The 288358-nt window shown below is 46.4% G+C and overlaps 4 protein-coding genes across 5 annotated transcripts in view; 3 read left to right on the top strand and 1 right to left on the bottom strand.

Annotated features, from left to right (window-relative positions):
• Positions 1-99908, top strand: part of BMP1 (bone morphogenetic protein 1) — a 115988-nt gene extending 16080 nt beyond the window's left edge. Inside the window, exons 2-20 of the mRNA XM_066593465.1 lie at positions 18498-18596; positions 45836-45991; positions 50823-50940; positions 51036-51214; positions 51461-51566; positions 52967-53091; positions 63400-63515; positions 65101-65203; positions 65293-65409; positions 67748-67893; positions 70225-70420; positions 77206-77331; positions 77459-77619; positions 81512-81692; positions 87923-88048; positions 88215-88342; positions 91016-91229; positions 92295-92545; positions 99088-99908. Of these exons, the coding sequence (XP_066449562.1) occupies positions 18498-18596; positions 45836-45991; positions 50823-50940; positions 51036-51214; positions 51461-51566; positions 52967-53091; positions 63400-63515; positions 65101-65203; positions 65293-65409; positions 67748-67893; positions 70225-70420; positions 77206-77331; positions 77459-77619; positions 81512-81692; positions 87923-88048; positions 88215-88342; positions 91016-91229; positions 92295-92545; positions 99088-99222 (2783 nt within the window). The 3' untranslated portion in view covers positions 99223-99908. The remainder of the gene's footprint in view (positions 1-18497; positions 18597-45835; positions 45992-50822; positions 50941-51035; positions 51215-51460; positions 51567-52966; positions 53092-63399; positions 63516-65100; positions 65204-65292; positions 65410-67747; positions 67894-70224; positions 70421-77205; positions 77332-77458; positions 77620-81511; positions 81693-87922; positions 88049-88214; positions 88343-91015; positions 91230-92294; positions 92546-99087) is intronic.
• Positions 99909-113132: 13224 nt separating this feature from the next.
• Positions 113133-127870, bottom strand: PHYHIP (phytanoyl-CoA 2-hydroxylase interacting protein). Its single transcript, XM_066593464.1, has 5 exons — positions 127767-127870; positions 119795-119969; positions 119534-119708; positions 116709-116826; positions 113133-116350 (listed from the first exon to the last, which is right to left on the bottom strand). The coding sequence occupies exons 2-5, from the start codon at positions 119960-119962 to the stop codon at positions 115825-115827; spliced, it is 987 nt and encodes a 328-aa protein (XP_066449561.1). The 5' UTR covers positions 119963-119969; positions 127767-127870; the 3' UTR covers positions 113133-115824.
• Positions 127871-138315: 10445 nt separating this feature from the next.
• POLR3D (RNA polymerase III subunit D) lies at positions 138316-153401 on the top strand. 2 transcript variants are annotated; one of them, XM_066593463.1, is made up of 9 exons: positions 138316-138435; positions 141514-141670; positions 143904-143947; positions 145898-146046; positions 146154-146278; positions 146350-146518; positions 146697-146968; positions 149056-149208; positions 152964-153401. In XM_066593463.1, exons 2-9 carry the CDS (start codon positions 141515-141517, stop codon positions 153084-153086), a joined length of 1191 nt encoding a protein of 396 aa, XP_066449560.1. In that variant the 5' UTR covers positions 138316-138435; position 141514; the 3' UTR covers positions 153087-153401. The 2 variants fall into 2 exon arrangements, with proteins under 2 accessions (XP_066449560.1, XP_066449559.1); XM_066593462.1 differs by having other exon boundaries at positions 138341-138403.
• A 7562-nt stretch (positions 153402-160963) lies between these two features.
• Positions 160964-278606, top strand: PIWIL2 (piwi like RNA-mediated gene silencing 2). The gene is made up of 24 exons (XM_066593461.1): positions 160964-160981; positions 175556-175715; positions 178968-179067; positions 179452-179590; positions 180853-181005; positions 184054-184191; positions 204049-204159; positions 207856-207973; positions 209137-209261; positions 210644-210724; positions 211253-211366; positions 215186-215374; positions 226270-226354; positions 226439-226525; positions 236217-236357; positions 236862-236975; positions 241764-241952; positions 260541-260642; positions 261242-261358; positions 273444-273532; positions 275820-275925; positions 276126-276379; positions 276463-276570; positions 278173-278606. The coding sequence occupies exons 2-24, from the start codon at positions 175557-175559 to the stop codon at positions 278327-278329; spliced, it is 2976 nt and encodes a 991-aa protein (XP_066449558.1). The 5' UTR covers positions 160964-160981; position 175556; the 3' UTR covers positions 278330-278606.
• Positions 278607-288358: the final 9752 nt, after the last annotated feature.

The raw sequence follows: 288358 nt of genomic DNA, 5'->3' as shown, positions 1-288358 counted from the left end.
GCTGGGGCCGCCGTGGGACGGGTCACTGTTGCCGCTGGGGCCGCCGTGGTGGGGGGTCACTGTTGCCGCTGGGGCCACCATGGGGGGGGTCACTGTTGCCGCTGGGGCCGCCGTGGGGGGGGGGGTAGTCACTGTTGCCAACGGGGCTGCCCTGGGGGGGGGGGGGGTCGTCACTGTTGCCGCCGGGGCCGCCGTGGGGGGGGGGGGTCGTCACTGTTGCTGCCAGGGCCGCCGTTGGGGTGGGGGGTCGTCAGTGTTGCCGCCGTGGGGGGGGGGTCACTGTTGCCGCCGTGGGGGGGGGGGCACTGTTGCCGCCGTGGAACGAGTCACTGTTGCCGCCGTGGGATGAGTCACTGTTGCCGCTGCGGCCGCCGTGGGGGGGGGGCCGCCGTGGTGCTGGGGGGTCACTGTTGCCACTGGGGCCGCCGTGGTGGGGGGGGGTCACTGTTGCCGCTGGGGCCGCCGTGGTGGGGGGGGTCACTGCTGCCGCTGGGGCCGCCGTGGTGGGGGGGTCACTGCTGCCGCTGGGGCCGCCGTGGTGGGGGGTCACTGTTGCCGCTGGGGCCGCCGTGGTGGGGGGGAGTCACTGTTGCCGCTGGGGCCGCCATGGTGGGGGGGGTCACTGTTGCCGCCGGGGCCGCCATGGTGGGGGGGGTCACTGTTGCCGCCGGGGCCACCATGGTGGGGGGGGGTCACTGTTGCCGCCGGGGCCGCCGTGGGGGGTGGTGTCACTGTTGCCGCCGGGGCCGCCGTGGGGGGTGGTGTCACTGTTGCCGCCGGGGCCGCCGTGGGGGGGGGGGGGTCGTCGCTGTTGCCGCCGGGGCCGCCGTGGGGGGGGGTCGTCACTGTTGCCGCCGGGGCCGCCGTGGGGGGGGGTCGTCACTGTTGCCGCCGGGGCCGCCGTGGGGGGGTCGTCACTGTTGCCGCCAGGGCCGCCGTGGGGGGGGGGGGTCGTCACTGTTGCCGCCGTGGGGGGGATCACTGTTGCCGCCGGGGCCGCCGTGGGGGTATGTTTACACGTGGCAGAAATGCGGCAGTATGTCCTTAGCGGAAATTTGCGTGGCAAATTGTGCAGCATTTCTGCATCCAAAAAGCAGCCAAAATCTGCACTGTGTCTATTTTGAAGTAGCCCTGTCGTTTTTAGAAAATCATACGGCATGATAAGCCCCACCCCCTGTCATGTTGGCATGTTGCGATAAATAAGTCGGTTTTGGGTTGCAGTTTGGGCGCTCGGTCTCTAAAAGGTTCGCCATTACTGACCTAGAAGTATGTTTAGATCATCGTCTTGCTGTCATATGGACCCCTAACCAACTAGGCGTACACCAGAGGGTATTGCATTGCTTATCAAAATGCTGTGGTAGCCCTTTTTGTCCAGTGTGTCAGTCATCCTGTGCAAGTTGCCAATGCTGGAATCGGCAAGACAGCCCCAGACCACCATGCTTCCTCCTCCATGTTTGATAGTTGCTGTCACACAATGAGCCATCTTTTCCCCCACTGATGTCAAATGTTGATTCATCAGTCAATAAGACCTTATTCCACTCTTCAGTAGTCCACTGGAGCTGCTGCTTGGCCCAGGCAAGTCTTCTGCAATCCTAGCAGTGGCTTTCTTACCCGTCAGACCTGCAGATAGAGGTCTTCTCTTCACAGTCAAATGGAAATGCCTCAATGTTTCCTGCATTAAGCTGAAGATTTTGTGCTGATTTTGGGCCGATCACGCAAACTCTCAGAATCTTGTCATCCGCTTCTGTAGTGGCCTTTGGTCTGCCAGATTCTTCCTGTCAGAGTTTCCTGTCCAGTTTCCAAGTTCCTTTTAATGGTCTAGGAAACCGTACTGCCTGCCACCTTGACTTTCTTGGCAGTTTCTCTGTAGGACGGACCTACACTTGGCCGTTGAGGCGCAGCTCACAAACTTTGAGAGAAGCGATTATCTGCTGCACAGGTCTCTATCTGGCTGCACCAATCTCTGGTTTCGTAACCTCATTTGCTCATTAGGGGGGGATTTATGAAACTGTCTAAAAGAAAAACTGTCTTTGTTGCCTGCAATAACCAATCACAGCACTGCTTTCATTCTTCATAGTGCTGGGGTAAAATAAAAGCTGCGCTGGGATTGGTTTCTATGGACCACAAAGACCGTTTTTCATAGACCATTTTCTTTGCCCTTATTTTAATGTTATACTTGGTTTAAGAGGCGACTGAAAGATAAATTAACCGCTTAGTGACAGCCAATTTAAAACTATAACTTGACACTCCCCACCCCCATTTCTGAACAAAAACCATAACTGTGTCAATGAGTTACGGCTCTTGCTGTGCTACTATGAAAATCACTTCTTCCTTAAGGCAAAAAATAGTCTTGTCACTCAAGATATGTTTTTAATGTGGGGGCAAAAAAAAGCAAAAACTAGGTGTTGAAATTGTTCCCATGTGAACAGGAAGCTTCTTGTAGTTCCCACAAGTAGATGGAGGTGCTGACATGTTCCGCAGAGCTGACAGGAAGGTTTCATTGACTCTCGCTACTTGCGCCAAATTCTGACTGCGATGTGATGTGTAATTATACGATTTAGGCTACTGTACCTTTTTAATTGTGCGGCCTTTTAATGTGTGAAAGACGACGTGGCGGGTGACGTAGTAGTTAAAAATATGCTAATGAGGGCTCTTGTCACTCAGTTCCTGCTGAGAGTGGGATTACGGCAGTGGTTGTGGAAGCTGAGACGGGCGACGAGGAGCTCTTGTGTGAAGTAGCGCCCTCCAGTTTCATATTTTGATTGAGCGAGAAAGAACAAGGACCAGGGGCCGATCTAACAGTCGTTGTCCCTACTGTTGTCGAGCTAAAAGATGCAAGAAGCCCCTTCCGGACATTATACTGGAGGAGCCAAAAGTTACTCATCACTGCCGTCTGAACCGCAGAGACTTCTAGTTATATTAGTTCCAGTCCTATTAACCGAAACCGATATTTATTTGCAAGCAACAAAATGTCGCGGAGTCCTGTTTGCCACCAAACCGTCTGTCTTGCGTACCGTGTAATAGATGCGTCTCTTCCAGGTGTAGTGTAGGCGCGCACAATGGAAAATCGGAGTCTATATGAAGTATCCCGAATGGTTTCTGCCACCCTGCCAGTACAGGCCCTTTTACATGGGCTGCTATATATATCGTTCAGTGTAAATGCGTTCGTTCGCCTATCGGTCATTGTTCATTTTATGCATGCCTTAAAAACTTAACGTGATTGTTCTCAGTAAGAGAAACCAAGTAATCTTGTAGATATGATACCTTTTAATGGCTAAGAAAAATACATGATGTTATAGCAAGCTTTGGAACCTCTTGGGGTCCTTCCTCAGGCATAATGGAACTAATCTAAAGACGTATTTATATTAAAACATATACACATGATCACATGGGAGGGTACAGACATGGTGAACTAGTGCAAATTACGTTCACCATGGCTGTACCCTCCCATGTGATCAAGTTGTATCTACAAGATTACTTGGTTTCTCTTACTGAGAACAATCACATTTTGCTCTACTGGCTAACACCGGACCAAACCTTCTTTTTTTTTTTTTTTGCTTTACCTAAAAACTAAACGACGATGGGCCCATGTAAACAAGCAGTCGTTGATCCATGAATGACTGGCTATTTATTATGAATGGAGGTGGGTGGGCTGAAACTATCTCCGGCCCACTCCACCTTCATTCACTGAGCGATGATCGTTTCTATGTAAAAGCACAGGAGTGATCATCGCTGGGATGACTGTGGGCGCTCTGCTGCATCGTATTTAGAGATGAGCGAGTATACTCGCTAAGGCACATTACTCGAGCGAGTAGTGCCTTAGCCGAGTATCTCCCCGCTCGTCTCTAAAGATTTGGGGACCGGCGCAGGTGACAGGTGAGTTTGGCGGGGAGCGGGGGGGGGGGGGGAGAGAGAGAGAGATCTCCCCGCTCTCCCCCGAATCTCTAGAGACGAGCGGGGAGATACTCGGCTAAGGCACTACTCGCTCGAGTAATGTGCCTTAGCGAGTATACTCGCTCATCTCTAGTCGTATTTTACAGAAAGGCCCTAAATGCACTGGAATAATCATCGCTGGGACAATTCTTGGGTGCTCTGCTCCCGACAGGTCGTTCCACGTAAATGGGCCCTATGACCTGATCGGTTATTACAGTGGTTCAACGGAAATCTGGATTTATCGGACCAAGTGATGTTTATCCACTGTTCGGTGATACACTTTTTGCATTTTTTTTGCCCACTGGAGTCTCACCTTTTCTGTTTCTCTTAGTAATGGTGCTGGAACTGGTCATCCGCTGTTATAGCCTATCCGTGCTAAGTAACGTTGAGTTGTACATTCGGATACCTTAGTTCAGTGTTCCCCCAACTCCCGTCCTCAGGACCCCCAACAGGTCATGTTTTCAGGATTTCCTCAGTATTGCACAGGTGATGTAATTATTGTTGGTGCCTCAGACATTGCCACAGGGGTTCTTACTATAGGATATCCTGAAAACATGACCTGTTGGGGTCCCTGAGGACTGGAGTTGGGGACCCCTGCCTTAGTTGGAGCACCAGCGTTGGATTCGGCTGCTTGACTGTTCAGTATCTGTTCATTAAAACAATTCTTGACCATCTCCGACTCCAAGTGGATGTTTGGACTCGGCCCGCTGATATCACCACACTAATGGACTACTTGCCCGCTGCACCGCCGCATTGAGCTGCTTAAATTGTGTGGATCACTGAAAAAAAACAAAAATTGGCCCGCATCTCATGAGCAAAATCTCTTTAGGGCTCCGGTTAGCAGAGGTGTTATGTATACATCCTTTATAGCTGCATGTGGTCCGGCAGCGGCTGATATTGTCTATATCTGTGCACACGCGGATACTGTCCAGACCTGTAAAGGGTTACACATTGGCGTTTGCACAGTGATTGTCAGTGTTCTGTCCATATGTTTGTCCGGTTACACAGCTCACTCTGTCTGCGCTCACATAGCCCGGTCTGTTCTGCTATAGAGAAGCACTGTAGTCGCAGCTAATGGCTTCTTCAGCCCGGATGCCACCATGGTAAAGTCGTTTGTACATTCGTTCACAACTTGGAAGGAACGAGGAAAATATGGGTCACTGACTGTAATAAGGACCTGAGATAAAGTCTGAACTTGCAGTGTGATCCTGATACTTCATGCTCTGCCTCCAGATTACATGGCTTATTATGGTTCAGAGAGGTTCAGCATCCAATCTTTCATTGCTTAATATAGGAGGCGTCAAGATTTGTCTGGATCCGTAAATGGTTTAAGTCACTTTGTAATATAGCTTAAACTTTATTTCAGTTGTGCACTATTTTCCAGCCGGCAATGTAGACAATGGTTGTTTTCTTTCTAGTTGCTATAGCTACGTCCAGGGTCATGTTTGTACAGTCCTCAACAGAGTTGAAGAGAAACTGATTTACAGCAGATCTGCTTTATGGCTTCTGTTTATAATGGAAGCCACAATGCAGTGCTGGATTCATCAAATAATAGCTCCCATGAGCCCTCACTTACTTACTGTTTACTAACTTTTCAGGCAAAATGGCGGACACCTTGGCACAACTCAATGGTTCCCGTTATAAGAAAGTTAGAACACTTTTATAAACTTAACTGGGGTTTTCAGGGTTTTAAAGGGGTAGTCCCATCTTGGTAAGTTTTTCCCTTGCCAGTTCATGGAGGTTTGACTGCTGGCACCCCCACCGATCCAGAGAAATCGCCCCCCAATTCCCCCCACCCCTGGCAGGTCCAAAAGTGTTGCATAGATGACCATGCATTCACGCTACCACGCCATTTACTTCAATGAGAACTGCCAGAGATAGCAGTAATAAGAACTTTGCCATCTCCAGTAGTTCCCATTGAAGTGAGCGGCATGCCTAGTCACCGCTGCCAAATTTTGGGACATGTCAGGGCCAATTTCTCTGAATCCGTCAGACCCCCATTAATCGGCAAGTTATTAATTTGCAGAGATGGGAATACCCCTTTAAACTTTTATGGCCTATTCTTAGGATAGGCCATCCATGTTTAATCAGTAGGGTTTTCCTGGGAGCCTAGTACATCAGCTCCTTGAAGGGACCATTGTAACATAGTATGTTAGGCAGAATGAAGACAATGTCCATCTACTTCAGCCTATTGTTGATCCAGAGGAAGGCAAAAGACCCCAAGAGGCAGGAGCCAATTAGCCCATTTGGGGGAAAATTCCTTCCCGACTCCCTAATGGCAATCAGAATAATCCCTAAATCAACCTCTGACAGTTACTACCTGTCTGTATGACCCGGATCAACAATCCGCTGGTCACCTAATGTTTATATCCTGTAATATCCTTCCGCTCTAGAAAGACATCTAGTCCCCTCTTAAACTCATTAATGGATTTTGCCAGAGAGTTCCACAGTCTCTCTTCATTTACAGTAAAGAACCCCCTTCTGTGTTGGTGATGAAACCTTCTTTCTTCTAGATGTAGAGGATGCCCTCTCGTTACCTTCGTAGTCCTGCGTATGAACAGATCATGAGAGAGATCCTTGTATTGTCCCCTAATGTATTTATACCATGGCGCTCCTTTCATTGCTTATAAATGCACAGCGCCGTACATAGAGGAGTGGCTGTGCCTGGTGATACAGCTCAGACCAATTCACTTGATTCACTTTTTAGTGCTTTATTCACACTATCGTCATGGCTCATGCTTATAATGGAAGCCACAAGGTTCTGATACATCCAGGCAGTTGCTGACCTATCTCATTGATCTTGGTTAGTCTGTTTAGGTTTTGCTCATCCTAAGTGATCTTTACTGTCAAAAATGACAAAAATGCCAAAGGAATCCCCGACATAGGCTCTGAACGCATATGTGGAACAGACTGCATTTAAGTCCAAGAAAACTTCTTTAAGCACTTCCAAAATAATCTTTAAACTGGCGATGGGCTTGAGATGTTGTTGGCTGACAGCTCTTCCTCCATCTCTATTAAAAACATGCACGATTGTCTTGGCCGAGTATGTATGAACCTCTGGCAAGAACTTGTATTCCATGCAAAAAAAGGTTTGAGCATGTTGAAATCCATGGAGGAGAGTTGGGAGAACCCTGTATATATTAGATCAGACATCCCCCAACCTTTCATATGTCCTAAGCCACTTACACTGACATGCCATAAGTCGTGGGACAGCAACTAATCTTGTGTAGGACCCCCTCTAGCCCAGCAAAGTACAGAAACTTGATGTAGCATCAATTTCACAATTGGATGGAAGACGTCTGGAGGGATGTTGAGCTGTGCTGTGTGGATTCGTAAGTGCAAGATCACTTGTGCGAATGGACCTTTCCTCCACATCCCATGAATGATTGGTTGGGCTCATTTTACGTGAATGTAGAGACCACACCATCGTAGGAATTCTCCAGAATGCTTTTTAAACCAATTCTGGATAACATGGACCCAATAGTACAGTGCATTATGCTGCTGGAATATCCCTTCATTGTGTGGGCATATGGAGTCCATGATGGGCTGCAAATGGTTACCAAGCAGTAAATGGTAGCAGGCAGTGGTCAATGAGGTGTTTAGGAGGACCTGTGGACCCAACCCATGCTATGAGAACATTCCCCACACCAGTATGGAACCACCACCAGCCTGCACAGTGCCTTGTACACAACTGGGGTCCATGGCTTCATCGGGTCTGTGAACTACACACACCTTACCATCAGCCCCAAACAATTCGTACCGTGACTCCTTGAACCATGCAATATGTTGCCAGTCCTTTAGGGTCTAGTTAGCAACCTCATGAACCCAGGTAACGTGTAAGCAGTGGTCTTTAGTGGTATATCTCTTATAAACTAGTGAAAAAATCTGTACTTTTATAGAAAAACGCCAATTTCGTGGGCATGGCAGCAGTTTGAAATGAAACGGAGGTATGCATGTTACACCCCTTCACTTTGGTAATAAACATCCTTTACATTTATTACATGTGTCCTGGATGAATTACAAAAATCAATCCATCCTCTAGACGTTGTTATTTTTTCTGCAGGTCTCGTCCTGAAGTTCCATATCAGGCAGATATACAAATGATGGGAGTTGTGGTGATTAGATGAACAGTCTTGTCACCTGAAGCCCCAAAAATGGTTCCCCCCCCCCCTCCCCCCTTGGCTTATAAAAGGCTCTCGGAGGCGCCTTGTGTGTAGTGACCTCTTCTTCCGCTTGTTGTAGAGCTTGTTGACCATTAGACTCCTCTACGACGCAGAGAAGAGATTTCACCCCATTACCAGAGTCTGAGAGGGGCGCATTATTGGGATGTGACAAGCTGGATGGTCGTATTGATGAATTGTCCCCCACCGGGCCGTTCTGACCAGACTGTTAGAAGGTCTTGGAACAAGTGGATGTGTGAGGGTACACAAGGTGAGCGGGCTCAGGACCCCCGACAGACCACCAGTAGAGAGGAGCGTCTGACCAGACTGCTAGGGGTTGTTGGGACCAGTGGATGTGTGAGGGCACACAAGGTGACCGGCCTCAGGACCCCCGACAGACCACAAGTAGGTAGAGAGGAGCGTCTGACCAGACTGTAGGAGGTGTTGGGACCAGTGGATGTGTGGGGGCACACAAGGTGACCAGGCTCAGGACGCCCCCTACAGACCACCAGTAGAGAGGAGTGTCTGACCAGACTGTTAGGAGGTGTTGGGACCAGTGGTGTGTGAGGGCACCCAAGGTGATCGGGCTCAGGACCCCCGACAGACCACCAGTAGGTAGAGAGGATTGTCTGATCATCTGACAAGCACCAGCAGCTCCATCTGTTTCATTGTCCTCCATCCAGAGACAGGTGGCACCATCATTACACCTCTGTGTCCACTGGGCGGTCCTATCAGTGACTGACAGCTATCTGTGTATGTACAGTCATACACAGCTGTCAATCACTGATAGTTTTAGTGATTGTTTTCCCAATAAACTATATATCAATCTGCTGAGCTCCTCCTGCTCTATACCATCATGTCTGCAGCTTGGACAGCAAGTTCAAGCTGACAGACTCCCTTTATTGGACCATTCAGGACCCTCCTCTACCAGCAAGAGTAGAAAGGCTACACTCTGGAGGACCCCGCGTGTCCGTGGATTACAAGGACTGTCCATTTAGTTCAATGAGCGCTATGTCTGGATGGGTACTGTGTCTCCTTGTAGACACTGCCTAGTAGACTTCAAAGCCCGTGAATGCTCCTCTGGGAAATTCTGTATGTAAATCGGAGATGTTCCATCCACCTATCAGAAAGTAGCCCTCCTACAAGTCAGTGTTTTGAGCTTTTAACATAACTAGAAATATAACCTAAATCCAGAGTCTTCTCCGGAAGAAGGTAGCTTTCCTAGTCACTGTCTGGCCTTTTCTGATCCACGTCCTAGACCTCTCGCGAAGCTGGCCAGAAACCTACTCTACACTGCTGAGGGGCAGAAACCCTGAAACTGCTGTTTGTAGAGGGGTATCCTTCTACTCTGGATTTAGCTTATATTTCCGGTCACGTCACAAGGGATGTTAAAGGGTCGGTCATTGACTTGTAGTAAAGCTACCTTTAATGGGTGGTATTTCCAAGGCAATGTAACATCGCTTGTTTGCAATGACAATTCTGTAATGCTTTAATTTTTTCCTGTGGTGGCGCTGCAGAGGAATCTGAACATTTGCTACCAGATTCACCCACAGATTACACCTGATCCTTCGGGGTGAAGAGGGGGTTACTGATCCTATGACCCATTTCTCAAGAGAAAGCCCTTCTAAAAAAAGAGTACCCCTTACTGTGGGTTAGCTCTGATTTTTGTATTCATAAAGGTGCCTGGCAAGTTGAGTTGGGTCGGGATGGGTATCCTGTAGGTTCACTACATCATGATGTAATTTGTGTAGATTGAACCTGTGGTCTATGGATCCTGTAGTTTAGGCATTTGGAGAAGTTTTGTAGAAGAGCTAGGCATGTGGATTTCATCAACCTGACTTCCACTGACAATACAACAACGTTGGAGGATAAGGAGTTCCATCACTGTTCAGCAAACAATGTATACACACAATCTGCCAACTACCATAATTTATAACCTCTATAAAAAAGGTTTTATATAAATAAAGCTTAATGACTGTAAATGGAAAGTTCTAGGACTTTTTAATATACCATCCACTGGGGCGCATTTACCAAAGCTTTTACTCCAATTTCTGGTGTTGAAAATTCTCACGTTTTTGTACAAGGTATGCTTGCACAAAAGTTTTGCGACTTTTCTTCCTACTGCCCAGCAACTTTTATGAAAAGTGGGTGGGGCTTGACAGAAGGGGTGTGCACCTCTCCATGTATTAAGTGAACCGCGCACCAGGGTACGAAGCCTCTAAACTTCTCATCACTTTAAATGTTTGCTGTCAGTAAATGAGAACACTCTTGCTTACATTCAAGGGGTTGGAGCGGTACCAGCGCAAGCCTCGGCGCTGACCTCTGTGTAGTGGCCGGCGCTTGTAACTACAGGCACGGCTCTCATTGAAATCAACACGAGCTGTGCCTGCAGTTACAAGCGCCGGCCACTACACATAGGTCTGCGCTGAGACTTCCGCTGCTTCCGATCCAACCTCTGTATTTACGGCGCTGACAGCATGTGCCCGCTCAGCTGATCCGTCAGAGGCCCCGGGTGACGAACCCCAGCCGATCAACTACTGATGACCTATCCTGAGGATAGGTCATCAGCAGTATTCTCCCTGGAAAAACCCTTTTAATTCAAAGGCTTAAAATCTGCACATATCTAGTCCTGCTCTGTGCAGAGAGGCGGATACAATTGTATCCAGTGTAGACAATGCTCTGTGAGCTGAACAGCCTGGACTTCAGACTGATACATTGTAGGAAGAAAAAACTGCTAGAGGTGAAAGGGCCATTACTTTCAACTGGGAAGTGGATACAATTGTATCCATCTAGACAATGCTCTGTTAGCTCATCATCCTGCACTGCAGACTTACAGATTGTAGTAAAGTACCAGAGAAACTTGTGCAGCTGCTGCTGATGTGTTGGACTCAAGAGTATTGTCCAGACCGGATATAATTGTATCCACTTGCCTTTTCTATGCAGGACTAGATACAGTTTGTAGATGAAACTCGTGTTAACACTGGTTACCTTTTTGATTTAAAAATAACATAGTATGTTACGCTGAAAAAAGACAAATGTCATCCAGTTCAGCCTGTTTCCACCTCCCCCCTTGTTGATCCAGAGGAAGGCAAAAAAGGCAATGAGGTAGAAGCCAATTTTTCCCTTATTTTTTAAGAGACAAAATTCCTTCCCAACTCCATAGTGGCCGTCAGAATAATCCCTGGATCAGCATTTGAAAAGGTCCTACCGGACTCCAAGACCGACAGTTGGAAGATACCCGGATCAAGAACCCGTCCGACTATTTAATGTCTATAACCTGTAATGTCATAGTGCTCTAAAACGACGTCTAGTCCCCTCTTCAACTCTACGGATTTTGCCATCACCACATCCTCAGGCAGAGAGTTCCACAGTCTCTTACAGTAAGGAACCCCCTTCTATGTTGGTGATGAAACCTGCTTTCTTCTAGACGTAGAGGATGCCCTCTCGTTACCGTCATGGTCCTGGGTATAAACAGATCATGGGAGAGATCCTTGTATTGTCCCCTCATGTCCTTATACATAGTTATTTGGTCGCCTCTTAACCTTCTTTTTTCCAGGGTGAATAATCCCAATTTTGATGCCTCTCTGGGTATTCCAGTCCCTTCACTCCATGTATTAGTTTAGTTGCCCTTCTTTGAACCCCCTCAAGCACTGTAACATCCCTCCTGAGCACCGGTGACCAGAACTGTACGCAGTATTCCATGTAAGGCCTGACAAGTGCCTTTTATAGTGGAAGGATAATGCTCTCGGCCCTCGCCCCTGTACAAAGGGTTATTCTTTGAGCTTAATTCAGAAGGTTCTGGACAACCGTTTCTAAAAGTGATTTTCGTTCAGTTAATTGTTGGATTGTGTAAAGATGATTTTAATCATTCAGTGTAAACTCTGCCAACGAATAAACGACGAATGATGGTTCATTTGCTTATTGTTTGTTTGGTTTTTATGAATGCATAAAAACTACAAGGCCGGCCTCACTGACGGGTTGGATTCTGCAACGGAATCCGATCCTGACTGCAGCCGGTGTCCGCGTGTAACTGCCTCTTGTCGTCTTTATCTGTGCTGCGCTGAGCTGCCGTCGGACATGCGTAGTACAGATTCTTTTTTCAAATGTTTATTTTTCACGTGCCGTTGCTAGGCGATGATGCTGGTAACACGGATGGGTCGCAGGTCGGACGGCTTCTATTGATTTCAATGAAAGCTATCCGTGCGGAATCCACAAAAACATAGAACATGCTGCGATTTAATTTCTGCAAACCGAAATCGCAATCGAGTGGACATAGCTAGAGATGAGCGAGCCTACTCGGGCACGCCCCTTTTTCGCCAGAGTACCGCGATTTTCGAGTACTTCCGTACTCGGGCGAAAAGATTCGGGGGGCGCCGTGGGTGAGTGGGGGGTTGCAGCGGGGAGTGGGGGGGGAGAGGGAGAGAGAGAGGGCTCCCCCCTGTTCCCCGCTGCTACCCCCCGCTCCGCCACGCCTCCCCCCAAATCTTTTCACCCGAGTACTGAAGTACTTGAAAATTGCGGCGCTCGATTGAGTAATTACTGGAAACGAGTAGGTTTGCTCATCTCTAGACATAGCGAATGTTCTATTTTTTTTAATGCATGTGGAATACCGCAGATCATCCGCACAAGTGACGGTCGTGCACCACCGGCCTAACAGTTGGACTGAACAGGCAGTCCTTCATCTACGAATAACTGCGTGTTTACTGTGAATAGAGGCGAGTGGCCGGAAGAGATCTCCAACGCGCTGCGCCTCCGTTCAGTGCGTGCTACTATAAAAGCACAGGAGCAATAATCTTTTCGAAGCATCTGACAGTCCCGTGTAAAAGGACCTTTAGATTAACCCATTCCAATCCACTGACGTCTAAAGACATTCTGATTGAAGGCTGTACAGCTCAGATGTCGGAAGATGTCCGGCAGGGTATTCTTACTGTATATTACTAGCCGCTTTGTTGTCGGGGGCCTCTCCAGCATATCCCATACCGCAGTACTGTCTCTAGCCAGCAGATGGTGCCATTGTATAATGGCAGAAAGAGAAAACCCCCTAGGAAACCCTGAATCCAAAATTGGATTGCAAAGGGTTAAAGGTTCTCTGGTGAACCATAGATGTGTGGTTTTAGGTCCATGGAACTAGAGATTAGTTATCACCAGGGAAAGCTTCCTGTGTCTGTTTGTCTTCCTTCCAATGGCCACTATGGTTTAAACATCTAGTATTACATGAGGTTCTTCTCAAATGATGAGGTGACCATATCTGTGTTGAAGGTTCCATTGGCACAGGTCCAGCAGAAGGTCCTGGATGAAGCAGTGTTTGGTCTGTTAAAATGCTGTTCAGAAGCTGGACTGAACCCCATCATAGTCAGCGGGGTCCATTCGGCTTCGGCATGTGCTGGATCCACTGGTTCTGATACTTTCGTTATTTAGTTTTGTGGACTGAGCCAAACAGATATCTCCAGGAGCGCTGGCGCAGGCGTGAAAGGGGCCTATAATACGTGGTTGCACTAAGTCCACCAAAAGTGGAGCTGAGCTTTGCATCAACTCTCACTTGGCTTGTAGTAAAAGCTCTTTAAGGTAATCTTTCAAGTTTACTGCAGAAATTGATCTCCTTAGGCCACGCTCACATACGGCGTTGGCAAAATGCCGCGATTTTTATATTAGCGCTTTTGAACACACTATACATGGCCTAACAGCGCTTCCTAATGCATCTCATCATTGTAATAGGTGGTGAGGTGCGTTAAAAAATGCAATACTTGCCAAAGTAGAGAAGACAGTGCTCGAAATCGCAGCGTTAGAGCGCAGGTCTGGGAGCGTTGTACCGCGATTACAGCGGCATTCAGAACACCCATTTTTTTGAATGGGTTCATACACATTAGTGATGTTTTCCTGCATGGCGATGTGATGCTATGCGGGAAACAAATCACGGCATGTCCTATCTTTCTGCGAGATCTCCCATTGAAAGCAATGGGAGAACTCCGCGATCCTCTGCCGCGGCTGTGACACCCGCAGCAGGGATTCCCTTCCTCCCCGCAGTGATGCAAGGCTGATTGCAGATGAAAAAGCCTCATATCCACAGGGCTTTTGTGGATGGCGAGGGCGATAGCGGGCCATAAATCACGGGCTGATATTGCCCATGCCAGTGTGAAGGAGCCCTAGGGCTGACTTCGCACGAGCGCTAAAATCGCATGAGATTTGTGGGTTTTGAGATTCAAAAATTTGAACCCTATTCTTTTGAATGAAGCTCTACACATGAGTGATGCTTTCCCACATGGTACCGCGATGCAGGAAACAAATCGCAGCATGATGTTTTCTGCAGCTTGATCTCTTCATCAGAGATCGCCCCAGTTGAAAGCAATGGGAGAAGCTCTACGATCCTCTGCTGCAGCTGTGACAGCTGCGCCGGGGGATCCCTGTATGTCTGAAGTGATGTGAGGCTGTTTTGCCTTGAAAACTCGTCTCATCCCTGGCGAATTCACATGGTGGGGATCGCGATATGGGGGCGGGATTCATGGCATTATATCACGCTCACCCATGTGAAGTTAGTCTGAAGGGGTTATCCTCTCATGGGCAAATTGAAAATCGGTCACAGAAAAATCCAGTTTAGATGAGAGGGAGAGGGTTTTTTGGAGAGGCACAGTACATTTTGGTCATCCATGGTTGCATCTGTGTTGCAGATGTATCAATGATTCTATATCAGCAATTCCTCAACTGTCCCACCCATCCTATACACAGAAGGGTATTATTACATGGTAGCCATTTATAGATCGCCATCCACTAGAGCGGCTCAGACTGTAGGTGGCTTTTGCTCTGCTGTTGATGGGGCATCCGGATTTCTGTCCTTCAGCACTTTGAGTTGTGTCAAGCTACCCTAATAGCCATGTACCTGTTTGCTTGTGTATATATTTTGGTGCCAGTCTTGCCTTAGTTTGCAGTACAGCTTTGCTTTTTTATAGATAACCTTATGAAATAAAAAATGTATCTGCAACAACTATGGTATGTAATAACATCCAGGTGATACAGCAGCTGTTACATTCTTCAATGTGTTACATGACAGCTTCCATACAAAACAGCAGAATTCCTGAAACTAGCAACACCTCGCTCGTAGCTCTAATGAAATTGCAAAGCAAACGGAGAATATTTATGAAATTCCTGTTCTATATAGTGGGGATAAGCTGCTGCCAGGCACCTGGTGACCGCTCATCTCCAGTGACAATTTAATATGCCTGATCCTTTCCCCCATTAATATCCACTGTTGGGGGAGAAACTAAAGGTTTCCATATGTGTTAGGTAGTCAGCGACTTTGGCCATCATTCAGCTAATGTATATGACCACTTTCTGCCTTTGCTTAAATCTGTGCTGTGGTTTACTTTAGCAGTCTAGGATCTAATAATAATAATCTTTATTTGTATAGCGCCAACATATTCTGCAGCGCTTACATAGACAGGGGGTATACAGAAAGACAAAAGTACAAACATTACAGAACCACGGTTACATAGTAATCAATTGATGGAAACAATAGGGGTGAGGGTCCTGCTCCAACGAGCTTACATACTACAAGTAATGGGGTCATACAGAAGGTAAAGGGGCTGGAGGTGTGCATGGTATGGGGAGGTGGAGAGTGAGGGATGTTATACACAGACAATGGTCAGACATTTAGCCATCTGACCGTAGAATGGTTTAAGACTGCTAGCAGGGATTGCAGTCAGTAGGTCATGGAGCATGTTATCAGGCGGAGTACAGAGGGGTTTGTTTAGGGAATGCAGTATGCCTCCCTGAAGAGGTGCGTTTTTAGAGCACGCCTGAAGTTTAGTGTGTTAGTGATTGCCCTGGTAGCCTTTGGTAGTGCGTTCCAGAGGATCGGTGCTGCCCTGGAGAAGTCTTGGAGGCGGGAGTGAGAAGTTCGAATTAGAGGGGTGCGCAGTCTAGTTTCGTTAGCAGAGCGGAGAGCCCGGGCTGAGTGATGGATTGAGATGAGGGAGGCGATGTAGGGGGGCGCTGCACTGTGGAGGGCTTTGTGGATGAAGGTAGCGAGTTTGAATTGAATTCTGTATTTAACGGGCAGCCAGTGCAATGGCCGGCACAGGGCAGAGGCATCCGAGTAGCGGCTGGACAGGAAGATGAGCCTGGCTGCTGCATTCAGGATGGATTGGAGAGGGTAGAGTCTGGTGCAGGGGAGGCCGATCAGCAACGAGTTGCAATAATCGAGCCGTGACAGGATGAGGGCAACAGTAAGCGTTTTTAGCGAGTCTACGGTGAGAAAAGGGCGGATTCTTGCGATGTTCTTGAGGTGCAGCTGACATGTTCGGGCAAGAGATTGGATGTAGGGGGTAAAGGAGAGATCAGAGTCGAATATGACCCCAAGGCAGCGGACATGTTGTCTGGGAGTTATGGTGGCGCCACACACTGAGATGGATATGTCAGGAGGAGGTCGGTTAGTGGAGGGTGGAAATACCAGCAGGTCAGTTTTAGAGAGGTTTAGTTTTAGGTAGAGAGAGGACATGGTGTTAGAGACAGCAAATGGACAGTCGGTGATGTTTTGGAGTAAAGGTGCAAAGATGTCACGGGAAGAGGTGTATAACTGGGTGTCGTCAGCATAGAGGTGGTATTGGGGGCCAAATCTCCTGATGGTTTGTCCAATAGGGGCTGTGTAGATAGAGAAAAGGAGGGGGCCGAGGACAGAGCCCTGGGGGACCCCAACAGCAAGGGGAAGAGGAGGAGAGGTAGAGCCAGCAAAGGTGACGCTGAAAGAGCGGTCAGATAGGTAGGAGGAGAACCAGGAGAGAGCAGTGTCCTTCAGGCCGATGGAGCGAATCATACTGAGGAGGAGTTTGTGGTCGACAGTGTCAAATGCTGCGGAGAGATCAAGGCGGATCAGTAGGGAGTAATCGCCCCTCGATTTGGCTGTCAGTAGGTCGTTTGATACCCTTGTAAGGGCAGTTTCTGTCGAGTGTTTGGGGTCGGAAGCCAGACTGTAGGGGGTCGAGGAGAGAGTGCTCTGATAGATAGCTTACAAGGCGGGAGTGAACCAGCCGTTCTAGTAGTTTGGAGATGAAGGGGAGGCTTGAGATGGGTCGGTAGTTGGCAGCATCAGGATCTGCCATATGATGGATACCACCAGCGCCCAATAGGCCCCATTGACATAAAATTAGGTCTGTCATGTTTCATCAACGTGTCTGACAGAAATTGATCTTAATGTTCCCCAGAACCAAACTTGTGACATAAATGCTGCCCCAGGACCAAGCTCAGTACATAGATACAGAAGCAAAAAAAAAGTAAGTGTATTGTATTGGGATCTTACAGGAGAAGAGCCAGGAGGAGGATGATTCATGTAGCTCCGCAAGATGATCATCTGTCTGGGAGGACCTAAGTGGAGCAATTGCCCCAAGGCTCCTGGTGCCTCTCCTACAGGTTGGTCGAAGCACCCGGTGTGACCACACGAGTTGCATATCGCTAAGACTGTAGCGCTACTAATTTCTTTCAAGCTCAAAGTCTCCATGTAGCTCCAGCCTTAAAGGAGATGTCCCGCGCCGAAACGGGTTTTTTTTTTTTTAAACCCCCCCCCCCCCCCCCGTTCGGCGCGAGACAACCCCGATGCAGGGGTTAAAAAAACCACCCGCACAGCGCTTACCTGAATCCCGGCGGTCCGGCGTCTTCATACTTACCTGCTGAAGATGGCCGCCGGGATCCTCTGTCTTCGTGGACCGCAGCTCTTCTGTGCGGTCCACTGCCGATTCCAGCCTCCTGATTGGCTGGAATCGGCACGTGACGGGGTGGAGCTACACGGAGCCGCTCTCTGGCACGAGCGGCTCCATAGAAGACTGCTGAAGACCCGGACTGCGCAAGCGCGGCTAATTTGGCCATCGGAGGCCAAAAATTAGTCGGCACCATGGAGACGAGGACGCCAGCAACGGAGCAGGTAAGTAAAAAACTTTTTATAACTTCTGTATGGCTCATAATTAATGCACAATGTATATTACAAAGTGCATTATTATGGCCATACAGAAGTGTATAGACCCACTTGCTGCCTCGGGACAACCCCTTTAAACAATGCTTTTTTTTTTCTTACTGCCTTATTACCTATATGTTTGTGAATATTAATTCAGGCAGAATGTTTAGTCCTAATCTAATCTACGATATTCACCACTCATTGCTGTAAAGCTCGGAGATGAGATGTAAGAACACGGATACTCGTATTCTTTAGTTGTGCAGCTACATTCTGTGACCTTTCAAACCCCATGATGTGCCTTTTTCCTCCTTGAGACACACACATAGGTCAAGATTTCCATTCACTTGCAGTTTGGCTGTGGGGAGTCACATCAAAGTTTCAGTCAATTGTAACAAACCAGTGAGAACATTTTCAGAGCGCACAGCCAAGCCTGCCTTCTAATTTGTGGTTTTTCTTACTTCTTCCAGTTGCTTTCTGGGGGGATATTGCTTTGGATGAAGAGGATTTGGCGAACCTGAAGGTAGATCTCCTCCGTGTGAGCTCAAGAAACAGAACGCGATCTTCAGGTCAGTTTTAATGAAGGGTTCTTGTGCGGTATTTTCCAATGCCACCTCCAGTATTCTCTCTATACCTATTTGGAGTGTTGCAGTAGAGTACTGACTATATACTAATTGTGCAGCCCTCCATGTTGATTGGCTGTGGCTACATTCATGTTGAGAAAGGAGTGAAAAATGTGTTGTCTTCCTTGGATAATGAGCCAAAGGGCCAAATCGTTAGCATATGCCCTGTCCTTTTTTTCACCAGTGCACCATGACTCTTCTTTATATCAATTCTGGCATCTTAGATTTCCCTCTACCACAACCTCCCACCAACCATACGGAAACACCCCTCAAGCCCAACCGTTAGCCCATGTGCACCCTTCCCCGTCTCCTTCCAATGCGCCCTCTGGAACTCCTAGTCTGCATGCAACAAACTCCCTCCACGACCTCTTCACCACCAAATGCCTCAACCTGCTTGCCCTCACTGAAACACGCATACAACAGTCTGACACTGCTTCTCCTGCCGCCTCGTCCTACAATGAATGGCCCGCAGTTCTTCCAAAATCGAATCACCGCACATTACACGGCTAACCCCGATCCTGGTCTCTTCAGCACTGCATCTAAAAAAAAAAAAAAAAAAAGAATTGACATGCTACGGCTGTCAATTCCGCACAGCAGCGCCGGTTCCACCCGTCAGCGCTGCGAGGGATTGGCCACCCTGTGTGAATCCCGGGATTGGGAGCCGTGGGCGGATTTGCCGCACAGAAATTCCGTCACATATAGCGGATTTTCTGTGTATTCTCTGCAGCTGAAATAATCTTCAGCAAATCTACACTGATTTCACTCCTTCAATTGAACTTAAAGGGGTTTTCCAAGGAGAATACCATTGATTATCTATTCTTAGAACAGGCCCTCAATGGTTGATCAGCTGGGGTCCGCCACCTGGGACCCCAATCGATCACCCGATTGGGCGCCCCTTGACAGCACCACAAATACACCGGGGTCAGAGCGTAAGCCGCTGTTCCGACCCCTGTGTAGTGGCCGGCGCTCGTAATTGCAAGTGCAGCTCTTATTTTTCTATTGCCTCCGCAATGGATGACTATGGTAGTAACTCTCTACTATAGCAGGAAGAGCAGCTCTGAAGTACAAAGTGCTGCTCTAATAAGTTAAAAACTTTGCAAACCTTTCTAGTATATTAAAGAGTTAAAAGTAAAACTGATTGCTGAGTCTTCCAGTCCGAAATTTACTGGATTTTGAGTTTTTGTTTTTGTGATTAACCTTTCTAGCCACATGGATAACCTTGCACAAGATCGTGCAACTGTTACATTTGTGACCGTTACTCCCTGACCATATCAACCCCCGTCCTGTTTCTCGATAGCATAATATCAATGTTCCTGTCCACAGTTTGCCGTCGCTCCCTTCCTGTGATCTCTACCCGCATATAACCCGACTTTACCTCCCTTTTATCTAACTCCTAGTATCCAGGCGCCCCCAAACGCTCATCCTGTTGTTGTCTTCAGCTTCCTGTTTTGCTGCACTACCATGGAGATGATTTTATACAGTCCGCAGATTAGTACACCTACACCCTGCAATAACCATCAGTGAAGTCACCGTGCCCCTCCTAAATAAGCATGGCGTGATATTTATGCTGGTGGTTAGCGGAGGATGGCATGAAACGCGTTTTCTTCCTGTACTGGGCTTATTCCAGAATGAAACGTGAACGCACCAATATTGTACATTAAAAAAAAACCTACATTTCAGTCCAACGTATAACGTATCATGTAATGCTCCACGTTATGTAAGAGCAGCGGCGATGCCCTCGGGGACCTATGAACATAACCTCCTGCAGCTGGCTTGTGTCAGCAGCTACATTACTTAGTATGAGTAATTATTATTACTGGCCTCAACTGGTTGCATTCAAGGGGTTTTCTCACTAGTGACACATGTATAGAGCCAGGGCCAGCCTTCGTTTAGATGGCACACTGTGCGGTATTTATTTGGCGCTCCCTTCTATAAGAAAAAACAATATATATTGCACTGATAGGCAGTCAACCTGTATTTTTGTTGTGCAGAAAGCAGCAAAATAGCAGCATACCCGTAGCATAGCAGCTCAGGGAATAAATAGTTTAACAAAGCCAAACTCAGTACATAAATACAACACAGAACCAAACTCAGTACATAGATTCAATACCAGCTCAGTACATAGATACAAGCTTGTAACATAAATACAATACCAGAATCAAGCTTGTTTCAAAAGGACCGCTCCAGAATCGAGCTTGCTTCGGAAAGGCCGCTCCGGAATCGAGCTTGTTTCGGAAAGGCCGCTCCGGAATCGAGCTTGTTTCGGAAAGGCCGCTCCGGAATCGAGCTTGTTTCGGAAAGACCGCTCCGGAATCGAGCTTGTTTCGGAAAGACCGCTCCGGAATCGAGCTTGTTTCGGAAAGACCGCTCCGGAATCGAGCTTGTTTCGGAAAGACCGCTCCGGAATCGAGCTTGTTTCGGAAAGACCGCTCCGGAATCGAGCTTGTTTCGGAAAGACCGCTCCGGAATCGAGCTTGTTTCGGAAAGACCGCTCCGGAATCGAGCTTGTTTCGGAAAGACCGCTCCGGAATCGAGCTTGTTTCGGAAAGACCGCTCCGGAATCGAGCTTGTTTCGGAGAGACCGCTCCGGAATCGAGCTTGTTTCGGAAAGGCCGCTCCGGAATCGAGCTTGTTTCGGAAAGGCCGCTCCGGAATCGAGCTTGTTTCGGAAAGGCCGCTCCGGAATCGAGCTTGTTTCGGAAAGGCCGCTCCGGAATCGAGCTTGTTTCGGAAAGGCCGCTCCGGAATCGAGCTTGTTTCGGAAAGGCCGCTCCGGAATCGAGCTTGTTTCGGAAAGGCCGCTCCGGAATCGAGCTTGTTTTGGAAAGGCCGCTCCGGAATCGAGCTTGTTTTGGAAAGGCCGCTCCGGAATCGAGCTTGTTTCGGAAAGACCGCTCCGGAATCGAGCTTGTTTCGGAAAGACCGCTCCGGAATCGAGCTTGTTTCGGAAAGACCGCTCCGGAATCGAGCTTGTTTCGGAAAGACCGCTCCGGAATCGAGCTTGTTTCGGAAAGACCGCTCCGGAATCGAGCTTGTTTCAGGAAAGACCGCTCCGGAATCGAACTTGTTTCAGGAAAGGCCGCTCCGGAATCGAGCTTGTTTCAGAAAAGACCGCTCCGGAATCGAACTTGTTTCAGGAAAGGCCGCTCCGGAATCGAGCTTGTTTCAGGAAAGGCCGCTCCGGAATCGAGCTTGTTTCGGAAAGACCGCTCCGGAATCGAGCTTGTTTCGGTAAGGCCGCTCCGGAATCGAGCTTGTTTCGGAAAGGCCGCTCCGGAATCGAGCTTGTTTCGGAAAGGCCGCTCCGGAATCGAGCTTGTTTCGGAAAGGCCGCTCCGGAATCGAGCTTGTTTCGGAAGGGCCGCTCCGGAATCGAGCTTGTTTCGGAAGGGCCGCTCCGGAATCGAGCTTGTTTCGGAAGGGCCGCTCCGGAATCGAGCTTGTTTCGGAAGGGCCGCTCCGGAATCGAGCTTGCTTCGGAAGGGCCGCTCCGGAATCGAGCTTGCTTCGGAAGGGCCGCTCCGGAATCGAGCTTGCTTCGGAAGGGCCGCTCCGGAATCGAGCTTGCTTCGGAAGGGCCGCTCCGGAATCGAGCTTGCTTCGGAAGGGCCGCTCCGGAATCGAGCTTGCTTCGGAAGGGCCGCTCCGGAATCGAGCTTGCTTCGGAAGGGCCGCTCCGGAACAAAGCGATTGTATTGTGGGGACGCTGATGGGCTGACAATGGCACCTTTAAAATATCAGAGAGTTGGAGCCCAGAGCCAAGAGGAGGATGATTCATGTAGCTCTACCATGCATTGCCAAGTGGCCAAGAAGACCTAAGGGGGGAGATCGTCCCCAGTCTGCATCCGCCTGGTGCCATCACCCTCCACCCCCACAAGCTGGTGTCTGGCACACTTTAAATGAGTTGGCTACACGCAAAACCAGCTTGCTTTGGGATATAGAATATGAGATAATTGTCTGATGAAACCCCCACCGATCCTGAGATCGCATTATTTGCTTTCTTGGCTTTCTATATCTTCCATTGAGAGTGACCATATTTACTTGGCCATCAGAATGGCAGAACGGGCAAACCTGGCATGCTAGGCTATACCTCTCTATAAATGCGGAGAAAAGCCTTTTAAATGCAAATGCACAAATGTTTCCATTTCTGCTGTATATGTAAAAGAAGAGGCCCCACAGCAAAGGATCGAAATTATCCCCGTTATGATGCTGGGGCTTGCCAACCAGAACAGAGAGGCCTGATGTTTGGGCTACCTTTATGGTACGCATACGGATATAAGGTGGCAGTGGACAGAGGGAGGTTATACAAATTTTGCAGTATGAAGACTTATTGCTGTGCACCCTTTTTCTCAGGGACCCCTTGGTTCTGACTCCAATGGCCCTCTTTACCGGGATCATCTGGCCTAGCTTGTGTCTAGGGGCTGCCCCTATATCCCCAAGAGGGGAATGTGGCTGCTCAAGCCGTATTGACTCCATGAAATGGCATCCACTGTAACCTCCTTTAATCCCCATCACTGGTGACATACTGGTTGCATCAAGATGGAGCGACATCATTCCCTTAATGCTGCCAGATCTTCAGGGCTTACGACACACTATTGTCCTTCAGGGGGCTTATTTTCTGGCATTAGACATGCCTGTCGGAGCAACTGGAGACTCTTTCTTCAGGTGGAGGGAACGAGTGGGCTGCTCCACCAGCTTTCACTTACGCTCTTGTTTTTCATACTGATTGCCCTGTTGGATGGAACTGTAGCTACCCCCCAGACCTGGACAAACAAAGATGGCCGCACTTCTCTATCTTTTCTCCATCGGGAGAGCACCCGACTCAAAAGGCCATTCATGCTCCTTTGGGTAATATGCAAATAAGAGAGATGGAATAATACCTCCACAGTGCCACTCATTGGAAGGCAGCATTCCTTCAAGCCAAAGTTAAACTCTTTATACAAGCCTTGTAACAATGACTGGGAATTAAAAGCAAAGCCAGACTCCATGCACAGACAGCTGTTTCAGGGTATTTGCCTGTGGCACTGTGGAGGCATTATTCCATCTCCCTTATTTGATAGTTTAAGACGCTGCATGCTGCTCTTACTAGTCAGCACTGGTCAATCAAAGCAGTTGTAGTGTCTTATACGAATGAAACATATATACACAGTGTGTGCATCAGGTAGTCAGAGGTTGGTGTAGCCACCTTTGCTTCTCCAGGCCCGGAGGGTTGCTTTAACTTGCCAGTGTGGATCTCTTAGGGACTATATGGGTGTTATCACACAACAATTTGTGTCAATGTATTTTTATGAAGAAGATTTAATGCACACTTATAATAATTGCACTATTTTGCAGCAGCCAGGTTCATTGTTCTAGCCAACCGCTACACCGATACCTCCACCCTATGCCAGTTACTGCACTAGTTGCCCGTCCACAATTTAGATATATCCATTACGTTGTATGGATGGATAAGTGTCTCTTTTTATTCTACCCGCAAAGTGGATTTGAAAACCACAGTGGCCAAAATTCACCCCAAAGTCTATTGTGTGAAGATACCCTTAAACTCCTGTCTGGACTATCTGTGCCGGTTGTTGAGCCTTTCTACCTGGTGCATTGTCTTTGTGACATTTGTCTCCTGTGTTTTTGACCTGGCCTGTTAAAGCTTATTTACACGCAAAGACAATCTTTCAAACGATTGTAAGATTGATCATTTTTGGGATCATTTTGCATAAAGTACTAATGGGCACTAATGCCCATTAATACTTTATCAGCTTCATTTGCGTGCAAATGAGCTTCTGGGAGCTGCTTGCAGAACTCAGCAGGTGGTCTGAGCTCTGCAATTCGGTCCTTTGTTCTCGCATGGGCTGATGGCATGAATATGTTATCTCCTGATCCTGTGGAGAACATAGTGTGCGGTCTGAACGATGGTTTTTGAACACACCTAAAAATCATTGTTCAGACGAAAAGTGCGCGATGGTAGCATTTACGCACAACGATTATCGCTCATATGCCATAGTTTTAAGACATTTTGAGCGATAATTATTGCGTGTAAATACCCCTTTAGATTGCTGGATGACCTTGTCTTGTTGATTCCTGATGATGAGCTTAGCTCGCCTGACAACTAATTTATTTGTCACCCTGGTTTCTGTGGTCTTCCTGTTAGTTGACATATTCTGACTTTCCAGTACCTTAGCTTGTTTTGACTTTGTGCCCTGTGCCCATTTGCTCCACCAGTTGGCAGCGGCTCTAGTGAGCAGGGCTTGTAGCAGCGAAGCTCATATCCCAATTAGAAGTGTTAAGAGTCCCTACAGTCCCTAGGTGTTGCTGGCCAGAGTAGCTTGGGCCGAGTCTTTTTGTGGATGTGTGTTTCCTAGACAGGCATGTTTTTGACAATAACCTGACGGACATTTTACAAAACAATTGCCGGACCATTGTACAGAAGAAGCAGTGCTGCCTCTTGGGTCACCCCCATTTTCTCATTGTTTGTAAGCTTTTGTGAGCAGGATGTCACCCCTATTGTTAGTTTAAAGGGGTTTTCCAGGACTAAACTGTTGGTGATCTATCCTCAGGATAAGTTATCAATAGTTGATTAGTGGAGGTCAACCACTTGGGACCGCTCCCCATCAACTGATTTGCAGAGGCCCTGGTGCTTGGGTAAGTGCCACGGCCTCTTCTCAGGCATGTGATGTCACGTTTATTGGTCACATGGCCTGAGAGCAGCAGGACTGAGCTGCTAAACCAGGTACAGCCTCTATACAATGTACGGTGCTGTACCCAATATGGACTGAAGTGGCCCAGCTGATAAGGGTTTCTGCAAGGGTCCCAAGCAACAAATCCCCACCAATCAACTATTGCTCACCTATCATGAAGATAGTTAAGTTCAGGAAAATGCCTTTAGTATGGTATTTAATGATTTGATTGATTTTTGGTTGCTCATATTCCATCTAATTTTATATTTTATGGGTAGAGATTATCTGTTGAATCAATTCTTCGATATCTATGGTGTTTCTTAAATTGGATATAAATGATCTAGAATATAAGTTTTTGGATTAAATATTTAAAAAGTAATTGTCCAAGGTGATGGGGGGCCTCGGCCTCCCGGACTTTGTGGCTTACCATCAGGCCTCCCAACTAGTGAGAGTGGTTAATTGGCTTAGACATGCAGATAGTAAGCAATGGATCTCAATGGAATAGACGTTTTCCTCAATACCGTTGTCTGTCCTCCCTTAGATACAGGGAGACATCCCATCAGAGATTAGGCTGTATCCCACAATAGGGCCCACCCTTAGAGTAATCCCCCGAGCTCTTCACAAATCAGGAGTCTCACCTGGGCCCTCTCCCTTATTTCCCATTTTGGGTAACCCGGCCTTCCCTCCGAGTGTAGAGGGGGGTGGGTTTCAATGTTGGTTTCCGAAATGGTAGGTTTAGAGCATTCCACTTCATCTTGGAAGGGCAATGGCTGTCTGTAGATGAGCTGGCCAATGTCACAGAACCCGTACCACTGAACTTCTGGCAGATCCATCAATTTAGGCATTTCCCACTTTCTCGACCCTCGGCACAGGGAGTCTCACGAGCAAAGACCACATTTGAGCAATTATGTAGTTGGACGGGCCCCTCTCGTCATACCCTGTCACACATGTATAATCTAATGTTTGACATGAAGAACACTACACCATCTTATGTCCTGGCCTGGGAGAAGGAGTTGGGGATATCGTTTACACCTGAACAGCTAACAAAAATGTCCACCTACACGCATAAGTCCTCCATATCAAGTAAGCGCGAGGAAGCGGGATCCAAGGTCCTCTCTCGGTGGTAAACGGTGTCCTCCCGGTTACATAAAATGTATCCCGTGGTCTCCCCACTTTGCTGGAGATGCGGTGCAGGACAGGGGACCCTTCTGCACATTTTCTGGGATTGCCCAGTGTTGACAGGTTTCTGGTCAGAGGTGTGGCTTATTACCTCCAAATTCAAGGATTTTACCTTGCCAAAATCTCCCGCATTCTTCCTCCTGCATCTCAGTGACATCCCAGAATATACCTACAGGCGCTCTATGGTGTGACATCTGGTGAACGCAGCAAGGGCCTGTATCCCCAAACTCTGGAGACAAACACTACCGCCCTCCATTGTTTTGTGGTTCCATCTTATTCGCGAAATCAAAGAAATAGAGGACCTAACGGCATCTCTCAAAGACACTCGGGAAAAGTTTACCAAAAGGTGGCCTCATTGGGTGGAGTTCCAAGGTTCAGATGAATATAAGAATCTTGCTGGGTAGAGCGCTAAGTAGGTTCCCCAACAGTGGTTACCGCTTCAATGGTATGTAGGCACAGGCACCTGCCCCGCCCCATTCCTTATATATTAATTGTTTTGGGGTTTTTTTCTCTCTTTTTATCTCTTTGCCCTCCTCCTCATCAGCCTGGGGTCTCGTCTGTTTGGTTTCTCCGCCACCGCAAACCTTTCCCGTCCCCTTCTTTCCCCCCCGCAGCGTGGAACCCCTCTTTTCTCCTTTACTCTCTATAGATGGGGGTTAACCACTGTTCTATATTTCAAAGGGAGCATTGGTTTTCAGCAAATTAGATTATTAGTTTATTGTTTATTTGTTTACCACCAAATAGAAACATTTTCCTCTTTTCAACAATATATTATGCCCTGATCTCTGCTTTATATTTTGTCGGATGCTCTGGTACATTATGCTATTTGTGTATCACCTTTGCATTGTCCTTGTTGAACCACAGTTTTATATGGAAAATGACTAAATAAAGAATTTTTTTTTAAAATGAAGAAAGTATCTAACCCGGGTACAGAGGACCTATTACACAATGACTTATTGTGATGACGTACATTAGATATTACAATGTTAGCCCGGAATCCCCCTTTAATGATGATTAGCCATGTGGCCAACACTTTGTGATGAACCAAACTTTTCTCTATCCTGCTCTGTGTATGCGGCGTGTGACCCTATTGTGGGTTAATTTTGCATGCTCCTCTGCAGACAAGGACGTCCAGCTTTGCCTTCGGAGCCCGTCCCCGTAGTGCTGAGCATATACGTGTATATTTGCAATCTAGATGAGTATAAATGTGCCGTCTTGGAGATGTTAATCCCACTCTCTATCAGCATTTCACCCCACTCGTTCTCTGCTTCAACCGCATTCCTTTTTGTAGGGCTGGCTGGTCTCCATTTCTACATTTCTGGTGCCCCCACCCTTCCAATCATGTACATTCTTTCCTCTCTTCGTGTATATTCAGATTCACTTAATACTTTGGCTACATATTCCTCTCCGACAAGTACTTGCTATGTGGTTCCTTTTTCCCTGCATATTTCTTTCAACAGAGTTTAGCAGACGTTAATAATGCTGGTGTGAATTACGAGCCTACCTCATTTGGCCTTGGTCTCATATCCCGCACACCTTTTTACAGCACTCAGGCTCTTTGTGTGGATCTCTAGGATTTATGGTAGCTATTAAGGACTACTCGGAACTGGGAAAAAATGGTGCTTAAAGGGGGTGTTGCATGAAGACAAGAACTTCTAAATGGAGTTTGGCATGGCAATCGGATCATCACCACAGGTTTGGCTTCTGAAATCCCCCCTCTTCCCCCAGTGACTAGAGATGAGTGGGCATACTCGCTAAGGGCAATTGCTCGAGTGAGCATTGCCCTTAGCGAGTACCTGCCCGCTCGAGAGAAAAGGTTCGGGAGCCGGCGTGGGGGAGCGGTGAGTTGCGGCAGTCAGCAGGGGGGAGCGGGGGGGGGGGGGGGGAGAAAGGGAGAGAGAGAGATCTCCCTTCCGTTCCGTCCCGCTCTCCCCCGCAGCTCCCTGCCTGCTGCCGGCAGCCAAACCTTTTCTCTCGAGCGGGCAGGTACTCGCTAAGGGCAATGCTCGCTCGGGCAATTGCCCTTAGTGAGTATGCTCGCTCATCACTACCAGTGACGTAGATAGAAGGGATGGAGCCCCATAATAAAATCTTAAATGTGCCCAGTATTGCCACCTCACCCAGGACTGAAAGGCATGGTCTTTGTTTCCCATTTCATGCCCTTTAAAATTATTCTTGGGCCAATTTTTTACCTACTTGTTTGCTAACAATGACGATCCTCTCTGGAGGACGATCTTGGCCCTATATTTATTCTAACTACCCATTAGCAAAAGGGATGGTGCAATTAGAGATATCTCTATGTGCACCATATCAGTTGCGTGGTCTGCCTCCTACGATACATACACCCTTGGCCACACACCAGTGATCAATTATTATATAAATGGTTGTCCATGCAGAGGCTTAACTAGAAAACGGCTGGGCCCTGTAGCAAGATTTTAAGTGTGGTCCACTCCTCTAGCATGAGCATTGACCATGTAGTGGTAGATTTCAGCTCTGCACATGTGCTCTGCAGACCTCCCTTACTGAAGTCATTCACTTTTCCCGTCTTTTCCATCTGGCCCAGACCACCTTGATTACTTTGCTTGGCCAAAACTTGTCTCTGCAGAATTTCACATTCAGACATCTTTGGCTCCTTGCTTTTCCAGCACCTTCCCAGCTTTCCAGACCTCTACACAATCTCGTCATCCATAGGGCCCCAGATAGTAATGTCACCTATAGTGCCCCAAACAATAATATCACCATTTGTGCTTCCTATAGATTCTGCACAGTATGTACTGCTTTTAGTGCCCCTTACACAGTAAAAGTGCCTTTTAGCCCCTGCTCAGTACTGGTGCCCCCCTTTATGCCCCCGCTCACTATTTATATGTGGCTCCCTTTATGCCCCCACTCAGTATTTTTGGCATAATGCTGTAAAGTTAAACAAAGACTATCTACCCCGCAGCTCCGCTGCCCCTACCATTCTGTTTTTTCTTCACTTTCTAGCAGCTGGTCAGATTCACATGGCACCTGGCATGTTTCTGGTATGTTCATACAGCTGAGGCCAGGGATTGGGCACAGCAGTCATGTGACTGGCTGCCTAGAAGTGAGAAGAGAACAAAGTAGCAGGCACAGTGGAGCTGTGGGCAGTCCGAGGTGAGTATACTGTCCTTTTTTTAATTTACAGCATTATGCCAAAAATACTGAGCAGAGGGACCCTTGGCAGCCATAGTGTCGGTAGTGATGCCCCTGTGTCCATGTAATGCCTTGGTAGGTTGGGTTGAGCAGAACATGGGAGCCACGCTTTACAAAACAAGTCTCCATTCTGATGTCCATATAGGGCATAGGGACTGAGGATGTCTTCATGAGACTAGCCCTTTAAATAGTCTTCGTATGCTATCTCTAAGGCTACATTCATAGTGCATTCATGGCTCCATTCGGGGGTTCCAGGCGTGATATGCCAGAGGGATTCCCAGTGTTGACCATTACATTTTAGATGATGTAACCAAAGAAGTTGCCGGGGTCCTTACTTTTCCGATTAACGGACATTGCTGCCAGGAAATATCAGCTACAGGATTTCATTCGCACCTTTACGACTAATCATTGTTTCTGCCCTCTTTTCTTAGCGGTAAATAGTCCTCGCTCAGTTTTTCTCCACTTCAGCAGTAATGTAGCCATGTGATGTCGCACTGAGTGAGAAGGCATATATGGCTGCATAACTGGGCAGATTTACTATTAAAGGGAACCTATCGGGTCCCCTAAGCTGTGCAGACTGCGGTCAGCAGAATATAGTGTCGGACACACTAATTTGAACAGTCGGTCACTTACAGCGGCTATGCAGATCTTACGTTGCAGCATCTGACCGGAGATGAGTCCACTGAAGTTCTGTCCTATTCATATATGCAGAGTCCTCCCGCCCTCCTCCAGATGCTGATTAACGAGTCTCTCCATATATAGAGTAAGGGTGCATTCAGACGATCGTATATCTGCTGGGTTTTCACACCCAGCCGATATATGGTGTCCCTCTCTGCAGGGGGAGGAGGCTGGAAGAGCCGGGAGCAGTGCTCTGAGCTCCCGCCCCCTGTCTGCTTCCTCTCCACCCCCCTGCACTATTTTCAATGAGGAGAGGCAGAGCGGAGCTTATTGCCGAAACTTAGCCCCGCCCCTGTCCCGCCTCCTCTCATTGCAAACAGTGCAGAGGGGCGGAGAGGGGGTGGAGAGGAGGCGGGATCTCAGAGCACTGCTCCCAGCTCTTCCAGCCTCCTCCCCCTGCAGAGAGGGACGCCGTATATCGACTTGACGTGAAAACCCAGCCGATATACGGTCGTCTGAATGCACCCTTCGGGTGGCTTATTACGGGACAGCTATCGACTGAAAAAAATCGCCCATTTTTCAGCTATATTTTTGGGATCGCTCATCTTGACATTTCATTTGTTCATCTGACATTTATGGGTAGGTTTGATGTACTGCAATGCTGGGAGTATTGCAGTGTATTGAGTTTTATTTGCGCCTGTGGTTGTTTTATATTCATGATTTTGGATGTTTGGTACATTATGCAGTGCTGACTATACGTTTATCAGCGCTACATTGAATCACTCCGTGCTAGTTATTAATGTATCACAGAAAGGAAAAATGAAAAACAATCACTGAAAACGGCCAGATACTTACTGATACAAGGGGGCAGATAGCTGCATCCCTCAACATGCAGGCAGCCAAACTGCCAAATGAGGGAGCCGATTACACCTGTGCGGGACACCGATGAGACAGCCACTCACACAGCCTCTTAACCTTTTACAATCCATTGTCTGACGTCTTCCTACATTCTGATTGAATCTTGTACAACCCCAATGTCAGAAGACGTCCGACAGGGTATTCTTATTGTCTATTGCCAGCCACTCTGCTGTCGAAACCTCTCTGGCACACATACACTGGCTTTTTAGAAAGAAAGCCTTTTAGGAAACCCTAAATCCAAAATTGGATTGGAAAGGGTTACTATAGAGGAGGGTGGCTGCTTGGTGTATACTCCTGCACAGTGTAAATACAAAGTGTCAGACCATTCTAGTATATGTAGTGCACCATGCAGACTAGCAACCTATTAATGACGCCATGATAGTTCGGTGGGCTGCGCTGCACCATAAAGTGGACCACATTGATACTGTCACCCTGGGCTCCCCCGGCGTTTAAAAGCCGCACTGCATGTGAGTAATGTGAGGTATTAGTTGAATTTTGGCCAAAATACTTGAGCTCACAAGCCGATCGTCAAGGCTCCCTCATTTGGCTGCCTGCATGTTGAGGGGATGCAGCTATCTACCCCCTTGTATCAGTAAGTATCGAGCCGTTTTCAGTGATTGTTTGCTAGTAAATAATGTTTACCATTGTGCCTGATACTGGATATGTTTTTTGGAGTGTTGTGATCTGATGTGGATGCTTAATTAATTGGTATAATGTGTATACCCAGCAATGTATGTCTCTGCATATTTGGATACTACCTACTAATGACTATGTAAAGATATATCCGAGGACAATAGAGTGTGACTGTAACAAGGGGGCATCCGCTACATATAGGGAAAAGAAGATTTCTACACAACATAGAAGGGGTTCTTTACTGTAAGAGCAGTGAGACACTGAAGCTCTCTGTCTGAGGAAATAGTGATGGCGGATTTGATTTAAAAAAGGGCAAGAGGGCCTCGACGCCTTTCTAGAGTGATACAATATTACATGGTATAGTTAACCGAGTGGCCTCAAATCTGGGCAGCCTGTTTTATAAGATGCTGGTTAGCCTCCCAAAAGACTGGATCTTCTTAAAGAGGTTATCTGGTTACTGGACAACCCTGCTTTAATAGAGCCCCATCTTAAAATAGAGACTTCCAACTGACTATGATGATCCATTGGCAGCTAATAGTATATGTCCTGATACCTGATGAAGCTTTTTAGGTAAGCCCACTATGTCTGCATTTAGGAGCACGGACCAAGTGGAAAGTTGACTTCGGACTCCAAGATTGGAACTTAAGAGTCTCACAATTCTTTTCCAACACGCCTTGGCAACCAGACAGACCTACAGCATTTGTACTAAGGTCCCAATGTCCCTGCAGTTATGAAGGCAAGAGTTTGGGTGGGAAGGGGACATTTGATGAGCCCTACTGGGGTAAGACGCCAATAAATAAGCACTTTGTAGGGGGTCTCTTTAATATTATTGGACTACCAGATGGTACTGGCGTTTTCAGATATATGCTGCCAAGAGCCCTCCCCTGGGATACCACCTAGTTCTCTCTCCCATTCGAGCATGTATGAGTTAGGGTCTACATAAAGGGACGTTCTGAGTTGGCAGATCAGATGGTTGATCAGTAGTTTGCTGGGTAGATCAGTTGACAGTTGACTCCCTTACCTAGGTCAATTACAACAGAAGACTTTGAATCCCGTTATTCGCAAGTCCTTGGAAATGAATTGAGAGGCTGATAAAAAAATTTGTTTATCTGCGTGGATCTAAAATATTCTCTAAAGGGAATATTGCGCTCCTGGTTCATGGTTTTGAAGGGGATGATCGTGTTTCCTCTGCAGAGCTTATTAATTGTAGTTAGTTTTGGCTGGGACCACCACAGAAAATAATACAGGGATTGTCCAAGGAGAAGTCTGGATTCAACAAGGTTATAGTGAGAACGAGAGTGAGATTAAATTACACTCACTGTCAAATAACAGGCAGGCATCGAGGCTCTAGTAGCCTGTTGTACCGCCTCTAGCTTCTATACAAGATGTGATATGGGTTGGCATGGAGGCTCTAGTACCCTGTTGTACCACCTCTAGCTTGGATACAAGATGTGATGCAGGAGAATGGAGGCTCTAGTACACTGTTGTACCGCCTTTAGCTTGGATACAAGATGTGATAGAGGCAGGCATGTAGGCTCTAGTAGCCTGTTGTACCGCCTGTAGCTTGTATACAAGATGTGATATGGGTTGGCATGGAGGCTCTAGTACCCTGTTGTATCACCTGTAGCTTGGATACAAGATGTGATACAGGAGAATGGAGGCTCTAGTACACTGTTGTACCGCCTTTAGCTTGGATACAAGATGTGATAGAGGCAGGCATGTAGGCTCTAGTACCCTGTTGTACCGCCTGTAGCTTGTATACAAGATGTGATATGGGTTGGCATGGAGGCATACAGATTTCGTATGGTATCCTGCAGTATATCAATCCACATTTGCTGTAACTGAGCCTCTAGATCGTGCAAAGTCATAGGCTTTCAAACTTGACGTTCCAGATGGTCCCATACATGTTCTATTGACGATAAATCTGGTGACCAGACGGCCACGGAAGTGTGACAATGTTGTGGGGACATTCCTGTGACCCCCTTGTGTGTGCAGCCGAGCATTATCCTGCTGGAAGCCACCATGAGAGGAACACATGTGGCTGCAGGATGTCCTGAACATATCGCTAAGCTGCCATTGTCCCTCGTACCACTACTAGGGGTGAGCGACTGTCATATGTCATAATCCCCCCACCCCCAGACCATCACAGCAAAGGCAGGATTGAGGCGCTCACCCCTAGGACCCCAGACACCAGGACGGCCGTCATTAGAGCCCCAAATAAACCTGGATTCGGCGATGAAGACACTCCGAAGCAGTCCAGTTTCGCCGTTCATCATCACTGTAAACGGAGGCGATGGTGGGTGTCAGAGTCTGTACATGTAATGAGCGTCATGAGACCAAATGTCCTTCAGCCAAGCGCCTGGAAATGGTTCAGACAGACACAGGGATGTAACGTTGGTGCCACCCGTCTCTGGATGGCGGACAATGAAACAGTTGGATCTACTCGTGCTTGTCGGACGATCAGACGCTCCTCTCTACTAGTGGCTTATTGGGGGCGCCCTGAGCCTGGTCATCTTCTGTGCCCTCACACATCCACTGGTCCCAACACCCCCTAACAGTCTGGTCAGACGCTCCTCTCTACTGGTGGTCTGTAGGGGCGTCCTGAGCCCGGTCACCTTGTGTGCCCTCACACATCCACCGATCCCAACATCTCCTAACAGTCTGGTCAGAACGGCCAGTGGGGACAATTCGTCGATACGACCATCCAGCTTCTCACATCCCAATAATGTGCCCCTCTCAGACTCTGGTAACGGGGTGAAATCTCTTCATTGCGTCGTAGAGGCGTCTAGTGGTCAACAAGCTCCACACAAGCGGAAGAAGAGGCCACTACACACAAGGAGCCTCGGAAAGCCTTTTATAGGCCAAGGGGGGGAACCAGTTTTAGGAACCCTTAGATGTAACTGCGTGCCGAGTTTTGCAATAAAATGAGGTGCTTGATTTTTTTCTTTTTTGTATATTTGTCTTGATACGACTACCGTAGAGAGGAAATGTTGAACTATTTTATTTGGCATAGTTCATATATGGTCACCTAATAATGTGGACTACATCAAGGCCTGTAAAGAGATAAGGGAGGTTGTGAGGGACTCGAATAAAGCCCATTTAATTGTTAGAGGATTGCTATTTCATGCTGCAAAGATATTTTAAAATTCTACTTAAATAAAATTTCTATACTGTTCTGATTTTTTTTTTCTCATTTGGTATTCTTAAAGGGAACCTGTCACCTCCCTACTGCACCATAAACTAAGTTAGTGAAGTCTGTGCACAGCATGAAAATCTGACTGTCCCATAGACTTATATGGGAAAGTGCACGCTTGTATGGGAAAGTGCAATCTGAAGAGTCAGCTTTCCATACGGAACGTGGACTTCAGTGGGAGACAGCAAGGGATCAGGAGATTGGGCAAGTATAAAAATGTATTACCCGACACCCCATCACCTCTCCTAATAGCAACATAACTTAGTTTATGTTGCTGTAGGGAGGTGACAGGTTCCCTTTAAAGCTGATGGAGCCATAGCGTAGTCAGGAACAAGGTCAAGGGTCGTCAGCAGGAGAAAGCAGTCAGGATGTGTTAAGCCAAAAGATAAGGCCGAGTGTTGTCAGGAGATGGGAGTAGAACTATGAACTATATCCAGGACGAAGGTCAGACTCAGAATTACAATCTGGAGTTAAAACCTAGTCAAAATACCCAGAAACAATAGTCATAGAAAGGATTGTAGCTAATGCTCTGTTTACACAGGCCGATATCTATCCCGGATATTTTTCAGGAACGCTATCTTTTCTCCTTAGGGAGAGCACCTAGAAGGTGAGTTAGGAGACTTATAAGGCCATTCACACTCCTCTGGGTAATATGCAAATAAGGGAAATAGAACCATATCTCCTGCAGCGCCACCTGTTGGAAGGCAGCATTCTGCAAGTCAATGGTAGACTCTTTATACAAGCCTTGTAACAATGACTGCGAATTGAAATGTTTGGATAATTGGATCTTTTTCCAAGCGCTTCTTCATCTGACAGTCAAGCCGTAGAATGAACGAATGGTTGTTGGCTGATAATTCGGCTTCAGCCAGCATAAAAAAGCATTCTGATCAGCCATACACCTTCACATGTGAACGGGGAGATGTACAACCAGCCTGTTGGGGCAAATGATCAGAATTACGATCATTCGCCTCCCCCTAAGCCGATTCTTGGTCTTTGTGAAGGGAACTTAAACTAGCGCTGATCGACGCGTTTTGATTGGACCAAGAACTCGGCCCGTCTAAAAGGACCTTTAATCGGCACACAATATAGTGCATGAAAGTATTGGGTCTCGTCTCTTTGAGTGCCGATAGGCACAACCATGCCAACAAAGAAGGAAAGCCAGGGACTGATCCAACAAAGCCGCGGCAGATGCCCGTCACGGCCGGAGCAGAGGTGGTGTCCGGTTGCAATACAATATGGTTGTCGGTAGGAAGCGGGCGAGGCGGGTAACACATCATTCACTGTTTTATTATGCGCTTTTTCATCTAAAGCTAAACGATCGCCCAGTTGTACTATACGCCCAGTTCCTTCTTGGGCTCCGTTTTCGGCTATGAAATCCCTGAATGCCCCGGAGGATGTCAGGCCGGTGGATATTTATGTTTCTTCGTCTACATATAAAAGAGAACGGGATTTTATTCTGTGTGAATACGAGGGAACAGAATGTAAACAAGACAGCGGCGGCCTGCCTGATGTATACCGACTGGTTGCTTAGCTGCGGCATTAGGGATGATGGCGTCTCGTCTGGACAGTAGAGATTTCTGTCTGGTCGTATTGAGTTTACTTCCCACGATCCTATAGAGTAGATGCTGCTGTTATTCAGGGGCGCTGAGGTTTATATTGTTGGTAAACTGAATGGAATCTCTTAAAGGGAAGTTGTCCCCAGGTTCATGTTATCCAACCGATGAGCGGTATGAACCTGGGACAGATCTGTACAGCGCCCCCATGTAGGTGGTGGTCTGAAACGCTGCGGTATTTCAGAATAAACACTTGTAGAAGTTTGACTCTGGAATAGAACTCTTGAGTCAGAGGTGGGCCGCCCTGGCTTCTCCCGGCCTGCATGTTGATTGACAGTTTTCTCTCCCTATACACAAGCATGGCGAGAAGCTGTCAGTCAACATGTGGGCGGGGAAAGGCCAGCGCGGCCCACCTCTGACTCGAGAGTTCTGTTCCCGAGTCAAACCGGCAAACTTCAAGGGTTCTGAAGCACCACAGCAATTCAGAATAATACTTCCATGGAGGCACTGCGTAGATCTAACAGTACTGGAGGCCTGAACCCGAGGACATGTTCTCTTTTAACCTTTACATTTACACCCTGCATGTGCAGGGTTAATATAGAGCGGGATCCACTCCAGATACAGATCATAACCTAATGAGAATAGATCTCATTAAGGGGTTATGTTAAGGAGCTGTCAGATCTACACACTTGTACTTCCACTAAGGAACCAATTAACTGTAAATTGATAATACAGACCACCATGAAGTCAGCACAGTCAAACCGCATGTAAACAATGCAAATTTAGGGAATTTAAACTGAATGGCCACTGTTTTTTACAGTTTTTTTATGATTAAAGTTTCCCTGTATGGATATTAGAGCTTTGCCCCCAGAGCGCAGAATAATATCACTAATTAACACCAAAATTGCCCAAAGGGCGAGAATCCCCATCCATACCCCTCGCCCACTTCCCCCTCACCCCTTTAACGCTGTTGGATTAAACTAAAATACTAAGAGGCGTAGGAATTTTAAAAGTACAAACAGCCTAGTAACCCCAGACCCCTGAGGACGCCACTGTGTTGGTGAAATATGTTGGGAGGGGTTTGCTAGGCAGGGGGTTGTAATCTTACATTCCTACGCCTCTTAAACCTTTCCAATCCAAAAGCCCTAGGGGGCTTACTCTTTTTCTGCCATTATACAACAGCGCTATCTGCTGGCTAAAGCCAGTACTGCATGAGGTGACACATTGGATAGGCTTCGATAGCAGAGAGGCTGTCAATATACAGTAAGAGAACCCCGATGGATGTCTTCCAACATCGGAGCTGTACAGCCTTAAATCATAATGTCTTTAGAGGTCAGACAGTGGATTGGCAAGGGTCAATATTTTAATTTAGTTCAATAAAAGTCAGATTTTAATTGGGGTCCTCAACCAGGGTGTTTCTTGCACACTGGGTAATTTTGGTGTTAATTATTGTTAATAAGACCAGTGTACACCCTGAGGCACTTTTTGTATACTCGACAGCATAAAATCACGTGACAGGCTTTCCATGGATGACCATCAGTGGGAAGAATCCACATTAGCTGGGAAAATCCAGCGATCTCAGCTACTTCCAACAATACTTTGTCATTGGTGCTAGACTAGACGGTGCCAGGATTTTACTGCCAACCACGTGGGGTTTCTCATACAGCTGGGTGGAGAGTATAAAGAGAATGGTGTAATGGAGGAAAAACCTCCAACGAAAGAGGATCTTGTGGACAGAAACCACTTCCCGTAAAAGGGGTCATAGGTGGATGTCAGGAATCATTCTGATGAACAGGCACTGCACAGTTATGCAAATTGCAGCCGAAAACAATGCTGGGGCTTCAGCTTACCTGTCTGCACACACAGCTCGTCATTTCTTAGCACAGATAGGTAGAACATCAGACAACTAGTTCCAGCGCCATTGCTGTCTAAGGGAAACAGAAAAGTGAGACTCCAGTAGGCAAAACTACTCAGAATGTGAGTGCTGACGCTAGGAGAATGAGCGATGACACTGCAGCAGTCAGGTGATTTCCAGTGACCTCATCTGTCACAACAATCATTGTGACCGCGGCGAGCTGCCGTGGCGGATCCCAGCGGCCGCGGGTGGGATAAGTATATGTTAGCTTGTTATTTTAATGCTGGCAGTGCTTTACAAAAGGAGTTGTCCGGTAATCAAACAACCCCTTTGGTGCCACGCACTGTAGCAGCCTCCTTCCTATTTAGGGTCTGTAGTATTCTTCATACTAAACTTAGTCTCTTAAAGGAATATCGAAGAGAACATTTAAAAAAATCCCAGCGCTTTCTTCTTACTCTCCTCACTTTCTTTGATCCTATTCTGTTTTGCATTACCATCAAAACTGAGAAGTAGATTAAAACATTTGTGTCTCAGGATATCGGCCATTTCCACTTCTCCTTCTTATAATCTTGTGTCTGGACTGCAATAGTTGACAAATAAGAAGCCCTGCCAGCTGAAATTGGGAAGCGATCAGGACAAGGTTAAGTCTTGAGTTCTCTGCAAGGCTCTTTGTTTTTAGGGGCATGCAGTAGGGCATTGGGGAGGTGGGGGGTATGGAGCTGCAGAACAATGCTAATTTATTGTTCCTTTTTGGTGTATGGATGAATCAGATGACATATTTGTTTCCAGGTCCGTTCTATATGGATATAGCCGTACATACTTGGGTTAGTTACTGTTATCACAAGTGATGTGTAAGTGATGGTTTTTATTGACGTTCTATGAAAATCTATTAAAGCAGCCATTCTGGCAGGGGAGTGTTGCTGATTGTGGACATGATGATGTTTTCAGTCTCAAAAAATATAAAAATCTTGTATTAATTTCTGCCGTCAAGCTGCGGGGTCAGCAGTTCTCATAATGGGAAGTCAACAGTTCTGCTAATTGACCTTCCACAGTAGGAGGCTCCCTCTTGGAAGGAGAAGAAACATTGCATGTTATGAAAGAATGAAGAGGAGTTTGTGATCCAGGGACTGGGAAGGCACGACGCGTTTCACGCCGCCCCACAGAACATGCTGGGATCTGTAGCTCCTCGGCACCTGGTGAGCTGTGGGCTGCGTAGTTTAAGGAGAAGGGAGAAGGCTCGCTTTAAAGTGGTCTGCGTAAGCCTATAAAGAGTACTTGGCGAGCCAAACTACACAGGGGATTATCACTGAAGTGTGGCTCTTCGGGATAGAATATAGCTGACAGGCAGCAATTTGTAGTTTGCAAAATCAGCACAAACGCGAGGTATCCTCAAGTGGCGCCGACAAGAGAGAAGACAAAAAATTACAATGTTTAAGGATTTTCCAAGAACTGTGAGCCAGAGAGATCTAGCAAGGGGCTGCTTTTCGTACATGGACTCAAGGGTCAGTATATAAATAAAAGGAAGAAGTTTGCTAAACTTTGGTCCAGTAAGATGATAAAAGCAAGAATTGGGTTATAGAACAGCACCGCGTAGGGAGTCAGACTCCTAGTAGTGCCTATAAGACTGCAAAACTTATAGCATTGAAAGCCTCATTGTAGTGCCTTTAAATGGGTTGTTCCACAGTTGTAAGTTATCCCTGATCTGTGGGGTGGCTTGATAGATTGCCTGACCGATAACAGTATGATGTAATGCTATATGTATGGCATATTACATCATACTGTAGGCGTGATCAAAGCATTGCAAGTTGTTGTCCCCTCTGGGGGCTAAAAAATAAAGTAAAGAAAGATCAATAAAGTTTACAAATTAAACAAAATAATAAAATAAATTATATATAATACAAAAATACATACAGGTGCTCCCCGACTTGCGAACAGGTTCCGTTCCAGGAGCCTGTTCGCAAGTCCGTTTTGTTCGCAAGTCGAACAAATGGTAGTATGGAGCTGGATCGTGGGTGGATCCCGCTCCATACAACGTCGGGTGCCGGCTGTTCTTACAGCGGGCACCCGGCGGCAGCAGTTCCGACGAGCCGCGCCGCTTGTCAGAACTGTTAACACTTTAAATACCGCTCTGACAGCGGTATTTAGAGTGTTAACAGTTCTGATGAGCGGCGCGGCTCGTCGGAACTGCTGCCGCCAGGTGCCCGCTGTAAGAAACAGCTGGCACCCGACGTTCAGGGGGCCCGTACCGCGTCCCATGATGAGATCGCGGGACGCTATGTGGTTGCTAGGCAGCCGGGGACCTCCTGAAAGGCCCCAGGGCTGCCTATGCAGAGTGCCCATCAAGCGCACGGCTTGATAGGCGCTCTGCATAGACAGCCCTAGGGCCTTTCAGAAGGCCCCCGGCTGCCTGGCAACCGCGATCTGACCGGACAGGCTTCTATCAGGCTTGATAGAAGCCTGACCGGTCCCTGCACAGTATGATGTAATGCCATAGCATTACATCATACTGTGCAGGACAGATTGTTCGTATCTTGCGAAATTCATAAGTCGAATGTTCGCAAGTAGGGGACTATCTGTATTTGGAATCGGTGTGTCCGTAAAAGTCCATCACAGAAGGGGAAATATAAAAAAATTAAAAACAATCACAGAAAACTGCCATTTCCCACTGAGTAAGGAGTGCATATAGATGCATCCTCCTCTCACCATGCAGGTAGCTGACTACCAAATGAGGGAGCGAATTACACCTGTGCAGGACACCGATAAGACAGCCACTCACACTGCCTCCTGATAATGAGGGGGGTGGATGCTTGGTGTATACTCCCACACATAGTGGATACAGGGTGCCAGACCATTCTGATATATGTAGTTCACCATGCAGAGCAGCAACCTATTAATGACGCCATGATAATTCGGCAGGTTGCCCTGCACTTCCATCAGTGAACCACATTGGTACTGCCACCCTGGGCTCCCCCTGGAGTCTTAATGCCACACTGCATGTGAATGATAGATAATAAATGCAAGGCATTGGTTGGATGTTGGCCAAGATACATGAGCCCACTAACCACTTCACGGTTCCCTGTGTTGTAGTGGGTCCCTACACTAATATAAATGCATCACAGAGGATGCATCTATATGCACTCCTTACTCAGTGGGTAATGGCTGTGATTGTCCGTAAAAGTCCGATCTGTCAAAGTAACGCATTATTTACCCCGCACGGTGAACGTCGTCATAAAAAAAAATAATGCCAGAAACACGGTCACCCTGTCTCCAAGAAAAAATGCAATAAAAAGCGATCAAAAAGTCATATGCATTCCAAAATGGTACCAACGCAAACTACAGGATGTGCAGCAAAAAATGAGCCTTCACACAACGGTTGCGCGCATAAGACGGCGGCAGAAAATGTTTTTAAAAACTAAGTATCTTTGAAAAAAATTAAAAGTAGTACAGCAAAAAAAACTAACAAAAAAAAAAAAGTATTGAAGTTTGGTATCGTAGCAATCATACTGACCCATAGAATAAAGTTATCAGGTCATTTTTGTTGCATTTTCTGCGCCGTAGAAACAAGACGCACCCAAAGATGGCGAATTTCCTTTCTTTTTCTTTTTTTCTATCCACTTAGAATTTTTTTGACTTTTTCAGAATATTATATGGTACATTAAATGGTACTATTTGAAAAAGACAACTCAACCCCCCCAAAAACAAGCCCTCAGACAGCGGCGTCGATGGATAAATAAAGGAGTTACGATTTTTTTAAAAGGGGGGGATGAAAGAACGAAAATGGAAAAACAAAAAAAACAGCTTGGTCAGTAAGGGGTTAAGACTTTTTTTTTTTTTTTTTGTATGTGGCCTTCAAGGATTGCTCCAGTACAGAATCAGCCGATCCTTATAACCTACTCGCATACATGAGCCAAAAGGTATACGGGGTAAGAAAGTCGTAGAGAATTGTCACTTTTTGTCCAGATGGTCATGTGATCACGCGAAGCTTATTATTATTCTCGTCGGTCCTCTTGTAACTGCGGAGTCATCTCGGACTTATATTATGACGTAGTTTGTGTTTTTTGCCGGGAGCGAAACAGATGGCAGGTTGTCTGCATTATACGCTTTAAGTCGCCCGCACGCCTGAGAAGCGCACAAGAATTTTCCTAAAGAATTCGCCCCATAAGTTCGTTAAATCCTAGTGAGGTAATGGCCCAAATTCTGGCCGCAGCTCACAAAGTGTGCTGCCTCTATGGAGGAGAGATAAAACCCCGTCAGCCCTTATCCGCTGTGTACAGAAGTGCCGCGAGGACCGTGTACCTCGGACAGGGTGTCCTGTCACCACAAATCCTGTCCTGATAAGCGAGGTCAAGGCAGGATGACGGGAGCGCACAAACATTGTCCGCCGTTTGCTTCATCAGCATAAACATGAGTGACGACGATTTCATATCCGTCCTGTCAGAGTTGTCCCAGGTGCTCGCCGGCGCCACCTTGGCTTGTGATGATTGGTATTTGCACCTTTTCGAAGGGACAAATATTCCTGTACGTTGGAACTGGGTCAGTAAGAAAGCTTTCAGAAATAGAAGGGTTAACAAACGAGAAATGTATATCGCATCAATTTTTGGTGTGATCGCCCTTTACCGTCAAAACGGCATCAGTTCTTCTAGGGACACTTGCACACAGTTTTTGAAGGTACTTTGTTGTTCCAGACATCTTGGAGAACTAAGCTCAGATCTGTGAATGTAGTCTTGCTCAAATCCTTCTATGTCTTCATGTAACCCTAGACAGATATTGAGATTAAGGCTTTGTGGGGCTATACCATCACCTCCATGTTCTTCTATACACTGAGGATAGATCATTGGCTGTACATTTGGGGTCCGTTGGTCCTGCTGCCAAATAAATTTGGAGCCAATCGCACGCCTCCCTGATGGTATTGCATGATGGATAGTTATCTGTCTATATTTCACAGCCTTGAGGACACCACTAATCCTGACCAAATCCCCAACTCAATTTGCAAAAACGATCCCGTTGGTTTCTTCTAAGTTTCCCTGGCCGACCGCTGCGTCTTCAGTCCTCAACTTTGCCAGTTTCTTTGTGCTTCTTAAGAAGAACCTGAACAGCAGATCTTGAAACCCCAGCCTGCTGTGAAATCTTAGCCTGGGAGAGACCTTGCTGATGCAGAATAACTACCCTGTTGCTGTGCTCAGTCTTGCCATGGTGTATGACCTGGGACATGAAACTGTCTTCCACAACCTCACCTTTTGTAGCAGAGTTTGGCTTTTCCTCACCCAGTTTTAAGCCTCCTACACAGCTGTTTCAGTTTCAGTTAATGACTGACTGTTTCAGCCTACATATGAAAATGATGATCAGTATCACCTGTTTGGGATAATTGGATAATTACACACCTGACTATAATTTTATTAACACATCATCTATTTTTGTAGATTTATTACTTTGCAGCATTTTTTCCACGCCTGCCTAAAACTTTTAGGCTGAGTGTCCACGGACAGGACGGAATATCAAGAGCGATATTCTGCCGCGGGGGAGCACTAATGTCACTGCGACTTTCTTGCGATGTACCTATCTTAATGATGGGTTCATCGCGGAGAATCGCGGCACGTCGCGATTTTTTACTCGCGCCTAGAAATCGCGGTGTTCCGCTCATGTACTTTGGGCTGTGCTTTCCATAGTTATCCTATAGAAAGCGTGTCATGCGTGCCGCGGATCACGCTAGGACAAATCGCCCATGGACACTCGGCCCTACACCGTACTGTATGTAATACGGTTTACATCTGAGTTGGAGGATTTGTATACACTCAGCACTTGGGGTGCCGCTGGGCTCAGTGTGACCCATCCGGCGCTGCACAGATATATATATATATAGAGTTATTAAGAGTAACTGCACGTTTTACAAACTTTTGACATGTCAGAATAAGATGTCAAGAAGTATTGATCAATGGGATCCCGCTGCTAATATCACCACTGATTGCTGAAACAAGCAGGTGGCAGTGCCCGCCGGAGTGTTGTGCCCCTTAGGCTATCTTTGATGCTTGCCGGTTCCTCTTGGCAGTTGAAAATTGACCTCTATGCATCCATTTTTAACTGCCCAGAGGAACCGAGGGGCAGCAAAGAAAGCCAAAGGGACACAGCGCTCAGGTTAGCAATGCAGCCTCCTTGGTCCAGCTATCAGCAGGGGTCTTGGCAGTGGGACCTCCACTGATCAAAACTGTTGGCATGTCAAAAGTATGTAAAATGTGCAGTTACTCTTTAAAGGAAATGCGTCATCAGAAAATGGCCTGTTTGTATTAATCAAGTTTTTATGTTATATATATGCTTTTTAAGAATTTTTTATTTTTACTTTTTTGTGCCAGTCACGATCTATATTTTTAAAAACTCCTAAAATCCTGCCGTTTTTCACACCGACCATTAAGTCTAATAATAGTCTGACACTTCCTGTTCTGAGAACCTTTCAGCAGTCATCTCATCATGCCAGACAGGATTACAATGAAATGTAAACACCTATATATAGGTCACACAGAATCCATCTATCACAATAGGTGATGAAACAGCTTACCTCTTCCCCTTTCCTGCATACTAACCTTTACACCACACTCTCCCATAGAAGTCAATAGGTCAGCTCCCATCCATTGTGTGAATGGCACATGAGGCTGCTGTAAAGCATATCCCTAAATGCAGTTAAATATAGCTTTGGCAAGATGGCCGCCCCCATAGTCATGTACAGACAATAGAATAAAAAAAACAAAAAGCTGCAATCGGAAAATAAAAACAGATTAGAAAACTTTTCACTATATAGATGATGCATTCCCTTTAAAGGGCTACTCCAGGAATGTGTAAATTTGGAAATAATGAGACTTCCTTCTTTTAAAGGGGAAGTTTGGTCCCAATAATCCTTTTGATATGTTATCGATGTCATTGGTGAAATATGAGTGGGGCCACCACTAAATGAGCTCCATATAACGAACATTAGCACTGCTCAGAGATTTGGGTTTCTGCAATGATATGAATGGACCTTTCTGTGTCACATGTCCAGGAACAGACATCTATGTGCGGTTTCAAAGGGCTATGAACTCTAAAGAGATCCTTCATTTTGGAAATCGGCGGTGGTCTGAAACTATAGACTCTTCTAAATACAATGCTGTTCCCTGGGACCGGGACTATTATGGCCTTACAGCATTGTTCTCAAACATGGGTCTCTCCAGTTGTTGCAAAACTACAACTCCCAGCAAGCCCTGACCGAATTTGGCTATCGGAGCATGCACACCATTTTAGTTTTACACTTGGAGAGCCAGAATTTGGAGTTCATTTCTCTATAGTGTATTGCCTTTTAACCTATGTACTTTTGTGTTGTTTTATAGCTGTCTTTACATGTCTAATATTTGGTGTCATCCTTCTTTCTCCAGTGTCTCCTCCTGCAAGGAATAGTTCATCGCCAAGGAAAGGCAGACGTGCACGGACAGACAGACGGGTGTCTCGTGGCAGGCGAGCTGCTACCTCTCGGCCGGAACGAGTATGGCCACATGGCATTATTCCCTTTGTCGTGAATGGGAACTTCACTGGTGAGTCTTCAAGTCATTTAGATGTATAAGAATAAAGTAATTAAACCAGCCATCAAGGGGTAAAAACACAACAGGAGTAGAAGTTGTACGGGAGATGGAGCCATATTTATACAAAGAAGAGCTTTTGCAGTTGTCGTCTAAGACTGGATGAAAGAATTCTGTTTGATGGCAACTTTTATATACTGTATGTTACAGGAGGGGAGAAGGGAGAGGGGGACATGATGGAAACCTTTATATATGTTACAGGAGGAGAAAAGAGAGAGGAGGACATGATGGAAACCTTTATATATGTTACAGGAAGAGAGAAGGAAGAGGGAGGACATGATGAAAACCTTTATATATGTTACAGGAGGAGAAAAGAGAGAGGAGGACATGATGGAAACCTTTATATATGTTACAGGAGGGGTGAAGGGAGAGGAGGGACATGATGGAAACCTTTATATATGTTACAGGAGGGGTGAAGGGAGAGGAGGGCATGATGGAAACCTTTATATATGTTACAGGAGGAGAAAAGAGCGAGAAGGACATGATGGAAACCTTTATATATGTTACAGGAGGGGTGAAGGGAGAGAAGGACATGATGGAAATCTTTATATATGTTAAAGGAGGAGAGAAGGGAGAGGAGGACATGATGGAAACCTTTATACATGTTACAGGAGGAGAGAAGGGAGAGGAGGGACATGATGGAAACCTTTATACATGTTACAGGAGGAGAGAAGGGAGAGCGGGACATGATGGAAACCTTTATATATGTTACAGGAGGAGAGAAGGGAGAGGGGCAACATGATGGAAACCTTTATACATGTTACAGGAGGAGAGAAGGGAGAGAAGGACATGATGGAAACCTTTATATATGTTACAGGAGGAGAGAAGGGAGAGTGGGACATGATGGAAACCTTTATATATGTTACAGGAGGAGAGAAGGGAGAGGAGGACATGATGGAAACCTTTATATATGTTACAGGAGGAGAGAAGGGAGAGGAGGACATGATGGAAACCTTTATACATGTTACAGGAGGAGAGAAGGGAAAGGGGCGAGATGATGGAAACCTTTTATACATGTTACAGGAGGAGAGAAGGGAGAGGGGCGACATGATGGAAACCTTTATACATGTTACAGGAGGAGAGAAGGGAGAGCGGAACATGATGGAAACCTTTATACATGTTACAGGAGGAGAGAATGGAAAGCAGGACATGATGGAAACCTTTATAAATGTTATAGAAGGAGAGAAGGGAGAGGAGGACATGATGGAAACCTTTATACATGTTACAGGAGGAGAGAAGGGAAAGGGGCGAGATGATGGAAACCTTTTATACATGTTACAGGAGGAGAGAAGGGAGAGGGGCGACATGATGGAAACCTTTATACATGTTACAGGAGGAGAGAAGGGAGAGCGGAACATGATGGAAACCTTTATACATGTTACAGGAGGAGAGAATGGAAAGCAGGACATGATGGAAACCTTTATAAATGGTATAGAAGGAGAGAAGGGAGGGGAGGTACAGGATGGAGACCTTTATATATGTTACAGGAGAAGAGGGGGGTAATGATGAAAACCTTTATATATGTTACAGGAGGAGAGGAGGGACACGATGGAAACCTTTATATATGTTACAGGAGGGGAGAAGGGAGAGGAGGACATGATGGAAACCTTTATATATGTTAAAGGAGGAGAGAAGGGAGAAGAGGACATGATGGATGCCTTTTATATATGTTACAGGAGGAGAGAAGGGAGAGGAGGGACATGGTGGAAACGTTTATATATGTTATAGGAGGAGAGAAGGGAGAGGGAGGACATGATGGAAACCTTTATATATGTTACAGGAGGAGAGAAGGTAGAGGGAGGACATGATGGAAACCTTTATATATGTTACAGGAGGAGAGAAGGGAGAGGGGAGACATGATGGAAACCTTTTATATAAGTTACAGGAGGAGAGAAGGGAGGGGAGGACATGGTGGAAACCTTTATATATGTTACAGGAGGAGAGAAGGGAGAGGGAGGACATGATGGAAACCTGTATATATGTTACAGGAGGAGAGAAGGGAGAGGAGGACATGATGGAAACCTTTATATATGTTACAGTTGGGAGAAGAGAGAGGGGGACATGATGGAAGCCGTTTATATATGTTACAGGAGGAGAGAAGGGAGAGGGAGGACATGATGGAAACCTATATATATGTTACAGGAGGAGAGGAGGACATGATGGAAACCTTAATATATGTTACAGTTGGGAGAAGGGAGAGGAGGGACATGATGGAAACCTTTTTATATAAGTTACAGGAGGAGAGAAGGGAGAGGGGGACATGATGGAAACCTTTATGTATGTTACAGTTGGGAGAAGGGAGAGGGGGACATGATCGAAACCTTTATACATTTTACAGGAGGAGAGAAGGGAGAGGGGGACATGATGGAAACCTTTTATATATGTTACAGGAGGAGAGAAGGGAGAGGGGGACATGATGGAAACCTTTATATATGTTACAGGAGGAGAGAAGGGAGAGGGAGGACATGATGGAAGCCTTTTATATATGTTACAGGAGGAGAGAAGGGAAAGGAGGGCATGAAGGAAACCTTAATATATGTTACAGTTGGGAGAAGGGAGAGGGGAGACATGATGGAAACCTTTTATATAAGTTACAGGAGGAGAGAAGGGAGAGGAGGACATGATGGAAACCTTTATGTATGTTACAGTTGAGAGAACGGAGAGGGGGACCTGATGGAAACCTTTATATATGTTACAGGAGGAAAGAAGGGAGAGGGAGGACATGTTGGAAACCTTTATATATGTTACAGGAGGAGAGAAGGGAGATGGAGGACATGATGGAAACCTATATATATATATATATATATATATATATATATATGTTACAGGAGGAGAGGAGGACATGGTGGAAACCTTAATATATGTTACAGTTGGGAGAAGGGAGAGGAGGGACATGATGGAAACCTTTTATATAAGTTACAGGAGGAGAGAAGGGAGACGGGGACATGATGGAAACCTTTATGTATGTTACAGGAGGAGAGAAGGGAGAGGGGGACTTGATGGAAACCTTTTATATATGTTACAGTTGGGAGAAGGGAGAGGGAGACATGATGGAAACCTTTATGTATGTTACAGTTGGGAGAAGGGAGAGGACGACATGATGGAAACCTTTATATATGTTACAGGAGGAGAGAAGGGAGAGGGGGACATGATGGAAACCTTTATATATGTTACAGTTGGGAGAAGGGAGAGGGAGGACATGATGGAAACCTTTATATATGTTACAGTTGGGAGAAGGGAGAGGGAGGACATGATGGAAACCTTTATATTTGTTACAGGAGAGAAGAGGGGAGAGGGGGACATGATGGAAACCTTAATATTTGTTACAGGAGGAGAGAAGGGAGGGGGGGACAAGGTGGAAACTTTTATATAGGTTAGAGGAGGAGAGAAGGGAGAGGGAGGACATGATGGAAACCTTTATATATGTTATAGGGGGAGAGAAGAGAGAGGGGGACATGATTGAGACCTTTATATATGTTACAGGAGGAGAGAAGGGAGAGGAGGACATGATGGAAACCTTTATATATGTTACAGGAGGAGCGAAGGGAGAGCAGGACATGATGGAAACCTTTTATATATGTTACAGGAGGAGATAAGGGAGAGGAGGACATGGTGGAAACCTTTATATATGTTACAGGAGGAGAGAAGGGAGTGGGGAGGGACATGATGGAAACCTTTATATATGTTACAGGAGGAGTGACGGGAGAGGGGGACATGATGGAAACCTTTTATATAAGTTACAAGAAGGGAGAGGGGAACATGATGGAGAGCTTTTTACATGTTACAGGAGAGGGGCATGATAGAGGCCCTCATAGAAATTGGTAACATATACCGCTATGAAGGAAAATTGCACAGTAATGCAGGCTTGAGCCAAGTCTAGGAGCCAGCAACAATATGCTGTATGGCCACGTCGTAGTTGAGGAGCATTCAAAAAAATACAACTAAGAATGTAAAAATGAGCGAGTCTGACCTTCCACATTACTTGAAGTTTTGTCTCACATTACAGGCATTAGAATGGAGATCCTCTTCATGGTTACTGCAATGCCCCATCTGCCTCTCTGGTGGTAAAAACTGATTTCCCCACCCACCTTCCACTTTCTGGTTGATTTAGTAGCCTCCTACTACCTCAATTACAGAACAGCCTCCACAGACGGTAGTCCTACCAGTTCCACAACCTCTTTCCCAGTAGTCCTAGTAGGACACCCTTCTTCTCATTAGTCAGCCAGAGGTAGGATTCCCATCCTCCGTGTACTACTGCAATGCCCCCATTGCTGGCAAGAAGCTACATTCAACCAACCTGTTGCTGGCTACTCTTTGTAGGTTCTTGCGTCTGCTTCTGTTGAAGGAGCACACAATGTTACCAGTATATGGCATGGTGCCCGTTCTCTGGCTGACAGGAGTGGTCTGTGACTACTTATGCAGGGAGATATGGTTCTTTACTATTATTAATTGAAGGGAGTAAACTCCCCGATCCTGGTTTTGCTTATCCCTGTTGCAATAAACAGTACCTGTGTCCAATTTATGTACATCTGCCTGCCATACAGATCGCGTCTCTGTTGGAAAAAGACTGATGGCCATTCAAAACAACACTGATTGAGAAAAAAAAAATGTGCACTAAAGAAATTTTCCTAGAAAAGGATAAATTTGCATTTTTTCCTATTAGTGTGCTTTAATCTCTTTTTTTTTTTTATATGTGCATGTGGTGTTTGGGGTTTTTTATATGCTAATTTTTATTTTGTGGGACAAGTTTTCTAACCTTTTTTGTTGTATTGTTGCCCATTTGAAGGATCTCAGAAGGCAATATTTAGACAAGCCATGCGACACTGGGAGAAGCATGTTTGTGTCACCTTTGTTGAGAGGACCGAAGAGGACAGTTACATCGTCTTCACGTACAGACCCTGCGGGTAATGTCCCACAAACCAAATCTACTGTTCCACTCTAAAAAAGTCTAATATGTTCTTCTGTAATTCTAGATACTATTTTTGATCTGCTTCTCTAGATGCTGCTCGTATGTGGGCCGACGTGGGGCAGGACCACAAGCCATATCCATTGGAAAGAACTGTGATAAATTTGGGATTGTTGTTCATGAGCTGGGTCATGTAATAGGATTCTGGCATGAACATACAAGACCGGACCGAGATGACCATGTTACCATCATACGTGATAACATTCAACCGGGTACTAGAGAAAATTATTCTGTCTGCTTATTAGGTTGCACTGTTAGGCAGTATCCAGTATTACATATGGAAATCACAAGTGTGGGGTAAAAAAAAAAAAAACAATAAACATATGTAATAAAGATATTTAGAGGCCAGGCTCCTCAAGGGTGGGGCCTATCATCTGCTAGTTTCCTATTGGTTGTTATCCTCCTCAGAGGAGCCACAGTCTTGTGTATCTTTCTAGCTGACTGTTTTGTTTCCTCAGGACAGGAGTATAACTTCCTGAAAATGGAGCCAGAAGAAGTAAACTATTTAGAAGAAACGTATGACTTTGATAGTATCATGCACTACGCTCGCAATACTTTCTCCAGGTGAGGAGTGTTTTTGGATTGTCTATAATAAATGATGTCATGGCGGGTAAATCTAATAATATTGTTCACTTATTAATTTAATCAAGCTATTGAAGGGTATTTACTTTTTTTTTTTTTGCTTTTTATTGCTTTGATGCATCAAATCTTTAAAAATCTCCTACCATTTTGTGTTTATAGGTTTTTTGCAGACTATCTACGGTATCCTCATAGGTATAGACCATAAATAAATCCCCGTAGTCCGCTACTGCTGTTGTTTTCCATCCTTTAAAAAGTAATTGCACTTTTTAAGAAACTTTTGACAGGTCCGAGTGACATGTCAAAAGTTTTGTTCGGTGCAGTTACTCTTTAATGACCTTTCTGGGGTAAAGGGGCGTGACTTCATGAAAAGAGGTGTGGCCTAAATGCATCATCATGCACCAAGAATTGCACCAAATTTAGTCTAAGCTATCTAGTCTGGCTTTATACCAACTATTAGCTAGTCTGAAGATTCAACAGTCTTAACGTTCACAGAGCCACTGTGATAAATCTACTGCATTTTAGGACTGTCTAGTCTTTGGGAACTTTTACACGGGTGAAGTCGTCCCGTGATTATAGCTCCTGTGCTGTCACACAATAGTCATAATCGCTTATTGAATGGGGGTGAGGTATTTTAGAGATCTCTTCCGGCCGCCTGTCTCCGATCTCAGTAAACAGGCAGTCGTTCCTAGATGAATTATTGCATGTTTACATGGGCCAACAGTTATTCAGTTTTTCGGTGAGCTGAAAACTGAGTGACTCCGACAAGTGAGCGATTCTTGCTCTGTCAGCCCGTGTAAAGGTCCCTGAAGTTTGCTTTGTCTAACTTTTGGACAGTATTAGTAAATCTGCCCCATTGTGGTTTAACAAGAACCAGGAGGCAGATGGAAGGAAGTGATGTGTGACTGCAGTATGGACTCTGCATCGGGATCGGACCCGTAATGTGGTAGGGTTGACCATCTGTGGTGTAGTCAAGGGTGGAATCATGTGGCCAAGGCAAGTCAACGAGTGACAGCCAATGACTGCTTGTATTTGCCGGTAATTAGTATGGCCATTGGCTGCCATGGGTGGGATTGGTTTGACCGCACCATGTGTTCCCACCCTAAACTTGAGGTTGAGGTCTCTTATCTAGACTGATTGTAACAAACTTCACCGGTGGCAAAGGCTTGGTCGATAGTTGTTTTTGTCATCCTGAATGTGAACGGTGAAAGTTTTTGTTTTTTATTCACTGACCGCAAGAAGATCTGCGACAAGGAAACATAAAAATATATTAGGAAGCGCCTGAGTTTTTCATTATACAAGCCCCAAAGTGAAGTAGAGGGCGCCTGCTGCTGATGGGAATAAATGCATCTGTTTTTAATCCTCATTTCTGGGTTTAATTACAGGGGAATTAACTTGGACACAATAGAACCAAGATATAAAGTGAATGGAGTAAAGCCGTCAATAGGACAAAGAACAAGACTCAGTGCTGGAGATATAGCGCAGGCCAGGAAGCTGTATCAGTGTCCAGGTAACGTGTGTGGCTTTGTTTTTTTTAAGGGGGAAGAAAGTTTTGTGTTTCCTTGTACATATGGTAAATATTACTGCCGGGAGACTTATCCCACTTTTCCCATTAAGGGTGCGCTCACACATTGCTGATTTGCTGTGGATTTTAGTGCAGATCTGCAGCAGATTTCAGCCTTTCAATTGAATTCAAACTGAATCTGTTGCAGATCTGAATCAAAATCCACAGCAAATTGCCAATGTGTGAGCGCACCCTAAAAAGGCTTTCTGGAACTTCGATATTGATGACCAATCCTCCGGATAGGCCATCAATGTCAGATCAGCTGTTTGAAGGAGCCACGTCGCTCATGTAAGCGCTGCGGCATCTTATCAAGCCATTGATGTCCAGTTTATTCATCACACGGCTATGTTCAAGTGAATGGTTTTGAGCTGTTCTACCATGCACACCGCTATGTACACTGTCCTTCCAAAAGTAATTGAACAACTGAGCAAGAATCAAAAAGTAGTATTTCTATTAATGTCTTATACACTTCAGCTGGTATTTCCCTCCAGTCATCCTGCAAATGTCTGGTGAATTATCTTAAAGGAAATGGGCACGGTTTGTATTTCCTGACTCGATGTTTCAGTTCGTCTCAGAGATGTTCAGTAGGTTCAGGTCGGGGCTCTGTGCAGCCAGTCCAATCATGGAACATCCATACCCTCAAACCAATGTGAAACAGAGCTGGATGTGTGACAAGGCGCGTTATCTTGTTGGAAGTATGGCCGACCATTCCCAGAGTATTACCACATTGTCAGCAGCACATTATTGTCTAGAATGTCAGGGTCACCTCCGTGTTCATAGTTATTGGCACTACAACCAACGGTCCGAGACCATGCTATGTAAACCATCCCTAGACCATAACGGAACCTCTGCCGTACTTGCCTGTTGGCACAACACAGTCAGGAAGATGGTGCTACGCAGGATCTTTCACATCCAGGTACTGGTGTGAAGATGGAGTAGTGTGATTAGTCACTCCATAAAACGTTCTTCCATTGCTCAACTGTCCAATGAAGACGCTCCTTGCTCCATTGTAGACAGGCTGATGCATTGTGTTTTGGGATAGTTGGCTTGTGTGCAGCAGCATAACTTGCATATCCATTAACATGCAGCTCCTGTCACAGACCATTGCTGTCACCTCTGAGGGTCTGCATCTTACGTAGCATGGTTTAGGACATGTGACCTGCTAATAAGTCACGATCCATTCTACTGATAGGGGGATCCACATACTTTTGCTCAAACAGTGTATGGCGCTGTTTTAGATATGTAGTGAAGAGGCCATGGCACCATGCCACCATGGCATCTTCAAACAAGTGATCGGTGGGAATTCCCGAGTGCCGGACCGTCACCAATTTGATACTGACGTCCTATCCTCAGGATAGATCATCAATACCCAAACCCTTTTTAATAATGAGGTATGCGCCATATTTCTGAAGGTGGTGCAGTACTTTTAGTCTAGGGTACCATGGCAGCTTTCAATCTCTGTGGTGCCATCACTGCTGCAGGACTCCAGGGTTTCTCTGCAGGAAGAAGCTTTTCAATAGACAGCTGATATCAGAAGTATTACGCTCTGGTAATCGTGGTGTCCTAGTTTAGGGCTTTATTCAGATGTTGCAGTGAAGTTGTGTGTTTTTTGCAAAACTGTTGCATTTTGACACAATCTTGCAGTAAAAGCTGCAACATCAGAATAAACCCCGAGGCCTTCTTCACATGGGCGACACGATATGGATGCGAGAAAATGGCAGCGATATCACATCAGTTGTCTGTGCAATATCACTGTGGTTTCTTGCGGCGATACCGTGATCTTGTGGCACTACAAAGTTGCAAGTAGTGCTATAAAGTTGCATGATTCTGTAGCACCACTTGCAAGAATTTTCGAGGGGGGGGGGTAGGGGTTGAAATATAAGCCCTACCCCAAAAATAAGCAGCGGCCCTCAGCCAATCAGAGGCAGCACTTCCTGGAGGCGGGGATTTTCTAATCCCAGGCCAGAAGAGATGCTGAAGACAACTGCCAGGAACCAGGGAGAAGACTGGACGGAGCCGGACAGCGCTTCTTAGGTGATGTATGTGTATTTTGTGTTTATGCAGCTAGAGCTTAGATTAGGGCCTTGACACTGTCAAAGTTGCATCGCACCGCATGAAAACCGCATTTTCATGCGATGCAACAGAGAGGAAGGCTGCATAGATTTTTGACTCGCAATGTCGCATGCTACAAATCATCACAAATGTGAAGGAACCCATAGGAAAGAATGGACTTCACATACATGCGATGTGTAGCATTGTCGCAACGCGAGGAAATCATGCGACTTTGTCGCCCGTGTGAAGGAGGCCCGATGCTCGTTCTGGGCTAGCACTATTTTTGACACCAAATACTGGCAGACGTGACAAGTCCTGCGCGGTGTAAGGAAATGGGCTGTGAAACGTTGCCCCAAGCTAATTATGTACCGCGCGCCACCTTGATTAAACCACTCATACTCTTTGTAAAGTCTTTTTGATGACATTGTTAATAAAAGTGCCCCACTGTGTTGATAGCTGGTAGCGCGGGTATTCTTTCTCACCCTTGTGTCTGTCCTTGGCATCTCCTCAGTCTTTCCCTGCAGTTTCTCGCTCCTAATAGCCATCAGTCATGCCCCGTACAAGATGCCTTTATGTCTCTCGGTGGAAGTTTCCCTGACAACTCCAAGAACTATGTGTCCGCAGCAGCCGGAGTGTACAAGTCCCAGTGCAGTGTTACTCTGTGTTCTATGGGAGGAATGGAAGATTACTATGTACCGCCAACCAGTGGATGCTGCTGAAGTCCTTGGAGCCTACCCTCAATGACTCCTTTATTAGACCCCGGCCCTTTCACCATTGGAGCTTCCCTGTATGAAAAATTCTCCCCGGAGTGCGGCATAAAATCACATTATACAGTTTCAGTGTGAATCCATATTAGATAGGAAGATCCAGCGATCGGAGCGACTTCCAACAAGGTTTTGTCATCTAGCCGGGGCCGGGATTTCACTGCCGGCCTTATAGGGTTTTTCTCGTGTAGCAGTGAGAGGAGTATACCGAGAATGGTGTGATCAAGAACAGACATTCAGTTAAAGGGGATCCAGTGGACGTACACATCTTAAAAAGGGGTCAGAGGAGGATGTCAAGAATCGTTCTGACGAACAGGCGCTGCACAATCAAGCAAACTGCGCCAAATACAACACTGGTGCTCCAACTAACAAGTTTGAACACAAAACTTGTCGTTCTGTAGCATGGATAGGCTGTTATAGCAGATGACCAGCGCCTTTGTGTCTAAGAAAAACGGAAGCCGCCAACGGGCAAAAGAATGCAAAGATTGTATCACCGAGCCATTAGAATACACCACCTGGTGAGACGAATCCAGATTTCTGTTGCACCATGCTAATGGGAGAATGGAATTTGGCGCAAGCCGTATGAATGAATGACTCCTTCCTGCCAGTCTTTTGGACTTGGAATAATGGTGCGGGAATGCTTTCTTGGCACACCCTCTGATACCTATGGGTGGTTGCCACAATGAAGTGTGGCGGTCGTGAAGGCCAAAAGTGGTCTAATACACTACGTAGTAGATGGGTGTCTCTAATAAAGCAGCCATACAATGTATACTTCTGATGTGTGGAAGTATCTTTGTAGGTACTTTTTATAACTTTTTTCATTCTGCAAATATGAGAGGTGCGTGGGAGTATATGAAAGCTTGATATATCATGTATACATATATATTGGCAGTCTATAGCTCTCCTTTCCCTGCTTTTTCTTAATATTTAGAAGGCATGTATACATAGGCGCTAGTGGAGGGGGATGCGGCTTGGAGATAGCATGGGTAGACAATGCATTGTAACATATCTATCACCTCCATATGACAGGTATCGGTCCAGGTTGCTACAAACCTATGAAATGTAACCCTTTAATCGTATGCAGCATTAAGTAACTGTAGAGCGCTGGCTGTCATGGTGTGACATCTGCCCCCATAAATGTGTGTGACATTGATCTGCTAATTGTGTTGGTACATGCAGCCAGCCGGTGACCACAAATGACCTATATTGGCACGGGTATACACAGCCATTTCTCACAGCCTCTAATGAAGCCAAAAGAAATCCTATGTTTGCTCTTCTTGGATTTGGAGTCTGCCGCTCGGTCTTTTGGCCAGTTGGCAGTATCGCACAACATGTGTTCATCATTTATTCTAAACTTCAAATTACCACATGTGCGCACTGTAAAAGAAATGTCTGAACTTCTGCAAAAAAAAACCTAACAGGTATACTTAAAGGGATGGATCATTACTGGGTTTCCTCCAGCGATCACCTGGCAGTATGTGTTCAATTTTCCTGCAGTGCCCCCGCTGGGAAAATGAAGCATTACAACAGAATTCTCTTTGAAATCAATGGTCTATCAATGTAATGCGGGACGCGAGAGGGTCTTTGTAGAGACCGCTGCTCTATCGATGGCAGTTCGCTATTCCAAATTCTCTAAAGCCCATGTACACATTGAAACTCCCATTTATTCTGTTCCAGTAAGCTTCATCCCCACCCCACCAGATCATCGGTTTGCAGCTCATCGCCCTCATGTTTTTATTTTTGCTTTCCCTGCTTAAACCTGGGCCGAATTTTTTTCTTTCTGTCGAGTTTTTGGCAGACTTGGTCTGCCAGCTTTTAGCCTTCAGATGTCAATGAAGGGTCCTGGCAAGTGGTTGTGTTTTCTCAAGCTGCATGTCATAGATTCTTCTCTCTAGGATATCGTGGTATTTCGTCTCTCTCTGTCACACAGATTGCTTTAATTGCGCTCGAGCTGTTTTTCAACTGTGAAGGAGAGAAAAAAAAACACGTCGGAGCGCTTTAAATCTTGCGTTTTATCAGCTAGCGTTCGAACTCTGCTGCAGACTTTGCAGAGCTGTCGCCAGCGCTCCCAGGGAGTCTGATGGATTGCTGCTGCATTATGTTCTCTGCAGCAGGAAGGTTGGGTTTATCTACCATTGTTGGACCCCTAGGCGCAAAATAAAAAAAATGTATGGGGGGTCGCATTCATGTATGGCAAAGAGGATAATAATCTAGTTGCATTCCCATAAAGCCACTCTCTCGCACATGCGTCCACAAAACGCAGTGTCCAAAACCTCTGTGTTTTATCGTGATTTCGCCCAGCATTTTAAAACGCATGTTACAGCATTTTTTAGCACACCCCATCATTGTGGTGGGCGATGAAGTGCATTTAAAAAGCACTAAAATGCGCAAAAGTAGAGCAGTCAGCACACTAGCGTTACTATAGGGGATGCGGTTGCACCTGGGCCCAGGAGCCTTAGGGGGCCCATAAGGCCTCTCTTTTCCATATAGGGAGCCCAGTACTATGAATAAAGCATTATAGTTGGAGGCCCTGTTACAGGTTTTGCATTCGGGCCCAGGAACTTCAAGTTACGCCTCTGTTAAGGAGTTAAGAGAAGTTGGGGGGCCCCAAAAATAACCTTTTGCACCTGGGCCCATGAGCCTTTAGCTATGCCCCTGCGTCAGAATTCAAAAATCGCGTAGTTAGAAATGCCGCATTCAAGCACTGCATGCAACGAAAGCTCTCTCAACCTGTATTTTAATGGAATTCAGCAACAGACGTTCCGAACGAGACCTCTGATGCTGATGGAGTAATCCCGAATACAACGACCTGCTTTTGGCCAGGTTTCCCTCATGTGGATGTGTATACGGAGTCTATTACATGGGATCTTTTAATGAAGACAACCTTGGTCCATTCGCTCTATACGGGCATATGGAATTATAGAGGGTAGTCCCCCCCCCCCCCCTTTATTCAGGATGCCATGCACTACCGCGACGATCATTCAGCTGAATGGCCACAATGTAATACAAGGTTCCGCTGCCGTGGAAATATCTGGGCAGATAAGAAGCCAGATCAGCAGCTGATCCTCATCATGCATTCATGGCTAGCCTTGGCTACATGCAACCCTTGGCGCTGACCACCAGCTTGCAGAAGAGGGCACTAGGTGGGTGTAGGCTATGGGTGTTTATTCCCTGAGGTCTACCCGGCATGGTGATTTTCTTGCTCTGCCCAGAAGCATCTTGTGGAGCTACATGAATCGTCCTCCTCGCGGCTCTGTCTCCTCTACTCGAATGATCCAAGGTGCGGCTATCAGCTCATCAGAATCGCCACAACTTGATCACTTATTTATGCTACTGTGTTTGTTATTAGCTTGGTTCTGGGATTATAGTTATGCTTGGTTTTGGTATTTAATATACTGAGGTTGCTTTGTGCTATATTCATGTGATGAGTTTGGTTCTGGTGCTGTATTTATGTATTGAGCTTGGTTCAGATATTGTATCTATGTACTGAGGTGGGCTTGTGCTGTATTTTTTTATGATCAGCTTGGATCTGATATTGTATCTATGAACTGTGGTTGGATTTTGTGCTGTATTTATGGTATGAAATTGGTTCTAGTACTAGATTTAGGTAATCAATTTGGTTCTGGTGCTGTATTTATGTTATGCGCTTGATTCTGGTACCATATTTATTCACTGAGTTGTTCTGGTGTGGGTATGCTGCTATCCTTCTGTATAAGCAAAATACAGGCAGTGTGCCTATCCGTGCAATATATATTGTTTTTTTGTCCTGCTGTGACATTGGGCGAGGGGGTCATCTAACCTAAGGCCCCACTATTGGGTACCCATATTCTGAAAAGTTTACTGCTCTGCATTGCTCAGCCTTACATTTAATGGGGCAAAACTTGCATATGATAGCATTGTTGTCCCATTCTACCATAGTGCCATTATATTTTTTTTTGGGGGGGGGGGGGGGGGGGCAGGTCACAAACTAATACCGTGGACAGCAAAAAGTACAAAATAATAAGTTAAAGGAAGTAAATTAAAAAAGTCAATCTCTATAGATTAGACATGCATCTAAAGGGCACGGGGATTATAATTTGTTGACACTTTGAAAGTGCAATAATCCTTTTAGATCCATGTTTGTCAGTCAGTCTTTCGGTTTTTCTTAATTCTTGGAACATCTGCGTGACATCTGGAAGTCCCATGACTGCGATGTCCTGAAGAGGGGAGACAGACCGCAGTAAGGTGGGGGATGAAAGCTAGAGAGAAGGCGAGGGTGGTAGAGCTGTACCACAGGGATATGTAATTAGACGGTCAGTGTAACCCTGACGTCGGCCTTGTTTGCCCTTTGTATGCACACGTAAATGACTGATCCAAACTTAACTTTGCTTTCATTCATCTGTTTGTCTCGACGAGCATTCCTCCAAAACTACTACATGCAATATCGGTCATGTTCAAACCATTCATTGCGACCAAAGTCTTTGTTCCAATCTATTTTTGCCCCTGCCCTCGGTTTGGTGACAATGAGTAATTTCAGAGACTGGTTGCTATGGATTCAATGCCTGACAACCAACCCCCATATAAAGAGATAAGCAGTAAATCCTTAGCAACCAGTCAAATGAGTCCCAGTCATCCCATTGAGGAGCACGCTACAGTCCTCGGAGTCCTTGGCCTAGAATGATTTACTGTCCCGTTGTCATATACCACAGAGGACAAGAATGGTACTCGCCGTTACCAGAACAGGGCTGGCATCGGTAACGGGTACAGGCCTGGTGGTCATGATCCCTGAGAACCTATGGGCAAAAGTGCGGTTACATGGCCGACCCCGTCCACTGCTGTCTTGTCTTAATGTAGGATTCCACTTCATAATGTTGGCGAATGCAACTTCAGTCAAAGCAGTGCTGGCAGCAACAACTTGTTTGCCCAGGAGCTGGAGAACTTCTTTCGAAGAGTCTGTTTCCTTGGACAGTTCAGGCTTCTTCTGGCTGTAGTAACCCAGAGTTTGGGTCCCACAGCACTATATTAGCTTGCTAAAGTGGAGTATATATGTTAGTCTATGTCTTAATGTATGTAAACTAACATCTGTCTTTCTTTGTAGATTGGCCTTGTTCAGTCACTTAACAGTTAACGTCTCTTGTTTTTCTGTCTATTCTGCATGACTTTGCAAATTTCACCCTAGCCCCCTATTTCATCTATCAATCACCCCTAGCTAGCACTGGGATTGGGTAGATAATTTCCCCTTAGCTCAGGATTGGTTAGTGGGGAAGGTATAAGAGACAGCGCGTGGGTGGGGTTAGTCAGTCTAAGTCTTAGGAAGTCTAAGCCAGTTGGAGAATGAGGAGTCTAGCCTAACTCAGGCCTGGATAGTGCTTGGCCTAGGTCTGGAGGCCAGCTATAGAGGAAGTCTAGCCATGAAGTCTAGCCTTCAGCAGGAGGGGAGAACCGCAGGACAGAGAGGAGTCTTCTTCTTAAATCATCTTTAACCTTGCCCTGAAGGAATATTGCCAGGGAAGGTCGTCTTGTCAGCAGGAAGGAAATCGGTCACCACAATCGTGAGTTTAACCTGTCCCCTTTCAGTCAGTAGTCAGTGTCTACAAAAGAGCCTGCACTGTTCCCTCCATTCCTCCACGAATAATCTCCTAGTTCAGCTACCACTTAATTCCGCCTGGCTACCTCATTTCTTTCTCCAAATAGAGAAAACAGGAGTGAATGTATATAGTTTTATGACCTGTTTTCCAAGCTACAAGTAAACTGTGTGCCTTCGGTTTCACTAAAGCGCTTGGGACTGGACTCTTTATTTCATTGTTGCATAGCACTAAAAGGCACTGGCGTCACATTGGACCTGCACTAACTACAGATTGCCCCAACAAGGGCCCTATTGCAATCCACCTGCAGCACGAGCCACCATTTCTAGGCAGAGTTGCCACCACCATGACAAAGTTGGAATGGGCGTATCCACTCCAGCTACCCTCCTGCCAACTTCTGCGTGCTTCATGGGTTATGCCGAAGGAGTTCCCAGATTAGAGGGCATAGCCTAAACTGAACGGGAGTATGACCCCCTCTTTTAACTCTAATCTAGTAACTTGCTCCACAAAGCATAAGTCCCAGTCCTTTTTATACAGAGGGGATTGTCCGTGGAATATTAGACCAATATCTTTGCTGCAGATCCTGGGGGAACTTATATATATATAATGCTAGAAACGATCTTAACTGTAAAACAAAATAACGCAAACAAAACCAGTCATCCTCTTACAGTTGAGCACAAGAGGATGTTGAAAGTGATTACAGCAGACCACCAAACACTTCTGAACCTAGCGCTCCATGTTGATGAAAGTGCGTTCGGGCAATTTCACGTCTAATGTTGTTTAGTGCGGCAACACTGAGGGGTTTATTGGGGAACAATTTACCCCTAAGTGGTCCCACAGGAAAAAGTCTGCCAATGTAAGAGCCAGTGATCTCGATTGGCACGAACCTGTCGCCCCAAAAAGAACAAACGTGCTATGAGCAATAAGGATAGTCTTACTGTTAGTTTTGATAAATGAGCCTGACCTTCTCCGGAAATGTGGACTACACTCCAGCAAGTGCTGTTCCTTGACAAACCATGCGCCCGCCATGGGAAACGGGACATAAGTGCTGAAAAGAGTGCAGTTCTACACTCCTTGCGAGTCGAAATAAGGGTTGTGCTTCAAGTGAAACGCGTTGTAGCTTTGTGCGTGTTATTATTTAGGCACCATAAATATGATTGGGTGTTCCCAAATAGACGTGGCCATGCACACCACTGAGCCTAAATCCAGTAAATTACCTTCTCAGGTCAACGTCTCTGCCCTCGGGCACCGCTGGTCCTGTGGGGGTCTGATCCTTCTTTGCTTTTTCTTAAGGAAAATAGAATTGCTTAATCACAATAGTGCCCAGTAGGTTCATAGATTTGTCTTCTCTCATACCCTACACCCACACTTGGTAGGAGGCTCTGCTACCACACTGCACCCTGGCAATACCAGCTTACAATAGATTTAGTTTTTTGTTTGTTTTTTTTGTCTCTGATCCGTCAAAATCCTTGCTGTCACCTTTATGACCTTCCCATTATTGCAAAGTCTCCAGATGCTTTTTTCTTTTTCCCCCCACCATTCCGCATCTTCTCCATCCCCCTACATTCTTAAAACATGAACCCTAACCCTTATTCATCTTGGTAAGCATTGCTGCTTTTGTAAAGCGTGTTGAATAGATGTCTTAGCAGAATTGCTGTGTCCTTACGTTATTAAGAAACTGCTCACTCGGTAAAAGAGCCATATAGTGAGGGACAACGCTCCAAAAACCTACATAGTCCTATGGACTTGGCCCTTTAGTGCACTTATATACAATGTGTCTCGGTATAGATTGTGACCTGATAGTAGAAGATAAGACATCTTATGTGGTGCTATGGAAATAATGACTGACTGACGTCTTTAATATGTCTTTACAGCCTGTTGGGAGACTCTGCAGGACAGCCAAGGGAACTTCTCATCTCCAGGGTATCCGAATGGCTACTCCGCATTTGAGCATTGTGTATGGAGATTGTCCGTCACCCCAGGAGAGAAGGTAGAGAGTATACAACCATTTAGCTATGCGTCTCCTATTGGTGTTTTTCTACTAATGTGTTTTCATTACTGGGACAATGATTATTTCATTAAATGGACTGAAGCTTCAGGGAGATATTCAATGTTTTCTTTAATCTTGTGTATGGATGAGCAGACTATGGATCACGTAAAAAATATTGGCAACCCCTTACTACATGTGCAGTATAACAAAGTCAGAGTAAATGTGTATATACCGTCTTTCCCTGAAAATAGGGTCCTGACATATTAATTTTTGACCCAAAAGAGGCCCTAAGTCTTATTTTCAGGGGATATCTTATAATACTTGCATATAAGGCTTGGTCCAAGCCCCTCCCGCTGCTCTCCGGAGCTCCATCGCACTTCTTGCAGTCCTCAACAGCCCACAGAAGATCACTTCCTGGTTAGGGGATTCATAAATCCCGCCTCCAGGAAGTGATGGCTATGATTGGTTCATCAAGTACTGCATTGATTGGCTGAGCAGCAGTCGGAAAACTAATCACAGCCATCGCGTTGTGGAAGCGGGATTTATGAATTGGCCAAGCCATGGCATTACTGAACTAGGTAATGTATTCCTTTTTTAAAGGTTATGCAGCAAGGGCTTATTTTCAGGGAAACGGGATAATATGAAAATAGAGCTCATGAGCTTTATCTATCCATACTTCTATCTTAGTATCATCCATACTTCTGCCAACCAGAAGAACCCACCAAATGACACCATCTCACCAAATACCGCCCAATAATATTCTTGACGTGAGCAGATTTCTTTCACAAAAATTCAGGTTGCTCATGCCGTTTCAACTCCTACTTAAACTGCAAATGTAGTTTGGTGTTATCAATAATTTTTACATGACCCTTGTATGTACAGATATTAGTACACCTTTAGAGGGGTTGTCCCACTTCTAGCTGAGCTGCTTCAGGAAGTAGACAGTTCCGTACAGTATGGAGTGGCCTGAGTTTGACCTGTTTAAGTGAATAGAACTCAACCTGCAGTACCAATCCAGGCCACCGCACAATGTACAGAGCTGTCTGCTTCCTGCAACAAAGCAAATAGAAATGGAACAATCCGTTTAACTTTGCTTGAATTGTGTTAAAGCAGTCCTAGGGATACAATTTTGTCCTGGAACCGGAGTATGGCAGTAATATTACCTTACTGCTTTTGGATTTTGTGGTCCTTCTCTGATCTCCTCTCATTACCCAGTGCACACTGCATTGGTAGTCTGGAGACCCTTCATGCTGTTTTTACATTGGACAGCACTGCTCACATGAGCAACGCTAGCCAATCAGAGTGGTTGTAGTGTGTCAGTAGTTTAGGACCCTATCAATGCACAGTGTACATCAGGTAGTCCAAAAAACACTGCAGCCAACTAGGAAGACTGAAGAGGGGCACACGAACCAGCAGATCCAGACTGAGTTTGTCTGGTAAGATTACCCTGTCCCCCACCCCGATACGAATTTTGTCTAAAGGGTTACTTTAAAGACTCCAGTATTAGCCTATGCACCCCCTTTCCGTTTCTAGTGCACATCTTTACATCTTCCATGTATTCTAACTTGCTCTTTTTTCCCCTAAGATCAGACTGAATTTTACCTCCCTGGATGTGTACCGGAGCCGATTATGTTGGTACGACTACATAGAAGTCCGAGATGGACACTGGAAGAAAGCTCCACTCATTGGTATTGCCCAATACTAGTCCTGATGTCTGACCAACCCAATACAATGTGCGGTCGCTAACCGTTCCCATTCTGCTCTGCTCTTTTCCCAGGCCGATACTGTGGCGACAAACTCCCGGAGTCCATATTATCTAGCGATAGTAGATTGTGGATAGAGTTTCGAAGCAGCAGCAACTATGTGGGGAAAGGATTTCATGCCGTCTACGAAGGTATAGGGGCCATAAGCTAATTTAGTCCTTGTAGTTCAAATTGTTTGTCCTGTTGACCTGTCTGGTCATGCATGCTTCATGTATGTGTGTGGGGATATCTGCTGTGATATGGGATACAAGTGTGTATTTAAAGGCTATGTACACCTTTTGGAGGGGGCACTTTTTGGCTTGGGAATGACATTCATTTCTGCAATAGGGTTTGATTAAAAATTCTGAATTGTCTTCTGCAGCTTCTACATACCATTGTATATAGAAACTGCAGGCTGAGTCTCAATAAGAGATCCGTAAGTGAGGCTGGACATAGTTTTTAGCTCTTAACTCTCTTCTCTCCTGCACCTTCTCATCAGCTACTTTAGCACCACAATAATAAACTATGTTAATAAACTATGTTAAATTGGTTGATGAGAAGGTGCAGTAGAGGAAAGCGAAGCAGTCGGTCTCCTACTCAGACTTGCGGTCCTTTTTACACAAGCTGAGTACACTGGACCCAATCTAATGAATCAGCTTATGGGGTTGAACAATTGCTAGTGCAGTCATTCGATCCCATGGGTGGTTCTAAATTTCCCTGTTCCCATGGGATGTATAGCCAATCATTTTTCTGCTTGATGAATATTTGCAGGCTGATCATTGGTCCCTTTACATGGCTCAATTGTCGGGCGAACAAGCATTTGGAGTAATTTACACACCTGATAATCGGTCCACGTAAAAGGACTGCAGTGTCTATATACAGGGATATGTAGAAGCTGCAGAAGGCAAACGCTGCAATGTTTTTAATTATCTTGTAGTGTATTAACAATTGTCAGCTCCAAATACGTTCATGTAAGTGAAAAAGACATTGCCTCGCAAAGGTCTACATGGCCATTAAAGGAGAATCACTCTAGTATTTTGTAACACATGAGAAAGGCAAAAACACTGCTGTTTTAGACCATGGCTAAGGGTGACTACCCACTAGAGGTTTTTTTTCCCGCTACGAATTTGCGGCGTTTTTTTTCCCAGATGCCTATGGGACTTCCTAATGTTAAAAAGGCAACGCAACTTTGCGTTTTTAACATTTTAAAGTCTCATTGACAATTGGGAAAAAAAATGCAGCGAATTCGCAGCGGAAAAAAAAAAAACCGCTAGTGGATAAGTACCCTAAGAGTAGACCTAAAATTCAGCCAGCCAAGAGGTGGTGTAAGGAAGAGACAGTGTCTAACATGATCAATATACTCCAAAGTTATCATACAAAGTTTCTGCGTGTTCTAGTTTTATTGTGTCTACCGGCCTCATGCCCACAGCGGAATCAGACGCAGCGCCCCCCAGAGACCCTATACTCGCCTGTCCGCATCCGCCGCGAGTGTCTCGGCTTGCGCGTATGGGCAGTGCAGCGCATGACGCATTGGCCATGGACTGTGACGCAGATTCCTGCGCTACTTCCACAGTGCTCGCTGCGGAAGTATCGCGGGACCGACTGCTTCCATTGACTACAATGGAAGCTGTCTGTGCGATTTTTTTTTTCCACACAAGATAGAACATGCTGCAGTTCTCCCCCGCGAGCGGAAAATCGCAGTTGATTTCCGCTTGTGGGCAGGGGAGAATTTTTTAACATAGCATGTCTATGGACAGACAATGCTGCGGCAGATGTGAATGCCCTATAATCTGTGCCATGGAATGACCTGCCGATTATTATTATTTTTTTTTTCTTGTGTTTCAAATTGAACTCCATGGAAGGCTGAAATGTTTTTTGCTGAAATGTTTTTTGCTAAAATGTTTATGGCGCCTTAAGAGTGCACATTCTCACAGCGCAGAATTAGCTGTGCGAATACGGCACTGTCCACGCGCCATATTTGTGCAAAGTGTTTTCTACAGTTGTGTCCAGTCTAGGCAATCCTTATATGAGACAGAGCCCAGACTCACCAGTCTTCATAATACGCCACCCAAAGCATTAGTTGTAGGGCAGACTGCTTGTCATGTGACACCTTACTTTGATACATTGTAGCAAACTCCGAACAGGAGAGATTTGTGCTGCTGATGACATTGGTTCACTTGATACAATGTTTCATGATGCATTTGCAGTGACCTATCAGCTCTGAGAAGTATTAGCTCTGTACTTCTGTACTTTTTGAGCCACTAGATGTAAAGCATTATGTTATCATTCTCTGACAGCAAGCAGAGGTCTTTAAAATGGTGAGAAACTGAAACAGAATCTAGATTAGGAAATTGTATAACCGGCCACGTGGCAAACAGTCTCCAGTGTTCAGAAGCTTGCAGCTTGTACTCACATAGACGTGTGCTCTGTATTACTACATACACTATTCTGCGTGATGTCTCCTAACTTTTTAACCCTTTGTACTTGCAGCCGAGTGCGGAGGAGAAGTAACTAAAGATGAAGGTCACATCCAGTCTCCAAACTATCCTGATGATTACAGACCCAACAAGGACTGTAAATGGAAGCTGCGGGTGGCTGAAGGCTACAACATAGGAATTGTATTTCAGTCCTTTGAGGTTAGAGGCCCGAGAGACGCATCACTGGGACGGGGACAGGAATCCTTTGAAACTGTGTAGTGGGGGAAGCTTTACTCATATAGCGCATATATATTCCACAGCGATATACACAGATTGTCACCACTTATGTTGGGTCTGGTCCCCATGGGGGCTCGCAATCTGAACACGCCTCTTTATAGGGTCTTGGGGTATGGAGGGAAGCCCTCGCAAACATGGTGAGAAGATATAGACTCCATGCTGATGCTGCCCTTGAACAGATTTGAACCCAGTACCCCAGCGCTGCAAGACAACAATGCTGACCATAGACCATTCCGATCAAAACGTTTGACATGCCCCTATGTTGTATTAAAACTTATAGAGGGTACAGTTACACTTTAACCCCTAAAGGACCAGACCATGGTTTTACTGCCCTATTTTTTTCTTTCAGCTATCAAAATTCTTTGTGCTGCTTATTTTGTTTTATTTTTTTTTTTGCCGTGACATACAGGGCTCTTTTTTTTTAGATATATTCTTTTCACTGACTTTTTTTTTTCTGCTTTTTTTTATTGGGATAAAAAGCTTTAAAATAACATTTTTAAAAAATTTATAGTTGTATTTTTTTAAATTAGTATATTTATGCTAAAATAAAGTGTGGGTAATGAGTTCCTCATATTGTTTTGGACTTTTTGATATGGAATTTGTATAGTCTCGGAATACAGGGTGCATATGGTGACTGTTTTGATTGATGGTGGCTCTTTCTCTTTTTATATATTTTTATTTTATTCTGTAATTTTTTTTACGGTACTTATTTTGGGGTTTTTGTTTTTTTTTTTTTATTAAACTACCCATACCCCCCATGACATCATAGGACTTCTGGGGGTCATTCGCATTGCCTATTTTTTTTTTTTTTTTCATTTGACACTTTTCCACTGTAGCTGCGGTATCCATAGGAGCCCCATTTACAGGGAAAACATTCCCCTGTAGTAATAATAGTCACTAACAGAGCTGTTCTGGGCTACCAGGACCCGGCAGCTCTGCTGTAACAGGGGGACCTGGCGGTCACATGAACCTCCGGGTCACATAGTGGAAGTAATACTTCCACGTTTTAGTACATAGAGCTCATTGAGTGCTATGTAGCCAGAAAAGGAGAAAGCAGAAGCGATTAAAAAAACACTTATCCCTTCTCCTCCAGGTCCTCAGCTGTGTCTGACAGCTGAAGACCCGACCTACTCTAGCTTAATAGCTTAATTGTACAAGCAGAGGCTTTAATCCTGCGTTGTATTTTTGCTATCGGCGGGGATTAAAGCCCATGATCAAGCGCCATATATTTACCAAGCTTGGTCCTTAACGGGTTAAGTGAGTGTCTGTCTATGTAGTGTATAGATCTGCCAGAGCAGGAACCTCTTTCATAGAGCCGCCATCATTGAGGGGGCCTGAGGGGCATTCTCTGTAGGGTTTGTGAGACATCTGAGGCAGGTGAACTATATTCATACAAGACCGTAAAGTATTATATATGGATCAACCCCTTCTATCTGCAGCTTTGCCACCCTGGTCAACTGCAAGACTAAGGGTCCTTTCAAATGGGATGATTGTTGGGCCCCCAGCAGTACTAGTGATTATCGCTCCTGCGCTTTCATGTTGAGATCACGTATGTACAAAAGCATAGTCCAGCTGTGTCTGACGCACAAGGCTTCACTGCTTGTTTCAGTGGGTTCTGCTAACAGTCTTCCATCTGTGGAGACGGCCGGATGTCAGTATTGGCTGAGCTGAACATGGGGGTAACTTAAGACCCAAAGTCCGTTCTAGTAAACAGTGGCGATTCATAGATGTCCATTGTCTAGTCACGATTGTGGGCGATTATAACAAGCCAATTGGTTTCGGCGGTCCTCCTGTTTGCAGGACCATATTCTGTCCCAGGGCTGAAGAGGGTTATATTACCTGCAGTTGTTCTTCTCTGCCTTCCCTCCGATCTGCGGGTTCCATGCCACGCTTTTGTGGTCCAAGAGGGCTGCAGCAATTGTCTACCGACCTAATGTGCACTACGCTGCTCTCTGATTTGCAACTGCTGATCATGTGATCAGTTCTGGCAAATCAGAGCAGTTATAGTGCATTGGTAGTCTAACACTGTCAATGCTCTGTGGGGATCAGGTAGTCTGAAGATTGCGTCACCCTTCTTGAATGGTCACAAATAGGACCCAGATCCGGCGGATCAAAGGGATGGTAGACCACTACCACCTTGAACATACCCCCTTCCGGTCCCAAAACTAGGGGGTAACTTTAAGTTGAAAAGCAGACCCTTTAAATGATATGTAAACGCTAGCCAAATAAATCTAACGCTGCTTCATTCCACAGATTGAGAGACACGATAGCTGCGCATACGACTTTCTGGAGATCCGCGATGGCGACTCGGATACCAGCCCTCTGATTGGCCGCTACTGTGGCTATGACAAGCCAGACGACTTCAAGAGCTCGGCCAATAAACTGTTCATTAGATTTGTATCTGACGGTTCCATTAATAAAGCTGGATTTTCTCTCCACTACTTCAAAGGTCAGTATTACCCGCTGCCCCCTGTTCACCGCTCCCTCGGAATATGTGATCGCCACGTCTGACAATTACATGGCTTTTCAATTGTAGTTGACTGTTAGTTTAGTTTTGGGGTATCACCCTGCAGGATATGAAATGGGGGCATTAGAACTATTGTGGTTGCGTACAGGTGGACACATCATGTATATTTTAGGAGCCTTTTTTTACAATTTTAGTGGCCAGGCAATAGAAAATGTCATCTACATCAGTTGTAAACCATCCAAAAAGTTGGAGGGGGTGTCTGGTAGTAGGAAAGGGATCATGTGTTTTTCCAAAAACTGCCACATCTGTCCATGTCAGTGTCTGGTATAGTGTTCACTTGGATAGGGTTGAGCTGCAGTACCAGACATGGCCCAAGAGTGGCGCTGTTTATGGAAAAAAAGATGTTTTTTTGTTTGTCTGAACAGAGCCTGAAGCAGAAGTCCTTACTGCAGCAGTCCTGTAATGGTAATGCAAGCACAACCTGCACTGAATTCAGTACCCGCATTACCAATCCTGACCACTGCAATGTGCACAGAGCTGTTTACTTCTGGCTCTGTCCACAGTGACCGCGGTCAAGCGAACAGCTGATCAGTGGGGATCCCGAGTGGCGGACCAACGCCAATCAACTATTGATGACCTAGGTCACAGAAAACCCCTTTTAGTTCCTGCAAAGTTCTGGGCTCATTGGCTTCCAGGCCCTCCTTGTTTTTGCCTTGTGCTGTACTTGTAGCTTCTACATTATATTCTTGCTGCTCTTTCTGTTCTCATTAGCATTTAATGAGTTTACAAGATAGAATGTGAAGATTCAGCACTGGCATGGCCTTAAAGCTTGCCACCGGCATGATAAAATTCATTAATGAGCCGCTTACAAAGAGTGTCTCTCGCTCCGGCGGGCCCAGCCTGTTCATTCGTTAAATGGATGACCATTCGTTTGAATGATGGGCATGTAATACTACATTTTGCTTGGCTTTACCTGTTAAATGGTGCAGTTGGTGCTGACTGAATCAGACTTTGTAAGATGCACCCTGTTGAAAAGGAAAAATTGGTAATCTTGTTGTCAATTTAATCATATTTCCAGGAGGAATAACAGAGGAACGACACAACACAAAGTTCTAAGTAGCTTAATTTTATGAGGAGAGTTCTCTATTTTGAACATTGGAAATGTTCGTTTTCCTAGGATCAGAATGATTTTCTGTTACCGTCAAGTAAAGAAAATGTGGGTTCAAAGGGGTTAACTTAAAGTGATCCTAGACTTCATTAATTTTAAATGGGTTTTCCAGGAAAATACTACTGATGATAGATTGTTAGTAGCAGATTGGTTGGGGTCCTCCGTGACAGACTCCAATCAGCTGATCAAGCACGGTCAGTACTACAACACACAGGGGTACGGAGCGGAAGCAAATTAGCTCCAATCCCTGTGTAGTGGCCGGCGCTGGTAATTGCAGGTACAGCTCTCGTTAAACTCAATGGGAACTGTGCCTGCAATTACTAGTGCCAGCCACTAGACTGGTCTGATCATCGGCTTCTGCTTCCTACCCCTCCGTGTTGTGCTCGCAGACAGCAAGCGGTGGACCCCAGCCGATCGGCTATTGATGTCCTGTTCTAAGGACATGTCATCAGTAGTATATGCCTGAAAAAAGCCCTTAAGAATCAAGGTACGTGTAAGGGCGCATTCACAGTATATGTCGGAGGTATGCTTCAGGAGGCTTTCCCAATAGAGGCCTCTGATGTATGCCACTGTATAGGCCTTGTGTGACGCAGAGTGCTAAAGCAGCAGTATGCAGTCCTAAGCTCTCACTCACGACCTGAAGGTTGCAAGTTCAATCCCCACATGGTTCAGGTAGCCAGCTCAAGGTTGACTCAGCCTTCCATCCTTCCGACGTCGGTAAAATGAGGACCCAGCTTGCTTGGAAGCACTGCGGAATAAGTTTGTGCTATACAAATAAGGATATTTAATTTATTTATTTATATGTTGCCAATAGGCACCTTACTGTATAAGTTGTTAACTCTTTCCAATCCACTGTCTGACCTCTAAAGACATTATGATTTAAAGTTGTACAGCTCCGATGTTGGAAGATATCCATCAGGGTTCTCTTACTGTGTATTGCCAGCCTCTCTGCTGTCGGAGCCTATCCATGCAGTACTGGCTTTAGCCAGCAGATAGCGCCGTTGTAGAACGGCAGAAAAAGACTAAGCCCCCTAGGAAAACCAGTATACAAATTGGATTGGAAAGGGTTAATGCTTTGGTATAGGATAGCCTAGTCGACTGTGCCATGATGTCCACAGTCTTCAGCTATTCAAAAGAAACCCCGGGGAGAATGACGCTCAGTGAGAATAGGCTGATTCTCAGCCTGATGTAACAAGTGCTGATTGGTATTCGTTTAATTTTCTTTTACCGGGCCGAGAATTTGCTTGTGGAGATGAGCGATCACTAATAGGATCGGTCGACCATAGATCCGCTGTACATCTATCTTTTCACATAGAGAGATGTACGGATGGTCAGCAAGCATTTTTCTGCTCGCATACACGAGCCGATCAGCTGATGAATGAGCGTTTGCTTGTTCATCCACTGATTGTTGGTCCCTTTACACAGCCCGAATGCCGGGTGAATCAAGCAATCCAAGGAACGCTTGGACCCGATGATCAGCCTGTGTAAAATGTACATAAGGGTATACACACAAACTAATTTTCTGTCTGTTTTTCAGAAATGAAATACCTACATCTCAATATGGATCGCTACGTATTTTTTTAATGTTTTTGTTTTTTTACGAATAGTCCAAGTAAAAAAAAAATGCAGCGCATTTTATTTTGGTACGATTTTTGTACGAAAATCACCTGTGCGACTCTATAGGCGCGTTTAAAAGAACGTATTACACTGGCACGATTCAAATGCGATCCGTTTTAAGTGCTTGTAATCATGGCAGTCATCATTTTTTATTTATTTTTTTTTTTAAAAAAGGTTTTTTTTATATGCATTTGAAAAACACAAGCGCCAAAGATAAAAATCATGCAGAGAAATCACAAAGTTGAACAAAAATCCGCCCAAAATTAGACTTATTTTTACGGACTGAACTAGCAGCTGCCCATGTGAGTGTACCCTAAGGCTGGATTCAGACGACCATATAACGGCTGGGTTTTCACGCCGGCCGATATACGTCGTCTCTCTCTCTGCAGGGGGGGAGCCTGGAAGAGCCAGGAGCAGGAACTGAGCTCCCGCCCCCTCTCTGCCTCCTCTCCGCACCTCTGCACTATTTGCAATGGGGAGAGGCGAGATGGGGGTGGCGCTAATTTGCTCCACTTAGCCCCGCCCCACCTCCTTTCATTGCAAATAGTGCGGAGGGGCGGAGAGGGGATGGAGAGGAGGCAGAGAGGGGCGGGAGCTCAGTTCCTGCTCCTGGCTCTTCCATCCTCCGCCCCCCCCCCCCCCTCCTACAGATGAGGACAACGTATATCAGCTCGGCGTGAAAACCGAGCCGATATACGGTCGTCTGAATCCACCCTTAGGCTGCGTTCTCGCTTAGCGGATTTGGTGCACATTTTCTGAAATCCTATTCAACTTTTGCATAGAAAAAAAGACCTCAATAACCTCGTCATCAATGATGTGGATTTTGACAGATCTGCAGCAGACGTCGCCCCTTCTATTGAAAGGATGAAATAAGTGCACCCTAAGACCCTCTTTATACACTTCACTGTTGTGTTCTGTGAGCTGGGACTTCCTTCAGCTCCTTTCCGGTTGGTTTGTCCTGGGATTATGAGAATGATCATGAGAGACTTGTAACTTTGGGAATTCTTGTGGTGATGTTTGCAGGAAGTTCATTGACCACTATGACTCTGGCCAGCAATGTCTCATGAGCATGGATGTTCAAGGTGATGTCATTATGGAAGAAAAGAAAATCTCACCAGTGGGTGTAGCCACAAAGCTGTAAAGTCTTCATGCTCATTTGAAGGGAAATTCCACCCTAAGCATTCCTTTGGCATGTTGGAGAAGGATCTATGTGGGGAGGGTGTAGTCTAGGACCATTCTGGTCCGTAGCATGCAGTAAAGCTCTGGAACTCCTTTTGGGTAACTATTCCTGACACAAGCATTATTGCGGTACTGTAATGATCAGGAGATTACAGGTTCCAGTAGTCACAATCCACTTACCAGTTCCCAAGACGTTCCTGTGACCCTTCATCTCTGAATAGGGACTCTATCTCATGGACAGGATAACTAGAGGCCCATTTACACGGATGTTGGAGTACTCCTTTAAATTTAGAATTGGCCATAAGGCTGCCAGAATCTGAGTTCTCTCATTTGTCCAAATTAATTAGCGATGATCATTGGGGAAAGAACGAGACGAGCGAAGTCACTGCTGTCCTCCTGCTGAGGTACAAGCTCAGCGTTCTCTTTATTAATAGTGCGAAGTAGAACAAAGACGTGTGTGGTGCTCCAATCACAGGGGACGACTCCCTACACAAACTATTACCACAGTTCAGTACTGATGAATGAATATATAATGTGACGAGTGCGTACATTAACTACATTGATGAGCATAAGGAATGTGGATACAATGACTAAATACGGTCTCCAGGAAACGCTCAGGCCCCCAAGGACGCGCCGCTTATACAAGCTTCGGACTAAACTAACAACCCCCGAATAACAAATGTAACATCGGTCACCTTAATACTTTAACACGGGCTGATTATCAGGGATCAACATTTATTTTCTTGATTGGCCCGTCTGAATGCACAAAATATCAGCAGGTGAGAGAGCAAACGCTCGTTTGTCAGCTGCGCCTGCTTGTTTAGACGCGCGTACAAATGCTCGCTGATCGGCTGTACATCTCCCTTGTGTGAATGGGAAGATGTACAGCCGACCAATGACCGCTTTGTAGGGATGAACAACCGTATTAGTTATCATTTGTCCCTATGAAGCCAAATACCCGTCGTATGTGAGCAAACGCCAATCGACATACTTTGTTGATCTGCGCTTATAACAGCAAGCCAATTTTCAGCCTGTGGAAGTAGACCGTTTAGAGTGCGTTCACATATCGCTGATTTGCTGCATATTTTTAAGCTTTCAATTATAATTAAAATAGAAGCTGCGAAATCTGCTGCAGATCTGCACCAAAATCCACAGCAAATCAGCGACGCACAGGTGACTTGTACATCCTCATTTTCTGGAAATCCTGACTTAATAGACCAATGTCTGTTCAGAAACCCTAAGAGCATCTTCAACTCATTGGGGTAGATTTATGAAACTGTCTAAACGAAAAACTGTCTTAGATTCCCCTAGCAGCCAATCAGAGGTCAGCGTTCATGTTACTGCAGCAGAATACAAAATGAAAGCTGTGCTGTGAATGGTTGTTATGGGCGATTAAGACCATTTTTCTTTTAGACTGTTTCATAAATGATTGAGTTCAGTGGGAACTGGTTGTATTATGTTTAATTTCTCCTGGGGTAATGTAACAAAGAGTTTAAACGCTTGCTCCCAGCTTCTCCGATCACGGGGGCTCCACTAGTACAACGTGCTGCAGTCTGCTTCCCATCGGAGCACCCAAAGTGACCAAGCCATTGACATCATGTGATAAAGAGGTGCTAGCTGTTTGGCTGGACTTGTCTTGTTTCCCATTTTGCCTTCATGTCCTAAGTATTTTTTGTAGGGTGTCCTCGTAAATACAATTGTCCATGTGATAGTAGACTTATTTTATAGGCTCTCAACTTGCTTTATTGTTTTATTCTTTATAATCTTTGATGAATTTCACCTAAAATGTTTATTCTATTGAAAAATGATAGTTTTGGGGAGAAGTGCTGTGAGTATAAAGGGAAACCTAATTCGTTTTGCTCTCCCATTAGGGTTACTAGAATTGAGCTAGAGAAAACATGGTAGAGTTAAAGGCTATGGAGACCTCTGGGGGACCCCCCCCCCCCCATCCCCTTAAATGCACGTATTTTCCACCGTTTGTCTTCTGCAGCTTCTGCATATCACTGTATATAGAAACTGCAGTTAAGAGATCCATCAGTGTGCTGGACTGATGGATAGGTTTCCTTCTGTTCTCTCCTTTCCTGCACCCATGTAGCCATGGGTTTTTCTAATCTCTCATACAATCTTTTAAAGGGGAATTATTAAAAGAGAGTCCTGAAGGACTGATATCCGGAATGACTTGTGTGCATCATTCTTTATTTACATATGTCTGTATATATCCCAAGGATGGGATAAATGTAAATGAGTGCCCCTTGTTATCTGGCGATGAGATTGAGTGCTCAGGGATTGGATGAGATTATATAGTAGGCCGTTCTCCTATTGTTTATTCCCATATAATAGAACCACTTTTTAATGGGGCTGTCCAGTTATAAACTACAGCTGTCCTATCTTCTAGGCAGGTCATGGATAGTAGTCCATCGCCCGGGACTCCTGCCAATCAGCTATTCTCTTGGCCAATGCCCTTGTACACTGAGGTGATTTCTGCAGGAAGCAGACAGCTCCACTGGCCACTGCAGTGGGAATGGAGCTCTTTGCTTTCTGCAAAATTTAGCTCAGTGCATTGGCCTGGTAAACAGCCAAATGGTGGGAGTCGTGGGCAGTGGACTCCTGACAATCTATTGATGACCTCTTTAACATTGGCTGGGCAGCGTCAACTTTCTGGATAGAAAGAGATTGGTTGTCGTTTATCTGAAGCCATATGCAAGTCACAATATAATGGCGGAATTCTGCATGATGTATGGCATTATCCTCTGTTTGTGCCCCCACTCATTACTAAATGTTGTGTTTTACCTTTTGCCCCCAGAGGTTGACGAATGTTCCCGACCTAATAAAGGTGGCTGCGCACAACGCTGTGTGAACACGCTCGGCAGCTATAAATGTGCCTGTGAGCCCGGCTATGAGCTCGCGCCAGACAAGAAATCCTGTGCAGGTAAAATGTGCTGAACTGTTATTTCCTTCTAACCCCCACGCTGTGCGCAGCGTTGTCATACAGTCCGTACCGTCGGCCACCTTGTCTTTCTGCCCGGCATCCTTCTGAATGTTCTTTTGTTCCGCAGCAACCTGTGGCGGCTTCTTGACTAAACTGAATGGCACCATCAGCAGCCCAGGGTTTCCTAAGGAGTACCCGCCCAACAAGAACTGCGTCTGGCAGCTGGTGGCCCCCACACAGTTTCGCATCACTCTTACCTTCCAACATTTTGAGACGGAAGGCAACGATGTAAGTGTGAAACCGCCGCAGATATGTTGTGTCCACGAAGTGTAAAATGTAACTTTTATGGGTCTGTGAAGTCCATTAGATACACATACAGCACACGGATGTGAATTACGCTCATGTACATAGGCTTTAGGGGTAGAGATGAGCGAATATACTCGTTTCGAGTAATTACTCGATCGAGCACCGCGATTTTCGAGTACTTCCGTACTCGGGTGAAAAGATTTGGGGGGCGCCGGGGGGCAGGGGGAGGCATGGCGGAGCGGGAGGTAGCAGCGGGGAACAGGGGGGAGCCCTCTCTCTCTCCCTCTCCCCCCCACTCCCTGCTGCAACCCCCCACTCACCCACGGCGCCCCCCGAATCTTTTCGCCCGAGTACGGAAGTACTCGAAAATCGCGGCGCTCGGGCGAAAAAGGGGCGTGGCCGAGTAGGTTCGCTCATCTCTATTTAGGGGTCTTCAAAAGCCTAAGAACTCAAACGAAACCTGACATGATTAGCCCTACAGTCTAAAGACCCCACCAAATGGCCCCCCATAGCTTACTGAACCGTACGAGTGTGAGATGGGAGAGAATATCAGGAGTTGCATCTGAAATGTCCGGTTTTGATGGAATAAGACAAAGGCTACACAACGACTTTGGCGGGTAATGGAGGTGAATGGAGGTGAATGCGTTTGTGTTGTAACTCTTACATTGCAACGACTCCACGATCGAAAAAAAAAAAAATTTAACAACTTTTAGATTTTTGTGACTGTTGGGTTGCGGCAGTTTGCAAGTCACAACACTGCTGTATTTACTTGCGTTGCCTTCCTCACAATTTGTGAATACGGTAGCGTTGTAACTTGCCAAATGGCCACAATCTAACAAGAGACATCCAAAGTTGGTGGATTTTTTTTACGATTGTTGTCGCTGCAACCTGCGAGTCAAAACGCAAAGACATTCACTTGCATTGATTGTGAAGAACGGTAACGTGACGTGTTCAATCTCTGGTAATCGGATCCATTAGACACTGTCCAGTTTTTGTTTTTTTCCACGGAAACAATAGTGCAAGTTAGTCCAGAGACCAGTCAGCGCTTGAGGGGGGAATGGATCCGTCCCGGTGCCCGGAAGTCGCGAGTTGGATCAAACATTTGTGTAATCTACTCCATTTTCACAGGATTGTACACAAGTGGTTTGACTTTGGCGGTTCAGTATGTTCTTGTATGCAGTATCTATGTACACACCGATGTTTTGCATATATTGATTTACTGTAAGATATATACTGTTATCTATCATTTTTTGCATACATCTCTACTTAACATGTCCCTAGATTAATTTATAGGATCGGCTATGTGTTTTGTAGATTGTGGATTGCCTTTAAATACTTAGGAGTTTCACTCCTGATCTGGTTTACTGACATCATTTTGACTACTAGAGCAGAATTCTGTATGGAATTCCCTGGCGAATTTTGTGGTATTTGGAGGGAAAACATGTCGAGTAGCTGCATTTTACAGTTATGATTTAGCAATAGGAATGTGGTTTGTCATAGAGGTATGAGATATTAGATGCATGATCTGTCAGCGATGATGTGGGCTGGCATGGCCTTTTTTAGGTAAAAAGAAAAAAAGTTTGGTACTGTGTTAGCCAGTAGAACTTGAAGTTCTTCCTCAGTCTTCATAGAATAGATCCAAAGAAGTGGATGGATGGATAGATGGGTAGATAGATACACACATAAAAGGGCACAGGCATGGTGTGTCCAGAACAGGATGAGCAGAGGAGTAAATACTTAATTAGTCCACTGATGAGGATGTGAAAGTTTTATAGTGTCTAAATTGGTGTTAGGGGGTCACCAGGCCAGCTTGTTACCTCTATTATAGATTTCCCATATTCTCCACTGTAGCATGACGCCACTTGAGAGGTTTAAAGATGGTCTTGAGTGTCAAAGATGGTTATAAACTTGTATTCCCAAATTAATCGAGTGGCGATGAGATCTCATCCGGGCTCTCAGTTTTTGTCCTGTTTCCCCAACATAAAGCCCCCCAACAAGATATTTACTGCACAGGATCAGGTACACAACATTGGACGTGGAACATGTGAATGTCCCAGGGATCTTATAGTCCTGCTGTGTGTTGGAGATTTGTATCCTGTCTGCGGTCAGTACATGTCAGCAGGTCTTACAGCTCCTTACATTACAGGGATAAGTTCCTTTTTGTGTGTCAGAGGGTAATGCACTCCTGATTATAAAGTTCCTCAAATTTGGAGGTTGCCTGTAACACAGAAGGGGAGGGTCTGGGAATACGGTTTTCAGACGGCCATCCTTGTGTAGGGTATGGTGGAGTTTTCTTGCGGTTTTCCTTAGTACCTCTAGTTGCGGATTGTAGGTCACTACTAGAGGCACACGATTGTTTCTTTCCTTCTCCTTGTATTGAAGTAGTTGATTTCTGGGTATCCTGGTGGCTCTGGTGATTTGGTCATCAATTGAGGTGGGATGGTAGCCCTGATTTATAAATGTCCTTTTAAGATGGTACAAATGTTCCTCTCTGTCTGTTGGGTTGGAGCAGATCCGGTTGTATCTGATGGCCTGGCTGTAGACAATGGCCTTTTTGATGTGTTTAGGATGGAAACTGTCCCATCTGAGGTATGTGGGACGATCAATTGGTTGTCGATACAGGGATGTCTGTTTGAGTTGTTTGAAATTTTTATGGTGATGTCCAAAAAGTTGATTTCTGTATACGAGTAGCTTAATGTCAGGTTTATGGTGGGGTGGAATGCATGGAATCTCTCATGGAATTTTATTAGTTCTTGTTCGATGTTGGTCCAAATGATCATGATGTCATCAATGTAGCGGAAGTAGGCCAATGGTTTGTTAGGGCAGGCGGCCAGGAAGTCACTCTCCAGTTTTGCCTTGAAAAGGTTGGCATATTGCGGTGCCATTTTACTGCCCATGGCGGTTCCGGTGAGTTGTAAGAATATCTCTTTGCCAAAGGAGAAATAATTGTGTGTGAGGATGAATCTAGTGAGTTGTAACACTGATTCAGAGGCAATCCTATGCTAGAATGGAGCATATGAGAAATCTATTGCAGCAATAACACGCTGGCTTGGTGACCCCTTAACCCCTTTAGAGACCATAAAACATTTGCATCCCTATCAGTGGAATTATTAAGTATTTACTCTTCTACTCATCCTATTGTGGTATCTTTTTAAGCCCAAATCACACCATTTCTGTGTCCCTTTTTATATTTATATATATGTGTGTGTGTGTGTGTTTTTGTTAGCCATTAAAATGTATCATATCTACACGATCACATTATGACCTTCTTTGTGATCACACAGCCTGAATATCATATAGTGAGTGCAATCCATCAGTAGTATTCTTTGAAGAGGAATCCTGGGTTCGATTATCTATAGAATTCTCATTTTGTTGGACTCCTTTGGAGATGATTAGAATAATTGTTCCCTTTCTTCCATAATATAGTCTAGGGGTTGATAGGGTTAAGCACAAGATCAGGGTTGTCCTTATCAGGGCGGCTGCTCCTAATAGGTATATTAGGGTTATAATAGGTAACTAGGTACGTTTTTTTACATTTATAATTAAAGGTTACGGTTTAATGTATCCTAAAACAAGTTTTTTTTGGCCTGTGGAAATGTTAAAAGTTGAGATACACTTAAAGTCCTTCAACATTCCTGCATCCAATGTTAACCAGTATTGGCAGATATCCATGTTGAACATTGCTGTCTTACCTCCTAGTTGGAAACCTCGCTGCATGAGAACTTTGTACTTTAATTACTTTTTTTTTTTCTTCTTTTGCCCACATTTTTTCATATACTGTATGCTTTATCTAAATATTCTGCAGACCTCTCTCCTCGTTACTGTGATATATTTTTGGCCTCTGCTTCTCATTATCTCTGTCTGTTCCCACCAGGTCTGCAAATATGATTACGTGGAAGTTCGTAGTGGTTTGACATCTGATTCAAAACTTCTCGGCAAGTTCTGTGGTCAAGAGCTCCCCCCAGTGATCAGCTCCCAGTACAACAACATGCGGATAGAGTTCAAGTCTGACAACACTGTATCAAAGAAAGGGTTCAAGGCTACTTACTACTCAGGTGAGCCTCCTCCTCCCTGCATGCTCTACTCCCCATCCTACCTGCCTGTTTACCACTGAGGGTGGCAATATTCTATAGGGTGCTCTCTATACGGGACAGTTTAATAACCTTTGCTTGGCTTGATGACTGCTCAGAATTCTGCATTGCTTGGGGAACATATCATCTCTCTCTGGATGCACAAGCTACAATGGTATAACTGGATTGGCATGACCGTATATAGTCCGTGTTCTGGTGAGAACCTTGCTTCAGCATTAACATTACTACAGCAAAAGCATCCAACTAGTACCGGAGAGACAGACACAAGTACAGGGCGATTCAAGAAGAATGCTGCAAAAGTAAAGTTGATTTCCTCATACATGAGTAACCTACGAAAGTTAGAAGAACTCTTCGCCTTTATAAAGCCCCTTACAGGTGTTGGATGGGGGTGCCATTGGTGAAGTGGCAGAAGTCAAGTTGGAAGTCTAGTTCTGCCCAGACGCACCCTCGCATAGCTTCGGTTATGAGTTCCACTGTAATGGAGATTTGGTGTGTTAGGCAAAACCGACATCTGTAAGGGGCATTAAAAACCTGAAGATGTCTTTTCGTTTACTCTTGCACCATTATTTTTGAACCACCCTGTATCTAGATTATTCTCTTATGTAAAGGGCAGGCCTCAGAGCTAGTGCGTGCAAAGCCAGATACACACACCTGTATATAGCATCTACTGTAGCGGTATGCATATGGCTGATTTAAAGGACCTAATACAATGACTGATAACATACAGCTGGAGGCCAGTAAATGATGAATATAACTCGCCTCTATACAGATATTATATCAGGTAGCCACATATGGATTCACTCCATTGAATGTAACTAGATCCGTGTGCAGACTGCAAATTTGTGCTAGAAGTCTGAGGTCCAGCTATGGTTTTCAGTTGTGGATTGCACTGGAAATAGACAGCAAATTCTTCTACATGAAGAATCCACTATATGAACGCACCCTTAAAGGGGTTGTCCAGTTGTAAATTGTTTATTGCCTATCCTCAGGACAGTTCATAAATAGTAGATTGCTGGCTGTTTGTTGCCCATAGCTGGTAAGGTGTTTGGTGGGCTGGTGCATTTATTCTCCATCTTACTGCAGTGGCCAGGCCTGATATTGCAGGCCAGATTCCCATTGAAATGAAAGGTAACTCAAGCCTGGCCTCTGCAGCAAAAACTGAGCTCATAGCATATCAGGAATACCCCCCCCCCCCCCCCCTTCACTCCCAAAGGCTAAAATTTTATAATCACAACCACAAAAAAAAAGTTTTTAGAGATTGACAGAAAAGTGTACTGTAATCTTCTAATTAAAATGTCAATTTTATTAGTAATCGAATTATATAAAAAAAAACTAACTGCACCCTGCAATGTTTCCAAACTATAATATCTAGATGAGCAAGTGGAGTAACTACCCCTGAAAAGGGCAACCCGACACTGCAACCTCACCTGCCTCTCCATATCTTTCCCTAATTAAATAATAAGGAGGGAATAAGAGAAGGGGGAGCTACTAGATACCCAGGTCAGAAAAAAAGAGAGACCTGGTCCAAAAAATGAAAAATAATTACAATAAATCCCAAAAATATTCATAGAAAATACCACCACCAAAATGAAAAAACACAAACAAGAAAATACAAAAAAGTATATTTTAATATCAAACCATCATGACCTCAAATGATACAGATTACTTTTTTTATTCCTTTTGCGTTTCACCCCTAAGTTCAAAAGGCTAATTTATAATATATAGCCAGATGTTATCAGTTGTCAAAAATTACCATGTTGTAATGGGAGCCTTCTCAATCTGAGATTTGATCCAACTACATATGGTTTCTACCTCCCTACTTCAGGTACCAATAGGCAGCGAGGAGCACCAAAATATATTCACATAATGTACTCATACGTAGTTAGTGCGCCGCACTGCTGATACTCCCATCATTTGAGCCATATACCAGCCGTGACTGAAGAAGATATGACATTTTCAGGAGATGCAATGCTTCATATGATGTTACAATGGAACCACATATATCAATATCGCAATATCATAACATATCCAAACTTCCGCATGTTCCATGTTATAATAGACAGACTATATTTGCATACATTGTTCCATACAATATTGCAATAATAAACCTGGGGCAAAGTTGAGAATCTCACATCAAGGTCCCTATATATTCCATATAGTAATGGTGGACAAAAATGAGAAAAGTATAGAAAAAATGATACTATTGAAACCTCATATGTCAGTATCCCTGCGCCAAATTAACGTCTGTTCCATAATATAATGAAAATAAGGAAGATGGAATAATACCGCCACAGTGCCACCTATTGGAAGGTAGCATTCCTTCAAGCCAAAGGTAGACTCTTTATACAAGCCTTGTAACAATGACTGAGAATTCAAAGCAAAGCCAGACTTCATGCACAGACAGCTGTTTCAGGGTATTTGCCCTTCATCAGTGTGCAGTAGGAGTCTGGCTTTGCTAGTGAGAGAGGCCTGGGATGGGGGTCAGAAACGCTATATTTCCTCCTTAGGGGAGCACCTAGAAGGTGAGTGAGGAGACTTATAAGGCCATTAATGCTCCTCTAGGTAATATGCAAATAGGGGAGATGGCACAATACCTCTACAGCGCCACCTATTGGAAGGCAGCATTCCTTCAAGCCAAAGTTAGACTCTTTATACAAGCCTTGTAACAATGACTGGGGGGGGGGTCTAGGTGCTCTCTCTAAGGAGAAAATATGTTCTAATGATAAGTGCAATGCAATATTGCAGCAGTTGATATGGCATTATAATGGAACTAGACATGTGAGTTTCCCAACGCTACATCTCACCAAGGATACCAGATCTTCTATATTTATAATGGTGAAACAAAGAACGGAGAAGACTAAATAGGACCCCAACTGTTAATTTCTCAATATCGGATGATGCCAACCATGTCATATATTCCATATTGTACTGGCAGAACAATTGTATAAATCATCCAGAAACACCATGAGGTTGTCCTAGAGTTCACGCACACCAGGCATGTTCTCACATCATTTCCAATCTGGGGTTGAAGAGTCCAACATTACATCATAAATCCCATGTGTGTCACATTACAATAACAGACGTGTCTCTAAATGACGACATATGGTGGTAAATCCAGATGTGATGTATATAGATAGTATTAATACTACACTGCAACCCACTCACATCCCTTCAGAGATCAGAGAACGCCTTCTCCTGATGAATGTATCCTGGAATGATTCTGCTTGTTGGATATCAGCCACCAGGAGTGACCAAACAGTCCTCCTTAAATCTCCCGCTCAAATTATGTCATCGCCGTGCTTCACAGTGACGGTAAAAAATGCGTGCAAAAAACATGCACATGCGCATGCAAGATCCTTAAAATGCATACAAATAGATGGAACAAAGCCCGCACATGCGCTCACATTAACGCCCATCAAAGCAGCGGGAAACCACTGTGCGCAGGGATGTTTAAAGCTGCCATTATAGGCACACATTTAAAGTTTATATCTATAAACGAGGAATGCATGCATCACTTCTGCCATCATCGGGATGCCCCTTCTCTTATCTCCTCCCTATTTTTTAATTAGGGAAAGATAGGGAGAGGCAGGTCCGGTTCCAGTGTGGGGTTGCCCTTTTCAGGGCGGTTACTCAGCTTGCTTATCTAGACATTATAGTTTGGGACATTGTAGGGTGCAGTTAGATAATTTGATTACTAATACAATTGAAGTTTTAATTAAAGGATACAGTACACTTCTCTGTGAATCGGTAAGAACTAAGCAGTCTGATTCTTGTAGAAATCAACTTGGTGTAAGCACACATTTGCCTCAGTGAACAGCTGATTGGCGGGGCTCCTAGGCAACAGACCCCATCAATCTACTATTGATGACTTGTTCAGAGGATAAGCCATAAATTAATTTACAACTGGACTACCACTTTAAAGCACGGATGTGAATGAGGCAGTTTACTTGGAGTTAGAGCATTTGAGTTGGCCATTTCTGGTGTTTTGAAGAACAGATAAGTTTCTATAGTTAGATACAGTCTTTTTCAATCGAAACAATTCAACATTGGTAAAAAAAAAACAAAAAAACAGGAGTTAGTTAAGTATTGTACTTGCTGATCCAGGGTTGGGATTCAGTTAGTTCAGCCTGGTTCTCCCAACCTGGTTGTTAAAATCACAACCAGTTTGACCAGCAAATCCCAATCCAGTTCCCTTACCAGCTATTGACCTTGTGTTACGCCTTTCACCAAGTATCTGAAGTAGAAGCCAGTAACAATGTCCTGCTCATGAGAAAAAGGCCATGAAAACAGTTGGCGCTTGTTCCTTAGAGTACAATTTTTGGGGGGCACCAATAGCGCTGCATGCAGTGACTAGACCCTCGGTGCTTTATGCTGGTTTTGTCCTGTGATTTTGCCCCTTGGCTACTTTTTATCTGAGCTCTATCCAGGACAAAGATGCGATCTGTGACTATAATTTAGCTCCTAGTCTGAAATAGTCTGGGACACACCCCCTGTCTCATCATTGGTCCAGGCTGCAGAGGAGGCAGGCAGGGGGGAGGAGTGTCCCTGCCTACTTCTGTGACTACTTAGTCAAAGATCACAACTTTTCCCTAATAGAGATGACAGAAAAAACAACCAAGGAGCAAAGTCTACCGAAAAATCAATATCAGGTATCATCCCCTGTAATTACTGATTTACGTCAACTTTTAGCTCCTGACTGGAGTTTGGCTTTAATGATATAACCACCCTGTATAAGCAAGGAATATACAGCGTTAACATAATATCATCCACTTCTATTTCACTAGAGATGAGAAAACCCATTTTGGTCATTTTCGAAGAAAGAACTTACCCGATTTGTAAGATGCTGCGGATTATGTTTACGATATATGTTATTATATCACTTTTTAGTGGAATCTGGCTGATTTGCTCATCTCTAGTTGTTGCCATCTTGGAGCTTGATAACCCGAATATACAATAGGTGTTCAATAATCTGCATTCTGATTAAGAGCTGGTCTGCAAGGGACAAGATTTAATATAGCCCAGACAATCTGATGATACTGTAGATGTTGGTGTGATGCAGGAAGGGTACTGAGATATCTTTTGGAGACGCTGTGCCCGCTGCCCGGCTGCATGCAGTGCTTGGCATCTAAGCTGCATGACCCCCTCGCCCTGCACGATGATAACTTCAGCTTCCAGCTCTGTATAGTGGGTCAGAACAAGGAAACGATTACCCCATCCCCTGACCCTTTCCCCTTGTTTTCTCTTCCCCTCTCTTCTTCTGCCCCCCCCCCCCCATATTGGCCTGTACACGTTCACCCCACTTTCCACATTTTGTCTCTTGCTTATTTTGCTTTGTCCCTGATGTTTGTACATTCACTCTCTCTTCTGTGTTCCTTTACTATGCTGCTATCCTCTACTACTTCTGCTTTTTCTTCTTCTTCTCCCCCTTTTTTTTCTTCCATTCTCCTTCTTCTCCCCTCCCTCTCTCATTACAGAGAAGAAGAACAAACAGAAGTTATTACAGCTCCAAAAAATGAAACAGCAGCCGCAGCAGGCTTTACCCCGGAAGCGTCCCCGAATGAAAACAAGGACGACGAAAAAGAATCGCACCCCTTAATGAGAACCCACAGTCCCCCTCCCCCTCAACTCTGTATATGTCATTCTCCCTTTCCCCTCTCCCAAAACTTTCCACCCTGTCTATCCCCTCACTGCCCACCACCCTAGTGTACATTGGTGCCAAAGGGATTTGAGAAGTCTGCCCCCCACCCCACCCCCTGCCACTCTTTGGAGACTTTTGGGATCGGTGGAAACTGTATCTCGCAAAATAACTGTTACATTGGATCATTTTTATTATTTTAGTAAATAAATATCTATTTTTATTGTTTTTTACAAGACGTATCAGTACATTATGGGGGGAGGAGGGGTTGGGGGGAAATCGGGGAAACCTCACTCCTCGGGGGTGACCTGTAAGGTAATTGGGAGTCGGAGTGATGGTGGGTGACAGATACCCGCTGAATGTTTTCCACCATTGACCCCCCCTCCCACTACATCAAGCTGCTTCTCTGGTCCTACTGGCGCTCCCCTCTGTGCTTCTCAGGTAATGCAGAGCTGTATCGGGGATGGGGGATGCGCTGAACTTTTCCTAATTCTCCCCCTCTTCTTCTCATCGATCGCTCGTTCGTTGCAGTGATCCATTTCTTGTCCTTGTGTTACAGATAAAGATGAATGTTCTCGGGATAACGGGGGCTGTCAGCACGAGTGCATCAATACGCAGGGCAGCTATATGTGCAGCTGTCGGAGCGGCTTCACCCTACACGAGAATAAGCATGACTGCAAAGAGGGTAATCTAACCACAAATGTGTGTGTCTCCTCCCTCGTCGGCCTGTCTGTGATATATACACCAAATATAACTTGGTCCTTTGTTTCGTACTGTTTGCTAGAAATTTTTATCCCCCCCCCCCCCCCCCTTATTCCTCACGGGCATTAATTCTGATTGGTTCCTTCCAGCGGGCTGTAACCACAATGTGTCTGCCAGTAACCAGAATATCACCAGCCCCAACTGGCCGGACAGCTACCCCAACAAGAAGGTCTGCACATGGCTTGTGTCCGCCACTGCAGGACATCGTGTGAAACTGGTAAGAAACTTCAGTCTCAGCCGTTCAGTTTTAGCTTCTTGACTTGTATTTGAAGTCAGTTCAAGATAATAGAAGTAAAGTACAAAAACTGATAAACTTCCGTGGTTGGATAAAAAAAAGTTTAACTTTTTTTAAGTTTAACGGCCCTTCAGGTCTGACATGTGCTGGTTCCAGTTTTTTGTTCTTTGTATGGTTTCATCCTCGGAGTCCATGTAAATAGGTCGAAGGCGTACGTATAAATGTGCCCTTAAAGGGGTTGTCCAGTTGTAAGCTTTTGATGGCCTGTCCTGAGCATTGGTCATCCTTAGTAGATTGTCAGTGGACCATCACCTGGGACCCACCCCATCAACTGTTTGCCTGGCTAATATGCTCGTGCACTAAGCTGATTTCTGTATGAAGCAGGTAGCTCCATTCCTACTTTAGTGGCCCGGCTTGGTATTACACCCATTCATTTCAATAAGAACTTGGTCTGAAACCCCAAGCCTGGCCACTAACGGAGCAGGCTGCTTCCTACAGAAATCGACTCAGTGCACCAATGCGCTGACTCGGCAATCATGGAGGTCCTGGACGATGGACCAGAACCGTTGAACTATTGATGATCTATTCTAAGGATAGGCCAAAAATCGTTTACAACTGGACAACCCCTCTAAATGAACGGGCAGAGTGCTGTGCCTGTTTGGGTGGAGTACAGACTCTATAGACTTTCACTGAGCCCGTACACCACTCCAGCAGAGATCGAAATAGCCGAACAGGCAAAAAGATTAACTGGTTCCCTCTGAGCAAATGCATGAATGTAGGCGCGTTAGGAAGTACGTCCAGGTGGATTATTTGTACATGAAACGAAACCGTACAATTATCCAAATCCATTCTGCATTACTAGAGCCCCTAAATAATTTTTTTGTATGCAGTAGTAATTTCCTGCACTTTCTCCTGGAAATGGCAAACCTCCTTTCCAAAGCTGTGTTCGTATTCATGAAGGACTGCCATCTTGTTCATAGGAATGGCATTACAAATTTCCACAAAGACTGCCTGCACAAAATAGTTTCACATAGGTTGTGCCACTCTCCTTAAAAAGATCCAAAAATAATGCCACACATGTGGAGCCACCCACCCACACACCCAACCAAACACCCACACACCCAACCAAATACCCACACACCCAACCAAACACCCACACACCCAACCAAACACCCACACACCCAACCAAACACCCACACACCCAACCAAACACCCACACACCCAACCACACACCCAACCACACACCCAACCACACACCCAACCACACACCCAACCACACACCCAACCACACACCCAACCACACACCCAACCACACACCCAACCACACACCCAGCCACACACCCAGCCACACACACACCCAGCCACACACCCAGCCACACACCCACACACCCAGCCACACACCCACACACCCAGCCACACACACACCCACTCCCACACACACCCATTCCCACACACACCCACACACCCATTCCCACCCACACACCCATTCCCACACACACCCACTCCCACACACACCCACTCCCACACACACACACTCCCACACACACACACTCCCACACACACACACTCCCACACACACACACTCCCACACACTCACACCGCCACCACCACCACAAAAACCCCTGTCACATAGGTGGAGCAGCACAAAATAATGCCATATAGATTTTGTGCCCTTCCTTAAAAAAAATGATGCCAGACAGGTGTTGCTTTCTTTTCCCCAAAAATGCTGCCACAAGGTGGTGTCCCTCTGCTAGGAATAAAAAGGTTTTACAGTCATTTTTTTCTAGCACAAAAATTGGTGCCCCCCCCCCCAAAAAAAAAATTATGGCTACACACAGGTGGTATCCCTCTTTTCAAAAAGGGGCTTCTCATAGGTAGTACCTCCCTCCTCCAAAAAAAAAGTTTCATCACATGGTAGTACCTCCCCAAAAAGTGCTGCCTCATGGATGGTACCCCACCTCACCCCCACGCCCCTGAAAAAAAAACTATGCCCAACATATTGTGCCCCCCAACCCCCCCCCCCCCAAAAAAAATGCCGCCACACAGGTAGTGCCTTTTCACAACAAATCCTGCCATTGAGTGGTGTCCCCCTCCGAAAAATGCTGCCACATGGTGGTGTTCCCTTCCAGAAAATGGTGATTCACTAGAGGTGCCTCCCACCCAAAAAATTGTGCCATGCTGGTGTTTCCTGCAAAGAAAATGCCACCACAAAAGTCATGTCCCCTTCCCAAAAAGAGTGGCACACAGGTTGTCCAACCTTCCCAAAAAGTGGTAGCATAAACCTGGTTCACCGCCACCACCAAAAAAAACAAATGTGCCGCACAGGTAGATCCGAATACATCAGGTAGACAGAGAAGAGGTGCGGCCATCTTTGTTTGCCTCGAGGGTTGCTTTAACAACTAGTAAACTAGTACAACGCCTGACCGACTCCAAGACTCTTCTTTTTTTTTATCATCTGTTCTTAAAAAGACCGGAAATATCCAACTGCGACACCAACTCCACACAGTTGTTCTCTCGTTACATCTCTACTTTTCTCCACAGTCTCTAAAATAAAGAGACCTTGACTTTAGAGAACTAAGGATTGCAAATCAGATATTTCGTTTCATAGTGGATTATTTGCTCCCCTTGACATTTCCCCCATGTTCTGTCTGGCAGGTGGTGAAAGACCTGGAGTTGGAGTCCCACCAGGAATGCCAGTATGACCACCTTGAAGCTTACTCTGGTGTAAATGCCCAGGCTCCTGTCCTAAAGCGTTTCTGCGGCAGTAAAGTCCCCGATCCACTCATCGCTCCCGGAAATTACATGTTTCTTAAATTTATTTCCGACAACTCAGTACAGAAAAAGGGATTTGTGGCGGAGGTGACAACAGGTGAGACATGTCCTAACTGCTCTTGGCTTATGGACGCTACAACTGGTCCCCACATAACTAGTCCAATGTTTCACATACTCCAATACCATAAAGCAGAGTTGTAGCTACGGGTGGCGATAAACAGGACCACTATTGTCTGACTAATCCCTTAAAATAGTCGCTAAAGTGTGCAAACTACCGTTTGTGTGTTTTTGTTTACTTGTTCAAGCATTTACGCAAGCCAAAATTTTGTTTGTCAACTAGTTAGGGGGCATGAGGTTCTTTGGTAGACATTTGAAACTTTCACCTTTTACCCCCACCCCCAACTCACTGGAGGTCAAGTCTACTGAATGCACATAAATATATGCAAGTGGTCTTCGAGCGAAAACTTGCTGTTACGAGAGGTCATACCACAAAGTGTTCTGTCCAGGTCCACAGCACTGAGGGACCGCAACAGCAAATGTATCTTTGAAGACCAGCTGGGACTGATCAGTCGAAGATCACTCGCACATATTTGTGTTTTTGGGAACCAATGAGCGTTAAGTGAGAGGGCAAAGGTGGGAGCCAATCAGCGTTGAGTTGGAGGCATACGCCAAATGAGCGCATGCCTCCCTGCAAAGTTGGTGGCTGGTGATGAGCTGAAACGAAGCGAATTGAATTCTTGCTTGTCACCCAGTTGGGTGACATTCCATTTTTTTTTTTTTTACAGGTTTCTGTAGTTGCTTTTATGCTCTCTCCGTGCCTGCAAAGTGGGCGGGTCCTTCCTCATGTGATATCAGAGGTGTATTGTGTGCTCTGAGCCAATGAGACTCCTTCCCTGGGTGCTTCACCTCCCCATTCTGCTTCATTGAATGAGAAGCTGCAGCTGCATCCCCTCCTTCTCCCCATCTTCTAGTTACTCTGTTAAACTAGACTAATACTTTTATTTGATGCACCCGTACTAAATTGTCTGGTTGCCTAGGCTTATATAATATTACCATACCACCTAAGGATGTTTCTATCTTACAAGTGATTGTGTAGCCTTGTGAAGCACTGTGATATGATGCGATCATATTGATTAGAAATCATTTTCTTTCTCTTCTCAAGAGTGTGGAGGGACCTTACTGGCAGAAGTCCGAACTAAAGATTTGTACTCCCATGCTAAGTTTGGAGACGACGTCCATCCACCGGCCACAGAGTGCACATGGCACCTGCAGTCAGAGGGAAAGTACGGGGTGGAGCTGGTGTTCCAGAGCTTTGAGCTGGAGGAGGAGCAGGACTGTGGATACGACTACATAGAGATATACGATGGCCCCACTGAGAATTCCCCCAGGATGGGGAGATACTGTGGGTCAGGGGTATGTATGCAAGCATTATGCATGGATGTTCCTTCTGTGGAGTTGTGGGTACTGAGACGCCCACCAACCGCTAAGGGCATGTTCACATTTGTACAGCAAGCTCTATTCCAGTGTTTCGCAAACTTCAGACCTCAGGATCCCCAACAGGTCATGTTTTCAGGATCCCCTATAGTAGGAACACCTGTGGCAATGTCTGAGGGACTGACAATAATTACATCACCTCTGCAATACCGAGGAAACCCTGTTGGGGCGTCCTAAGGACTGGAATTTGGAAACACTGCTCTATTCGTAGCCTCTGGCATAAAGGCCTGAATAAAATGGCTGCTCGGTTCTTGTCTGGGGAAATTGCTGGTTGGAATGCTGTGGGGCCACATATAGTCAAATTGGGTCTTTCCAGTGCCCTTCAGGTCTGACATGTGCTGGTTCCAATTTTTTGTTCTTTGTATGGTTTCATCCTTGGAGTCAATGTAAATAGGTCGAAGGCGTAGGTATAAATGTGCCCTTAAAGGGGTTGTCCAGTTGTAAGCTTTTGATGGCCTGTCCTGAGCATTGGTCATCCTTAGTAGATTGTCAGTGAACCATCACCTGGGACCCACCCCTTCAACTGATATGCTCATGCACTAAGCTGATTTCTGTATGAAGCCGGTAGCTCCATTCCTACTTTAGTGGCCCGGCTTGGTATTACAGCCATTCATTTCAATAAGAACTTGGTCTGAAATACCAAGCCTGGCCACTAATGGAGCAGGCTGCTTCCTGCAGTCATGGAGGTCCTGGACGATGGACCAGCACCGTTGAACTATTGATGATCTATTCTAAGGATAGGCCAACAATAGTTTAAAACTGGACAACCCCTCTAAATGAACGGGCAGAGTGCTGTGCCTGTTTGGGTGGAGCACAGACTCTATAGACTTTCACTAAGCCCGTACACCACTCCAAGCAGAGACCGAAATAGCCGAACAGGCGCAAAGCTCAGCTCAGCACTTCTACACATCCATTTTAGTGATCAGCAGAGGTCCCAGCACCCGACACCCCAGCAATGAAAACCTCTAACTGGTCACTGTGACTCATCAACATGTCTTTAAAATGGTAAAACCTCAAATCAACCTTTTGCTCGATTCCTATATAGTTAAATACAATCTGTTCTCTGTTAGCAGCCACTTCAGGGTGGGTAGAGGTTGACTGTAGTGATCTTCAATGGGATGTTTAACCCATTAAAGAATGGCGTATGGGGTAGTCAGAATGGTAGTTGGTGCATCTTGGCACAGACATGAAATTCCCCATCCTGCTACAATTGCATCACTTTGAAATCCAGTTGTAAAATCCATAATTTTATGAGCGATTAATTACACCAAAACTATAAAAATGGCGCACAGGTAAGTTTGATGCAGCCTGCTATAGTCTATCTCGTAGAGGGAATGCAGCTGATAGTGGAGTCACTGAGTGGATCACTCTGCCGTCTTGTGATTGGGCGATTGGCCACCTGTGATATACGTTACTGGTGTTGATCGCCCGACCGTCTCTGCTGCCCGGAGGAGATGATGTGGAATGATACATCCAATGCTGACGCTATTGGCTGCCTTCTGAGACAGACTATACACATGGTAGATATTTGTTATGCCACCTAATAGCATACTTTACACCAATACACTGCTGATAAATTTTACTTCCAAAAGTGTCCAAAACGCATCATAAATTTACCCTACTCTATTTACCCAACTTTTTGGCACATTTTAGTGCGTTTTGCATAGCTACTTTCCTCCAAAATATCGTTAAGGCTTGCAATGCCGAGGCTGACCACATGCAATATAAGATAACGTGCTTGCAATGCCAAGGCTGAAGATATGCAATATAGGGTAACATGCTTGCAATGCACAGGCTGACCATATAGGGCAGTGGTGGCGAACCTATGGCACGCTTGCCAGAGGCGGCACACAGAGCCCTCCCTGCTGGCACTCACGCCGTTGGCCGCTCACCATGTTAGTGAATACCGGCAGGGGCTGAGGCTCCCCTGCCAGCAATCACTCAGCAGCACTGCTAGCGGCGCGCACTGTGACGTCAGTGTGCAGCCGGGATCCTCCTCTCCCCCCCCCCTCCCCTGACGTCTCCTCTTAGGTTCTGCGAGAGCAGAGGAGAGGAGGCATCCGGCAGCACACTGACGTCACAGTGTGTACCCAGGATCAGCAGCAGCACCGAGGAGAGAGGGGGGGGGGGGTGTAAGTATATGGATCTTGGGGGAAGGGGGGGGGGGAGGATTTTACTATTACTACTGAAGGCTGCTGTGGGAGTCACTATTACTACTGGGGCTGCTGTGGGATGTCAGTATTACTACTAGGGGCCACTGTTGGAGTCACTATTACCGCTGGGGGCCGCTGTGGGGTGTCACTATTACTACTGGGGGCCGCTGCGGGGTGTCACTATTACTACTGGAGCCACTGTAAGGTGTCACTATTACTACTGAAGGCTGCTGTGGGAGTCACTATTACTACTGGGGCCGCTGTGGGATGTCAGTATTACTACTAGGGGCCACTGTTGGAGTCACTATTACCGCTGGGGGCCGCTGTGGGGTGTCACTATTACTACTGGGGGCCGCTGTGGAATGTCACTGTTACCACTGGGGGCCGCTGTGGAATGTCACTATTACCACTGGGGCCGTTGTGGGATGTCAGTATTACTACTGGGGGCCGCTGTGGGATGTCACTATTACTACTGGGGGCCGCTGCGGGGTGTCACTATTACTACTGGAGCCACTGTAAGGTGTCACTATTACTACTGAAGGCTGCTGTGGGAGTCACTATTACTACTCGGGCCACTGTGGGATGTCAGTATTACTACTGGGGGCCACTGTTGGAGTCACTATTACCGCTGGGGCCACTCTGGGGGGTCACTATCACTGCAGGGGTATGTTAACAGGAGGCAGGAATGCTGCACAATGTCCTCAGCGGAAATTTTCATGGCAAATTCCACAGCATTTTTGCATTCAAATGCAGTCAAAATCTGAACCCGCTCTATTTTGAAACAGCCTTGTCCTTTTAAGAACGACGGAGGTAAAAATTATGTCTTCATAGGCCCCGCCCCCTGACGTGTTGGCACTTTGCGATAAATAAGTGGGTTTTGGGTTACAGTTTGGGCACTCAGTCTCTAAAAGGTTCGCCATCACTGATCTAGGGTAACATGCTGTGACACCTTGTAATAGTCTCCCGGTAATTATAATGGGCACTCAACATTTATCACTGCTGAATCCACATATTTCCCAGACTTGCCCTCTGCAGTAATTCAGAACAGAGGGAGACCAAGCCATAAGTGCTCCTTCTGCCAGCGTTCACTACTTTCTTCGCTGCACCTACCGGGTAAATGATGTAGGTGGGACATCAGGAATAGTAACCTGGACTTTGATCCTAGGGTAATTGCTCCATTCAGTACAGGCAGTGATTTGTGGACCGGTGGACGGCGACCGCCGCTGTACACACTGTGGTTGTCTCCATGCAGAAAATGAATGGTTGCGGGTAAAGTCAGGGGACGTAACGGGACTCCATTCTGCGGCTCGCAGCTTTCAGGAAATGACTTAACCGGCTTGTATAAAGGAAGACAGCTGGATTCCCCATCAATCTGGAGGGATAATGTACAGTTACTGGCTGCTTGTTCTGCAGAGAACGGCGCTGGGAATTTCCTCCATCGCGGTATTTCTAAGGATAAATCTATTGTAGATGAAGATAAATGACTGCAATTTTTTAAAATCTCGTAATGGTGGAGTTCCTTACTTAATAACCTCGTCTGACATCGTGTTAGTAACTGTATATACGCTATGTTAAAACCGAGTAACCACAGCTTCCATAACTGTGTGCAGTAAGCTCCCCCTAGTGGTGGCGGCAGGCACACAGTTGCATCATTTAAAGGGGTTGTGCCAAATTCTAAAGTGATCTACTATCCAAAGTAAAAAATAACTTTAAAATCCACGGGGTGGACAAAAATATGGAAACGCCGAACGAAATGCATGTCTTAAGTTACATGGATTGTAAATCATATTTCAATAAGTTGTGTAAAGACTGATTTTAAGTGGAGGTAATATGATAAAAATGCTGCCGGGCAGATGTGAACATGTGTGCAAGCAACAAGGTTCCATTGGTTGGGGGTTTGAGCCACTCCGCTGCTGTTACCAGCTGGCTCCCAAAACCGATCAGAGCAGGGCAAGAGGTGAAGTAAACACAAATTTGTTGGAAAGCTGTCAGTCAAGTAGGGATCAAAAGGGCAGCTCAGTGCTAATGATTAAAATCCCATGCATTTTGTACGGTGTTTCCATATTTTTGTCCACCCCCTGTAGATAGAAGTCTGACCTCTAGGACTTCCACTGATCTGGAAAGGGGGTCCCGAAGGTCCCTGCATGCACTCCAAAGTGCCATTCATTTCAATTATGGAGTACGAGCGCTTGTCTATCTTCAGCACTGTCATTGAAATGAATGGAACCGTGATGCTCATGCATGACCAACCTCTGCTTCGTTCATGTGGTCGTAGTAACAGTGTACATATCTAGTCCTGCTCTTAGCTGGGAAGTACATACAGTTGTATCGAGTCTACACAATAGGGCCCGGTCTCGCAGAGGCCCGCACAGAAATGTCACTGGTGACTGCATCACAAAGCAGAGGAGATGCCTGGAGGATCCGACCCGGCCTTCTGCAGGCGGCCATACACTGTGAGCTACACAGCCCGGAGGATAGACTGATACATTGTAGCAAACGGCTGGAGAGCACTGTGCAGCAGCTGCTGATGTGCTGAGCTCACAGAGCATTGTCTAGGCTAGATACAATTGTATCCATTTCTCCGTTTAGAGTAGGACTAGCTCTGTACGGGGTCACTGCCTCTGCCTGTAGCCAAGAGAGTTCTCATTCACTGACTGCAAACTAAGATCTGGAAAATGATGAGGAACTGATAAATGAAGTATATTAAGTTTTAGAACTTTTTATGTTGATATTGATTTAAGTTGTTTGTTTGTTTTTTTGTTTTTTTTTTTACCTAAAACCGACTTTTAGGGTATGTTTACACCTGTATTAAGTGTGGATTTTCTACATCAGCAAGGCCCTTTTTACATGCAACAATATCAAAAATCATTGGATCATGTGAATTTGAAGGTTAATCTTCGGGTTTTCTCTGCAGTACGTGGATGGGATGTTTTAAAGTCCCATCCACACTGTCTATACTGTAAAAGCAGTGGGCTCTCTACAGCGAGTCCTGCTGTGTAAAATCCACAGCATTTCTGACCCGTGGGAACATAGCTTTTTATAAGAGCTATCAAAGAGTTGGGGGGAAAAATTGTCCCTCTGCTCCAGCCACCTTTGCTACTTTAACCGCCGGTTCGGTCCAGGAAGTTGCTGCAGCAGTCACATGTCTCATTCAGTCTCTGCCTTCAGGGATCACGTGTATGGATGCAGAAATGATGCTGAGGTTCGTGATTGGCTGAGCAGTCAGGTATACATGGCTGCTGCAGTGGCTTCCTGGACCGGGGACATCGGATTGGTGATTATGGCTTAGGTTGATATTTTCTGCCAGCCCTTGGTCAACTTTTTCGGACTATTGGAAAACCCCTTCGTGAATGCGTTTACACATTGCAGAAATGCTGCAGTTTTTCCGCAGCGGAACAGCTTACTATTGAAGTCAATGGCATTAAAGCAAATCCTGTTCACGTGAAACCACAGATTTTCCGCCATGTGACTGTCTGCTCAGGGGATTTGGAACTCTGTCCATAGCAAACTGAAGCACTATAACCCTCTGCACCAATCACATATGGACGGCAAGTTGCTACGATGGCCATCACTATGGCATACCTTTACAAGCTTATGTGGAGCTTATGGCAAAGCCCAAACTATGACCCTCTAGTGATTTCTAATGCTATTTGAGCCATTATACCCCCCCTCCTGGGCTACACAGAGGCCCATCGCTTATTGCTCTCCCAGTAGTTGTATCTGCTCTCTCGTTGGGTTCTCATATCCCAATGCAAAGGGTGCTGAGGCCAACCTAAGCGCAAACTCCGTCTTTCTACGAGCACCATAGCAACTACATTGCCATAGATACGATATAGAAATATAGAATATCTCCCAGCGCCCTACAAAACGGAGCCAAGTCTGGTGGCAACCTTAGTAATACCCTCCGGGTCCTGACGGCTAGAAACCTCAGTAGAAGAAGTAATTAAAATAATGGAGGTGTTCTTTAATTTATCTTCTACTCCATCATTTGTGGGCGCATTGTTTCCTCCTGACACCATTATAAATCAGAGAATACGCAGCAGTCTGCTAGATGTCGGCGCCATTGTGATCGTTCCGCCAGCCGTGAATAGACCCAGAGGCCGGGCTCTGTCGGTTTTTGTCTCGCCTTTGTGCTGAACCCCTTTTACAGTGCCACCGCTCCCCTTGCTTTCATTCCTCGCCTGAAAGTACAAATCTCTCTTGCGTTTCCCTTTTTTGTTGACTCTGTCCTCAGAATGTTCTGTATTATCCTTAATCTGAAAAGCTTAATCACCTGTTTTTTTTTTTTCCTATATTTTTCCCCCGCAGCCCCCGGAGGAAGTGTATTCATCCGGTGACTCGCTGACAATCAGGTTCCACTCGGACGACTCAATTAACAAGAAGGGATTTCACATCCGATACACCAGCACTAAATTCCAGGACACTCTAAATGCCCGCAAGTGACACCCCACCACTCCCTGTCCCCTGCCTCAATGGATCTGGGACCAAGTCTGTCTACGGGGATGACTCCGGAGCTGTAGGACCTCCCCACCCCCCCCCCAAAAAAAATCTGATCTGTGTATGTAAGGTTGCATCACATGGGACAAAGGACTAGATGAGCCTCAGGGATATCCAAGGGCACAGACTCGTGTTGGCAGAAGAAAATGGACTTTGTTCCCCATATATACTGTATACAGTCTGTTCCATTTGTACAAACATACATATACACACATGACACGTATAAAATCTGCCTGAAACACATGGGTGCTGTGCGGAGTGCTGGTTAAGAATATTCGGGGGGTCCTACGTTATCCTGTGAATTCTGCTTCCTAGGTCTTTATTCTCGATGGCCAGTAGGCTTGTGCTGGCTTGACCTAACCGCCCCCTGTTCGTCTTTTACTCTTTATATCCCTCCCTCTAATATTCTACCCCCTCTCAGATTTGGGGTATTTCAGCTCGTATTCTTAGCCTTTATAAAGGCCCCCTCATTTTATACTCCTCTTCTTGCTTCACCCTGTCTCGGAATGACTAGAATTGTATTCGCTGAGCCATATACACAAGTCCCGGACCCACACCCCTCAGTGAGAGCGTCCGCCATGAATGTGTGTAAGCTATGGACTCATTAAAGATGGTCGCCACTGTGGTTCGAAGTGTTGGACTGGTGCTCTGGTGTTATTGTGTTTGATGAGAATATGCAAAGGGAACGGCGATTAAATAGGAATGCACATGAGTGTGATGGCCGCCTGAGTATGTTATCTACGGGATCCTCGTGTTCGTATGGATCGCTAAGGGCAAAAGGTATGGACCCCGGCCTCGATGTGCAGGGGCACTGTGTATGTATATCTATGGGTCCATTCATATCCTACCCAATTAAAGGTACACGTGTGAATCGGATGCAGAATTTTCAATATGGATTCCGCCTCTAAAAACTGCGACAGAAATCAGCTGCGAATTTCCGTTGCCGTGGATTTAGCCTTATCAATGGGTGGAATGCGTATGCAGAATTTCTAAGGGGATTCCGCATGGATCTACATTATGTGACGTGCCACTTCTTAATGCGGGTCCCTGCAGGATGTTGGTGGAAGTTCCATGTGTGGTTTTTGGCCATTCAAAGGGATGAATCTTTGGCAGAACATCCAAGCCGGGGATTTGTGCCGCTGTTTTTAGAGACCTGATCTGTACGTATAGCTTTATTCGTAACGACCTGTATAATAAATTGTACACATTTTTTATTTTGTACGGTACAAACCGTATTTGCCCCAAAATGGTACCAATAGAAGAAAAAAAAAAAACTACAACCCGTCAACGCAAAAAAAAAAGCCCTCCCAGAACCCTGATGATAGAAAAATAAAAAAAGTTATTGGACTTTGAATGCAGCGATACAAAGAAAAATAATGAAAAAAGAACGCAAACCAAAGTTATGGCTTTTGAAAAGTGGAGATGAAAATGCCCAAAAAATCTCTGCATCCTTAACCCTTTCCAATCCACTGTCTGACCTCTGAAGACATTATGATTTAAGGCTGTACAGCTCCGATGTTGGAAGACATCCTTTAGGCCTCCTTCCCACGAACGGATTTACGCCGCGTAATTCGCAGCGAAAATCCGCTGCGTTGCCCCCTGCTATTAGGTTCTATTGAACCTAATAGCACAGTGCTCACGATGCGGAATTCCACCGCGGAATTGCGCACCGTGAAATCTCCCGTCCTCACCCGCGGCATGCTCTATTTGCCGCGGGTGTATGCGCTGACGGCTTCCATTGCAGTCAATGGAAGCCGTCCATTCACGCTATCTCCCGCTGTAACACAGCGGAAGATAGCGTGAAAACGCTTTCCCGCCTACCGCCGCCGCGTCATATGACGCAGCCGGCGCGTCACGTGACACGCCGGCGGCGTCATGTGACGCGGTGGGCGTGTCACATGAGGCGGCAGCGGTGGGCGGGGAAGCGTCTTCACGCTATCTTCCGCTGGTAAGTATGGGGTCTCTGGGGGGCGCCGTGATGGGCTTCGCCGCGGAATATTCCGCGGCGGAGCCCGTCACGCTCGTGTGAAGCCGGCCTTAGGGTTCTTACTGTATATTGCCAGCCTCTCTGCTGTCAAAGCCTATCCAAAGTGTCACCTCATGCAGTACTGGTTTTAGCCAGCAGATAGCGCTGTTATATAACAGCAGAAAAAGAGTAAGCCCCCTAGGAAAACCAGGATACAAATTGGATTGGAAAGGGTTAAATCCGAATTAGCCCGCGTCCTTATGGGGTTAACATTTAATTGCCCTGAATTGGTGACATTTGCACAAACATTGGGCCTCCTTTCCTTGTTGCCCATAGCAACCAACTAGAACTCTGCTTTTATTTCTTAAACAGCTGTGAAAAGATGACTAAATCCTTTGGGTGGTTTCACACGGGCGATAAAATTGCGTGATGCGGGAGTGAGTAAAAACACAGAATTAGGAAACCAATAGCTTCACATTTGCAATGTTTTTATTGATGCGATGTTGCGAGAAAAAAATCACGCCATGCCCTATATTTCTGTGTTGTGCAATTTTTTTTTTCTCCCATGTTTCCCTATGAAGCTTCCTTTTTATCGCAAAGCCTGAACTTGCGACTTCCAAGCGATGCGCTTTGGTAACACTAGAAAGTCCTATTGGGTTTTGCGTTAAAAATGACAGCAAAATTGCAAGCTGCAGGAAAAGCGTTGCTGAGGCTGAAAAATCATGGAGAAAACGTGATTTTCTCGTCCGTATCATTGGGGGCCACAGCCTAGACCATGGGATATAGCCACTGCCCTAGGAGGCGACACTAAGCAAAAAAGTGTTAGCTCCTCCCCCCTGGCTATATCCCCCCTGCAGGCACTCAGCTAATTAGTCTTTAGCTTAGTGTCTGCTAGGAGGCAGACGTGGCTATTCGCGGGAATCCGGGGAGTCGGGGCTTTTCCCTGGCTCTACTGGCCTCCCAGGGGAGACGCGGGCAGGGGGTGTCTCCACCACTACTGCAGCGTCTCACCCAGTGAAGAAAAAGGGGCCCGACCATGCAATGCGCATCTGAGTCAGTTACCCGCCAGCCATACGGCTCCCCCTCCCTGGAGTAGCGCACTGTCTGACAGTGACGCATAGGGGGCAGCACTGCTGGAACAGTCGACGCGCGGACAGGCTGTGGCCCCCAGGACATGGACAAGATACCCTGTTGGGGACTCCATACTGGCAGCGGCGGCAGCAGCATTCCTGGCAACGCAGGGTACCTTACGGAGCAGACATCAGGACGCCAGCAGCGGCAGCAGCTCTCCCGGACAGGGGCAGAAGCCAGGCAGATTGCAGGGCGCCGGCCGACAGGCCACTTCCGGGTGCGGCGCTCCGGGGGGCGGAGCGCCGTCGTCTCGGCCGGGTAGCGTCACTTCCGGGTCGCGGACGTGCTTCGGGGGAACCGCGAAAAACAGCTGCTAGACTGGGTAAGCCCTGCCCAAGGCAGCACTTCGCTGTGTTTTCCCCTCACCCTCCCCTTTCCCCCTGCAGGCATTCCTGTAACAGTACGTAGCTTCCCCGCTACCTGGAGATTGTTTTCATTTGCCATGTCTGACCCTAGATCAGAGGGTTCCAGCCCGGCCAAGGGGAGGGTGAAGCATTACGCTTGCACTACCTGCAGCGTTAAGTTTGCTTGCGGTCAAGTCGACCCCTGCTGTGCTAGATGTGCCACGACACGCGCAACTCCAGGGACCCCGGTGGCCCCCGCCGCCCCTGTGGAGCCAGGGCCCGAACCCCAATGGGCGAGGTCCCTGGCCGCTGCCGTTTCTGGCTTGGCCACATCCTCTGCGGCGATTTTACGCCGGTTAGAGCCCAGCTCAGACGCGTCCTCCTCGGAATATGCACGAGGGAGGGCACGCAAGAGAAGGAGGTCCCGTAGCAGCAAGGACACTCCCCATAGGTCGCGCCACACCAGGAGGTCGTCTAGACCCTCCAGGCCCAGACGATCCAGAGACTCTCATGGGTCCAGGGAGTCCGTGCATACTTACCACAGATCAAGACATTCTTCACGGTCTCGGTACTCTGCGAGACCGGCCCGGGCTCGCCATGATTCCCCTCGAGCATCGTGCTCACGGGCGTCTCAGGACACGGCCCAAACGGCAGGCGAGAGCAGTGGGTCTGAAGACTACGACCACTCTGCGGGCTCGTCGGCTTCGGCACTAGACGAGGAACAGGTGTCGCGCCTAGCCAGTCTAATGGACAGCCTGGTAATATCCGTAAGAGAAACCCTCCAAGTAATGGAGGAACCAGTAGAGACGGCTCCTTCCACGGTGTCGTTTAGACGGCAGAAGAGATCACGACAGGTCTTCCCAGACCATCAGGATTTCTCGGAGGTCCTTAACAAAGAATGGCAGAACCTGGACAAAAAATTTAGACAACCCCAGAAAACTTGGGAAATTACATACCCATTCCCAGGGGGTCTGAAAAAGGGTTGGGCGGTACCTCCGGTAGTCGACCCGCCAGTGTCACGACTATCTGGAAGCACAGCATTGCCAACAGCCGAAGTAGCAACTCTGGCTAATCCTCAAGACAGGAAGCTGGATACATTGGCGAAAACAGTGTTTCAAGCCACAGGCACTGCCTTGCAGCCGATTTTTGCGGCCGCATGGGTCAGTAAGGCGTCCATAGCATGGGCCAAACAGCTACGGAGAGACATTGTAGCAGGCGCTCCACCGAGTGAGTTGCTTGAACTGACAGACAATGTCATACAGGCAAACAAGTTTGTATGCGCAGCAGAACTAGACGCAGCCAAGTTCGTGGCTTGGGCGTCAGCTGCATCGGTCGCGGCAAGGAGAACTCTCTGGCTGAAAAGCTGGTCAGCCGATACAGCATCCAAGATGGCTCTAACAAAGTTGCCATTCGAAGGAAACAGGCTATTTGGACCTAAACTGGATGACATGATAAAAGACGCCACAGGCAGCAAGAGCACGTCATTACCACAAATGCCGGCAAGAAAGGAGAAGGTTCCATTAAAAAGGATACCATTTTTTAGGTCCTTTCGGCGTTTTTCGTCCCGCCCAGGGTCAGGGCAGTGGTCCCAACCTACGAGAACCCCGACGGACGCAAAGAAGGGCCCTTCTTTCAAAACAAGACAAGCGTGGCGTTCCCGACCCGGAACATCCAAAACGGTGGGATCGAAGAGAGCGGCATGAGGCACTGCCCCCACCCAGTGTCACCAGGGTGGGGGGCAGGCTCTCCCAATTTTGGGAGACATGGGGGAGGCGCGTGAGCGACAAGTGGGTACAGGAGATTGTGACATCCGGGTATGCAATCGAATTCACGACTCTCCCACGGAATTCGTTCTGCAGGTCCAGAGTGCCTACCACCCTGGAAGGAGTAGCCGACCTACAGCAGGCAGTGCAGAATCTTCTGGCACGGGGTTGTGAAACCGGTGCCGGGGGCACAGGAGAGGCAAGGGTTCTATTCGAATCTTTCTTGTACCCAAGAAGGACGGCAGAGTGAGGCCGGTTCTGGATTTAAGGAGGTTGAATCAATTCATCAGAACAAAACATTTCCGGATGGAGTCAATCAAGTCCGTGATAACCTCCATGCAGCCGGGGGAATTTCTGTCCTCGATCGATATCAAGGACGCTTATCTCCATATCCCGATTCGGGAAACAGATCAAAAATTCCTTCGTTTCGAGACACAGGGAAGGCATTTTCAATTTACGGCGCTGCCATTCGGCCTGTCTACCTCTCCAAGAGTGTTTACGAAGGTACTAGCAGCAGTGATGGCGCTACTCCACGCGGGAGGGTATATCGGCCATTCCATACCTGGACGATGTACTAATAAAAGCACCGTCGCGGGACAGCAACATCAGAAGTCTACGCGTCACAATGAAAACTCTAGAAGAATTCGGCTGGATATTGAACCGCGAGAAGTCATGCCTAATACCAACACAACGCTTGGAGTTTTTAGGCATGATATTCGACACCAGCCAGCACCGGGTCCTACTACCTCAAGCAAAGGTAGACAAGCTCCTGCAGGGTATCCGGTCCCTAATGCAAGGGAAACCGCTAACCATCAGACACTGCATGGCTATCCTGGGCCAGATGGTAGCAGCATTCAAGGCGGTTCCTTTCGCCCAGTTCCGGTCAAGGAGACTACAACACCTGATATTGTCACGCTGGAACGGGTCCCGACTGACCCTGGAACAGCGAATCCGGATAACCCCTCAAGTCCAAGGGGCGCTGAAATGGTGGCTGAAACCTGGGAGGCTTCAGGCGGGACGGCCTTTGGGCCAAAGTCGATGGATAGTGTTGACGACAGACGCCAGCCTTTCGGGTTTGGACGGAACACTGGGGGACCAGTCTGTTCAAGGAGTTTGGTCTCAAAGAGAAACAAGGCTGCATATAAACATCCTAGAATTGCGGGCCATCTACCGGACTCTCCCGACACTTCGGGTCCAGCCTCAAGAGGACAAATGTACGCATCCAGACGAACAACACCACAGCGGTGGCCTATGTCAACCGGCAAGGGGCACACGGAGCGCGTCAGTAATGAGCGAGGTAGCATACATACTAACGTGGGCGGAGAAGCATCTGAGCTCGATATCCGCAGTCTACATTCCCGGAGTAGAAAACTGGGTGGCGGATTACCTAAGCCGGGAAAGAGTAGATCCCGGCGAATGGGGGCTGCACCCAGAAGTTTTTCGGACGATATGCCTGAAATGGGGCACACCAGACGTGGACCTCATGGCGTTCCGACTAAACTACAAAGTGCGCCCGTTTGTGACCCGAGCGCGGGATCCACAAGCAGCGGCAACAGACGCACTGACCATTCCGTGGGGGGAATACAAACTTCTATATGTGTTTCCGTGAATCCCTCTCATACCGAGATCCTAGGGAAAATCAAGCAGGAAGGGCGACCAGCGATATTAATAGCACCAGACTGGCCAAGAAGAAGCTGGTACGTGAGCATCATAGAAATGCTGTCCGACACACCGTGGCACCTTCCTGGCCAAAGAGACCTGCTATCCCAGGGCCCTTTTCTACACCCGGATTCCAGGTCTCTACATTTGACGGCCTGGCCGTTGAGACCGAGGTGTTGAGAAGAAAAGGTTATTCAGAGAAGGTCATTCAGACAATGATACGGGCCAGGAAACCAGCCTCGTTGGCGATTTATTATAGAGTATGGAAGCACTTCTTCACCTGGTGTGAGGAGAGGCGGGTACAACCGATGCAATTTTCGGTGGCCAGAATTCTTGCATTCCTACAATCGGGCCTCGAAGTAGGATTAAGGGTAGGCTCGCTAAGGAGACAGGTCTCGGCACTAACAGTACTGTTTCAAAAGCCAATCGCAAATAGGATGGCTGTACGTACATTCCTGCAAGGAGTCGCCCATACGACGCCCCCGTTTAAACCCCCGGTCCAAACTTGGGATCTTAATCTCGTGTTGGACACTATGATGGACCAGCCGTTTGAGCCGCTGAAGGAGATTTCTATGCGACTACTGACCTGGAAGGTGGTATTTCTCGTCGCTATCACGTCGATTCGTAGGATCTCGGAGCTGGCGGCCTTGTCTATACAGACGCCATATATGACCTTCCACAGCGGTACTAAGACCATCACCCGAGTTTCTACCAAAAGTAGTCTCGCAGTTTCACATTAATGAAGAAATTGTCTTACCTTCTTTTTGTCCAGATCCAGTACACAAAAAGGAAAAAATGCTGCATCACCTGGACGTGGTAAGGGCGCTGAGGATCTATGTGAACAGAACAAAGGAATTTCGGAAGACCGACACCCTCTTCATTATTCCGGAAGGGGCCCGAAGGGGCTCGGCGGCCTCAAAAGTCACCCTATCGAAATGGATAAGGTCCCTGATAACAGAGGCGTATCGCACCTCAGGACGCTCGCCGCCATTTCGGGTTACGGCCCACTCCACACGGGCGGTAGGGGCTTCCTGGGCAGTCCGTCACGGAGCCTCAGCCCTTCAGGTGTGTAAGGCAGCCACCTGGACTTCCTTACATACGTTCTCAAAGTTTTATAAGGTCCACATAGCCGCGTCATCCGACGCCGCTCTTGGCCGGAAGATCTTGCAGGCGGCGGTCGCTTGACCGCACGGCCGAACTTTGAATGCCCACCCAATATATTGTTTTCGGGACTGCTTGTGGACGTCCCATGGTCTAGGCTGTGGCCCCCAATGATACGGACGAGAAACAGATATTTTTGGTATAACTTACCGTAAAATCTCTTTCTCGTCACGTTCATTGGGGGCCACAGCACCCACCCCTTGTTTGTTTAAGCGGTTGCTGGAACTTTCTGGTCTTCGGTCATTGTTTGGCAGAAAATTACGCCAAAAATATGTATTTTGGTATGTATAAAATATAGTATGTATAATTTTACTCCCACTGGCTTCCTACTGCTTGCAGACAGACTAATTAGCTGAGTGCCTGCAGGGGGGATATAGCCAGGGGGGAGGAGCTAACACTTTTTTGCTTAGTGTCGCCTCCTAGGGCAGTGGATATATCCCATGGTCTAGGCTGTGGCCCCCAATGAACGTGACGAGAAAGAGATTTTACGGTAAGTTATACCAAAAATATCTGTTTTGTCGCGGTGGTATCACAATCACCCGTGTGAGACCAGCCTTCGGCCAGATTCACAAAGACGTATTTGTGTGCATATCTGCACATGCGATAGGCAGAGAATAGAACCTATTGATTTCAATGGGTTCGTTCACATACGTGTATTTTGGCGCACACATTTCAGTCCCGCACAAAGATAAAACATGAACAATCTTTGTGCGTATTTACGCACAATAAGTCCCCATGGAAGTCAAGGGGACTGCGCAAATGTATGCACCATACACAAGAAGAAGAGTGAAGAACGGCGTAATTGCGCAGGAAAAAGCAAACATCCGGAACTCATTAGCCGATGTGTTTGAGTCCCTTGCAAAATAACATGCCCTGCGGACAGAAAAAGTGCGGCGAACTGAGCTGACATGCACACAAAAAAATCCTTATTCATAGTGCGAAAAAATTGCGCTAAGGCTTGCACAATTGCGCAGAGTATTTGATGTCATTTTTTGATCCCATGCCAGGAGTTCCGCATGTGGATTTGCCCGTTGAAATGGATAAATCCGTGGCCCCACATCCGCATCGCCACCATAGAAAGCAGTTGCCTGCGGCAGAATCCACGCAGGACAGTCTGTTGGCTTTCGCCTCTGGCCATACCCTTCAAACGGATGTCCCATGACCAGTACCCCAGCTCATAAGCTCCCCTACTGTGCGCCGCTGTCTGTATGCCTGACCAGCGGACTCGGTGTGTCCAGATATTTCATGAATGGCGTGTTATACACTATTTTTCACCTCAGGGTAAATGTACATCAGGGATTAGAGAAGCCGGACCGGTGGGGGGGATTTTTTTTGAACGCTTCATGAGACATTCATTCAGATACAAACAATAAGACTGTCTCTCAACATCTCCATAGCAATCCAAATCGTTGCTTTTTGTGTCAAGCTAGGGTGCAAACTAGAAAAATACAAAGTAACCGGTAGCCATGGCAACAGCAGCGGCTAAAGGAGGGGAGGTCTACGGCTACTGTGGGTCACACGTTTCATATTTTACGCAGGGGATATTGACCTGATTGCAGCCTCATTAGTGGGTTGCCATGAGACTTCGAATATAGTCACAATTCCTCCTACGCTGTTATCATGTGGTGTCAGACGTCTGCAGCGCCAAATTGCCCTCCACCAACCAGCGCTGCGTGGCTTTTATTGAATAGATAAAGGTCATTACGCCAATTTCTAGTTGACCCTTTCCCAAGTGTGAAGGCCAAGTGTCCAAAATCCTCACCCATGCGGGAGCAGGTGCCCTGCTGTGAGCAGCTTCTGCTTCTATGGGGTCAACCTATTCTGTATGGAAGACAAAAAATTGAAAACCTCCAATCTTTGGCGTTACACGTTTTACGGATGTACTTTGGGCTCCATTGTAAGAGGCAAAACGGAAAATGATTCCCTCTGTTGGCACTAGTTCTTGACTTCACACTCCACCATCTCAAGTCTGGTAGGTCCTTCAATGCCTTTTCTTGACTTTTAGGGAAAGTCCTGTGATTGGTGTGGGATACCCCCATGTCGCTTTTCCATGGCGCATAGGAAAGGGGGGTAGTATTAGCCTAAGATAAGGCACCCTCTATCATCAGCTCTGTTGGAACCCTTCATTCGCAGGCAGATGTACAGACGGCCTATGAGGATGAACAATTGTATTAGTGATCGATCATCCCCGTAAACCGATTCTTGACCCATGTAAAAGAAAAGTAAATGAGCACCAATCCACATTCATGTTGATTGGTGCCCGTTACATCGGGTCGTGAATTTGTCCTCTATGAAAGGACCATCCGGGTACAATCACACATGGTGGAAAATAGTACAGATCCACAGCAGACTGCAATCCTTCTATTGAAAAGGTGAAATCTGCTGAGGATCCGCACCAAAATCGGTGCACAAACTCTGCCCCATTTTCCGCTGCGTGTGAATGTATCCTTAGCCACAACCTGGATTAATGCAAGTACACTCATTGACAAAAAAATAATAATGCAACCAGAGAGAAGTGTCAGATTGCGGCAAAATGCGTCCTGCGGTTATGTCTCAGGCGGATATGTAGATGATTATAGTTGTGGTCTGATTAGAAACTGGGGTCTTGTCAACAGTGGCTGTAAAACTGCTTCCCTCATTGCACTTTTGTGTAGTGTACCTCTTGTGTAGAGCTTGTTGACCACTAGACGCCTCTTCGACGCACTCCAAAGACGTTTTGCCAGGTGAACAGACTTTAAGAAGGGTGCATCACTGGAGTTAGAGAAGCAAGATAGTAGTTTTGACTAATTGTCCACCACCTGGTTACGTGGGGGCATGCGCACAAGGCGAACAGGCTGTAGACGGCCCAGATAGACCACCAGGAGAGAGGATCATTTGATCCGCCAACAAGCATGAGCAGATCCAATGGTTTCATTGTCCACCATCCAGACACAGATTGTGCCATCGATACAGAAGCCTGCTTCTGCCCAGGCCATTTCCAGATGCTTAGCAGAAGGAAATTTGGTGTTACAGCGCCCACCACATGTCCTGCTATTAATACTCCAACACGAAAAACCTGGACTGTTACCGAGTGGAACTGTATTGTCTTTACCAACAATTCCAGGTTTTGTTTGGGAGCTGACAATGGTCGTGTTGCCGTATGGAGGCCTGGGGGCGAGCGCTAATATCCTGCTTTTGCTGTGGAGTGGCAGACTGCCCCCTGCTGGTGTGATAGTCTGATGTGCATTGCATACGACAGTCGGTCCCCCCTAGTACCGGTACGAGGGACAATGACAGCTCAGCGATATGTTCAGGACATCCTTCAGCCACATGTGTTCCTCTCATGGCGGCTTCCAAGAGGCAGCAGGATAATGCTCGGCCGCACACAAGGGGTCACAGAAATGTCCCCTCAACATTGTCACACTTCCATGGCTGCCCGGTCACTAGATTTATCACCAATAGAACATGTATGGAACCATCTGGGATGCCAACAACAGCCTACAGGTTTGCAGGATCTAGAGGCCCAGTTGCAACAACTGTGAGCAAATGTGCCACAGGATACCATAGGGAGCCTCCATGCCCACCGGTGTCTCATCATGTATCCAAGCTAAAGGGGGCCCAACAGGGTACTAGAGCCTCCATGCCCACCGATATCTCATAATGTTTTCAGACTAGAGACAGCCCAACAGGGTATTAGAGTATCCTCTGAATTGTGCAGTTTTCCCCAATAAAACTTATCCTTTTAAGGCCTCGTCTGTGGGCGGCTCTGATTTGCGTAATCTGCGCGGGAGATCCGCAAAACAAGCCGCCCATAGGGATGCATTGGCGTCCGCAAATTAAAGCATGCGGATTTGATTTGCGGACCTTTCGGTCTGGAAAACAAATCTCAGCATGCTCCATTTTTCTGCGATCCTGCACTGACAGCTTCCATTGAAGTTGATGGAAGCCATCCAATCCACGGCCCGCCCGCAGCGGACACTGAGGACGTGCCACAGATCCGCGGGAAAGCAGGAGTTGAAAAAAAAATGTACTGCACATGCACCCGCCGTGCAGAAGAAAGAAGATCTGTCCGGGACGGAGAACACCCACACCGCATCCAGACAGGTAAGAAAATGTCCATGGCCGCGGGCAGGGTAGGATCCTGCTGCGGGCTCCCGTGAGCGAAATCTGACCCGCCCGTGGACATAAGGCCTAAGGCCTCATGTCTATGGGGAAAATTAGGTCCGCTGGGGATATGTAACGCGGATTTCTGCTGTGGATGCAGTGCGGATGAGCTTAAATTCCTTTTTTTTTCATGCGGGAGATCAGTTGAGCTATAAGCTCTATGAGCTCCCGCATGCGTGATCCGCACTTAAATGGAGCATGGCGCGTTTTTTTTTCACACGCCCGAAATGTTAACATCACTTTAAAATACTGTCCGCGCCTATTTATCTACCTGCGGGTGGTCAATGCATTCCAATGGGAAATTTTAGGTGCAGATCACGCACGTGGGTGATCCGCTGCGGATTTTAAATTATATTTTCCCCGTGGACGTGAGGCCTAAGGCTGCATTTGATTACAACAACTCCTCCTTTGTGCATTATTTTTTTGCCATTGAGTTTATTTTCTTACTGGATGCTGGAGAACTAAGAATACGCTTCCCTGAAAGATTTTACAATTCCAAAAAGTTGTGAAAATGGAAATAAATGAATAAAAAGAAGGCAATGATTTGTAAATCTCCTCTAACCATCTTTTATTCACAGTAGATCATGTAGGGTTGTGATGCTACTAGAGATGAGCGAGTAGTGCCTTAGCCGAGTATCCTCCCGCTCGTCTCTAAAGATTCGGGGGCCGGCGGGGAAAAGCGGGGAGGAACGGAGGGGAGATCTCTCTCTCTCCCTCTCTACCCCCTTTACCCCCCCCTCGCTCCCCCCTGCTCACCGCCGCAACTCACCTGTCACCCGCGCCGGCAGCCGAATCTTTACAGCCAAGTGGGCAGGTACTCGCTAAGGCACTACTCGCTCATCTCTAGTTGCTACCATCAATTTCTGAACAAGTTATTGTTTTTTGATTAAAGGGGTTGTCCCGCGCCGAAATGGGTTTTGATTTTTTCAATAGGCCCCCCGTTCGGCGCGAGACAAACCCAAGGCATGTGTTAAAAAAAACCAAAACGTTTAGTACTTACCCGAATCCCCGCGCTGCGGCGACTTCTTCCTTACCTTAGCAAGATGGCCGTCGGGATCTTCACCCACGATGCACCGCAGGTCTTCTCCCATGGTGCACCGTGGGCTCTGTGCGGTCCATTGCCGATTCCAGCCTCCTGATTGGCTGGAATCAGCACACGTGACAGGGCGGAGCTACGAGGAGCCGCTCTCCGGCACGAGCGGCCCCATTCACCAGGGAGAAGACCGGACTGCGCAAGCGCGTCTAATCGGGAGATTAGACGCTGAAATTAGACGGCACCATGGCGACGAGGACGCCAGCAACGGAACAGGTAAGTGAATAACTTCTGTATGGCTCATAATTAATGCACAATGTACATTACAAAGTGCATTAATATGGCCATACAGAAGTGTATAACCCCACTTGCTTTCGCGGGACAACCCCTTTAAATGGGAAACCATCTCCCTTTCCCCTCCTGATATGTTCAATAGTGAATGAAATATGGTTATAGTAGTTTCCAAATCATTGTATTTTTTTTTCTTTACACTTATTTCCATTTTACACAGTGTCCCAACTTTTTTGGAATTGGGGTTGTATATCGGATCATTGTATGGAAGTAAAAACGAAACTTTGGAAAAAAGTTGAACAAACACCAAAAATATTCATTCGCCTTGTAGCAAAAAATGACAAATGACTCATGGTTTTCAAACACTGAGTTTTAATAGAAATACAGATTTTTCTTGTCCCTGTCCTTTAATCAAACGATAAATCTTATGTCCATGATCACAATGGATATCAAAGTATATGCAAGATTACATCCAGCATAACACACAGAGTAAACATGCAGAGGCGACTGCTATGTAAAAGAACAGTGCGCCATCAGAAATATCACAACTACTGGAAGTTTGGATGACCTTTTATATACAGCATACATGAAAACTGTGAATATCGCGATAACAAGGTGACCTGAACGATTGTCTCGGACCGTAACATGGCTTTATAAACAAGTCTACATTAAGTAATCAGTATATGGCTCAAAATAGGGGACTCGCTCTACGAGGTGGTGTGTAAATCTCGGGGGAGTAAAGGAGGCGTACAGAACTAGGAAAACGTGTTGACTTTGTTCCAAGTATTAAAGAGAACTTTACATTCCATTTCCATTTCTAATGTAAGAAGGCCACAGTAAAAACAGGCTGTTGAGATGCAACCTATTGCCAAATTGGAGTTGGGAAGGAATGGGGAAAATGAGGAAAATTTGGCTTCTACCTCATTGGGGGTTTTCTGACTTCCTCTGGATCAACATTGAAGGGAGGGAGGGCGGTGAATAGGCTGAACTGGATGGACATGTCTTTTTTCGGTCTAGCGTACTATGTTGTGGTAGCTCCACACTGGTTCACAGGTTGAGTGCGGTACTGCAGCCCAGATACATTCATCTTAAAGGACTTTTTCAGGACTAAAACGTTGATGACCTGTCCATAGGATAGGTCATCAATATCCAGTTGGTGGAGGTCTGTCCCATGTCTCTTTTCATGCCAGTGAATTCATCTTCATTCGTCATGTAGCCTTGGAGTAGTTTAGTTTCATTCAAGTGAATGGGATTAAGCTGCTATATCAGGCACCACCACTACGAAATGTATGCCATAGTGCCATGGTGCTCAGATAAGTCCTCCAAAGAGCTGATGGACGAGAGAAACAACCTTTTATTTGTCTGTGGACATAGTTGCGTGGGGGCTTGTTTTTTTGCAGGATGATTTATCTTTTTAACAGCCGCCATTTGGAGTACATATTACTTATTGGGGGAAAAAAGTATAAGTTCTTTTGGAAGGAGATAAGCCAGCAATTTCACAATTTTTTAAACATTTTTTTATAGCGTAAATCTTTTTATTTCTATAAAAAATACTGAAAATGTTTTTATGTCACCACATTTAAAGACTCTTACCTTTTTTCATTGATTGAGTCGGGGAAGCACTCTTATTGGTACCTTTTGACTTGCGCGTGACTTTCTGATAATTTTTTATTCATTTTTTATAGGCTGAATAAGCATGTAAAGTAATTCAGGAATAGTTTTCTTAAGTTGTTTTGCTGCGTTCACCATGCTGGTCAAATAATGTGCTAACTTCACTTTTTTATGGGGGGTGTGAGAGGGTTCCAGACCACCACAGGACTAGAACTTGTGATCATTTGTTTTTTATTGCTTGTCAGTTTGCATCCTAGGGCCTAATAAGGATACTGAGATATTGGACCTGGGGGCTGTTGTATAGCCCCTGACATCCCACTATATGGGGGGCCACTAGGTCAACAACGGGAACCTTTAAGTGCTTAGGTGCCAAAGTCCTCTAAAGGGTTTAAGATGGGACAGAAGGTATCTACAATACCGGATTTTAAAAAGGAAGCCTGGCTGTCAGTCACCTCCATCCCCAATGGTGATCTCATTGGCACAGTTCGTGTACCGACTCAATAACCATGACACATATATATGACATTGTGCAGAAACTAGTTCCCGCTAACAATGTACACCCCGTGAACAGATGTGCTGTTGTTGCTGGAACAGAGCAGACGTGTTTTTCTAATGTTGTAAACCCCTTCAGCAATTATCGAATATCTTCCCTGAGGCATCAGCCAACTGACTTATAACAATGGGCCTCACATATCGAATTGTCTTAGAAGAAGTAGCCTTCTTGCCCACTACAATTCGAGCTTGGCTTGATGAAGAACCTGGATGTTCAACCCAGTTGGTTCCAATGGATGGTTTTTTCATTAAGACTTGTTCGATATATGAGGTCTAGTGTGTAACTAGGTCTAGTTTCTATCACCATATCTCATTCTACAAAGCCTAAAATAAAACTAGTGCTGAAAGTAATGTATGTGTTGCCCCTGATATCTGAATGTCTGTGCAATACAGGATCTTATTCTGCATTGTGTCATCTTGAAGATATTTGTAAAGGATGGATCCCCATATCTTCTAGTCACCAAGTCATTCCACTTTCACTTAGTAGTAATGTAATGGAAATGGGACCATGCTACTGTATATCAATCTCCAAGGAAAGTTACAAGAGGTTGTCGGCTTCTATGTCATCCATACCTTTCTAAGAACCATCATCCCTGGTTTCTTAACATCAACCTTCCTCTTCTACAGCGTCTCTCCTTCATTAGGTAATAGCTTGAAAGCCAAGATGCTAAGATGCTCACAGTGCCCCAGTTTTAAGACATATTGTAGGTAAAACTCCAGATACTGAAGCTTTATTGTTCCAACACTTAGGTCAATATGTACGTAAGTCGAATAGACTAGGTGTTCTGTGGGGACTGGTTTTGGAAATGCACTAATTACACTTTCAACACCATAAGCCACACAAACAAATCCCTTTAACTCAACGAATACTGCTGATGAACTATATGTGGCTAGCTAGCGCCCACCAAAGATATTGCACACCTTACAGCTGGGATCCTTCTTGGCATTGGCCGTAGAAAGACTCATCAACTGATGCCCTTTGATCTCGGACAGTTGCCCCATGCCCATAGGCACTGGTTCAGTGTATATTATCTCTAGTATAAGATCTTGTGCATGCCAGTAGCTTCCCTGCTCTCCCCGGGTCAGAAAAGGGTTGTTCTGTGGGTTCAGTAGTGGCAAACGGGCACTGCAAAAAGAATCCCCTTGAGACCCTCGAGGAGCCAGCACTAGGACAACATAGTGATAGGCACTGTACATGCAGTAGAAGTCAGCAAAGTACAGGTGTGTGTTCTCATTAAAGAGATGCCCGGCTGGAACCGTTACCCTCCACCTCCCGTAGGGAGAGTCATGTGGGGGCAAGCCTGTGTTAAATTCTGTGTTGCAACTGAAAAAGACACCATGGAGTGTGCCGCTGATTGGTGATCCATGGCTCCCGCTCTGGTCTTTTAAGGATGGAAGCATAAGGCCTCCCCACTTGTCCCTGTCCAAAATGACACAAAGAGGAAAAGGTGAGACCTTGGAAAGATACAATGTTTCGAAAACAACTATACTCTTCTGACTATAGCAAAATGTGATTATTCACAGTAAGAGAAACAAAGTAATCTTGTGGATATGATACATTTTAATGGATAACAAAAGGATCTTGCAGCAAGCTTTCAATCCTACTTAGGGTTTTGAAAGCTTACTGTAACATCATCTCTTTTGTTAGCCATTAAAAGGTATCATATCTACAAGATTACTTGTACCAAACTATGTTCTTCTTTTTATAGTTTTACCTTTAATAGATCACCTTGCACCCTACATGTATACTGGTACTAACCCTGGCAGTGGGTACAAACCTGACATTCTGGAAATATTCTGCCGTCTGGTTCCGGTAGAAGACCTGGAATGACAACATACGTCCTGCGATTCCTTCAGCTTTTTCTTGCAACTGTTTGACCTGCTCCATGGCATAATCTGCGAAGAAGATAGGGAAGTTGCATATATTACATCTTACTGTTTTCATTCTTATTGGTTGCATCTGCTGTTCTAAGGGTATTTTAGGGAATTGTGAGTTAAAAGAAGGGAGGTCTCCTGTTCAGGATCCACATCCCTGTCTTTCACTCTGGAGGACCTGTTCTCTGGTGCATTACACCAGCATCCCATAGATTTAAGTGTATACTGTGTACTGCCTCATTTTCCCTGTGGGGGTGCTGCAGAGAAATCAAACACTACCAGGCTTCCCCACAGATTTGAGATGATCGTTGGAGGTCCCAGAAGAGGGACACTTTGTGATAAGCTTAGTATCAAAGAGCCCTTCCAGTAAGTTAGGATTGTCCAAAGCAGTCAATCCCTTTAATTTCTGAGGCAGGGTTTCATCGGATAATGAAGACAACTTGCAAATGAATTTATTTCCCTCTAAATGTGAAGGCCCATTTACATGCAAAGATAATATTTCAAACGATTGAAAGTTTCAGCGATTATTTTGCATAAAGTACTAATGGGCACTAATGCCCACAAGTAGTTTATCAGCTTCATTTGCGTGCAAATGAGCCTCCAGGAGCAGCTTGCAGAACTCAGCAGGTGGTCTGAGCTTTGCAATGAATTCTATTGTTCTGGCATGGGCTGCTAGGAGAAAGCAATGTAATTAGCTCCCGTGCAGCACACACCCTGTGGTCTGTTTTCTCACATGGGTTGCAGAGAGAATACAATGTAATCTCTTGCTCCCATGGAGAACACAGCGTGCGGTCTGAACGATGGTTTTTAAGCTCACCTAAAAATCATCGTTCAGACAAAAAGTGCTCGATGGTAGCATTTACACACAGCGATTATCGCTCATATGCCACTGTTTTTACAAATTTTGAGCGATACTTGTTGCGTGTAAATGGGCCTTATCTTTAACTATGGATAAGCAATAAGTTTGCTTATTTATAGACGGCAGAATCTCCTGTTGCTTTCTTAAAACGACCCTCCAGTTACAGGACAAAATTCCCTCCTAGACCCCAAGTTGATGGGGGTATACAATCTGCACTTTTTTCTTTTCTGCCTCCATCCATTTCCCAGGTTCTGGTCCCGATGACTGCTACAATTTTCTATCTAGCTAATGCACACTGTGCTCTGCTCTTTGATTGGCCAGTGCTGATCACGTGAGTAGCACTGGCCAATCAGACAACAGGTATAGTGCATTGGTAGTCTAGCACTGCGTCAGCCATCTTGAAACATTGAAAATGGGACCTGAAACCGGCAGAAAGAACAGACAGCCGAGAAAAACAAGTGCAGGTTTTTATAGCCACCGCCCCCTCCCTTCCCATGGCAGAATTTTGTCCTAAAACTGGAGGGTCACTTTAAATTCACTAAAAGTAAATATCAAACTTTGTGAAATTTTTTTTTATTCAAGATATCTGAAAATAAAAAAGTGAATCGGCAAAACTGTAGTTATGGCAGCGCTGCAGGATACCTCTCAGGACTGCAACATCCAAGAGGTAGAGCAGAGTGCTGCCAACAAACAGCAGCTGTCACTCTAGCAGACCTGGCCTGTCCATGTATCACATAGATGACCACTGCAGGGCACATGTACTATATGACCATATGGGGCTTTTTTTTTTTTAGTGAGAACTTTTGCACACTGGGGGTTATTGAAATTGGCTTCTTAGAACCATTTCCACTTTGTTTTAGCAAATGGTGGGATCACAGGGTTCTTACACTAAAGTTTTCCCGCGCAAATCCGCGTTATCGGCGAAAAAACAATTGCACAAGTGAGTGATTTTTAGCAATAGTTTTCCTGTGTAAACACAGGATCCGACAGATTACTGAGTGAAAAAAATCACTCATTAGTCATAAGTAGCTTCATTTCAGCTCACTGAAACTCAAAGATTAGTGAGTGACTTCTTGCTCAGTGTAAACAGGCAGTCACTCCATCTCTGAAAGGCTGCCTGTTCACAGGGAATGGAGTAGGACAGCCGAAAAAGATCTCTGTTGCACTCCGCCTCCATTGACTGATCAACTATCACTCCTGTGTAAAGCAGAAGAGCAATAATCATTGGCATAGCTGCCGGGCACTTAAGCGCCCAACAGTGATACTGTCCAAAAGTCCCCTTAGATATAATTATTAGTATGTACAATACTCCAACAATATGGCCTTTAGTTCAAATATGGTGCCTATAAAAACAATATTCATATCACATCCAATCAAAAAATTTGATTTCAAGAATAATTCTTCATGTTCACTTGTGATGGCGCTGCAGGATAACTGAACATTTATTGTTGGTTCACCAGTCAAGTACAAATGGGGAGGTCCCATCTGAAGGACATCCTGTGATCATCTTATTTTCAGGAGCCCAAAAAATAGACACATAGCTAAATGCATAATTACTTACCCCCTTCAAGCCACCACATTGGGCTTTATGTTTGGGTATAGAATACCCTAAGTTTTACCTGTTTTCCTTGACAAATTCTTCAAGCTCTGTTATATTGCCCTGGGCAAACATTTGCTCAACCCCAACTGGGTTTCGTTCTGGCCACTCCAATGAGTTAACATTGCACTGCAGTTCTATTGCGCACTGCAGCAGGTTTTCTTCACTAAAATCTCCCTGTATTTCTGTTATCCAGCATTTCCAGAAAATGTTACTGCCACACAATTTTCACAAATGACTATACATCTTCAATCACATCATTAACTTCTCACCTCCTGTACAGAAGCGAAGTGTCTCACTCCAGCCGGACACAGTGTATTCCCCATCACTACGTTTCATTGCCGTCTGTACAGCCAAAGTATACTCTGTCCGTGGACTCAGGAACCAGTGGCCTCGTACCGTCATGGGCAGCACCACAGCTTTTGCCACCAATTTGGTTGGCACATCCTTTGTGAAGGGAAATATAATATCAACATGTCTGCTGGAGGACTTGAAATATGTTTGTCGAGTCAATGAGGTACAATGTGACTTACCCGGTGCTTGAACTTGTTCTCTTTCTGCCCTCCTGTCTTATTCAGATCTATGAAGTAGTGGGTAACCCGCCTGGCATCATAAGGTGGCATCTCCCAGGACACGCGGAATGAGTCACAGGTTATGTCACTAATTTGAATACCATGTGGAGCAGTAAGAGGGGGCTCCATGTCTGACCTGTACAGGAGGAGGTAGAATGTATGAGAGAGGGTTTTTTAATTGGTTGACCACCAAAGATGTAACTAGAAGCTCCTGGAACTGAAAACCGGTGTGTTCTTATGTATCAGAGGGGATTTTGACATCTCCCAAACACCAGCTCATGGGTGAGACTGCTACCACTACACTCTCTATAGCTATGACCCTGGTGACCATTATTTAAAGGGTTTGTCCAGGACTTTACTATCGATGACCTATTCTCAGGGTAGGTCATCAATAGTTGATCGTTGAAGGTCCACCAATCGGGATTCCTTCCAATCTGCTAATATCAGGCCAGCTATCAATTTGGACAGAGTCAGAATCACACATCTCTGTCCATATAGCAGAGGCTTTGTATGGTACTACAGATATTGAATTCAATGGGAACTTCAACCTGGGTCGCTGCACAACAGACAGAGTTGTCTGCTTCCAGCTCTGTCTGTATTGACTAGTAATTATTAGAAAATTATAGCACTGGTGTTTCTGGTGGTGCAATGCACCACACGGCTCTACTACATGGTACATCCATTATGATCCCCACACATCACACACACAGCTCTACTACATGGTGCATCCATGCTGATTTCCAGATATCACCATCTCAGCAGACTCCTGGATACAGTGATCAGCCTCATGTCATGTGATCCCTGAATCCACCCACACAGGTGATCACATGATAGTGATGTCATCACAGATCCTGGTGGATGGTGTTGGCTTATCCAACATACAGTACTTTCTACCAAACTGCACAATGGCTCCTCTCACAGCAGTGACGTCCCCGCAGGTCCTTCAGCCCACTGGATCTCTGTGGTCACTGAGTTGTGTCTGAGATAACGGCTTAGTTGTATTCTCATTTTATTATTTTAGTCCTCCCCTTCCAAAAGCCCTAACTGTGTTGTTCTTCAGTCAGTCAGACTCTGTGTTTTATATAGGTTGTAGGACCTGAGATGATGTCACCAGGGGTGGAGCATGAGAAGCACCCACACACAAACATACATACTTACGGTCAAGTAGTCATTAGTAGCGGTCCCAGCGAACAGCTGATCAGGGGATATACCCAGTGGTGGACCTCTGCCAATCAACTATTGATGACTTATTCTGAGGATAGGTCATCAATAGTAGCGTCCCGGACAACCCCTTTATGTATCAATGTGGTCACAAAAATTTCCGGATGCTCTACAATACACTGCCTTTCTGCTCTGTAACAAGCAGGCATAGGCTTTTAAACTTCCACTAAAAAAAAAACTTCAATTGCAATAAATCCACATTTTCCCCCAAGAAGTTGAGATACAAGGAGCTGTGTGTCTGCCCAGTCCCTCTACAGAGCTGCTTTACCTGTACTGTACCTGCCTGTGACATAAAGGGAAAATCATGGATACATTACTGAGACCTCTCTTTACTCCAAGAACTCCTATTTTGTCAGAACGGAAATCTCTATTAACCGGTGTTCCCTTCCATGTCATAGGCAGGCACAAGGGCGGTTAACTCCTTAGCGACATGGCCTGTTTAGAATCAAGACTATTTGGGGGGGATTTTCATCAGCACTTTTCAAAAGGCATAAAATTTTTCCGTCCACATGGCCATATGGGGGCTTGTTTTTTGCGTAGCGAGCTGTAGTTTTTCTTGGTACAATTTTTTTCGGAACATTAAATGAACTGCATAACTTTTATAAATTTTACTTTTGTAGGGCATCAATTCTGCCATTGTTTTTTTTTGTCTCCTCTCAGCCTTCTTTTTTGCATTCTCAGATCGTTTAACTATTCCTCATGGGACATGATTTGCAGATCACTCACCATCCTGGTAGCTCTTCTCAAACTTGTTCCAGTTTGTCTATGTCTTTCGTTTTTTTTTTAATGTGTGGTGCCCAGAACTGGACACAATATTCCAGATGAGGTCTGACTAAGAAAGAGTAGAGGGGGATAATTACCTCACGTGATCTAGACTCTATGCTTCTCTTAATGCATCCCAGAAATATGTTTGTCTTTTTTGCTGCTGCATCACATTGTTGATGCAGAATCGCTGCAGAATAAGTTGGCGCTATACAAATAAAGATTATTATTATTGACTCATGTTCTGTCTGTACTCTATTAGTATACCCAAGTCTTTTTCACATATGCTACTTAGCTCAATTCCTCCCATTCTGTATGTGCTTTCTTCATTTTTCTTGCCCAGATGTAGGACTTTGCATTTCTCCTTGTTAAATACCATTCTGTTAGTCGCAGCCTGCTGTTCAGGCTTATCTAGATGTTTTTGAATCTTCTCTCTCTTCTCTAGTGTTAGCTATCCCTCTTAGCTTTGTGTCGTTGGCAAATTTGATGAGTTTTCCCTCAATTCCCTCCTCTAGATCATTTATAAAAATGTTGAACAACACTGTGCCTAGGACAGAGCCTTGTGGTACCCCACCTGACACATTCTTCCACTTGGATGTGCAGCCATTTATGACCACTCTTTGAGTACGATCACTCAGCCAGTTGTGAATCTACCTAACAGTTGCCTTGTCAATCCCATATTTCATCATTTTTCCAATAAGAATGGTATGAGATAGTTTGTCAAATGCTTTACTAAAGTCGAGATATACTATATCCACTGCATTTCCCTGAGCAACCCAGTCGGTGATTCTGTCATAGAAAGAAATTAGATTAGTCTTGCATGACTTGTTGGTTACAAACCCATGCTGGCTTTGGTTAAATTTTGCATTCTCATCCAAGTACTTGCATACATGCTGTTTAATAATTTGTTCAAATATCTTTCCCGCTATAGAAGTCAGGCTCACATGCCTGTAGTTTCCTGGACCTACCTTCTTCCCTTTCTTGAAGACAATTTGTTGTCAGATAAAGTCACCAGGGCTGGCTGCTTGTTTCTGTAGCCATGGCCCCATTAACTCTGACCCTGTTTATTTTCTTTCATACTCTCATCCCTTTGCCCATAGGGGCGCTTTTAAGTCCAGGTCCTGAAGTGTCAATGTATCAAGTGAACAGTCCCCGCCACTCTTAATGGGTGACTATAGACTTGATTGACAGTCTAACATTGCCCATTAAGAGTGTGCAGTGGGGACCACCCACTTAACATACTGACTTAGGAAGAGCCTCCACTGACGAATGGAGGGGAATATGGCAAAAAAATAAACAGGGATAGAGTTAATGGGCCAGCAGCTACAGAGCCATGCAGCCAGTGAACAATTAAGGGGAACTAAGACACTTAATGGGGTTGGGATAAATGTGGATATAGGTTCTGTGACTATACATGCCAGATCATTTACTCCTGCAGCAATGGGCAGTCGCTGCTCCACTCACTCTTTGGTACAACGGGTCCTACCTCTAGCTTCTTTTTTCTATTTTTTTTGCTCTATGACATTACCTGTAGGGCATCTGTTATATAAGGCATCTACCCCGTAGGGTGGATGCCTAAGCAATTTGGTATCATACGGACAATTGTGACACAGCACTTGTTTGTGTATCTTCTAGCTTTGACCCTTTCCTGAGACCTGACTCTCTGCATTTTGGACTTAAAGGGGTTGTCCCGCGGCAGCAAGTGGGTCTATACACTTCTGTATGGCCATATTAATGCACTTTGTAATATACATTGTGCATTAATTATGAGCCATACAGAAGTTATAAAAAGTTTTTTACTTACCTGCTCCGTTGCTGGCGTCCTCGTCTCCATGGTGCCGACTAATTTTCGCCCTCCGATGGCCAAATTAGCCGCGCTTGCGCAGTCCAGGTCTTCTCCTGTTCTCTATGGGGCTCCGTGTAGCTCCGCCCCGTCACGTGCCGATTCCAGCCAATCAGGAGGCTGGAATCGGCAATGGACCGCACAGAAGAGCTGCGGTCCACGGAGGCAGAGGATCCCGGCGGCCATCTTCACAGGTAAGTATAGAAGTCACCGGAGCGCGGGGATTAAGGTAAGCGCTCCGGTAAGCTTTCTGTACGTCCCTGCATCGGGGTTGTCTCGCGCCGAACGGGGGGGGGGGGGTTGAAAAAAAAAACAACCCGTTTCGGCGCGGGACAACCCCTTTAATTATTGCCTGCTGACAGCCATGACTTACTGGAGCTGGACCTCATTAATACACCTGGTCCGCCTTTCCCCACACCGGTTTGGCTGTGGGGTCCCCAAGCCGTTACACAGATAATAGTCTCGGTTATGACAATGCACTGGGCCGAGATGCGGTAACTGTAGGTCTGAAGAGAGGTGTAGAAAAGAAAGCTGGCAGCACAGATACATAAATGAGGTCCAAGTGAAACGTCAGGGCAGGTAGCGGAGTCCAAAATGCAGAGTTGAGGTCCAGGTGCACAGAAGTCAGAATAGACAAAACAGACATGAGTCAAAACCAGGAATACACACTAACAGGGGCTTTGTCACAATGGCTAGGGAGACCAATTGCCCATGAGGAGAGGATACCCGATATAGCATGAGGGGAGGATACCTAATATGGCTGCTAATTGGTGGGAGATAGGATTAGGGAGCACACGCTGGCCCTTTAAGAGAGGGAGTAGGAGCATGCACATGAGCCCTATGGGTAGAGACCTGGGAGTGAGCAGAGACAGAGGAGTGCTGTGCATCATATGACAGACAGGAGCAGTGACGTACTGTGACTCCAGCCTGTCTTTCAGCTACGCTGTTGTTCAGACCTGTACTGTGACTCTGCACCGGGTGAGCACCAGCTTGGGGGCTCTGCAGCAAAGACTGTATTCCACTTGGAGGGGTCAAGGGTAAAATCTGGGGGTACCGGTAGCCGGTACCGGTAGCCTCTCCATCTCTCAACATCATGTGTAGCATACACCAGGTGCCCTTGTCCTTATAGATAGCTTTGGGGACACTTTTCACTTTGTCTTTACTCTGGTGCTGTATTCATACTGAGCCGCCTTGTATAAGGCCCGATCATTGGTTGTTGTAAAACTCTTTGCTGCGGCTGCCTCACCCTGTGCCACACTACATCGGGCACTGGCAGCCCCATTGCTGGTGATATCTGTCTGGAGCTTCTGTCAAGACATCGCATGGGCCAGATCCCACTCTGCAGACCCTGGATCTTTCTTCTTCTGCTCTGTACACATCTTTCTCAGAAACACATGGTTCATGCCTTTCCTACCCCGAGCTGGAATTTCTACCCCGGAAACAGCCTCTCCAGTTATAGTACCTTCCTCTGAAAGTTACAGTTGGACTGTCCTTTGGCTCCCTCTTGTGGTAATTGCAGGTTGCACTTTTACAGGAAGGATTCTGGTTTCTTTAACCCCTTTCCATCACAGAACATAAGCCGACCTCCTGGCTGAGAAGCAGATTATTCCCCAGGACGTAGGATGTAAGCTTATCAATGGCACACCATTACAGTGGGAGCTGCTTGTGACTGACAGCTGGCCTCCTGCTGCGACAGCAGGGACTGGATCGGTGTGAACACCAATCCCTGCTAACTCCTTACATGCTGCGATCAATGTTTATTTGATAAGCATGTAAAGGGTTAGCAGAGGGAGGGTGCTTGCTCTGTGATGTCATCGGCCCTCCGCTATGTTATCGTAGAGGGCTGATGAGTTGCAATGGCAACCGGATACCAGACAATGGCATCCGTGTCTAATTGCTCTTATTAATAGCACATTGCAGTACATAAGTACTGCAATGTATTATCACAGCAATCATAGGTGCACCGTTTCAAATTCCCTACAGGGAAATAAAAATGTAAAGAAAAAAAATAAAAATAGTAAAAAAAAACAACATAAAAATAGTAATAAAAGAACTTTTTTGTGCATTTCTCCTCTTTGTTAAAAAACAGAACATGTTCCGTATTGTCGCATCTGTATCAACCAATGTACAATAAATCAAACACACTTCTAAAAAGGAGCCAAAATGCTTATTTGGTTCATTTTGCCTCCCCCCCCCCCCCCTCCCAAACAAAAAACGAATAAAAGTGATCAAAAAGCCACGTGGACCCCAAAATGGTAGCACTAAATACTACAGCTCGTCACGTAAAAAACAAGCCCTCGCAGAGTTCCGTTGACAGAAAATTAAAAAAATTATGGGACTTTGAAATCAGTGATGCAAAAAAAAAAAAAGGGGGGGGGGGGTTTATTGTGCAAAAACAGAAAAACTTGCAAAAAAAATCATCATGCAAAAAACAACCCCTTATATGGCCATGTTGATGGAAAGATCAAAAAAAAGTTATGGCTTTTGTAATTTGTTAATGAAAATCCCCAAAACGTTGCATCCTTAGGTCTAAAATAGTCCATGTCAATAAAGAGGGCTTGTACATGATTAGGAACACATAACTCCCTTCTTCCACAAATACTGCCATGCTTGACCACAGGTTGTCTGTAGTATTGCAGTGCAGCCCTATGCACTTCAATGGACCTGAGCTGCTCTACTAGACATAATCCACCCATATCTAACCATCTAATTGGTGCAGTGATACTGTATATGAAATACAATAGTGATGATGGGGACCTTCTCTATCATTTATCCAACTGAAGAACTCTATAGTCAGCCTCTCCGCAGAATAAAATGGTTACAATTTCATGTCTGCACATCTCAAACAAAAATATTTTTAAAAAATGCAGTACCTCTTCCAACCACTAGGTGGAGACGGTATCCAACACACCTCAAAACTGATTCTGCTGTATTGTTTGTAGACCATTCTATTGCACAGCACATATACATTACAATTTATTAGATCTTCTTCATAAAGATCTGACCAAGAGCTAGGATGTGATGTGAAGGAGGACTGACCTGACACGCGTGACTTGATGGAAGACATACAGGTAGACCATTATCACATATATGTAAGTGGCCACTGCTTAAAAAAATGTTACCTAACATTGAAGGTCCTGGAGATATGACGACAACCCTGGTACTGGTATTTGGCAGTCACAGTGACTGTCAGTTCCAGCTTTCCTCGTCTCTCCAAGCCTGAAGGAGGGGGCTATACACTAATCTCCATCTCCGCTTACAAGACACCCACACATGTAAAACAATCACAACTGGCCTAGATTTGGGCTTGCAGTCCCGACTTTTCCAATGTGATGTCCCCCAAAATACAATTCCCCCATCCGCAGCGGTCCCTCGATCCTTCCAAATCTGAAATCCCAATGGAAATCAATCCTGAGGGCATAATCCCAAATCCTTCCTGTATATGGCAAGATTAAATCAGTGCAGAGCATCTCTGGGGACCCACTCAACTTAACACTAGGAAGACTCAGAACCTGAACTTCTGTCAGCGAATTACCTCACTGAGCAGTGCGTCACAGGCTGCACAGAAAATCACATGCCTTGCAGAGCATTTCACACGCTGCAGATCATTATCTTACATAACAGCACCTGCAGAGCGTTGCACAGCTACCCCAAAACAGATTTCTAGATGCAGAATAGTCATTGACAATATGAAAGCAGAGGAAAAAAAAGCAAAAAAAACCCCTATACACACCTATGCTGCAGAGCATTGCACAACTGCTGAGTTCTATGCAGAGCATTGCAATGCCAATGAATAACATGATAAGAGTGTCACGACTGTGCAGATCTCAGATTATGTGCCAACTCCGTTCTAGAGCTGCGTTTGTTCCCAGGGTCTACTGAACAATGCATAGCATGACAAGAACGGGGTACGGCTATGCAGACTGCAAGTCACCCTTTGCAGAGCGTTGCATAAGTACAAAAAGTTCGCATGCAAGGTGCAACCACCTGAGAACGAGGCGCATGCTAGACACCATCACCTGCCTGACTGGCATAGTGCATTACACAACCAGCAAGGCATCGATTACATAGTCTAAGACGATAAACGCAGGTGGAAATGTGACATACCTTGGAAATGTGCAGGTACCTCACTGAGGAATAAGAGTGCGAAGGAATGAGAAGAAGAAAAGGGGCGAGGAAGAGCGAGAGAGCAGGGAAATAGTGAGTAGGAGGGTAACAGCAAATGCAGAGAGAGAGAGAGTGCTGGAGGAAGAGGGAGGTGAGAGAAAGAGAGGGGAGGCAAGACCGAGAGAGAAGGAAAGAGGGGAAAGAATTAGATGCACTGAATAATATTAAAAGTAGGGGTGAGGAGTTCTATAACCACCAGGTATGCCAATGGTCAGGAGCCGAAGGTGCTAGACAAGCACTCACCTGGCACTGCAGCACTGGAGGGGTTAAACAGCTTTTTGACGTAAGTTGCACATGGCACAAGCCTATTATTAAGAGGGGGTGAGCAATCCGGCAGGTTTGGGGTTAAGAAAACTGTCAGTGAGATCCACCATCACATGCTGACGAGCGTCATTGGCATTATGCCCACCCGAAAGGGAATAATTAATCTCATTAATGTTGCCAATAATAGGAGGCTGATTCTTATCTGTAGCAGGGGCCCAGCAGCCAAAACCATTGTAAATCACCAGAAGGACGGCTCAGAGACAGAACCGGGGCGACCCCAAAACCGTCTTGTTGCTAAAACAAAATTTCCATCTTTTTTTCCCCCAATGATACAAAAGTTATTACAGTAACATTCCTTTAATCTGGAATTTGACAATCCAGAACTGGTTTCTGGGGCACAGAATTACGAGGTAGGGTACAGGATGTAGTAAGGAATTAAGTGTCTTACAAGAACCAGTGCAGAAGGAGGCAAGAAGTGTTTCACCTGGGTAATGTAGAGTCCGGTTCAGTCATCCCCCCAACTCAAAAGCAACCCTTAACTGACAACAGACACCATGACACCTGAATACACACAACCACCAAAAATTACATAACTGGACCAAATCATACTTTTCCCACCATTTCAACAAAAGAAAATGGAGGGACGGTGGTACTGCCGCTGCTCTGACCCTACTTTACTGCCCCTTCCCGCACCCCATTTTCTATTCCCATACGCTTCACCCCGCCTTTTTGCTTCCCTCCAAACCTGGTCACATGGTCCTTCTCCCAAGCCCTACAGCCTATGCTCTGGCCTCTTCTGTTGAGTACTCCTACATAGTGTCACTTCTCTCTCCTGAGATCTGTGGTTCTACAGATGATCTGCAGCTCTCCCGCTCAGGTGGTGGGGATTGTGCTGGCTGGGCGTGTGTATGTCTCCAGTCAGCCAATCACTCCAGGTCAGTACACATAAAGCTGTCTTCCCAGGTGTGGGTGTGGTCAGCTGTCTCTGTTCTTATTCTCTCTGTGTGTGGTGTGAGCAGGTTCTATGTGTGGTGGCTGCAAGAAAGGTTTGTGTCTTGTGGTTTTGTCTTATTATGTTGATGGACTAGGTTAAAGTAGGGACTAGCAGTATTGCCAGGAGCTGTGATGTGGCCCGCTAGCTTCCATATTTTGGCCAAAATGTCAACAAATACCTGGCATTTATAGCATCAACATCTGCTACTAGTGTTTGTGTAATGGCTGCTGTATGGTGTGAATATGGTTCTGTGTGTCTTCTTATCCTGTCCAGTTGTCCCTGTCAGTGATGGTATGTGTATGTGTCCTAGCCTGGGTGCGTGAGTCCTTTGGGGCAGGAAGAGCCCAGATCCGAAGACCGCTGGGCCGCCCTTTATTGGGGCGATGTGTCTGCTCATGTAGGTCCTTGGTCATATTCCTTTGTAGAAGGTAGGGAGAGGTGTTAACCGGTGGTTGTTTCATGTGCTGTTCCCTATCCTTGGTAATGTTCATGTGGGCCCGATGCTCACTAGCCCACACGAACGTAACACATGGCCTCTTCTTCTGGGATTAAAATACAGGGTGTTTCAATAAGGATGGACCTAATTTCAAAGCAATGTATTTCAGGATGGCAACATACTACCACAAAAAGTCACAAACAGTCTAATGAGTTGTCAAATTTTACTATCAATTTACAAATACTCTACATGTCCTGCTCTACGGACAGCATCAAGATGACAGTTCAATTCATCCCAAACTCCTCCCAAAGTATCTTCTTCCACTGAGGTCACCGTTGTTGTGATTCTGTTTTTGAGGTCGTCCAGATTAGTCGCTAGCGGTGGCTAAAAATCATGGTCCTTGACGTATGCTCAGAAAATGTGATCTTGGGGCCCAAAAGTGGAGCGCCAAGTCTTGGAGTCCTGTGTGACCTATCCAACATTGAGGGCAATAAGAAGCTGTCGACCTCCATGTTCTGTATCATCGCATCATTAATTTCTACACGCTTTCCTTGGTCACCTGCAGGAAGAGCTTGTACCAGATGAAACCAATGACCTCATGATTAAACATCACCTTTAGGCTGCATTCCCACGAACGTATATCGGCTGTGTTTTCACGCCGAGCCGATATATGTCGGTCTCATGTGCAGGGGGGGGAGGATGGAAGAGCTAGGAGCAGAAACTGAGCTCCCGAACCCTCTCTGCCTCCTCTCTGCCCCTCTGCACTATTTGCAATGGGGAGAGGCGGGACGGGGGCGGGGCTAAGTGGGTTGAATTAGCCCCGCCCTGCCTCTCCCCATTGCAAATAGTGCAGAGGGGCGGAGAGGAGGCAGAGAGGGGGCGGGAGCTCAGTTCCTACTCCTTGCTCTTCCATCCTCCCACCCCTGCAGATGAGGAGGACGTATATCGGCTCGGCGTGAAAACACAGCCGATATACGTTCGTGGGAATGCAGCCTAACAAGTGGTGAGAGCTTCATTCATGAGCAGTTCCTGGTTGCAGAGATAGAATGATTTCAAATCGGGTCCACCTGCATATCTTCAGGAGAGCTCTCTAGTACCAGTACGAGGTTTGCGCAATAATTTAGAGGGAACTTTGGAGCTTGGGACCCCTCTGATCAGCTATTCACAAGGCTGATGCGCTTGGACACCAAGCTGATTTCTGCAGAAAGCAGATGGCTCTGTTCCCACTGTAGTTGAGAGGCTTGGTATTGCATTCTGTGTCTCATTAATTTCCATGGGAACTTAGCCTGCAATGCCAAGCATGGCCATTATAGTGGGAACAGAGCTGTCTGCTTCCTGTAGAAACCAGCTCAGTGCACAAGCTCACTGGCCCAGAAAACTGCTAACCAGCGGGGTCCCAGGTGCCAGACGTCCACTGATTGATGATCTATTCTGGACAAAGCCTTTAACAAGTAGAAAAGTAACCCCACAAACATTGTTGGAGGAACCGTTTGGAGCTTCCGTTACTAATTTTTGTTAACACAGGATGAAATAGTGCTGCATACCGCACTACTTCATTCCGAAAAATGCCGAAGGGCCGAGCAAAAACTGAACATACCCTAATATAGTCAATGGGGTTCATTCTGCGCCACTCATTTCCATCATAAGACAAGTCCATTCGGCCAATGGTTTCCATTTCTCTGCTCCCTTATTGAATCAGGAAAACGTAAACAAAAATACCGATCTGCATGAAGCCTAAGCTGCGTTAAAATTGCGCGATTTTTTATCGCAAAAGTCAATAGGACTTTCTAATGTTAAAATTGCATCGCAACGCAAGTTTGTTACACTCCAATGCAATAAAAGAGGCTCCATAGGGAAACATGGGGGATAAAAAAAATTGAGCATCGCAGAAAAATAGAGCATGCTGCGATTTTTTTTTTCTTAACATCACATGAGTGAAAACATCGCAGATGGGCAGGATACCATTGTAAATTATTAGTTTCATAATCTGCTTTTTTAATGACTCTCGCAGCAGACGAAAATTGCACAATTTTTTTCGCCCATGTGAAACCACCCTAAGTGCACGTTCCCACTGTCGATAAAATCGCATGATTTTCATGTGATACGAGAGTGAGTGAAAACGCAGAATTATGAAACCAATGATTTTCAATGGTTTCCTTCCCATTGCGAGAAAAAAAACAAAAACGCAGCACGTCCTATCATTATGTTTTTTTTCTATCTCCCATGGCTCCCTATGGAGCCTCCTTTTTATTGCAGCGCAAAGCACAAACTTACGTTTTTTGTGCGATGCGATTTTAACATTAGAAAGTCCTATTGACTTTCGCGCAAAAAAATCGCAGCAAAATAGAGTGAAGAAAACATGCGAGAAAATCGTAAGTGGCGGCAATGTTTTTGTGAGAAAAAGCAGCGCTGATGCTCAAAAATATCGGGGAGAAAAGCTGTGATTTTGCTGCGATTTTTCTCGCTGCGATATCGCGACCACCAGTGTGAAGGAGCCCTAACACTGATGTCTTCTGATATAGCAGAGCCATCTTTGTGCATACTCAGGCTGCAAACTCTGCAGTGAAATGGATGGGAAAAGCCTTCATGGCGGTCTGGGCCAGATGGAGAACACAGGGAAAGTGAAAGACTACAATCACAGGAGACGTCACCTCGGAGTCGCTGGGTTTAAAGGGGTTGTCTGGTTACAAAACAAGTTTTTAAAACCAGCTTCAATATTGCTAAAATAATAAAAGCAGATGTACTTACCTTCCCTCAGACCTCGGTGATCCAGCACTGAAGCCCCGCGGTCCTCCTGGTCTTTGTTGTGAAATAGACACCATGTGATTACTGCAACCAATTAGAGGCTGCAACGTCACCATTTTGAAGTCCTGGCATCATGTCACCCGGGACATGAGCGCTGATGCCATGAGAACTGACAGTGGCACTGTGGTGTCTGATTGGCTGCAGTGCTCACAAGGTGTCTGTTTCACAACAAAGACCATGAGGGCCACAAGGCTGTAGCACTGCACTGCCGGGGTCTGAGGGTGGGTAAGTACCTCGGGCTATAATATTTTACAATATTGGACCTATTTTTGAAAACCCCTTTTGCAACCGGACAACCCCTTTAGAGATGTATTCGCAGAATCAACTTTTATCCCTTATCCCCAAGATGCACTGCAATGGGTGCAGTGAGTAGAGGGGAACAGGGGATCCCTGTTCTAGGAATCAGTGGAGGTTAAAACAGCTGGACCCCACCAGACTATTATAGGTGATAATAGTTGATTCTGGTAAAACCCCTTTAAAGGAGTTTCAGGGGCTATAATGGCGGCACTAAAAGTTTCAGGAGCCACAGAGGGTTGTACTAACAGTTTCATAGGACACCATTACTCTGTGGAGCTCTATTACTTTGTGGCACCACAGAGGGGTCACTAGGGGTGGTAAGAGGTTCATTAGAGGTAAGGACAGGAGGAGGAGAGTGCTCAGAGACAAGTTGTGACTGGGCAAAATCTTCATGGCGGTCTGGGCCCAGATAAAGAAGAAAAACAAAAACAGACATCACCAATCAGAGACGATGTCACCTGTGATCACTAGAGGTAACTGCACTGCAATCACTATCACTGTGTGGAGCTAGTATCTGACTATTATTTGGTGATTATATTATTTAGGAATGAGCTACTGTATCTCAGCCTACCGCGTCATAGATATGCTGTCTCTGACAATTATTTAGGGTGCGGTGGGGATTCTCAGTTTTGCTATGGAGCCCCATGATTTCTATGGGTGTGGGTGTTATACCTGTCTTACGGCAATCCATGTTTAACGTCTGATTGTGTAATAAGTCCTTGACTTGCTATTGTGTTATACGAAAACCGCCTGGCAGAAGCCGCTACAGAGATCAGGAAATCTATAACACAAGGCCAGGAAATCTGCTATATATTCCAAACAGTAACAGTAAGCCAGATGGAGGCCAGTAGGAAGTAAGGCGAGCAGATGGAGGCCTGGAAGTACTTCATCCTTCCATTTCTCCTTCTCCTCTCTTTGACATCCGCTCCTGCAAATCCTAAATGAACCAAGAATGGGGGACTGAGGGTAGATGTTTGAGAAATACAGCATGATAATGGTTTAATGGTCTCATTAGTAACATAACTATGTGAGCTGCAGTCACCCATGGCCGATGCCCCCTGACGATGCCCGCTGCCTGTCTCCTACATAATGGGGGCATCAGTAAATAACTTGACAGTGAGGGCCCTTTCTTAGTTTATATAAGCACCCAAAGGTTGTGGGGGAAATTGATTAACCCCTTAGTGACCGGGCCAAAGGCTTTGTATATACAAGTGATTCTGACGTAGTTTTTTCACCATATTTTGTACTTCATTTATCTGGTAAAAATAGACCAATAGATTTTGTGTATATTTATTAAAAATCCCAATATTGGGAAAATTTTGAAAAAATTGTCATTTTTTTCAGATTTTCAATTGCAATATCTCAAATATGTGCAGACATACTGTACACATTTTTGATAAGCTTATATTTCCATCTGTTCACTTTATTCTGGACGCACATTTGAAAAACTTTCATTTTTTTTAACCATTTAGAAGAGGTACAAATTTAAGATTGATTAACAACATTTTGAGGCACATTTTGTTTTCCTGCACCAAGCCAAGATTGCAAAGGCTCATAGGTGTTAGAATGATAAATACCCTTACAAATGACCCCATTTTAAAAACTACACCCCTTAATGTATTCACTGAGGGGGGGGGGGATGAGTATTTTTACCCCACAATTTTTTTCAGGAATTAATGCAATTTAGGCCGCCTGCAGACGAGCGGGTCGGATCCGGCAGCGAGAAATCTCGCCGCGCGATCCGACCCCAGAGCCTGCAGGGACGAGCGCGTACTCACCCGCGCCTGGCGGCCCCGGCTCTTTGATGTGCCGGCTGCCGCGCAGCCGGCGCATGCGCAGACCGGAGCCGGCGGCCAGGTGAGTGCGTGCCCCGCAGAAAATTAGAACATGCCGCGGTTTGTTTGCCGCGCGAGATTTCGCGCGGCCAAACCGCGGCCGTCTGCATAGGAGTGCGTATTGTAATGCACTCCTATGCAGACTTTCAGCGGCGGAAATCCCGCGGGAAATCCCGCGGCGGGATTTCCGCTCGTCTGCAGGCGGCCTATGTGGAGAAAAAATAAAATTAATATTTTTGCAAGTATGCCATTTTAAATGCAGGATTTTTTTTCTATACTGCACATGAAAATGAGGATCTACACCCCAAAATGGATATCCCTGTTTGTCCTGTGTTCAGAAACATACTCATTGTGGCCCTATGGCCGCTATCCGTATGCACAACAGGGCTTAAACCAAAAAGGAGCAGCCGGTCGCTTTCACAGCTGAAATTTTGCTTGAAGGCGTTTCAGGCCCCATTGCCCACTTGTAGAGCCCTTGAGCATCAAAAAGACAGAGAACCCCAACAAATGGCCCCATTATGAAAACTAGACCCCTTAACGAATTCATCTAGGGGTGTACTGTGTAGTTAGACCCCACAGTTTTTGAATGAATCTAAGCAAAGCAGAAGGAAAAAATTACGATTTTCATTTTTTTTGCAATTGTGTTATTTTAAAACCAGTTTTTTGTACAGCACACATAGGAATGAAGACTTTCACCCCAAAATGGATCCCCCTGTTTGTCCCGTGTTCAGAAACATATCCATTGTGGCCCTAATCTTCTTATAGGACACATGGCTGGGCCTATAATGGAGGGAACACCCATTGGATTGCAGGGCACAACTGAATAAATTCCAGGCCGCATTGCTCACTTGCGCAGAAAAAAATTGACTCCCTAAAAAATAATCCCCCTCATCCCCTTTTCCCCCTCCGCGCCCTTTTTGGCGTTCCCCAAATCTTAGATAAAAGTAATAATGTGAACTGTGTAGTATTTCCGAAGACAGGGGTAATTATGGAGGCCTGATTGGGATGGGAATATGGGGCAATAAAATCAGGTATCCCTCCTCCTCCCAAGCTTTTTTGGGGGGTATTTCTTGACCCCAGTGGCCAGGATGGGGTGTAAAAGTGGCGCCCTTTGAGGCTTCGTAAGCTCGCTGAGGTGCGGCGGTCTCACACAGAAGGCACTCAACAAGCTGCTCCTGGAACTGCAGGAAGGTGAGCGTTCCCGGGGCTTCTTGTAAATTACATATTACAGGTAGTGGACTGAATAACGCCGGGCTCACGCGGGTGTAGGCGGAATCCGCTTGTGGAGGCCCGCAGCCGATCCCAGCTGTGAGCCCGGCCGTGGCGCTGTGTACGGCCACGTAATGTACTGCGCATAACTGCGTACTCAAACAGGCGGTCATGCGCAGTACACCCTTTCTTGTTTGTATTTCCCCCGCCGTCGCATTAGCGTTGGCACGAGTATCCGCAGTCCGTACACAATGTAGATGCGTATGGGCTGCGGGTATATCTGTGACCATGGAGCACAATGGGCTCTATGTTGCGGATATCTGCGATAAAATAGAACCTGCTGCGTTTCGTTTTCTGCAAATGGATTACAGAATTCCCACCCGCTAATGTGAGCGGAATTGTGTAATCCGTGCATTTGATTGCTCCGCGTATGACCGCTGATCAAACGCATGCGGAATCCGTAATTCCTATCCAATCGTATGAGACCGACCTAAGGTCGATGGCTACCCTTTTATCACGTGACCGGGGACCGCTCAATGAGGCCACCAGTCACTGCTCCAGCCAACCTTTGGTAGCCAGAAGCAAGGAGATATTACATTTCCTGGGCTCCCTGGCTCCTGCGCATCTGTCCGGCACTTTGCCGGCGGGCGCATGTGCAGAATCCGGGGAAGGTCTGTGGAGGAGGATTGCGTTGGGGTTCAAATAAAGAGGCCTCCGATACGATGTTTCATCTCACATCACTGATCGCAACGGTGAGGGGAGATGAAACTTCAACTTTTTTTTTAACTTTTACCTGATCACCATTATTCATTGGATAACGGCGATCACGTGTCCAGGAACCGCTCACCGCGGGCCCCTGTGACATCTCCCTGCACTCGGCTATCTTTGACAGACTGGTGCAGGCAGATTTTAAATTTGCCGCGCTCTCGAGGCTTGTGCGCATGTGCGCCACATCAGCGCGTGCGCAGAAGCTCGCGGAAGGTGCAGATCGCCATGGGACAGCACGCAGGACAGGAGTAAATATTTTCAGCTGCCCCCATGGATCTGATCCATGAGAGCAGCTGAAACTTTAACTTTTTTAAAACTTTTCTGTAATCGTCAGCATCCATTGGGTAATGGCAATCTTGGGCCCGGGGACCAGTCACCGAGGTCCCCAGTGATATCTCCTGCCTCCCGGCTACATTCAGGAGCCAGGAGATTTCAAATCTCCCAGGCGATCCAGGCCTTCCGCTTGTGACGTCATTCGTCTGGCGCGCATGCGCAGAAGAGCGGCATCAGCATGTAGCTGTCACGTCTACTGGCCCACGTGGCTTTAATCCTCGGGGATGCATGTTTTTACATCTCTGAGGATTACAGCCTACTTAGCTAGGACGTAAAAAGGTAATCGGGCCATCACTAAGGGGTTAAAGGGCTTGCTTACAACAGGTTTTGCCTCTCATGAAGACACCCTAGCTGTGACTTGGCGGCTCATGCGCACCGCCGCTCCATTCACTTCTATGGGACAGCTGGAGACAGCCAACTTGGCTAGCTATGGCCGTCCTGTTGAAGTGCATGAAGCGGTGGTGCGCATGTGCAACCAGCAAATGCCATTCACTTTAGGAACTGCTGCTGGGGTATTTGCACGACAAGCAAAACCTGCTTTAAGACAACCCCTTTAACACCGGTGATCCCAAACAAGCCATGCGGTTTCTCTAGCTGCCACACAAAGGCCAGGCTCACACGGCCGTAAGTAGCTGTGAGAGGCACGTGTACTTGCTGTGCGACGCCAATCCCCATATGCTATCTTGGTGTGCATGCGTACGTAATACACGCACAAAAAAATGGCAGGTGTGAACGGCCCAATAGAAATCAATGGGCTATAGGTATCACGTGCTGCGCATGCAAAAATTGCACGCAACGTACAATGAAAACACGCCCGTGTGAGGGCGTCCATAATTGGTGGTGATTGAGCTTCCTAAAGGGTCTTGGACCGTCCTGTAGACTGACATTGGGTTACAAATGTGGACATCGCCATCTGTTGCACCATGTGACAGTAGTATACCAATAGAAGTCAAGGTAAATCTTGCACGTTTGGGCCAATGAAAGTAGTATTTATTTCCATATGGTAATACTTAGTGGGGCTCCTTCGGCCCTAATGACATCGGATACGCCCCATGGTATACTTTCTACTAACGTCTCATGTGCTTCAGCTAGTATTTCCCTTCATTCATCCTGCAAATGTCTGGCAAGTTCTCTCAAAGAAGACGGATGCTGTCCATATCTCCCAACCCAACATTCCACACTCTCGCAGCTGGCTTCCCCAGACATTCTACACATCAGTGATGCGGATTAATGGGTGCAACCGAGTGTGTCAATTCTGGTGCATCTGAGACTGACACTGATGGGGCATGCGTGGCAGACAGTTATGATGTGGCTGGCACTTAAAGGGCATTAATGTTGACATTCTGGGACATGAGGGCACTCAGTTCTGCTTTCCTAATGAGGAGGGGTATTTATGTTATGACAAGACATGGTGTTTGGCTCCACCCTCCTGTGGACGCCTCACAGGTCACCGCCTCACTGCTGCCATTACAGGTCTGCCACCTGCAGTCTATGACCTCCTCACATCCCCTAACGAGTCCTGCACGCTCCTCCTCTCCCAGGACTACACTTCCCAGCAGTCTGTGCGCGGAGCGGAAGTGACGTGTGTGGTGACGTCAGCGGCAGTGTTTGTGCAGGAACATGCGGTGAGCGGCAGGTGAGCGTCTGTGCTGCGGCTTCTCTCCACAGGTGTGTACATGGCGCTGTGCACTGCGTCTACCGACGGTGTATTCATCTATTACCTCTTTATAGACAGGGAGCCCCCAGTATACAGGCTGTAAGGGTACAACCCCCAGTGCTGCTGTAACATGCTGGGGGTAGTAGTGTCACAGCAGTCGGGGTGCAGCACAAGATCTAGAGGAGGATATGGGTTATCTGCGCGTACAGGTGCGCCGCTCAAGGTGCTTTTACGATTACCGTTCAAAAATTGTTGTTTTTTTCCCCACTCCTGGATTCTGAATGATTCTTGTTTGAACGCGCCAACGCTGTGCCCACCTGTGTAGACGGGCGCGAACGGGCTACCGCTGACGGAATTTACTTGTTCAAACAAGAATTGGTTAATCAGGCTTGGATGTGTAATGTAAAGTTGGCACATAGGATCGTTTCCTGTTTGCGCCATTTTTGTCTTAGCGGTCGGATCATCACATTTATCGCATTCTTGCGTTATTTTCTTTGTCGCTGTGTTGAAAATATGTAATGTAGATTTATTGGGCACTCCTGGTTTCTATGACAACCACCGGGGTCCTGATGTCAAACCCTGAGAGCTCACTGACACGGGCGTCTGCCATATTAGTCCATGAAAACCGGGTTGATTTCACTGCGTGCGTGCGTGCGTGTTACACGTATTTTTTCCGTCCATGTGCCATCCATTTTTCTATCGAGAAGGCCGAACTGATGCTACTTTTTTTTTCCCACGTCGTCTCCTCGCATCATGCGTAAAAACTGCACTGCGCACATATAACATCCATGTACACCGCGGTTTTTACGCCCCCGTAGATTTCGTGGTAATTTTGGCCCGTGAATACCGCAATTTAATTTTTTTTTTGCATCAGTCCACATAAAAAGCGCAGGTCTGACTGCACCGGATTACTTTCATGGGTCCGTGGGCTGTTCGTATACAGTCAGTAAAAAGTATGGAAAAACCCGGACAGAAAATCCCCGCCGCGTGCGAACGAGTATTCACTAGCGTTTGATTCAGCACAGATCTTGTTGCTCTTGGCAACCCTGATCAGTTGCGACGGGAATTTTCCCAGCAGATTTGTAGCGCCGCTGCAGGAAGAATCTGCTAGTAACGCGCCACCGATATCTGCCAGGAACGCAGACGTTTCGCCCTACTTAATAAAATGGCGCAGATCTGATGCAGACCCACAGCCCTTCTGCAGCAGAAATCACAGAGTGGGGGTCTGACTGTTGGGGGATCGTGGGGGTCTGACTGTTGGGGGATCGTGGGGGTCTGATTGGTCTCGGACTGAACGCAGCAGAGACGCGTGCAGGTGCGCTGGAGATTATTGCGTTTGAGCTCTTCAGCGATTTCGGGCGCCATACTTGAAGTGAATGGAGCAGTGGCGCGCCTGCACGACCTCCGCTGCACTCACTGTGGTATGGACCCCTGTTCTCAGGATCAGTCGGACCCCCACTGTTCATAGTTATTCCTTATCCAGTGGATCGGACAAAACTTTAAAACTTGGCGCACTCCTTTAAATGGCTTGTCTGGAACTTGACTGTTAAAGACCTATCGTTGGGATGGACCATCAGCAGTTGATTAGCGGGGGACAGCGTTCGGGATCGCTGCTGATCAGCTGATTTCAGGCCCGCTGTCATTGCAGCTCTGTCCGTAGTACAGCGGCCCGGTTTAGGTTTGTATTGACTTCAATGGAAGCTCCGTGCCGAAATAAAACCGCAGCATGCTCTATCTTCAGAGCGGATACGCAGGGACGGCTTCCAATGAGCGTTGCAGAAGTGAGGCGGATCTGCATCATAGCCTAGGCGACGGCGCAGGGAGAACCGTACTGCGCATGTGTGCCGGAGCGCCTGCAGCACATCCGCATCCAGAATAAGAATTCATCTGACGGGTACGCAGGGTCGCCAGCAGCGGGCACCGGAGGATTCTATGCAGGATTTCCCACACTGAATCCATAGGTGCCCGAGGCCTTAGAGTAATTTTTTTTTTTTTGCTCTACTGCTTTTATTTTTTTCTAAAAATATTAAATTTTTCTAACTATTTTCTGACTGCCGTGACTTTTTGTCTTTCCATTAATGCGGCCGCGCGGGGCTCATTTTTTGCGGAACATCCTGTAGTTTCTTTGATACCATTTTGAAGTTCATACAACTTTTTAGTCGCTTTTTCTTCGTTTTTTTTTCTTGTAGATCGGGGTGACCAAAAAAGCGCAATTCTGGCGTTGTTCGTTTATTTTTTTTTCTCTGTCTGCGTTCACCGTGTGGGGTGAATAATCAGTTACTTCGATAGATTAGACTTTCAGGGATGCGGCGATACCAAATATATATTTTTTTTTTATTACTTAGATTGTTTTATTATAAATATGGCGAAGGTTTTTTTTTTACTTTTATTGCCTTTTATTTTTTTAATCATCAAGAAAACTTTTTTAAACCAATTTTTTAACTTTTTCTCTCTTTTTTTTTTTTTAAGTTCCCACCGGGAACATGAACTTGCGATGGTTGGATCGCTCCTGCAGTATGATGTAATACCATAGCATTACATTATACCGTGATCTGACAGGCCCCCGGCTTCCCTGGCAACCTATGATCTTATTGTGGGGGGCAGTGCGGGACCCCTGAACATCGAACAGGGCATTTAGATGCTGTTGACGGCGGAATTTAAAGGGTCTGATCAGCCACCAGGCTTATCGGGGCTGTTGCCAGCTGTAATAAACATTGCATGGAGCAGAGTAGCCCCGCGATCCCCATCCATACATACCTTGATACTTTCTCTTCCTCACTTTCCTGGCATGGACGCCCCATTATAACCACTGCCAATCCACGACTCCCCATTGTCTTCGTGCTGCTGACATTTACATCCAGCGATTGGCTGAACCCCAGCAGATCGGCTGTTAGTTGCGAATTGCAGCCAAGTCACCGTTGTCACTCCCATAAGCTAAGCTTTGCCGCAGATGCCTGCAGTCAGTCGCCCTCTTTACGGAGATGTGGGAACGCGGCGGATTTGTTCACTTTGGGGGTAGAATCTTCTACCTGCAATTATATTATATTTGCGGCCCGCTTTGACTTTCTGAACCTTCTCTGCATTCACAGGATGGCTGATGGGAAGAATGATCCCACCCCTGGGACTCCCAGGACCACCATCGGAGGAGCCCGGGGTCTGGTTGGACGCAGACCTTCAGCACCGCTCACCCCTGGCCGCCTTCCTTCCATCCGCTCCCGGGACTTAACCCTTGGTGGTGTCAGAAAGGTGAGTCTAGTCTAAGAATGTATAGGGGGCCATGTATATTTAGGCCACCCACATCTGTACAATCAGCTTTACGAACCGGGGAAGAATTAAGGGCTAACCACACTTATTTTGCCTCTGTTTGCCTGACCGCGGGTCTTCGGACCTTAACTCCGACTATCCTGCGAGCGTCCGGCCGGTACGCACTTCCAAAGTCCATACATAAAACGGAGGCCACATAAGACAGTATGGTTAGCCCCATACGGCCCATTCACCCGTTCAGTCTGTGGTTTTACTGATTGATTATGGACAGCATACTGACGCAATTAGTTAAATTGATTGATTCTAATGTGTGTGTGTGGTTTTTTTTCCCCGTGGACCAATGTTGCGCACAAAAAAAAAAATCGCAGCATGTCCTAGTCTGGTCTGTATTCACGGACCAAATTTGCCCATTAAAGTCAGTGGGTGTTTAAAATAACTGCAGTGAATACGCATCAGCCTCTGTCTTCACTGCGTTTTTTCTTTTGCGCACCATTTTGTTGAACCTTCTTGTAATTTTTTTTTTTGCATGCGGGAAAAAAATAGTGAACGTGGATGTAACACGGCCATAAAAACACACGTACACATACACTGAAAATGGTGCTTTTTTTTTCACGAACCCAAAATTGCATACCCTGGTGTGAAGTAAGGACTCGAATGATGGCCCGTGTGAAGTAAGGTCCTCAAGATTGGAAGAAAAGTCTTTCTTTAAGCCCTTAGCATTCCATGACATAAATACACATAATGGATGGACCTGCCTGAGTCCGTATGACATACAGGCTCATCAGCTCCCACGATCAGCGGCGGTAGGGGGCTGTGATTGGCAGCTGGACGTCTGCTGTGACAGCCGGGATCAGACTAATCTCTGACATGTACCGTATCTAACTGGCATCAACAAGGTGGAGCGCTTCCATTTTTCCCCTCTTGTCCGGCTGATGGGTCTCTGGTCTGAGCGCTCCCGCTCCTCCGTCTTGTAGACACACACCATGGGGGTAGTGATTGATGTCTCTAGTTCTGGCTGCTGCAGACTTCTCATGTTCTAAGTATTTCAGGCCAGCTCCTCACTGAGATATTTGGTACATATGCAGTGACTTAGGGTGGTTTCACATCTGCGCTGGGGATTCCACTTTCCTGCTTGGGGAGCAGGAAACGGGAATCCCCGTGGCTGAGTGGCTCTATCTCAGAACAGAATCTAACTCCACTGATGGGACCCCGTTGACTGCAACGGGATCCGTTCTGTCTCCGGACCAGAGTGGTAGGTGAACCGCTCAGCATGGCACACGGGAAGTGAAGGGTCATATCTCTGGATTGCTGTATCTCTCATCAGTCCCACGTGTTACGGTACAATTGGGTAACCCTGCAGAAACGATGGGTCAGACTTCCTTCAGCCGCAGTAGGCGATGCAGCTAGGTTGCAAATGATGAAGCAGAGCTTAAAGGGGTTGTCCCGCGCCGAAACGTTTTTTTTTTAATTCAATAGGCCCCCTGTTCGGCGCGAGACAAACCCGATGCAGGGGTAAAAAAAAAAAAACGTCCGGTACTTACCCGAATCCCGGCGCTGCTGCGACTTCTTACTTACCTTAGTAAGATGGCCGCCGGGATCTTCACCCATGGTGGACCGCAGGTCTTCTCCCATGGTGCACCGTGGGCTCTCTGCGTTCCATTGCCGATTCCAGCCTCCTGATTGGCTGGAATCGGCACACGTGACGGGGCGGAGCTACGAGGAGCCGCTCTCCGGCACGAACGGCCCCATTCAGAAGGGAGAAGACCGGACTGCGCAAGCGCGTCTAATCGGGCGATTAGACGCTGAAATTAGACGGCACCACGGAGACGAGGACGCTAGCAACGGAGAAGGTAAGTGAATAACTTCTGTATGGCTCATAATTAATGCACAATGTACATTACAAAGTGCATTAATATGGCCATACAGAAGTGTATAGACCCACTTGCTTTCGCGGGACAACCCCTTTAAACAGCACCCGCTGCCGTCTGTAAGCCGTACCCAGCATGGTGATTGGCATACGTTCTTCTGCCATCTGCTTTATTCTGCTTCAGTCATACCTGCATGTAATCTGCAGACGTTCCTACCCCGTTCTATGTGTGATGACGCCTGCTTGTAGCTGCAGGATGAGGTTTGGTCTGCAGTAGTTGGTTAGTAATGATGTCCCCCCTTACTATATGCTGCTGTGTAATCGTCTTCTTTTCTTTTCCTTCTCCAGAAAACATTTGCTCCGAATATAATTGGGAGGAAGATAAAAGAAGAGTAAGTGTTTGCACCTACCTTTACACCCGCGTCGTCTTACGCCTCTTATTTGCCAATTGTTTAGTTCTTACATACAAGTGTCTCCGCACAGTTATAGCTCTCAGCTACAGAACAACATAATCATGTAGATGTGATACCTTGTAATGGCCAACAAAGGGAAATGATCCATGTTGCTTCGGCCTCTTCATTAGGCTGGTGGAAGAGACCTAAGTAGCCTCGAAAGCTTGCTGTAACAACATTTCTCTTTGTTGGCCATTAACCCTTTCCAATCCAATGTCGGGCCTGCCCCGACATCATCATTTCCCTCCACAGCTCCGATGTCGGGACAGGCCTGACACTGCAGTGCAGGGGTGCATCTGCACCCGATCATCAGACACATCGGGTACAGATACACTCCTGCACTGATCCTCATCGAGGACCCCTGAGGAGAAGGCAGACGGGGATGTGACCACCTGAACTCTGGCAGATCAGGAGGGTGAAGGAAGAATTTATTTTTTTTCATCCATTCTCCCCAGCTTCTATATATTTGGAGCTGGGGAGAATGGATGAGAAAAAGTAAATGGATTGGAAAGGGTTAAAAGGTATCACATCTACAAGATTGTTGTGTCTCTGATTGAAGGCTCTAGCATTTCGTTCTACTGTCTAACATGGTACCAAATGTTTTTCTCTGCACGTAACTGTGGTAAAAACTGCGATCCGGACTTATATTTTTTATTGATGTATCCCCCTCCATTGAGGTTGATGGGTGATGAGTGTCATGCCCAAGAAATCCGACAGATCTGTGCCATATTGTGAGAACAGGGAAACCAGTTTTATGTGGACACAGGGCTGGTTATGGACCCGAGTGATTGTTAAGCAGGCTTTGGTGTCATATGCCAACAATCAGACTGGTCCATCAAGAGTTGGCCAGAAAACCTGTTATGTCTATAGCAGCTGCAGTGAAGGTCGGCGCATGGCATCAATGGGGTGTCTATTAAAGTCAATAGATGCTCCATTTTATTATAGGACTTGGCAAATGAAACCAATATTAAAGGGATTTTCCAATTAAAGACACATATTCCCATTCTACAGGATAAGGGACAAATGTCTGGTCTCTGGAGGTTCAACCACTGGGATCCCCAGCAATCAAGAGATTGGTGCCTCCAAATGCTCCATGCCTCTCCATTCATTTCTATGGGATAGGAGAAGAGCGATGTTCTTGGCAGTCTTCTAATGTCTTATAGAAGTGAATAGAGTGGTTACGCTTGCACTCCATCACTCCATTCACATGGGGCATTCAGGTGCGCTTGTCCCAAGGCTCAGCGGTAGGACCCCGAGCAATTAGGCATATTTCCCCTATCCTGTAGATGGGGGTTAAATGTCTCAAATTGGAAAACTCCTTTAAAGGGACTGTCCAGTTACAGGACAACATTGCCCCTATAGCTCAAACTGTGTTTGAAATAACACAGACTGCAGTACTTGCCTGTCCTCTGCCACGGTGATGCAACGGAGCAGCCCCGCCGTCCTCCTGGTGTTTGCTGATGCCACGGGAAGTCACCTGACCATTGCAGCCAATCAGAGGCCAAGCATCATGGTACCCAGGATGTCAATGCTGATGCTAGGCGAAGGGGCGGCAATGCTGCAGCTTCTGATTGGCTACAGCAGTCCAAGTGACTTCCGGTGACATAATCTTCTACAACAAACACTAGGAGGACGGCAGGGCTACAGCACTGGACCCCCACGGCTCTTTTTGTTACTTAGATGGAGCTATAAGGCCAATGTTGTCCTGTAAGTGGACAAGCCCTTTAAGCACAGGGTTCTAGCTTCTAACAGCAAGCAGAGATCTTGAAAATTATAAGGAATGGAAACAAAATATATCAAAAAGTTGAAGAACTTTTTAGACCCCAAACTAAAAAATCTCCACTCCAGAAATACCATTGTAACTATTGCTTCCTTTCGTCTATAATGAAGACCAAAAGAGGAAGTGTCTGTGAAAGTCGAGCGGGCAGAACGCAACAGAGACCGACGCGATGGATCAGGCAGAGGACGAGGAAGACCTCAGGTCATCCAGAGTCACTCCATCTTTGAGCAAGGACCCGCAGAGCAACTTAAAAAGAAAAGTAATACGTTTGAGAGAATGTTGCTGGCTTGAGTAGTCATAAGATGTTTGGTATGAAAGCTCCTTGTTTCCGCTAACTATCTAATGCCACCTTTGCTTTGCCTGTAGCTACATGGGATGGCCCCGCAGATGCCGGCGATCTGGGCCCCTCACACATCATTAATATAAAACGAGAGAAAAGGGAAACTGAAGAGGAGACAAAGGAGATTCTTCGAATGTTAGAAAATGACAAGGTATCGGAGTCCTTCTCTACATTCACTGATGACGTAGTGTTACTGACGCATCTCACATCCATTCTCTGTAGTTTCTAGATGACCCCGGATTGAGGAATGATGCCCAGAATCGGCCAGTCCAGCTCCCTCTTGCACATTCAGGTTGGCTGTTCCGAGATGAGGAGGAAGAAGAGGATTCAAAGCCTATGAAGGGTTTAGGCAAAGAGGAAAAAATGGATGTGGAGCCTTCATCCATCAAAGGTAGGTAAATGAGATGGACGTTCTCCAATAGAGTCTTGTTTTAGTCACTTGCCTCGGAGCTCCGTAACACATCATTGGTTTTGGATCCTGTCTCTGAATTTGAAGTTGAGATTTGCCCGTTTGTCCACATTGAGTCTTATAAAAAGTGTTCTCTAGGATGCTTTTGTTCCCTTCACAGTAAAAGAAGAACCGATGGAAGATGATGAGGGCACACTGAAGACAGGTGTGCCACCAAGCAAAGCTCCAACAGTGAAGAAGCCCCCTGAGAAAAAGGACGTGAATCTCCCGGAGTTACTGGAAACTCTGCGTGTCTCTGGAGAAGATACGCTGTTCTTCATGCAGCTCCCGGACACCCTCCCAGGGCAGCCACCCACCCAGGACTCCCGGCCTGTCAGAAGTGAAGTACAGAGTGAGGATGGCCATATGTTGCTAGTGAAGGACAAAAGTCAGGTGTGTTGGACTCTTCCACTGATAGTAATATATGATTGCCCAGGCATAATGGTCCAATGGACATGTTGCTTCAGTAGAAAGAGGGAAAGAAAGGATTTGATAGGTTGCAGGTAGAGATGAGCGAGTATACCTGCTAAGGCACATTAATCGAGCGAGTAGTGCCTTAGCCGAGTATCTCCCCGCTTGTCTCTAAAGATTCGGGGGGGCGGCGCGGGTGACAGGTCAGTTGCGGGGGGAGAGAGAGAGATCTCCCCTCTGTTCCTCCCCGCCGGCCCCCCGAATCTTTAGAGACGAGCGGGGAGATACTCGGCTAAGGCACTACTTGCTCGAGTAATGTGCCTTAATGAGTATACTCGCCCATCTCTAGTTGCAGGTTAAAATCCAACCCAAGGACCCTTTGTTTCCTTGGCAAGGGGATAGATGAGCCTATTTCCCCATATGAGGATTGTTGGTGAATCCTGATGAAATTGGCAAAAACCGCTGACAAAAGTCTGATATATCTGGCCAAATTAGTGATCACTGGGATATACAAATATTCCCAATGGTTTCTATGGCATACCGTTACTAAGTACATATGTAAATCTCTCGAATGTCATGTGAATAGAGCATCTTGCATTCTGTCAGTGATTGCTGGTGATCAGCATTTGTGGCCGCAAAGGACAACCCTTTAGCCCCTTTCTGCCTCATGACCTACATATGTCATGGGAAGAAAGAGGTTGGTTGTGGCGAAATGCTGTATATTTGTGACCTGTAGATTTTGTGGGTTTAGAAGCCTCTGCCAAACTTTTGTTGCAACAATGGGCATCAGTGTTAATCGTGACGTGTATGGGGTTAAGAAAGGAAGGGTGCTTCCTCTGTGACGTCATGTAATCATGGAGAGTGGATGGGCTGCCATGGACTGTAATAGAGCACATAGATAATACACTGCAGTACAGAAGGTTCTGTAGTGTATTACCTGAGCGATCATGGGATCACCGTTTGAAGTCTCCTACGGAGACCTAAAAAATGTAAACCCCTTTTTGCACAATTTTCCCTTTGTTAAGTAAAAAAATACACGTTTTGCATCGCTGTATCTCTAACGACCTGTAGAATAAATTAACAACCCTTTATATACCGCGTGGCAAATGCTTAAACAAAAAAAAGGAACCAAAACCCTTTTTCTGTTCATTTCATTTTCCAAAAACACGCTAATGATTAAGGAGGTCATATGTACCCCGAAATAGTAACAATCAAAACTGCAGCTCATTGCGCAGAAAACAAGCCCTCGCAGAGCTCACTCGACTGAAAAATAAGAAAAAGTCCTGGGTCTTTGAATATAGTGATAACTTAAAGGGGTTGTCCCGCGCCGAACGGGGGGTTTTTTTTTTCAATAGCCCCCCGTTCGGCGCGAGACAAACCCGATGCAGGGGTTTAAAAAAAAAACGGATAGTACTTACCCGAATCCCCGCGCTCCGGTGACTTCTTACTTACCTTGCGAAGATGGCCGCCTGGATCTTCACCCACGGTGGACCACAGGTCTTCTCCCATGGTGCACCGTGGGCTCTGTGCGGTCCATTGCCGATTCCAGCCTCCTGATTGGCTGCAATCGGCACACGTGACGGGGCGGAGCTACGAGGAGCAGCTCTCCGGCACGAGCGGCCCCATTCAGAAGGGAGAAGACCGGACTGCGCAAGCGCGTCTAATCGGGCGATTAGACGCTGAAATTAGACGGCACCATGGAGACGAGGATGCCAGCAACGGAGCAGGTAAGTGAATAACTTCTGTATGGCTCATAATTAATGCACAATGTATATTACAAAGTGCATTAATATGGCCATACAGAAGTGTATAACCCCACTTGCTTTCGCGGGACAACCCCTTTAAATAAGATATGTGGGGGCCTTAAGACCGCCCCCCACCGATTTATAAAGTGATGACAATATGACATATACATAGAGATCGTCCACAGGCTCACAGGCCTTTTGAGTCATTGGCATCGCTCTGTTATCTGTCTATTTATGGCACGCTGCGTTAATGGGAACGAGTCATATGCTGTTCCGAAATATTGAATCACTGTTGTTTTCCACTTGTCTGCTCTTTACTAATAGGAGGCAAATGCGGCAGAGGACAGCTGCTCCCTGAAGGACCTGTCTGAGGGTCAGATTGGGAAGCTGGTCATGCGGAAATCAGGCAAGGTGCAGCTTATCCTGGGCAAGGTCACCCTTGATGTCACTATGGGAACTTCTTGCTCCTTCTTACAGGTAATGTCATTTATAACGACAGAGCTCGCTGTAGGCTTATGTGTAGTAATAGAAAAATAAAGCCCTGTAAGGTTACAAAAATGACTAATCTATAGATCTTGATTCTGTTATTTGCTTCCCAGCAGCTGCTTCCACTATGAAATGTGCCTACATGATGTTAATGGGGGTTTCTGCCATCAAACTACTGATGACCTATTAGGATAGGTCATCAGTAGTTGATCGGCGGGGGTCTGCTGCTCATGATCCCTGCTGATCGAAGAGGCCTGTAAGGTCATGTTCATCAGTCACATGGCCTGAGAGCAGCTCAGTCCCATTAAAATGAATGGAATTGAGCTGCAATACCTGTAACCACCACTATACAATGTATGCCGCTGTGCCTGCCATGGACTGAAGTGACAGCGGCGCTCACCCAAGTCCAATGTTACTTCAGTCAGCTCTGATCGGGAGGGATCATTAGCAGCGGACCCTCACAATCAATAATTATTGATGGCCTGTCCTGAGAATAGTTTAGTGCCAGAAAGCCGCTTTAAAAGGGGATGTGACAATAAGTGTGAGGTCTCCGGCTCTGAACCACGTCTATGAGCCACAAAGGGAACCGTTCTGTAAGAACAGATTCCATTCAGGCGGGCTTTGTGTCGTTCTCGTATTACAAAATGGCCAGTAATGTGAATGTCTTGTAATACTACATTTCCCTTCTTCAGCTGCTGCAGGGGAAATCACTGGCGCGCCACGATGATCCTCAGCAAAATATCTTACAATGTATCAATCTGGAGTTTAGGCAGCTTATCTCGCAGATCATTGTCTACACTGGATACAATTGTATCCACTTCTTATCCGGGAGCAGGACTACATATGTACAGGGTTACTGCCTCTGACAGTTGTAGAACTTTTTTTATTTAGGCCAGCTGCAACGAACGAATTTGCATTGCGGATCCGCAGTAAATACCATCCATTCCATGTAGCTATCACCTTTCCCTGCACACTCATGAAAACCAATTGCAGTTTCTGCAAGCGAAGAAAAAAAATTGCAGGATGCTCCATTTTCGGGCGGCTTCCATTGCAGTCAATGGAAGCCATCCGACTCGCAGCCCGTCTGCAGTTTACATTGCGGACAGGTCGCGGATTCTGTGTCATCGTCTAGCAACGTCGCAGGAAAAAAAAATTGAAAAAAGAAATCTGTACTGTGCATGTTTGATGGCGAGCCGTGCGGACCATCTGCAGTACAGATGAAGAACAGAAAAGACCAGTACGCACAGACGCCAGCCGGGCACAGGGTTGGATTCCGCTACAGACTCCTGCATGCAGAATCCGACCCCTTCATGTGCAAGACGGCCCTTAACATTGATGAACCTGTTTTTTATGAAACCGGAAAACCCCTTTAACGCTGGATGGTGAAGGCGATAATGACAAAGTTTTTCTCATAAAGGGCAACCCCTTGGATTTACAATAAGCTATTGGTGGGGTCCCTGAAACCACTGCCAATTAGCTGTATAAATGGGTAAAATGTGATAAGTCTCCATTGTCTGCATAGACACATACATACGTGCGGCTGTGCTGGGTATTGCAGCTCATTAACTGATCACCCATTAACTGCTTAGCTAAAGGATAGACCATCGATCTGTTTTCCTGGAAAATCCATTATAAAGGGTTATCAGGCTGAAGAATAGTTATTTGAGATGGTGTCTGCAGCGACTTCAGGGAGGGCCAGCTGTGATTATAAAGCGGAAGTAGCATGTTTCCCCGAAAATTAGACACTGTCTTATATTAATTTTCGCTTCAAAAGAGGCACAGTGTCTTATTTTCGGGGGGTGTCTAATAATACTGTCCTCGCGCTGGTCTCAGTAGCTGCTGCAGGCTGCCGTATCCTCCTTCAAGCCGGCAGAGCAGTTCTTCCTGGAAGCAGGGCTTGAATACCCCGCCTTCAGGAAGCTAATGCTCTGGTTGGTTAATCGAGCACCGCGTTAGCCAATGAGAGCCGATGCTCGATTAACCAATCACAGCCACTGAATGACCTCATCGAATGGCTGTGATTGGTTATTCCAGCGCTGGCTTTCATTGGCTGACGCGGCGCTGGATTAACCAATCAGAGCATTAGCTTCCTGGAGGCGGGGTATTCAAGCCCTGCTTCCAGGAAGAACTGCTCTGTCGGCTTGAAGGAGGACGCGGCAGCCTGCAGCAGTGACTGAGACTAGTGCGAGGACCGGAACGCCAGCGGTAGGGAAGTATTGTTTTTTTGTTTTTTTTAACATGTAGCCTATCTGGGGCTTATTTTTGGGGGAGGGCTTCTATTCCAATCCTCACCTGAAAATCAGGGTAGGTCTAACACGGTATCTGCTGTGGCTCAGATCTATCCTATGTGCTAAGCTGAAGACACTTCCTTCCCGCACTGGCACTTAAAGGCTGTACACCTTTGTACTCTTTTAAGAAATGTGTTTTTGGAAATGAAGACTTTTTGCAATTAGTTTTCATTAAGCATTTCTTATTGTTTGATTTCTATGCTTGCATTGTTTTCCAGGACACTGCAAACTGGAAGCCTGAAATCTTAGCATATTCTGTCAGTAAACTGATAACACATCCACTGCTGTTAGCCTGCATTTACTGCCTTTCCACTGAGCTATTACAGAGGGCTGCATGTCAATGTCAGGGGATGGTGGAGGAGATCAGGAGGACAGAGAAAGCTACTATTACAGAGGGCTGCATGTCAATGTCAGGGGGTGGTGGAGGAGATCAGGGGGACAGAGAAAGCTGCTATTACAGAGGGCTGCATGTCAATGTCAGGGGGTGGTGGAGGAGATCAGGAGGACAGAGAAAGCTACTATTACAGAGGGCTGTAATTCACTCCTGGTTATTGTTTTGCTCTTATCAGCAGTGAGGGAGAACGGAACTAGCAGCTCCTTAGACAGAGGATGAGCGATAGCTGTGTAGTATAGCATGGGCGTGCTTATGGTACAAAACATATGAAAGAGGATAGGGTAGAGGGAGTTCAGCTTGTGCACCTTTATGAGAGACACCAGCTGATCAGACACATAACTCACAGAAAAGGAAGCCAAAAATGCACCATCTGATAAACTGCAGGGCAGGCTCAATCACCATAGACCCTCGTAGTATGCAGAGAGCCAGATTCCAATATGAGAGCGCTAAATGTTTAGTGCAGACTACTATGCAGCCAACCAGCTCAATCCAAGATTGGGACAGGGGTGATTGCTAACAAACAAAGTCTACCGTAAATTTAAATGTAGGAAGGCCTGCAAACCAAGTATGAGGCTTTCTAAATGCATGAGAAGGGAAAAAAATAATGCAAAAAAACATACAAGTGCATAATTTTTATCCTGCAGGAACTTGGTAAGAGGTTTGTATATTGGTTTTTCATGTGCAAAGGTTTCTATAGACTTTTTAACTATCCAGCCAGTCACTGCTCCGGGTTTTATAGTCTCCTCTGTGTACGGGTTATACAAGGCTGAGTTGTTACCTTCCAGCCGGTTGTGATACTGCTCCAGTATTCTGCGCTATGGTACAAGAAATTCACCCAGTGCCAATAGAGCCAGGTAACAAGGTCTAGCTTGTTACCCTGTTCTAGAAGAACCACTGTGCACATCACTATGCTTGTATATGAGACATTTTGCAGCTAATGGGCAGTCAGTGGGACCCCTCCCCTTTGTCATCTACCATCTTAGCAGTAGGACTGTATTTTATGCCGGGCACTGTTCCTTTGCTTGTAGATGTGACTACTGTATCTTCTGTTGATTGTTTCGCAGGAGCTGGTAGCGGTCAGCGTCGGGGAGGCTCGCAGAGGAGAGATGATGGTGCTGGGACATGTGCAGCATAAACTGGTCTGCTCACCAGACTTTGATTCTCTTCTTGAGGGACGTCACCGCTGATATTCCTTCCATTTCCATGGAGAAGGACTTCATTATACAGGCTGCACAATGCCAAGACGTGTGAGACACTTTGGATACAGGATCACTGGGATCTGGTGGCACAAGCTTAATTTTAGCTGGATCTTCGTCATCTTCATCTTGTACAATTAGCTCGGAGCACTGTGTTAGGTGTGGGGGTGATGCAGTGAATGCCACGCACATCGGGCGTCCTAGAAGTATCATGAAGGAGGGTGCAGAACGGCCCTCCTGTAGTGCAGTAGGGCGACCTGCTGGATGGCTGCAAAGTGTGATTAAATTGGACACATTCGAGTGAGACTTTGCTTTTTTGTGATTGATTTCTTCTTGTGTGTTTGTATCCTCAAAGCCCAATGAGTTATGGGACGGGGGAGCTGTGGTAAAACTAGCAGGCCCTCTTCTACTATTTCCTAATGAATGGGATATTGCCATTAGTTAAAGAAGTTATCCCAGAATCATTTCATACTAAAAGTCCAAAAGCCGTCTGTTCGCTGTTTTAAAGGGGTTGGCCTACCACTTAAAATTGCTTCACAACCACTCCAGGACATGTGACTGCTGCAGCCAATCACTGGCCACATCAGTGATCTATTGGCTGCAGCAATCACATGACCTGGGCAGCAGGAACCAGGATGGACCGAGTGGTTGCGATGGAATTTTAAGTGGTGGGACAATGACTTTAATATAATTGCCAGTGACTCTGCTGGCTGAAACAGAGGAGGAACTGATAAACATGATCCTAAAACTCAGAGGTTTTGTCATTTAGAGAAAAAAAAATCTATACTTACCAATTCCTCCTCAGGCAGTCTACTTACCGATCTTCTAGCTCCTGCAGTCCCCGTGTCGCCTCACCGCAAGCCGACCGGATTCTTCTTCTTGTTATGCAGCTGAAGTCTTCCTCCGGCAGGTCAGTGCAGGTTACGTCATTTTGATGTAGCGTTCACTGCCTAGCAGGAAGCACCGGATGCTACATTGGGCTCATGCCACTGCCTCATGATGTTAGAATAGGAACTCTCAGGACCAGACTGCGCACATGCCCAGTCTTGGCATTAGCGCAACATAGCATCCAGCGGTTCCTGCTAGGCTGTGTAGGCTACGTCATTAGTGACGTAGCGTACATTGACTTGCAGGAAGAAGAATGTAGATAATGGACGCTTTGTCACCGGAAGATGAAGAATAAGCCAGCTGCACGTGATGTGACCCAGGGGGACAGCAGAAGCCAGAAGATCATAGGGAGAAGGTGCGGTAAGTAGACTGCCTGGGAAGGAATGGGTAAGTTTAGGAATTCATCTTTCTTGGATCAAATATTGACCACGATGGCGAATCCACCCCAGAAGTCGAACATAGGGCCGCTCTGCAATGGTTGGCATGGATAAGATCTGGTAGAGTAAAGATATCACTCTAACTACCAAAAGCAGACTAGTTGGAGCCATCGTCTTTCTTATGATGATGTATGGGTCCGAGAGTTGGTCACGGAGAGGCCGACAGAAGGAGAATCAATGCATTCGAAATGTTGTGCTGCCGGAAACTATTAAGAATATCGTGGACAGCCAGGGTAACAGAAGTTAGATCGCATAAAACCAGGGGCATCGCTAGAAGCTAGACTGCGACTGACTTATTTTGGCCACGTCATGCGTGCAAACTCGCTAGAGAAATCAATGATGTTGGGACTGACCAGTCGAACCAGAAGAAAGGGCTGACAAAGAACACACCGGCTCGAAACCATCTGAATGGATACCAATATGTGCAGCAAGCAGTTAAAAGAAATAGAGCGTGACAGGGAAGCATGGAGAATGTTTGCCTATTAACCCTTTCCAATCCACTGTCTGACCTCTGAAGACATTATGATTTAAGGCTGTACAGCTCCGATGTTGGAAGACATCCGTTGGGGTTCTCTTACTGTATATTACCAGCCTCTCTGCTGTTGGAGCCTATCCAACGTGTCACCTCATGCAGTACTGGCTTTAGCCAGCAGATAGCGCCTTTGTATAACAGCAGAAAAAGAGCAAGCCCCCTAGGAAAACTAGGATACAAATTGGATTGGAAAGGGTTAAGTCACCAAGAGTCAGACACGACTAAATGCATAGATTGATTTGACATTGTTCCTTGCATGAAAAAAAATCCCTTTTTCATAATTTTTGCTTCTACATATCCCCCTATGGGCTGGGTGTGAACAGAATCGGTCTACTTCCCCTCTGGCAGCTGACAATATAGTGCCTTCTTACTTCTGCTAAAGCTGGTGTTTTTGCAGCTATACTCTGTACTGCAGAGGCTGCTACTTCCTGACAAGGAGGCAAAAAGTGACTTTTTTTAATAGACAGAGGATCATTATGCAGAGACCCGGCTGTGTGAAGAACGAATGACGTGTCCTCCAGCACTCAGCGCAGTAATTGCTAAACACTGAACAGAAGGTGGCACCATGCTATGTAAGCAACTGTCCGTTTTGTACCTGACTTTTAGTATGTGACACGACTATAACAAAGGCTTGAAGAGCTTTTCACTAAAGAACAGCGCTCTTTTCCCAAACTGTCTGAACTCTTCACTTGACCATTTTTTTTTAAAGCGCGTAAATGGCAAATTATACAGTGGTTATACGATGAATATGATATTTAATGGTGCGGTACCCAGAGGCGTAACTTGTAACAGGGCCCCCAACTATAATGCTTTACTCATAGTACTGGGTTACCTATATGGAGAAGAGAGGCCTTATGGGCTCCCTAAGGCTCCTGGGCCCGGGTGCAACCGCATCCCCTATAGTTACGCCCCGGGCAGTACCCATGTAACACAACACTACTACTCAGAAAAATTAAGGAAACGGGAGGTTGCAGGCAGCATAGTCTCCACCATAGTGACTCCAGACTCCTTCACTAGTACACAAGGAGGTACCCACAGCCCAATCAGGTTGTACAGGTAGTCCTGCTCCTCCAGGTCACATGTGCCCGTCATCTGTCAAGAGAAAAGGGTTCCAATAGCGGACCTGTCATTTTTGGCGATCTCTGTTGGATGCCAGTGGAGGTGCTTGGCTGTGCGCACAGGTCCCACTACAAGATATCCATGGAGTCTATTCCTGACATCAGAAACATGTAGACCAGTATCTGGCTGGAGGTCATTTTGTGGGGCTCTAGCAGCACTTTTCATGTTCCTCCGGTCTTGATGCCCCTCTCCGGTCCTGTCCAGTACTCCTTATGTAACGGCCCGTGCCCTGGTATCTGCTCCATGCTCCTTAAGACTGCTGTAATGGCACATATAAAATAAATATTATCTGTATAGCGACAACTTATTCTGCAGTGTTTTTAGGTAATTTATTTATTACCCCCCCACCAAGCTGGGTACTCCCTCGGAAGGATGAGTTGACCTCGAGTTGGCTAAATTAACGATGCGGGGATTGAACCTTGAACCTTCAGGTCATGAGAGAGAGAGCTTAGGGCTGTATTTCTGCTCCCTTAGCACTCTGTTCCACACCAGGCATAGGACTACCTATACATCCATGTAGCAGTGGTGACCAGAACACCAACAAACATAAAACTAGAGAAAAATCGGTCATGAAGGAGAGAAAAGTGGTCTCCATTTCCCTTTGGGGGTGTCTTGCTTTCGCCTCCCCAGTCCACCTGCTGTCTCCATGTGCACCAAAGCAGGTGAAATTGATTCATAATCACTCTTGGTCCTAAGCAGACAGATTGACCTCCCCCAGGTGTTAGTGACTTGGGGTTGTACTGGCATACTTCACTGTTCCCGAAATTCCTTGTAGCTGTGATCTACAATACAATCCGCTCCTCTGCAGTTGGGATGGAGCTACAACTCCCAGAGTGCTGAGATCCAAAGATCAGTGCGCCAGAACACACCTAGGGGGTCTTGCTCTCAGCCGCAGCTTGCAGCCCCCTACCATAAAGCCTGTTGATCCACTGGCTGGAGCACATGATGATCTGGCAAGAAAGCTAATGAAAAGCTCCCATCACTCCAACGGCTGGAGAGCGGGGTACGTTTCCGCAGTTTCTATACATCTTGCTTCCAAGACCCCTCCTCCCAGGCCTTGGCATCGCTTCCCGGACATTTTAAGGACTGCTTATAAAGTTAATGTCATCTCTTTACCATATTTTTGCACCAGTTTCTGATCATTCTATTTGTTTTATTTCTCAAGTCTGTTTTTAGCAGACTTTCTCGCAAGGCAGCCGAGTGCGCTGCGTACAAGTCATGAGCTCTATTCTAGAGCCGGGACTTCTTCCTTAAAGGGGTTGTCCAAGATTTTAACTTTTCCCTTAGCCACATGATGGGGGATAAGTCTCATGTAGTTCGAGTGCTGGGACCCCCACCGGCCATGTGAATAGGGATTATTGTATCCACCTGTATAAACGTACTGATGAGATAATACCATACCAGTTACTTGGGCCGGCTGCACATGAACGTATGCATATTTGTGCACACATTAGCGCAGCATTTTTACAGAACGTATAGTGGTTTTTTTTGGGTGCGCATCGGCAGATTTTACTGTACTTTTTGCACCCGCAAGGCATATGTTTATTTGTGCATGGCAGATAAAGAGGCACCGATTGAAATGGTTAATTAGTCTTAATGAGTTCCAGATGGGTTCTTTTTCCATTGGAAATACGCAGTGTTTGGTCTTGCGTATTGCATGCGCACTTGCACCCCCCATCGTCTTCTATCCGGACCTCTGGTGCACAAATACGCATTAAAATAGTTGCTTTTTTTTTTTACGCGACAAAAGGCGTGAACAAAGCAGCGATGCTGACTAAGCCCATTGAAGTCAATGGGGTCTGTTCTCTGCTGAAGCCGGCCTTACGGAGGGATGGGGGGGGGGGCACTCCATAACTCAACCGTCCTAATGAAATCCAGGGTGACACTTCATAAATAATGCAGGATACCCAACAAGGGCACAAATATCCACCGGGGTTTACTGAAGTGCAGACGTCAGCAGGAACAATCAGTGTCATGGCAAAAACAAGCAGACCAGCAATGTGTTTCAGGGAGAGCCGCACTATATACCCATCCAGGATCGGGGAGAGCAGCACTATATACCCATCCAGGATCGGGGAGAGCCGCACTATATACCCATCCAGGATCGAGGAGAGCAGCGCTATATACCCATCCAGGATCGAGGAGAGCAGCGCTATATACCCATCCAGGATCGAGGAGAGCAGCACTATATACCCATCCAGGATCGGGGAGAGCCGCACTATATACCCATCCAGGATCGGGGAGAGCCGCACTATATACCCATCCAGGATCGGGGAGAGCCGCACTATATACCCATCCAGGATCGGGGAGAGCCGCACTATATACCCATCCAGGATCGGGGAGAGACGCACTATATACCCATCCAGGATCGGGGAGAGACGCACTATATACCCATCCAGGATCGGGGAGAGCCGCACTATATACCCATCCAGGATCGGGGAGAGCCGCACTATATACCCATCCAGGATCGGAGAGAGCCGCACTATATACCCACTCAGGATTGGGGAGAGCAGCACTATATACCCATCCAGGATCTGGGAGAGCCGCACTATATACCCATCCAGGATCTGGGAGAGCCGCACTATATACCCACCCAGGATCCGGGAGAGCCGCACTATATACCCATCCAGGATCGGAGAGAGCCGCACTATATACCCACTCAGGATCGGGGAGAGCAGCACTATATACCCACTCAGGATCGGGGAGAGCAGCACTATATACCCATCCAGGATCTGGGAGAGCCGCACTATATACCCATCCAGCATCGGGGAGAGCCGCACTATATACCCATCCAGCATCGGGGAGAGCCGCACTATATACCCATCCAGGATCGGGGAGAGCCACACTATATACCCATCCAGCATCGGGGAGAGCCGCACTATATACCCATCCAGGATCGGGAAGAGCCGCACTATATACCCATCCAGGATCGGGAAGAGGCGCACTATATACCCATCCAGGATCTGGAAGAGCAGCGCTATATACCCATCCAGTATCGGGAAGAGGCGCACTATATACCCATCCAGGATCCGGGAGAGCAGCGCTATATACCCATCCAGTATCGGGAAGAGGCGCACTATATACCCATCCAGGATCAGGGAGAGCCGCGCTATATACCCATCCAGCATCGGGGAGAGCCGCACTATATACCCATCCAGGATCCGGGAGAGCAGCGCTATATACCCATCCAGGATCGTGGAGAGACGCACTATATACCCATCCAGGATCCGGGAGAGCAGCGCTATATACCCATCCAGGATCGGGAAGAGGCGCACTATATACCCATCAAGTATCGGGAAGAGGCGCACTATATACCCATCCAGGATCGGGGAGAGACGCACTATATACCCATCCAGGATCGTGGAGAGACGCACTATATACCCATCCAGGATCAGGGAGAGCAGCGCTATATACCCATCCAGGATCGGGGAGAGACGCACTATATACCCATCCAGGATCTGGGAGAGCCGCACTATATACCCATCCAGGATCGTGGAGAGACGCACTATATACCCATCCAGGATCAGGGAGAGCAGCGCTATATACCCATCCAGGATCGGGGAGAGACGCACTATATACCCACCCAGGATCGGGGAGAGCCGCACTATATACCCATCCAGGAGCGGTGAGAGCCGCACTATATACCCACTCAGGATCGGGGAGAGACGTACTATATACCCATCCAGGATCGGGGAGAGCCGCACTATATACCCACTCAGGATCGGGGAGAGCCGCACTATATACCCATCCAGGATCGTGGAGAGACGCACTAAATACCCATTCAGGATCGGGGAGAGCCGCACTATATACCCATCCAGGATCGGGGAGAGCCGCACTGTATACCCATCCAGGATCGGGGGGGAGACGCACTATATACCCATCCAGCATCGGGGAGAGACGCACTATATACCCATCCAGCATCGGGGAGAGACGCACTTTATACCCATCCAGGATCGGAGAGAGCCGCACTGTATACCCATCCAGGATCGGAGAGAGCCGCACTGTATACCCATCCAGGATCGGAGAGAGCCGCACTGTATACCCATCCAGGATCGGAGAGAGCCGCACTGTATACCCATCCAGGATCGGAGAGAGCCGCACTGTATACCCATCCAGGATCGGGGGGAGACGCACTATATACCCATCCAGCATCGGGGAGAGACGCACTATATACCCATCCAGCATCGGGGAGAGACGCACTGTATACCCATCCAGGATCGGGGAGAGCAGCACTATATACCCATCCAGGATCGGGCAGAGCCACACTATATACCCATCCAGCATCGGGCAGAGCCACACTATATACCCATCCAGCATCGGGGAGAGCCACACTATATACCCATCCAGGATCGGGGAGAGCCACACTATATAGCCATCCAGGATCAGGGAGAGCAGTGCTATATAATCTGGATACATAAAACTACACACAAATGTAATATTTTTATGACCTCCTATGTGATCTCTCAGCAAATTTCCTCTCATTATCTATGTCTCTTCTTCATACCCCTGACCACCAACTTAAGCAGTGCAGGTCTGCTGCCACCACTAGGGGGCGCTCAGGCGGCTTTATATAGCACCAGTTGAACTTAATCCATCTGCACCGGGCGCCCCCTGGTGGCTCCTATTAAATTAGACTTTCAGGGATCCTACTTTCGGGACCGGTGCTCGTCCCTGTTCACATTATAACCCCCCTCCCCCTCCCCCTCTCTCCCTCCCGGTGTACGTTGAGATTTGTAACCGTTTCTTTTCCCTCAGTGTCTTCCATGCAACGCCCCTGCGGACCAATGAGGAGCTTATCCTCTTTGAGTGACGGCCTCGCTAGCCAATCAGGGGACAAGTAGGCATATCACGTGACGGAAACCCTGTAGCGCCCGTTAGTTGTAGAGCTGGCGGCGAGCGGGAAGCGTGAGGTAATTCGATCTGCTGCGTCACTAACCGTCCTGTCCCCGCCGGTACCGGCCCGTACACGGTTATATGTGACGTCAGACAACGGCTAGTCAGGTCCTACAGTATGCACAGGTCCCACCCCTGCCGCTCCCTCATTACTGTGGCGGTGTGACGTCATATGTCGTCATGTTTGTGGTTTTCAGCTATGAGGTCATCAGATGTTTCCTTGTTGCCATGACATCATTGTGCAGCTTTTTTCACCTCCAGTGCCGCGGTTATAGTGTGTGGCTGCGGACGGCGGTCTGTGCCCGTGTATTGTGAGATGGCGGAGGCTATTGTTGGCGTTCCTCCATACGGTTACGATCACAGGGAGGGGAAACGGGGCGCCTTTACTGTTGTGGAAAGTATGCATTAAATTGGCGCCAAAAAAGGTGGTAAAATCACCACTTTTTACACCGATTTGTAGCAGACTTCTATTGAAAGAGTGAAATTAGCGCGAACCGGCATCAAAGACCGCGAATGGGCTTCAATGGAAGGGGTGAAATGTGCGCTGAGTCCGCGGCAAAAGCCGCGCCGGAATCAGTACCGATTTTGATGCGTTTCTTGTGGTTTTGATGCAGATTTTCCGCTGCGCGTGAAGCTCTTTCAGGGTGTTTCTAAACGCGCCAAAGTCTGTCCCGTGTCTATCAGGTAATGTCAGACACACGAGCCGTGAAACTCCACCCACTATTGTGGGAACGCCCAGAAGAGGCCGCCGCCATTGTATTCCCAAAAACAAACAAAAAAATCATACTTGTGAGAGATGTGCGCTTCTCGCAATGCAGAAATGTCGCACGATTTTCTGGGCGTGTGACGCGGCGTCGGGCAGTCGGTCACTTTTGTTTCCCGCGGCCCGAGAGACGCTTAGGGGCTAATTATGGTAACCGATTGTTCCTGAACGTCTCGCATCTCTCCATTCGCTCGGCGGACGTCCGCGATCAGCGGATGAACGGGCGGTTGGTCGTCCGTCGGCTCGTTGGACGCGGCCCGAGGATCGGCTGAACGGACATAGTAGTATAGCCGTGTGCCGGTACATCCACGGGGCAGACATGCGGATTATTAGGCCGTGAGCGCAATATATTTGTGTACAGCGCACATGATACAAGGTGGAGGAGCCCATCACAGCGCAGGGGTCTGTTCACAGCGGCGTATATTCAGTATGTGCAGTGATGGTTGCGGAGGGCCGCGGGGCGGACGGCTGCCAGTGACTTCAGTGGAAGCCGCCTAGAAATAGAGCGTGCTGCGATTTTTTTTTTTTTAAATTATTTTTTCTTCCCCGCGAATGGAAAGTCACAATTGTTTTCCGCTCGTGGGCAGGAACAACCGCTTTTCCGTAGCATGCTGTGGGCGGTATGTGCTGCAGGATCCGGAGGCGGACGCATGCTTCAGACTCTGCAGTGCACCTCCGCCTGCGGGCGGCCGCCGTATGGCGTACATTTGCAGCGTGGATTTCATCTCTTCAAACGAAGAGGTAGCATCCACGCTGGTTGGCGCAGGTTATCCCCCGCGGGGCATATCCTACATGGGAACAGATTTGAGGAAGGGCTGTTACTTGTTGCTACCAGATTTCCTCTCCTCGGTAGAGAGGGGGACCGGCAGGTGCAGAGGGGGGTGGTGGAACCGGCAGGTGCAGAGGGGGGGTGCAACCGGCAGGTGCAGAGGGGGGGTGTGGAACCGGCAGGTGCAGAGGGGGTGTGTGGAACCGGCAGGTGCAGAGGGGGGGGGGTGTGGAACCGGCCGGTGCAGAGGGGGGGTGTGGAACCGGCAGGTGCAGAGGGGGGGGACGGGACCGGCAGGCGCAGAGGGGGGGGACGGGACCGGCAGGCGCAGAGGGGGGGGACGGGACCGGCAGGTGCAGAGGGGGGGTGTGGAACCGGCAGGTGCAGAGGGGGGGGTGTGGAACCGGCAGGTGCAGAGGGGGGGGTGTGGAACCGGCAGGTGCAGAGGGGGGGTGGAACCGGCAGGTGCAGAGGGGGTGTGTGGAACCGGCAGGTGCAGAGGGGGGGTGTGGAACCGGCAGGTGCAGAGGGGGGGGTGTGGAACCGGCAGGTGCAGAGGGGGGGTGTGGAACCGGCAGGTGCAGAGGGGGGGGGACGGGACCGGCAGGCGCAGAGGGGGGGGGGGTGGAACCGGCAGGCGCAGAGGGGGGGGGTGTGGACCCGGCAGGCGCAGAGGGGGGGGTGTGGAACCGGCAGGCGCAGAGGGGGGGGGGGGTGGAACCGGCAGGCGCAGAGGGGGGGGGGGTGGAACCGGCAGGCGCAGAGGGGGGGGGGGGGGAACCGGCAGGCGCAGAGGGGGGGGGGGACGGGACCGGCAGGCGCAGAGGGGGGGGACGGGACCGGCAGGCGCAGAGGGGGGGGGGTGTGGAACCCGCAGGTACAGAGAGGGGGACCGGCAGGTGCAGAGAGGGACCAGCAGGTTCGGGAGGGGAGGAAAAAAACAACCGCCATCTGCAAACCTTCAATTGTTTCAGCATGGGGAGACTTTGCTGTGGATTTCACCCCCCAGGCTCCATTCACATCTGCAGCGGAGTTCCTGGCACAGATCCGGGCACATTGCCAGGCAGAATACCACAACGGGCTGCACTGTTTGGTTGGAAAAATGCCAATGGGCTGAACAGAAGCAGGATGGACCCCATTATAGTCAGTGTGGTCCATCTGGCGCCGCTTATCTCCAGCAGAGGATACCCCGGCATCCTGTAATATATATATATACACACACACACACACACACTGTGCTTTGTTGGCCACGTCCTTGCACGCGCCTGCCTGCACATAAGCATGTTTTAAGCACGCTGTCCCCCACCACCTTCCTAGTAACAGGCTTAAACAACATTGTACTAACGCAATGTAATTCCGTAAGTACTGCGTTCCGAACCCATGGAAAACAATATGCTGTACGCGGTAAAATAGAACATGCTGCGCTATTTTTATGTAATACATGCAATGAATATCCACAAGTGTGGCTGGAATAATGAAGATCAGCGTCCTCTCCTTGTTCACTGTGTTTTGTGCGTGTAATATGCAGTTTACCGTATTTTTCACTTTATATGACACACTTTTTTCACCCCACAGTGAGGAGAAAAAGTCAGTGCGTCCTATAAAGCGAGCGCGCCAAAATTCATGCTGGATGGCGCGTTCGTTTGGCTGCACGTCCGTCCGGGTCCGCTCCATAGCAGGGGAGGAGAGCAATTCTCTTTTTTCCTCTCCTGACAGCGCTCACCCCTACAGCTGATTGGTGGTGAGCGCCGGCGGGAACTGCTGCTGCTCCTCCACCTCCACCAATCAGCTTCCTCCTGCTGTACCACAAGCGCCATAGTTACAGAGCTCGCTGCCCCTGCTGTGGAAGAGAAAGCAGTTGTAGTGGTGGCCCGTTGCCATGTGGGTCAAACTATGCTTTTTCGACTCCCCTCTAAAACCTAGGTGCGGCTCATCATCAGGTGCATCTTATAGAGCGATACATACGCTAATTACAGTTGTGTGAGCCCGGCCTTGGGGCCTCCATCACACCGGCGACACTATATCACCGTGAGACTATCACAGCGATATTACACCGGTGGTCCGTGCGATAGCGCCGCCTTTTCTTGCAGCGATACCATGATTTTCTGGCGCTAGAAAGTCGTGTGACTTTGTAGCATCACTGTGTGTCTGTGCGTGTCTGTGCGTGTTGAACTTGAAATATAAGCCCTAGTTGTAGAAAAAAAAAATCACCTAAGAAGCGCTGTCAGCTCTGCTGTGTCTTCTCCCCAGTCCCTGGCAGTTGTCTTCAGCATCTCTTCTGGCTGGGGATTAGAAATCCCTGTCTCCAGGAAGCGCTGCCTCTTATTGGCTGAGCACTGTGACGGTCAGCCAGTCAGAGCCAGCGCTCCATGAACCAATCACAGGCATTGATTCGTTTTTTGGGGTTTTTTTTGTGCAAAAGCCAAAGTGGATCCAGCAAGAAGTAGAAGTCCTTCCTATATATTTCCCTTTCCTTTTGAACCCACTTCTGGCTTTGGGGGCAAAAAATGGAATTAAAACCTGCAGCTTTTCCCCCAAAAAAACCTGTGTGCAAAACCAACCTTAACCTTTTCCCACTGCATGACGTAGCCGTACGTGATGGGAGGGAAGGGGTTCCTGCAAAATGCCATAAATATACAACATGTAAGATATTGCAGGCTGAATGGCTGAGCCAACACCGTCAGCAGGCGGAGCAGCTGTGACTGACAGGTGGGGATCACAGAGAACTCTGATTCTCACTATTATCGCATTACATGCCATGATCAGTGTAGTTTCGCAGTTTGTACAGGGTTAACGCCCTTGGCCCACCGATGGGTTGCCATGGCAGCAGGATGCCAAACAGTGGCCTTTATGGTTTGCCATTGCTTGAAATAGGCAAGAAAACAGATAATACACTGCAGTACTGTAGTATCTGAGCAATTATAGGATAGTAGGTTCAAGTCCCTACAGAAACATTAAAAATTGGGAAAAAAATTAATAAAAATATTTGTGCACTTTCCTTGTTTTTCATAAAAGATTAATATGTAGTATTACTGCATCCATAACGACCCATACAGTAAACTTTACACGCTTTTCATCCCCCAGCAAACCTTAGTTGAAAAAAAAAAAATATAAGAGTTAGGCCTCCCTCACACAGGCATTTGCAGTAAACATAGCATTTTTCAACGCTGCGTTTATTGCAGATTCCGCCGGGTTTCAGCAGCACTGGCATGCATTATGCCAACGTTTTGGCTGGGTTTTCAGCACAGCTGCAGGTTTCCAGGCATTTGTCTGTGCCTGCAGAGCATCTCTTGCTAGTAACGGGGTTTCAAGACCACACCTCCAGCAAGAGATTGCTCTGATTGGCTGAGCCGCGAGCAATTCATTCATTGAATGGCTGTGATTGGTGCATCCAGCGCTGGCTGTGATTGGTGCTGGATTAGCCAGTCTTCAAACCCTGTCACTAGCAAAAGATCTTCTGACAAGTGCCTGGAGCTCTGGAAAGCAGCGCCAGCATTGGTGAGTATAACTTTTTTTTTTCTGGTAGTGCAGCTGCTGTGTAGCGCTTTCAGCATCATTGCTAATTCATTTTAATGGGTGATGCAGGGCTGAAAACGGCCAAAGATAGGACATGCATCGCTGTCGAAGCGCAAGGTTGAAGACACTTGTGTGAACATCCCCATTTAAATGAATAGGAGCGTTGTACAGCGTTTAGCTCTGCGCTAAAAAGGCAGGGCTAAACGCTGTAAAAAAAAAGTCTGTGTGAGGGAGGCCTTAGGCCTCATGTCCACGGCTGAAATGGAATTTTAAATCTGCAGCGTGATCCGCGCCCCATAGGGATGCATTATACACCCGCAGGTAGTTAAACACCTGCGGATGTCATTTTCCCCTGAGGCACGGATTGCATGTGTGGGAAAACACCCGCAGCATGCTCTATTTTAGTCCGGGTCTCCCGCGGGGATGGCTCCCACAGGCTTCTTTTGAAGCCTATGGAAGCTGTCCCGATCCGCGGCACACCCGCAGCTGAATGTCTGCTCTCCAGCGCGGGAGAGCAGGAGTTAAAAAAATAAATGGAGTGCCCGGCGCATGCGCGCGGCACGCTGCCGGTGTGCCGAGCACATCCGTCGGGCCGAAGAAAGAAGATCCGGCTGCGTCGGAGGGAAGACCCGCAGTGTCCGGACAGGTAAGTAATTCTTCTTTTTAGGCCTCATGTCCGCGGGGCAGGAGGGACCCGCTGCGGGATTCTGCATGAAGAATCTGCGGCGGGCCTGATTTTCCCCGTGGACATGAGGCCTTAGGGTGCGTTTATACGTCGCTGATTAGCTGCAGATCTGCTCCAAAATCTGGCAGCAAATCGTTGTCATTTTTGTTCATTTTTGTCTAATAAAAAACGCAATAGAAGTGATTAAAAACGTCACATATACCCCAAAATGGTACCAATAAAAACTACAGCTCTTCACAGAAGAAACAAGCCCCTACACAGCTCCGTCCATGGAAAAATCAAGAAGTTATGGGTCTTTGAATGTGGTAACGTCAAAAACAAATTGTTTTCTAAAAAAAGGTTGATTTTTTTTATTTGTGCAAAAGTACAAAAACCTAAGATATAGTTACCGCATAAGTTTTTCAGCACAAAAAAATGTGCTGAAAAAGCCCCCTACGGCTTATACTCGAGTGAGGTTAAAAAAAAACAAAAAAAACAGCAATACTCCCCTCCCAGCCGGTGCCTGTGTCGCCAGCGGTGCAGCAAGCTGCTTCAGACTTCTCCCTGCTGTCATCTCCCTGGCTCGGTTTTCAATTCCCCCGCTGTCAGTGTTGTGTAACTAAGCGCTGTGATTGGATCGAGCGCCAGCCAATCACAGCCGGCACTCGATTATTCACAGCCATTTAGTGAATGACATCACTGGCTGTGATTGGTTTATTGAGCACCAGCTGTGATTGGCTGGCGCTCAATCCAATCACAGCGCTTAATTACACAACACTGACGGCGGGGGAATTCAAAACCGAGCCAGGGAGATGACAGTGAGGAGAAGTCTGAAGCAGCTTGCCGCACTGCCGGAGAGAGTATCACACCGGGGAAGCAGCTTGCCGCACCGCCGGAGAGAGTATCACACCGGGGACACAGACGCCGGCTGGGAGGTGAGTGTTGCTGTTTTTTCTTTACCTAGTATATAGTCGCGTATAGCTAGGCTTATACACGAGTCAATAGGTTTTACCAGTTTTTTGTGGTACTCAAGTATATGCGGTAGTTTCAAATTTATATGCAAATACATGGTTGCGCAAATATTAGCAACTTTTTTACGTCAGAAACACGTAAAGCCTCTTATACATGTGCCCCATAATTTTGGTATTGCTGTAATTGTACCAACCTGCAGAAAAAAGTTGTCGTGTCATTTAGACCGCATACTAAATGCCATTAAACAAAGGCAAAAAGCAATGGCAGAATTGATTTGTTCTTTCATCTTCCTCTCCCTAAAAATCACAGCATGCTCCATTTTCATGCGGGCTCCGCACGGACGGCTTCCATTGAAGACAATGAAAGCTGACCGACCCGCAGCCTGTCCGCAATGAACATTGAGGACAGGTCGCAGATTCCATGTCATCGCCTAGCGGTGGCACGGTAGGTAACAGTTTGGGGGGGGGGAAATCTGTACTGCGCATGTCCGATGGCGATGACAGAGCAGGTACGCATGGCTGCTGCCGGAGCCGGATTGCGCTGCGGGATTCACATATATCATGTGGCTGGGTGCGTGTGCGTCACTTACCTGGGAAGAGATGGCACCAGGATGCACTATGGGAAGAAGAAAAGTGAGCAGAGGCAATGAGGTGCTGTGTACTTTGGGTCCTGGCATCATGAGGATGTGGCACATATACCCCTTATCTAACCCTTATACAGACAGTGGCTTCTTTCAGCAGGACAGTGCTCCCTGCCGTACTGTGAAAACTGCTCAGGAAACAATGATGACCATGTCAGGGTATAACAGGCTGATTTGGCCTCCCAGATCCCAATCTGATAGACCATCTGTGAGATGTGTGGAGAGATCACACTGAGAATAAACCTGTCCGGCTCTCCTCATCCTTAGTTTCAGATGAGCGTAGTGCAACTCGTCCGTAATACGGATCTGTAATACGCACACGCCGCAGATGACATGCCATCAGCATTTGATCTGTATATGCCTCCTTATTTGCTGTCATGGGTTTTATTTTCTATTGGACAAAAAAAGACAAAATTAGGTTATGCTGAATTTTAATAACAGCTGTGAAAAATACACCCAGGTGAATACACTCATAGATTTACATTAGATCGGTATTACGGTCTGCAGTCATCTGAAAGCAGCCACAGCAATGCAGAGAGAACCCACTGCTGGATCCACAGTACTGGTAAGTTATAACCACGGGCACCAAAATAGAAGTTCACTGGTCCACCAATAAGATGCCTAAATGTTGGTGGGTATTACAGATTTTGGGGGTACTTTGTTGGAAACTTTTCCCTTTGTTTCTCTACTAAGTAAGGATAATGTTAGTGCAGGTGTAGCTGTACTGCGGTTACTTAATAATCTCAAGAAAATGTTTGTTACGCCCTTTTTGAAATGCTGTAACGCTAAGGGTGGAGGGAGCACAATGCCGTTACTGTATGTGATCATTGACAGAAGCATGCAAGAAGGAGATGTCCCTCCCCTCAAATATAGCCAACTGTACAGAAACAGTGTTTAATGTCTTAAAATGCTGGATATAGGAAGCCCTTGACCATGAGTGAAGAGTTAGACCAGTACATATTTTTCATACCACACTTTTAAGAAGACTTCAGAATAAGCTGCTGTGTACCTGAGGAATATTAATATGTCTGGCCATTATATGACGTGCCCACTATTTTTCCCCTCTGTATATCTGATTCTCAGTGTTCTTCATACACTGCACACAGGGAACTGTAGATTCTACTTTCTAACTATCTGTAACAGACAGAGAGAAATAACATCATTGTGTAGGTGTCACAAACCGCATGTCAGAACTCGAACCTGTGACCTCTCGTGCACCAGGAGATGAGTCTTAGTATCTTGCCCCTTGTCCTTGGCTCCGTGTTTTCTTGTCTAAGTGTCAGGACTAGAACCAGGAACCTCCTGTATTTCAAGCCGTGGCCCTTCTTATTGAGCTATCAAGCCTGTGAACACTTTCTATCCATAACTCTCAGCCTTGTTCTCTGATCCCTGTTATCTAGTTCCTGCCTCCTAGTCCTGACCCCGCCTCTTGCCTTAATTGCACTTCTTATAAAAGCCTGGCCCGGCCACTCCCTCAGTGCTTCACAGCTCCATTTAGTCAAGTTCCCCATTACCTGCTCCTCTGCCATTCCTGCCAAGACTACCCAATAACGACTCCTGGCTTCCACGTGACTATGCTTCCTGCCTCATCCTTTGTACTGCAAATGTGACCACCCAATAACGACTCTGGCTTCCTCCTGACTACTCTCCAGTCCCGTTCGGCTGCTAGACCCGTGGCTCCTAACTAGTGCCGGTAAGGCGCTACACTAAATCCACCACGTTTCTTGTACCTTCCCCAATTAGCTTCCTATATAAACCTGGCCCTGTTCCCTCATTCCTTGTGGTCTAAACCCTCTGCCTGTAAACCTACTGCCTTAAAGAAAGATTGTATCACCATGCACCAACCCTTGGCTTGATTCCTTACTACGTCTCTGCTAAATCCTGTGTGCTGCTTTTGACTTCACTGTGCCCTGGCGAGTGCTTACACTCGTGTAATAGCAGTCTGAGGCCGGTTTCACATGGCCCAGAATCGCGCAATATTTGCGCGTTGCAAGCCGTACAAATATGAGCCTCATTCTTTTAAATAGGGTTATACACATGAACAATGTTTTCCTACATGGCACCGCAATGGGAAACAAATCGCGGCATGTTCTATCTGGCTGCGTGATCTCTCATTGCAGCCCCATTGTTTTCACCAGGCTGGTGGCAGCGGCGCCGGCCCCATTGAATGCAATGGGAGAAACTCTTAGGTTCCCTTAAAGGTGTTGTCTCACGCCGAAACAGGTTTCTTTTTTTTTTTTTCCATAGCCCCCCCCCCCCCCCCACCCCCCCCCCGTTCGGCGCAGACGAGTTGGATCCTGCTGTTCCAGTAGGGCAGTATACAGCAGTACGGAGCAGTGGAAATGTGAATAAATAGACGATAACACGCTGTTAAGCCCGCCTGCACGCACACGGAATTTGAATTGTGAAATCTTGATCGGCACCCCGGATGATCTGCTTTAATATTCGCCCATTGGAAGGCATTGACTTCTGCAGCTTAAAGGGGTTGTCCCGCGCCGAAATCAAAAAATTTTTTTTTCAACAGACCCCCACATTATGTACAGTTAAAAAGAATCCATGTGTTATTTAAAAAAAAAAAATTCGCTTACCTGCATCCCCGTTCTGCAGCTTTGAAGATTCTTCTTTTCTTCTTTCAAAGATGGCGCCGATGGTCTTCTCCCACGGTGCACCGCGGGTCTTCTCCCATGGTGCACCGTGGATTTTCTTCTCCAGCCTTGCGTTCCACTGCCGATTACAGCCACCTCATTGGCTGATCGGCACCACGTGACGGAGGCGGAGCTACGATGACGCGGAGAAGAGGGAGGAGCCAGGACGCAGCTCGTGAGCCCGGAGGGAGACAGAAGAGGATTCCTCTGTGAGCAAGCGCGACTGTTTGTGCGACCAGAGAAGAGGCTTCATCGTCGCCATGGAGACGGGCACGCCAGCGCCGGAGGGGGTAAGTGTATAACTTCTGTATGGCCAATATTTAATGCACGATGTATATTACAAAGTGCATTAATATGGCCATACAGAAGTGTATAGACCCACTTGCTGTCGCGGGACAACCCCTTTAAGGCTCGGTTCCCACGGGATAGAAATTCCGTGGAAATCTCGCAGCTTGGCCGCAGCTTCAAAACCCTTGGCATTTTGCTGTGGGTTTTGGAGCGGTTCGGCCGCTGGCATCCCGTTGTGGTTTTCTCTCCCCGTAAAGAGGAGTGAGGCCGCAATGGAAAAAAAAAAGAATTGACATGCTGTGGCTCTCAATCCGCGCCGCATCGCCGGTTCCGCTCGGCTTTGCCGTGGCGGATTGGCCGCCCCATGTGGATGAGAATTTTTGCAAAATCTCGTCCACATGGCTGACTAATCCTGGGATTAAGAGCCACGGCCAGATTTGCTGCACAGAAATTCCGTATGGAATTTCGGTGGCCAATCCGTCCTGTGTGACCCCAGCCTGAGGGCTCCCACACACTGTCATTTATTTAACACGTTTTTTTTTTTTAAACATTAAAAAACGCAATTCAAGTTTGTACGATTTTTGTGCGAAGCGTTTTTAACAGAAAGTCCTACTGACATTTGTGTTAAAAAAACACAGCCTTAAACGCAAGTGCGTGGGAGCCCTTAAGCAGACGTGTGGATGCGACTTGTGTTTTTTGGGATTTTTCTCTATTTTTCTGCGGATGGGCTCCATTGATCTCTATGGGAGCGTTGTATTTGCAGTGCATCCACAATTACATTGCGGTTGGGCGTGGATTTTAACGCGAATAGCTCGCAGGTTGCTAGGAGACAACATAACAAAATGAGTAAAAGCAGCAAGAGTGCGGGGGAAAGACAATGCAGGACAGATTTTTTCCAAGGAAGAGCACACCACTATATCCACTGCAGTAGCCGGGGTATTGCATATGGGCATTTTCATTGCTCTGCCAAGCCAAGAGAGCAGCATGCCGTTCTAAGCTCTTACCACCACAAAAGCACTAGAGCATGTCGGCTTGGCATTCAGCTTTTTTACAGAAGGGTTTTCCAGTGGGTTGGGCAACTTTCTGATGTCCTCACCTGCTTGCGATCGGTTTTCCGCCTGGATGATACGCTGTGCATCCGCATACATCCGTGCAGTAAAACAATCGCATCTGCGTTCGTCCGCAGGCAGTCGCAATTTATTTACGCAATGAATCGCAGGTTTTTCGTGGCGGAAATCTGCTTGCGGAATCAGACTCGTTTGTGTGCAGGCGGCCTAACTCCAGCAGCAGGGCTGTGTGTGGACACCTCCGTCTCCAGGTGTGTCTATGTGACAGATAAGCTCACCGTGGAGAATTGCGGCATACACCGATTTGAATCCTGCGAGCAAAGATTCGCTATGATTCTCCGCTTGTGGACAGGGGGGCTGCGCGACGCTATGGAAGCTTGCACTGCGTTACTTGTGGCCCGATTATTGCCGCGAGTAACGCAATGCAAGAATGCCCATGGACAAGCAGCCTTAGAGTCTGGCGCTGTGTGCTGGAGAGATAAGTGCGGCTCGCTTTGGCCGGTGATTAGCTACAGCTTTCATATATCCAGTTTTTGAGATGTCCTCACTTTGCAACCGAAGGTGAAGACCAGCAGTCTTTTCTCTTTTATAGGACGGTAAGCAGCTGTCAGGATTCTACTGCCGATTCAGGAATCGGCCACTAGTGGCCGCTATTTCATATTTTAAAGTGTGTTGCGTTTTCCACTTCTTACCACTAGAGGCTGCTATTTTCCCTTATGTTTGCCCTTAAACAAAATGTCCAATTCTGCCTTTTGCAGAAACCATTACGCTTCCTGTTTGGGCCTACTTAAGCTCATATGGACTCCTTTGCTGTTTCCTTGGCTCCAGTCTTCTGCCCGAGGGGACGCTCTTCCTTAGACTGTTCCCATAACCCTTTTGATCACCTTGCAAGTTGCCCCTTTTGAAGACCCTTACCAAACCTCTATACGACGCTCAGCTCTCCGCCTCCCAGGCAGTTGGATTCTAGCCGTTTCACACCAGTATCGTAACCGCAGCTTTGAAAAAAAATTATTGTCCATAGATGACTATATAAGAGCGTGTTCACACGGCGAAATCTGACCTGGATTTTTCTGTACAGAGGCCTCCTCTAAAAATTGCAGCAGACACCTGTGGCTAAGCCCCATATTTCTGCTGCAAACCCACACGTGGATTTTGCCCTTGTGAATAGGCAAAATCTGTATGCAGAATTTCTGGCGTGGATCTGTGAAACAAGCGGCGCGCCGCAACATGGCTTTCAAATCCGGTGCGGAAAAATCTGGGTCATGAACCCAGCGATGAGTTCCCCATTCACATGAATAGGACATAGATTTGGGTGGGATCCACACCGAAATCTGCCACAGGAACATAACCTTCATGTTATCACCGATTGGTGTACATGGATAATAGAGGACAGGTATGTTTATACCCCTAATTTAAATGCCCCAACCCTGTCCGTACGTCTGAGCCAATTATGTTCGTCCATCTGTTTTCTGATGGGAGTAATTTCATGGGAATTCCAGTTTCTCTTGGCAAAAAAAGTCTGGGAGGGGGGGGGGTTGGCCTTGGGCTCCTGTCCCCCACTTTAAGCTAATACCACTTACCATAGAAAGAGGAGTAAATACCTTTAAAAATGGTGGCCCCACAGAAAATGCCTCTCTGAATGAACAGACTTCTTTCCTATAACGGCATAAGCATTCCTGCCCGTGATGTTACTGATGTGTATTTGTGGTGTTGTACATGTAGCTAGAGGTTTAATGCCTCATCTATTGTGTAAATCAAGTTTCTATGTTCAACACATTTCTAAAGAATTTTTGGTGTGTTTTTTTTCTTAAAAACCTTTTTTAGTTTTCATAATTATGACATCTTTAGACGGGATGAGAGTCGTCTAAACGACGGCACGGGCGCCGATGTCACCGTTAAAGTAGTTAGCGCTCGGGCAGAGCTTACCGCTGGATTGCAGGCTTCTAACTGAGCGCTTCACCTTCTGTGTGAAGCGGGGAGCATTTATACTTAGAGAGGATCCCGCGGTCCAGTGACTGAGGGTCAGCGATAATGAGAAGGGAACGAATCGTAAACATTTTTTGCTTTTATATATTTTGTTCATTTGAATGAATTTTGAGCAATAATCGGCCCGTGTAAATGGCCGTTAAGCCGAATGTGACACTTCTATTCTGTCTAAGCAGTCCTCTCATTATGATCACAGGCAAGATTATAATGAAAGGTGAGACCTTGAGGCCCAATGTCCACGGGTACAGGGAATCCCGCACGGAATCCACCCGTGTCCGCAGTCATGGGCATTTTTTTACCTGTCCGGAGCAGGTGCTGCTCTTCTCCGTCTGCGGCTCAAACTTCTTTCTTCTGCACTGCACTGGCGTGCCGCGTACATGGACAGTACTTCTTTTTTTTTTTTTTTAAGTCCTGCTTTTCCGCGGATCCATTGCACGTCCACAGTGTCAGCTGCTGGTGTGCCGCAGATCGGATGGCTTTCATTGACTTCAATGGAAGCCGCCCTTTGGGGTTTGCGATTTTTCTCCCGCACGTGTGATCTGCATGCTTTTAAATCGTTTACAGATTCTAATGCATCCCTATGGGCTGCTTGATTTGCGGATCTCCTGTGCGGGCGCCTCAAATCAAATCTGCCTGTGGACATTGGGCCTTATATAGATAACACAGGATCCACCATTCACAATAACTGATGTCCCAACATGCCTCCTTCCCGCTCCCTGCACAATGACCTCTGCACAGATCCCATATCACGCCCAACGCTCTATCATAGAAGTCAGTGGGTCATCTCCTGTGCATTATTGTGTCTGTGACCCATGAGGTTGCTGTAAAGCATATCTCTAAATGCTGATAACTGCAGTGATGAAGCGCCATCAATTGTACGGCTCTGTTAACATCTGTTGGGAGTATTCTCTGACATATACCCCTTTATACTCATATAGCAGCATATGCCAGCCATTGCCAGATACCCTATAGCATATGTACATATAGCAGTGGCCCACTGTGTAGAAAGGTGCCATCTGCTATGCTTTTCTATACAGTAATAAAAAAAGGATATGCCAGTGCATCCCATCCTGACAGAGACCTAAAGGTCACTCTTGTCTTCCATTGGTTGAATAGGGGCCAGTGGCTATGTTCAGCATTTGCACTAGAAGATTTTTCCAGGACATACGCTGAATGTGTTCTTCAAAGGCCGTGCAAACACAACCTAAGGTGCACAGAGTGGTTTTACTGATCTCATGTTCTGTGGAGAATGTTATTACATCTGTATAATTTGTCTTGTAGAATGGATCCTACTAGACACCCATTTCAGGGCTCTCGCTTTCCAACGCCCTTTGGAGTTAAGTTATCACCTGAATCCAAAGAAGGAGCAACCGGGAAAGCAGCTCCTCTCTCAAGAGGTCGTGGATTGGAAGTAGCTGCCAGTTTAGACCCAATAGTGAAGGTAAAATTAAACCTCAATGACATCTTAATTTCTTTTTAAACCTAATAAACTTTGTTGAATATACACAAACAGAAGCAGGCGTATGGAGCCCACAAATACAGAAGGGGATCAAGCATGCAGGGCAATTCATGAGCCTACAGCAGGGATGCACAACCTTTTCTGGTCTGAGGGCTACTGTAAGATTGCACCAATCCCAAAGCCACACTTGCATGAAGGGGTATTACCATCCGAGATATTTATGGCAAATCAAAATAAATTTTTAATAAGTGCCAAGCCCTCTTCCAAGACTCCGAGGTGCCGAGATTCCCACTTGTCAGGTAATTCCGGATGAAGAGAGCCGAAATGAAGACCTCATGCATGCAGCTCTTTGCTTTGTAGTTTTGGAATTGCTAAAACTTTCAAGTGCTTCAGTATTCCTATAAAACTACAATGAAAATGGCGGTACGCATGCATGGCCACCGTTCCTCCCCATCTACTCCTTTCTGGACTGCAGCACAAGGTACAGGAGATCCTATTCTGATGATACAGTCGCGGGCAAAAGTTTTAATGCTGACACAAATTTGGGGTTTCACAAAGTTTGCTGCTTCAGTGTTGGTTGCAGAAGTTCAGTTATAAACATTTCGTAAGGGTTTAAACCTTCATTGGCAAATACATCACATTTAGACACAGACACAATTTTCCTCCAGAAGAGTTGGCTCACTCACAATTTTACCTAACACTGCACTAAATAAAGAAGTGCATCTAAACATCCTCTAAGAGCAACTGCTTCCGACCATCCAGGAACAATCTGGTGATGGACAATGCTATTTCCAGTTTGATGGAGCTCCATGACAAACTTTGGCAAAGCCAAAATTTGTGTCAGTATCAAAACTTTTGGCCACCACTGTATATGGGGATCCCTGAAATGCCCACACACTGCACCCTTACTACTAAGCCTCTGCCCCAGCACTACATGCCACTTCTCTTCTCTCTGGCATAAAAAATACATGTAAGCAGATACAGACAAGTATGTCCACCCAGAGGGTTGGGGAGACTGTACAAAATACTGAGGCAGGCTGCAGGTTATGCACCCCAAGCATAGGGTCTCAGGAAGGATGCAACAAGTGGAAACCTGTAAATCACTAAAGTGCGCAAAACAAGGTAATATGAAACGCCTTAGATGGTTATAGTTGTAGAGGTGAGGGTCAACCAATATAGAACAGGGATGAAACTAACAGCCCAGGGAGCACACAGGTTGTGGGGGTGTTGAGCCATTTTAGCCATATTTTTGTCTGATCAAGGGAGTAACCCCTACATTCAGAGAAACTGTAACAGTTCTGTCAGATGTGTGTCTGAAATGTGTGTAGTCTAGCAGTAGTAAAGCAGGCATGGTGAATGTATAGTCGTGTAGCTTGTCTGCCATAATTAAGGGAGACCAGTTTAGGTGCCTAAAATGCCAGGTCCCATTGCTCATCCATTAAAGTCTCCAAGTCCATTTCCATTTGTGTCTGGGTTAGTAGTATGCCAAATCTGTATGTCTGGTAAAAAAAAGGTAATAAGATCAGTAGGAGGAGACATCAGGGAACATTCAGGTATATGGAAGTCACAACTGGGGCTACTGAAAAGGGTAGAGTAGGAAAGGTCCAAGGGATTTTTGAGTTTTTCGAATGACTTAACACCTAAGTAGTGAGAGGCCATGTCCCTCTGATCGACCTGCGATCTCCCTCCATACATACCCCTAACCTCCAGGACGTAGCTGTACATCCTGTAGCGTTAAGGGGTTAATACACCGTAGTCCTAGCTCACAGCGCTCCCTTGCACTGCACCTAATAAACTATGAGTTTGCTAAAACAGCACCATGAGTACACATAAAAGATACAACACTGAATTCATCGGGTCCGTCACTACATCATGCTGCCCTCAGAGAAGGCAATTCAAGTGGGGCAACGGATTTAAAAAGTCAAACTTGGGTCCAGAAACATCATAATTATCTTTATTAACCCCTTAATGCTACTGCTGGTTCGGGGTATGTTTGGAGTGAAATCGGTGGTCGATCCTGCTCCATACAATGAGGGTGCCATTTTGTACAGTTGACACCCACCTGCAACAGCTCTGATCAGCAACACCGCTGATTGGAGTTGACAGTGGCATTTAAATGTCCTGATCGATGTTCAGGGGTCCCCACCCAACCCCGTGATGAAATTGCGGGATGCCATGGCAGCCGGAGGCCTTCTGAAAGTCCCCAGGGCTGCCATGGCAGATTGCCTTTCAGATTGCGGTATATTGCAATGTATGGTATTACATCTTACTGCTGAAGTGAGGAAAACAATTGCCAGTTCGATCTATCAAAGTAACGCATTATTTACTGCAGGAAAAATATTAAAAAAAAGAATTGTGCTTTTTTTTTTTGTTCACCCTGTCCCAAAGAAGAAATTATAATAAAAAGCTATCAAAAGTCCTATGTATTCCAAAATGGTACCAATAGAAACTACAGGATGTCCTGCAAAAACTGAGTCCTCGTACAACCTATGCTGACAGAAAAATAAAAAAGTTGGTGGTAGAAAATAATTTCCAAAAAGTAATATCTTTGAAAAGAATAAAAGTAGTACAGCAAAAAAACAAAGCAAAACGATATCGTTTGGTATCGTAGTAATCGCACTGACCCATAGAATAAAGTTATGTTACTTCTGTTGCAGTGTGTATGCTGAAGAAACAAGATGCACCCAAAGATGGTGTAATTCTTTTTTTTTTTTCCATCTCACTCCACTTAGAATTTTTTAAACGTTTTTTTTCCTTCTTTTTTTTTATGTACACTTTATAGTACGATGGAAAAATACAACTCGTCCCGCAAAAAACAAGTCCTCATACAGCGACGTTGATGGTTAAATAAGGGTTATGATTTTTTAAAAGGGGGAAGGAAAAAACGAAAATAGGGGAGGGTGGGAGGCCTGGGCCACGTCCTTAAGGGGTTAATAACCTGCATGCTCTCTCGACACTGACAGCATTCTCCCTATGCACAGTAATAGTTAGACTGCTTTCAATCGGCAGTGAGAGGGTGGGGTATCCTGCGGTTCATAAATATGCTGGACTCCTAGTTGCATCGTATTGTACCTAATAAACTGTAAGTTTCCCAAAGCCATACCATAGCATATAAGTGGCTCTGAAATCCACAAGTCTGTCAATGCTACTGGAGACAGATTCCCCTTGATGCGCTGCAAGGATCATTTGATGTGTTTATTAATTTTAATATATTTTCTGACCTTCTCTGTAAAGGAGTCACAAGGTCCCGGAAATGTGCTGCCTTCCCTGTTCCGTGGTTTGGGCCTCGAAACACAACCACCTACAGCTCCTGGTCGAGTGGGTGCCTTTATAGGTAAGTTCTGATAGAAGTGATGGGACTTCCATATACAGCAAAGTATACCTCCTGAGTGTAACGTTAGACACAACCTCTCGCCACATCAAGCTCTTTGTTTTAAGGCACTTTAGATCTCTCTATATTGGGGATTTTTGGGGTCATAGACAGCACTGCTTGGTTCTTCTCCACTGCAGTGATGGATGCAAAAAAAAGCTGAAAAAGCTGTTTTCAGCTCTTTTCTTTGGCACTCGTTTATATATGCCATTTTAACCACTAGTATAACTCTATTAGAGCATCATGGTATAAGTGACAATGTGGAAATGCTATGGTGGGCCATAGACTGCTTCTATTAAATGTCAATGTTTTCTTAGTTTGAGGTCACTTTTTTTTTTCTTTCTTCAGGCAGGGGAATTCTTGGGGCTACCGGTCGAGGTGATGGCTCTACCCCTCAACCTAGTGCATTTTTCAGCCCTGCCTTTAAACCTCCAGAACCTATTCATGTAGGTAGAGGTGATTCTGCTGCACTACTTGGAAGAGCTAGGTGAGTGAGAAAATATATCTTATGAAAAACCATCTTCAATATTTGTATAGGTGACACTTTTAGTAGACATTGCACTTTAGGGCCGCCTGCACACGGGCGGAAATCCCGCGGCGGTATTTCCCGCGGGATTTCCGCTGCTGAAAGTCTGCATAGGAGTGCATTACAATACGCACTCCTATGCAGACGGCCGCGGCAAACAAACTGCGGCATGTCCTATTTTTGTGCGGGACACGCACTCACCCGGCCGCCGGCTACGGTCTGCGCAGCAGCCGGCACATGAAAGAGCCGGGGCCGCCAGGCGCGAGTGAGTACGCGCTCGTCACTGCAGGCTCTCGGGTCGGGTCCCGCGGCGAGAATTCTCGCTGCCGGATCCGACCCGCTCGTCTGCAGGCGGCCTAAAGGAGTTTTCCAAGGAGAATACTATTGATGACCTATGCTTAGGATAGGTCATCAATAGTTGATCGGCTGGGGTCCTTCGTTTGGCATCCCAACCGATCAGCTGAGTACACAGAGATCAGAGTGGAAGCAGCAGAATTCTTCACGCCGACCTCCATGTAGTGGAATTCATTGAGAACCGTGCCTGCAGTTACAAGTGCCGGCAGCTTCAACCTCTTGTGTATTTGCGGCGCTGACAGCTTGTGTCCGCTTAGCTGATCAGTTGGCGTCCCAAGTGACCCATATAGGTGACGCTTTACACTTTTAGTATACATTGTACTTTAAAGGGGAGAATACTTCAATGGAAGCTGTCCGCGTGGAATACATACGAAAATGGAACATGCCGCGATATATTATTTTTTTGCTCCGCTCGTGGAAACGGCCATTTGTTTTGGCGAATGTGTAGGAAAAAGCGTTTTTGCATAGCATGTTCCGAACAGTATGTGCTGTGGACCCAAGGTGTGAACGCCAACGGCAGATTCCGCAATGCAAACCTGGTCGTATGCAGCTGGCCTTAGGAGAGCCGAAACGAACTTTCTGTTTAACTTTTATGCGATCACCGTTATCCACTGGATATTGGCGATTGCGTGACTGGGAGTCGCACACCGCGACCTTCCGGTAGCTATAACAAGGAGCTGTCAGGCTCACAGACCCTGGGGCTTTACTCTACAGGGTCGGCAATAAGAATAAATGCCTGGATCACCGTTACCACGTCCTTGGGCATGTTATTGGTTGTTACACAGTTGAAGCCTAATTTAATCATTGCTAGTGTACTCTCAGCACAGCTAGATAAGTATTAATGCTGTATTATATCTGTCCTTTCCAAGATTTCCAATAAGCAGTGCAGTTGGAGAACCGTCAGTGTCAATCTTTCCTGGTAGGGGCCTAGGAAGGCAAGAGATATCTGCAGGTCCGAGCCCCACAGTTCCTAAAGTAGGCGGCTTATCTACTGAAACTTCATTAAAACCTGAGGAAAGGAGGTGAGAAATCAAGATATAATATATATCCTATACTCTGGTCCTATATTGTTTAGAGCCTACATAGGAGGTACATAGTACTGTGTAAAAGTTTTTACAGGTGTGGAAAAAATGCTGCAAAGCAAGGATCCTTTTAGATGAGTTGATTATCGTTTGAACGAGTGAGTCACATCATCGTTGGCTTGTGCAGCCTGTTTAGATAGACCGATACATCATTGGCTCGTTCAAGCAAGAATCGTTCAGTCTTTCACATTCGCTGTATTAGTGAATCCGAGGGACAGAATGAGCGCTGTTTAAACCAAACGATAAGTGAATGAGCCAACGATGGGTATTGTGCTGCCAAGAATGAACGCCGAATGTTTATTGTTTGTCATTAAGTCGTTGGTTTGTGCTTACACCGAACGATTATCATTCAATTAGTGTGACCTTCCTTTGCTTTCAAAACAACAACAATTCTTCTAGGTACACTCGCACAGTTTTTAAAGGAACTCATGAGGAGGTTGTTTCAAACATCTGGGAGAACTAAGTACAGATCTTCTGTGGATGTCGGCTTGTCCAATCCTTCTGTCTTTTCATGTAATCGAAGACAGACTGGATGATGATGAGATTAGGGCTCTGTGGGGCCGTATCATCACTTCCAGGACTCCTTGTTCTTCTTGCACTAAAGATAGTTCTTAATGACATTGGGTGTATTTTTGGGGTCCGTTGTCCTGATGCAGAATAAATTTGCAGCCAATCAAACCCCTCCCTAATTGTACAGCATGATGGATAAGTATCTGCCTGGATTTCTCAGAATTAAGAACATAATTAATCCTGACTAAATCCACAACTCTATTTGCTAAAATGCATCCCAAAACACACTGCTGCCTGCAGACACTCATTATTGTACTGCTCTCCAGTCTTGCGGAGAACAAACTGCTGCCCTCTGTTACAGCCAAATATGTCACATTTTGACTCCTTAGTCCATAGCTGCCATTTTTCTTCACCCCACTTCCTATGTTTTTGTGGATAGTTAAGTTGCTTGGCTTTATTTCTACTTTGAATATATGGATTACTGGCGGCAATTCTTCCGTGAGGACCACTTCTGGCCAGGTTTCTTCGAACAGTAGTTGTTGTGAGCTGATGGCACTGTTGGACGTCTTCCGATTTCAAACAGAAGTAAGAATGATGTGTGTGTCTTCTGCTGCACCAAGTTTCCTTGGCCGACCTCTGCATCTACGGTCCTCAACGTTGCCAATTTCTTTGTGCTTGTTCAAAAGATCTGGAACTGCAGATCTTAAATTTTGCTTTGAAATACTTGCCTGGGAAAGACCTTGCTGATGCACTAATAACTACCTTGTGTCTTGTTGCTGTGCTCAGTCTTGCCATGGTATATGACCTGTGACATGAACCTGTCTTCCATAACCTCACCTTTTGTAGCAGAGTTTGATTGTTCCTCGCCCAGTTTTAAGCCTCCTACACATCTGTTTCTGTTAAAGGGGTTGTCCCGCAAAAGCAAGTGAAGTTAAACACTTCTGTATGGCCATATAAATGCACTTTGTAATATACATCGTGCATTATATATTGGCCATACAGAAGTTATATACTTACCTACAAGGGGTCCCCCCCTGTGTTGGCGTCCCCGTCTCCATGGCGCCGACCGAATCCTTTTCCTTGATTAGACGCACTTTGGCAGTCTGCCCTCTTCTGTCCCGTTGAATGGGGCCGCTCCAGCATGCTCGTGTCGCACAGCTGGTCTGTAGGTAAGTATATAACTTCTGTATGGCCAATATTTAATGCACGATGTATATTACAAAGTGCATTTATATGGCCATACAGAAGTGCTTAACTTCACTTGCTTTTGCGGGACAACCCGCGTTTCATTCGATATATAAAAATAATGCTCATGATCACCTGTCTGGTATAAATAGTTAATCATACACCTGACTATAATCCTACAAAGCCCCTACAAGGGTACCTAGAAGAATTGATGCTTTTTTGGTCACATCCAATACTGTATGGTGGAAGGATCTACTTGAGGAGGTATGTGTTGAAAGACAATGGGATAAACCGCCCATACTCTCCCATTGTTAAAAAAAAGCTATACATAATGTCTTGGCCTCCATTGTGTGATTGGAGTGCTATGGATACATTTGGCTTATATGCCTGTGAGCAGAGTCTTACTAATTAGCAGGGATCCTAGACTTCTATTAACCTGTTTGAAGGTTCAGTTCCATAGTAATCTACATGGCTAAAGGTTTAATGTTGTGCTAAACATTACGATGATAGACTGTCAGAAAAATATTTTCTGTATTTAAAGGGGTTGTCCCGCGGCAGCAAGTGGGTCTATACACTTCTGTATGGCCATATTAATGCACTTTGTAATATACATCGTGCATTAAATATGAGCCATACAGAAGTTATTCACTTACCTGCTCCGTTGCTGGCGTCCCCGTCTCCATGGATCCGTCTAATTCTGATGTCTTCTGGCGTTTTTAGACGCACTTGCGCAGAAGGGTCTTCTGGCTTCTGTTCGGTCCGGCACGAGCGGCGTTCTGGCTCCGCCCCCTTCTACGCGTCATCGCTTAGCTCCGCCCCGTCACATAAGCCGATTCCAGCCAATCAGGAGGCTGGAATCGGCAATGGAACGCACAGAGCCTATGGTGCACCATGGGAGAAGACCCGCGGTGCACCATGGGGGAAAACAGCAGTGCATCCCTGGGAAAGGACTGGCGGCCATCTTAGGCAGAAGATTTTTTAAACTTCATATTTCGTCGGATCGGTGAGTAGCAAGCGGCTTAAAAACCGCTTTAAATTGCTATTTTATGCCAGGGGGGTGACAGGGGGAATGGGGTAATGTAAAATTTTGATGTTTGCCGCGAGACAACCCCTTTAAGCTTTTAGATTTAATATTGGAAGTTAATGAAAATAAAGCCTGGATGTGTAGCCTGTCGGTCTCTACTTGTATGTTAGTGCATTCATTTTCACTACTTCTATTGTTACTGGAGTTGTAGTACAGGTAATTGAGAATAATATAATATTTGTGTTCTGCACTTACAGGTCTCCAGTGAGCTCTCTTGCTGCAGGACAGTCACTGCCAAGCCTTCTTGGTAGGGGTGTCGGAAGGCAAGAAATGGCTCAAGTCCCGAGCTCAGCACCACCTGGCAGAGGGAGTCCTCCTGCTGAAGCTGCTGCCAGAGAGAAAGAGAGGTAAAAAAATCTGGGCTTATGGTTGTATTTAATTCTTTAAAGGGATTGTGAAGTTTTTGCAAATACTCAAAATTAGCCAATTACTATAGTTGTTGTTTGGTCTTTAGGCCAAGATGGTGATGACAAAGGCTTTATTGATATAGTTTGCACATACAACATCTTTATTTTCAAATCTTCATGATTTGAAAATAATATTTTATGACACACAATGTTTTGGCCATAAAAGAGCCTTTCTGAGACCCAGTAATGTTAATACTTGAAGGGGTTGTCCTACCACAGGCACTGGGCTTTTTTTTTTTCAGATAAGTAAATGAAAATGTGTTTTCTCGTCTGTATCATTGGGGGACACAGCTCTGACCTTGGGTATAGCTTCTGCCACTAGGAGGCGACACTAAGCACAAAAAGTGTTAAGTCCTTCCACTAGCTATACCCCTCCTGCAGCATCGTGCTAGCTCAGTTTTTAGCTTAGTGTCTAGGAGGCAGGACTGTCTCTCCTCCTAACCTTTTTTTCTTTTGCATTTTTATTTTTTCTCCGGAAGACCAGGGAATAACGGGGAGGCAGGAGTCTCCCTGACAACCCACCGAGGATGGCGAACAGAGGTGAACCCAACCCTCTGTTGTCTGCCGGGTCCCCTCAGAAGACAAGGAGGCACACTCTGCCACCAAACTGAGTGTGACCCGCCAGCCATAGAGCCCCCCTTTCTTATGATCCGGCATCCCCTGCCCCATCAAAGGCAGGCGATGGCGGGAAGCAGCTCTGCTGGAGCCAGGAAGCCACCCTACCTCGGTCAAGAGGTAAGTATGTGGGTTTATTTTGTTAGTCCGCCGCCGTGCGGACGATAACCGGGTGTCACCAGGTGTGTTCTTTGCTTGCTTGTGGCTTCGCCCGCGCCTAAGGGCCAGTGTATACCGCCGGGGGCATTGCTACCGCCTGTGGCTAATGTGTTGCCTGCGCTGGTATAGGCTGCGCGCCTGGTGCAGCCTGCGACTTGTGGTTTTGGGGCTCGCGTTTGTGTGTTACCGGCTACCCGCCTGCGGCTCTTGATGTGCTGCCCACGGCTCCTGATGCGCTATCCACTGCCTCTTCTACACAGCTCCTGGTGGGCCTGAAGATGCGCCTCTGATGCATCGGTAGGCCGTCCAGTTTCCTTGTGCCGCCCGCGGCTCCGGTGGAGTCGCCTGCGGCCTTCAATGTTTCTGGCGGGCCGCCCACGGCTCAGGTGTGGCCTTCTGTGCAGAGCGCGCTCGGGCGCCGCCCACAGCTCGGGTAAGGCCGCCTGCGGCTTATGTGCTGGGCGGTCTCAGGTGCCGCCCGCGGCTCCGGTGTGGCTGCCTGTGGCTTATGTGCTGCGCGCGCTCGGGCGCCGCCCGTGGCTCAGCTGAGGCCGCCTGCGGCCTCTGTGCTGGGCGTGCTTGGGCACCACCCGCAGCTCTGGTGTGGCTGCCTGCGGCTTATGTGCCGGGCGTGCTCGGGCGCCGCCTGCGGCCTCTGTGCTGGGCGTGCTCGGGCACCAACCGCAGCTCCGGTGGGGCTGCCTGCGGCTTGTGTGCTGGGCGCGCTCCGGCGTCACCCGCGTCTCTGGTGGGGCTGACTGAGGCTTCTGTGCTGGGCGTGCTCGGGCAGTGCCGGCGGCCTCCGTGTGCGCCCCCGTCCTCTCTGAACAGCAGGGCCTCCGATGTGCGGCCCGTGGATTCGAGGGGGGGGGGCGCTGCGGCTCCTGGCATGCCGCCCATGACACGTGGGGCCGCGCGCCTGGTATGGCAGGTGCCGGCCAGGCATGACGGCCTCGCTCTTTGACTAGGGCTCCTGCGCAGGGGTATCCGGCGCGCAGTCCTCCTCAGCTGGCGAACGGTCGTCCCTGGAGACTGGGCTGTGCTTCCCAGTTGTTGCTGAGTTGCAGCACAGTGGTGGACACAGGGCCAGATAATGGCCACAGCGCGGCCAATTTAGGGTGACCACATGTCGGGACGCTGTTCTCCCGCCGCGGGGGCATTTGGATTTCCCGCTGCGCGGTCACGTGTTCTTGTGCCCTTCCCTGCAATGTGAATTGTCTCCAAGTGCAGGGGCAGGAAGATGCAGCACCTCTTGCTGCACGTACTGGCGGTTGCTGCTGTGCGACCATTGATCTGGCCAGCGCGCGGCTATTCTCATGAGGCGGTCGCAGTTTTTGGTCAATGCGTGACCAGAATCTTCCTCTGCAGCGCTGCTGCGGCCTGTGTATGCCACTGCTATCAGGTGTCGGATCTGCATGTTTCCCGCCAGGCGTTTTAATTGCAGTTGTCGCCCCTGACCAGCGTGCGAAGCCCACTGCATACGTAGCTATACTGTGCTGACTCCTGCAGTACCCCGCGTACAGAAGACAAGGAGGCACACTCGGCCATCCGGAAGGAGTTCTTACACAGGGATCCTCTGGACACATCTCTTCCCATGTCTGGATCTGGTCGAGCCCTCCCTAGCGGTAGCTCTCTGCACCCTCCCGTACTTCCCTGCGGGCAGCAGATTGTCTCGCTTTACAGGGATGGTCAGCCGCACTCCGGCCTCGTTGGAATCTGTGGTACCTTCCTCCCGGAAAGAGTACTTGCACGGGAATACCTTGCATGCACTTCCTCATGCCGGACCAGATCGAGCCTGGCCTAACGGCTAGATACACTGTCGTTGCCCGCCTGCAGTTACCTGCACCCAGTCTACCGTAGTAGAGCCACTTACTACGAGCGGTCACTACAGTTGGGGTCCACCCTGAATAGATCTCTTCCGCAAACGGTCTGTGGGCACTCGCCACGGATTGCATAGGGCAGTTAACACGTCCAACGAGTTAAGTTGGATGGATGCAGGAGCACGAGGTGATCCTCCTGCGTGCTGTCGGCATTTGCTGCTTGCAGGAGACCGTGAGACTTGCTATGCTGGTACGGTCGGCAATCCTGGGGGGTTATCCCTTTCTACTACTGAGGTTACCTCGAGGGACCAGCGAGATTCCCGTGTCAGTGTGCCCTTGCTACGCTGCCAACTTCTTGGGCCTAGTGGTTCATGCGGTTGCACCGATAGGTTGGTACAGGGCCAACCCTAGTTAACTAATCCGTCAGTCCCCATCAAAGGTTAGACTTCATTGGAAGCCCGAGACTCCATGCAAAGAGTGCATGCTGTGGGCATGAACACAGGATTATGGGGTTGAAGGATCTTGCGGCACGAGTCCTTTCGCTCTACAGCTAACCAAGTAGTCGACGGCATGGGTGGAGACGTACGAATACGCATCATTAGGCCCAGGCGGCACTTCAGCTAGGCGGACTTGGTCCAGAGGCAGACCTTGGGCTCTGGATCCCCCACGTTCTGGTGGTGGTCAGCGGCAAGGATGACCCCTTCAAGATGGTCAAGAGATAACCAAGAACCTTCTGCTGCAAGTTCTGTTCAGCGATGATCAACACGGGACTTCAACCAGAAGTGGTTAGAGGACACAAAGAGTTTTTTCTTCATTGGCGTCCGGGATCATTCCACTCCCTGCCTCGCAGCGGGACTGGGAAGGTGATATTGGCATCCTGCAGTTATATGGAAGCTGACGTACAACTAGACCGAATGTTGGAAGGCATGCAACTCCCCGAAGGTTCGACGCTGATGGCTCCACAGCGTTGTTTGGGACGCCGACTGTGTACCGAGGGTTGTCATCAGGAGACGGTTATCGACCTGTCGGATATTCTCTTGCTCCCATGGGTAACAGGAGCCGCTTCAAGGAAGTATCAGGTGGGCACCTTTCTCGGTAGTGACCCGTGCGAGGAACGCTCCGATGGCAATTGGGAGCGATCTGACTACGCAGGAGTACCTCTTTCAGGTAGCACTCTCCAGTCACGCTGCTGGTGATATTGGCAAATCCGAGGAGACTCCTTGCACTGGCTCGGCCCGCTGCAGTACAGGGTTACAGTGCCAGGCATTTATATCCTCAGGCCGTGTATGGCTCATAGTACTCGGACGACGGGTTTCTCGTCAGAAGACCTTATCAGGAGTTTTTTCTCTCCGGAAGATGGATCGGCCGGTTACTTGGGCCAATTTATGCTCCTCTCTGAGCATGCTGGATGCTTAGACATCCATTACCGTTAGTTGCAGTTAGGAGCAGATTTGCTTCCTTACACGTGCGACGACTTATATTTTCTCTCCCCCTTTGGTACTGCTCTAGAACGTCCCAAGGTCAGAGCTGTGTCCCCCAATGATACAGACGAGAAAGAGATTTTACGGTAAGTTCTTGCAAAATCTAGTTATGTGACCTTAGTAAATTGGTTGTCACCTGGGGTCATAGAGATCTGGACTCCATCAAATGCCTGCATACCCATATTGGGTAAATGTAGAAAGGTTATTTTGACAGGACATACCCGTTGGGGGGACACTTTCTTGTCCATTTCATTGGGGGACACAGCTGAATACCATGGGTATAGCTACTGCCACTAGGAGTCAGACACTAAACCAAAGAAAAAGTGTTAGCTCCTCCTAATAGCTGTACCCCTCCTGCATGTACCAAGCTAACCAGTTTTAGCTCAGTGTCTGTAGGAGGCAGACCCATTTGTCACCAGCCTTCAAAACCTCTTGGACTCAGGAAATACAGGGTTGCAAGGACTCTACCGTTTACCTCCATAGAGGAAGGCGAACAGAACAGAGTTAACCATTCTGTTGCCTGACCTGACTTCAGAAGAAAAGGAGGCACGTCCAAGCTCTAATTTGACCCGCCAGACATAGTGTCCAGCTTTCACCAGAGCACTCAACTCCTTAAAGGCAGGTGAGCACAGGGGTGTACACTGCTGGAACTGTGAGCCACTCTTTTTCTCAGAAGGGTAAGTATCTCCCAGGAGAAAGGGATTTTCCTCCATGCTCCATATCCAGAAACTCTCCTGCCCGGCTCCCACTGCCTGCTGAATCGCATGGCCACACTCTGTCACAGGTGGTCTTGACCTTACTAAGGTGTCTACCTCCATTATAGACATGTGACCTCTCCCATGGTAGACCACAAAAGCAAACTAGGATCTCTTGCTCAAGGCTTCCCCTCCCTGGATGTGCTTGAAACCCTTCTCCAAAGACAATAGTCGCTCAGAGCCCCCCTCTTATCCTGATATGGATGAAAAACAGGCCTCCACTATAGTTGATAGCCTAATAGTCACCATGAAGGATACAGATCAGACCACTACAGCTGTAGCGACTTTTTTTTTCAAGTGCTCAAAGTGTTATCTTAAGGTCTTTTTCCCTCATCCAGAGTTGGAGGATGTCTTTGCCAGGGAATGGAACCTTCCTGACAAATGCTTCACCAAACCTAAGCGTTTAGACCTCAAGTATTCTATAAGGAGAATTTATGTGTTTACCAAGAAGAAGACAATCCCAGATCTCGTGTAGAAGTCTGAGCTCAGGAGAAATACAAATCACACCAGCCTTGTTGCAGTATCAAATGATTTCTAATGTATTCAAAGGTGCATGTGGTTTATATACCATAAATGACATCACAGGAATGGTATATACCTCCAAGATTAATAAAAATACATGATAGGGTACAACTAAAATGTTTAACATGTTACACCGTTACGGTGTAACTATAACATACAAAGAAACCGTTATGAATTCAGTGAAAAGGAATGCAAGGCGGGGGTCTGAGAGACTCTTATCTTCTGTCTGTCTCTATGTACCATTCACTGGTATAGAAAAGGCTTCGTTTAACCCCTTCACTATTTATACTAGCAGCATGCTATATCTTTCTAGTCTACTATCTAATAGAAAAACAATTAACTGATACATTGATCTACAATTTTCTTAACATATCCCTTCCCAGAAGAGTTAGTGAAGAAATGGCCGTCTTCACCCCTATTGTCCTGTTAAGCGAAACACCCCACCCTTCATATGGTGGAGACTTCAACTTTTCAAGACGTGCGTAACTGGAAAATGGAATTCTCTAGCTAAAACTTCGTTTGAGGAGGTGGGTTCGGCACTCATGCTAATTTTCGCTTCTATCTGGATCAGTAGGGTCACTGCTAAATAGGCTAAGCAATTACACTGAGATATCCTTTCTGGCGCTTCTCTGGAAGAATTGGCAGACATTGGGCATCAGATAGGCCAGGCGGGAAATTTATCTGCTACGCTTCTCTGGATACGGCCAGACTCCTGGCTCGCTCCTCAGCGACTTCATTAGCCACATGCCGGACTATGTGGCTAAAATCCTAGAATGTAGATGTCTCCTCTAAGAGGTGCTTAACAGTCCTTCTTTTTGTTGGCTCACAACTTTTCGACGCCAGATTGGATGAGGGCATCTCTGAAGCCACTGATGGTAGAAGCTCTCACCTACCTCAGAACATATCCAGAGGTGTGAGAGCTCCACAGAAGAAAAGGCCTCAATTTCGCTCCTTTTGCCTCTCCAGCCCCCTGGAGCTCAGATAGTAAGAAAACCTTGCGGGAATATAAGCTAAGACCCTTTTTTTTTAAACCACAACCCTACTGGTGCCCCCAACCACAGTCCTCGAAGTTGTCCTCTGCTAAATCTTGCACATGAAGAGCAGCCCCCACCCAATCCATCCAGGATGGGGGCACGACTTTACCTATTAAGGGAGACTTGGTTCGCTCACATCTCAGATGCCTGGGATCGGGAGGACATTTTTTTTCTGCCCGCTCTCCAGATCTAGCGATAGACAGACAACCTAGCCTCAAGGCCTCATCATTCTGATTTCTATTCCAATTTCTTCGTGGTACCCAAGAAGGATGGCACTGCCAGATCTGATCTGGACCAGAAGAAGTTGAATCATTATGTCAAAGTCCGATATTTCCATATGGAGTCACAGATCTGTTATTGCATCTATGTAAACTGAAGAGTTTTTGTCATCCATCAACATCAAGGATGCCTGTATTCACATCCCCATATGTTGAGTGCATCAGTGATTCGCCATCTGGTCGAATTACTATTTCATGGCCCTTCTATTTGGGTTGGTCACAGTCCCCTAAGTCTTCACAAACATTCTAGCATCAGTGATGGCTCTCATTCATTTCAAGGGAGTAGTGGCTATCCCCTATCTCAACGACATCTTGGTAATAACCCCAACTCGGTCGACCAACCTGGAGTCTCTGCATCACTCTCGACACCCTGTCCAGATTCATATGGACCATCAACCTCCCCAAGTCTTCCCTCTCGCCGTCGCAACGTTTGACCTTTCTGGGTATGTCTTTCAACATGGCACAGGCCCATGTCCCACTACCGCTGCCAAAACTACTTTTTTTTCTTTTTACAGAAGCAGGTGCAGATGCCCTCCTTGCAAACTCAGAATCCATTCGTTGCTGTATGAGAGTGCTGGGGCTGATGGTTTCCTCCTTTGAGGCAATTCCATTCATCCAATTTCAAGCTCTGCTTCTCCAGTGGACCATTTACTCACAATGGGACAAATCAGTGGACTTTCTCGATCTGCCAACCTCTGCAGCGCTGCCTTCAATGGTGGCTAGATTCTTCACAGATCCATCTGGAACACTCCTTTCTAACCCTCCAGTGGCAGGTAATCACCATGGACACCAGCCTCTTCACCTGGGGGAGTACTGTGCGGAGTCTTATGGCGGGAGACACCTGAATAATAGAGTAGTCCACCAATTAATGTATTGGAACTTTGGGCAGTTCTCGTGTCGCTTCATCACTTCTCAAGAAGTCAAGATGACCCAAAAGCTCAAAGGTCATGGCAGAAGCATCAAAAATCCTGACATGGGCCGAAGATCACCTTCCAGTGCTCTCGGCATTCGACATACCAAATGTGGACAACTGGATAGCCCACTTACTTGGCGACCCGGGAGAATGGGAACTACGTCTCGTGGAGAAAAGACAAGGAGGGGAGCTACTACCACTAAAAGGTTTCCTTTATTAATAAAAGAGCTCACAGGTAAAGAGCTTGCAGACGCTGGACGCGTTTCAACCACATGGTCTTTGTCAACAGCTGAAATCTATAACACACATAACATTTATAGCAAAACACAAATCATTACACGGATTAAAATAACAAGGACTACCTGTGTTCTACATCTCACCGAGGAGGAGACTGAGACAGATTGCAGTGAGAAGGATCTAATCAGATGGGGATCCCATCACCTGTCACTTGCTGAGGGCTGGGGGCTTGTTACAAAGGGATTGAACTAAACAGAGGGAAGATATCGAAGTGCAGATACAAAGTATCTCTATACCATAAACCTGATATAGCAAAACTATAAACAGAATGTATTTTATATCTACAGCTGGAAAACCCAAATGTATTTATTCTGTTTTGTTTTACTTTGCTTATTGCTGTATTTGTTAAAGATTGTTTCACAGAATATGGTAATAATTTCTAGTTAGCGTATACTAATTAATAATCTTACCCATGTTAATTAAGATATTAGATACATGATATTCATTTTTCTTATATTTAATATATCAACTAGTACATCATGTAAATACCTGAATTTAATTGATTTACTAATTTTCTTACAGATCAGATAAATAATTATATGGAGATATATACATTATATATACACCATGTCCAATAAAGGGAAGAATATTTCAATTTTTTGTGTGTGTTATAAGTCTTAATATTGCTGAAATGGGAATTATTAAATGCACAATAAATCCACTCTATAACAGGTCTGCGATGAAAAAATTGTAGCATATTTAATTAGTAGGTTTAACAGTATTTTTTGTGCTGATTACGGTAAAAATAGTGAAAAAATTCCATCACCCCTAGATAAGTCACAAATTTCACCTGAAATTTTCTTATTTTCGGGGTTTTTCAGGTTCGGTACGCGTACAACAACGAATCTAAACTGTCTGCTAGGCGTGACCTTGACTGCAGTCAGTGACTCAGTGTGGAGCCAGCCACTGTGGTGTACGCATCAAACAGTTTTGTGATACGGTATTTAGTAGAAATGGCTACTAGAAGATGTGTCAACTCTCCTAACTGTTTCTGTTATATTTGTGGGTCTTATACCGTCAAGAAGCAACAAAGGAACATTTCTAATTTTGTTCAGAAGGTGTATTTTGCATACTTTGGTATGAAATTAGGGGACCAAGATAAATCTTGGGCTCCCCATATAGTGTGTTCTGTGTGTGTTGAAGAACTGAGACAATGGTTTCAAGGTAAGAAGAAATCATTTCGTTTTGGAGTACCCATGGTTTGGAGAGAGCCTAAAAATCACAGTGATGACTGTTATTTTTGTTCTTGTTCAGTGCAAGGTTTCAATTTAAAAAACAGGAAGGATATTTCATACCCAACCAACATACGTTCGGCTATTCGCCCTGTTCCTCATGGACCTGACTTGCCTATTCCTTCACCTCCGGATACCCTGGACAATATTTTAGACAATTTAGACCAAATGTCACATAGTAGCAGCGATAATGATGACAGCTATGATCCAGGTACCAATGACCCTGAACTTTTCTCTCAATCAGACTTGAACGATTTAGTACGAGATCTGGGCCTACCAAAGGATTCAGCGGAAGTGTTAGGATCTAGACTTAAAGGAGATGTCCCGAGGCAGCAAGTGGGTCTATACACTTCTGTATGGCCATAATAATGCACTTTGTAATATACATTGTGCATTAATTATGAGCCATACAGAAGTTATAAAAAGTTTTATACTTACCTGCTCCGTTGCTAGCGTCCTCGTCTCCATGGTGCCGACTAATTTTCGGCCTCCGATGGCCAAATTAGCCGCGCTTGCGCAGTCCGGGTCTTCTCCTCTTCTCTATGGGGCTCCGTGTAGCTCCGTGTAGCTCCGCCCCGTCACGTGCCGATTCCAGCCAATCAGGAGGCTGGAATCGGCAATGGACCGCAGAGAAGCCCTGCGGTCCATGAAGACAGAGGATCCCGGCGGCCATCTTCAGCAGGTGAGTATGAAGACGCCGGACCGCCGGGATTCAGGTAAGCGCTGTGCGGGTGGGGTTTTTAACCCCTGCATCGGGGTTGTCTCGCGCCGAACGGGGGGGGGGTTTAAAAAAAAAAAAACCCGTTTCGGCGCGGGACATCTCCTTTAAAGAAAGACATATGTTAGCCTCCGGTGTTTCATTTTCATGGTACCGACTTAGAGAAAAGGAATTTGTCCCTCTTTTTACACGAGGGTGAACTAGTTTTCTGCAACAATGTACCTGGAATCATGGAAATGTTCAACATAACGTATGACCCAGAGGAATGGAGACTTTTCATAGATTCGTCAAAAAGGAGTTTGAAGGTCGTACTTCTTCACAATGGTAACCAATATGCTTCTGTGCCTGTTGGACACTCAGTCCATTTGAAAGAATGCTACGAAAATCTTGGGTTTGTTCTTAATAAGCTCAGCTACTCTGACCATAAATGGACCATTTGTGGGGATTTGAAAGTTATTTCCATGTTACTAGGTCAACAAAGTGGTTACACAAAGTTTCCTGTTTCCTCTGTGAATGGGATAGCCGTGACAGGAAACAACACTATGTCAAGCAGACCTGGCCAATCAGAAAGGCTCTTATTCCTGGAGTTAAAAATGTTGAAAGACAAAGTTTAGTGGATCCTAAAAAGATCTTACTTCCACCACTTCATATCAAATTGGGACTAATGAAACAGTTTGTGAAAGCATTACACAAAGAAGGAGAGTGTTTCAAGTATCTTTGTGAACAGTTTCCTGGTCTATCAGATGCTAAGCTGAAAGAGGGAGTCTTTTTTGGGCCTGACATAAGAAAACTTTTAAAAGATGAAATCTTTGTCACTAAAATGGAAATGGAAGAAAAAATGCCTGGAATTCATTTAAACTTGTTGTAACAGGCTTTCTTGGAAATAAAAAAGACTCAAACTACAAAACTTTGGTTGCTGAATTGTTACAAAACTACAAAATCTTGGGCTGCAACATGAGTGTCAAAGTCCATTTCCTTCACTCACATCTGGACTACTTTCCAGAAAATCTTGGGGCTGTAAGTGAGGAACAAGGAGAACGTTTCTATCAAGATCTAAAAGAAATGGAGCGCAGATACCAAGGTCGATGGAATGTCAACATGATGGCAGACTACTGTTGGATGTTAAAAAGGGAAAATTCACAAGAACACAGCCGAAGCAGTACCAAAAGAAGCTTTGATGGAAAAAGAAAACGTTTTTACAAAGACTTATAATAACTTTGCAACACATGTGTATCACTATTATGCTTATTTTAGCTAGGTATTGTGGGGGTTTTTTGCTTTTACTTCATGTTAAAATGATAAAAACAAATAAATTTCCGTTTTTTTGTATTTTTTCCAAATACTTCAACTTTATTTTGTAGGCAAGCCTCACGTGATAGAAAAAAACCCATGTCATTTTTGAAATCTGTGCAAAAAACTACATAAAGATGATTTAACAAAATCAAAACAATTTTTAAAGTTTTTTTTGCAGACCTGTGTAATTCATCCCATGTGGGTACCTGCTGTTTAATTCAATAATCCAGAAAGCTTCCCTTTTGAGGATATCCTGCAACTCTACCTTGTGGTTTCTGTATTTTCCAGATTTTTTTCTATTCCAAAATATGAGACCCCCCTCAGTATTGCCAGCATGTATTTTAATAAAATGGTTTGCGGCTCCTGATTTTCCTGTTTCCCTTCTGGATGTCCCTTAGGTGCTCTGACATTCTCACATGGAGCTTCCTAGATGTGCATCCCACATATTGCAGTGCTTAGTTTTATTTAGTGCATGCTTACAACAACCGCGACGAGGGTCTGCACATTTATAGAATCCAGTTATTTTCATCCAGTTAGTATTGGCTTTGTTTGTGTTTCTCCGTGGTACACATAAAGCGCCCTTCTCTACAATGTTTTTTTAACTTCACTATCTTGCATTAAAATGGGGATAAACATATAGAATAATTTTTTGATCTCCGAACTCCCTACTGTAGGGTGTAATAAATATAATTTTATCCAATTTATCATCGCATCTGTTTTTCTCTTTATATAGTAGGGTTCTTCTATCTGTCTTCCTTACTTTATTTCTGGCTTTTTGCAGGACCTGATGACTGTATCCTCTATCTGATAGTCTCCTACATATCTCTTTCTCCGATGTACTATAGGTCTCTGAATGCACCATGGCATTCTCTCCGGTTCTTCCCCAGAAGAACTTGCAGATATTGTGCAACAAATCGGCCATACAGGCAAATACCTCTGCGAGGCCTCCCTGGATGCGGCCAGACTAGTGGCTTGGGCTTCGACGACCTTCATAACAACACAAGGGACCTTGGGACACTAATGTGGTGTCTAAAAGATCCTTAACTGCACTTCCCTTTTGTAGGTTACTGCCTCTTCAGCGCTCAGCTAGATTAAATTATTTTGGATGCCATGGGTGGTAAGAGCTCCCACGTACTTCAGAACATGTCTAGCCAAACAAGGTCTTCTCAAAATAGGCGCCCTTGATATTGTTCCTTTTCAGTGCTTCAGTTCGCGTATTATGAATACCAAGCAAACCACACAAGATCACAGGAAGAAATCTTCCTTCAGACCCTGACTCTCCTCGCGTCCCTGTCCCCAAACCCTCTCAGGTCTCTTCTCCCACAAAATCCTCCGCGTGAATGGTGGCCACCACCCCAGTCACTCAGGGTGGAGGACCACTTCTGAGACATCTGGTTTTCCAACGTGTTGACGCCTAGGTCTGAGAGATCATCTCTTCAAGGTATGTCATATTTTGGCATCCGCCCTCTGGACCGTTTCTTCAGCTCCAGACTTCCAGCGTCTCCTTCATGGATCAACAATTTGGCTCAAGTGATGTGCCAGCTACTCGCCATGGCTGTAATCATCCCTGTTCCACTCACGGAGTATTTCACAGGTTTTTATTCAAACCTTTTCGCTGTTACAAAGTAGGATTGGTCTGTCTGCCCCATTCTAGACTTGGAGAAACTGAATCAATATGTGAAAGTCCAACATTTCCGCATGGAGCCCCTAAAGTCAGTCATTGCATCCATGGAACATGGAGAATTCTTGGCGTCGATCTACATCAAGGATGCATATCTTCATGTGCCCATCTGCAGAGCGCATCAATGTTTTCTTTCGTCGAAACACTACGAGTTTGCGGCTCTCCCATTCGAGTTGGCCACAGCCCACATGTGTTCACAAAAGTCCTGGGAGCAGTGATGGCCTTTCTACACTCTAGGGAGACTGTCACTATCTCGACGACATCCTAGTGAAGGGCTCTGGAGAGTCTCCACATCATCCTCGACACTCTCAGTTTGGGTGGATTATCAACTACCCAAGTCAGTCCTCTCTCTTCCCTTCTTAGTGTCTGGAATTTCTGGGCCTGGCCTTCTCGTGGTCTGCTACCATCACAAAAACTTCAATTACTCCAGACACAGGTGCCTCAGCTGCTTTCCCCCCAATGAAAAAGATTGAAAAAAAGATTTTACAGTGAGTACAAAAATCAAATTTTTAAAAAGCAACACATAATAGGCAATACTGCATTGGGAAGGACCAAAACAAGGAAAATATTGTATTTATATCGCATGGTAAACACCATAAAAAAAGTTAAAGTAATCCCAAAATTGCTTTTTTTCTTTTGTTCGCCTACCAAAAACGCAGGAAAAAGCAATTCTTCCCGTAAAAAACACTCCGAACACATTGTTCGAAAAATAAAAATTCTTTGTTTTGGAATGCAGCGAGGCGGATTCAGTTGTTTTTCTTTAAAGTAGTAAAAAAATAAATCTATATAAGCTTGGATAAAAAAAATGATCATGTTATTTTTACTGAATGGTGGGCGCCGTCAAAACAAAACCCAAAAAACAAGGGTGGAATCTCTGGCCTGGGGTTCCATCTCCTCCCTCCCCCCCCTTATCCAAATGTAATAAAAGTTATACAATACAGTATATATGTCCAAGATAGTTGCCATTAAAAAATAAAGCTCGTCCCTCAGAGAGCTAACCCTCATACGGCTAATGTCAGCTGGTTGTGGCTCTTGCAATGCGACTATGAAAGTTGATTGGTCCTTAGGGCACAAAATAGGCTGATCAATAAAAGATTGAAAAATCGTTTTGTTTTTTTCTTTGTTTTTTTTTGTTTCCCGTTTTCAGGCTAACGTATACTGTTGTCTTATCCTACTTTCTTTCTGCATCAAAACATTCCTTTCCATCTCTCGTATCCCCATCTTCCACTCAAAGGAACCCCTACTGTGCACTCCTTTATTTATCGTCTGTATCATTGGGCGACACAGCAAAGACCTTGGGTATAGCTTCTGCCACTAGGAGGTGACACTAAGCATAAAAGTGTTAACTCCTCCCACCAGCTATACCCCTCCTGCAAGCAGCATGCCAGCTTAGTTTTTAGCTTAGTGTCTAGGAGGCAGACGGTCTCTCCTACAGAGACTATATTTTCATCTTATTTTTCAGTTAATCTCCGAAGACCAGGGAATAACGGGGAGGCAGGACTCTTCCTGTTAACCCACTGAGGAGGGCGAACAGAGGAGAACTCTGTTGTCTGCCTGGTCCCCTCAGAAGACAAGAAGGCACACGCAGGCCCTAACCTGGATGTGACCTGCCAGCGATAGAGCCCCCCTTTCTCCTGGTCCGGCATCCCCTGCCCTATCAAAGGCAGGCGATGGTGGGGCGAAGTTCTGCTGGAGCCAGGAGGCCACCCTACCTTGGTCAAGAGGTGAGTATGCGGTTTTATTGTTAGTCCGCCACCGTGCAGACGATGGCTCTTTGTACCTTGTTTTGTGGCCTCACCTAGGGGAGTGAGATATACCGCCTGCGGCCTCTGTGCCGCCTACGGCTTGTTTTTTTTGTCGCCTGTGCTACTTGTAATATGCCACCGGCCACTTGCCGCCTGCGGGTTGTGTTTTGCCGCCCGCGGCTCCTGTTTTGCCGTCTGCGGCTCCTGTGGGCCGCCCGCTTTTCTTCTGGTGGTCGCGGTGGGGCCGCCTGTGGCTCCTGATGTGCCTCCGGTGGGGCCACCTGCGGCTCCTGATATACCGCCCACGGCCCCGGTGGGGCCGCCTGTGGCTTTTGATGTACCGCCCGCGGCTGCGGTGGGGCCACCTGCGGCTCTTTATGTGCGTCCGCGGCTCTCGAGGCCGCCTGCGGTCTTCCATGTACGTGGGGCGCGTACTACCCGCGGCTCCGGGTGGATCGCCTGCGGCATCTTATGTGCCGCCCACAGCTCCAGTGGGGGTGCCCGTGGCTCCAGTGGGGCTTCCGTGGCTTGTTGCACACGTCCAGCATAGCAGCCACGCGGCTCATGCCTAGGACTTCCGTGCGCGGGGGATATGATCCTCAGCGCGTGGCCCTCCTTTTGCACAGGCCACGGTCGTCCTTGTATCCTGGGCTCCGGTGGGGACGCCCGCGGCTCCTGCTGTGCCGCAGCAGCTCTGGTAGGCCGCCTGCGGCTTTTCATCTGCGCATCCCGGCAGTGCCGCCCGCGGCTCCCGAGCACCGCCTGCGGCTTCTTATTTGCCGCCGCGGCTTGTAGCGCGGGCCGCTCCGCCAGGTAGCTGCCACACGACTCAGGCTTAGGCCTTCCGTGCGCAGGGGATATGATCCCGCCGCACGGTCCTCTTGGGCAGGTGCGCGGTCGTCCCGGTATGCCGTGCCGTTCTGTGTTTTTGCAGTAGCTCAGTGTGTGATCACGGCCGCCGTGTGGCCTTTCCAGTGACGGCCACGTGTCGCTGAGCGGTCATTTCCGTTTCCCACCGCACGGACACAGGAGTTTCCCGCTGTGTGGTCACGTGGTTCGCGCGCCGTTCCGCTCTTCTCTGCACGTTTTTATTCCTTGTGTCGTAGCAGCACCTCTTGCTGCACGTACTGGACTCTGCTGCTGTACGACCATTAATTTGCCCTGCGCACAGCTATGTTCTCCATTGCGGGTGCAGTTAGAGGGCGACCGCAGTATCAGGTGCTACGCGGCTGCTACTTCTCGTTCATTGCGTGATCGGCATATTCCTCTGCAGCGCCGTCGCGGCCTGTGTACGTCACCGCTAGGCAGGTTGTCGCTGCTAACCAGCGTGCGTAGCCCAACGTGTACGCAGATACTGTGTGGACTCCTGCAGTACCTTCCTTACTCACACAGGAAGTCTCTGGATCGCCCCCCATGTCTGCTCGGACCGAGTTGAGCCTTGCCTCGGTAGCTCCCCTATTGCCCCTCCTTGCAGTTCCCTGCAGCCAGCGTACTGCAGTGTCCGTGTCCAGGATGACACTCGGACGGAGCCGGCCAGAGCCACATGCCAAGTGCGCTCTCTCTGCAGTACGAGATGCATCCAGGATATCTCGTCTTACTGACAACAGTGGCCAAACTCGTGGTCAGCTTTACCTGAGCTTGCTGAGTCCTGTAGCACCTTCCATACACAAGAAGTGCTCATACAGGGAGTCCCTGGACTCATGGCTCCTCTTGTCTGCTCCGGGGGTTGAACATGGCTGACTACTAGCTCCCATGTTATCGTCAGCCAGCCGACCGCAGTGTCCACATCCAGGATGACATGCGGACGGGCTGGCCAGAGCCACATACTGTGCGCTCTCGCTGCAGTACGAGACTACAGCCAACAGAGAAGAGCGCCCTACTGACAACAGTGTTCAAACTGGTTATCAGCATTACCCCGGGCTTGCTGAGTCCTGTAGTACCTTCTGCATCGGAAAGAGTACATACAGAAGGACTCCTCGGACGCAGCGCCCCGGTTGACCCTTCTGCAGTCCATGATGACACGCGGACTGGGTCGGCCAGAGCTACATACAATGCGCTCTCTCTACGATACGAGATTACACTCAGTCGGAGAATATCGCGTCCTGTGGCATCAGTGCGCGTACTCTTGTCAGCATTCTCTGTGGTACCTTCCATACGGACTGCTCAGGGAATTCTTTGATCGTGTGTACTCTAGCCCAGGCAGAGCAATCCCTATGTCTGGCTCTCCGGGTGCTCCTCCTGCAATTCCCTGCAGCCAGACGTACCACGGTGTCTGGGTCCAGGAGGACTCGCAGGAGGGGCGGCCAGAGGCACATGCTTAATGCAGTCTCCGTGTCCAGGATGACGTGTACAGGGGCCGACCAGAGCCACAGACTATGTTCGCTCTCTCTGCAATACGAGTTTTACTTCCAGCGGAGAACATCTCGCTTTACAGGCAATGTTCCTCTAGCCGAGGGTCAGCCGTACTCCGGCCTCGATGGGACCTGTGATACCTTCCTTACCGGAAACAGTACTTGCACGGGAATTCCCTGCATGCACCGCTCCTCATGCCGGACCAGATTGAGCCTGGCCTAACAACTAGATACACTGTCGTTGCCCGCCTGCAGTTACCTGCACCCAGCCTACCATAGTAGAGCCTCTTACTACGTGCGCTCACTGCATTTGGGAGACACCCATAACAAGTCTTGTCCTAGGAACAAGATTGTCCAACGGCCTGTTGACTTTCCCCAGCCTGGCTGAGACCGGTGGTGCCCTTTTGATGGAAAGGAGTACTATTCGTAGGAACTCGGCAAACACATCACACCTCCTCTCCGCTCTGCAGCGGGGAGCTTGAGCAACGAACATCTACCTATGGGATATTTCTCCTGCGATGACCACCTGCAGTTCCTGCAGGCAACCTTACTGCAATCTTCGATTATAGGAGAGCCGCAGGCTGGAGCCGTCCACAACCGCATGCTGTGTGCGCTCACACCACGGACGACAGGGACGTTTCAGTCTCTGGGCATCTCGTCCTTCGCACAGCCCGGTCTATGTATAGTGGCGATTCTGGGTCCCAACTCCGGCAGTGTGCCAGGGGGGCTATAGATACATCTGGAGAGCGCCCCTCTGGTCAGATCTATGACATGCTGATCTGCTGTGAGCCGCTCCCTTTCGGGCGGTCTCTGTACTACAAGTCACTTTGCGTTTTTTCCCAGGAATCTGGACGGCTAGTTCTATCAGCCACGTACGTTCGGACGTGGATAGCTTACAGGCATGATACCGGTTGAGACAGAGTGCCCTGCTGCCCCTGATGGGTGTAGAACAGCCCACATTTCCCCTAGATTGTGGATGGACAGATGCGGGCCATAAGGAGAACTCTAAGTCAGAGCAGTCTCTAATTTAGCTACTTGAGCATTCGCCACGGATCGCATAAGGAGGTTAACAAGTGCAACGGAGTTAAGTTGGATGGACCCAGGAGCACGATGTGATCCTTTTGCCTTCTGCCTGCATTGTTGCTTGCAGGAGACCGTGAGACATTCTATGCTTGTACTGTTGGCAATCCTTGGGGGTTGTCCCTTTCTACTACTGAGGTTACCTCGAAAAGGGACCAGCGAGATTCCCGTACCGGTGTGCCCTTGCTGTGCTGCCAACTTCTTGTGCATAGTGGTTTCATGCGGTTGCACCAATAGGTTGGTACAGGGCCAACCCTAGTTAACTAACCCGTCAGTCCCTATCCAAGGCTAGAGTTCGTCGGAAGCCCAGGATTCCATGCAAGGGGAGCATGCTGTGGGCATTGACACAGGGTTATGGGGTTGAAGGATCTTTTGACACAAGTCCTTTTCGCTCTATAGCTAACCAAGTAGTCGACGGCATGGCTGGGGACGTACGGATATGCAGCATTAGAGCCAGGCTGCGCTTCAGCTATGCGGCCTGGGACCAGAGGTCAGACCTTGGGTCCTGGGTCCTGCACATCTGGTGGTAGTCAGCTGCAAGAATGATTCCTTCAAGATGGTCAAAGGGAAACCAGGAACCTTGCATCGCAAGCTCTTTTCAGCGATGATCAACACGGGACTTCAACCAGAAGCAGATATGGATCACAAAGAGATTTTTCTTCATTGGCGTCCAGAATCGTCCCACTTACTCCCTCGCAGCGGGACTGGGAAGGTGATATTGGCAACCTGAAGTTGTATGGAAGCTGACGTACAGCTAGGTCGAATGTTGGAAGGCATGCAACTCCCTGAGGTTTCGACGTGGATGGCTCCACAGCGTTGTTTTGCACACTGGCTTTGTGCCGAAGGTTGGCATCAGGAGACGGTCGTTATCGACCTGTTGGATATTCCCCCGCTGCCGCTGGAATCAGGATCCACTTCAATAAAGTGTCAAGTGAGCTCCCTTCTCGGTAGTGCCCTATGCCAAGGAATGCTCTAGTGGCAAGTGGGCGCGGTTTGACTACGCAAGAGTACCTCTCTCAGGTAGCATTCTGCTGCCGCGCTGCTGGTAATATCGGCAAATCCGAGGGGACTCCTTGCAATTGCTCTGCTCGCGGCAGTACAGGGTTACAGTGCCAGGCAGTTATATCCTCAGGCCGTGTTACGGCCCATAGTACTTGGACGCCGGGTGCCTCGTCGGAAGATCCTTATCGGAAGTTTTTTCTCTGGTGGATGGAGGGGGCCGTTACTGAGGCCCCTTTATGCTCCTCTCTGAGCATGCTGGATCCCTAGACATCCATTACCGTTAGTTGCAGTTAAGGAGCGGATTTGCTTACACATGCGACTTCTTATATTTTCCCTCCCCCTTGGGTGCTACTCTAGAACGTCCCAAGGTCAGAGCTATGTCCCCCAATGATACAGACGAGAAAACTAGATTTTGTAAGAACTTACCGTAAAATCTCTTACTCGTCTTGTTCATTGGGGGACCCAGCACCCACCCAGTCTGGTAATAGGACTGTAACGTATACTCCTCTTGTTTGGAGGGTCCTCGGTGCAGTCGCACATGGTGTGGGAATGTGTTACACTTCGTGAGTATGGTTATTTATTACCTATTATTGTCATATCCTACTGGCTGCTCCTACTGCTTGCATACAAACTGAGCTAGCACGATGCTGCAGGAGGGGTATAGCTAGTGGGAGGAGTTAACACTTATGCTTAGTGTCGCCTCCTAGTGGCAGAAGCTATACAAAGGTCTTTCCTGTGTCCCCCAATGAACAAGACGAGAAAGACTTTACTTTAAGTTCTTACAAAATCTAGTTTTCCTAACCACTAGTGTTTTTTCACAGTGAACCTCTGATTAAACAGGGCTCCAAGGGGACCCCCATTCCACTTGGCCTTAACGTTATCAAGATCCTCTGCAAGAATGAAGCTGTGTACCAGTACCACATCACATTTACGTAAGTATTTTATAATCCACAAGCATTATGAGCATGGAAATCACACGTTTAGGTGGATACATACTTTATACACGTCTTTTAACCCCTTAACGACGGCCCCATCGGGATTCTACATCCTGGCCGACTGGGCTTTATTCCTAGAGGACGTAGTTTTATGCATCCTCTAGGAATGACAGCCCTGCGGGCTCAGGACGTGATAGCTCCATGCTGCCGGTTACCGGAGGTAGCCGACAGCATGGAGCTGTCATCCCGGGCCGCGGGACCCCACCCCCGGTAACGCGATCGCCTGTAACCACCGGATACCGGTGATCGCGTTAAAGTCAATGCACAGTTAAAAACAATTAAAGTTTCAGCTCCCCTTATGGATCCGATCCGTAAGGGGAGCTAAGAGTACTCGCCCCCGGTCCTCCGCAGCGTCCGGATCCTTCGGTCTTCTCCCCGGCACTGCCGCCGGCGTCTGCACATGCGCGCCAGACGATTTACGTCACGCGCAAGCGCAGAGAGCCGGGAGGCCCGGGAAATTTAAAAACTCCCTGCTCCCGGCTAGAATGAGTAGCCGAGAGCAGGGAGCCGCTGTATGCGGCTCCCGGTCACATGATCGCTGCTATCCAATGGATAGCAGCGATCATGTAAAAGTAAAAAAAAAGTTTAAAAAGTGTAAAAAAAAGAAGATAAAAAGTGTGTTTCATCTCTCCTCATGGATCATATCCATGAGGGGAGATCAAATTAGGTACCTTAAGCCCCCAGATTTATCCGCGGACCTTGTCTGGCTTTTGCGCATTCGTCCGTCGCCAAAATGGCGGACGCAAGCGCAAAAGCCGCAGATTGGCGCGGTAATTTAAAATCTCCCCGCACCTGGCTACTAAATGTAGCCAAGAGCCTGGAGATTTCATGGGCGGCCACGGTACGCGTTTCCCAGTCACGTGATCGCCGTTATCCAATGAATAACGGCGATCACGTAAAAGTAAAAAAAAAGCTCAATTTTCACCTCCCATCACAGATCGGATCCGTGAGGGGAGGTGAAATTACTTAAATAAGGCCACCCGCGAGGGTCCCTGATGGGATCCGTATCCGCGGACCTTCCCCCAGTTTTGGCGCACGAGCCCGTCGCCAAAATGGTGGGCGCAATCGCAGAAGCTGGGGAGGGCAAGAGAAAATTTAAAATCTCCTTGCTCCTGGCTACTAAAGGTAGCCAAGAGCTTAGAGATGTCACGGGGGGCCGCGGCGAGCGGTCTTCGGTCACGTGATCGCCATTATCCAATGGATAATGGCGGTCACGTAAAAGTCAAAAGACAGTTAAAGTTTGGCGCTCCGTTCAGTGTGGGCCCCGTTGTGCATCCAGACAGAAGATTAGGGCCACAATGCATATGTTTCTGAACACGGGACAAATGGGGGTATACATTTTGGGGTGAACGTCTTCATTCCTATGTATGCTGTACAAAAAATAATAATTTTAAAATTACATAATTGCCAAAAAAACAAAAATCGTAATTTTTTCCTTCTGCTTTGCTTCAATTCATTTAAAACCGGTGGGGTCAAAATACGCAGTACACCGCTAGATGAATGCAATAAGGGGTGTAGTTTTTAAAATGGGGTCATTTGTGGGGGTCCTCTGTCGTTTTAGTCGCTCACGGGTTCTATAAGTGGGCAATGGGGCCTGAAACACCTTCAACCAAAATGTCTGTTCAGAAAACCACCCGCTGCTCCTTCCAGTTTGGACCCCGTTCTGCATACGGACAGAAGAATTAGGCCCACAGTGGGTATGTTTCTGAACACGGGACAAAGGGGGGTATCGATTTTTGGGTGAAAGCCTCCATTTATATGTCTGCTGTCCAAAAAAAAATGTTTTTAAAATCACATAATTGATAAAAAAAACAAAAATCGTAATTTTTTCTTTCTGCTTTGCTTTGCTTCATTCAAAAACTGTTGGGTAAAAATTTGCAGTACACCCCTAGATTAATGCGCTAAGAGGTCTAGTTTCCAAAATAAGGTTATTTGTGGGGGTTCTCTATCGTTTTGGCCGCTCGAGGGGTCTACAAGTGACCAATGGGGCCTAAAACGCCTTCAAGCAAAATGTCTGATCTGAAAGCCACTGGCTGCTCCTTTCGGTTTTGGCCCCGTTGTACATACGGACAGAAGATTAGGGCCACAATGGGTATGTTTCTGAACACGGGACAAACGGGGGTATGCATTTTGAGGCGTAAATCCTCGTTTTCATGTGCACTATAGAAAAAAAATCTGTGTTAAAAATTACGTATTTGCAAAAATATGAAATTTTATTTTTTTTACTCTAAATTGCATTAATTCCTGAAAGGAAACTGTGGGGTCAAAATACTCCTGACCCCCCCCCCCCCTCAGTGAATACACTAAGGGGTGTAGTTTTTAAAATGGGGTCATTTGTGGGGTTATCTATAATTCTGACACCTATGAGAATTTACAATCTTGGCTTGGTGCCGGAAAGTAAAGTGTTCCTCAAAATGTTGATAAGTAATGTTAAATTTGTACGTCTCCTAAATGGTTAAAAAAAAAACGAAAGTTTTTCAAACATGCGTCCAGAATAAAGTAAACAGTGGAAATATAGATCTGAGTAAAAATTTGCACATATTTGAGATATTACAGTTGAAAATGTGAAAAAATGACCATTTTTTCAAAATTTTCCCATTTTTGGGGTTTTTAATAAATATATACAAATTCTATGGGTCTATTTTTACCACCTAAATAAAGTACATGTGGCGAAAAAACAATGTCCGAATCACTTGGATATGTAAAGCCTTCACGGAGTTATGATATGTTAAGTGACGCATGTCAGATTTCCAAAATTTGGTTCCGTCACTAAGGCGCAAACAGGCTTGGTCACTAAGGGGTTAAATCCCTCTAACGAAATCCTTTGTACGTTTCGACCACTAAAGATTCGCTCTTTTAGACGTTGTGAATATTGGGCCTTTTTTTCAGTGAAACGTAAGGCCATGAATGGCAACAAGTGGGGCCACACAGAAAGCTATGTGATTTAACGGTAATGGGAGTTATTTAAAGGGTCGTTATGATGACACATCTGTGGCATAGACATACAGCAGTATAACCACAGCTGGGACCCCACTAGGACAGCCTACATGATGACACATCTGTGGCATAGACATACAGCAGTATAACCACATCTGGGACCCCACTAGGACATCCTACATGATGGCACATCTGTGGCATAGACATACAGCAGTATAACCACATCTGGGACCCCACTAGGACAGCCTACATGATGACACATCTGTGGCATAGACATACAGCAGTATAACCACATCTGGGACCCCACTAGGACAGCCTACAGGGATGAGCCTGCAGCGCAAATGTTTTCTAATGAAGAGAGCTTTGCATATCCGTGCTGCATGCACACTTACGTGGATTGTTTAAGGAGTCAAGGAGCTGTGTGGGAGGGTGGAAATAATCTCACAAAAAAGACTGGAATAAAAGTAATATGATAGAAATTGCCGTAATTACATTTTGGTGAAATGAGTGCGGATAACAGCCATGGAAATAGCATTAAAAGGTTCTCATTGCTTATGTAGGAGCTGTTACTTGTTTCCATTTTTCTTTTGATAGTCGCTAAAGTGTAAGGGCTGGGAAGAAGAGAATTATAAGATGATGATACTGTTTAATTAACTTGTTTAAGTTGTATTTAGCCTTTACTCTTCTTTTGCATAGACCCAACGTGGAATGCCGCAACATGCGCTTTGGCATGTTAAAGGACCATCGTTCTGTGACTGGGCAAGTTACAGCGTTTGATGGTACCATCCTCTATCTTCCTATCAAGCTTGCGCAGGTACCAGGAATCTGTTAATGTTATAAGGGGGTTTCCAAGGCTAAACTATTGATGACCTATCCTCAGGATGGGTCATTGCTAGTCTATCGGCGAGGATCCCGGCCAATAAGCTGAATAACGTGACAGCGCCGCTTGTGTGAGTTCTGTGGTATCTTCAGTCCATACCAAGCACAGTACTGTATATTATATAGCAGGAGGTGTCTGGTACAGCAGTCAGTCCCATTCACTTGTATGGGACTAAGCTGCTCTCGGGCCTTTTGACTGATAACTGTGGCGTCACATGTCTGAGAAAAGACCGCATCACTCACCTGATTGCCACAGCCTCTTAAATTATTGGCGGGGGTCGTGAGCCATGCATCTGATACTGATGACCTATTCTGAGGATAGGTCAATATTTTTCTAACATTTAAAAGAAAACTGCCTCAGAGCAGGAAATTGGGGTTTAGTAAAAAAAGGTATTACTCACCCGCTTAACTTGGCGCTGGTCCCCTCTACTCCAGTCTCTGCTCATACAGGAAGCATTGGCATCACATTTATCACTCATATGACTGCTACAGCCAAGCGCTTGCCGCCGCCGCAGTCATGTGTGCATGAATGGTACATTACTACTGAGAGCAGCAAGTGACTGCAGTGATTTTGCAATCAATCAATGCTACATTCTCACTTCCTGTAGGAGCAGGGATCAGAGTTGCAGCTCTGGACCAGAGGCACAGTAAAAGGGTGAGTATTGGTAATTTTTTTTGTTTTCTTTTTATGCTATTAACTACCCTGAGGCATTTTTTTTTTTCCCCTCAAATGTCAGAAAACCCCTCTTAAGTGTTTTTTTCACATCAGCATCAAAGGTTCCATTTAGAATCTCTGTTACTTATTTCCGCTAGAAAATAGGATGAAATGGCGCAGCAAGCAGCGTTATTTCATACTGTAAATTCCAGCAAAATGCTGTTTGGAAATCAAACGGACTGCATTAGAGTCAATGGCAGTACTTTCGGCCAGAGGGTGCAGGAAAATGGAACTCCCTAACAGTGATGTAAAAGAGCCCTAACTTTCACCCTAGATCCATATACAAAGTAAACTAATGCTCCTACCAAAACTCTTTATACCATAATGAATACAGAATGAAAATTAAATGTAGACTTTATTTTTCTTCTTTTTATGTTTTGCAGACAGTGGAACTAGAGAGCGAGCGCCGAACAGATGGGGAGAAGATAAAAATTACTATAGAAATGACGAAGATCCTGGAACCCAGTTCAGACCTTTGCATTCCTTTCTATAATGTTGTGATCAGAAGGTAAGAAACTTGGGGTTTTAAAGGGAACCTGTCATCACCTTTGAGCCTGATTAAACTACGTTATGAAGCTTAAGGGCTCCTGTCCATGGACGATGATTCGCCGGCGAATTACGCTGCCTGGAGCTTTCCATAGCGTTGCTATTAAAAGCGCAGCAGCGGTGTCCACGAGCAGAGAATCGTAGCGATTCTCCTCTCGCAGGATTTAAATTGTGGCATGCTGCGATTCTCCGCGGTGAGCCTATCTATTAGATAGGCCCACTGCAGAGACCTGACAGCGCTCCCCCCTCCTTCCCCCACGGCGGAATATTGCTAGCGATGAAGGGCCTGAAGGTGAGATAACGGGGAGTCTTAGAGTGCTATGTTTCATACTTAGGAAGTGCTCCTTTACCTTGCGGTGTCCCCTTGAAGATGGTGCACAGACAGTGTGAATCGTTTCAGACAGCTTTGTGTTCACTCTCATTCATCTCTATGGGGCACCGCACCCACAGAGTCGTCTCAGGAGGAGTCATGCTGGTTTGTTCGCCAACTTTGTGGTGAATATGAAACAGCTTCCCGTTCCCTCATCGTAACGTTTATTGGGATCAACGGGGATGACAGATTCCCGTTAATTATGTTTTATTTGTTGGAGCTGGACAAACCTCTGGGTAGCTGTTATGTCTGGACATTTACTGGTATTCATCTGTTTGGGTTGCTAATTGGTGACTAAAGTCAGACTGGCACCTAAAGCAGTCTGTCTTGATCCCAAGTCTATAGTATTTCTGTTAATTGCTGATTTATATTTTTAGTACTAGGTATTTTCTTTTTGTACTTCTATAGTTAATCTGCTCCGAGGCCACAATGATGGTTCTGATTGCTCCCTGATCATTTTAGCAGCCATTTTTTTGCCTAATTAAAGGGCTATTCTGCTAAGGGAAACTTAACCCCTTATCACAGGATAAGGGAATAACTAGCTGATCAGTGGGGGTTCAAATGCTAAGAACCCCACTGATCACTAGTACTGGAATGCTATGTCCCCCTAAGAGACTGTCAAAATGAATGGAGCAGCAGCAGCAGCGCGCATGCTTGGCCATTGCACCATTCAGTTAAGTGGGAGTGCTGGAAATTGTCAAACGCTTGAACTCTGCTATTTTTGGCATTACCATTGAAATGAATGGAACGCTAGCCAAGCATGCATACTCCGCTTTACAATTTCTTAAGATACTAGCAGCATCAATACATTTGGCACATGTGCCTTATATACTAAACAAGTCGACAGTACTTTGCTTCTTTAGTATGGAGTAGTTTTGCCTCTGTACACCCACTTGGGAGGCCATCATGTTGGTCTCTTCTCTTTTTGCTTTACTATTTTATTACCTAGATAATACATGTGCATTTTGTTGCAGAATAATGAAAATATTGGATATGAAGCTGGTTGGTAGAAATTTTTTTGACCCCACATGTGCCACAGTACTTCAGCAGTACAGGTAAGTTATTGTTCTATATAGAGTCCTGCATCACTAATTGCTCACTGACATAACAACACGCAGTCTGTTACAAAATCTAATACCGGGGACAGTTTATTGTATCTTCATCCCTGATCACACACAAGGACTACGTTTCATGGAGGAATGTGGTAAAAGGAGGAATAATACTGTGACAGAATGGCCTGCGGGCAGCATACATACCACCTAGAGCAATGCCGTTTACTGCCAAGGGTACACGTACTGGTAGTGAAACTATTTCCCAAAGCTCCAGTTGATCCCAACAGCAAAGCAAACTTCGGGATATCCTTTTGTGTCGTCCTACAGTTCAGATAGATGGAAGTGCTTTTCTAGTTAGTTTTGTGTGGCCGCTATAGTAATTTACAATACAATAAATGTTATAATGTAGCGAAAGGCTGGCAAAGAATATCCGATTTCTGTGCTATAGAAATATAATCATTCGCATTGATTAGCCAGGCCATCGGAGTGACAAGGTTTCTTAGGACTCTTGTAATGTGCTGTGCGTTTTAGATTGCAGGTGTGGCCAGGATTTGCTGCCAGTATCCGCAGAACAGACGGAGGTCTGTTTCTTCTAGCCGACGTCACCCATAAGATCATTCGTAATGATTCTGTGCTGGACATCATGTAAGTTCTATACATTTAGCAATGTATTAAAAAGGTTGTGCCAAGCTATAGTTATGCACTATCCCGGGATTCCTGCTGATCAGGGGAACCTGGGTCCCAAAGATTCCTGTATGAACGAAGCCGAAGTCACACGTGCGTGCCATTTTAAGGCTGACTGTCCACGGGCGTTTTTACATTGCGTTCCCCACAGCAATAATCCGGCCGCGGGGAACGCAATGCACGCTTTCTATAGCGTTGCTTTGGAAAGCACAGCCCCAGCTGTCTACGAGCGGAGAATCTCCGCTTGCGGCCGGCAATTCGCATCATAATTGCTGCCATTCTGTCAGATAGGCTGACCGCGGAGATCTGTCTACAGGCTGCTGCTCCCGGGCGGCAGAGATCCGCCGCAGGATACCGCAACGCCCGTGGACAGGCAGCCTTAATGGGAGAAAAAGAAAATGACTAGCACAAACACTTGTCGTTTTCTGTCATTACCATTGAAATGCATGGAGCAGTGGTGCGCATGTGTGACTTCTGCTCTGCTCATGCAATGACCTCCTGAGTTTTTGATTATTAATTATGCCAGTATCCATCGCCTGGTGCTGAAGAACGCTCATGCAATATTTCACACAAATCGGACCAGAACTGTGGGTTTGTGTACAACACAAACAAACAAATTTGGGGTTTTATATAGAAGCTTAAAATAAAGTCTAGGAGACTCACAAAACATACAAAAGTACCAGTCAACCATAACATTACAACCGTGAAGTGAATAACACTTGACTATCTGGTGCCAATTGCATCTTAAGGGTGGGGTACATTAGATATCAAGTGATCTGTTCTTGAAGTTTGTGTTGGAAGCAGAAAAAAGGGTGATCGCAAGTGACTGACAAGATTCATATTGTAATGACTAAACAACTGGGTGAGAGCACCTCCATGTCTTGTTAGGTTTCCTTGGTATGTAGTGGTTGGTACCTACTGGAAGTGGCCCAAAGGATAACTTTAATGAACTGGAGACAGGGTCATATATTGATGTATGTGGAGAGCGAGGGCTAGCTTGCCTTTGTCTTTTCCAATCCCACAGAAGAGCTACTGTACTACAAGCGGCTGCAAAAGTTCTAGCTGACTATGATAGAAAAGTGTCCGATCACACAGGACTTCTCAGCTTGGTGTACATGGGGCTGTGTAGCTGCAGACTGATCAGAGTGCTCATGCTGACCCTGTCAAGTGCCTACAATGGACATTGCATCAGAACCGGATCATGGAGCAATGTACGAAGACGGCCTGGTCTGATAAGTCAATGTTCTCTTTTAGATCATGTGGTCAGCCAGCCGTGTGTGTGTGTGTGTGTGTCACTTATATGGGAAGCGATGGCACCAGGATGCACTACGGGAAGAAGACAAGTTGGCGGAGGCAGTGTGATGCTCCAGGCAATGTTGTGCTGAGTATTTGGATCCTAGTATCATGTTGTTGTGGCACGTACCACCTAACTAACAATTATACCGTCAAGCATCCCCAATCATGGCAGCCACATTCCCTAATGGCAGTGCCCTCTTTCAGCAGGGTAATTCCCCTGCCAAACTGCAGAAATTGCTCAGGAAAGAGATCAAGATGATGACTTGTCCTTCAAATTCCCCAGATCTCAATCCAATCAAGCATCTGTTGGTTGTGCTGGGAAAAAAGTCCGACTCATTGAGGCCGCACCTCATAGCTCACCGGACTTAAAGGATTTGTAACTAACTTCTTGGTGCTGGATAACCCAGGACACCTTCAGATGTCTTGTAGCGTCTATGACTCAGTGGGGCAGAGTTGTTGTGGTGGCACCAGGGACCCCTGCCCAATTAGTCAGGTGGTTTTGGCTGATTGGTGTATATGTTGTTCTTAGTGCTTCTTCGCTTGAACGCAAAGCTAAGTTTTGGGTGAGCAGGAATTGGTTATGGCGTTCTCTCATTACGGTTTCTTAATATTGAGGATGTAACAGACAGGTGTGAGTGTTGGTGTGTATGAAGCATTGTACATGAGCAAATCATTTCCTTGTATTGTGCTTGTGGTCACTGGATGATCCCATTATGATAGGATTGATTTCCAACATTCATAAATGACTGGATTGATTACTGCTCTAGATGTCCTAAAAATCAGATTGTACACAGTGAATGATAATGATTATACAGCAGTGGTCAACAGATAGTTAATTTTGTTTTGCAGCACCATCTCATAGGAGCGTCTCATAGCACTTGGTGATACATCATTAAAGAGGTTCTGACACAAATAAGATTTTTATTAGAGATGAGCGAACGTACTCGGATAAGCACTACTCGTCCGAGTAATGTGCCTTATCCGAGTACCGCTGTACTCGTGCTGAAAGATTCGGGACGCGCTGCGGAGCGGGGAGCTGCAGGGGAGAGCGGGAAGGAACGGAGGGGAGATCTTTCTCTCCTTCTCTCCTGCCCGCTCTGCCCCGCTCCCCGCTGCGACTCACCTGTCAGCAGCGGCAGCTCCCGAATCTTTCAAGACGAGTACAGCGGTACTCGGATAAGGCACATTACTCGGACGAGTAGTGCTTATCCGAGTACGTTCGCTCATCTCTAATTTTTATGCTTTAACAGCCATTGTTCCCTGGTCTGCCTAATGGACAGAGGGAAGCCACGATTTAATGGCTGTCAAAGCATAAAAACATAATACTTACCTTGTCTTCAGTTGTTGTTGTCATCAGGGGGGTCATCTCCCAGCAGGCTCTGTTCTTCCTCTTCTTCCTCCACGAGTCGCGCTGCTCCGGGATTGCGCGCATGCGCAGTGGAGAGGTGCCCTCTGACAGGAGTCAGGACGGGCCGCGTCTCCACTGCGCACGCGCAGAATCTCAGAGTTCAGCCAGGACAGACGGGCCGCCCACAGCAAGCACTGCTTGTGACGTGCTTGCTGTGGGCGGCCTGTTCGTTCACCTCGGAAGTGGCTGACGGACGGAGCAGAGCAGGAAGCGGTAATTTTGACCGCTCCTGCTCTGCTTCTACAAGCCACAGATGAAGAAGCCGGATGGAGGGGGCATGCCTGGCGATCGGTCCTGGCCAGGCAAGGTGAGTAAAAAAAATTTTTTCAGGTCAGAACCCCTTTAAACCTGTCTATCAGTGATGGGGGTCGGAATCCTTAAAAATGTCTCTGGACAATAAGAATAGCACAAACTCTGAAAGATCCCTATTATAAGTTGATGGGGGTCAGATGGTCCCGGTTTTGACCCGTCATACGATGAATACAGCACAACGCTATGGATTTCATTATACTTTGAAGCTGTGATACCAGTGTCAGCTTCGCCTTCTGTGTCATATTCTGCTTCCAAAAACTTCTCAGATGAGAAAATTTTCATGATGCTCTTATGCCTTTTCTGTAGCTCATGTGAACAAGTTAGAAAAGTTTATGGGGGAAATATATTAAGACCCTCAGTTCAAACGCCGGTGTTAATATTATTTCCGCTGACACAATAACCTTAAGAACATCTTTCTGTTTGTGTGTATACAGCTCCTATGCAGACCTATATTTCTCTGTGGTTACAGACTACTCTTGTGGTTCTCATATCCATCTACTCCCTTCTACTGTCTGCTACCAAGAAGAGGGGGCAAGCGGTATAATACATGTAACCATGGATATACATGGATCTGCATAGAAGCTGTATACAAAACAATTACAAATTTTTGACTAAGACTGTTTACTTAAGTTTTACTTTTAATTGCACTGAAGCAAAAAACAGTCTATCAAGCATGAAGAATAGACGTAACAGATGTAATTACTTCTAAGTGACAGAAGCAAGTAGAATAACTGTTTCACTGGAGTCACTGTATTATGTTCTAGGCATCTACTGTACCAGCAAAGTCGTGAACGCTTTCAAGATGAAGTTGCAAAGCAGCTGGTGGGAAGTATTGTGATCACCCGATACAATAACAGGACCTACCGGATAGATGACATCGAGTGGAACAAAAGTCCTAAAGATATCTTCACCATGGCAGATGGCACAAATATTAGCTTCATAGACTACTACAGGTGAGAATGATTGTGTCCAGAATGACAGTTAAACCAGGTATAATGTTCATATGACTCCAAAAACAGAAGGAATTAACCCCTTTCCCCTCTGTGATGTACATGTACGTCACAGTGGTGCGGGGGGAGTATGAAGCGGGCTCAGGAGTTGAGCCCGCTTTATACCCAGCCGGTGCTGGCTGTTTCTGAAAGCTGTCACACACCGCAAACACTTGGGATCGGAGCTGTATTGATCGTGGCGGGTGTCAGACACAGAAACAGATATGGTGCTGTTTCTGCAAACACAGCAGACCCTTCCTTCCGCAAAAACCCCTTTTGGGTGCGCTCACAGGTTGCAGAAACACTGCGGACTTTCCACAGTGGAAAGATTTACTATCACCATAGTCCCTCCATACTTCCCCCCCCATCAGCGCAACAACGGTATATCCTCGACCCCCTAAGGCTGTGCGCGGGGAGAGGTGGTCCCCTCTGCCCTAAGGCTATGTTCTGCGCTGCGGTAGTTCTTGGTTGAGCTGCGGCATTGTTTTTGCCACTCTGCAGCGTGTCTTACCGCTATGCGGTGTGGGGAGGAGGCTGACCTTTCCATCTGAGCGCCATGTGATCATCTCGCTTGGCCGTCACCCAGTCCTTGATGGCGGCACACGGCCGGTTCCCTCTTGTTGGCGAGCGTCCGGTCTGTGATGCCGGCACCCGCTTCCGATTCCGTTGCTGGTGCTCGGCCGGTCTCTCAGGCCGACACACACTCCAGACTGTTGCCGGCGCGAGGTCGGTGTGCGCGTGCTCCTGATTCTGTTGCCAGCACACACCCGATCTGTGATGCTGGGCAGCGCCTGGCCCCTGGTGCCGCTGATTGGCATGTTCACCACGAGGCAGGAATGTGTAGTGGCAACGGGGGCTTGCTGTTTCCTGAGGGATCGGGTGCTGTGCGGTGCTGCTTTATTACTTGGCCTCTGTGCAGCACTGTTGGTTAGACTCTGTGCAGCACTATTGGTTAGCCATTTAGCGCCATTATTACTTGGCCGTTGTGCAGCCTCATTACTTGGTCGCTGGGAGGCATTATTGGGTCGGCCGCTGTGCGATCTTGGTCTATGCAGCTGCTGAGTAGGCATTTTTTGTAGCTGCTGAGTGGGTGTTTTATGTAGCTGCTGCGCGGGCATTATGTGTAGCCATGCGTTTTCTGCAATGTGGTCGCACGGCTTGGTATATGTCACCAGGCGGCATGTGATTTATTGCTGCCATGCATTTTTCGGTGTACATTTGTCACCATGCAGCGTTTTATCACTGCTAAATAGCCGCGATCAAGAAGTGCTGCCGCCGGACCGCTTGACTAATCTGGCCACGGCATCGGGCGGCAGGTCTTTTGCGTGCGGAGGGTCCTTTGGGACAGGGGCTATGTCTGAAAGACAGGATCCTGATGTCCCCTCTATATGCAGCTCGTGTGCCCCACTTCCACAATAGCTATGTGCCCTATTTCTAGGCGCCATAGTCCTGCCTCTTCCCTGCCCAATCAACCTCTGCATGATTCCGGGCTCGAGTTGAAGCCTTGCCTACCAGCTAACCCCCCTTTATTGCCCATCCAGCAGTCCCCTGCAGCCATCCTTCGCGCAGTGCCCGTGTCCAGGATAACGTGGACGGGCCGGCCAGAACCACATGCTTTGTGCGCTCTCGCTACAATATGAGATTTACATCCAGCAGAGAATATCCCATCTTACGGACAACAGTGTTTGGACTAATTGTCAGCATTACTCCGGGCTTGCTGAGACCTGTAGTACCTTCCATAGAAAAAGAGTACTTGTGCACAAGGATTCTCTGGACTCATCGCTCCTCATGTCTGCTTTGGACCGGGTTGAGCCTTGCCTATGGGTAGCTCCCCTGTTGTTGAAAATGTGAAAAAAAAGACCCAATTTTGGCATTTTTAATAAATATTCACAAATTCTCTCGGTCTATTTTTACCACCTAAATGAAGTACAACATGTGGCGAAGAAACAATGTCAGAATCACTGGGATCTGCAAAACCTTTACGGAGTTATTCTATGTTAAAGTGACACATGGCAGATTTCCAAAATTTAGCCTGGTCCTTAAAGGAGATGTCTCGAGGAAGCAGTTAATTTTTTTTTTTTGCCCAGTCCCCCCCATTAAACATACATTACTAAGCCCCCCTGTAAATGACATTTCTAGCTGGTTCGTACTTACCGTTCCAGCGTTTCAGCAACTTATAAAAGTTTCCTCAAGATGGCCGCCGGCTCTTTCCCCGTCGCTCGCTGCAGCCCGACGTGCGCGCTCCCGAGACGCCGCCAGCTGTGTCTCCATGGCAACCGGACGCCCCGCAGCCGCCGACCAGACGCCCACCGCCAGGCAGCAGGTAACCGGCGCTAGCCCCCGGCTCCCCAGCGCTAGACCCTCAGCCCAGGTGAAGGCCCCGGAGCCCAGCGCTAGTTCCCCCGGCCTAGCGGCAGCCCCCCCCGGCCTAGCGACAGCCCCCCCATCGCAGCGGCAGCCCCCCCCCCGGCCTAGCGACAGCCCCCCCATCGCAGCGACAGCCCCCCCCGGCCTAGCGACAGCCCCCCCATCGCAGCGGCAGCCCCCCCCGGCCTAGCGACAGCCCCCCCATCGCAGCGACAGCCCCCCCCGGCCTAGCGACAGCCCCCCCATCGCAGCGGCAGCCCCCCCATCGCAGCGGCAGCCCCCCCCGGCCTAGCGACAGCCCCCCCATCGCAGCGGCAGCCCCCCCCGACCTAGCGCTAGTTCCCCCATCACAGCGGCAGCCCCCCCCGGCGCAGCGACAGCCCCCCCGGCGCAACGGCAGCCCCCCCCCCGGCGCAGCGACAGCCCCCCCCCCCCGGCGCAGCGGCAGCCCCCCCCCCGACCCATCACTTACCTGGGAGGCTTCTCGGGGCTGCTGGGCTGGGCTGGGCTTCTCCGCTGGGCAGCTCCAGTTTCTGCACCTTCCTCTAACAGAGGATGGTGCAGAATGGCCGCTCCAGCGCGCTCCCGAGCAGTGACAGCTCGTCTGCGCATGCGCAGAAGAGCTGTAGCGGGGAGCACACTGAAGCGGCTCGTGCTGAATGGAGAAGACCGGACTGCGCAAGCGCGTCTAAAAAAGCAAGCTGCCAGCGAATTTAGACGGAACCATGGAGACGAGGACGCTAGCAACGGAGCAGGTAAGTGGAATAACTTCTGTATGGCTCATATTTAATGCACAATGTACATTACAAAGTGCATTAATATGGCCATACGGAAGTGTATAGACCCACTTGGTTTCGCGAGACCACCCCTTTAAGGTGCAAACAGGCTTGGTCACTAAGGGGTTAATTATCTCCCTCTTTTTGTCTTTTCCTCTCTTGCCACTAGATGGCCCCACACTCCATGTTAATCGGACTTTGCTGTTCGGCGGCTGGCGTATTTCTCTTCTCAACACAACTGCATCGTCTAAGTTTAATTTCCTAGTGTTTCTTCTGTGACGGGAATGTAGCCTTGTGTAAATGTTACATCTAGAGCTGCAGTTCACTGATACCGGATGTTTTAGACTATAAGATGCCCTTTTTAGTAAGAATTAAATTTTGCTGAAAAGTTTATGTGCGTTAATAGTCGACAGGCAGGGTACATATGTAGTCCAAGTCCCCCTGGTCCCCCCCCCCCCCCAGATGGTGTACTGGCCGTTTTCATGGCCTTCAGCAGAGCTGCACTTCAGAGCTGGGACCTTGAATTCCATTGATAGCGATCTAGTGACCAGGCAGCAAGCCTTGCCTGAATCCAAAGTTCTAGATCTGGTAAAAGCCTGCACTTCTCTGTATTCTCCGACCATTGATGCAGCCTGACTGATGTGCTTGTACGTTAACTCTTCAAACTAAAGACCAACCAGTTCTTCAGTATTTTTCATCATCGCATTCCTAGAGCCATAACTTATTGATTCTTCTCTCGACATGGCCATATGAGGGCTCATGTTTTTTGCAAGACATGTTGTGTTTTGTAATGTTTTTAATGTTGAGGTACATATAATATATGGTACAACTTTTCTTCTTTTAGAGGGTTGGGATAGGAAGAAAAATATGATGCCTTTTGGTTCTTTTTGCATTTTTACAGCATTCAGCATGTAGAATAAATACTGTGATAACATTCTCTGGGTCACCATGATTCCCTCAGTGCGAGGTTTGTACGTGGTTTTTTTTGTTTGTTTTTCTTTTCATTTAAAAAAAAATAAATCTTTTACTATTTTTGTACACTAAAAACTCGCTGGAAAAATCATTAACAATCTTAGATATGCAGATGATACAAATATGATGGCTGAAAGCGAGGAGGAGCTGAGGAGCCTTATTACCAAGGTGAAAGAAGAAAGTGCAAAAGCTGGGGTGCTGTTAATCAAAAAAAAGATTATGGCAACCAGATTGATTGACAACTGGCAAGTAGAGGGAGAAAACGTGGAGGCCATGACAGACTTGTATATCTAGGCGCAAAGATTACTGCAGATGTGGACTGCAGACAAGAAATCAGAAGAAGTTTACTACTTGGGAGAAGAGCAATGACCAATCTCAATAAAATAGTTAAGAGCAGAGACATCACACTGACAACGAAGGTCCGCATAGTTAAAGCAATGGTATTCCCCATAGTAACCTATGGATGTGAGAGCTGGACCATAAGGAAGGCTGAGCGAAGGATAATAGACGCTTCTGAACTGTGGTGTTGGAGGAAAATGCTTAGCATGCCTTGGACCGCAAGAAGATAAAAGTAGTTCTTACTCCAGGAAATAAAGCCAGAGTGCTCACTGGAGGGTAGGATATTAAAGGCAAAACTGAAGTACTCTGGCCATATAATGAGAAGACCGGATAACTCAGAGAAGATGCTGATGCTGAAGAAAGTGGAAGGTAAAAAGAAGAGGGGCCGACCAAGGGCAAGATGGATGGATGATATCCTTCAGGTGGCGGACTGGACCTCGGTGGGGTTGGGGCTGGCGACAGCCGACAGGAAGCTCTGGCGTGGGCTGGTCCATGAGGTCACGACGAGTTGAAAGCGACTGAACGAATAAACAACAACAACAAAAACTCTTTTAAAAAATTGCTTTTCTGTCGCTGCATTCTAAGAGCCATAATGTTTTTATTTTTCCAGCAATGGATTCCTGTGAGGGCTAGTTTTCTGCAAAATGAGCTCTATTCTGCATGTATCCCATATTTCGGAATATATAACAATTTCATCCCTTTTTTTCCCCATGTTTTTTCTAGAGGTGTGATTAACAAAATCTGCAATTCTAGCATATTTCTTTTTAATGGGATTCACCATGCACTATAAATAATGTTAAGGGCTCCGGCACACGAGCTAATTTGCTTTACAGATTCCGGGGCTGGCGACTGCCCCGGATTCCGCAGCAAATACTGCCCATAGCCTCCTACTGAGACCTGCTGCTTCCTGCACACGTCCGTCCCGCGGCTCTTCCACAGTGAGCACTGCAAAAGGGTTGCGGGATCCACATCATCGCCTAGCGACAGCACAGCTTTATCTGTACTGCGCATGCGCAATGGACAGCGCTCCTGCAGTACAGAAGAAGGAGAATCCGGACAGGTGAGCGGTGTCATCGGCCGGGAACGGGGTCGAATCCTGCTGCGGGATCCTGCATACCGGATCTGACCCTGTCGTGTGCAGGAGGCCAAAATAAGTTCTGCCTGTCAGTGCAATTTAAATTGATACAAAAAAAATAAAAAATTCATTGCTTGCAAAGGTCCTGTAAATTACATGCTAAGAACACAGTAACCAACATTCATCACTGTCTTATAATAGTAAAGTACATACAAAGAATAATAACGGATCAATTGTCATGCAAGCCAATCTATGTCTCACTCGTATTAACACTGCCCAATAAGCTATGAATATAACACACATTAAACCGAGTAGGGGAAGATTGCAACCTCCCCGTATGACAAAGATAACATTGATGGATCATGTAGAGTTGTATACATTTTATTATTTACCGAGGGGGATACCTGTGAGATCGCATCGCCTCCCACATAGCTCACCGTCCAGCTCGGGATTTAACTCTGTTCGCTTGGAGAATGCAGCAAGCTCAACTTTTGTACATTGCATGGATAGTAAATTTGTGTGCAATCTAGGTATTAACCCACCAGGGCCCTGGAACCAAAGTCTACCTGTAAGAGGGTATGTAGATAAGGAGAATTGGGGAAACTGGGCCGGTAATGAGAACCTTAACCAAATACAATGAAAAAATCTCGACAAGGGATATGATTAGAGATGAGCGAGTATACTCGCTAAAGGCAATTGCTCGAGCGAGCATTGCCTTTAGCGAGTACCTGCCCGCTCGAGATGAAAGGTTCGGGTGCCCGCTGTGGGCAGGGAGCTGCGGGGGAGAGCGGAGCGGAACGGAGGGGAGATCTCTCTCTCCCCCCCCGCTCCCTCCTGCTGACAGCCGCTACTCACCGCTCCCCCGCGCTGGCACCCGAATCTTTCATCTCGAGTGGGCAGGTACTCGATAAAGGCAATGCTTTATGTAAGAGTATACTCGCTCATCTCTAGATATGATATCTGCCGACCCAGGTCAGTTATAGAAGGGGCAGAGCAAACTCTCCCTAACATTCAACCCAATTTAAACTGAGCGTCTAGGGTTGTACCAAAAAAGGCTTTTGTTAATAGTACCAGCAACAACCCCAGATCACTTAAGCAGTTTTCCAACCACTTCTAGCTAGCCTATGTAGAGGGAAGTGTGTAGAGAAAGTCCCCCGTGTTCTAGTGCTGGCCATAGAGGAGATATATTTAGAACATAAGCTATAGGATGATCTGAATTCGGTAGTGGACAGTCAGATACCCAGCTAGAGAGAGGTATCGTAGCTGCTCCCCCAAATAACAGATAGAAATCAGGGAGTGCTGCCCCAGCATCCTCTTTAGCTCTACATAAGGAGGACAATTTTAAGTTTGTGTCTTCCTGCAGCCCAGACAAATGAAGCAATCAGTGAGTTGGCTGAAGTGAAGAATTTCTTAAGTATGTGGATATCTGCATCTTCCAGCTGATATACTACTTGGGGCAAAATAATCATTTTAACTAAGTTAATTCTGCCAGGGACAGATAACGGGAGTACTTTCCAGACCATGAACTTATCTCTAAGTAGAGAATAAATATTATTGTTATAGGAGTCTGAGCAGTCTCTGAAACATCAAGGTTAGATTTCTGAAAGAGGGAAAGAAGGATCCAATGGCTGGATGTTCTTAAGGACAAAAATGTCCAAGAGGGTTGGGAAATATTGTGAAATCAGATTCTCAAAACACAATCGTTAATAATGCAAAAAATAAAAAGGCAGAATGGGAAGCATTTAAAGAGACCAGGATGAATGACCACAGAACTTACACACATGTTAAAAAAGAAAAAAGACATGTTTATCAAATGGAAAGAGGGGGGAATATCTAAAGAAGAATATAATGCAGTCTGCAGAAACTGTAGGGCAAGTATCAGAAAAGTTAAAGCTAATAATGAATTGATGCCTTGTAAGAGAGGCCAAAAGCAATAAAAAAGGATTTGGGGATTTGTCAAAAGCAAAAGGAAAGCCAAAGATGCTATTGGATGCTTACAAGATAAAAATGGCGAATTGGTTAAGAATGATGTTGAGAAGGCCGAACTTTAAATTCCTATTCTGTATTTGTTTTCTCTCAGAAAGTAAATTTAACATCAACTGATCTTCCCTGTGCTATTGGGGGAATAAAATAATACAGGCTATTTGTAAGCAGAGAGATGATGAGGGAACACTTAAGTAATTGAATGAATTCAAGTATCAAGGTCCAGATGAATTACATCCTAGGATACTAAAGGAAGCAGTGGAGGTAATTGCTGAACCACTCGCCATAATCTTCGAAAGTTCCTGGAGAACAGGAGAAGTCCCAGAAGATTTGAAAAGGGCAAATGTTGTCTCTATCTTCAAAAAAGGGAAGAAGGTGGATCCAGGAAACTACAGGCCTGTGAGCCTGACTTCTATACCGGGAAAGATCTTTGAACAAATTATTAAACAGCATGTATGCAAGTACTTGGATAAAAATAGAGTAATTAACCAGAGCCAGCATGGGTTTGTTACAAACAAGTCACAGCAGGTGAATATAATTTCCTTCTTCTATAGATTTACTGGTTGATCAGGAAAATGCGGTGGATATAGTTTATCTTGACTTTACTAAAGCATTTGACAAGGTATCTCATACTATACTTTTTGAAGAAATGACCAAATTTGGATTTGACAAGGCAATTGTTAGGTGGATTCACAACTGACTGAGTGATCGTACTCAAAGAGTGGTCATAAATTGCTGCACATCCAAGTGGAAAAATGTGTCAAGTGGGGTACCACAAAGCTCGCTCCTGGACCCCATGTTTTTTTTTCCAACATTTTTATAAGTGATCTAGAGAAGGAAATTGAGGGGAAACTGGTCAAATTTTCTGACAACATGACTCTAGATGAGAAAGTTAACACTAGAGAAGAAAAAGAATTCAAAAACCTCTAGACAAGTGACCAACAGAATGGTATTTAACAAGGATAAATGCAAAGTCCTACATTTGGGCAAGAAAAATAAAAAAAACACATACAAAAACGGGAGGAATTGGGCTAAGCAGCAGCACATGTGAAAAGACTTGGGTATACTAATAGATCACAGACTGAACATGAGTCAACAATGTGATGCAGTAGCAAAAAAAAGCAAACAATTCTGGGATGTATTAAGAGAAGCACAGAGTCTGGATCATGTGAGGCAAGGATCTCCTTCTACTCTTCCTTGGTCAGACCTCATCTGCAATACTGTGTCCAGTTCTGGGCACCCCACTTTAAAACAGACATTGATAAACTGAAGCAAGCTCAGAGAAGAGTTACCAAGACGGTGAGCGGTCTGCAAATCATGACCTATGAGGAATGGTTAATGGATCTGGGAATGTTTAGCTTGCAAAAAAGAAGGCTGAAAGGAGACTTTATAGCTGTCTACAAATATCTGAAGGGCTGTCACAGTGCAGAGGGATCAGCCCTATTCTCATTTGTACAAGGAAAGACTAGAAGCAATGGGATGAAACTGAAAGGGAGGAGACACAAATTAGATATTAGAAAAAACTTTCTGACAGTGAGGGTGATCAATGAGTGGAACAGGTTACCATGGGACGTGGTGTGTTCTCCCTCAATGGAAGTGTTCAAACAAAGGCTGGACAGACATCTGTCTGAGATGATTTAGTGACCCTGCATTGAGCAGGGGGTTAGACCCGATGAGCCTGGAGGTGCCTTTCAACTCTACCATTCTGTGATTATCTATGAATGTTTACCCCAAGGTATTTGATACCACTTTTTAATTTCACAAAATTACATTATTAGGGCTGGGCGATTTTTCTTGATTCTCACTTTTCTTGTTTATTTACTAAACAAGCTAACTACAGGATAAAAAATAACTTGCTTTTCGGTGGGGTCTCACTGCTGAGACCACCGCCGATATGGAAAATGGACTCCTGCGTCCCGCTGTGCCTGTCACTGTTATGGTTGCTTCTCCTCCCGCAGTGACGTTACTGTGAATGGAGCTCTGGCTGAGCATGCCCAGTCCAGACTCCATTCATTTCAATGGGTCTGACGGAAATACCTGAGTGGTAGACCTATTGAAAGTGAATGGAGTGCTAGTGTGCTTGTGCTCCATTCAGTCTAATCCTCACTGTGGGGGAGGTGGTGGGGGACAATAACCCTGCAGTGAGAATGATGGGGGACACAGGACCCCTGTTCTCGAGATCGGCGGGGTCTCAGCGGTGAGACTCCACTGATCAGCAAGTTATCCCCAATATACACACAGCATCTGCATACAGTGTAATGCTAAGAGCGCATTACCAAAAGCAACATTTATCCGCCCCTGCTTCATGTTTTGCACTTTACTCCCTTCATGATTCTTGGTTGCGCTTAGGTAGGGCGTGTCGGCAAGGACCGTAGTAGTTCAGGATGCTTGGAGTGGGCGGGGCTAACACTGATTTCACTATTCAGAAGAAAATCTGAATTGTGTGGCATTAAGGTGGCGATTTAATTTCATTAATCACCCAGCACTAGTTGATGGCAAATTTATTTAGCTTTTCCGTCAGTGGTGCTGTGGGGGGCTTTTTTGTTGGGCCAGTTTTACTTTTTAATGGTACTATCTGGTGATTCATATGACTTTTTGATCGCTTTCTATTGTGTATTTTTGTGAGGTGAGATCTAGAAAAATTGCTAATTTTGCATGTTTTTCTATATATTTTTTTTTTCACGATATTCGCCAATCTGGTTTAATAATGTACTACCTTATTATGTGAGTCATTATGAACATGGCGATACCAAATTTGTGATGAATTTTTATTTCTAATGGGAGGAAGGTAGGGTTTTGACTTATTTTCTTTTTTTTCTTTTCTGTACGTTTTTCTTTTTCCATTTTTATTTTTGTCCCACTAGGGGACTTGAATTTCATTAGCTGCAATTATTTCCATAATACACTGCAATTCTTCAGTATTACTGTCTATTATATTGGCCTACAACACTCTGACTCTGGCTGGGGCTCATAGGCCATTATACATGGCAGACCCAGAGGCCGTCTTCAAGACTCCTGGTACCGTAGCAACCCATCTACACCCCGTGATCAGCCTTTTGCATGCCATGTTCGCATTGACTGCAGCATATAAAGGGTTAAACTGCTGTCACCAAACGCCTGAGCACCCCTTAATCTCCCCTGTAAAAAGGCATATTGGAAGTCACTAAGCAGTTAAAAAGTCCTTTGTGCAAACACCGCCCCCGGTCATGGGATTTCCATAGGATATGCTTATGCTGTGAGCTTATTATATAATAAACACAGCATGTATGTATATGAATGTCCACCAGCAGCTGCATTAGTCATATGTATGATTTAAATGCACTAATCTCGTGCCTTTCATCCTGTAGTAAGAATTACGGCATCACGGTGAAAGAAGTGGACCAGCCGCTCCTCATTCACAGGCCCAAAGAGAGGAAAGATGCTCGTATCAAGGTGCTGTGTGCGGATGTTACGGTCCACATAAATATACTTCTATTTCTCTCTCTGAACTTGTTCTTGCTCTTCATTTAAATTCAGATGTTGGGTCCGGTCCTCCTCCTTCCAGAACTTTCCTACATGACTGGCATTCCGGAACAAATGAAAAAAGACTTTAGAGCCATGAAGGTAAGTGTGTACAAGATCTGAGCAAGACTGCAATACTGCCAGTTTGAGAATAACTTTTGTTTCAATCTTAGTGATTCTGCATATGTGGTGGTTTACTTAGAACTTGTGCCACCCGCCGTCAAATGATGGTGGGAATACATTATAGGGGTTGTGCCAAGAGCGCAACTTCTGTTCATATGCCCTGTTGGGTCATATGAACTTTTTTATAGAGCAAGTTCACCCACTATGGGCCTTTATTTATGACCCGGAATGGTAAGAACAGTTCCCCTTCTGGAAGACCTACTACCGTTCTGGTATCACTGGATGGCCCACGTGCCACTGAAATTCCCTATTCACAATGGGAGCCAATTAGTAACTAATACAATTGACAAACAAGGTGATCAAAGTTCCAACTAACTATGTATCAACCAGGCCAAATGGTCTGATAGCCCAGTGTATACAGCCATATAAAGAGGTAGAACACATTTGTGGGAGCAAATAAAAAACAACCAATAGTTAAAGGATAACTTAACTTTTTAAAAACTTCTGACCTGTCAGAAGTTTTGATTGGTGCGTGTTTTGGAGTTCATACACCGCTTGCAATAACAGCCAAATGGCCACAGCAATCAGATGAGCTTTTCTGCCCTTTGGCTCTAGCAGTCAGTGAACTGGATATGGTTTTCTCCAGCAGGTTTCGGGGTATTTTGTAGCTTCCAAATTGTATAGTGTGCACACATCATCAAGCAGATCAGACACAAGCTATCAGTCTCATATCCAAAATGGCTCTGGAGAGGAACACCCAGACAGCCCCTTTTATTGTAAAGCATAACACCTGCCCTTTTATGGGCGTGCAACAGATTACATCAGTAACATATAGGATTCTCATTTGTCGGATCATATAGAATCCCCCCTCCTTCCTGCCCACCTTCTCTCAAGTCCAATGTATAAGCAAGTCTTTGTCTTACGTACTTTCAGTTTTGAGCACGTTTGTATCTCTTTGTTGTGAGCTGGATTATGGAGAAGTTTCTGTGTGGGGGATGGGAATGGACTGGGGAAACACTCAGTATTGAATACAAGCAATAACATAACACTGTGATTTAACTCTTTCCTTATGCAGCAGAGTTCCACATTAGGCTGAAGTCACAAAACACACATAATACGTCTAGTTTAGTACAAATCGATAGACATTTTACACTGACTAATCATCATGTCTATCACATCAGTGATGATCTCGGCACCTGGACCCTCTCCAGTCAGAATTTCGGAAGTGTCACTGTGACATGTTGGAAGCTTTTAAAAATTTTTGTTGTACTTTAGATCCTTGTACAAAGCAAGATGTAGTTCATGCAGCCCCTTCAACACTACTGCTGAATGTAACACGATATTAATGACTAATATATAATCTGCTTGAATCTAATGGTTCTTTATCACTTACTTTGTGTAATAGTCTCAATTCCAACATGTTTGCCCATCAAATTTATGGGTTTATCAGCAGAATAAGAAAAAGAACATCAACACATTTTTAAAAGTGTATTCTCATCTCGGGAGCTCCATTCCAATGTTCGAAACAAAAGCGCACACCAATGGTACAGTGAAGGACATAAGTATTTGATCCCTTGCTGATTTTGTAAGTTTGCCCGCTGCCAAAGACATGAACAGTCTATAAGTTTTAGGGTAGGTTAATTTTAAGAGCGAGAGCTAGAATATCCCTCCAAAAATCTAGAAAATTACATTGTCTAAATTATATATATTTATTTGATATGTGTATTTGATCCCCTACCAGCCATTAAGAGTTCAGGCTCCTCCAGACCAGTTAGACGCTCCTAATGAACTCGTTACCTGCATTAACCCCTTAATGACACGGCCTATTTTGGCATTGAGGACCAAGCGATTTTTTTTTGGTATTTTTCCATCTCCATTTTTCAAAAGCCATAACTTTTTTATTTTTCCGTGGACGCGGCCGTATAAGGGCTTGTTTTTTGCGTGGCGAGCTGTAGTTTTTATCGGTGCCACTTTTGGGTACATAGACAATATCGTAAAATTTTTTAATTTTTTTTTAATGATAACAGGGAGAGAAAACGCATCAATTCTGCCATAGATTTCTTTTTCTTTTTTTTACAGCGTTAATCATGCAGCATAAATGACACACTAAATTTTTTCTGCGGGTCGGTACGGTAACAACGATACCAAAATTGTTATATTTTTTTTTAGGTTTTTACACTTTTTTGAAATAAAACCCCCTTTTTTTTGAAAATCTTTTTTTTCCTCTATAGCTGCATTCAAAGTCCTGTAACTTTTTTATTTTTCTATGTACGGAGCTCTGTGAGGGCTTATTATTTGCGAGACGAGCTGTAGGTTTTATTGGTACCATTTTGGGGAATGTATGGCTTTTTTGATCACTTTTATTGCATTTTTTGGGAGGCAAAATGCTAAAAATTAGCATTTTGCCTCTGTTTTTTAGCGTTGTTTTTTACGCTTTTTATCGTACAAAATAAAAAGTGTGTTCAACTTTTTGTACACGTCGTTACGGACGCGTCAATACCAAATATGTGGGGTTTTAATTTTTTTTCCCTTTTTTTATGCTAATATTAGAAAAAGCATAAAAAAGGGGTTTTTTTTACATTTTTTTTAACATTTTTCTTTTTTGTTACATTTTTCTTTTCTTTTTTTTATACTATTTGAGTCCCTCTGAGGGACTTACAACACTGTGCCTATGATCGCTGTCATAAGGCATGGCAGAGCTACTGCTCTGCCATGCCTTATCGCTTATACAGCGATTATAGGCACAGGCAATACAGGACGCCAGTGTCTGGCGTCCTGTTGCCATGGCGACAGGCCGGGCTCTCGCGATGACATCGCGAGTTCCGGCCGGAGACACAGAGGGAGCTCGATCCCTCTGTGAACTCTTTCCCTGCCGCGATCTACTTAGAAAAATAAAAAAGTTACAGGACTTTGAATGCAGCAATTTAGAGGGAAAAAAAAAATTCCAAAAAAAAGGGTTTTTATTGCAGAAAAGTGGAAAAGCCTAAAAAAAGTAAGAATTTTGGTATCATTGTAACCGTACCGACCCGCAGAGAAAATGTATTCTGTCATTTATGCTGCATGATTAACTCTGTAAAAAAAAATTATAATCTATGGCAGAATTGATGCGTTTTCTCTCCTTGTTATCATAAAAAAATAATTAAAGTTTTACGATATAGCCCATGTACCCAAAAGTGGCACCGATAAAAACTACAGCTCGCCACGCAAAAAACAAGCCCTTATACGGCCGCGTCGACGGAAAAATAAAAAAGTTATGACTTTGGATAAATGGAGAAGAAAATCTACCAAAAATCATTGCGTCCGTAAGCCCAAAATAGGCCGTGTCATTTAGAGATGATCTGCAAAGAGGAGTGGGCCAAAATTCCTTCTGACATGTGCGCAAACCTCATCATCAACTACAAAACCGTCTGACTGCTGTGCTTGGCAACAAGGGTTTTGCCACCAAGTATTGAGTCTTGTTTGCAGAGGGATCAAATACTTATTTCTCTGTGCAAAATGAAAATAAATATATATAATTTAGACAATGGGATTTTTCTGCATTTTGTTGGGTATTTTATCTTTCACTGTTAAAATTAACCTACTCTAAATAGACTGTTCATGTCTTTGGCAGCGGGCAAACTTACAAAATCAGCAAGGGATCAAATACTTATGTCCTTCACTGTATGTCTGTTCCAAAAATGTCCCGTATTCTTGAAATGCTGTAGTTGTCTTTGCAGTTACCAGTGGAACTGGCCACCTTTGCTTTGGCGCAGGGATGGCCATTTTTGTTCACATAATCTGCTGGGTGGCCAGGATCTCTGGAGTGCTTGTGCAGTAACTCCTGGCCCGGCCACCAGTTACTGCTGCACTCTGCTGTTTCTTAGTATAGAAGGGCTTCTGATCAAATCCTCGTTTCTCCATGCACTCCAGAGATCAGTCACCCAGCACATTGTTGCATATGGAGTCAGAAGCGCTGGCTATCTCTGCTCCATAACGGAGGTGGTTGGTCCTCCTAGCCACGAGCAGTAAACCACTACAAAGAAGACTACGGCTTTTCAAGAAAATGGGGCATTTTTCAAACAGATATGTCATAGGTGAGTGATTTAGTTATGTGCATGGGTATCTTTTCCTTCTGGAGAAGACGCTGGCTTTGGCTCATATTCCCAGTCTTTGTTACAGGCTTGTTAAAAGGTCGCAGCACATTGGGATGGGGTTCCCAAGATGGAAATACCCCTTTTTAAGATGGATAAATAAGGAGAGGCAAATACATGTCAGCCCTCATAGCATAAAAAGGGGTAAAGGTATATATCACCACTTCTACCGTATGTTTACCCTGATCCCTGTATTTTGGGAAGGGGTATCTCCTTCATGTCAATTTATCAACATGGACTGACAACTGCCACCTGTATGGTAAGCTCATATTGCCCAGGAATCTGCAAGTCGACCAAATATTTGCACTGCCCAGTTCCCATACAAATTTCATTTCAGCCGCTCTCTGCTTTTAGCTAGTATACAGGAGTCTCAAACCTGCACACGCTACCCCGGTTGCCTGTAAAGAAAAGGGGTAACCTGATGGGACAACCCATTTTAAGGCTAAATGCAAACTAGTTGTCCATGTGAGCTCCACCCAAGAGACTTGGGCACAACTCTAATTGGACAGCACACAAACCCTAGTCTGTGTGCTGTCCATTGTATGTGGGCACAGCAAATTGACTTTCTCGTCTGTATCATCGGGGGACACAGCAAAGACCTTGGGTATAGCTTCTGCCACTAAGAGGCGACACTAAGCATGAAAGTGTTAACTCCTCCCTCTAGCTATGCCCCTCTGCAAGCATCATGCCAGCTTAGTTTTTAGCTTAGTGTCGTAGGAGGCAGACTGTCTCTCCTACAGAGACTTTTTTTTTTTTCCATCATTTTATTTTTCACTTCAATTTTTTTCCGGAAGACCAGGGAATAACAGGAAGGCAGGACTCTCCCTGTTAACCCACCGAGGAGGGCGAACAGAATGGAGCTAACCTTCTGTTGTCTGCCCGGTCCCTCAGAAGACAAGGAGGCACATTCTGAGCCTAACCTGGATGTGACCCCGCCAGCCATAGAGCACCTCTTTCCTACGGTCCGGCATCCCCTCCCTTCCCAAAGGCAGGCGATGGTGGGGAGAAGCTCTGGAGCTGGGAAGCCACCCTACCTCGCAAGTCGGACCGTGGCAGGTAGTAGTGCCCTGCGGCTTGTTTTTGGTGCTGCCGCCCGCAGTTTATGGTGCTGCCGCCCGCAGCTTATGGTGCTGCCGTGGCTGGTGCCAGGCTAAGCTGCGTGTCATGTTGTGCCGCCCGCGGATCGTTACTGCCACCTGCAGCAGGACTGGTTAGCCGCAATGTGGCTAAGGCATTATGGCGGCAGTACGGGGGGTAATTTATGTCCGCCATAGGCTGGTGTAGATTGTTATTGGGCAGCCCATTTCCCCGTCATGTGGCGGTTCATGGCTATGACCACTCCAAATGCGCCTAGCACCTCCCATCCTACCACCTGGGTTGCTGAAACCTGTGGTACCTCCCATATTGGATAAAGTACTCGCACAGGAATTTTCCGGACTCCTCACTCCCCATGTCTGCTTTGGCCTAGGTTGAGCCTTGCCTCGGTAGCTTCCTTGGTGCCCCTTCTGCAGTTCCCTGCAGCCAGCCATATCTCGGTGTCCGTATCCAGGATGACACGTGGACAGGGGCGGCCAGAGCCACGTACCAAGTGCGCTTTCGCTACATACGAGATTGCATTCAGCAGAGAATATCTCGTTTTATGGACAACAGTGGTCAGACTAATGGTCAGCATTATTCCACTCATGTCCGCTCCGCACCGGGTTGAACCTTGGCAGATGATAGCTCCTCTATTGCCCCTCCTACAGTTCCCTGCAGCTAGACATACCGTAGTGTCCGTGTCCAGGATGACACGTGCACGGGGCCGGCCAAAGCCACATACTAAGTGCGCTCTCGCTACGTACGAGATTACATCCAGCAGAGAAGATCTCTTTTTATGGCCAAAGTGCGTGAACTCTTGTCAGCATTACTCTGAGACCTGTGGTACCTTCCATACCGCAAAGAGTACTTTGCGCAGAGATTCTCTGGACTCATTGCTCCCCATGTCTACAAAACATTGGGTTGAGTTTTGCCTGCAACCAGACATACCGCAGGAGCCGCGTCTAGAAGGACACACGGACAGGGGCGGCCAAAGCCACATACTATGTGCGCTCTCGCTACATCTGAGATTACATCCAGCTGAGATCTCGTCTTACGGACAACAGTATGCGATCTCTTGTCAGTACTTATACAGGGAGTCTCTGATCGCTCCCCGCACTGGATTGAGCCTTGCCCGTCGGTAGCTCTTCTGCTGTTCCCTGCAGGCAGACAAACCGCAGTGTCCGTGTCCAGGATGACACGCGGATGGGGACCGACCGGAGCCACGTACTATGTGCGCTGTCGCTGCAGTACGAGATTATATCTAGACTGAGAATCTCTCGATTTACGAATGACCGGGTTCAAGCTGATTGTAGGCAGTACTCCAGGCATGCTGAGACCTGTGGTACCTTCTGTGCCTGAAGGAGCACATGCACTGGTCCGGGGATTCCCCTAGGTAATTCTGCTCCTGCAGTTCCCTATATCCAGGGTCCGTGTCCAGGATTACATGCGGACAGGGGCCGGACAGAGCCACAGATCATGTACGCTCATCGCAGCAGTACGAGATTTACATCCAGCACTGAATATCTTATCTTACAAACAATCTTATTTGAACTGATTGTCAGCTGCACTCCGGCCTTGATGGCGGGCTGGACCGGATTAAGCCTGGCCTAATGGCTAGCTGCCCTGTTTTTACCTCTCCTGCTGTTACCTGCAGGCAGCCTACCGCAGGGTCCGAGGCCAGCACAACATGTGGACAGGCCGGCCAGAGCCACGTACGGTGTGATCTCGCTATGACACGAGATTTACATCCACAAAGAATAAGTAGTCCTATGAACAATATTGTCGAACTGCCTGTGGGTTTTTTCTCTGGCCTTGCTGAGACCTGTGGTACCTTCCAGATAGAAAGAGTACTATCACAGGAATCTTCAGCGGGTGAGCTCACGCATCGGACCTTTACCTAACTGCTAGCTCCCCTGGGATGACCTTCAACACCCTGCAGGCAAATTTAGGGCGATCTCCGAGAGCCACAGGCTGAAGCGGTATACTATGTGCGCTCCCGCCACAGATGAGAGTGCCGTGCAGTCAGAGAGCATCTCATTTTCTGCACAGTCCGAACTTGTTGGCATCTGGTGGTGTTTCTGGGTCCCAACTCCAACAGGGAGCTGGGGGGCTATAGATACATCTACGGAGCGCCACTCTGGTTGCCTATGACATGCTGACCCACTGTGAGTCCGCTCCCTTTCAGGCGGTCTCTGAACTACGAGACATCTAGTGGTTCCTAGAACTTGCAGTCCAGGTTCCTATCACCTGTGTCCGTACAGACGTGGGTAGCCTACAGGCATGATACCGAGTGAGACCGAGTCCCCTGCTGACCCTCATGGGTGTGGAACAGGCCACGTTTCTCCTATATTTTGGATGGAGAAACGGTGTCCGTGAGGAGGACTTTGTAAGTCAGATCAGTCTCTTACTGCGGATCGGATGTAGGACGCTGATCCTCAGCAAAACTAGTTCATCTTATTTCCTTGCGAGACGAATCGTATAAAGAAGTTAACGTGCTCAACGGAGGTAAGCAGACGGATCCAGGAGTACGCTGCAATCCTCTTGTATTGTGCTCCCTGCATTATTGCTGGCAGGGGACCGTGAAACAGTCTATGGCGGTACTGTCGGCAAATTCTTAGGGTTCATCTCTCTCTACGGCTGATGTTTTTGCGTGTGTGCGTGCGTGTGTGCGTGCGTAAAGTCCCTTGGTGCAAGCAGCGAGTCGGTCATGAGTGAGAGCTCAGGACTGCATTTCTGCTGCCTTAACACTCTGAGCCACACGCGGGCCATATATTTGTTATACATACATGTTGTTACATGGGAGTAAGTAGGTATACAGGCATACACCACAAGACAGTATTTTAAAATAAACTGGAGGAACATAAAAGAAAGATACCAGATTTAGGATGTCCGGCCCAAGATTCTGATTTGTGCAGAGTCACCAAAGCAATGGGAACAGCCTTACTCTGAGGCGTATCTCTGAAGTCTGACAAAAATCTTTCTTTCCTTCCTCTACCCCCTTTGATGCCATTAGGATGGTTGCGATGGGTCATGCATCCCTTGTGGAAAAAGCATACTTCCCCATTTTTCCCATATCTCCATAAGCGATCCTCCAATTTGGAATTTGTGCCTGGCACATTTCCGGTCATGATTTTATCTATTCAGTGATACCAAGCATGACCCGTAAATTATGTCCCGGTATGCGGATATTCTATTTAGGGGTGTTCTGGGCCCCTCACCCTAATGTATTTAGGCACGTTTTGTTCAGCTGGCCGTCCTGATTCTGACAGTATAATTCGTATTGGGCTAAGACCTTCACACAACGAATAAGTCTTAATTAAAGCCTTTTCCCTAATCTGAATTTTGGCTCCGGCGTGTCTGCAAGAAGCCAGCTTCTAGGTGAATTGTTTTTCTAAGGCCCCCTGTCCACGGGCGTTGCGGTATCCCGCTGCGAATCTCAGCCGCAGGAGCCAGCAGACGGTTCTCAGTAAGTCAGCCTATCTGACAGACTGACCGCGGAGAATCGGGGCAATTCGCATGCTGCGAATTGCCGGCCGCGAGCGGAGAATCGCAATGATTCTCTGTTCGTGGACAGGGGGGGGGGCTGCACTGCTATGGAAAGCTTCAGCCGGCATGATTCACCAGCGATTTACCGCCAGCGAAATCAATGCTGTGGACAGGGGGCCTGAGACGCCATTAACAAATACATGGACATACAATGTGGGTCACTCATGCTAATTCTACACCGACAAACAAGTGGAGAAGAGCAAGGACAGGAGTTATTTACACATCGCAGCTCTCGTCAGACAATGGCCTTGTAGCAGTCGAACAATAAGAATTCTCATAGGCAGGAACAGGGGAAAACCCTTAGAGGTGCCAGCAGAACATTCCTAGGCACATCGGCTACCTGGCTTCAGGGATTTTTCCAGCTCTAAGCTCCTCTTACACAGGATGACTATAAAACCCTGATGGCTCTAAGTTATAGATAATTGTCTGGTTTGGGGTATGATAGCAGGTGACTGGATAAAGCAGGTCTTGGGTTACAGGTAGAGATGAGCGAGCGTACTCGGAAAAGCACTACTCGCTCGAGTAATTTGCTTTATCCGAGTATCGCTGTGCTCGGGTCTGAAGATTCGGGTGCCGCTGCGGCTGACAGGTGAGTCGCAGCGGGGAGCAGGGGAGAGCGGGCGGGAGAGAGGGAGAGAAAGATCTCCCCTCCGTTCCTCCCCGCTCTCCCCTGCAGCTCCCCGCTCCGTGCCGGCACCCGAATCTTCAGGGACGAGCACAGCGATACTCGGATAAAGCAAATTACTCGAGCGAGTAGTGCTTTTCCGAGTACGCTCGCTCATCTCTAGTTACAGGTCTTTGGTTGCAGACATGGGCAGAGTGGAGCTATCGGTCCAGGATTCTTTCTTCATACGTTTTCTCACCTCGAGTCAATCATCCTGCTAACTATTTTATTTATTTTTTCTTCCTGTTTTCAGGATTTGACCCAACAGATACATCTGAGTCCCAAGCAGCACCACATATCCCTGTCAAAGCTAATTAAAAGAATTCAGAATAACGAAGATTCGCAAGTCGAGCTACAGAGATGGGGCCTACAGATAGACTCCCAGATACATCTGGTACTTGTCTGCACAATATTACTGTCATCTGCCAGTGTGCTGTATATGTACTAATGTGTATTGTATGATGAATTGAAGGTATTTAATTAAATGGGTTATTTGCATGACTGTTCCTTATATTAGCTCTGATTATAAGGGACTGTAAGGAATTCTTGTAAGCTGACAAATATTATGTTATTCATTTCTAAGTATTCTTTAAAGAAAATATTAAAGGGGTTCTTGAGGATTAAAAAAGCATGGCTGCTTTCCTCCAAAAACAGTGCCATGCCTGTCCGTGGGTTGCAGCTTCTCTCTATTGAAGTGAATGTGGCTGTGTTGCCATACATTACACAACCTGTGGACAGGTGTGGAGCTATTTTAGGAAGAAAGTAGCCATATTTTTATAACCCTGTACAACCCCTTTAAGCAGTTAGGTGCCTTTTTAGTACATAGTCAATTTATGACAGATATTGTTATGTTTGATTTTCCTCAGTTGAGCTTAACCTGTTTTATTGTTTTGTGCAGACATCCGGAAGGATTCTGCCAATGGAGAAAATTAACCTAAGGAACAATTCTTACCCACTAAGAGATGACCTGAACTGGACCAGAGAAGTGACCCGTGAGCCATCAATTTCAAGTGTTAGTATGCCTAATTTTTTGTTATAATCTATTGAGGTGTATTAGGCCTCATGTCCACAGGGAAAATCAGGCCCGCCGCAGATTCTTCATGCAGAATCCCGCAGCGGGTCCCTCTTTTTCCGCGGACATGAGGCCTAAAAATAAGCATTACTTACCTGTCCGGACGCTGCGGATCTGCCATCCGTCACGGCTGGATCTTCTTTCTTCGGCTTGGCAGATGTGCTCGGCACGCCGGTAGCGTGCCGCACGCATGCGCCGTGCACTTTTTTTTTTGAGAACTCCTCCTCTCCCGCGGCAGAGCAGGAATTCAGCTGCAGGTGTGCCGCGGATCCGGACAGCTTCCATATGCTTCAATAGAAGCCTCCGGGAGCCGTCCCTGCGGGAGACCCGCACTAAAGTGGAGCATGCTGTTTTCCCGCACACACAATCCGCGCCTCAAGGGAAAATGACATCCGCAGGTATATAATTACCTGCGGGTGTCCAATGCATCCCTATAGGGCGCGGATCACGTGTGCGGGGGACCTGCTGCCGATCTGTCCCTGTGGACATGAGGCCTTTAAAGCTTTTTGTTGAAGTGGCATTTTCCAGTCTTTAATAAACAAGGGGCAGATTTAGTATTCAAAATACAAGTTTTCTGGTGCAAAATGCACCAGAAAACTGTCTTATGTGCTTTGTGCTGCACACACTGTGTTTCTAAACATTTCAGACACTTTCTGACTTGTCGAAAAAAGAGACGTGGACTAATTTGCGGCAAAAACAATATTAGTCTTTAGGTCACTTTTTCGCTCCATTTAAATGGCATTCCTTCAGTCTTTGAGTGGCTGAACACCTTGAGGGCAATGGTGATTGTTTGCCTAGCTAAAACACAATGACTACTTGTTTACTCAGGCCAGCAGAAGACAATGGCTTTTCTTCACACTAATTGAAATCCTCTCAGCCAGAGTATTCCTCGCATAAACACAAGCCAACCTGAGCAAGTAACACATACTTAGGTTACTTTAGTTAATGAGGGAAATGGAGAGAATTTCAGACGATTATCTGTATGTTTAAATGTTCAGCATTTTATGCAAAAAAGTCATTCAGTCTTTCGGCCATTTAAACTATAATTGTTGCATGTAAAAGGGCCTTAAGAGGCACCTTTATTAAGAAGTCTTCACCTCTTATTAAATTAGGTGCATCTCTGGCTATCAGTGTGCCTCAGATTAATGCCAGCTACACGCTGGCATACAGATGTATTTATTATTATCATTCCTGGTGCAGCGGGCTATGCTCTTATCATAGCATTCTTACACAATTTGTATGCCCAGTAGAAAAGTAGCATAAGGTGCCGAATAGTCGTTTAGCGCATTTCATAAACATTCATTTAAGCAGTATGTCATCTGTAGATTTCCACTACAATGAAATTTATGCCAAATATTAGTGGAAATCAAAGGGATTCTATCATCATATTTATGCTGCCTGACCCGATACGGGGAAGCCTGTCACCTTTGTGTTGTATTCTCATACGCCATGGTGTTTCAGAATAAATGCACTTTGTAGTTTGACTTGAAGCTGAGCCTCTGCGCGCTCCTTGCAGACTGACAACTCTCCCCCCATTTGTATATAGGAAGAGAGCTGTCTTCACGCAGCGGGTGGGGACAGGCCGGCGCAACCCGCCCCCATGACTCTGAAGTCTGATTCGCAGCTGAGCTCAATGTGCATCTATACTGTAATGCCACAGCGTTTCAGAATAAAACACTCATGGGGATGACAGGTTCATGCTGCCTGTTATTTGGGTAGTATGAATCTGATGACCGAAAACATATTAAGTCTGACGAGCCACTGTATGCCCTGCCCCCTCCCACTAAGTCTTTCCTTTTTTTTTTTTGTGCAAAAGATGATGTGCGTCAGAATTTGCAGCTATTATATTCCAGAGAACTAGCAGAAATGGCTTTATGAACCCCAGTCGTGTAGTTACAAGATAACATTTTGTCTGTCTACAGTCACCACTAGGGGGTGCTCACTGCATAGGGAGTTATACTATACAGCTCCCATTGAACTTTATAATCCATGTGTGATAAATTAGTGATGGCTAATGACATCAGCTTTTTATCACGTAATTTTTTTAATTTGGCTTCTCATAAAAGACTCGGAGTGTCCAGGGTCTTGAATCCCCTCTCCCCAAGTACTCCCAGAATATAAGTAAGGGCTCAACAGATGCTAATAAGTTATATATTTTCAGCAGGTCTTTAGATTTTCTTTACTATTATTTGCCTTGTAGCCGTTTGTCACGTCACAATTCAGAAGCCGACTGTAGTAGAGCCGAGAAAAAAGCTGAGACTTTTTTTCCATATTTCGTTTTATGCTTCGTAAATGTATTTTTACAGTGAGATAAGGTTCACAGAAAGCTTTTCTATGTAACATCCATCATAACATTTTGTCAGCAAGTGACATGACAGGTAATCTGCTTGTGAAGGGTTTACGTGCGGTTTGTCCTGCTGCCTTACAGGACATACCTGTCCTACCTGCACTCTCCTTATTGTGTCTCTGGAGTTACCTTTGATCTATCGCACACAACAAAATCATCGCATATGTTTATTGTTGGCCAAGAAAATGAACTTCGCTGTGACAACAATGAGTTTTTGTGTTTGATTGTCAACTTTGCAAACCTTTCTTGTCTGTAATCCACACATGTATGTAATGTAGTGCTTTACGCCGACTGCACACATCCTGGGAGCCTGCAGCAGAATCCGACCCTGTGCCCGGCCAGCATCTGTGCGTACCTGTCTTTTCTTCTTCTTTTCTGTACTGCGGATGGTCCGAGCCGTGTGGACCATCCGCAGTACAATTTTATTATTTTTTTTTAAATCCCTGCTTCTCCCGTGCTGTTGCCAGGCGATGACGCGGGTACCCACGACCTTTCCACAATATTATTGCGTAAGTGCCACCGGTTGGACTGCTTCCATTGAGTTCAATGGAAGCCATCCGTGTGGAATCCACACTAAAATGGAGCATGCTGCGATTTTTTTTTTCCCCCCCCTACTCTGGCGGAAAATCGCAATTGATTTCTGCTCATGTGCAAGAAAAAACTTTTTTCCGTAGTATGCTATGGACTGTATTTGATGCTGAACCCGGAGGCGGACGCCCGCTATGGATTCTGCAATGCAAATCCAGCCATGTGCAGACGGCCTTACACACATGAAGTGCATACTTATAGAGTGATAGTTCATAATGCGTAGAAAGAGAATGAAGGGTTCATCTTCATTTTTCCAAAACCTCTTTAATAACTGCTCACTGTGTTTTGACAGCTAGTAGTACAATCCCAAGTCTGCCGCAACATGTTTTAGTGTTGCTACTTTAACCCTTTCCAATCAATATTTTTCACCCTCCATTCTCCCCAGCTCTAATTTATTTGAATGCCCAATCGGCATTCTCCCTTCACCCTCCTGATCGTTGACAGCCGAGATCCGGAGGGTGCCGGCGGTCACATGATCGCCGGGGAATGCGGAAGTAATACTTGCGCATTCTCTGTTCACCAACCTGATCTTGGCTGTGACTGATAGCCGAGATCAGGAGGGTGCCAGCAGTCACATGATCGCCAGGTGGAATGTAACACTTACACATTCTCTCTTCATCCTCCCGGCCTAGGCTGTGAGTTACAACTGAGGTCGGAGGCTCCCTGCTGTCACATGATCGCTGGACGGAAGTAACACTTCGGCATGCTCTCTGCATTACATAGTGCTAATTGAGCGCTATGTAATGCAGTGTTCCCCAACTCCAGTCCTCAGGGACCACTAGCAGGTCATGTTTTCAGGATTTCCTCAGTGTTGCACAGGTGATGTAATTATTGTCGGTGCCTCAGACATAGCCACAGCTGTTCTTACTATAGGAGATCCAGAAAACATGTCCTGTTGGTGGTCCTTGAGGACTGGAGTTGGGGACCCCTGATGTAATGTGTGAAGAAGGCAGAAGGGGTTTAAAAACCCTCTCTGCCTCTTCCTTGGGGGGCTATTCAATGAGGGCCAGTGCAGGAGTTCATCTGCACCCGATGTGTCTGAGCAGCGGGTGCAGATGCACTCCTGCACTGCAGTTGCATATCTGTTCCGACATCGGAGCTATAGGGGAAGCTCATGATGTCGGAACAGGTCAGGCATTGGAGTGGAAAGGGTTAAACGCTATTGACACTTTTGGGGGGAATTTCTTTAAATGCATGTGGTTTGGGCTGAAAAGCATTGTTGCAATTGGATGTTAAGAAAAATGTTACTGTTTGGCTTCTGCAGCTGCTAAATATCACTGTATACAATAAGCTGCAGAATGTTGATCATGAGTAGATCGGTGCATTAGCTCATCTGATGGCTCAGCCTCTAGCACCCGTCTTTCCTCTCCTAAACAAACTTCAATGACCATTTATGGACGAAATAAATCCGCTTTAGATGATTGCTCGGATCACTGTCCGCAGATTAATGGGGTTGTTGACGTGTAAAATATTGATTCCTGTCCTTAGGACAGTTCATTAATAGTAGATCATTGGAGGTTTTGTCAACTGGGACCCCCACCAATCTGTTCTTCTCTGGGCCACTGCACTTGTGGACTGAGCTGATTTCTGCAGGAAGCGGAGAGCTCCGTCCCCAATGCAATTGATCCTCAATGATCTATTGATAAGATGTTCTTAGGACAGGCCTTCGATTTATAACTAGACATCCCTTTTAAGCCAAGGCAAGTACACCTTGCTTCCCTGCGCATGCCCCATGAATTAAAGGGGTAAAAAGCATGGTTTGTTATGACAACGATTTTTTGTTTCTTCCTTAGGTTCCCCTGCACTATTGGGTGGTGATCTATCCTAAACGTGCCTCCACTCAAGCCAAGGATCTTGCTAGCACCATTGAAAAGATTGCGGGTCCAATTGGCATGCGTGTTAATCAGCCGAACTCTGTGGAACTTAGAGACGACCGTGTGGAGACGTATGCACGATGCATCCGGTCACTGCTGGAGGGGGAGGTAAGGCCGTCCGTCACCAGCTTACAAAACCGTAATCCAAAATGACTGGTAATTGTCAGCACTACAAACTGTCCCTGAGTCACACAAGGGGTTACTGGGAAATATACACTGCTGGATGTCCACGAGGTGTTGTGATTTAGCAGGAGGACTTTGGACCTTTGTATCCTGTTTGTCAGACCGGGTTTTCCCTGGAGTAGCTGTGCTTTTTCTAAGTACTTGTTTGGGGAAGGGGAGCAGGTTAGGATTAGCAGACAGTTACCGTCACAATGAGATGATTTTCGTAACCACAATTTCAAGCAGTCATATTAGAAGTTGTCCCACCAAGACTACACCTTTCCATATGCCCTATTAGTCCCTTTTGATAGCCTAAGAGGCTGTAAAGTGTGGTCTTAATAGTGGACCAGGCTCATTTGTGTGTTATGTGGCTAGCTATTCATTTCAATGGTGCACATTTAAACCTACACAAGCTCAGCAGCTGCTGCAGCTCATCTTGGGGCTTCAGACATGCAACACTGATCTGCTCACAGGGCTCTCTTCAGTCTGAGGAGCGTTCTCTCCATCAGGCTGGTCACACATGAATCCGTGGCTGGCGACCCTGCATACCTTCTTTTCTAGTACTGCGGATGACCACGGAATGCTCGCTGTTGGTCATGCGCAATATATGTTGTTTTTAAAAAAAAATATTTGGTGTACCCGTGCCGTCGCTAGACGATGACGCGGTTACACGTGGCCTAACCGCAATGTCAATCGCGGATGGGCTGTGGGCTGGATGGCCTCTGTTGACTTCAATGGAGGCCTTCCCCTTGGAGTCCACAGCAAAACAGAGCATGCTGCAATTTTATTTTATTTTTTTTTCTCTGCTCATGGAAATTGTAATTCGTTTCCGTGAGTGTGAAGGAACAAGCGTAAGTACATACCTTTCAATGCATGCTGTTTGCTGCGGGTCCTCCGTGTGGACGCTGGTGTGAGGCCGGACTAGAGCTACCTACACATGGGCGAGCGCGACAACGGGCCATGAAACTCAGCCATATATTGTGCTCATAAATGTGTGGTGGACCTGCGCATCCGAGGCGTTTGTGTCAAAAACGCCTCCCATCACTTCTGTACAGCTGTGATCCTCCAGATCAGCAAGTGTTTCCCATTGTTTTCAATGGGAAACCTCACATCATACTCACAATGAAAACAATGGGCGATGCGTTCCGAGGAATGCACAATGATAGAGCACATTTTAAGGGGGTATTCCAGCAATGAGAATTTTTTTTTTTTTTTAGTTTTTACCCATCCACTGGATGGGTGAAAACTGATAGATCCATAGGGTCCGACTCATAGGACCCCCACTGATGGCAAGAATGGGGTCCTGTACCTACTTCACAGTTCAAGATACATTATATAGATCCCATTTCTATAGTATAATGGGGAATGTAGCTGCTGGTCGCACATACACAGCAGCGATGTCATTCCTCTCAATGGTGGTGCAGGCAGATAGTCGAACGCTGTGCTTGGCTCGGCTGGATGAGTGAAAAACGCTTTGTTGAAGACTTATGAGCTGCGGTAACAGCCACCGATAGATCTCCTCACAACTGAATCACCGCTGTTTGGACTGGAATTTACTCACTTTATTCAAGTCTATGACGGCCTCGATGAGTATCAGAGACGACCAATGTGCCAGCAGAGCTCCGCTTATTTGTGCATTTCCAAGAATTCTGCTATTTGGTGGTATTTAAAAGGTCGTATCAAGATTGATATTGTTCACCTAAAAGTCAGATCGTCGGGGGGTTTTGCCTCTGACCCATCCACCCCTATTGTTCCCAAGAATGGGGGTCCTATGTCTCTTCGGCACTGTGAGTTTTAGCTGCACCCACCTGCAGTGACATGGAGATTTTAATGAAGCAGCAGTCACATATGTGTGGTGCAGCTCCATTCATTTCAGTGAGGCTGACGGAAGTACAAGTATAAGCTTGCTTGCTATTGCTGGCAATTCCTCTAAAGATGAATGCAGTGGCACTGAGCATGCTTGACCGCAGTACTATTCAATCTCCTTCTCACTGCATGGGATGCAGTGAGGCCAAGAGGGGGACCTGGGACCCCTTTTCTCTGGATTGGTGGGGGTCTCAGCAGTGAGACTCTCACTTATCAGAATTTATCACCTATCCTATAGATAAGTGATGTCAGTTTTGGGAATCCCCCTTTAACCACTGATGGATTGCAGATAGTTCACCTGTATGTTAACTCTTCTGTATACACTATATTGTTTTAGATTAGTTCTGTCCAATCTTTTTTGGTGCATGGGGCCCAGTCTACAGGTTTTGGATGGAGAACTTATTAGAACAGGACGCCTTTATATATGAGCCCCGGCTTCTCCTAATCCTTCTCTTTCTGACTTCACAGCATGTTCCAGTGGAACTAAAAATAAAATTTCCCTCCGCTGTGATTTTGCATTACTTGCATTCTGGCAGGAAGTAGTTACTGACACAATATGTCCATACATACTAAATCAATATAATCCAAATGCGCACAGCCATCTAATCTGTATGGGGAAGTCAGGAAATATACCTGTTGGCTAAACACTATCTATGGCCGCCAGCAGACGGCCGGGTCGGATCCTGCTGCGAGAATTCTCGCAGCGGGATGTGAACTGTTCCCCTGCAGTGACCACTGAGGCTCACCTGCCCCCGCGTCATCCTGCTTTGCTATGTGCCGGCCACCCGGCACATGTGCAGAGCGAAGCCGGCGCGTCACTAGGAATAGTACATGCCTCAATCTGTTTACCGTGCAAGATTTCACGCGGTCAAATCACGGCTGTCTGCATAGGATTGCATTATCTAATGCCATCCTGTGGCAGCGGGCACAAGCGGAAATTCTGCGGCGGTATTTCCTGCAGAACTTTTGCCTGTGCCCGCTGCCCTATGATTGCATGCATTTGGCCTAACATGTATGACCACTACTACACCTGCTTGGCCCGCTGGGTGGTCTCCAAAAGAGGTGTCGGACTGTTCTACTTGGATGCGGTGTTTACTGTGTTCATCTGTAAAAATCACTGTTGAATTACTACTTTTTTGGAGTAGTTCTCAGGCAAAATGCTTGGCTTCTATAAAAGGGAACTTGTCATCACCTTTGAGCTGCATAAACTACGTTATGAGGCTCAAAAGTTAGGGAATAGGGAGTTTGGGGAGCTTTGTTACATATTCACTGGGTCACCCACTCCTCGGTTTCCCCGCAAAGTTGATGCGCACACACAGCGTGACTCTTTACAGAATACTCTGAGTGCGTGCTCTCCCACAGAGATGAATGGTTCCCTTTAACACAGTGTTTCTCAACTCTAGTCCTCGGCGCCCCCCACAGGTCATGTTTTCAGGATCTCCTATAGTAAGAACACCTGTGGTAATGTCTGAGGCACCGACAATAATTACATCACCTGTGCAATACTGAGGAAGTCCTGAAAACATGACCTGTTGGCGGTCCCTGAGGACTGGAGTTGGGGAACACTGGTCTAAAACAACCATTTGGTCCCAGGAAAAAAGAAAATTGTTCAAGGGGGATGAGGGGAGATGATCTGTTGCTATCCTTTCTCCCCATTCTGCTGTCTATATGTTTCATTCTGGAGCCCCTCTTAATTCTTATCACTGTTTGATGTGTGTCGGTAGTGAATTGCTCCTATGAGCAGGGCTGGCCAATCGAGGCAGCCTGTAATGTCTTATGACCCATTCACACGAGACAATTGACGCAGTAAATTGAATGATAGTCATCCCATGTAAAGGCTTGCAGCGACTAAACGAGAATTGCTTAGTTTTTTGCATGCAGAAAACTGAACGACGTACCATTCAGAAGTGAACAACTATCTGCCTATTGTGAATGAACGTGGGAGGGAGGGAGAACGCTAACTGGTCCGCTCCTCCACCATGCCAGCAGAGCTGTAAGTGATACTTGCTCCTATGTAACAGCGTAGGAGCGAGCGCCACTCGGATGAGCTGTTGGGCATCGTTTGTTTGTCCGATAGCTCGTCCTGTGTAAATGGGGCATTAGACTACCGATGCATCACCAAGGCTTAGTGTGCACCTTGTAGTCTTAACAATTGCCACAGCCATGTTGGAAGAATAAAGCTATGTCCAAGGAAGAAGCAGATCAGCGACAGAAAAGACTGCATTAGAATGACGCAGCATGGGGAAGGACTGTCATCTAACTTCCTCCTCTGGTCACTCGATAAATTTTGTCCCGAGAATGGAGGGTCGCTTGAAATCTTCAGGTGCCATAAAATAAATCCCAGACCCCTTCTACCCCCGTACATCTGGCGTTAATATGTATTTACGGATCTGTGGAGGACTTCTTCCAATATTATACCTGGATGACATGTATTTCTTCTCCTACAGTGAGTAATCTGTCCCTGGTATGTGTCCCAAGCGCTCACAGTACACGGCGTGCTTTCACTTAGCCATCACCCACAAGGTCAATGTGAATGTAACGGGAATAATCTCCCTGCAAAGAGTACAAAGTGCATTACTACTCTTGTTAGAACATGATTACAGGCCCGCATGTGCCATTCACCCACATCAATGCTATTACGCTGGTGGCACCTCAGACAAGTGACGCCTCCACCTCCTCCAGTGCTCAGCAACCTATTACAAACTGGGTTCACATTATTTATCTCCTCCTCGCTGAGTCTTGTTTGTGTCGCTCAGTTCATTTTTTATGACCCTAATTTACTCTTGCAACCTGCTGAACTGCCTTGATAAAGCACGGGCTCCTTCAGATAGATTACATTACATTGATTAGATTAGATAGACACATTTGGATCATAACAACTAAGAAGTATTGGCCAAAGGTGAAACCCATCAGATATTTATAGTTTATTGTGAGGATACTTCCTAAATACCCAAGAGACAAAGGCCTCTTCAGCGGGGGCATGTGTCTGAAACCCCATACTGCAGCAGCTGATGGCCGCAGGATCTTGCCAGCTTTCTGCTAACGTCTGATACACTTCAGCTTGTATTTCCCATCATTTATCCTGCAAACGTCTGTCGAGTTCTCCCGCAGAAAGTGTACACTGTTTATACGTTCCAGTTCACCCCATAGATGTTCAGTAGGTTCAGGTTGGGACTCTGCAGGCCGGTCCAATAGAACATCCATATCCTCAAACCAAACCAATCTAAAACAGCATTGGATGTGTGACAAGGCACGTTGTCTTGTTGGAAGTATGGCCGACCATTCCCAGAGTATTACCACATTGTCGTCAGAATATTATTGCCTAGAATGTCAGGTTAGACCTCCGTGTTTATGGTTCTTGTCACTACAACCAATGGACTGAGACCGTGCCACGTAATACACCCCAGACTAGAACAGAACTTCCGCCGTACTTACCTGTTGGCACAACACACTCAGGCAGAAGGTGTTCCCCAGGATCCTCCACACCGAGGTACGTCCATCTGATGTGAAGATGGAGGAATGTGATTTGACACTCTATAGAACGTTCTTCCATTGCTCAACTGCCCAATGACCACGCTCCTTGCTCCATTGTAGACAGGCTGATACATTGCACTCCGTGATGGATGCATGTGTGTAGCGGTATAACCCGTGTGGTTCCCGTCACATTCTACAGCTGACACCTCCAAGGGTCTGCATATTATGTAGCATGGTTCAGGACACGTGACATGTCAATAAGACATAATCCATTCTACTGATAGGTAGGTCCAGATACTTGTGCTAGAATCTATATGATTGTACTGAGTCCTTTGGAGTGAGACAGTTTTCTAGGAGTTCTCCCTACTGACTTGCACATGGGAATTCTAATAGGGCACATGCTCAGCGGTGGCCCTGTTAAGACTTTTTGGTTAAAAAAATGGAGATTTTTGTGTGAATTTGTTTCTAAAATCATTGATTACTAATAAGGCCGCGCAGACCAGCTGTGATGCAGCCGAAAACTGTGCTGACTTGTTGTTCCTTGTAGTCTTCAAATACATTCTTAAAAAACGTGATTTTCTGCCATTAGAAAAAAAAAATACTACTAAGGCCTCGTTCACACGGGCGAGAAAGTCGCGCTGCTACAATGCTACAAATCGCATGTATGAGTAGCCCATTCTTTCCTATGGGTGTCTTCACACATGCGATATTGTGTAGCATGCGACAATCAGACACAAAAACCTTGCGGGTCCCGCTATATGCACGCGACTCGTGAAGTTTTGTAGTCCATGTTTCTCTATGGAGCTTTCCTACCTGTTGCTTTGCATCGCACGAAAATGCGTTTTTCATGCAGTGCGATGCAACTGACAGTAGGAAATCCTACTGACAAAGCTAAAATTTAAGCCCTGGCTGCAGGAAAAAAACAAACAAACATACATCACTTGTCCCGCACTGTCAGCCCGGCTGCATCTTGTCCCCGGCAGTGGTCATCTTCTGGCCGGGGATTCAAAAATCCCCGCTTCTGGAAGCGCTGGCTGTGATTGGCTGATGCTTAGCCAATCACAGCCAGCGCTCGATGAATGGCCAATCACTGCCATGTCCTTTCATGGCAATACCGCCTAGAAGCCAGTCATTGGCTGAAAGGTCACCTGAACAATAGGAGTCAGATGACCGCAGCTGGCGTCTTCCCAAGTCGGAGCGGCTGGACCCAGGAGGACATCTAAGCAGTATGACTTATTTTTTATTTTAATCCAATTCCCTGCTGTGTTTTGTTTTTTAATTTACTGTTGGAAAACCTTGTTAATTGCCGCATAGTTTTGCAGGTAATTATATTTTTCTGCAAATCCGTGCGGCCTTTCACAATCAATTTGCAAACTGCCCAGAATAGCATTTTTCACTGTGTGGCCCTATCCTTATGGATAGCTACATAATAAGAACACTCTACTGTCGTCTCGGAGATCCTCCAGCCCTGCACATTATCACCTGTAGACGAGCTATGGCCATTACTACACAGTCCTTTATCTCATTCCCCTCTGCACTGCACTTGGGTGCCAAGTAATGACGTTGTTCCTGCCGCGGTAAACCTCAATGACTTCTGGAAGCAATTGGATGGCCAGAAGCGAGAACCTTCCCGTAAACAGGGCAGCATAATGATGGGCTTGGGTTTGAGGGTGGAAGTAAAATGTAATCGTTTTCACTCGGCTTCCCTTTTTTTTAAAAAAAAAAGACTAATGTAGAAAAATAAATCTGTCATCATGCAGTTGTGTAAAACAATACTAAAATGTTGTCGCACACTTGAATAGAACGGCATACACGGTGTTATGTATAGTGCAGGGCAAGAATTCGGGAGCAACAATTAGAGATTCCCTGTGTCCTCTCCATGCTCAGGCCCTCAGAAAACCTCTGGCACGAATTTCCTTGCGCCTTTGTCTCCATCCTATCAGAGTACAAATACACACTGAACAATCCCTGCATTAGGGACACCTACTCAATAACGGGTTGGTCCACCTTTTTGGGTGAGTACGGTTTCCAGACATCAGGGAACAGATTCCACAAGGTGGAGAACATCCCCCATATTCAACTCCCTCTATGCTGGATGCCTCAGCTGCATCGGTGCACATTTTGTGGATAAGTGGAAGCAGATCTTACAGCCCTTTCCAGCATATTCCAGACATGTTCTGTGGGGTTACAGTCCAGAGAGTTTGGGGGCCGAGGCAGTGCAGAGAATTGTCATGTTCCTCCAACCACTCTCTGGTGATTTGAGCTCGATGACACAGAGCATTGTCCTGTTGATAGATGGCACTGTGGTGGGGGAACACTTCCTGAAGATATGGGTGTAGACAGCCAGTTAGAAGGTCCCTGTAGTGTTCACCATTCAAGGATTATGTTATGATGATCAATGGTCCTAGGCGATGCCAAGGGGACAGTCCTCAAACAATAACACTGCCACCGCCGGCCTAGCAAACCCCTTCAGTACTACACCCATGGTGTATGGCTTTATACTGTTTACATCATATGTGAACCCAGCCAGTCTTATGATTCAGCAAAATAGGGACGACTCACTCCAGATGACCTTCTGCCATGTGTCCAAAGTCCATTGACATTTTTCCTGTGCCTATGCAAGGCATTGTTGGTAATTACGCGGGGTAATTTGATTGATTTACGGCAATTGAACCGCAGTTGACGCAAGGTACCCCACATGGTCCTTGTGGAAATGTATCTATCTTCCCCGACGTTGTACTACTTGGTCAGTTGGTCTACTGTGGCTCGTCGTTGCTGAAATACCAGACACTTGCCTGCCATTGTGCAATCTTCTGTGTGGTATCTGGCCATTGCTCAACCAGTCTTGGTTCACTCTTTATACTTCCGTTTGGGAACAGCCTACAAGTACGACTGTTTCATAATACTGGCACCACACCTCCGGGCACCAACAATCTGTCCGCAGTCAGTCACTCAAATCACCACATTTACCCAAGACCGCCAAATGTTGTCTTCTGCTGCACAGAGGAGAGGTCAGCACATTACCTGAGAGCAGATCGTGGCCATCACATGATGCCGTGTTACAGGTCACAAAATGTCACGCCAGCTGTTCTTGATGCAGTGTTCGCTCCGTGTATATTCGAGCTGTGTTACCAGCATATCAGTAGTCGGTATGTCGGGATCAAACAATTTCTTTAGCAAACACATCTTTGCCACTAATAATGATATATGTCAATGATGATACATATGTCATCTGCTCATCCACCAAGTCGTGGGGCACCAAATTGTGGAAGAGCATTGGCACAGGCAGCATCCCAATGTACATGAGCGGCGTATTCCATGGTATAGACCAGTGCTCAAAATAGGTTGTTTGGAACACTTGAAAAGCATGTCTGGAGGAAATATTAAAAGAATACATTGCGGCGTGCATCACACTTTTAATGTGATTCCCTCTGTTTTCTTACTTATAATATGTCTTTGAACTAATTGGAAAAACTCTAAAATACCAGGCAGTGAGCTACATATATTAAAGGGAAACTGACATAAAGAATAAACACCATAAACTAAATTATAGTGCTTATAATTTAGGTTTGTAGCTGTCAGAAAATTGTTTCTTTTTTCAAAAGACAATTTGAAGGTAGTACAGCTATATAATATACTAGCTGATATACCTGGCCTCGCCCGAGTTAATTTGATACATGTGCTTACGTGGTGTTTGCACAGAAAATTTTATGAAGTCACTGTTACTTTAGAGTAACTGAGGAATAAAATATGTGTGTGTGTGTATATATAATATGTATGTGTGTGTGTATATATATATATATATATATATATGTGTGTGCGCGTTAGATTCTCCTCAGGCTGCATGTACCGATGTCCCTCTGCAGAATGTGCCACCTCTCCCACTCTCCTTAGTTGGGACCAAAAGAATGCTTGCGCCAAATTTCACACTTGTACGACACCGGGAAGTTACATTACACAGGGGTGCACTTACTTTTGCTATTAGCATTGAATAATTGAGTTGTTACCCTTTATTTTTCGTATTTAGGACCTAAAGAATGCTCCTGCCAAATTTCATGTTTGTGTGTCATTGGGAAGGTAGAGAATTAGATTTGGTACATTACACAGGGGTGCAAATACTTTGACCCCTTTACTTTTTCTATTTAGGACCTAAAGAATGCTCCTGCCAATTTTCATGCTTGTGCGACACCAAGAAGTTAGGAATATAAATAAATATACATTTTTTAAAACGTTTTTCAATACATTAAATTGTGCATAATAGATTACCATTGGAAAAATATAACTCGTCCCACAAACGAGTCCTCAGAAATCTGATGAGTAAATAAGAGTTATCATTTCTTAAAAGTGGGAAGAAAAAAACAAAAAAAGGGAGGGGAAAAAAAAGGGGCCGCGGGCTTTTATATCCCCTCAGAGCAGAGAGTGCATGAGGAGCTTTCTTGCTACATAATGCGTGTTTATAATCCGACAGACAGCCTAAAACTCTGGATGTGTTGAATGCATAAAAGTGTTTGTTTCTGAGGCCGAGGTCAGACGGGAATGTTTTTTGCACAGCTCGCATAAGCCGAAAACGTGTGGACGGGTAAAGTTTCATATGCGCAGCGCATGAAACTTTGGCGGTTCACTGGAGCAGCTGCGCTTGGAGAAGCGCTGCTGCTCTACGAAGGTCCCCTCATCGCTGAACACTGGTAGAGCACTGTCACAGTGTTCAGTGATGAGGAGACTGCAGCGGGAACAAAAGAATCTCCTGTCACAGTTGTGACACAGGAGTGCAATGCTATGCCATTACATTCAATGGGGCTGCACTGCTACCGCCTCATTTAAAGCAATGGGGTGAAGATAACCCCTGCAGAGATTTTTGGGTAAGGGCTTCAACTATTAGCCTTACCCCAAAAATAACCTCTAGCTGCATGATTGAATAGTTGTGATTGGTCTCTGCGCTCAGCCAATCAGATGCAGCACTTCCAGGAGGTGGGGACTTTTTAATCCCCGGCCAGAAGAAATGAAGAACAGTGATGGGAAGAGAAGAAGCGCCGGAGCCGCCAGACAGCTCTTTTAGGTGATGTATTTTTTTTTTATTATTATTTTTTCATGCAGCTAGGGGTTATTTTTGGGGTAGGGCTTGATCCCTGTGGGGTTGCCTTCATCCCATTGCTTTCAATGGGGCGGCAGCAGTGCCGGCCCCATTGAAAGCAATGGGATAGCATCGCGCGCCTCTGCCACAGCTGTGGCAGGGGATTCTTTCATCCCCGTGGGGAGTCCCCTCATCACTGAACACTGTGACGGTAGGGACTAGGGAGTAAACCGTGGGACATTTAAAAGGTGCTTCTAGCCAGAAGCACCTTTAGATGCCCTGCTGTAAGCAGCGGGGAAGCTATTACTGCGCAGGAGTTTTCATTAATTCCTGCTCCCATAGGAGTTAATTGAAACTCCTGCAAAACGCGCAGCAAATATAGTTTTATCTTTTTTACGTTCGCAGTGTTTTGGGCTGCTAATTCCTCGCATATAAATACTTCTATAAGAACCTTTAGGTGCACAAAACACACGCTCGTCTGACCGCGCCCTGAGGGTGCATTCATACGTGCGCGTTTTGCACATTGCGAGTCGTACGAAAATGCAACCCATTATTAGACGATTTCTCTCTCAACAGAAAGATCGCAGCTTGTACTATTTTATTGCGCGTCCCACATGAGAATAGAACATGAAGGTGTGCGGTCTCCCGGACATCGCACAGCACACCAGGTCCCAGACCCCTCTTTTGTCTTCTAGGATGGCCGAAGCACTTTTTGATTGCCTGATACACTACTAATACCACGTGTACTCTGTTTTATAGCCCAGGTAAGCTGATTGAGCAGGTCTGGAGGTGCGGCTGATACCTTATCTAAACTACAGTATATGACAATTTTCCACACTGACAGCACTTGTTAATTGAAACGATACTGCAGTCAGTGCAGATCAATTACGGTTCCTTTCAGGTGAAGTTAATTGGGACTGTGCGTATCAAATATACTGTACTTTGTGGCCTGCAAGCCCCAGCCGACTCCAGCAGGCATCCGGGTTTTAGACAATAGAAGAAGATGGATGGACGGACCTTTTATTCACTAGCGACGCTAGCGGTCACCTCACCCTAGTGCCCTCTAACAATGCTGTCTGGTATAAATCACATTTGGTGGCGTTGTCTGGTACTTTGTCTGCCAAGTGGCATGCAATCCTTGTTCACCCAGGGAACACTTGTCTCCACCACAGGGTATAATGGCGGCACACTGGGGATTCTTACTATGGAAAAGAGCGCACCAGAAACCTGACAGGCATGCTCTGCACCACATTTTTGTCTCATCAAGTTTTCTTAAACTTAATATCCACACTTCGCATAATACAAAAGCACATGTGCAGCAGGTAGAGTTCAACAGTGCAAGACAATAAAACAATCTATACCAGCATATAGATGACCAGCAGAGTTGCGCCTTAAACTTTCGAGAAAGTTTTCTATAGCATTTAAAAATACTATGCCCTCATCCCCAGCCATAGCTTGCGTTGCACCACATTTACTGTAGGTTTTCTTTTTTTCTTGCTGTATCCTATTAGGGGAGTTCCTTTGTTAAAAAGGGGTGTGGCCTAATTTGCAACAAAAATTGCATCAGATTGCACAAAATGTTTGGCACAATGTTTGGCTTATTAAACTAAGCCATCTAAAAGGTGGTCAAAACTTAGACTCAACAGTCCTAGAATTCGACAGATTTATCATTCAGCAAAGCTGCTGTATTAGTAAGGACTGTATGTGCTGAAAAAGCCCCCCCTCGGCTTATACTCGAGTGAGGTTAAAAACAAAAACGCAATACTCCCCTCCCAGCCGATGCCTGTGTCCCCGGTGGTGCGGCAAGCTGCTTGAGACTTCACCCCGCTGTCATCTCCCTGGCTCTCTTTTGAATTCCTCCGCCGTCAGCGCTGTGCAACTAAGCGCTGTGATTGGATCTAGGGCCAGCCAATCACAGCGGGCGCTCAATCTTTCACAGCCATTCAGTAAATTACATCACTGAATGGCTGTGATTGGGTTATCGAGCGCCAGCTGTGATTTGGCCGGCGCTCGATCCAACCACAGCGCTTAGTTTACACAGCGTTGACAACGAGGGAATTCAAAAACGAGCCAGGGAGATGACAGCGGGGAGAAGTCTCAAGCAGCTTGCCGCACCGCCAGGGAGAGCATCGTGCCGGGGTCGCAGACGCCAGCTGGGAGATGAATATTGCGTGCTTTTTTTTTTTTTACCTAGTATACACTCGAGTATAGCTCGGCTTACACTCGAGTCAATAAGTTTTACCAGTTTTTTGTGGTAAAACTTATTGACTCGGCTTATACTCGGGACGACTAATACTCGAGTTTTAAGCCCTAATGTGCCAACGGCCCGATTGGGTTACTGGTGGTGGGGCCTGGTCCAGGGAGAAAAAAAGAGCCTATCAATATACCATCAGTCTGGGAGATTGGGTAACACACATGTATGATCAGGGTATTAAAAGAGTGTTGAGAGAGAGAGAGGGTATGTGCCTTTCATTCGGTAAGCACCCTCCATAGTTTTGTCCTTGTGATGCTGCTGCTCCTTTCGAGGGTCGTCACATTGTTGCATCTACAATGTGCTCCAGCGAGCTGTGGGGGAAGCAGGAATCCCGCTGCCGCATAGCTGCTTGCAGGTTGTTGCCCTCGGCACTAACAAGGAAGCTCTGCAGGGGAGTGCGAGCGTGGACTTTAAGGCCCAATGTCCACAGACAAAATGGAATAAAGAAAACCACGCAGGTCTCCCACATGCGTGATCCTCACCCATAGGGAATCATTGGACACCCGCAGGATATTAAATACCTGCGGATGTCATTTTTCCCTGTTGTCCGGGAAAGCACCCGCGGCATGCTCCTTCATGTGCGTTTTTCCACACGGACTGCTCCTGCAGCTTCCATTAAAGCATATGGAAGCCATCAGGTCCTGCGGCATAGACGTAGCTGTCATTGCGTGCGGACCGCGGGATAGCAGGAGTTTTTTGTTTTTTTTTAAGTGTGTACGGTGCATGGGCCGAGCACATCCACCAGGCAGAAGAAGGAAGATCTGACTGCGAGGGAGGGGGCACCCACAGCGTCTGGTAAGGTAAGTATAAAATTGATTTTCTGGCCTCATGTCTGCGGGGAAGGAGGGACCCGCTGCGGCATTCTGCATGGAGAATCCGTGCGGGCCCGAATTTCCCCGTGAACATGAGGCCTTAGGGCTCATGTCCACGGGGAAATTATATTTAGCAAATCCGCATCCCATAGGAATTCATTGATTATCTGCGGTTAATTAAATACCCGTGGGTGGTATTTTAAGTGGTTTGCGAATTTCACGCGCAGGAAAAAAAAACGCGGCATGCTCCATTTTAACGAGTATCATGCGTGCCCGAGCCTTATCTCAATTGATCTACCGCATGAAAAAAAAGAATTCTAGTGCATCCGTAGCAGAAATCCGCACAGGCCTGACTTTCCCCGTGGGCATGAGGCCTAATAGTCCTCATTATACAGTTGGGCTTTTTTTTTTTCTCCAAGCTCAGCATCTTGGTGCCTAGCAGCACAAGGCTTTGATGTATTCTGAGGCCAGCACCAAGCTCCTGGTCCGGGTGAATTAGTGGGAATCACCTGCCTGGCCTTGGTGTCCAGGTAGGCTACAGTTGTCGTAGGCCATAAAAACTGTCCAATACGCCATTTTGGCTGAAGTAGAGGAGCTGGGGGAAAAGGGCTATGTATTTTGCAGGACTGTTCAGCAGCTGAGACTCTGCACTCTGACTGAGGACTATAAGATGCACAGAGTTTTTAGTAAGTCTCTTGGCATCTTATGGTCCGACAAATACCATACGTTTTTTGTTTAGAAACATCCCAGCGATGTGCGGCATTCACCATTGTATCTATTAGAGTATACCTGTCATTTCAGAGAACTTCTCACATATCACAGGGACTTGTCTGAAGTTTTGGTCTGTGTGGGTCTAGGGGCTGAGAGCCCCAGCAATCGCTGAACCGTGCGTGTGCCCTGTTAGATTTTAGCGGAGATCCTGATCATAAGATGGCTACTGATTGATGCGTCTGGTCACATGCCCCTCTATCAGCCTCTGCCATTCAGACACACTGCACTAGTTGTCCAATGGGCCAAGAGCAGATGGCAAGGGTAGTGTGTTTTGATTGGAAGATGCTGAGTAACATGTCTGGTCACATGCCACTCCATCAACAGCCATGTTATATACCGGGCGTTCATATGGACATCACAGCAGACTTGCTGGACAAGGGGGTGGGGCTTCTGAAATATAGAAAATGGAACATTGATGACCTATCCTAGTGATACGTCATCAATGTGTCCTCAGACTATCCGGATGAGTAAGATTGTGGCATTCTAGTTCATGTTGACTGAAGGTGTTAACTATAGGTCAACCTTTATGTTGCAGTAAGTATACAATATATTCCATAATCCCTGCTAATCCTTCTGGCCATAGGAATGTGTTGTGTGACCTAAAGATTGGGCTTGTTTCCACCTCAAGACTGTCACTAATGTATGAAGCTATGTGAATTAGCCCCCACAGGTTATGGTTACATTAACGATATATGACAGGTCTTTGGTTTACTATTAGCTCTTAATTGATAGATTTCCTCCTTCAGGGCGCGCTCACACGTTATTAGTTCTTAATTGATAGATTTCCTCCTTCTGATCCCCTTCAGGGCGCGCTCATACGTTGCAGAAGCTCTACGGAAAATCAGCAGCACCAAAGTTTACTATCAGAGTGAATGGGCTTAAGGCAAATCCTGCTTACATGTAGAGGAAAAAACGCTGCAGATTTTCTACAGTAACTGATCTGCGGATCCGCTGCGGTAATCCTACAACAAATCCACAGCGTTTCTGCAACGTATGAACGCGCCTAAAGGGGTTTCCGAGAATTTTTAAAATGGCCCAAAGGTAGGTAGCAGGGTAAAATAGCCATCACTCATTTATTAACTGTCCCTCTTCTCCAGCGATGGCACCTGAATTCAGGTAACCGCTGCAGCGGGTCACATTTGCATGTAATTCCTGAAATCGGTGGTTTGCTGCAGCAGTCGTTTAATTTTTGGCATCAAGTTTATTATTGAATGTATCGGCAGGGGCAGTCCATTCTAATATTGGGAGGTTTTTTTTCTGCCATGCTCATTGTTCTGGATAAATGTGATATTTAATAATTTGGACACTTACAGACATGGTGATGCCAATACTGTTAATTTATTTTTATTTTTTTGAATGGGTAAAGGTTTTTTATTTTTATTTTTTTACTCTTTAAACTTTTAGTAACTGTAATATTAAACAATGGGAGTACTGAAATGGCAGGCCTGGGGGTCTTCACTAGTCCTCCCACTGCAATGACAACCCCTCAGCACCCCGGGATTGTGTAGCAGGAGGCCAATCGGAGAACAGTGGGAGCCTCCTGTCTAACTACTCAGATGCCATGGTTGCTGTTGACTGCAGTAGCTAAATGGTTAAATGGCTAGGATTGTATAAAACAGCCAGCACTCACTGCATATGAATCAGGCCCCTTCTGTGCCCACATCCTATGCCTTTACTTGCCACCGTGTTCCAGACTGAAACATTTATGCGACAAACTTGAATAAATCCGTTGGATAGTCATTTTATTAGAGACACCAGGTGTCATGTATACACCTTTCCAGCACCTCATATGGGTACGACTGCAAGGGTGTTAGTCAATTTTGACTCAGTCTCGTGCTTACTTACCACTCTGGGTGTAAATTGAGCATAAGTCGCACCCTAACACAGTCCATACACCTCCAGATACACACTGCTACCGCGGCCAGTAGATGGGCTCAACGTCCCAAATACATTCACTTGCTGATCTTGAGTAGTTAAAGGGTTAACACTCTCAAGGCTTTAAGCTCAGAACAAGGACTCAGCTTATTAACCTATTAGGGAGGCGGACATTTTTTTGTTTCCTCCCCACTGCCAAAAAAATCATAACTCCTTTAGTTAACCATCAACGTCGCTGTATGAGGGCTTGTTTTTGTGGGACAAGTAGTATTTTTCAATGGTGTTATTTAATGTACCAAACAATGTACTGAAAAACTTTTAAAAATTAGTAGGAGTGAGATTTAAAAAAATAGATAATAAAAAAAAAAATATATATATATGCAATTCCACCATCTTTGGGGGAGGGTGGTCTTGTTTTTATGGTGTTCACAATGCGTCAAAATAACGTGATACCTTTATTCTATGGGTCAGTACGATTACTGTGAGACCAAGTTTACATTGTGGTTTTTTTTGTTTTATTTTTTGCTGTACTGCTACCATTTTGGAGTACATACGATTTTTGATTACTTTGATTACTGTATTAAATTTTTTTCTTGGAGACAGAGTGACCAAAAAAGCGCAATCCTGGTATTTGTGTATTTTAAACTTTTTTTTTTTTCTGATGACCTTCACCATACGGGGCAAGTAATATATTACTTTGCTAAATCGAACTTTTATGGACCCAGCGATACCAAATATGTTGAGTTTTTTATTTTGCTTTGATTTTTTTCTGTATCCTAAATATGGGTGGTTGTTTTTTTTTTACTTAAAGGGGTTGTCCCGCGCGAGACAAACCCGATGCAAGGGTTTAAAAAAAAAAAAAACGGATAGTGCTTACCTGAATCCCCGCGCTCCGGTGACTTCTTACTTACCTTGCAAAGATGGCCGCCGGGATCTTCACCCTCGGTGGACCGCAGGTCTTCTGTGCGGTCCATTGCCGATTCCAGCCTCCTGATTGGCTGGAATCGGCACACGTGACGGGGCAGAGCTACGAGGAGCAGCTCTCCGGCACGAGCGGCCCCATTCAGAAGAAAGAAGACCGGACTGCGCAAGCGCGTCTAATCGGGCGATTAGACGCTGAAGATTAGACGGAGCCATGGAGACGAGGACGCCAGCAACGGAACAGGTAAGTGAATAACTTCTGTATGGCTCATAATTAACCCTTTCCAGTCCAATGTCGGGCCTGCCCCGACATCATAATTTCCCTCCACAGCTCCGATGTCGGGTCAGGCCCGACACTGCAGTGCAGGAGTGGATCTGCACCCGATCGTCAGACACATCGGGTGCAGATGCACTCCTTTACTGGTCGTCATCGAGGACCCCCGAGGAGAAGGCAGAAAGGGTTTTTAACCCTTTCTGCCCACTCCTTTACACATTACATAGCGCTCAATTAGCGCTATGTAATGCATAGATTCCGGCCGGCGATCATGTGACCGCCGGTGTTACCTGACCCCCGGCGGTCACATGAACTCCGAGCCGGGAGCCTGCACCGTGCAAGGACCTGCTTACCTGACCGGCGTCTTGTGCATTCTCCTTCTGTCTCCCGACCCGGCGATCATGTGACCGCCAGGTGTCACCTGACCCCAGCGGTCACATGATCGCCGAGCCGGGAGGCAGAAGGAGAATGCAGAAGACGCCGGTCAGGTAAGCAGGTCCCTCCCTGCACCCTCCTGAACTCTGTCAGTTCAGGAGGGTGCAGGGAAAATGTATTTTTTCTCACCCATTCTCCCAGCTTCAATTTATTTGGAGCTGGGGAGAATGGGTGAGAAAAAATAAATGGATTGGAAAGGGTTAATGCACGATGTATATTACAAAGTGCATTAATATGGCCATACAGAAGTGTATACCCCAACTTTGTTTCGCGTGATAACCCCTTTAACTTTTAAGTTTTTCTAACAATAAAACTAATTTTCACATTTTTTTTTTTTTATTCGCCTCAGGGAACTTGAACCTGCGATCGTTTGATTGTTCATAGAGTATAATGCAATACCATAGTATTACATTATAATGCTCCATGGGAACCGAACTACACCTCACAATCCGACCCGCTCTGCTGCCCCCGAACATGGATCGGTATATTTATATGCCATGGCTGTTGCAGGCGGCATCAGCTTTACATGTAGCTGTGTGTGCTTGAATGGTAGCATGTAGATGGGTAGTGAGCTGCTTCCTAGTCAGTCTGGACATCACCTACAGAATACACTACAGGAAGATGGGGCTGCAGCTGCGTAAAATGAGATTGTTTTCCAAAAAGTATTTTTTTCACCTGATTTCAACCGTAAAATTAAATTTCTTAGGGATTCCTACAATGCTTTGTAATGTCAACCCAATGTAATCTATCAGTGTTAACGTTTCTTTGTGTTGGTCAACAGGCGAAGGTGCAGCTTATCGTCTGCATTATATCTGGGACTAGGGATGACCTTTATGGTGCCATAAAGAAGCTGTGCTGTGTACAGAACCCCGTCCCTTCTCAGGTGAGGCTCCGCTTCCAGTGTCCTATAATGCACTACACATGTAAATGGTACCCTACCGTTATGTATGTGTCCCTTATTACTCTACTTAAAGGATATTCTGGTAAGATGATGTTATCCCCCTTTCCATAAGATAGAGGACAGCTGTCTGATCAATGCTGGAAGATCTGGCGATCATGAGAACAGAAGTCTTGTTCACCCCCGAATGAATGGAGTAGTGATTACAGGTGTGCCGCGCCCCCACCCCCGCTCTATTCATTTTAGTGGGACTGCCACAGATAGCGGAGTTCGATTGCACAACTATCTCTGGCAGTCTCATTGGAATAAAGCAGGCTATGGGGACCTACGTTCTCATGATCGGCGGGGTCCCAGCAGTCATACCGCCACCAGTCAGACAGTTATTCCCTATCCCGTATGTATTTGTGTAAGCGCCTGCAACGTGATTAAATTAGTTTGATAAAAACTGCTGCTTCACTTCCTTTTGTGCTTGAGGCGCAGGCAGTCATGCAGGTGACCCCATAACATTACCTCGTCCCTTCCATTTTAGCCTATACCCAGCATGCCTACTGTAGGTACGTTTTTATACTTTTTCCCTTTAATAGGTGGTGAACTCCAGAACTATCTCTAATCCGCAGAAACTGAGAAGCATAGCACAAAAAATCCTACTGCAGATGAACTGCAAGCTGGGGGGTGAGCTCTGGAGTGTTGACATACCATTGGTGAGTAGTGAATGTCCTCATGTTGAGGCCAGCTAGCAAGACGTACTTTTGTGTATTTGTGTGAAGAGAAGGATTGCTGTGGACTTCAGTGCTTTTTAAGGGTACATATGAATTACTGTGTAATTTATAATTTTTGCAGCCTATAAATATAATAAGTGTTTTTTCTTTTTCTCGTTCGTATTATTAAAGAACAAAGATGAAGACCGTGGGTATAGCTTCTGCTACTAGTAGGACACTAAGCAGAAAGTGTTAGCTCTTCCTACTAGCTATACCCCTCCTGCAGGGCACCAAGCTAACTAGTTTTAGCTTGGTGTCCATAGGAGGCTGACCCGTGTGCCATTGGTCTTCAGAACCTTTTGGATTCAGGGAATAGACAGAAGCAGGACTCTCCCTGTTACCCCACCGAGGAGGGCAAACAGAACGGAGCTAACCTTTCTATTGCCTACTTTTCTTGCCTCAGAAAAAAAAAGGCATGTTCAAGCACCAACTTGAACGTGCACCGCCTACTATAGTGTCCACCCTTTTCGGGAGCACTCCCTTCCTCAAAACTATCTCCTACTCTCCCCTCACCCTCCTTATGCTGGCATACTTGCCTGAAGGGTTGCAGGTTTACCTCTTCAGCAGTGCTACTAGGTCGGTTACAAGTGCAGAGGCTTAACGCTAGCTGCTGGTGTTGGCAGGAGACTCGATCCTGGCGGCCCCAGCTACCTTCAGCGGCTGATCTGTGCCATGGGACCACTGCTGTGTTCGCCTGTTTTTTCCTCCTGGTGGTTTTCTCATCAGCTTCTGCTCTTTCACAATAAGGGACCGGGTGCCACATACATTTCTCTGCAGCCGGATGGTACTTCTGGTCACAGAGCAGCCACCCATGCCACTTGTCCCTCTGTGCCTGCCACGAGCCTGTACCTGAGAACTGCCGTCAACGCCACTAATCCAGCCCCACGCTCTAGGCCTATTCAGGCCACTCCCAAGGCGTGGTTATTCCGGTATTTAACATAAAGCAATGGAAAGGAGGGCTTCCTTTTCCTCCCCAATCACTGCCCAGCGTGCCTTCCTTCCTGGGCTGCCATTGGCTCTGCAGTTACTGCTCAACAAGGCCCCCCCTTCCTGCATCCTGTTTCCTCAGCCACAGTTTTTTTGTGGGCTTGCCGGGACTTGTTGTGCCTCCCATATTGGATTCCACAAGAAGTCTCTTCTAACAGAGGGGTCCAGCATACCCCAGACCTACCTCGGACCGGGTAAGTGCTGCCTGACGGCTAGCTCCCCTGCACTATTGCCCCTCCTGCAGTACCTATATGCAGTAGGCTTATACAGTAGTGTTCTATTAAATACTGTCCATGGCTTTTTTAGCCCTATGTTCAACTCCAGACGGGCCGCCCAAACCTACATTCTGTGCATACTCTCGCTGCAACAATATATTTACACGCGGCCAGTTTGAACCGTTGTGGCCTAACTGCATTCCAGTGTGGCAGGCGGCCGTAGAACAGACTACTGGTACCTCTTCCAACCTGCCCCCATAGATGGTTGAACCGAATGGGCATGCTCCCTTTCACAGGCAGTCTTGGACCTTGCCAGGGTATCTTTCACAATTCTAGAAAGTCTGGCCCATTTTACAAGTCAACCATTTCTAAACGCGTCCGCCAGAGATGACTCCTTCACACAGGACTCTTCTCGTGGTAGACCACAGAACAGAACTAGGCCTTCTCACTCAATGCAATCATTTAGATCCCCCGCATCGTCATCCCACCCAGCCTTTCCTGAAACACACTCAGAAACTCCCTCCAGAGAAAATAGTCGCTCAGAGTGCAAAATCATAGAATGGTAGAGTTGGAAGGTACCTCCAGGGTCATCGGGTCCAACCCCCTGCTCAATGCAGGATCACTAAATCATCCCAGACAGATATTTGTCCAGCCTTTGTTTGAACACTTCCATTGAAGGAGAACTCACCACCTCCCTTGGTAACCTGTTCCCACTCATTGATCACCCTCACTGTCTAATACCTAATTTGTGTCTCCTCCCTTTTAGTTTCCAGCTTGATAAAGACCCTTGCACGGGTCGAAACATCGCCAGTTTTTTATGGAGGAATAAATACTATTTGGATACATCTGATGCTGATATTAAGTCTCCTCTCAGCCTTTTTTTTTTTTTTTTTGCAAGCTAAACATTCCCAGATCCTTTAACCGTTCCTCATAGGACATGATTTGCAGACCGCTCACCATCTAGGTAACTCTTCTCTGAACTTGCTCCAGTTTGTCTATGTCTTTTTCTGATTCTGAAGAGGCCACTAAACTCTCCACTATGATAGATAGCCTGATAGTTGCCGTGAGGGATACCCTTCAGGCATTAGATCAAACGCCTACTATGTCGGTAATGAGCTTTTTCCTTCAGGCACCCAAAGTGTTTTCCGAAGGTATTTCCATCTCGTGCAGAGATCGATGACACCCTGACCAGGGGATAGAACGCCCCTGACAAATACTCTATCTGTTCTGGTGGGGGTACGACTTACGCTATTTAGAGAAACTTTGCTCTCCCATTTCTCAGACGCCTGTGTTGGGAAGGTCATTTCTTCGGGCTATGCCATAGCATTCTCTGCCTTCTTTCCAGATCGTTTCTTAGTCTCCAGCATTCCTAGATTACTTTTAAAGGCTTTGGCTCAGATAATAGATTATCTATCTCCACAAGATGTCATCGTTCCAGGTTCCTCCATCTCAATGTTTTTTCAGGTTTCTATGCCAATCTTTTCCTGGTACCCAAGAAGGATGGCACTGCCAGGCCCATTCTAGACCTGAAGAAGTTGAATGGTAAAGTCTGTCATTTTCATGTAGTCACTGAGATCTGCCATTGCATCCATGGAGCCGTAGGAGTTTCTGTCATCCATCGACATAAAGGATGCCTATCTTCATGTTCCCATCTGTTGAGCGCATTAGTGATTTCTCTGCTTCGCTTTCTGGTTGAATCAATATCAATTTACTGTCGTCCTATTCTGGTTGGCCATGGCCCCTGAGTCTTCATGAAGGTTTTGGCATCAGTGATGGCTATCCTTCACTCCAAGGGGATAATAGCCATTCCCTATCATGACATCAAGGTAAAACCTCTGACCTGGTTGGCCAACCTGGAGAGTCTACAAGTCTGGACACCCTGTGCAGATTCGGATCAATCATCGACCATCCTAAGAGTTCCCTCTCACCATTGTAACGTTTGGACTTTCTGGAACTCCCCTTCGACACGGCTCAGGCCCATGTAATACTACCACCACCAAAACGACTTCAATAGAAACACGTATGCTCCCTGCACACTTTGAATCCCGTGACCATTCGTCACTGCATGAGATTACTGGGGGTGATGGTCTCCTCCTGTTGAGGTGATTTTCTTTTGGCCAATTTCACGCTCGGCCTCGCTAGTGGACCAATCTCTTGAAGTGGGACATATCCATGGAATCTCTCAATCGAAAGATCCAAATTTTACTACAGATACAGTGCTCCCTTCTTTGGTGGTTGGACTCCCCATAGATCTATCTCGGGTACTCCTTTCTGACCCTCCAATAGCAGGTACTTATTACGGATACTATCACGGTTCTCTGTGAGGTTTCAGGGCACAAGGCACTTGGATCAGGCAGAAGTCCACACTACCAATAAATATGTTGGAACATCAGGCCATTCTCCTCTTTGCTTCATCACTTTGCACTCCATCTGACAGAGCTCCCAGTTCGTTTCCAAACCGACAACTCTAAGGCTGTCATGTACGGAAATCATTAAGGCAAGACGAGGGTCATGGCAGAAGCAGCAAAGTTGACGTTGGCCAAAGATCATCTTCCAGCGCTCTCAGTAGTCAACATACCGTGGGTGGATAGCTGACTTCCCCAGCAGAGAGACATCTGACTCTGGAGAATAAGATGCTACATCCTAAAGTGTTTTGAGCACTTTCTTGATGGTGTTCAGAATCAATTGCTAACTGACAATCTTTGTGTCCAGGTCTCGGGACCCTCAAGCTCGAGCTGTGGATGCACTACTAATTTCATGGACAGACCGGTTTCCATATGTCTCCCCACCCCATTCCCACTAATATCACACGACTTATGTTGATTTAGGATAGAAGGATAGAAGGCCTCCCAGTAATTATCGCTGCAGATTGGCCCTGCTGCACGTGGTACATGAATCTCATCAACTTACTTGTCAGCTCTTTTCGAGAAGATCTTCTCTTACAGGGACCCCTTTTTCACCCAAGCTTGTCCACGCTTCGTTTAATGGCATGGTGGTTGAAGCCATGGTCTTGAGAACCCGTGGATTTGCGAAACCTGTCATTCACACCATGATAAAGGCTAGGAAACGCTTCTCCTCTTAGGTTTATCATTGCGTTTGGAAAAGGTTCTCTGATGCAAACAACGCAACTTCCATCCTATGCGTTTTTCTTTATTCCACCTCCTATCCTTCCTATAGGAGGGTCTGGATATGAGCCTGAGCTTATACTTTTACATCGCCACCCAGCATCAAAGTCGTCCATCCATACTTTTCTACAGGGCGTCACTCACACCGCCCCTCTATACCATTCTCCTGTCCCACCTTGGACCTTAATCTAGTACTGGCTGTGCTACAGTCTCAACCTTCAAGCCATTGAATGAAGTTCCAGCTCTCCTTTTAACTTGGAAGATGGCCTTCTTGGTGGCCATCACCTGTATCCGCAGGGTTTATGAGCTTGTCCCTTGTGGTCCAAGCCTTAGTTTACCAGCTTTCATTAGGACAAGGTGGTCCTATGTCCTGTACCATCTTTTCTACTTAAGTTCGTGTTGGCATTCCACCTCAATGAGGACATCATCCTGCCTTCATTTTGCCTCTCCGCAGTTCATCCGAGAGAACGCATTTTTTACAAACTGGATCTAGTGCCAACCTTTTTCAGACGTCCTGACTCTCTGTTCGTGATCGCCGATGGCCCAAGACATGGCTTTGTGGCTTCCAAGGGGGTAATTTCTCACTGGATCCGATCAGCAGTGATCACGGACAGAGCGCCTCCCTTCTGTGTTTTGGCACATTCTACTCAGGCAGTGGGTGCCTCATGGGCGGTACACAACAGAGCTTCCACTATGCAGCTGTGTAAAGCCGTTACATGGACGTCTTTGCACAACTTTTCAAAGTTTTTTTTACCAGGTTCATAATTTTGCATCCGCGGATGGCTCCCTTGATCGAAGAGTATTCAACACTATAAACTGCCTGCTTGCAACCTTCTATACTTTCCCCATCTCCGAGTGACTGCTCTGGAACGTCCCACGGTCTTCAGCTGTGCTCCCCCCAATGATACAAACGAGAAAACAAGATTTTTGTACTTACCGTAAAATCTCTTTCGCGTCTTGATCATTGGGTGGCACAGCACCCACCCAGTCTGTTGTTAGTACTTTCACATATATTCCTCCTTTTTGGAGCATTCTTCTTGTAAATGCATACGGTGCAACACAGAATTGCAGTTTTAATATTTATTTTCATATCACTATATTTCCTTTTTTTCGTATCCTGCTTTGCTGCTCTTACCGCTTGCATATAAACTAGGTAGCTTGGTGCCTGCAGGAGGGGTATAGCTAGTGGGAGGAGCTAACCTTTTTTCTGCTTAAGGCCCATTTACACGCAGCGATTATCGCTCAAAATTTGTTCAAACGACCAAATTTGACCGATAGTCATTACATGTAAATGATGGCATCGGGCACTTTTCGTTTGAGTGATGATTTTTAGATGAACTTAAATCCATTGTTCAGATACTGGAGATAAAACAGTTTGCGTTATCTGTCAGTAGGCCGCAGGCTGTTATCTCCACGGGGAGCCAGCAGCCTCGACAAGAACAATGCTGCTGTGCGTACAGCTGGGCATGGGATTATTCACACACTGGGCTCTGCGAACAGCTCCTGGAGGTCCTTTTACATGCAAATAAAAATGATAGTGTTAATGGTCATCAGTGGCCATTAACACTTTATTCAGAAAGATTGCTAAAACTTTCAATCGTTTGAAAGATTATAATCTTTGTGTGTAAATGGGCCTTTAGTGTATGCCTCCTAGTGGCAGTAGCTATACCCATGGTCTTCAGTTGTGTTCCCCAATGGACGAGAGATTTTATGGTAAGTACAAAATCTTTTTTTTTTTTCATTTATTTATACTGTTCATGTCACACACAGATTATTCTGTTAAATTATTCAGGTTATTATGGGGGTGTGGATACCGAATGAGTGTTTATATTTTTGTTTTAATGTATTATACTGCACTGCAGCAAAAAACATTTTGCCTATGTAGTGTAGCATAGGCTGTTGGTAAAGAAAACTGACGTGTGTGTGTGTGTGTGTGTGTGTGTGTGTAATTATATTTGGTGCCATTTGTGGCTTGCCTGCCATCTTGTTTCCACCTTACCCTCTGATATGGTTCAACTAATGCAGCCATCTCTGGCTTTGTAGAGACAGAGAATGGCATCTCATCACCCTGCACTTGCTGTGGTTTGAGTTCTGTCTAAGGGGCAGTAAATAATAGATCAGTGGCCTGGAACTGCTGTTGCTTGACTCCTCTTGCAGAGCCTGGTGTATCCTATGAGATTCTGCTTCCCCCTGCAGAGTCTCGGTGTATCCTATGAGATTCTACTTCACCCTACAGAGTCTCGGTGTATCCTATGAGATTCTGCTTCACCCTACAGAGTCTCGGTGTATCCTATGAGATTCTACTTCACCCTACAGAGTCTCGGTGTATCCTATGAGATTCTGCTTCACCCTACAGAGTCTCTGTGTATCCTATGAGATTCTGCTTCACCCTACAGAGTCTCGGTGTATCCTATGAGATTCTGCTTCACCCTACAGAGTCTCGGTGTATCCTATGAGATTCTGCTTCACCCTGCAGAGTCTCAGTGTATCCTATGAGATTCTGCTTCACCCTGCAGAGTCTCAGTGTATCCTATGAGATTCTGCTTCACCCTGCAGAGTCTCAGTGTATCCTATGAGATTCTGCTTCACCCTGCAGAGTCTCAGTGTATCCTATGAGATTCTGCTTCACCCTGCAGAGTCTCAGTGTATCCTATGAGATTCTGCTTCACCCTGCAGAGTCTCAGTGTATCCTATGACATTCTGCTTCACTCTGCAGAGTCTCAGTGTATCCTATGACATTCTGCTTCACCCTGCAGAGTCTCAGTGTATCTTATGACATTCTGCTTCACCCTGCAGAGTCTCAGTGTATCTTATGACATTCTGCTTCACCCTGCAGAGTCTCAGTGTATCTTATGACATTCTGCTTCCCCCTGCAGAGTCTCAGTGTATCCTATGACATGCTGCTTCCCCCTGCAGAGTCTCAGTGTATCCTATGACATTCTGCTTCACCCTGCAGAGTCTGTGTATCCTATGACATTCTGCTTCACCCTGCAGAGTCTCAGTGTATCCTATGAGATTCTGCTTCACCCTGCAGAGTCTCAGTGTATCTTATGACATTCTGCTTCACCCTGCAGAGTCTCAGTGTATCTTATGACATTCTGCTTCCCCCTGCAGAGTCTCAGTGTATCCTATGACATGCTGCTTCCCCCTGCAGAGTCTCAGTGTATCCTATGACATTCTGCTTCACCCTGCAGAGTCTGTGTATCCTATGACATTCTGCTTCACCCTGCAGAGTCTCAGTGTATCCTATGAGATTCTGCTTCCCCCTGCAGAGTCTCAGTGTATCCTATGAGATTCTGCTTCCCCCTGCAGAGTCTCAGTGTATCCTATGACATTCTGCTTCACCCTGCAGAGTCTGTGTATTCTATGACATTCTGCTTCACCCTACAGAGTCTCGGTGTATCCTATGAGATTCTGCTTCACCCTACAGAGTCTCTGTGTATCCTATGAGATTCTGCTTCACCCTACAGAGTCTCGGTGTATCCTATGAGATTCTGCTTCACCCTACAGAGTCTCGGTGTATCCTATGAGATTCTGCTTCACCCTGCAGAGTCTCAGTGTATCCTATGAGATTCTGCTTCACCCTGCAGAGTCTCAGTGTATCCTATGAGATTCTGCTTCCCCCTGCAGAGTCTGTATCCTATGAGATTCTGCTTCCCCCTGCAGAGTCTCGGTGTATCCTATGAGATTCTGCTTCCCCCTGCAGAGTCTGTGTATCCTATGAGATTCTGCTTCACCCTGCAGAGTCTGTGTATCCTATGAGATTCTGCTTCACCCTGCAGAGTCTCAGTGTATCCTATGAGATTCTGCTTCACCCTGCAGAGTCTCAGTGTATCCTATGAGATTCTGCTTCACCTTGCAGAGTCTCAGTGTATCCTATGAGATTCTGCTTCCCCCTGCAGAGTCTCAGTGTATCCTATGACATTCTGCTTCACCCTGCAGAGTCTCAGTGTATCCTATGAGATTCTGCTTCCCCCTGCAGAGTCTCAGTGTATCCTATGAGATTCTGCTTCCCCCTGCAGAGTCTCAGTGTATCCTATGAGATTCTGCTTCCCCCTACAGAGTCTCAGTGTATCCTATGAGATTCTGCTTCCCCCTGCAGAGTCTCAGTGTATCCTATGAGATTCTGCTTCCCCCTGCAGAGTCTGTATCCTATGAGATTCTGCTTCCCCCTACAGTCTCGGTGTATCCTATGAGATTCTGCTTCCCCCTGCAGAGTCTGTGTATCCTATGAGATTCTGCTTCACCCTGCAGAGTCTCAGTGTATCCTATGAGATTCTGCTTCACCCTGCAGAGTCTCAGTGTATCCTATGAGATTCTGCTTCACCCTGCAGAGTCTCAGTGTATCCTATGAGATTCTGCTTCACCCTGCAGAGTCTCAGTGTATCCTATGAGATTCTGCTTCACCCTGCAGAGTCTCAGTGTATCCTATGAGATTCTGCTTCACCCTGCAGTCTCAGTGTATCCTATGAGATTCTGCTTCACCCTGCAGAGTCTCAGTGTATCCTATGAGATTCTGCTTCCCCCTGCAGAGTCTCAGTGTATCCTATGAGATTCTGCTTCCCCCTGCAGAGTCTCAGTGTATCCTATGAGATTCTGCTTCCCCCTGCAGAGTCTCAATGTATCCTATGAGATTCTGCTTCCCCCTACAGAGTCTCAGTGTATCCTATGAGATTCTGCTTCCCCCTGCAGAGTCTGTATCCTATGAGATTCTGCTTCCCCCTGCAGAGTCTCGGTGTATCCTATGAGATTCTGCTTCCCCCTGCAGAGTCTGTGTATCCTATGAGATTCTGCTTCACCCTGCAGAGTCTGTGTATCCTATGAGATTCTGCTTCACCCTGCAGAGTCTCTGTGTATCCTATGAGATTCTGCTTCACCCTGCAGAGTCTCAGTGTATCCTATGACATTCTGCTTCACCCTGCAGAGTCTCAGTGTATCCTATGACATTCTGCTTCACCCTGCAGAGTCTCAGTGTATCCTATGAGATTCTGCTTCACCCTGCAGAGTCTCAGTGTATCCTATGAGATTCTGCTTCCCCCTGCAGAGTCTCAGTGTATCCTATGAGATTCTGCTTCCCCCTGCAGAGTCTCAGTGTATCCTATGAGATTCTGCTTCCCCCTGCAGAGTCTCAATGTATCCTATGAGATTCTGCTTCCCCCTACAGAGTCTCAGTGTATCCTATGAGATTCTGCTTCCCCCTGCAGAGTCTGTATCCTATGAGATTCTGCTTCCCCCTGCAGAGTCTCGGTGTATCCTATGAGATTCTGCTTCCCCCTGCAGAGTCTGTGTATCCTATGAGATTCTGCTTCACCCTGCAGAGTCTGTGTATCCTATGAGATTCTGCTTCACCTTGCAGAGTCTCAGTGTATCCTATGAGATTCTGCTTCCCCCTGCAGAGTCTCAGTGTATCCTATGACATTCTGCTTCACCCTGCAGAGTCTCAGTGTATCCTATGAGATTCTGCTTCCCCCTGCAGAGTCTCAGTGTATCCTATGAGATTCTGCTTCCCCCTGCAGAGTCTCAGTGTATCCTATGAGATTCTGCTTCCCCCTACAGAGTCTCAGTGTATCCTATGAGATTCTGCTTCCCCCTGCAGAGTCTCAGTGTATCCTATGAGATTCTGCTTCCCCCTGCAGAGTCTGTATCCTATGAGATTCTGCTTCCCCCTACAGAGTCTCGGTGTATCCTATGAGATTCTGCTTCCCCCTGCAGAGTCTGTGTATCCTATGAGATTCTGCTTCACCCTGCAGAGTCTCAGTGTATCCTATGAGATTCTGCTTCACCCTGCAGAGTCTCAGTGTATCCTATGAGATTCTGCTTCACCCTGCAGAGTCTCAGTGTATCCTATGAGATTCTGCTTCACCCTGCAGAGTCTCAGTGTATCCTATGAGATTCTGCTTCACCCTGCAGAGTCTCAGTGTATCCTATGAGATTCTGCTTCACCCTGCAGTCTCAGTGTATCCTATGAGATTCTGCTTCACCCTGCAGAGTCTCAGTGTATCCTATGAGATTCTGCTTCCCCCTGCAGAGTCTCAGTGTATCCTATGAGATTCTGCTTCCCCCTGCAGAGTCTCAGTGTATCCTATGAGATTCTGCTTCCCCCTGCAGAGTCTCAATGTATCCTATGAGATTCTGCTTCCCCCTACAGAGTCTCAGTGTATCCTATGAGATTCTGCTTCCCCCTGCAGAGTCTGTATCCTATGAGATTCTGCTTCCCCCTGCAGAGTCTCGGTGTATCCTATGAGATTCTGCTTCCCCCTGCAGAGTCTGTGTATCCTATGAGATTCTGCTTCACCCTGCAGAGTCTGTGTATCCTATGAGATTCTGCTTCACCCTGCAGAGTCTCTGTGTATCCTATGAGATTCTGCTTCACCCTGCAGAGTCTCAGTGTATCCTATGACATTCTGCTTCACCCTGCAGAGTCTCAGTGTATCCTATGACATTCTGCTTCACCCTGCAGAGTCTCAGTGTATCCTATGAGATTCTGCTTCCCCCTGCAGAGTCTCAGTGTATCCTATGAGATTCTGCTTCCCCCTGCAGAGTCTCAATATATCCTATGAGATTCTGCTTCCCCCTACAGAGTCTCAGTGTATCCTATGAGATTCTGCTTCCCCCTGCAGAGTCTCAGTGTATCCTATGAGATTCTGCTTCCCCCTGCAGAGTCTGTATCCTATGAGATTCTGCTTTCCCCTGCAGAGTCTCGGTGTATCCTATGAGATTCTGCTTCCCCCTGCAGAGTCTGTGTATCCTATGAGATTCTGCTTCACCCTGCAGAGTCTGTGTATCCTATGAGATTCTGCTTCACCCTGCAGAGTCTCTGTGTATCCTATGACATTCTGCTTCACCCTGCAGAGTCTCAGTGTATCCTATGAGATTCTGCTTCCCCCTGCAGAGTCTCAATGTATCCTATGAGATTCTGCTTCCCCCTACAGAGTCTCAGTGTATCCTATGAGATTCTGCTTCCCCCTGCAGAGTCTGTGTATCCTATGAGATTCTGCTTCCCCCTGCAGAGTCTGTATCCTATGAGATTCTGCTTCCCCCTGCAGAGTCTCGGTGTATCCTATGAGATTCTGCTTCCCCCTGCAGAGTCTGTGTATCCTATGAGATTCTGCTTCACCCTGCAGAGTCTGTGTATCCTATGAGATTCTGCTTCACCCTGCAGAGTCTCAGTGTATCCTATGAGATTCTGCTTCACCCTGCAGAGTCTCAGTGTATCCTATGACATTCTGCGTCACCCTGCAGAGTCTCAGTGTATCCTATGAGATTCTGCTTCACCCTGCAGAGTCTCAGTGTATCCTATGAGATTCTGCTACACCCTGCAGAGTCTCAGTGTATCCTATGAGATTCTGCTTCACTCTGCTCACCTTGCCTCGTGCTTGTCCTGGATTTCTCCATGTCAGCCCTTAGAAGCAGGAAGAGAAGTGTGAAGCTGCGCTTATAGTAAAATGAGCATTTTAGAAGTCCAGCTCATTTTCTAATGTGCCTTAAAATATCTCAGTCATACCAAAGTGATCGCTGCAGTTAAAGCCTACAAGGAGTGATCTTGAAGACAATTAGGAAGAATAGATGATTCTTCGATGAAATAAATTACAAGGAGAGATCTGTCTACTGTGACTGATGCGTATTGAGGAATATCTGACACCATATTGCACTGTCCTCAGTTAGATTTTATACTTCTGCTTTGAACTCTTTTCCACCTAGAAATCCATGATGGTCATCGGAATGGATGTTTATCATGACCCCAGTCAAGGCTTACGGTCAGTTACAGGATTTGTGGCCAGCATGAACCAGTAAGTATCTGCTACTACTTTACAGACCCCTGAAGTGTCCAACTTGGGTTCATATACGTTTGCTGCTTATACAATTGTCTTTAGTAAATATGTGTACAGAGAGAAATCTAGATATCTGATTCCTTGTATTTCCATCATGAGTGATGCCTTCATATAAGATACTTATGAAAGTTAAGTTATCATTGTATTTGGTTAAACAAGACCATATTTTGGGTGGTTGTATACTTTACCTGATATCCAACTGAAAAGGTAATTTGGGAGGAAAATTGTGAGGATTGCTGTCATCTACTCAATCGATCAGCAATCCTGGCAGTGTCACTAGGTAGTTTCTGACTCACAAACAGAACTCCAAATCGAGCTGGATGCTAGGCAATGTACATAGTACCCTTCTGCTTCTGTAGTGGAGGTCGATCACTAGTATCTTATAGCTATTGTATACATCTCTTATGTACACTTTTATTCTTGCAACAAAGACGCTTTAACTCCTTGAGTGGCACACCCATAAATTTTCTGGGACGAGCTCCACTGCCCATACTGATATAGTCCAGAAGATTTCCAGGCTATGTCTCACTATGGGACCTGGAGAACACAATGCCATAAGCTGTGGCATTGTGTTCTGCCTGCACAGTTCCATACAGAACAGTGCAGGACTTTAAAAAAAGAAGCAGGAAGATATAACCGATCTGCCAGCAACTTCCCACTTCTTTTTTTTAAACTCCAGCACTTATTTGTTTACAGGTTGCCACGGCGACCCTCAGCTTGTCAGAAGCCAGCCGATGGTCCCCTTGGCAGGGAGAGCTGGTGATCGACTGTCAGAGGATAGCCGGGCACCAGCTCTTATAGCAGAGAACGGAGAAAACCTCTGATCTCTGCTGTGTTAACCCTTTACATGCCGCGGTCTGTGTCACCACAGCATGTAAAGGGCTGTTACCATCGGACCCCCCACAATGTGATCAGGGAATCCTGATGGGTCCCTGTGGCGCCCAGAGGCTTGAATATAGGCTCCGGGTCTGCCAGCTTAGGCTATGACACTCAGACTCTGTCTGAGCATCATAGTCTGTCTAATACCCTGCTATGCTGAGGCATAGCAGAGTATTAGAAGAATAAAAAAAAGTATTATGCAAATCCCCTAAAGGGACAAAAAATTTTAAAAAGTAAAAAAAAAAAAATTGTAAAAAAATTATAAAAAAATAAATAAACCTAAAAACACCAAACCCCGACCTTTCTCCCTTTACTTTGTAAAAAATAAAAAGCTAAAAACAAAATTACACATGTGGTATCCCTGCGTTCGTAATGACCCAGACAAGGAAGTTAGTGCATTATTTAACCCCTTCATGACGCGACCCCCCCCCCCTTTTTTTCCCCTCCCCCTTTTAAATAATCATAACTCCTTTATTTATTCAGCGACGTCGCTGTCTGAGGACTTGTTTTTTGCGGGACGAGTTGTATTTTTCAATGGTGCTATTTAAAGTATCATATAATGTACTGAAAAACTTTTTAAAAATTCTAAGTGGAGTAAAATGAGGGGAAAAAACCGCCATTCCGCCATCTTTCAGTGCGTACACACTGCAACAAAAATGACATGGTAACTTTATTCTATGGGTCAGTACGATTACTACGATACCAAACTTGTATAGGTTTTTTTTTTTTGTTTGAAAAAAAAAAAGTACTTTAGCAAAAAAACAAAGACATTTAATTTTTTAGAATTATCTTCTGCCGCCATCTTCTTCGCGAAATAACTTTTTTATTTTTCCATCAACGTAGTCGTGCGAGGGCTCCGTTTTTGCAGGATGTCCTGTAGTTTATGTTAGTACCAATTCGAATTACATACAACTTTTTGATCGCTATTTATTGCAAAAGTTTTTTTTACAAAAGTTATGCAATACATTATATATACCCAAAAATGATGCCACAAAAAACAAGCCCTCATACGGCCGTGTCAATGGAAAAATGAAAACGTTATGGCTTTTGGAACGTGACTGGAAATTAAATGATTAGCCCATTTAAAAAACCTGCCCTGGTGGGTCTGAAAGCGTGGTAAGAAACCCGCCACTGAAGGGGTTAATTCTATTTGTTCTTTTCTTCTTCCAAGTGGTGAAACATTTGTATTAAGCCAACTCTTGATTACCTCTGTTTCTGGAAAAGATGGGAGACCATCGGTATGGCCATCTTTACCAAATGTCACCACCCAGCTGGGCCAAGTTTCTCAGGAAGAAATAGATAGATCTGAAAAGCGTTTTAACAGCATGAAAGCAATCTAACACAAGTACTTGTGATTTCCTCGTAGTTGCTTGACCCGTTGGTACTCGCGCGTGGTTTTCCAGCTTCCTCATCAGGAAATCATGGACGGTTTAAAGCTGTGTCTAGTGAACGCCTTGCAGAAGTTCCATGAGGTTAGAAATGGATCGACATTCAGCCTCGACGCTCGTTGGTGCCGTTCACATGCGGTAGACGATCGGCAGTATTGGAATGAACGGTCGATCATTACTTAATACATATATTGTAGAACGTTTACCTCGTAGGATATTTTATCTGTTATATTATGATGACGACTGCTGAAAGAGAACGCGTTAATAGTTCGCTCTCCGTGTAGGTGAACCATACACTGCCGGAGAAGATAGTGGTGTACCGAGATGGCGTGTCGGACAGTCAGCTAAACATAGTGCAGAACTATGAGATCCCGCAGCTACAGACCTGCTTCAGTACATTTGAGAACTATTCACCCCGCATGGTGGTGATTGTGGTGCAGAAGAGAGTTTCCACTAATATGTACTGTTCCAGTACCGGGGAGTTTGTGACTCCTGCACCGGGGACAGTCTTGGACCATACTGTCACCTCCCGTGACCGGTGAGTTCATATGCATCACTGTAACCTACTGGCGTACACCTTGCAATGATAAGCCTGCTAACCTATTGTTTCTCATTCTGTAGGGTGGATTTCTTCTTACTCTCTCACCATGTGAGACAGGGCTGTGGCATTCCTACTCACTATGTATGTGTGCTGAACACCCCCAAACTTAGCCCTGATCATCTACAGAGGTAAGACGCAGAGGTGCCCAGAGAGGTCGTCTTAACACAATATCTGAATCTAAAGAGTTCTGTCCAAGCCACAACCCTTCCTGCAGCAAACAAGCCCTCAAATGGCTACTCAAACACAAAAGAATTCTCAGAACTGATGGGGTTAAGCAAACTTAACAAAACAGACGGAAGGGAAATATTGGATAGTGAAATCGGCAGCCCCACTTGTCGCTGTGAGCACTTCCTCTGCTTCTCCTCTACACTAGTTTTGCTGAATCTTCCCCATGAGCCGTTAAAACTCCCTCATTGTAAGCTTCATGATTCCGCATGCGGGAGGCCTGCAGCAGATTCCGTATGTGAGCCTGGCCAGTGACCCTGCGTACGGCACTTACCTGTATTGCGGATGACCGCAGAGGCACGCAGGTGGTCATACATAGTGCAGGTTGTTTATTTGTTTGTATTTCCCACGCCGTCGCTTAGCGATGAAGCAGGTACCCGCAGCCCAGACACAATGATAATTGCATATGACCTGCGGGTCAGAATCCTCTATTGACATCAAAATGGAGCATGCTGCGGTTTTTTTTTCCCTTACGCTTGCAGAATACACAGTTCGTATCTGCAAGTGTGAAAGAAAAATCGAATCCGCAATTCAAATCCGGTCGTGTGAGACCGGCCTAAGGCTCTTATGGTGGCATGGTCGCTCGTGAGAACCAGGCGTTCGCAGGTAACAATGGCGTTACTGTTTACTCCCATTATTACCATCTTGAGTTTTTGGCCAGACTCTTTCCTCCGACACTAACATTGTGCGCGTGTTTTCCTCTGACGTTGAGGTTGCATACAAGCTGCAGTAACCTAATGCAACATGTAGCCCAAACTTTAGTCACTTGTGAGCGGAGATGGAAATCTGTCATTAACAGATGGTGGGGTTTTCCATTAAGCCCCAAAAAGGGAATGTTGTTCTATTGACGGAGCATCGGCGGTGCCCTGTAAACTTTATATAGCCGTTTATCACGTAACGGCTGACCGACTTGAGGCGGATAACTTATAAGGGCCTTTTACAGAGCCTGATCGTCGCCCAACTAACAGGACCAACAGTTGGCCGATGGCCTAGTAAGTGCTTGTTCATTACCTGATCGGCTCTTTTCAGCAAACATATATAAGAATGCTCGCTCATCGGCTGCATATCCTCCTTTATTAACAGGGATGTCTGCAGACAAACTGTATTAGCGATCATTCGTCTTCACAGGGCAAGCCTCTGCATGTGGCGATGGCAGGGAACCAGCAGTGATCAACACATCGATGGGCACGGGGTTCAGGGTGTCCATTCTTGGCCCGTCTAAAAGGACCTTTAATCTTTAGCCTGTTTTCCTCTGGCCTGCTCTAGAAGGGTCTTGCATCCACTCCACCCCAGGCAATGGGAATAGTCGCATGTTGCATATTACTTGGATGATAAGTTATGGCCAGACATCATTCTTCTGGCCGTCATCTTAGGGCTGTGAGCAGCTTTGGTCCTCACATTGCCGTTCTTGTGATATATTATTAACTCTTTTATCTTCTCTGTATTGTTCATTTTTCATCTGAAATTTAATAATTTTCTGTTTCATTTTTTATTTCTATTTCCAGGTTGACTTTCAAGCTGTGCCACATGTACTGGAACTGGCCTGGTACCATCAGAGTGCCAGCCCCCTGCAAGTATGCCCACAAGCTGGCCTTTCTGTCCGGCCAGTTTCTCCACCACGAGCCGTCGATACAGTTGTGCGACAAGCTGTTTTTTCTTTAAATTAGGAAGTCATCGGACCCCTAGCATGTTTCTTGCCTTATTATAACCCCTTTTTAGGTTTTTTATTGCTCTTTCCTTAGGATCATGCTGAGTCTGAATATTTAGCATTTAACCTCTTCTATTTTACGGTCGTTCATTTGATTTTAGTTCTTCTTTGCTGTTAGAGAACAAAAGATGTGTATGACACATTAAAACTTCCAACCGCCTTCAGACTAAAGCCCCGTGATGGTGTGTGTGTGACCGCCTAGTAATGGCTCATAGAAGGAGCACAGTGCCAAAAGGTTACAACAACGAAGCATTATGTAGAGCAGCAGGTCACCGATGTAGATGAAGTAGGAAGTTGTGCCTTAAAGGGGGTTGTGCCCAGGTAGAAAGTTACCCCCTACCCACAGGATAGGGGACAACGTTTTGATTGTGGGCTCTGACTGCTGGGACTCCCACTGATCCATTCATACAGGGACCTATGGGATCCCCGTTGTCAGAAACGGAGGACACATGTTTTGCCACTCTTATCAATTTCAATAGGAGCGCTAGAGTTTGTTGAGCCCTTGAATTTGGTTGTCTGCAGCGCTCCCGTTGAAATGCACGGAGCAACAACGCACATGCGCAACTGCCACTCCATTCATGCATGGAGCTCTGGTGTTTGGTGTCCCAGTGACTGGACCCCCACCAATCAGAATGTGATGGCATCCCAACCCAATGTTATCATCACCTAATAAGATGGAATAACCCTTCTATTTTGTAGCCATTACCTGAAAAGCCCAGTGACCACTAATTCCACCAGTGACACTAGTACAGTTTTTTACAGGGATTGTCACCCAACCGTCATTGATAAATCTTCCATATGGCCTTGATGGGGACACACAGATTAGCTATTCTGAAGTCTGAGAAAGTTTGGTGACAATGGGGCACACAGCGGCCACCATATTGGTTGTCCCTTAGTTGGTAACTCTGCGGGTTCTAAGAACAGGACACCAGCACGTTGTGAAGTGAGGGCAGCATCAGTGGCAAAGGCTCTCTCTTGCGGTGCAATTTGAAATAAATGGAGCAGCGTGGCACATGTGCGAGCACCGCTGCCCTCACTTCAGGGTGTGCCAGAGCTCCGTTCCATTTTTCAATTCTTGTTTCACTTTTATTGGTATGAGCCTTAATATTTGCATTAAGTTTTCAAGGTATTTCCAACGACCAGATTTGACCCAAACAAATCTGGCCTTGTTCATGACAGCAGAACGTTGCTCATGAGCCTTTGATTACGCAGGATCACCCAGGTTTTGTGCTTGACTTGTCATGTGTTAACACCCAGCTGTGACCATCCCAAAGAGAAGCTCTCTTCTGTATCCCAAACGTCTTTTAGTCAGCAAGAAAACAAGACTATAATTTAGTGATGCGTTCCGTCTGAATGCACCTTCTGACCTGTCGTATAGGCAGATCTAATGAGAAGATCATCATCATCAAAGGAGATTTTTTTTAGCGTGGTTAAAGGGGATGTCTACCTAGGTGTGAATATGGGAGGGTAATGTGTAGAGGACCGCAGTCTTGTATATGCCATGCAATGCTCCCTGGGAGAAGGTAAAGCAAATCGGTGATGGAATAATCCTTTCTGGTTGTCACCCTTCAGTTAGGAAGATAAGTCCGTTAAATAAACGGCTAACGATATAGCAAGTCTTTAACAAATTCATTTACAGATGCAATAAAAGGAGAGCCCTTTGGGATTACCTAGATTTTTGCATTGACCACTAAAAAAGTATGGTCTGATTGTGTTACGGCCAATGCCCACGGACGGAAATTCAGCGGCGAGATTCTGCTCGGAATTTCCGCCGTTGCACGCTTGCATTAGTTTATGCAATCCTATGTTGACAGCCGCGTGTCCTATTCCTGTGCGGACCTCGCAGAGGCTCGCACAGAAACGTCACCGGTGACGCGCCGGCACATAGCAGAGCAGAGAGAGAAGACACCGGACAGGTAAGCGGGAGGTCGATGCCGGAGCACGGGTCGCATCCCGCTGCGTGAATCTCACAGTCGGAATCCGACCCGGCCATGGGCATAAGGCCTTAGCCTATGGTTGTGATGTAGATAATCTAAGTAATGACACACAAACCGTTGTACCATTCATGTGTTTTATTCAGCACATTTAGTAATTCACAGTGCAGGGAGAAAAAGTAAGTGAACCCCAAGATCATTTTTCGTAGCAATCCCTGTTATCAAACGTTTCCTGCAGCTGCAAATACTAAACACCTTTATTTAATAATTACCTTTATATAGCGCATGCATATTACACAGCACTTTACATCACATGATATATTGGGTTCGGTCCCTATTGGGGCTCACAATCTATAGTCACATGCCTGTATGTTTTTTTCAGTGTGGGAGGAAACCGGAGTACCCGGAGGAAACTCATGCAAACACAGGGAGAACATACAAACTCCATGCAGATGATGTTCTTGTAAGGCAACATTGCAAACTACTGAGCCACAGTGCTGCCCATAAGAAAACTTGCACAAAATTGAGGCGGAATCTTGGACTATTCCTACTGGGAGGATAGTTTAATTACAATTATCTTCTATGGGCTTCTAAATGAGCTACAGGCCTTAGGTATACAGTCAGGAGGATGATCTGTGATCTCCTCTATTATACCTGTGTGACAGGAGCTGTGTGATCATCATCAATAACTGTGACAGGAGGGTCTGAGTCCCCCTGTAGGTAATTTCTGTGGTAGCGGCCACCACACAGACGTTTTGCTGACTGAGAAACTGGCTCGTTTGACAATACATAAACCTAAGTAGATCTGAGCTGATCAGAATGGAGGTTACATGATCATCTGAGGAGGGTGTCGTCTGGAGTTACAGATAGAAAGGAATAACCAAGCAAGGTAACACTAGCTCACTTATATATAGTGGGGGATAGCTATATAATGAATGTGGGGGGAAAAACTCACCAGACTGGCCCTTTAAGACAATGACAGCTGATCTAGAGACGCTGCAGCGTCTCTTGTCAATTTTGCAAAAATGGCCTCCATAACAGAAAATAAATCAAACGCACAGTTATCGCGCTTCTGCTCTGACTTCTAGTTGTAAATTTTTGAAATGTTATTGCTCTCAGTAAGAGGAATATGATGTTACAGTAAGCTTTCCAGCCAAACCAGCCTGATACAGTGGCCTAAGCAACATGGAAAGCTCGCTGAGACATTTCTTTTTTTTTTTGGGCCATTAATCTACAAGATTATGTCATTTCTCTTACTGACATTTTGTTCTCCCCGCTAACACTGTCAAATTTTTTCTTTCTTTTTACCAAATTTTCATTAGAAATCTTAGAAAAAATGTTGATTTAGCTTATTATCCAGGTTACTGCTTATAATGGTCTGATAGCAGATGAATCTCGGGGTCCGTTTAGACGAGCAGATTTATGGTTTTGAACAAGAGAAAGATGTCCGAGTTCATCCGTGCAGCCTGTTTACACGGACAGATACATCGTTGGCTCGTACAAGCGAGAATCGTTCAGGCTTTCGCCATATAAGTGACTGAGAGACTGAACGAGCGCTGGGTAAGCCGGATGATGAGTGAGCGAGCCAACAATGATTTGTATGCCTGCGTAAAAGTGAATAATGTATCGTTTGGTTGTTGGGCCTTTAGACTGAATGATTATCGCTCACTTTCACTTGTTTGAACAATAATCATTCCGTCTAAAAGCACTTTTGTTCGACCTTTTTTTATCTTGCTCAAAGCTTTTCTTTGCCAAAACTCCGGCTTTCTGCACTTCCCATGCAGTTTGCAAATCATCATTGAACCATCAAATAGACTTTTCCGCTACCTAGCTCGTCCGTCCGAGCTCTCACCCGCCATATACTCGCCCATGCCCTCCATGCTCTGCATTGACCTGTCCAGCGCCTGAGCTTCAGCACTGCACAGTGACATATGTCTCTATAGAAATGATGTCATGTGCCGCCAGTCATTGCATATGGCATCTCTAGCTCCACAGAGCCAGGAGTGGCATCAGAAAGAATGAGACGTATAAAGGATGGACTAGTACTTCCTGCCGGATCCACTTGGCTTTGACTCCTAAACCTGTATGTGTGATTTCAGCTTTGGGGACTAACCAAAGGGCTGCTTTACCATCCGTTTCACGTTCAGACTTCAGAAGTGTGTTCCGGCCTGACGGCTGGTATCCAGACCCTCTGAGCATGATAGGGCCTCATGATGCTCCGAGTTAGGTCAGGACAGTTCATACGTCTAAAGTCCATATGGTGGTCCAAAGTGGTGTCCGTTTGACTAATGACAGTGAATGGTTCTGTTCCGGGGTTCTCTCTCAATGCCATTTACAGCAGCGGTGATGGAACTCCCAGACTGAATCCACACGGTGTGCATAAACACTGTAAAAGCTCCCTTAGTGGAAAGTCATGCAGTCTTCTGATAATGTACTATATATATATATATACTAGTGACAAGCTGCAATCTTCAAGGGGTTGTCCGAGTTGTAGAATGTGTGTACAGCCGGCTCCCCGCGCTCTAAGGCTGCTTTTAGGCAAGCCAATTTATTGTTTGAACGCATGAATGATGTCAGCGTTAGCTCATTGGCTAGACAGGCAGACACATCATTGGCTCTTTCAAACCAGAATTGTTTAGTCGTTCCCATTCGCTGTATAAGTGCATGAGGGAATGATAAGTGAATGAGTTAACAATGCCTGCATAAAATTAACGATGAGCGAAAAGTGAACCATTATCATTCAACGTTGTGGCACGTTTAGACTAAACGATTATCGTTCCATCTAAAAGCATCTTAGCATAACAAGTAAGCATATACTCCCCGCTGAGTCCCACGCCAGAGTCTGGTCCTCCGTGCCTGTTTGTTTACAGCGCCACCTGGTTTACGGGACGTCACTGGGGCTGCAGCCAATAACAGAGCTCAGCAATCCATTGCGTAATTCCATTTTCCCCTTGCAGAGACTGCGGATTAGCTGGCTGTAGAAACTGGAATTTCTTCGATCAATCACATTTTGAAGAACCCACTGCTACAGGATGTTTTACTGTTAAAAACCTTATAGAAAAAGACCAAAGTACTATGGAGGAGATACATGAGGTGAGAGAGCCGGATGAAGGAGCCTCAGAGTTCTGAAGGCTTGCGGTTGGCCAGAATCACCTGAGATGTCACCTCTGTAATACTTTTGTCTTTTTGTTATGAGTAACATGATATAAATGTTTACGCCTTAACACTATACAGTGCGGTTTTACTGTGGGGAGAGTAAAACGTTTAATACATTTTATTGCCCGCAATAAGAGGAGGTAAAGTCCGCTGGTGCTAGCTCCGAGTCATGGCCGACTCTTTGGGTGACGTCATTTCTCGGCAGACTGTTTTTGCCAGGTGGTTTGCCATTGCATTGCCAGCCATCGTAGTTTGTCATTGTCCTCTTTTAGCCGGTTACTCATTTTACCAACCTCGGAAGGTCGGTAAACCTTGCAACAACCTTGAACCGGCTACCCGAAGCACGTGGGGATTGAACACGCAACCCTCAGGTCATGAGTGAGAGCTTAGGACTGCATTACTGCTGCCTTAACACCCTGTGCCACCTCTAATCAGTAGTGCCGTATCTTTGTGGAATGCACTCCTGCTCTGTAAGGAGAAACTAATGCTGCGTTTAGACGCAACGGACATCGTTCAAAAAAGATTGTCAAAATGAGAAAAAGTGAGCGTTTAAACAACCGCCAACGGCGAATGAGAATCGTACACTTTTCATCCGTCGTTCGGTTTCAGCCGTACAAAAAAACCATCGTTGGATCGTTCACTTCTAGTTGCGTTTAACCACATAGGAAGGTGAAATAGTGAACGAGAGGTAAGCACTCCTCAACGATGGTCTTACTCTAAAGCATTCGCACTCGTTTAAAAGACAATCGTCTCTTCTAAAAGGGCCATAGGTTCCGGCTCACACTGACGTAAGTACATGTCGGACGCAGCGTATCTACTCGATCTTAAAACTCGCTTCCGCCCGTGCATTTCGTCCACTCTGGGGTGTATCTCTGGATGCAAAAGAGAACACACAAAATCACATTGATTGCGTATGTAGAAAACACCGATTTCCTGCGTACTTTGTGTGTATTTACATACGCCCATTGATGATAATGAGCTCGTACAGTATGTGATATGCACCAAGGTAGGACATGCCACGATGTGTGGTCGTGTGAATGGACCCCTTGAAATCCATGGGTTTTATTCACTGCATAATATGCGCACACAACAATCTAGCATGTAATACGCGGCACAAATACGCTCGTGTGAATGACCCCTAAGGGTACCTTTTACACAGGACGACTATCAAGCGAAGATTTGCTCGAAAGAGCGAATTCTAATGAATCGTTTCATGTAAACATGACCACCGACGGGGTCATAATTCACTCGCTAGTCATTTTATTTCAGCTTACCAAAAAAGTAGTCGCTGGTTGATGAACAGTTGTCTGGTATAAACTTAGTCGTTCATACTTAAACAGCTTGCGAACAAATTTGCATGGAGATCTCCGCTACGAACAATCATCGGTAAAAGCAAACGAATATCTGTCCTTCGTACGCTTCACCGACTTTTCTGAGCGACTATCTGCATTGATAGTTGCTCCATACAATGGTATGGTTAGTTGCCCATGCACTTAATATCATGCAATTCGTTAAACCACAGTGACCAAGGAGGGTCTAAATTCTTAGGAGTAGTACTACAACAGCAGGTCGTCAGAACTCGTCCCGCAAGTGCCATTATGGACAGTATACCTATTCAAGGTCAAGACACTGAAAATTGGGAGATATTTAAAGCGTTGGTCTCCATGATTGATTGGCGCTTATCTATAAAAACTAGCTGCAACCGATCTGATAAGGAAGGGCTTGACTTAAGGCCCATTTACACTGAAAGATAATCACTCAAAAATTGAGCGATTTATCTTTGCATAATTCTTGAGTAGCTAATTAGCTACTTAAGAGTTATACAGGCGGCACAGGATACCTCCGCGATAGCTCAGAGAACAAAGCAGCTGTTTTGTATATGCAAACAGCTGCATTGTTCTCCAGAGGTTTCAGATTGTGTCCCGCTGAGAACTGCCAGGATACAAGCTGATAGAATACTATGAGCACCGCCCGCTGAGAAAATCAGTGTGCGGCGCTGATAAGTCATTGGTGATCTCTAGCTTGCTAGAAATCACCGATGAACGAATAGTGCACGATGGCAGCGCGTTTAGACTCAGCGATTATCGCTCAAACAATGGCTTTTGAGCGATAATCGTTGTCTAAATGGGCCTTTATGTTATTGACAAGTGGAGGTTCTGATTTTAAAATCTGTAGTCCCTATTCTGACCCCAGATATCGGCAAGCTACAGCGTTTCCTGCTGTCGGGGCAGTTTTTACCACAGCTGAAGAGCCACAGGTTGGAGAACACTGCTGTAGAGTACCAGTCAAAAGTTTGGACACAGCTTTTCATTCCATGGTATTTGTTGGTGTTTGTTTGTTTTTTTTCCTTTTTTTATAATTCATTGTAGATTTATACTTAAGACTTAGGCCGCCTGCAGACGAGCGGGTCGGATCCGGTGGCGAGAATTCTCGCCGCGGGACCCGACCCGAGAGCCTGCAGTGACGAGCGCGTACTCACCCGCGCCTGGCGGCCCCGGCTCTTTCATGTGCCGGCTGCGGCGCAGCCGGCGCATGCGCAGACCGGAGCCGGCGGCCGGGTGAGTGCGAGCCCCGCACAAAAATAGGACATGCCGCGGTTTGTTTGCCGCGCGACATTTCGCGCGGCCAAACCGCGTCCGTCTGCATAGGAGTGCGTATTGTAATGCACTCCTATGCAGACTTTCAGTGGTGGAAATCCCGCGGGAAATACCGCCGCGGGATTTCCGCTCGTCTGCAGGCGGCCTTAAACTATGAAGGAACTCATGGCATATGGAAGTAAGTAGTAACCAAAAAAGTGTTAAACCAGAATATGGCTTTATATTTTAGTTTCCTCACAGTAGCCCCCTTTTTCTTTGATAACCGGTTGGCACACTCTTGGCATTCTTTCAGCTTTGTGAAGTAGTCGCCTGGAATGGTTTTCCAGTTGTATTGGAGGTAGTTCCCAGAGGGGCTGAGCACTACTTGGCTGCTTTTTTTCCCACTCTGTGGTCCAACTCATCCCAAATCATCTCAGTTGGGTTTAGGTCGGGTGATTGTGGAGGTCATGTCATTTGAGGCAGCACCATCACTTTCCTTGGTCCCGTAGCCATTAGATATCCTAAAGATGTGTTTGGGGTCATTGTCGTGTTGAAAAACAAACGATGGTCCCATTAAGTGTAAACCAGGTGGGATGACCTGAATGCTTCTGGCAGCCATGCTGGTTAAGTGTGCCAGGGAATCACCATCACACCTCCAGCTTCATGGGGGGGGGACACACGTGTAGAAACCATCCACTCCACCTTCTCTGCGTCTCACCAAGACACTAGTGGTCGGAAGCAACAATCTGAAATTTTGACTCCTCAAACCAAGCAACAAATTTCCCCACTGATGTGCATTCCTTGTGTTTTTTTGTCTCAAGCAAGTCTCTTCTTGTTGATGTTCCTCAGTAGTGACTACTTTGCAACAATTTGACCATAAAGGCCTGATTCTTGTGGTCTGCTCTGAACACTACCTCCATTCAGTCAGTGATGCTCGCTGGGACGGCCTGTCGGGCATCTGTTGCCTAATAGATCGTCCCTGGTAAATGCACCCTCTCTCTATTGAGAACATGCGCACCCTTTGAGCGAGACAGTTTTGTGTATGGGAGGAATAGCTTTTAAAGCAATCCTCCAGATCTGGACAAACCAAGGTGGCGGACTTGCTTCTCTGACGCACACTGTGCACTAGTATGCATCATTCGTATAACACACTACACCCTTTGACCAGTGCTGCCCACATGAGTGATGGCCAGTCTCAGAGCAGCATGTAGTGTCTTAGACTACCAATGCACACGCATACAGTGTGTGTCATCCTCAGAGAGGCGGTGTGACCATCTTTGTTTGTCCAGGCCCGGAGGGTGTCTTTCAGTTTGACAACTACTTCACACAGATGCAGAAGTCATCCACACAACCATGTAATCTCCATAGACAAACATCCGTAGTAGTAGTATGGGTCATAATGAAGAGCCTAGGGACTTTAAAGGGAACCTGTTGTCAGCTTTCGGGCAGTGTGAACCCAGGACAGGTATGCCCGTTGCTGCCATGTAAGTGACATTCTGGAATGCTATGGCAAATGGAGCGCTCAATTCAATGAGGCTGCGGGCGAGAGAGGTTGACGTGGCCCGCATCTATGACTCGGAGCTCCGATCCAAGTCCAACTTTTAAAGTGTGCTTGTTCTGAAGTGCAGCTGAGCCCGGTGTCTGGGAATAGGATGATGCAGCCGTTACCTTCTCCTTGGGTTTTCCAATGACCCTCCTATAGACGTAATAATACACACCAGGCCCCAGCACTCCATACTTTCATATCTCCTGTACACCATGATGTGTCACACATACTAACTGACCTCAGTGGCCCACTATGGTAGCATCATCCATAACAGAGGGCCACACTGGCCCCCGTGTTCAGGGGTCTTGTTCTCCGTATGGGTGACATATTAGATTCAGGAACAGACTTCCTCACGGTGAGTGCAGTGACGTTTTTCATTCCATACTTGTGTTCTTGCTGACTAAAATAAGACGTTTTGGGGTTTATATTCATGCTCACCTGTTTTCCAGTTTCTGAGAGGTGCAGTCAGTGCTTTCTGTTCTAGATGATTGTACCCCAGCCACTTACTGTTCATTGTACTTGTTTTCCCAATAATGCATTAGGGTTAATGCATATAATACTTCCGCTTCTCTTATTGTAATTTTTGATGCCATGATAATCCCCACTTATGTTTTTCAAAGGAATATTGCAGTTTTAGTAAATAAGCTCATTCATTGCATGATTAAAAGTTATCCCAGTTGTCAAGGTACTTTCTGCATCAGTTTCTCCATTTTCTGATCTCGGTTTGCCGTTCTTCATTGTTTACGTGAAGGGGGTAGAAATCGTTCCTAG

This window comes from Eleutherodactylus coqui, chromosome 2 (assembly GCF_035609145.1).
Source record: "Eleutherodactylus coqui strain aEleCoq1 chromosome 2, aEleCoq1.hap1, whole genome shotgun sequence".
In the NCBI taxonomy this organism is placed as follows: Eukaryota; Metazoa; Chordata; class Amphibia; order Anura; family Eleutherodactylidae; genus Eleutherodactylus; species Eleutherodactylus coqui.
This window is presented reverse-complemented; position numbering and strand designations above follow the sequence as displayed.

Bases quoted from the DNA above. Each gene is read 5' to 3' on its own strand.
- PHYHIP (XM_066593464.1), bottom strand. From the start codon at position 119,962: ATGGAGCCCCCTCTTACTGCTCCACATGGTATTCAAATTAGTGACATA. The intron at 116,827-119,533 runs GTGAGAAGTTAA...TCTTCTTCGCAG, and splicing joins ACTTCGCTTCTGTACAGGAG to ATTATGCCATGGAGCAGGTC. The intron at 116,351-116,708 runs GTTTGTACCCAC...CATTTTGGACAG, and splicing joins GAATATTTCCAGAATGTCAG to GGACAAGTGGGGAGGCCTTA.
- POLR3D (XM_066593463.1), top strand. From the start codon at position 141,515: ATGGCTGATGGGAAGAATGATCCCACCCCTGGGACTCCCAGGACCACC. The intron at 143,948-145,897 runs GTAAGTGTTTGC...TCTATAATGAAG, and splicing joins GGGAGGAAGATAAAAGAAGA to ACCAAAAGAGGAAGTGTCTG. The intron at 146,969-149,055 runs GTGTGTTGGACT...CTTTACTAATAG, and splicing joins TAGTGAAGGACAAAAGTCAG to GAGGCAAATGCGGCAGAGGA.
- PIWIL2 (XM_066593461.1), top strand. From the start codon at position 175,557: ATGGATCCTACTAGACACCCATTTCAGGGCTCTCGCTTTCCAACGCCC. The intron at 211,367-215,185 runs GTAAGTTCTATA...ATTATGTTCTAG, and splicing joins GATTCTGTGCTGGACATCAT to GCATCTACTGTACCAGCAAA. The intron at 275,926-276,125 runs GTTAGAAATGGA...CTCTCCGTGTAG, and splicing joins CCTTGCAGAAGTTCCATGAG to GTGAACCATACACTGCCGGA.